Source organism: Brachyistius frenatus, unplaced genomic scaffold (genome assembly GCF_029030835.1).
Source record: "Brachyistius frenatus isolate BFR_SWC_R1_liver_20210118 unplaced genomic scaffold, ASM2903083v1 Contig_23, whole genome shotgun sequence".
Taxonomy (NCBI): Eukaryota; Metazoa; Chordata; class Actinopteri; family Embiotocidae; genus Brachyistius; species Brachyistius frenatus.
In genome coordinates, this window is record NW_027210622.1 from 1,883,951 (window position 1) to 2,144,359 (window position 260,409).

Consider the following 260,409-nt stretch of genomic DNA (forward strand, 5'->3'; position numbering starts at 1 on the left):
GAGGTTTTTCAATCTTAGCTAGCACCATACTTGTTATTTTAGTCTTGTGACTATGAAAGTCCAAGATATAGTTTAGGCCAGAGACTGAATATAAATAGACTACTACTTACACTGTTGTATCGTCTTGAACGTGGCTACCTGTTAAGTGACTCATTGTAGTTGCAAAGTTGAACAAAGTGCTAGTTTGGCTTTTTTCTTGCAATTATGTCACGTCAGTTACAATATTATCTAACCGGCAGATTGACCCAAGAGGAGTTTGAAGTTGTGTCAATTCAAATGATGACAACTTTGAAAAATTCTGTATTATTTCAATACTGCATATTACAGTGCCTCTCCTTGTATATGTACTTCACCTGTCAGCCAGTAAAGCATTTTTTTAAAATTATGAACTGTTACGAATAGTTAAAAGTTGCCCACATCTGCATGAACTTCCATGTGTGTCTGTAGTTGTGTGATAATATTGTTTAATAATGTCAAGTTCAATATTTGCAGGTTTAGCTTTTGCCGACATAATCTCCTTACTGCACTCTATCTCTACACCAAGCATATCCATTTCACACAAACAAAACCATTCTTGTAGACGCAAGCTTTACAATGACCTTTGACCCGACAGATGATTGACAGTCGGCTGTCGGCTCAGAGGAGGCCAATGAGGAACCTTCCTGCAGACACCAGAGACCTGCAGAAAACCAGCACCTACATCGTGCCCTGCTTCCTCTTAGTGGAGGTGAGTGTGACTCTTAAGACACTGTGGTCCCTTGATGAGCTCATCAGACTTAACTCATCATCAACATCAGAACACTGAAGCCTGATATGACCTGCATACTGAAAGTCAATGTAAAATGGATTTGTGCTTTGCTTTGGTGGTAATGAAAAATACTGCCTTCATTTCAAACTAAATCAAGACTCTAAAGATCGAAGCTGTCATTTGTTATGTACAGTGGTACAAAATAATGTGCTGTGTGACCAGACATGCAGAAATGAAGAGTTGTCCGTGTACGTCTTATTTTTGAAGCCTCTGGGGTAGTTGGAGTCACACAGACCAAGTGGATGACACATGAAAGCACATTTTACAGTCCTATGCCTGTGAATGTTCTTTTCCATTTCTCCTGCATCTCTTTCTTCCATCATTTCATGTGTTTCTCATGACAGATTAACAGCAATGAGTGTCAGTGGGGAAATTGCACGAATTGGCGGCCTCTGTTTTCAATTCACTGACTCCCAAAAGAAGCGATTGACTTGATTAAGTAGTCACAAATGCGTAATTACCCTCCGTCCATGTATGACTTAGTGATAACATTCATCTGTTGGGTGAAGGGATCTATCACAAAGACTCTCTCCAGTGACCTTTTTGCTTCGCTTCTCACGACTTCTACTTCTCTCCCTGTAATCCCAAAATGACCTGATGGAGCTCTCATGGCTTCAGCTGCGTCTCCTAATTAATTGACCTAATTAAGAACGGAAACCCAATTAGCCTGTGCCACTGCTAACACGCTCCACGCCTGCAGGTCCTCCGAGCTACAGCAGTATTTGCGGAATGAGCTGATTTAGCACGTTTTTGGCATTAACGTAGTCTTTATGTTTGAATTCAGTCTAAAGATATGATGTCGCACTCTTATACAAGAATATCAATATTCTAATATTTAAATATTAAAGTGTAAGGTTGGTGAAAATTGTTGGGTCAAATGGCGCCATAGGAAGTTGACTAGAAACATCAGAAATGTTGGTTTTGCAATAGAAGATAGAGCCCACAGGCAAACCACAGAGCTGAGGATAGATATGGATATTCTTCTTACCCACTGTTTGAGAAAAACTAAAGTAAACACGGATCTTGTGAAACGTTGGTCCCATTTCAGGGTTCACATTTATTAAAAAATATTCTAGTACAAACTGCATCTTTCATATTGGACCTGCAGTAGCACCCAACCTCTTCAACTCAGTCTCCAGAAGTATCGTCTTCAGCTCTGCTTGTCTTCTATTTCTTTATGCTAATTCCCAACATCCTCATGAGATCATACTACAGCTTTTTCATCGAGTCTTTGTGCCTCAGCTGACACATGAATCCTACACGCTTTCCACATAACAATACTCTTCAACACACCTCTGTTACCTCTGCATCTCTTTATAGCCCAGATATCCCACATTCCCTGCAGGTTTACACATGGCCTTAAGCTTACTTTAATTTTCTTTCTTTGTGCTTTGGTATTGGCTCATTCTCAGCATCCCCTTGAGGATTTGCTATAATGATTTTCCAGCTTTCTAATTTTTTCATGGTGCGTCTATAATATCTCTAGGCTCATATCTGTCAGAGTATTCTCTTTGACGGTCTCTTGACTACTGCCCAGTCACTCTTTTCAGACGAGCACTCTGCATCCCTCCTCTTCAGCATTCATCCCCTTGAGTAATAACATCGTTTGCAACGTAGATCTCTCCGTTATTCCCCTTTTTACTTATGGAGCTCCAACTCCTCCTCCCACTCAAAATCCTCTCTGCTATCACTGCAAGTCACAGTTTTACTTAGTTTTCCTCAACACTTCTGACCAGCTCCATCTCTGTTCATCCCTTCCTCCATTTTCCTCTTCCTCAGCATAGATTTTGTCGTCAGCAGACCTTGTCCTCTCGCTCGCCTCATATCGCAGCCTGGATGGTTGACATGAACCCGAGCTGGGTATTTTTTCCCATTTAGGTCCTTCATTACCCATCTCCGAGGGTGGGCGTGTTTTCATTAGCTCAAACACAGCCAGAGGTGGGATGATGTGAATTGGGTTTGACTTTAATCACTGTACCTGCACCCGAATGGATCTACGTGCATTGCAGTAGTTTAATAAAGGGCATTTTAAAATTAAATTCGCCCCTCTGCTGTGTTCATACTAAAGCAGCTTGCTGTAGCATAGCTCCCCCCGGAGGGCACTCTCTCCTTTGTTGTTACATTAGCATCTCATTACCCATTTCGTTTCAATTCAGACGCCCAGTCTTATTCCCCCTCCTCTCTTGTGATCTTGTTGCTGATTCCCTCTCTCATTCTAGCTCTCTCCTTGCAATCTTAGTGAGTCTATCCATGTCTGCTGTACCTGCTGTTTCCTACTTCCTTATCATTTTATCTGCTTGACGATGGCCTTTTTCCTTTTTCTCAGTCAGTCTCTCTGTCTGTTCATCACTCCTTTTATCTGAACGCTTGTCTACCATATCTAACTGTGATTACTGTATCTCTTTCCCTATGTTCACACTTGCCATGTTTCCTCCCTCTGCTTTCCTCCCGCTGTCTCTTAGTCATTGTTTCACTCCTCCACTAGATTAAAATGTGGGAACTGCCTTTATCAGTTTACTTTACAAACGAGGACAATTTGACACAATTTTACTTTTTAGTTGCATGGGATAAAAACAACATAATGGAAAGCAGATAAGTCGTCCTCCCTCGCCTCTCGCTCTGTTGTCTTGTGCTCTCTCTTGTTTTCGTTCCACGCTGGTGCTGTTGCTGCCGTCGTGCTGTGAAGACACACAAGCGACCGGTCTGGTGCCGAACAGAGGCACTGCTTCAAAGGATCCTCCTTGAAAAGTCATTTTGATACGATTGGGTCCTGACTTGGTTTAGACGTTGGTGGGTGGAGAGAGGGTTGAGACCCGGTGGGATCAAAGGCAGTCGGGCCTACTGTGAAAGTCTGTATTAAAGTAGAGCTACACAGAATACAAGAGACTACAAGTGTACTGTTTGAGTGGATCTCACTGAGCTTACAGTTTGCACCGAGTGAGTAGTAGTGTGGTATCAGCTGTAACAATACTAAGATGTGATCATCTTCACTGTTGACTGTTATTGGATGTAGCTACAAGTTGGTGGCACCCAGCCTGTTCAGCGTGTATCCAGGCTTTCCAGCTTTGCTGTTATGCCACAACTGCCAGCTCAGACTAGCTGAGCTCCATCCTCATGCCTCGTTGGCTGCATCCTCCTGTGGCACTGCAAGTTCTGTAAAATATCACATTGCTGAGCATTAGACCACGTGCTATATCAGTACCACAGCTTATGTTGTCTCGGATGATAATCAAAGGTGTTAGTTCATGTCTGCTTACCTCCCTTCTTAGCTTCCCTGTAGATGCCCTAATTTGTGTCTGCTCAGTATTTTCTTCATAGTCAGTCATATTTCTCTCTCAAGTTTAAAAATTTGAAGCAAATATTCCAGATTCTCAATTGTTATTCTGCTAATAAGCATGAATTTAAATCTGTCCCGACTAAGTTTTCTTTCTACATACTGAGGAGACATTGGTAAATGTAACGTCTGGCAAGAATACAAGCATAAACTTTTTTATGGTTGTGTTTAGTCTTTTGGTTGGTTAAACACCCCACTGTTTTTACACATCAGAGTTTGTTTACAGGCATTGGGGAGTATTCTTGCATATGTAAATAAATTGTGTAAACCCTTTTGTTTCTTAGAGGGAGCTGCATGAAATGTGATAAATTGTCTGAGGTAATGTCTCTGAGCCAGCTTTGGTTGGGTCTGACAAGACTGAGAAAAGAAATTCTCTGCTTCTGTCGCATCGATTTTGATCCTTTTTCCATATGCGACAGTGTCGGTGTACAATATTAAATCAGTTGAGTGCTTGACTAGACTAAAGAGAACCTGTTAAAAGCCAACTCTTTATAATCTGTGACATTTTCTGAACATATTCCAAAAAGGCAACTACATTTCCTACTTAACGTGTTTAAGTATGTACAATAACAGAAATATAAGCATAAAATCTAGGCTTGCTCCTAATGGTTACAGACTAAACCTCTGTTTTGTTTCACCTGTCTTGTTGATGATCATTGGGATCATCAATGTGCTGGATTTTGCATCCAAGTGCATTAACCTGAGGAGAGGGTGACTTCACAGAAACACACTATCACACATTAATTTGACATTTTGGTGATATTCTGTAAAAGAAATGCATTCCATTTTTCATTAAAAAATGTTTTAGTGTTGCCCTTTTATTTTGGGGTTTTCTAAATATACATCTGTAATAACCTGCCAACTAGTTTCACTGTAGAATCATTCCTTTTGCTGGTGTGGTACACAAAAATCTCAAAGACGGCATTGTTTGAGGGGAAAGCGTGTTATACATTACCACAGGATGACCTGGGAGGATTGGGGGGGGGGGTAGCCTGGCTCTGCCTGCCTGATACTCACAGCTTCAGTAGTCCTTGTTGTGGTTATAGTCTGGAAACCCTGTTTGCATTAACGTTTGCTGAGCCACTCTGAAGGGCGGAGCAATGAGCGACCAATGTAAATACGTTGAAGCCCAGTAGGTTTAAATGTTTTTGTTGCCGTGGTTGAGTTTTAGTCTATTAGGGTCAATGCAGGTTGGTTAAAGGCTGCTCAAATAGTTTCAAAATGAACCTGAGGTCTATGCCCAGTGGGATGCAGCCACTGGAAACAATACCTTGTGGCACGTGGCCACACCCATATATTCATGCAGTGAATTTGGGTCTGGGAACACCAGGACAGGGAAGCGGTGTGTTGTAAATGAAGATGTTTATTTCCAATATTACTGCATGGGGGGCGGTTCCAGCAGTATGATGTATTGTGCTTACGTTTACCGAGCCACACGTTGCTGGATATGCTTAAAAAAAACGCACCCTCAAATGATGTCACATTTTTATAATTTTTTGTTACCTTTGAGAACGGATAAGTCTATTTGCCTTGTTCTTGGAATATTAATGACTCACACGAACCAGTGAAGAGGAAGACGGTTCCCACTTATCTTCCAAAAGAAAAGAGTCAGATATTTTCTTTCCACAAGAAACTCATTCATGTGCAATAGAACATGAGAAGCTGGGCATGTTTTGGTGGGGTCAGATATTTTTGGGCTCCTACAAATGTAGTTCAAGTGGGATATACATTCCAGGGAACACAAAATGCCTTTTCTACTTGAAAAGACAGAGAGTGACCTCGGAGGATGCTTCGTAATAGTCAAAGGCAGAATGTTCTTGAGGATGATCAATCCAGTGAATATCTACTCTCCCAACCATGACAACTTAAAAACAATTTTCTTTGAAGCAAAGCGGTGTAGATGGCGAAGTTGTCATGGAAGATTTTAAATTGATACTGGACCAAAGTACAAATCACTTCTAATAAAAAGGATCTGAAAACTAAGTCAGCAAAGGCAATCAACATATTTATGAGTGATTATAGCTTGTGCAAGATTTGGAGGTTTGCACACCCTAAGGACACGGAAAACAATTTTTTTCTCCCCAGTACACAACTCTTGTACCAGAATAGACTACTTAATTATTTCAAAATCTCTCATATACAGGGACATCAGTTGCAATTACTTACCCCGAGTCATATATATGAATCCCGTATCTCATTAGCAATTAATCTGAAAGAACATGTATTCGGGTTTTATAAATGGAGAGTGAGCCCCTATCTTTTTCATTATCCTAAATTAAAAGAATTTCTATTTTTACAGATCCACTTCTTTCTATAAATTAACAACCAACTTTTTCCTCTCCCTCTCTTCTTCAGAATCCTTAAAAGCATATCTGAGAGGGCAGATTATTTCACGTACATTTCCTCCAGGGAAAACAAAAGTCACGTGAACGGTGGGAATCAAATATCAAATAACTAGTAAAGGAACACTTTAGTACAACACCAGCAGGCTTAAATAAGGTTTCTCACGAGGTAAAAAAAAAAAAAAAAAAAAAAAAAGTACAACATTTCTTACCCTTTTAAAGCAGCCATGTTAATATGTGAGTTAATAATCACAAACTTTTGGCTTCGTAACTGAAGAAACCAAATTCTACTCTGGCATCGAACCTGCAAGAGACCAAACAGTGACTGCTTCAAAAACGTCTATGAGCACTTGCATACATCAAAAAATGATTCTTGAAATCATTGAAACTGCCGAAGCTATCGAAGTAAGGAATATTTTAGACCAACCAATAACCAGAGAAGAAATACTGAATGCTTCATATGTCTTCAGTCCAGAAAATCCCTAAGGCTGGATGGTTACACGGTTAAAAAAATGTTTTATCAAAAAAAAATCAGCAACCCTTGATTGACCCAAAAACACATCTATATATCATTGACCAGGCTGTGTTGTCTCCAACCCTGCAGGAGGCTCTGATCTTCCTGATGTGCAAGCCATAGAAGGACCTCACCCTGCCTAGTTTGTATCATACAAATCTACCTATCCTTTTCCTATTGGGTGATGCAGGAGACAGGGCTTCCCCCTGAGACTCTGTTCAGTTTGCTTTGATGTTTGAACTCCTTGCTCAGAAGATAAGAGAGGATCCTTGCATTGCAGGGCTTTTAATGGGAAACACAGACCACAAGATTTTCATGTACACTGATGATATTTTTGTACATGTCAAAATCCACTTTCTCATTGAAGGCTGTGTTGAATGTGATAGATCTCTTCAGCCAGTTTTCTGGCTCATGAATTGGTCAAAGAGTAAGGTCTTTACAATACCTAACTTAAACCCCACTAACTCTCGATCATACCCACTGCTTACATTCAAATCAATTGTTACTAATGGGGAACTGGGCAATCTTGTATAAGTGAATTATACACCACAGATGAAGAAAATGTGATAAATATTGTACCTGGGCTCATGTACCCGTTTCAGTCCATACAACTTGGATTCCCAAAATAATTTTTTCAGAAAATATAACTCCTCGGTTAGTAAATTTCTCTTGCATAATATGGTCCTGGGAATATAGAGGAGTATCTTGATGTTCCATTTTGAAAGGGGTCAGCCAGACCTACAACATGTCGCTCTATAGTCTACACTGCACAGATAAAACCCTGTGTTACAGGTCTAATAAAGAACAAAGTCCCAATGGGACCCACGTTGAAGGGCATAATTCTTAAGATAGAACATCCTGCATCCTTTCCTGTTTTATGCCAAAAATGTGTTCTTTTTAAGAAAATAGCCTGTAATGAGTGCTAGCCCATGGCTGTTCAATAAGACTTGGGCCCCATGGATAACTTACAAGGATTCTTCTAATTACCATTATATGTGGGAGAGAAGTAGGAGGACCCATGTGGGAGGGACATTTGGTGTGTATGTATATGTTAAATGTAAGAAGTAATATTTCTTATTATGGCACTGATTTCTGTTGTGTTTTGTTACATTGAATATATAAACACATTACTTTTTTGTTTTGTTTTTAAAGCAGCATCTTCCTCTCTGCATGTGCTTATTTCATCCATATTCCCTGCTGGGTTTGACACCACTTCAGTACATCTTCTATCTCCAGGCAACGTATTTGTTGTATTTGTTTACTCTTTTCTAAATACTGTAGTTTTTGTTGCAAACAGCTTTACTTGTGCCGAGACCGAGACCCGTTGACTTAACCTGTAATTTCTTTGAATTGAAGCACCAAATATGTCTACTTAACTACTGCATTAGTGTTTTTCTTTTTTTCTTTCTGCAACTCAAGATGTATTTACGTTAAATTGCTCAGGTAGACTAAATCTTGATGAAGAGTAGCGTAAGAACCCACTTCTCAAATAGCTCTTTAAACCATTTCACAATATACAACTAATGATTCTCTTTACCCCTCTAACCTATGATCAGTTTATGCACCAACATTTCCTGTTACCACACAAGAAAGATAGCATAGCTGTGTGGGAAGATAATTTTGTTTTCATCACATCCCTGAACACGTTATCTAATACTAGAATATCATATAGATAAATTGTCTGATGTTTTCATGCTCGTTTTATAAAAAAAAAATGCTCTGAGGTTCTTTTTATGCGCCCGCTCTTCACACACGCATACCTCCACAAATACACAGTAGCAGTTCATTCCCACATTATTCTCCCCCTTTATTATCTCTCAGACCCCATGAATAGCACCAGCCCGCCTCTCTGCTGCGCTGGGATTTTTTTCAGTATTCTGGGTGGATGTTTGAACACTTGTTAGCTGTGCTGCTTCCCACCTGTTATCACTTTGAGGAGGGACGGAGGAAAGGAGGGAGGGATGGAAGACTTTACTCTGTATATCATACTGAAGGTTTGTATCATTTGTGAGTATTGACTAGAATGGCAGCCCATCTGGGCAGCAGCATCAAGGCCAAATTATTTAATCAAAAATTGAAATATCAGATCCCTGCAGGAGTAAGTCTGTAAAATAAATTTGCTTCACAAAGATGTAACCTCCTCTCGCTCCCGCTTCTTTCTGAGCTACACACAATTATAGGAGGATTCAGAAATGCAGGCTTATTCTCAGTGCTGGATGTTCCTCTGAATAAGGTCTAAATGCCTAAATTGTAGCAAAAAAAGTACAATACCAAAATCAAGAAATTAATAGTTTATAAATTGGATGGAAGAAAGATTCATTAAACTTGTGCTTCTGCAAAAGGGTATCATTTACAAAGTTGCAAAGCTTTCAAAAAGCAGGAATGCTTATCAAACAACAGTTTCTTAAATGTAATACATGTTAATGCATGTTTATACTTATAAGTAGGGGGCTTTGGAATAAAAACCTTTAATTGCACTGTAGGGTTTTATTCTGGGAACGTGCTCATGTGTGTGAGCCTGCATCTGCTTTTATTCCTCCCTGTTTGTGAGATGCGGGGGACTGTTTGCTTGAGGACTGGGGATTTTCTAGAATTATGTGATTGTTCTTTGGTGTGGAGCAGCGAACATTTAAACGTGCTATTCATGGATATGTAGTCCACTGGCACAAGGAAGCTCTGCAGGCATCCGTTTGGTATAAAGCGAGGGAGAGGTGAAAGGGAGTCGGGGAGTGAAGCAGATACTGTAGCTACAGAGGCAAAATGTGTATGAGTGAGAGAATGTGTGTGAGAGAGACGCAGAGCAGATATAGAGACTTTTGGCAGCAACGATGATTCGGAGACATGGTGGGAAATGCTGCGAGAAGGGGAGACACGGAGAGCGTGGGCTTTAAAATGATTGAGGAAAGATGTTTTTGACAGATAACAGAAGTGGTGGGGGGGAGTGCGGGTGGAGGGGGGGGGAGAGATGGATGAATTAAAGATAAACAAGGCATGCTGATAAAATACACCCAGTAATCAGACACACAAAAGAGCTGGGAGAAGAGCAAGAGAGAGGGAGAAGGGGGAGGGCATGTGGCTGCCAAAGAAATGAATGCCTGCTTTGATCCTCTTCCTTTCCCTTGTTCCCGTTTTTACCTTACTCTCCACTTCACCCTCATTCAGCCTCTCATATATCCTCATTTATTCTCTTGCACCTCCTCTCCCCTATGGTTTTCCCTCCTCTCAGCTTCCAGTCTGAGTTTTATTTCCCAGTGGCGCACTTGGTTTTGGCCTGCCATATTCTGCGATATACTAATGTCTTCATTAACTATTTTATCCACCTGTTTATCTTCTTCCACTTTCCTTCTGCTGCTTCTCCCAGTCCTCTCTTTAAGGCTCTGCCCCCTGGCTTGTCCACCAGTTTCTATCTCATCTATCTTACACTTGCCTTTCTCAGTGTGTTGTAATACAATCCAGTGACACCAGGCGGCAGTCAAGCCCATTCATTTGCTTTTTATCCATGTTGATTCTCTGATATGCTTCAGTGATTTTTTTGTTTTGTTTTGGGCTTTTGTCTGTTCCAGCAGTTTCATGGCATATTTGGATGAATATGTGAGTGAGGAAAGCGGCGTGTTTTGATTTTGGTGCTCTACGTAAAACAAGCTGTGTCATTTTGACTGAATGTGTGTTTGTGGTATGAAAATCAGACCATCTGCTAAAATTCTGAAAGATAAACACTTTGCTGCCGTGACATATTCGGGGGCTTTAATTACGTGAGCGAGTAATTATGTTAGCTCATCAAGAAACCAAATCACACTAAGGAGAGGAGAGGTGTTGTAGCTTCATCTTATGCTAATTTATGAGAGATTTCTGTGCTGAACACTGTGAAGAAAGTAACTGAAACCAACTTGACACTCATATCAAAAGTGCCTGTGGATGTTGCCAGTCTTTTGGTTAGAGGTATTAGTTCATGAGGATATGTTTTTTTTAAAGTTATTTCATTTATGGCTGATTAATGCAGACACATTAAAAGCAGATGTGTGATTTAGTCACATATGCAGGGGAGAATGTTATACTCTCAGTGAACACTTTATTAGAGACACCTCTCCAGTCTATTGAGGCCCAAAATAACACCCTTGTCAGATACTTTTACAGAGCACATGATGTGCAATCAAATGTTTATTTTTATGATGAGTTAAAGGTGGTTTTGTTCTGGAATTCTCTCTTCTTTTTTTTTTTTTTTTATCCTTCCTGTTCACACTCATTAGAGTTGCTGACTAAAAGAAACCTTTCTGATTATATTGCAGTGCTAAAACATGTCATCTTATTAACACATACATGAAAGTGTCAACAAAAACAGGGTGCACTTTATAGCAGACCATGCTCATTGGGATTTGCTAGGATTTTAACGGTTTACCTAATATTCATGACACAGAAATAGAAACTATTCCAGTGTTTCAAAAAGGAACACATACTTTCTAAAAACGTCCATGTGTAGACTCACTCAGCATCCTGCATGCGTCTTATGTCTCATTTATACTGTAGTTTATACTCCATTCAAAAACATATCAGACACACTGAGAGCAAAATGAAGCATCATGTCCCCAGTTCCTCCTGCAACACTGTGACAGCAGCATGCTGTCATCTCAACACCAGCCTCCGTCCACACATTCTCACCCTCCATAAACATGTTTGACTTTATCAGTTGACTTTCCTGCCATCTGGCTGCTTCACACAGGCCAAGGGTAGACATGCACCACTTATGTGCAAGCTCACAGTTTCTGCCCCAAGAGACATTAGTGATGCCCACTCTATTTTCACCTCCCTTTCTCTACCAATAGTACACTATTGTCACATTTTATTTTCCCCATTTCTGGTTAAAGGGTTTTTAAGGGTTGGAGATTTTCCTCAGTTTCTCTCACATGAGTCCTGTATTAGTCTCTTTGATTTCTTGCTTCCACTCCCTTTGAAGTGAAGCAGTATGAGCATTAAGCCTTAATTACACGGTCTGATAAGTCTTTTTAGTTTACTGGGTCAGCTAAAAAGGGGTCATCTTTTAAATCTGCCTCATTTTATAAATTTTGGCTTAATCTTGTGGCTAAATTTGTGCTGACAGATTTTAGTAGCTAAATTGGGTTTCATTGCATAACATTGTAATCCCTCATTCCTGCTGGTGAAATCACTCAGATACCGAAGCAGCGAGCTGGCCTAACCTGTGTGATTCATAAAAACATCCTTTCCTATCTATGCTGTTATCTGTTGTTGTGTTTTGTTGAAACTTCAAAGATTTCACAGATTGTGTATATTTGATTGTTACAGTGTTTGACCCACCTTTGTTCTTTCAACTAAAGAAAAATATTTTTCATACATCCTAATGGTTATAATGCTGTATCGGTGAGTTTGGGAGCCACGAGCCTTTAAAGCTTCAAAAATACTCAAAACCTTAATTTTCAGATTTTGTGAAAACTATGATTCTGAATATGAAATCACCAAAAAAAAAGATGTGAACAGAAGCCAAATTAATTTATATTGTATAGTTTAACTGACATTTGATTTGTTAAAAGAAAAAAAAAAGGAGACAGACAAGAGTCATCTCTGTAATAACTGTAATAACATGACGTCAATTTCTGCCAATTCTCTTGGCTTGAAACAGAGAGAGATGACTGAGAGGCAAAACCCTCTGTAATAAAAAAAAAAAAAACAATATGGTCTTATATGGTATATGGTCTTTTTTTGTTATTTCACAAGAACTACTGATCTAAATATATTCCTCACACCACTGAACTATTCCATTTGATAATTTTCCATTTAACGGCAGAAGTTAAAAACACCACAGTCCTCTCCGCTTCAGTTGCAAAAACACCTCAATCATGTCATATTTACTTCTTCTTTTTAAGAGTTTACCGGCACACGTTGTGTTTCATAAAAGTTTGTCTCGCTCCGTAGCGACTCGTCGGTGTTTCTCCTACCACTGTCTGGGGAGGGCAGCCCTGCCAACAGGACCTCCTGCCGCGTCAGAACCAAACAAGATATTATGTTGTGTACCGAGTCCCTGTGCTCCTGCTTCATTTCAGCTCGGTCTGACACTCGCTCATGCATTTTTCTGTCACTGAAAATCACGCTAATATCTGTGCTGTTGGCAGTGCTGTGTATTATGAAGGGCGGTGTGTCGCTCACACAGACACGCAGTGCAGCAGTACAGAAGAGGAGACACAGGTGAACGTTACTGGAGTTGATAAAAACTACATTCGTTACGTGACTGTAAAAAAAAGCGCAATAAAAGCCCAAAGTTAAGCTATCAATGAACAAACCCAAAGCACAATTTAAAATCATGTATCAAATGCTTCCATAAAGGATTTCTTTGTTTTTACAATAAATAACCCACATTGCAGTATACCTTCATAATAAGATTACAGTGGCAGCATTTATTTAAAGTCATTTGACTTTAAGTTTTGTGTTAGAATTTTGTCATTTCAAATCTTGACACAAAGATTAAAATTTTTACTGCAAATGTATAACGGTTCCAAATTCCGGTTTATCGGTCTCCTTGATTACCAATAATCGGTATCGGCCCTAAAAAAGCCATACCAGTATAGTTTTTATTATAAACACAATTGTCCCTAACCTTAACCCAATGATAAAGCAGCAGAGTGTAGGATTCAGTGGCATCTAGTGGTGAGGTTGCAGATTACAGCCAGTGTTTGGTTTGTCCCTTCTGGGCTACTGTAGAAACATGGTATTGCAACATGGTGTGCTCCGTGTGGGGGATCCTCACTTTCAAGTAACTGAAATACAACAGCTATTCAGGTGATAATACCCAAATGAAAATATAATTATGAATATTATATTCCATTTCTGCCACCAGAGCCCTCTAAATCCTCACACCGAACTCTTAAGTAATGTAACCATGACAGCAAATATCCCTTCATCTTAACTAAGTACTTTTGAACCCAAAACATGGTAATTCTATGAACCTAATTAAGTTGTTTTTGTGCCGACATAACCAAATCGTAGCCACTGTTGTCATATTATAAAAAATATTTATATTTTTTATGTTTGTCATGGTTTTGGGATTTGCACAAATAAATCGGACATTCACAATGATATATGTTGTCAATAAATAATGGCTTTTTTTGTGGATTGCATGAATACCACAATGAGGCTGTTTTATGGATTAGAAATTAGATGTGGGGATTTGTTACATAGGTGCTTCATTTTAAACCCTGTTTATAGACCAGATTTCCCAAACGGTCACTTAAGACTTGCAACTCTGAGATTATCAGAGGAAATCTGGAACTATACTATACGACACGTTTAATTTGATTAAATCTTTGACATTAGCACAGGAACATACTGCTCTTACAGTTTTATTCCACGTGTACATAAAATTTTTTTTTTTAAAAAGCTCTTAAAACATTTATTTTGTTTGAGATATTGTAAAATATATGGCAGTCGAATGAGGTCAGAAATCTGAATACCAGTGAGGACCGAGATTGAAAGGGTCAGGCAGAGACTGCCTGCCGAGCAGTCAGTTAAGTGACGGCAGCAGGTGACTGAGGCATATCTGACAACAATGTGGAAATCCAGTTTCATATCATCACCTGAAACTCAGCAGTGACTGGACTCAGAAGGTGCAAGAGAAGGGGCTTTTGGTGACAATAAAGCAGAAATGAATTTTTTACCGGCAATGAGAAAAGGTCTCTGTGTGAAATTCATAAAGACAGTACTTTCTCTGTCTTCTGCCATAGCCTTCACCTCAAGGAAGGTGCCATGTGACGACCCCCCAGTTAAAGGTGTGTGGAGGTGACTTGATGAATGATGTGCCCTGTTTTAACCCTCTTGCAACTTAAATGCTTCAGAAATGATTTGCAAATTAATATTCCAAAGTGATTTGTGCAGGATGTGCCTCGGTACTAAATAGGAACCATCAACGTGAGGTTGCCCTGACCTTTACGGATATTCAGATAAATTGGCTCTTGCAGTGTGTACAGTGAGCTTGTTATTTAAATCTGTGGGATGGAAGGTAGATGAAATGTCATATAGGATCTCTAAGCCTGTAATCAATAGCTACAAGAAATCTGTCATATATTTCCTGTTTGTATGAATGGTAAGGTAAATAAATATTGTATTTTAGTCATGCTGAAAAATGTGATGTGACAATCTGTTACCAGAATTAACATACTGTGTTTTAACTGTAATTTGTCTTATGTATTATTATGCACACATGGTTGTTGGATTGCTCTGACTGACAATCAATAACAGCTCATTGTAATACTTATAGAGCCAGAATGACATGCAGAATCTGCCAGGAAGGTATTTTGCAGTTGGCTTCAAATGTTTATTTAAACTTTGATGGATGCTCGTAGACCTCCCTCGCTCTCTTCCTCCCACTTTTCTACACCTCCCTCCCTCAAGCCTTCTGTAGCTCGACGAGAGGAGAGGGAGAGAGAATGGATGATAGAAAGAGATGTTCAACACAGCGTGCTCATGTCAGAGTTCCTCCTCAGACGTGGAAATGCACCCACATACCCAAAGACGCACTCTGGACACGGATACACTCCCGCGCACTGAAACACAAAAACACACACAAAGCTCTTGTGGATGGAAACTAACATGACAAAACTGAAAAATTAGCTGCTTGATATTTTTAGCCTATATATACATGTAAAAACTCCAGGCTGCATAGTTTGCTAGCATCTGTAGATATGTGTGTGTGTGCGTGCATGTGGGTATTCCTGTGTTCCTCAAGATTTACCTCTTAAGGGCCTGAGGGCATGTGGGCTGTCACAGACAACATCCCTTTATTGTGATGTTCTCCTCATTAGGGCCCCTCAGTGAAAAGACTATAAACAGATTCAAGTCCATTAATTGTGCACATCGCCACTGGGAACAGATGATTTGATTAAATTGTATTATTTGATGTCGCAGTTCATACAGGGGATCATTTACACAATTTCAACAACTGTAACAAAAACAAGGAAAGGAAACATGCAGAGTAACAGATCAGAGAGCAGAGCTGAGCGTGTAATGAAAGGAGTTTAAAATAGGTCACCCTCTTTCTCCCATGTTCATTGTCCCTGTTCACTACATAACAGAGCTAAAAACGTGTTACGTGTAACAGGTCTCCCCTTCTCTTTCCTGTAGCATTGCTTCATGTGACTGCATCACTTTGCTGAAGAGGATGAACATGTTGGAAGATGTTTTCTCAAGGGTTTGACACTTTTTCAGCCATCTGCCATTAAAACCTTCCCTGTTTAGTGCTGTTAAGCATGAAGAGGCTTCTCCATCACATCCCTGAAAATCTATGAAAATCAAAGATAATGATCAACTATTAACTCAACACTGCATTACTCTGAATTACTATTTACCACTACTACTTTTCAGAGGGAATTTTCTTCTTTTTTCCCCCCCAGAATATTGTTTTAGAGTATGATAACATGCTATATACAAATACTATACAAATGTTTTTGAGGAAAGTTCTTAAAATGTTTTCGTTTTGTTTTTTTTTTTTTTTTTTTGAGAATGTTACATTTAAGAAAAACCTTCTGGGAACAACAGCAAACATTTCTAGAACGTTTATGATTAAAAGAAACATTGACCTACAGTTTGGGAAAAGTAAAGTTTTGCTGACCTCGTCATCCACCCCAACCTCCTCCCCTTATGTCTGTGTATGATACAATCTCACTTCCTCCTTTGCGTCTGTCATAATTACTACAGCCAGTCGAGGGCACTGTCACAGTGGAACATTAATATGGGCTGTAAAAACTGCTTGCACAAACAAACAAACAAACAAACAATTATCTACTCATCTTCCAAAATGTCAGACTATTCCTTTAAAGCTTCTCTCAGAATAGATATTACTTGCTGTGAAATGAGAACTGGACCCCTGGTCAACCTCCCAAGCACACCTTCTACCTTTCAACACTATTCTCACTGCCGTTGTTGTGTAACAGTGTCCCCAGACCTCTTCCTTATCAAACTCCATTATTTGTTAGCGATGAAATTGAGTTTGTAAACATCTCTTTGTGGAAACGGTGATGCAACAGGAAAACGAGTAAAGACATGTTCAATTTGATTTAAAAAACTAATGAATAAAAGAATACCAATAAGTGCAGTTAGTCACGTTTTGTACTTTGCCCAGACTTCCAGAGAAAAAGACACAAGACTGCTTCATTTAACCAAAAGTAAATGCTGCTATGTTTTGTATTTGATTTATGTTGCTTGCTGATGATAATCACCTCTTTATCTTCTCTTGTATTTTACATGCTGTTTTGCTTCCTGACTATATTTTGCTGATCTGAATCTTCAGGGCTGTGCTACTGTGAGAGCCCTTGTGTTTCTTTATCTTTCCCAGATGAATCTGATTCGCAGATCTTTTTCACAGCCGATGTTTTGAGCTGAAGCAAGGTGAAACTAATAACAAAAAGGAGGCCTACTTTCCAGCAATTATTGCAATGCAGTGCACCAATTAATATTGTAATTTGTTACACATATGTTAGACAAGTCTAAATGTCCACGGTAAGAAAGCTCTATTTAGCTGTAACTTTTAGTTTTTTCAGACTAACTCCTTGCTCAAGGTCTAGATTTGACATACTAGTTAGCAACCTATCCTTTTGTGTTTGAGAAACAAGTATTTTACCACCTCTTTTATTTGTTTATGTAATAGTAACTATTATTATGGTCATTTCCATTTGTAACAGTGTATCAACCTACAATTCTTCATATACTGTAACCACTTGGACATAAAATAAGGAATTGTTAGCGACAGCCGCCAAACTGCCATTTGCTCCCTCCAGCTCTTTCCCAGCCAGAAGAGGCTCCTCATGTTTTGCTGCTGATAAAATTGTCCTTCACATACAATGGAAGTTCATCTCGGAAACATTTAGGCTGCGGATTGTTATGAAATCAGCAGCTCCCTATATTTAAATTTAAATTTTTGATTTGCAGTTTTAGTTTTAGGCTGTTCTCAGGGGGCAAACTAATATTGCATAAACCTTAAGTTTTCAGTTGCAGATTTAGAAAAGCCTACATTACAATTGTAAATCTATTTCCCCCTGTGGAAGGCAGCAGTGTGCTGTTTACTAGAGTATAAATGAATAATTAGTACTTCTGCATCTGTCTCATCCGTGCAGCCTAACATGCTCTTTTTTTATGTTCATCATCTCCCCTTTTTCTCTGTTCTCTCTCACACATACACTGTTATGAATTGCTAATATACATTTTTCTTAATTATTTTTTTAACAGTTATGAAGGTCATATTTTATGCTTCATGGCGTGTGATGTACAAACAACCAAAACTATGTCAGAATAGTGATAACTTAAGTTATGCAGAGATACACACACATGATCTTTCTTCTCTTACCCTTTGCTCTTCTCAGGGTTGCTTTTTTTTCTTGCCCTCTTTCCTTCTCCACCGTTCTGCTCTTTTTCACCCATCTGTTCTCCCCCCACATCCTTCTTCAGCCCTTCTTCTGCTCCTTCGTACAGCATTATTTTCTTTGATCAGTCTCCATTAGTTTCTTTACCCTCCCACTCTGCATACTCACACTGCTGAAGGGATCTCTCTCTCTCTCTCTCTCTCTCTCTCTCTCTCTCTCTCTCTCTCTCTCTCTCTCTCTCTCTCTCTCTCTCTCTCTCTCTCTCTCTCTCTCTCTCTCTCTCTCTCTCTCTCTCTCTCTCCCCCTCCCTGTATCTGTCATTGCTCTCTTTCCTCCTCTCTCTGTCTGTCTTTTCCTTATTTGTCTCCCTCCGTCTCTATCTTTACCTCCCTCCTTCCCTCCCTCCCTACCTCTTTCCCTCCCTCTCCCGCTTATCCTCTTCCCTCACTATCTCTCCACGCACACTTGATTCATTTTACACATTACGGAAGCATCCATCATTTTGCTCTGAGAAGGGAAAAACTCTCTTTCTCTCTCTCTTTTTTTTTTTTTTTTTAACCGTGACAGTATTCTCCACTTCTCTTTTTGTGGCTGTCTTTCCCCCCCCCCAACTCCTACTCTCTCCTGTGGATCCAATCCTAAATCTGGAACCAATATGTTTTATTTCCAGCTGGTCATCATGGCAGGGACCGTTCTGTTGGCATACTACTTTGAGTACACGGACACGTTCCCCGTGCACATCCAGGGCTTCTTCTGTTTCGACAAATCCTACTCCAAGCCGTACCCAGGACCAGAGGACAACAGCAAGGCGCCGCCTGTCCTCGTCTACTCCCTCGTCACTGCCATCCCCACTGTGACGGTGAGTCAGTGTTAAACTTGTAAAAAAAAAAAATTACTTCCACAGGTGCCCATCACACACACACACACACACACACACACTCACACGTAACATGAACAGACATGACAATCACCTACATTATTGCGGACACAATTAACACAAGATGTGACACACACACATGGATGGTTCCTCCTAATCTACACGTGGCATTTTTGGATTCAAAGAAAGGAGAGAATTGTGTAGGTGTGCATCCTCGTGGTTTCACTGCTCTGTTTGTCTGGATGCGTTCTCTGTCATAACCATGGCAACGGGCACTATATTTGTCCTCCATAGAGCAGTCAGAGATAGCTACAGTGTACAGAAAGTCTGTCCTTATTTCAAGACTGCGTGCTACTAAAGCAGAATAGATATCAGCTTTGAATGGTTTCCTTCATTTGTGCACAAGAGGCACAGTTTCATTTCTTTCACCTCATGCAAGATTTAAGGATACATACGGAAGCATCGTTAATAATTCAACATCAATACAGAATTGCAATTTGTAGGTCACAAATTTTTGGCAGGGTGCACATTGATGCAACATTGATATCCATCTACTTCATTTGAACAGTCCTCTATGGTAAACTGTATTTTGACGAGCGCTAAATTAGTTTACAACGACAGTGATCGTTCTTATTAGCCTGAAATATGTAGAATTCCATCACAGCAGCCATACCTTCTTATCAGTACAGTGAGATAATATTAATAATGAAACATTGCTTCACATCTTCATCAAAGCTCTATCTCCATGACTTCTGTCTTGTCCCCCAGGGCATGTCTCTTTGATGTCCTACAATTAAGTGGCACTACGACATGTCTGCATCTGAGCCACGTATTTAGGCAACACACATGTAATCACGAGTACATGGGTGTAATCACACGTAGGTGCAGGCTGCCCTGGGTCATCTGCTGCTGTGCTTTTAATTCACATTTACTGTAAAAAAATGCTGGTTTTACTTATCTTTTGACAACGATTTTAACGATTAACAGTATTAATGTGTGTGTAAGATTGTTTAGGGTATTATTTTGAGACTTTCCTGTCAATTTGGAAGTGATTTGTTTACGTTTTGGAAAACAGATTAGTGCATTACATAAGCACAGGTGTATATGTCTATTTGCCTGTGTGTTTGCTTGTTTTGCAGCGAGCATGCACACCAATAGTTGGAGACTGCGAGCATTAGGGTATACGGGCTGTGCAGAGTGGGAGCGGAGTGGTGTGATTTTTGCCTGGAGAGTGAGGCGGCTTTTTTGAAAGTGAGAGCATCTGTGTTCTCTCTCGCTCCAAGATACCGCTCCATCCCACGAGTCTCTGTTTAGGTATAATAAAAAGGCTGGATTCGTCTCACCTTTCTCTCAGATTTGACTCAGACTTTTAGCCACGAACACAAAATGGATTATTTCTTCAGCTGACAGTACAGACGTTTGCTGTAACAAAATATACAGATTTTGTGTGTGGGGGTTGTGTCTGTGACAGCTCAAGATGGGTTTCAAACTTACTAGAAAGTTTTTCTTTTTCCTTCAGAGTCTCTCTCTGTGCTGCTGTCTCTTTGTATAATGATGGGGAGGCATAAAAGTATAAAACCATAACGTCTGTTTCCTGCTCAAGTTAAAATATTTAAAACGGTACTCTAGAGATAGTACTTTCATATAATAGTAGACAGGTCCTCAAAACAATGGTTAGAATTGTAACAGCAGAGGCTGAGATATTCTGACTTTGTCCCTAGTGTGGCTCAAACTTCAACAATTCTGAACACTAGACTGGTAACACACTGGTAAAAGATGTGTGCATAAGACTGACATGTTATTAACACTAATGAATCCATTTGAATGTTTCTTACTGTTTCATTAAGGGTCATTTGGTCCATTGTGTCATTTGTAATGCTATGACAAATTTATATTAACCAAAACAACATCGTAAACATGGAACCCTGACTTTTACCACTGTAACTGAAAAAAAAAAGGAAATTAGTAATGACACTGTTAGGAATAATTTGGGTTATGGGTTAGTTTAAGTTATTATAACAAAGACATCACACACAATGTCAGCTTTGCCTAAGAGTGACTTATTTGTCTAAATGACCCATTTAATGACAAAAGTCATAAACATCCATGAAGACTCCTTCATGAACATGACAGGTGTCATGGTTATGACAGTGTCATGTCAGTGTAATAATGTGCACCTCGTCAAGTAAAGTGTTGCACCTGCACTTATCATGATGCAACACAAAATCTTCTTTCATTCGACTCTATTTTCTCATCATAAATACCGATGTCTATTCCCACTCTTTAGTGCAGGTTTTTTACTTCAAAGCTATAGTTTTGATCCAGATGAAACCACCAGGGTTCATTTCTCAGACTTAATAAATCTCTCCCCAGAGCTGAGTGTGAAAAGAGAGTGAAAAGTTTTCAAAAGATGAACCACATGCCCTGTGATGAGTATAATAGCTGGAGTGCCCTAGAAACATCCTTGCTTCATTTTGCGCCACCCTTAAGTAGGGGTGGAGGATATATATAATATACTCTATGTATTGCGTCTTATTCTACGTGGGATGTATTAAATGACTAAGCCGCCGCTGGCATGAGATACGCTTTGACTTTACGTGTCTCTCGCTTCATCCGGCTATGTGCCTCTGTCCCTCTCAGACACATCAGTGTTTCCCATACATATACTTTACTTCGGCGGCCCACCCGGGTAAATAAATAGCAGCCCAGGTATATTTGGCGACCCATTTTAGCAATTTTTGACCTACTCTTTTAATCTGTCCGAGAGGACGGCGCGAGATCTGTGTCGGAACCTCTGAGCAGGCGGGACGGGGACAGCTGTCGGTCCGTAGCTGCAGCACCGTGCAGCAGACACTTACAGACCCGCCTGCTCTGATGGCGGCGGACAGAATACACATACAAAAGTGCGGTTACTCTCCACAAGAGTAGATGTTGATAATCGTTCGCATGTAAGGACTGAAACACGACCTGTTTGTCGAGACATCAAGAAAGTCCATCACATACAGGCGGAAAGATGACAGTAACCGACAAGCTTGAAGTCCATGTGTCAGTGCTTCAGTATGGAAGCAGCCTGCAGACATACGCAGTCAACTAAATAGGAAGATGGGATAACAATTAAAAGTAACCATTAACCAGCTAATAGTTATGGGTGGGTTCGTGAATTTGGTCTGAAATGGTTAGAGCGTCATCTGAGCCGGCATTCAGACACAGTTTTGGTTTCATTTCACTCAGAGCAGGGGTGGATCAATCATTCAGTGATGACGGGGCTGCAGGGGAACTACCACACAGTAAAAGTACTGTCAATGAAAAAGTCTTGTTTAAAATAATGCTGCTGCAGTTTGCTACTCAAGAAAGTTAATTTAGATACAGTACATATTGTGGTGTTTTTTTCTCTTAAAAAAAACCCCCCAAAAGAACCAATTGGATTGTAATTGAATAACTTTTATAATGTTAAACTTACCTTGGTTGTGATTTCCCCCTTTTTACATGCAAGTTTAAAATTATTCCAATAGAAACCACCAATGGATGTAAACAAAAATTAAGTATTTCTGGAGTGCTTTAGAGAATAATTCATAATATCACGATGTATATTGTGTATCGCGACATAGCCCAAAAATACAAATAAAAATAATTTTTAGGCCATATCGCCCAGCCCTACCCTCAAGTGAACCTGATAAATCCTGAGCATGGTTTTACTTTCGTCCACTCTGAGATTAGGCAGGTGCTGTCCTACTACTCAAGGTTGTTGATTACACTGCTGTCACGGTTTACAGGTTCATCCCATAAACAGGAGAACGAATATTTACGCTGCAGAGGTAGAAGTTTGATTCTTATCCATTCAAGTCTGCTTACGTGACAACTATCACCGTCCAAAGGGACATAAAAGTTGTAAATTACATTCACAATTTCTCCATCATCCACTGTTACTACAGAGTGAATTTATCACCTCTGCAATTGATCTAGCTAGGTTGCTATTCATAAGTAAAGTGAAGTGCGGCAGTGTCCCAGGCATGACTCAGAAAATAACCTCAACATGCTAAACGCTATGGAAATTACCTTAAAAGGTACTCTGAGATGCGCATGCCCGCTAATGGTTTAACACTTTTCCACTGATACGGGAGGCTGTAATGTACCAAGATATCAGGATTTGTGCCAGCATGGGGAGTGATGAAAGACTGTTAGCTGGAACACGCAGACGTAAACCTTGCAGGGTTTATATAATGCTGCAGCTTTGCAAATGTTTTATGAGTAAGACAAAGTAACACATTTGTTGGACCTTAACGATACACTCTGTCTTTAAGTGACTCATGATAAATGTAATAGTTCTGTTTGTTTGCAAGTATTCCACTGACCATTTTTAAGAATAATTTCTGATATATTCCAATGTAATTTATTTCTTAATTATATTAATTATATTAGGGTTATATGACCACCTCTTAATACATGATGAAATCTGATTCATTCTCTAAAAAAGCCAGTGGGATGCAGTCAAAAGCTCTGTGATTAGCAAATTAATTTTATTCTGAATAATTACCAGTCAGTTCATGTTTTTACCAGTTGTGGACGAATTATTCAGATGATCTACTGAATATAAAAAATTGTTTTAATATATTCCATTAGAAGTAAAAGTCCCACATGAAAAAAATCCTACTTAAGTAAAAGTATATTAGTATTAGCAGCGACATGTAGATGAAGTATAAGATTAAAAGTACTGATTTGATCCCCGCATGCTACTTTTGTAGCTGCTGCAAATAGAGCTAGTTTGAAATACTTGTATCCAGTTTTATATCCAGGGACAACAGATAAACCTGAGGAGTCGTCAGATGATTCCCGGTAGAGGGAAGAAGAAAGCACAAAGCTTTCATCCATCCGTTTTTTTACTTCCTGTTCTTGTTTAATTTTAGATTATTTTTTTTTGTGAAAAATTGGATCATTAACAATGTGTTTAAGTCTTCATCTTAAAAGTAACTAAAGCTATCAAATAAATGTCGTGAAGCAGAAAGTAGTAGTGGAGCAAAGAGTATGTTTCCCTCTGATAATACTCAAGTAAAGTACAAGTACTTCAGAATTGTAATTATGCACAAGTACTTGAATAAATGTCCGTAGTGACTTTGCACCACTGGTTTTTACACATCATGTTCTCCGTACATTTTGGGTGGGCCAACTGTAAAGTCACTATCAGAAGTGCTGATGATATAAAAATGCATTAAAAAGAGAAGCAGAGTCTCTCAGAAGTTTCCGCAGACAGTTTATGGCCCTCATAGACTAATGGTGAAAGTTTGGGTTGGACTGTAATTAGGTTTTGGCTCATTAAAAGCTGCAGTGCGAGTTAAAACAGAATCCAACACATTTCTTTGGCCTGATCAAAAGTTTATCCTGAAACTGACAATGTTGGAACGCAGCAGCGATGTCTTTCATGTCAAACTTAACCTCTACGATTTAAACGACACACATCAGTGTGTGTTTGTGTGTGTGTGTGTGTGTGTGTGTGTGTGTGTGTGTGTGTGTGTGTGTGTGTGTGTGTGTGTGTGTGTGTGTGTGTGTGTGTGTGTGTGTGTGTGTGTGTGTGTGTGTTACTTCCTAATACTGAATACTACAGAATACTGAAGAGACAAAGGAGACAGGAAGTGAGAGGCTGAGTGAACCAGGGGCACTTGTGTGGTACTTGGCAAAAATGCTGTAGGTTTCAGTGCATCAGTGAAGGTAAGTGTGTGGGTGGATGACGGCGCACATCTTCTCCTCCATTGCTACTGAAAACCGTTTCTGTGTGTGTAGACGGGAGCTGGTGTGCGTGTGCGGTAGTGCAGGGATCTGAGCACTAGTCAGAGTAGCTCTAGGCAATCTGTATGACTCTCCTCAACTGAAGCTAATTCTATTCCCACACACACACACACACACACACACACACACACACACACACACACACACACACACACACACACACACACACACACACACACACACACACACACACACACACACAGTATACAGTTTATAGCCTATTGCAGTCTATGTACAATACATGCACCTGCACTGCAGGTGACATTTCAGCACGTATTCCAATTATGCCATGGCAGCTAAGAGAGCAGGGTAAAGTGGTATTTGAACCATTTCTTATTATTTGCGCCCATCTATCTAAGAGCATGTATTGTATAATGGAGACCTTATGCACTTGCTGAGGGCACAGCACTACCCACCCATCGGTCGATACAGTTCAGCTGTGACCAATCAGAGGATCAAATGCTAATTGTAGGCTTAAGATGTTCGTGGCACAGTGTGAGCTTTCACAGCACGTGGAGATTCACACTGTGCCAGACAAACGCACACACTTGTAAGTACATATAATAGGATATGATGCAGCGAATGAATGGAGTTTTGAATGTGGATGTTTATTTTTCCAGGTTTTTTTTTATTTTATATGTGGATCGGAAGCATAATGCTAAATAGTTTTGCCCCTGAGAGCTCCCTTCTAAAGCAGCTAAATATAAGCCTCTAAAAGAGGTAGAGAAGGCAAAGCCAGGGAGCTCTTTGAGAGGAGAGACAGCAAGAGTTCAAAATGCAGCAAACACAAAAGCATGAGACACTGAAAACAGAGCTAGAAAACACAAGAAAACCAAAAAGAAGACTTTGAGCAGCTGTTGGATGAGGAAAGTGGGAAAGTGAAGGACAGGAAAGAGAAAACAAGAGGCTCTGTTCAGTGTCATTCAATGGCTGCTTGCTGTTCCAAGTCTGTTTGCTGCTGTCTATTAAAGCTTGGGAAGAGCCTTCATGCATAATGCAGCTCCATGTGACAGAAAGATGGGGATTGGGGCAAACCATGAAGGCAGACCATATTATCCAGTCATGCTGGAGTTTATCAAGGGAGAGCTCTTGATGCATAAAAATCTGCATTAAGCTGTTGCCGTCATTTCTTCAAAATCAGTGTGAAGACATGATGGGGGACACAAGTCAGTTGAAGAGGTCAAGTGGCGAAATTAAGCAGATACAGATGAAAATAAACATAGGATGCAGAGAAAGGTGATGGCTCTGCCTTTTAGAGCTCAGACGTCTGAAGAAATTCAAACCAGCATGCTGAATGTGTCAGGACAGGATGTAATGCTCTATTTTTTGATTTGTTGATTATTTTAGTTTGTTAGTTTTTGTAAGGACAACTTATTGACCAAAGAAAGACGACTTTGAGCCTTTTTGAGATATTCCACTGCTGCAATGCAGTTTGGCAGCAGAAAATAAACATAAACATTACATGTCGGGTTTTTAGTGAGAAGGTCTCTCAGTCACCGCTGCTTTTTCTTTTTGTCTTCACATTTTAATACAACTCATTCTGTGTGTTCCTGAAAGACAAAAGAAATGTGGTTCCACCTAAAAGATGAATTCTTTCATATAATAGCACAGAATACAAAAAAAAACACACACTTTTCCACATACAGTTGTAGTCTAAATGGCAGGACACATCAGATTTGATCATTTCTAGCAGACATTGCTGGAAGCTTGGTAACTTGAGCCTCTTTTCCACTGCTGGTACCAGCTCGACGCGACTTCACTTGACTCTACTCTTCTTTCCTTTGGTACCAGGTAGTTTTCTGGATTTCATTTTGTTTCCACTGCAGATGGATTCCCCTTAAAGCGTTGCCGTTACTATAGCAATGCCATGTGACAGCATCTTCAACACAACACACACAATCACTGAATCAGAGGAAAGTTTGCTCCTCCTGGATGGACCATTGACCAATCAGTAGTCTGCAGTGTTTTCGTGTTAGCATCTGCTCAGCCTGCTTGGAACCTCAACAAAGGTGATACTAAAAACAGTGCCTGGTGCTATCCACAACTTTTGCTGAATTTAAAACTAAAAAGCGAGTAGAGTTGTGTTGAGCCAGTACCAGCAGTGGAAAAGGGGCTATAGTGACCACTGGTTTGTTTTATTTATGCCAAAGTGGAAAGTATTGTTTGTCATTCAACAGAGTAGGGTTACATAATATTGAAACATAAATCTTTCTTCATTGCAGACTCTCCAGTTGTCGCTTCAGTTCATCTCTGTTGGTTTGGATCAAAGGTGTTGGTCACCAAAATTCATCTCTGGATTTACTCTCCAAAGGTCACCATATACAGTGCATCTGGAAAGTATTCACAGCGCTTCACTTTTTCCACATTTTATGTTACAGCCTTATTCCAAAATGGATTAAATTAATTTCCCCCCTCAAAATTCTACACACAATACCCCATAATGACAACGTGAAATACATTTTTTAGAAATTTTTGCAAATCTATTCAAAATTTAAAAAGCAAAAAAATTACATGCAGTGAACCCTCGCTATAACGCGGTTCACCTTTCACGGTCTCGCTGCTTCACGGATTTGCATCGTGCATTGTGTTCTGCATTCTGATTGGCTAAACAGTCTCTCCGCTTCTTCTCTACCTGTTTGTCAATAACGTTGCGGTTTAATATGTACACGTACGTAAAACAGCTTGCCAAATTAAAAATAATCGATGGTGGCATGTCGGTTTATAAGAATCTTTTTGCCCAGAAGAAAAAAGAGCGACAACAACTACCGATAACTATGTTCTTCTCTCGAAAACCACACCTGCACCGCCGGCTTTAGAAGAAAGAACCGCTGCAGAGCGGAGTCAGGATGCAGCAGCTCAGTCAGAAGAGCAGTGAAATACACGAGTCACTATTTGTCCTACTGTACTTTGTATTTGTTTTCATAATCATTTTTCATTTCCTCCCGTTCTAATCCAATGACTCGGGTCGCAGTGGGGCGGTGCCGATCTCAGCAATTTGAAGCCTTCAGTTCGTATTGATGATTAAAATTATTATTTTACAGTACAGTAGTTATTTGTAAAAAAAAACATTTATACAGTACTTTTATTTGTTAAACAAATGCTTGGGCCTGTAAAAAGGTTTTGTTCTTTGGTTTCAATGTATTATGGAGTATTTCATTGTATAATAATTGTAAAAAAAAATAAAGGTTGCTACTTCACGGATTTCACCTATCACGGTTTCTATTTGGAACGTAACCCCCGCGAAAAACGAGGGTTCACTGTACATAAGTATTCACAGACTTTGCCATGACACTCAAAATTGAGCTCAGGTGCATCCTGTTTCCACTGATCATCCTTGAGATGTTTCTACAACTTGATTGGAGTCCAACTGTGGTAAATTCAGTTGACTGGACACGATTTGGAAAGGCACACATCATCTATATAAGGTCCAACAGTTGACGGTGCATGTCAGAGCACAAACCAAGCCATGAAGTTCAAGTAATTGTCTGGAGACCTCTGAGACAGGATTGTATCGAGGCACAGATCTGGGGAAGGGTACAGAAAAAAATTCTGCAGCATTGAAGGTCCCAATGAGCACAGTGGCCTCCATCATCCGTAAATGGAAGAAGTTTGGAACCAACAGGACTCTTCCCAGAGTTGGCCGCCCGGCCAAACTGAGCGATCCGGGGAAGAAGGGCCTTAGTCAGGGAGGTGACCAAGAACCCGATGGTCACTCTGACAGAGCTCCAGTGTTGCTCTGTGAAGAGAGGAGAACCTTCCAGAAGGACAACCATCTCTGCAGCACTCCACCAAGCAGGCCTGTATGGTAGAGTAGCCAGACGGAAGACACTCCTCAGTAAAAGTCTCATGACAGCCCGCCTGGAGTTTACCAAAAGGCACCTGAAGGACTGTCAGACCATGAGAAACAAAATTCTTTGGTCTGATGAAACAAAGACTGAACTCTTTGGCCTGAATGCCAAGCGTCATGTTTGGAGGAAACCAGGCACCGCTCATCACCTGGCCAATACCATCTCTACGGTGAAGCATGGTGGTGGCAGCATCATGCTTTTATTTTGAATAGATTTGCAAAAATTTCTCCAAAAAAAATGTATTTCACATTGTCATTATGGGGTATTGTGTGTAGAATTTTGAGGGGGAAAATGAATTTAATCCATTTTGGAATAAGGCTGTAATATAACAAAATGTGGAATAAGTCAAGCGCTGTGAATACTTTCCGGATGCACTGTATGCTGTCACCAAGCCCGCAAGTGACCAGATTTTGCTTTAAAAACATCTCCATAACAACAAAGCCACCTGCCTGCTGTGGTATCAAGCAGCAATATTAAAAGATTAGTTTTCCACTTTACTCTCATCTCAGGTGTAGAGACAGATTCAAATGGTGGAAGGCTTTAGGTGAGCCCTGCAGCAGCAGAGTTCTCATAAATTAAAATGTCTCCCATCATGCTCCTTGACTGTGCCATTGTTATGCTAATGTTCAGCAAATTATGTTGTTCAGAAAATCCAGATTTTCCCTCTCCTCACTAAACATATCTTCTCTATTCTATATTTACCAAGTATTGTTATTGTAATCATAGTTGTCATCTTTGACAAGCAGTGCAAAAGAAAAATCTGCTCACACACACACACACACACACACACACACACACACACACACACACACACACACACACACACACACACACACACACACACACACACACCAATGCACAGAACTGTACAATCACACACTGACACATAGGCCTACAAACTGTCAAGTAAGGTTGAAGTGTCTTCATGTATAGTGACAGCGTGGAACGCCATCAGTTCATGCACGCAATCATGCTTCTGACATTTCAAGTTGATTGCAATTATGTGTACTTTATCACATACTGGGGAAGTGGGCACACATAAGCACATATACTCTTACACATCCATCAAAAAATACCCCAGAAGTTTGCACAGTGTTAAGCCTTGGAACAATCTTTCATGAATAATAGAGTCACATATGACAGACAGAAGAGGATTGAGAAGAGCCATCGAGCGAGAGAAAGGATTTAGGTGTCACGCTAAGACTCTTCCATTGCTTTCTTTCCCGAACAATGGATTGTGATGAGATCAAATCGCTTCATGATTTTCTCTTCAGGACAGAAGAAGGAGCCACAAATTAGTCAAAAGGGATTTTGATCCTTGCTGTATCTGTTGACGTGGTTTGGTAAAGTGCAAATGTGATAAAATGCTTTTTCACCAATTGCAATTTATGGAGAATATTATGGCAAAGGCACAAAAGGTGTTCTCAGTCCCTCTGAAGGGCGGACCGGTCAGCCACTGGTGGGGATGGCTAAGTTCTAAATGTAGTTCTAACAATGGCGGCGGTGGTAAAGCTCGTAACGCCAGCAAAAATCAAGGAATTGAAGCAAAAGTCTGCAAAGTCTAAAATGGTCATTTACCAACATGGTTTTGCACTCATCCAACTGCACCCAATGCTCACATTGGGGAAAGGTCTCCGTTGTTTACAGCTTGGTGAGTAACTATGCACAACTTATGTCAATGGTGGGCAATGCTGATTGGTTAAAGACAATTCCAATAGTTTCAAAATGAACCCTAGGTTAGCACCCATTAGGATTATTGTTGTCATGTTATTTTTTATTTTTTTTTACATTTTGGTAGTCAGTACCAATACCAACTAAAATCCAAGATTCTCAATAAAGGTGATGATAGCACAGCAAATACATTAACTAGTGAATTGAGTGTAGGTGTGAAGCTGCATCAGCAGGAAAGTCACTGGCGCTTTAGCCAGGATGACCTTCATGTTTAGCAGCAGAGCTTCTCATTGCTTCCTCGCCACAGTTGGCAGATTCAGATATTTTGGCCTGGGTCGATGCTTGTCCATTAATACATTTTGTTTGTTTTTGTTGCACTTTTATTTCACATACAGGAAAGTAACAACTCATTGTTGAGTCGCCCACTCCACCTGTCTGTCCTTTGCACCATGTGTGTGCAGCAAAGGCTGAACCCTGCAGAGATAACAAGACCGAGCTGAAATTAAATGAGTGCACAGAAATTCGGTAAATAACTCATCTTTTCCCTTTTTTTTTTTTTTTCTTCGGCTTGTTTCCTTCCATTCTGTCTGTACCTTCAGTGCCACAGGAAAAGAGTACCGTTGTATAATTTTGGTACTGACTTAATACCAAAGTATCGGTTTTCGTGACATCCCTAGTCAGGATGCAACAACTGGAAACACCTTGCCAGACAAATCGATGCATGCATTGAAGTTGGGTCTGGCAAGGCTAGAACAGAGGGACAGTGGCTTGGATAACTTTTTCTGCATTCAAATGGGGTCCTTTTTTTACCGTGAATACGAGAAGAGTCCATATAAACGGCCCTCTCGTGGTATTTACGATGTCGGGAATCTAAATTTTCTGTAAGCCTCATGTTCACGAGTTGTGATGTGTTTGCTGACGTTTATGGAAATGGCAGAGGCCATGGAAGTTCAGCTTGTATTGTATTGTGATATTAGTCATGTAGAGTTTGTCTTCATAACTAGGATAATAGCCTTCGTCTGATAAACATCTAGATCTTCCCAACGGCCACATCTTTTCCCTCTGTGCGCTTGCATTTCCCGCATTACGTTACATTGTTCCTGTTAGCTTGCTAAATTGTTCACCTCTGTGGCTTGTTGACGGCGTCCATGTTGCCATTGCTTCGTAACGGTATTCTTACGACTTAACCACTTCAACGGCAAGCATACGGTGCACACAACTTCCCATGTTGTAATCACAAGCTCACAAATTCCTTTTGAATGCAGCATTTGAGAGCTGATTGCAGGAACGAGAGGCAGATGTGTACTGTTCTCGGGTGATTAGAGATGGCGGGAGGAGTTCAGAACAACTGCTGGAGGGTTGGGAAATCGCGGCGTCTGGAACTGCAGGAGGGACAGTAAAAAAATGTATGAAGCAAATTTTTATTTTCTCCTGCTCTTATCCTCAAGCGGGTTGCACTCCTAAAAAAGTTTAGAGCCACCGGTCTAATCGCTTTAGCCAATGGCTGTCACATCATCGCTTGTCTGTCATGTTTGTCCTTCCATGTCTCTGTGTCTTCTTTCTGTGAGTTTGTATGTCAAAAAGAGAGACAGAGAGACAGACAGATCAGTGTGTCAGCAAAAATGCTTATGAGACGGAGCATTGTAAAAAGGGCAGGGATAATAAGGGATAATCACAGCTTTATCCTGCCACTGCCAATCACACTGGGTAGAGAATTGAGAGATGAAGACAGCAGGCCTTGTAGTCCCATGTTGATACGCCTGACCAGCTATCTGCTCCCACTGTGATAGCCTGTAAAACATGCTCTATCCCACAAATGAGAATTCTAATCCTGCAATAGTCACACTCGCGTCGATTAGCTGTAAGGTCTCTTCCCACACTGATCCAAAGTCCCTGTGTTTCTTCTCATGAGGAAGCACATGGAAAGAAACAAAACTTCTGAGGAGAAGAGAATATGAGTGGAAATGGAGACAAAAAGGGTCAAAGCAGGATAAGGGCAGAGAAGGGGAGACTTGAGGAGAGCAAGGAAAATGTAAAGAGACAAGAAAAGAAATGGGGAAAGAAGAATATCAAGGTCATACCTCAAACTTTGGCTATACTCAGTTTAACAGGATTTGAACTGTGAGAAAAGGATTCAAGATGGCTAGAAAGGAGGCAAGAATGGACAATTTATATTGATGTCACAGAAGAAAAACAGAAAATAATGGCAATGTTTCCAGTAGCCTAGTTTCTCCTCCACAAAGACCTGTGAAAGCTGTCCTACAAAACACAGAATAAAAGCAGGGTGAGACAGAGGGAAGGAGATGGATGGAGAGAGTGTGGGTGATGATGAAGCTGAAGCAGCTAAATTGTCATGGTTACCATCGCTAGTGTATGAAAAGGCTGCCTGTGTGTGTGTGTGTGTGTGTGTGTGTGTGTGTGTGTGTGTGTGTGTGTGTGTGTGTGTGTGTGTGTGTGTGTGTGTGTGTGTGTGTGTGTGTGTGTGTTTGATGTAGAGCAGTGGGCCTGCAATGTCAACAGATGTCATGTGATATTTGCAGGAGCTTTATGTAGACTCGGTGTAATCCTCATGAAGGATTTTTTTTTGTTTCTTTCCACAATAATTACGGAGGAGCTGCTTCCAGCAATACATCATTTTTCGGAAGATAAGTGTGAAGGACTTCCAGCCAATAAACACATTACAGATACAGACCATAAATGCATAGATTAGGAAATTAACACCACACCAAATAAAGAATCACTCTATGTACATTTCATGGTGTAAATGCATAGCTAAATTTACTGTTTTTTTTCACGATATCCTCGAGGTGTTGACGATTCTTTACACATCTGGGAAAAAACGAACAGACACACGGACGTACATTTCCACACTCCCCCTTACGCTTAGATTGCTTTATTTATGTTGGGACGTCAAACCGTCATTTTACATTGTATCACTTATTCCTAGTCGTCAATATTGCTCATAGAGCATGGTGCGTATAATATGCTGTTGTAAGACCGAGGAAAACAGTGGATCTCTGTTTTATATGAAGGCCTGTTTTCCACATAGACATCTCTGTATTTGAGATTATGTGTTTTCTTTTCTGAAACTACTTGTGTATGTGTTGGGTTTTTTTTGGAGGCACTGCAAATTGGAAGTGACAGATGACTGAACATCCAGGATGATCTGTTGTTGAAAAAAATCCACAGTTCCTCTGTGCAGTCAGAGCTCATCATTTGGTGCCTGTTGACTTTTAAAAATGACTTTTTTTTAGCTGTCTGTTTTTCTTTGACGTGCTGTAAGCGTAGATCGCCTTTTCTTCCATTTGTGTTTTTACATTTTTCTCTCATATTTCTTTATTCTTGGATTTTGTAAAGCAAAGATGCGCACCGCCTCATAAACACACAGTGTTCGAAGTCAGGCTCACAAAGGCAAATGCACATCCTACAAAAACTGTCACTGTGTCACAATAGGTAGACATGTAAAAAAAAAAAAGCCAATTAGAACCAACTCAAGCTCTGGAGTTTCCCATCACTCCTCCACAAACACATTTCATGAGTTGAGAGGTGGCATTTAAAAGATTTCAGAGCTGATCCAAGACTGACAAAAAGCCATACAAGCAGATTCTACAGTGCACACACACATACACACACGTTCTGCTAAAAAACAAGCATCTACATGTCATGTGATCTCTGCTCCCTGTTGCAGGAGAGGATAGTTTGTGCCAGTCAGTCTTCATCGAGCTTGTTCTTATACTCTTTTTGCTCATTTTCTTACTCTCTTTTCACTGTTTTCTGTTCTCCATTATTGCTCTGTCTTCTCAAATCCTGGCACTTTTGCTTTCGGTCCTTTCGGCATTTACATACAAATGTCTGATTATGTCTTAATCACGCCGTCTCCTCTCACAACCTAAGATCTCACTTTATCCCTCCAAAAATCCGAGGACAAAATAAATGTGACCTAACAAGCGCCAGCAACTGCCTCCAGAAAACAGTCAACATCTGCTCCAAACTAATTGGCTGCCAAGTCATATTTTTACGTTGTTCCAGTGGAGCATTACATTTTACCTTCCACTAAGAGTCTGTACAGCACCTTTTCTGGCATATTTTCACTCTCTTATCAAATCTTTAATGCAACAGATTGTTTATGGAATTAGTCTCAGTGCGAGTCATGTGTCCTTAAGTAAACCAGCATTTGTCAACATTGTTTTTCAAATGTTTTCGTTCCCAGTCTGGTGACTCATGTTTTATGTTTTTATCAGGAAATACCAACAGCCCTGCGGTCCTGACCCAAGTTCTGGTTTGGAATGAGAGACATTATCTGTCACAGTAGTTTAAAATTAAAAGATTAATTATATAATTTTCCAGAAATATAACTAAATAAATATTCCATTCAAACGAGGTTAGATTAGGGAAGGGAAACAACCTTCCTGCTGTGGCAGCACTTGAGAATGGTCTGGCTTCACCCATACAGTATATCATTATGTTTGTATTTACTTGAAGCAGGCACAATTGTCTGGAGCAGCACTGAGCCCAGTTTTTGTGGAACACTTGAATTTAGTTAGGCAAGCCTTGGCATTAGAAAAGCTGAATCCCAGCAAAAGACCAAAAAGAACCAAGCACGCCTGCCTTATTGCATGATCCAAATATTTGACAAAACTTGACATTTTCAGTGTGTAGTTGCTCTGAGGTTGTTATTGTTGTTTACCGTTGCAGCGAGGAATTTGAAAACTGTAACACGCAGATAGCAGAACAAGAGGGGAATGTTGACTGAAAAAGTGGGCCAATGGCAAGTTATATCGACATTCTCCATCTCGTAAGTGAGACTACAACGGAGGGACAAAAATGCATCTCCCGTACTGCTAGACATTCTGTTTATGACTTTGAGCTAATAGCAAAAAATATATATATACTGTCTGGTATACAACTTGTTTACCAGAACAAATTGTTTACTCAATAACAGTTTTCTTACCAAAGAGGTTACAACCAAAGTTGAACCATGCGCTGTTTCTAGAGTCATATTCTGAGCTCAAAACCCATGAATTTAAATGTGGCTAGTGTGGCTCAAAAATGCCCTTTTAGATCAACACCTCTGAGGGGAAACAGCTCTGAATGATCACGTGTAATGACTTACAGAGGAATGGCAGCAGAGAGCTGTATGCTTTGTTTAAACTCAACCCAACCAAACTCCAACGTTAACCACGTGTTTATTATTATTATTATTATTATTATTATTATTATTATTATTATTATTATTATTACCATGACAATGACGGTCTGCTAGACCTGTTGCTGGTCCTTTCCTACGGTCATATGAAGGTATGTTGTTTTTAACCATTATATTGTTTACGTGTCAGCATTAGTTTGTCATGTGGATGATGCTGAAAATGCTCGTACCCGCATGTAGAATTTTGGGAATGATTTTAATTTTTTGGTGGTTTCGGCATGAGGACGTGTCGCCATCAGAGGCCGACTGTTACTTTGGAAACAGTTGAAATCAGTTGCTTTGTGGTTCTGAATGCTGTTCCAGCTCATCCTCTTCTCTTCACTTCTCAGCTCATACAAAACGCTTATCTCTTTTTGGCTGCGTTCATTTCTAGTGGAATTGCTGATCTTCTGTTTGTCAAGCAGGTTTTTCTTTGCTTTATGTGTTTCTCCACCAAGTGACATATTGTTTTGGGGTTATGAATTTGGGTAATTTATCTTCCTTTTGTTTGCCTGCTTGTCTGTATGTGTGTTCTTTGCATGTTAAAGAAAAATGACGTATTCTAAATGTCATATGGCATCTGCTGTTGCAGCTTTGACATGTTGCTGCAGTCTGACAGAAAGTCTGCTGATGGGAAAATTGTGGTCTGAATGAGAGAAAGCAGAGGGACACAATGCTTACGGATGTCATGTTTGATTTTAAACTCTTCACAACGATAACTCAGTGACAAAATGTCATTCATGGTCATAAATTATATTAAACTGTGTGTTTCAGTATATTTACAGTACATTAGCTCTGTCAGGCATATCTTTGCGTGATCGGCATTTTGTTATAATTTAGAATAATAATGCAGCGATGTGGATATAAACTCAATTCACATTACAAAAGTCAAAAGAGATATCGCAGAACAATACACTAAAGGAAACAGACCAATTTGTCGTCCTACCCTGGGCTAGTAAAGAAAGACAAAAAGAGATAAGTATAAATAAACAAACTACTAGCCACATTAAAAACCCTCCCTGACCCTGCTGAACCCCCACAGTGCCTCTGACACCTTTCCTCTTCCATTCTTGCATCTACCCACCAGCCCCCCCACAAACCCAACCCTACCCTTGGGAACCCATAAAGGAGCAGAATAAGTTTTTAACAAATTTATAGTACATGTCTCCCTGTAAAAGGTCACAAAAGTCCTCAACCTTCATTCAAACCTGCACTGATATTGGTAGTTACCTCGGGGCAGCACGACAAGCAGTAAACACAGTCCTGGTACATTATCACCTAAGCTGTTTCGGAAAACATGTTAACAAACAGTTTTCACATCTAATAGATACTAGGTAAAAAGCCACATAAGCATTTGTTTGATGTAATCACTGGCAAAAGTATATCTAATACTTGCTGTCTTTTTGGCTGAGTTGTAGTCTCCATCAACTCCCGAGGGAAATATTTGGCTCTGTAGCAGTTCAATGCTCCACTATGTTCACCTACTAGTTGCTCACTGTGTGTCTGTTGTGTAGTGCTGAGCAGGAAGCATACAGTGAATTTAGTAGAGGCTTTTTTTTTTTTGCTGAGAACAGCTACAAACAACAGAGTAATGAGACTGAAACAAAACAGTAAAGTTTAAGGCCATAAAACAAAAGCAATGAGCTGAAAGAGGCTGAAAAGGGCATTGGCAGCAAGGTCACAGCAAGAAGGTCCTGGGTTTGCACGAGACCTGCCATCCCAGATCCTTTCTTTGCATGTTCTCCCCGTGTTCCAGTGGGTTTCTGCTGCGTGCTCCGGTTTCCTTTTACCATCAAAGACATCTATGTTAGGGTCAATACACCTGTCAGCACCCATGACCAAGGCACTGCAATTTGGAGCCCACTGTTCTTAGTGTGTGTGTGTGTGTGTGTGTGTGTGTGTGTGTGTGTGTGTGTGTGTGTGTGTGTGTGTGTGTGTGTGTGTGTGTGTGTGTGTGTGTGTGTGTGTGTGTGTGTGTGTGTTCACAGGATGAGTCAAAATGTGATATATTTCTGTGAGTTCTTGTGTGTTTAAATCGTAAACAATTCTTTTGTCCATTGTTATTGGGGAAATATGTATCAGTGCAGCTTTAAATGCACCTTGTGATAAACGTTCAGGTATGTTGTTATCATGCTTCAAATCTATGTCTGTATCTGACTGCATTAAGCAGCTTCCTAGTCAGGAGAAACTATACAAAACCAAGTGCACTTTCCAGTGATACATCAGTGATACTTCTATTTGAAAGTGGAAGAATAGGAAGCATATCGCATGGAATGTTACTTGGTGTTTCTTAAATTGTATTAAAGTGGCACATACATGTAGGTTTGTGCATTAACTTCATGAAATCAGGCTATTAGTTTTGTAGAAGTTATCAGTAGTCTGACTTTTTTTTTTTTATCATATTTCGGACGACATATAGAATGACTTTTTTTTCATATTTTGGACTGAGAGAACATGGCTGAGAGAAAATAACTAGACCTTTCTGTGTCTGATGTTGTTATCTGTAGCTTTATATCATACAACGCACCTTCCAAATCAATGAACGGCACTGCTACAGCACCAGAAATGAACAATTCATTGAAATGTAAACCCGAAAATACACGTTTCAACAAGTCTTCAGCATCATTATTATTAACACGTGCAGACCTGCAAAACACAAATGTCTCTCCCTCTCTCTTCTGACATGCCCTTCAGTCTGTCTGAATTGTATTCCTTTGGTTTGATTTTCCCTCCAAGGAATCATCAAGAACTCGGGCTCCATGCTGTTGAATTGTAATACGATGTGAGAAGCGTGAAACTTGTCTGTTTCCTGAAAGATTTGGTCACTGTGCAATCTGACAGACATGTCAAAATTTATCAAAAGCAAAGTATAGAGGTGGAGCAATGTATTCAACAGACCTGAACTGACTTTTCTAAAGAGTTAATGCTGTGAAGACCTTGTCAGTACGCATTGAGTAATAGTGTTTCTATCCTTGTTAGTTGCCTGCAGAAGTTGTGCAGACTTTTTGGTAAATTTGAATATTTATATAAATATATATATATATATCACATGATAACTTAACCTTAAATTTAAAGCTTATTTAACATTTAACAATTTGTATCTTATTTGTTGCGGAAAATAGAAATAAACAAGGTGTCACCAGTTTAGAGGAAGTTTTAAAGTCGTCCTCTCTGGGTTCTTCAGTCCCATAAAAGACGAGTTGATTTCACGTCGCAGTATTTTGGCCTTTTTCTACGTATGAGAGTACGCTGCAGCTACTGAATGCATGTTGATAAGGTCTGTGGCTGCAGGTTAAACATCCTGTTGCCCTTCAGAGGCCTCTTCCTTTTTCAGGTTATGCTAGCAGCAGCATTAAAACTCTTGCATTGTATGTATCTTTCTTTTTCTAAAGCACTCAAGTGGCACACAACCTCCTCGAGTTGCTGGAAATAAAATTAAAAAAAAAAAAAAACATTTTAGTTTTTGTCGACACTGCACCGACAGCTGCTGAAACCAATTTGGCAAGTTAAAAATGAGCCTTTGATGATTTTAATTATGTTGTGATAGACCTCTCTTCTTTAATCTGAAATCTCATTTTTACAATGATTAATTGCCAACAACACCATTTACAAGTCGGTAGGCCTCCTGCGTTTTTTGCTGCTGGTTGCTGTATCTATCATCAGTGGCTGCTGTCTCTTCCACTCATCTTCTCCTCATTCTCTCCGCACTCACTTCAGACACTTCCCGGGAATACATTAAAACTCTTCTAACACATGCCAGGACGAGAGCGCACATCAACCTTACGTTACATAACTTTCAGTTGTCGAAACACTGCTTTCTTGTGATAGTACTACACTTGTTCCTGCCACAACCCTTAGATGTTCTGAATCCGTTTTATGCCACACCCTAAACACAGTTCAAAGAATCAAAGGAGGACTGCTGTCGTTTCCTGCTGCCCGAAGCTCTGCAATGGCCTCTGCTGTGGATTTTTAAGCCAAGCTCAAGAAAGACCCTCCTTTGTAATGGCGCTTTCTCAATGGAGCTCATTGAGACCCGAGCTCTTTGAGCGCAAACTGAGTCTCGGAAGGGCTTTTTAAGTTGGAGCAGCACGCTGAAATTGACGTGTGCTTGCACTGCCATTTATACCCATTTGCACAGAAGACCTGTCTATATCAAGGCGGCATGTCTCTGTAGAATGACAGGGAGCTTGCACTATGAGACTGAGAGGTGTCACCTCACCCTTTGTAAGAGACATTGCAGGACAGGATGAATGAAACACGAGTGTCTCACTGACACCAACACGGCAGGATGAAATCTGCCATGTTTACGCTTTCATGTTGGAACATCTCAAGTCAATAGCTTGAGAGAAAAGGTGGATAATGCAAAATATGATCTCTCTTTCTAATTCCCATTAGTACTACGCATTTGAAATCAACTGGATGTTTTTTTAGAGAATTATTAAGAATCCGAAATTATAATATTCCAACCTAGGAGTCATGCAATGACAGCTCCAGCTGTATGGTTAAACCTTTATTTTAGTTTGAAAGGGGTCCATTAAATGTGCCACTCATTTTAGCATCAGTAGCGTCGTACAGTTGCAGATTAAACAATCAAACATTAACATACATTCAAATCTGATACTCAGTCATTAAGTTATTTTTAAGGTTTTCGGTTGTACCTTTGGTGGGAATACGTAGTTGTTCTTATCATAGGCATTGGGGAATGAAATTCTGAAGCAGTTTAGGGGTAAAAATGTGCTACATAATCCAGCTGTCTCATCTTGTGCGCCCACCAGCTCAGCCAAAGTGCCTGCAGCAAAGTACTAAATCTCTACCAGCTTCAAAGATAATGATTTATGGTTGACCCTCCACACAAACCTCCCTGCAGAAACAAATAAGGCGTAGTCAGAATTGTGGGAGGATAATATTGAAGTAGGTCCAAGAGAAGCAGAGCTTTGTTTTATCTTATGAGACATTTTCTTCAGAATTGATTAAATTTTTCCTCATCCTTTATCTCATTTTCTTTGGAAGGTAGGCTGAGCTTTGGCAGCGTTAACCTGTTCAATTTGATTTTGTCACACACACTTTTTCATCTGAAAGCTGTCCAGTCATAATAGGAAACATGCTGAAGGACATCTTGCCAGTTGTTTAGATGGGTTAAAAGGTTACTCAGCTTTCCTTCTTTACCTACGAAGCCCACGAGCAGTCTGGCCTGGTTTTTGCTACAGAAAAGACTTGACTTCCTTCTGTGTAATTTGTGCTGTCTGACTTGTTGAAAGCTTTGCACAGCTTTGTTCACTGACAAAAAACCTGCTATCCCCTTATAATTTCAATCAGTGTTGTGTGATTAGTGCCTTCTTTCATGCTTTGTCTTGGAAGGCAGTGTCTCTACTATGTCTCCTGCTACTTTCAGCTCTTCTGTTTGGAATGGATGTCAAGTATACACGTATACTTTGACAGCCTAGTTTACAGTATACTATCAAATTATGGCTGCCGTCAATAGCTCAGCAGGTGAGATTCAAAACATCAGGACTGCTCTGAAAGTGAATGAAAATGAAAATCAGAGACAATGACGTTTCCACTATGAATATATACAAAAGAAAGAAAAGGTGTTGGACTATTAATGATTTGCCAGGGAAAATGTATTTACATTTTTTTGGACATTTTCCTTGATGCCGGTCTGAGGGTTGAAATATTGTGAATGAAAAGAGCACAAAAGAAGAGTAAGGGCAAGCATTTAAAGGATTTTTGTGTGTGGTAAAGCTCAAACTGTAAGTGCATGTTGAGTGTCCAAATCCCCTTTTTTTACTTTTAACGGTGGATAATCTGATGATAAAGTAGGTACATGGTTCACAGAGGATGTACTTAGTCTCTTAATTAATCACGGCGGTGCTTTGGGCATAACATGAAATAAAACAATCAGATTGTCATCTCAAATTCCTTTTAAAAGCTTGTGCTGCTTATGCTCAGATTTGGAAGACTGATGTGGACAATAATTATCTTTTTACGCTGACATTTTTTTTTTCATCTTTTCCACATTTGTTTGCTGCTGCATGTCCATATGTGTCTAACAAGCAGCGTGTTGGTGACCCGCTTATAAAGGTTGCATATTACTATAATAACAATGTGCCCTTAGCAATAAGAGTGAAATACTGCACCATCAGCTTAAGACCAGGTTTTTGTAGGTCACAGATGCAATTACTTTCAGCTGCCTCAAGTTAGCACTCCAGCAACGAAGCACCTGACCTCACTTCATTTTAAGATCAACATGCCCATGTGCTCTTAGATGAGCGCCAGTACATACTTAAACAACCAGGGCGCCGGACAGGAAGAGGACATCTGCATTGGTCTGAAACTACTAACAAAGACACTTAAGTTGTGCCTGGGGCCACGTTGCAGGGTAAGATAGAGCGCTAACACGTTCCACAATTCATGAACTCTGTAGGATTTACTTATTCTGAACACATGCATACATTTAAATGCGAGCGGAAGGCTGTTAAAACAACATCATATCTGGCGACAACATATAACAACGGATCCTAAACCTCTTTACCAAACACACATGACGTGCATGTTGCCCAGCTTTGCAGCTCTCAGGTCATGTCATACTCCGAAGACGTGATTTACGGTGACACACATGTCCCGCAACTCTCACTGAACCTTCGCCTGGCGGTTCTCTGTCCATGACCTCAGTGCTAGCGTAAACCACAGCCTTCATATGTCACACTGAGTGCACTGAGCTTTGGTACATTAGCATGGTCCCACACTCTTAGCTCTGGCCCATGCATATTGTATGAGCATGTAACCTACATCTATCCATGCTTCTGTCAGCGGAGGTCTCCCAATCAGACAAGTTCAGTATGCACAGTGTGAAGCTGTTCGGGAATGTGTGGTGTGGTGTTTAGTCAATTTATTCCCCCGTCAAAAGAGATCAAGGTCCTGCTGATTTGACTCAGACTTTTTCTCTGATGGCTGCCTGAAGCTTTGAGTGTGTGCTTTTTAAATGGCTCTTCAAAGTCAAAAAGGAAAACAAATACGTATATAATGGTTTCATGGGTTGTGATCAGGCTGAGCTCAAATATTAGCTAACACAATTTCATGACAATATTAAAAGATGTGTTTGATGTTATCTTGCAAACCTAACAGTCATTTTGGAGCTTATTTACTTGCACAGCATTATCAAAGTGTAGTCATTGTTTTATGGCGCTGCAGTAAAAAGGGGAATAGTGAGATAAAAGGTCTGTGAGGCACTGAGGTCAACAAAGTCCCACTGATGACTGTTAATGTTGGGATTTACTGAAACAGCATACAATCACTGAAATGGCGAGGGAGATGTTAATCACCGCACAGCTGAGGGAGGAACACTCATGAATAATTTTGCTGTGCACCATATTTAACTGACAGAATATTCAGTGAAAGCCATTCAATCCTGAACCATGCAGTTTGAGCTCTCTGTTTGACAACCGTGTTTGTTTCTTCTGTCTTTCTTTGTGTGTCCCAGATTCTGATCGGCGAGGTGACCAGTTTCTTTGTGAAGACAGAAGGAGCTCAGGAGAAGACGATCGTGACCGCCGACTGCTGTTATTTCAACCCTCTCCTCCGCAGGATCGTACGTTTTCTGGGTCAGTTGTTGTCCTAAAGATCGGGGGCTTCTTCAGCTCTCACTAATAGAGCCTGTTCTCTCTGGGACCGAGGCTCATTAGGACTTGCACCACTACTCCTCCGCGTCTGTAGACCAGACAAGACAAGATGAGCCTTTGTCCTTGCTGCAGGTCTCCTCTGGACCAATTTCCATCACCCTTCTTCTTGTGTCCTGCTGTGTTGATGCTCTGTGATCTTTTTCAAAATCCCAGTATGGTTATGAGTCATAAAAGCAAAAGATTTGTCTGTCTGGCCTTTGACTCCCATAAAAATAACAGTTGGCGATAATGATTTCAATCCCATTTCACTTCTTGTTTCAGTGTCACTAATTCTATTACTTTCAGTTTCTCTTTCTGTTTTTCTCCCAGGTGTCTACTCCTTTGGCCTCTTCACAACCACCATCTTTGCTAACGCCGGTCAAGTGGTGACAGGAAACCAGACGCCTCATTTTCTGTCTGCCTGCAGGCCAAACTACACAGCTCTTGGCTGCCAGTCTCCACTGCAGTACATAACAGAGCGCCGAGCCTGTACGGGACACCCGTACCTGGTGGCGTCCGCTCGAAAATCTTTCCCCTCCAAAGATGCAGCACTCAGCTTTTATTCAGCCGTCTACACAGTGGTAGGAACCTTTTTTGGGGGGGGCCTGTAGAGTAATGAGGTTTTACATTTGTTACAAAAGCATTTAGTTAGTATTTAAACACCGCTGGGGAAAAAAACTTCCAAAGAGGCAAAGAGGGAATTTAAATTACAGTGCCGTCCTGTTATTATAGTGCTTTCTCTGTTGTTAAACCCCTCAGCTGCTCTAAAATCACTGCAGAGTGCGGCCTCTTGTGGCTCAATCAAGCTGTTCAAACTATTAAACCAGTCTGGCTGCGGCACAGTTTGTATTTTTCAGCTGGACCGATTAATTCAACCCTTGTTTTCACCTCACCCTGAACACATAACATTCCCTTTTTCAATGTTTTTGATTTAGGTCTATTTTTTTTTTTTTTTTTGTCTTCCAGATGTACGTGACCCTGGTGTTCCAGACCAAAGGGACCCGTCTGACGAAGCCCACTTTATGCCTGGTGCTGCTGTCTCTGGCTGTGCTAGTGGGAGTGGTGAGGGTGACTGAACACAGGAACCACTGGAACGACATCGTGGCTGGATTTGTTACAGGAGGAGCCATCGCTGCCTTCTTGGTGAGGAGAGGAGAGGGAGGGAGGCGCTCGGACGGGGAGGGAAAGGAGGGTTCAAGAGGCGATGGAGGAGATTTCATTTAAATCTGCAGCCTCCTCGACTTCCTCCTCTTCCTCCTCGTAGGGTTTATAGTCAGTTTCAGTTCAGGTGTCCAAATGGCGCTTTTCTCTTTGGGTCCACTCAGCACTCAGGCAGCGAACATAGTCACAACAATGACCACGGCATTTATAACCTGGTTGAACAGCAAGGTATTTCCTCAGGAGTTGATAGAAACCAAAATTGACAGTCCACACATCCCAGGGTTTAAGATTCTGTTTTGGAGGGTGTCTTTCTCCATTGTAAATATTAGCATTAAAGTCAATATTATGCATTTACTTACAATGACGCATTCAAATATGAAATTTAGAGGTAGATTAATAATGCCAAATTACATTAATTCACAATAGCCAGAAAACAGTTACTGTTGCTCTGAGTGAGTTACCTGAAGCACTATTTTGTGTTGTTGTTGTTGTGGTGGTGGTGGTGGTCTCCATCATTACTGAAATTAGCTGCTACCTTATTCAATTATGTGGAATAACTTTGTTGCTGGTAATTTTAGATTTTTTTTTTCAATTACAGACAATACCTGGGAAAAAATAAACAAGTAAATGGTCTAATTGTTGCTATCTCAGCAGCTTGCTTTGACTATGTCATGATGCATGATGTCATGTTGACTAGTTTTCTTTTTAATTGCCTGTTCTAGTCCACTTTTCATTTTACATGATGTTTTTGTTGAAGTTGAAATTTCTGAGGTTACAGTGGGTTGCCAATTGGTTGTACAATGATAGGTTGGTGCAATGAACAGGGAAATGAAGGGACAGACTTCATCAGGGAAGAATGAGAAGAGAGAGCAGTGGAAGTATAATGTGGATGCAGGAGGCATGTGATAACAGACATTTCATACCTATGAATGTTTAAGTGTGGACTGAGCTGAATCTTTATTATGGTGTCCACTGGTTTCAGGCCTCTGGCCCAAATCAATTTTCCAGAAAAACTTCTAGGATCAGTGTTAACTTCAAAGATCAAAGCGCTCCCTGTGGTGCATCTCTCCGACTATAGATTTATTTCCATGCCTCCTCCCATAATTCATTCTTTATCCCTTTCTTTTATCCCTGTTTTCCTCTCTCCCTCTTCACTATGTGTTTCCAGGCACACTTGGAGCACACCATTCACTACAAAATCCTCCATCTCTGTAGTGAAACAGAGCAAATCCGTCTCCTTCTTTTTCTTCAACCCCTTTTTGTCTGCTCTCCATCAGGTGTCGTGTGTGATCAACAATTTCCGGCCAACCCAAATAGCAGTTCCGAACCCTCCTCCTCCCCAGCGTGCAGAGCCCACCATCGGGCTGCCTCTCATCAGCCTGCCCCGTGTGGAGAGTCCACTCGAAAAGTTAAGTGGCCTCCAGGTAAGGGTGGGGGATAAAAAAAATTTGACAAATATGAATATTTAAAAGTGTTTGTTGCTGTCTTTTCTGTTCCTCTCTGATAACTTTAGGTGTCTCATTGCATCTTAAGTGACCTTGAGGCTTCTTTCTGTCTTAATATCTCAGTTGTGTGTGCCCTCACTCTTGCCAAGCCAACATCACTCTGCATTCTTGTCTCTTTATGGTCTCTGTCACATCAAGTATTTCTCTCTCTCAGGCTTCAACTCCCCAGATGTTTTTGAAATGTTTTATACTCTTTCTTCCCTCTCTGCTTTCTTTGTTTTCCTCCCGTTAGGCTTCAGGGCTACCGTATTCTGAGATCACATGACCATCAGCCAATCCCGTCCCCCACCCCTCCCGATGTGCTCCTCCCCTCACGGCGTTGCCTCACCAGCGCAGTCTAGACCTGCCCACTGAAGTCCCCCCACCCTGCCCCGCCCACCCTGAAGGACGACAGCCTCTCCGACGAGTCAAATCCACCCAGGTCTGAGGGTCCGCCGGTCCGGGAAGACAAACCAGCAGCACACGCACACGACGAGCTCGGCTGGAACTTGTCATCTGCTGAGGACCAGTAGGAGACAGAGACCTGTCCTGTTTGTCCTTTTGGGTGCAATTGACCCAATCAAAGACTCGCCAAAGCCTGAGCTGTTAAAGCAATACTGTGTCCTGTTTCCTTGTCCTGTTTTCATCAAAGACTCAGCAGTGACTCTGAAGACTGTTGGCTGGTGATGACTTGATATGTTAAATCCAATAACAAAAAAAACTCAGCAGTGCTGAGTGTCAGGGGATCACAGATAATCCCAATCACTAGTGGATTGTCCTCAACACCGTTTTGTAACACTCAGGACAATTAAATGGAAACAAAGGACAAGACTAACAATAAAGACCTTTATGTAATCAGAATGCAGGTAGAGTATTATGGTACAGATTTTTTTTCTGTCCTCAAAACTAACAAGCGACGCTGTCAAAGAGGAAAGCACTTTTGTAAATTATAGCACAGATGAACCAATTTAGTGTTCAGTAAACTGTGTTGTCTATTATTTTGTTTTGTTTTCTATTGCGTGAAGTGATAGAAGATAAATTTATACACGCTACAGCTGTGCTTGTGATAACGCATTCGTTTTGGGCCACCGGTTAATTCATCCCTGAAATTTACTGAAATTGGATTTTCAACAACTTTCCAAACATCTTTGCTACTTACTATTCAGGTGTGTGTTATAAATGTGTGTAGGTTCGGTGTCCATGCTGTGAAATATTCGGGAAGTTTTATGATTTGACTTGCTGCCTATTGACATGTGGAGGTCTTAGTCTGTGTTAGTCATTGTTTTCTGTTTCCCTCGCCTGCCTTTAACACTTTTTTTTTTAACACTTTCATGGATCTTTTTTTTTTCTTTCAAAGTACATTTATCTAAATACAGGACACTAACATGATGTTTGTTGCATTCAGATCACCTGGTGTTTCAAGTATGGATGTGTTACAGGAGCGGTCATAACATCAGTTTGCTGCTGCTTACACGTCTGCCCTGTCCAGTTGTTCCCAGTTTGTCCCTGCACCTGTCAATCATCACTTCCCCACACCGATTCCATAAAAGTAAAGGCACAGACCGTGTGTGTATCCTAGAGTTTTGTATAGTTTTGTACAGTATATAGGTTTCTTTACGCAGTATATACCAACACTGTCATTTACGTTTAAATTGTGTGAATCTACCTGAAGCTGTCTTTGCAGGAAAGTGAGTAGTGGCCTGGTCTAAAGCAGGAATGTAGCGCCGTGGAGAAGCGTGTGAAAGCTAACAGCGTACAGCCGGTGTGTTTGGCTCACGACTTTCTTGGTTCTGCTCAGTTTAAAAGGACACTACAGGCAGGTTATACTAGTGTACGCAGTGGGTTATATAAAAAAAAAAAAAAAAAAAAAAACATTGTTATGGTTTCATTAAGAGTGTGTGTGTGTGTGTGTGTGTGTGTGTGTGTGTGTGTGTGTGTGTGTGTGTGTGTGTGTGTGTGTGTGTGTGTGTGTGTGTGTGTGTGTGTGCGTAGGTGTGCGTGCGTGCGTGTATTGGGATTTGTGTGTATGTTTATAATGAGCACATTGTATGGCAGTATAACTGTTAATTTGAAAATGTGTTTTCTTAAGTTAAACTATCAAAAGTAGCTGCTATAATTACACACTCCTGCGTGTGTAACTGCAGGCCTTCAAAGGACCCCCGCCAAGGCGTCCTAACAATGCCTGTTATAGCAGAAGGTGCTCATTATAGCTCTGAGATTAATAGAAACTTCTCAGTCTGAATTCTTTTGTAAACAACTGAAGAGATAGAGAACACCATAACTGTCCAAATAATGTTATTTTCATGTTGAAACGTCTCTGTTTTGTATTTATTTACCAAAATAAATTGCAATTATCACATGTTGCTGCGTGAATGACATTTTTCACATGATGTTTTTAAGTCCTCGCACCCTTAAATACTGTTATACCAGTTGCATCCCTTTCATCCTCAACATACAGGAGCCATGTGACAGCCTGGTAGGAAATAGCTGTCCATCCACCATTTCAACAGCAGACACAGCAGGGAAAGCACAGGTGTATAAAGGCTGAATCCCACTCAGAGGAGGTCCCACTGTTGCACATGCTGGTTCACTGTCAGTGACTTAGTGGCACACTTAATGTAACCGAGCCACCATTAATACACCTGTACTTGGGATAAGTCCCAATGTGGGCTGATAAGCAGGTCAACTGGTCTTGATTTTAAATCGGACATTTTGACATTAGTTAGGCGTTACCTGTAACTCTGTTCTGCGTCTGTAATCCGTGACAATGAACCAACACCCTGAAACTGAAGCAGCTGAAAATGTCTGTCTGTACATGTACATGCTAAAATATGCAGTATATATTCCATCATAACTCTCACAGCACTCAGTTTTTGCCTTTTGTATATAAGAAAACTTTAATATATTGTTCTCACGGGACTCATCCAACGTCAATCAAACTTCCACCCTGGGATTTCATTGATCAATTAAACTTCACAAAGACCGTTATTGTTTTTGTATTTCTGACTATTAGTTTAAATTCTTGTAGCTGTGAGTACTTCATCAACATCCAGATTGACTAGGCATTCTGACCATTAGAATAACTGTGCAGTGATCACGCGTTGAACATGACCACATTAAGAATGGTGTGTTGTATGGAGGAGGACACACCAATGGGAAAGTACTGCCCCTTAGTGGCCTTTATGCGGCTTCTTTTTTGAGCTAAAGCTGTGTGCGATGTCAGCATGCATACTTCTTCTGATTCTTCTCAGTACATAATCAGTGGATTGTATTTGCAGTAAATTCAGTGAGGAAAAGGTCTGTGCAACTGTACTATTACAACTTCCAATATGACGAAGCATCGTGGATTTAGAGCTTGAGAACCTGCAGGGATGTGGGACCAGCTCAGTTGAACATGTTGTAGTAGGCAGCTGTGGACACCGGGTGGCACTGTTTACCATGCCCAGCAGAAGACAAGGAAAACGCGAGAGAGGGGCTTTCAGGATGCACCGGCTTTAATATTTATTAAATCAAACGGCACATTAGGATTGTAAAAATATGCTAAAGAAGAACATTTTAAAAATGTTTTTCGTTTGAGACCACTGCTGGCCCACAGCAGACATTATAGTCATCGAGCTAATAAATGTAATGTAATAGCACAATTACTTTGAATTATAGACACAGGCGACCTCTCTTTCCCTTTCTCTCCTTTTCTCTCTGAATTGCCCCCAATCTCTTCCCGCCCCCTCTTTGTGTTGCTTTGAGTTTGTGTTTGTCAGTCTTGTTAATGACAAGACACACACACACACACACACACACACACACACACACACACACACACACACACACACACACACACACACACACACACACGAGCACAGACTCTCTGCACTCTCTCGACAACATTATCTTTTCCGGAAATTGCTTCTCAAGCACAGCCAGAGCCCCATTAGAAAAGAAGAGCTCTACGCTGTAACCTTTTTAAAAAGCCATTAGTGATGCACCTGCTTCTCTCTCTCTCTCTCTCTCTCTCTCTCTCTCTCTCTCTCTCTCTCTCTCTCTCTCTCTCTCTTTCTGTTCCTATTTGTCTCTCTTGTTAACACGAACACACACACACACACACACACACACACACACACACACACACACACACACACACACACACACACACACACACACACACACACACACACACACACACACACACAGAGTTTCTTCATCCAGATTGCCAGAATCCCCTCTCCCAATCCTACAAACTGACTACTGAGCATTAAAAAGCACACTTCCAATCCAATTAGAGTATGAATCACTTATATCTTTTAGGTTCTGCCTCAGAGTGCAAAAAACACACAATTTAGTAATTTACGTGTGTTATTCTAATAGCTTGTGACTGTTAAATCAGTGTTTTGGACATGACTAATTCTCTCTAACAGCTACATACTGAGAAAACAAGATATTTCATAGGTCAAGTCACCATGGTGAACAGGCTGCTTTACTCAACGGAGATGAAGGAGGTACTTATTTGGGTGATTGAACTTGTGTTAACGTCAGTCTCTGGAAGTGCTGTCAAACCTAAATCAATGGGAGTGATGTGGCATAATATGCATGGCATAACTACACAGAATATACTTCGATTTTCTGATACATGTAAAGGAGAATATTAAAGGGATATGACACTGATTTTACACGTCAAAGTCTGTTTAAATGTCATGAGGAGGACGACTTAAAAAAGATGTTTGTGGTTTCATAGGGAACTTAGTGAAGTTTGATAAATTGCCTCAAGTCATGTGTCTTGAGTCAGCATCAGTTGGTCGTTTGAACACCACGAGTCTGAAGATTAAACAAATCTGAAGGTGGAGGTAGATGAGACTGTCCTCACCTAAAACAAGCTTGTATGTCGTCTGTGCAAGCAGCGTAATGCGATCCATGTTTGCATTTATTGTTCCCTCGTGTGGCTGTTGTCGTTAGGATGGGAACAAAAGATCGACAAAGTCCTCGTCGGCAGGAGATTGGAGATGGTGGGATGGATCAAACACAGGACTTTCACCCAAGTGACTGCTATTGGAGTGCTATGTGAAAACTAAAGTTAACATTGAGGGTTTTTTTTTAACCTGCATATGTGAGTAAAGTAACACATCTATTCAACTTGCGTTTGTAACATAACTTACGTGCGCTAAACTATTGCCCTTATTTTAACCCCAATCATGAACTTTTACAAAAACCTAAACAAACTGCAACCGTTTCACAGTCCCACCTTTCTTTACTATTGCAACTATGACAGTGAAGGTCACAGCATCACCTGTCGCCGATACTCTCAACCAGCTATGTAGGCAACTGGATGTCGTTGGCAGATGAGCGATGTGAGGAAGCGTTGGTCCAACAGAAAGTGCTAAAAACAGTTACATAATTGTTTTGGGAGTCTTTGGAGATAAGGATATTTAGTTTTTTCAGTATGATAAGTGAGTTTACCGGACCTCTGTAGCACGCTTCTGATCTCTCCTGGAGGACAGCAAGTTGGAGCTACTTTAGCAAACACTGGGATAACACACCTGGAACGTCCGAGGGAGCTGATAGTGGTCAAATAGCATTATGGGTAATGTAGGATGAATGGGTGGAATAAAAAAGATAATATATGAGGATCTACTATGTCAATTTTGATACTTTTTTTTTTTTTAATTGTCCATCGTGAGTGAGAATATAGAAATATATTTTCTGTGATCAAGCACTCTTTCAGGATGGCTAAAAACACCTGTGGTTCGGTTCTCACCCTGAACCAAACTGTTCACACACATTTCATTTATATGTTACAGGGTTAGATGTGAGTGATTGTGTGTGCCTGGGTGTCTACTCGAGTGCATACATGTGTGTATGTGTGTGTACCTGTGATGAGCTGAACTTTGCTCCCTGACTCAGTGTCTGTCTGTTTGGCATAATGCTCCTGACCCCCGGGTCACACACTGTCTCGGGCTGAACCACTTTGTGTGTGTGTGTGTGTGTGTGTGTGTGTGTGTGTGTGTGTGTGTGTGTGTGTGTGTGTGTGTGTGTGTGTGTGTGTGTGTGTGTGTGTGTGTGTGTGTGTGTGTGTGTGTGTGTGTGTGTGTGTGTGTGTGTGTGTGTGAAAGAGAGAGAGTGACAGAGAGAAAGCAGGACAAAAGAAGTGATTGTGAGTGAGGATGTGAAAAGAGGGAGATTAAAAAAAAAAAAAAGTATGTGCATGAGTGTGGTTTATTGCATCCAAATACAAACCAGAGGCCCCTGGGTAATAAAAATGTACTATCTGTCATAGTAAATTATAAATACTGGTCTTTGCATTGCTGCAGTCTCCCGATTATGCTCAGTGGTCTGCCTCTGACAATTATGAAGCCATTAACACTGTGTTTGAGAGTGTGTACATATGTATGTGTGTGCTTCACAAAAAGAAAAAAAAAAAGGGGATGACTGACCGAGAGAGAGACTCTATGGCTGCTGATTTGTGGAAATATGCCATCATTTGTTTTATGGCCCCAAAGGCTCCAGTGCCTAACAGCATCAGCCTTGTGGGCTCTCAAACATCAAATTTACATGTTTGCTGCCTGTCTGCTCTGCTTCTTCTGACACTTCTGACCAAACTAATGATTGCAGACGTTTCGGGTTTTCGAGGAGCAGCTTCTTTACAGACCACTGATTGAGGAGGGAATTATAAAAGGTCTTACCACAATCCCAAGCAAGACCATCTAGTGAATACAGTGGTCCCATTAGGAGTAGAATTAGGAGTAGGAAACGCACACATATGCACACCACAGGGAATATAAAAACCCCTGTTGATACCCTGCAGGAAACACCCATTAAGACACGCAACTGAGTCCCATTTCATTCTATTATGGCTTCAGCACTAATTATCACTGTATTACTGCATCTAATATTATATATATATATATATATATATACGTATGATTTGCCAATATTACATATATTTGCCAATATTACATATATCCCCCAAATCTCTCAATTCCAAGCAATAATGATAATGACAAATCTGTTGATATAACACATTCTATTATATAGAAAAAAGTGCAATACAAAGTGGTTGAGAAAATATGAATTAAAACACTATAGGACAGATTCTTAAAACAGGAAAAGTAAAAAGGATTAAAAAGAAAACAAATCAAATATGTAATGTCAAATTGAATGCGTTGCAGCAGTCCAGCAGTCCAACCATGTGCTTGTTAAGTAACCCCAGCCGAGTGTTTTTGCTAAATGTTTCATTTTCCTGTAAATCGCATGGCTCTTAGCGTGCAGTGTAGGTTTCATTTTCATCCACTACAGGAAAGCGTGTAACTTTCACGCCTGGCCAGCACTGTCACAGTTCGTCCTTGTTGTTTAGTTTGGTCTTATTACTTTCTTCTTGTCCACTTTATTGTGTTCTCGTGGTTCAGTCTTGTCAATGTGTTTTCCTCGTCCTCTGGTCCTTTGTCTCTCTGCCCTTAGTTTTTCATGTTCATTTCCTGTTTTATTTTGATAACTCAACTTGTGCCTTGTTTCTGTTGTCTTAACTTCCTGTTCCCACCTGTTTCTGATTGTCTGCCTCGCCCTGATTGTTTCCACCTGTTCAATTGTCTCTATCTTGTGTATATAACCGGTGTCTTCCCCTCACTTCTTTGCCGGTTTGTTGCCGTTCGCAGCTCTTCGTTCCAGCGGTCTTTTTTTTTTGTCAGTGAGTGTATGACCTCTTGCTGTTTCTGTATGTTTTTTTTTTATTATTATTTTTTTATTCCTCTGTTGTCTCCTGATTTTCTCAGTAAATATCATTTAACTAAACTGCTTGTCTGAGAGTCGTGCGTTTGAGTCCGTACTCTGTACACATTACAAGCGCAAAGTGTGGCTAACTCGCGTTTTGCTGTAGTGGACCATTTCACGCTTTGCCGTGATACTGCTTTGCAAGTAATGCCCAACCAGTGTTGGTGTGTCATTGCATAAACCATAGTGAGTCTATGATAGTATACATAATATTTTCTCCATCTCTCCTCAATGTAATAAAAACACTGTTGCCACCATTTATATTATGGGCCTATCACATTTTTTGTGTTTTTGTGCTTTTACCCAGAAACTTATTTTGTGACCAACAAAGCCAGCAGCACCACAAACTGTGAATCCTATATAAGAGTTAAAGCAGGATCTTATAATATTAAAAAAAAAAAAAAGCCAACAAAAGTAGAAGGCTTAGGTTATTTATTGTATGACTGCTGCACAGGATTGCATTGTATTTTACGAGTCTGTCCACCCCCATTATTACGAATATTATTGTCAGACTGTAGGAGTCACGAAGCACTGTGAAGGTATATTAAATGCTATATAAAATACTGTGACAAAGACCCACACATTATGAGTTAGAGATCATGTTAAACAAATCTTCAAGATTTCATGTGAAGGATCCCCATGTTAAATATTTTTCCAGGAAGCTTTAATACTCCACTGGAAGAAAAAAAAAAAAAAAAAAAAAAAAGGACACCACTTGGCAAATCAGTGAGGCAAATTAATCACCCTCTTCCACTTGTGCATCATTGAGCTAACCCCAAACTCTTTTCACTTTAAGGGGCCCTACCAGTGCTCCATCATGGACTTTAAGGTCCCCGGACCCCAGCTTGGGAAACGCTGCACTAAGGGGCATGCTCCTCAGCGCCAGGGCTGGATGGAGGCATGGACGAGACAGAAAGAGCGAGAGGAGAGGAGAGGAGGGGAGGAGAGGAGAGGAGGAGAGGAGAGGAGAGGTGAGAGGTTGCAGATGAGTTGCATGGCTTGGGATGCTGATGCTGCTGCATCAGGCTCCATCCCTCCCTCGGAGAGAATGGAAAAAACAAGGAGTGGTTATGTGATTCCCCACAAGCAGCAGGAGAAGCGCGCAGTGGAGAAAGGAATAGCAGTGAGGGGAGGGGGGGCGTTTCCCTGCACAGCCTATTCTCACACTTCAGCATGGATACAATGTATGGCATATGGAGCGGCTTCTTCGTGGCATTAAGGTGGACGCGGCGGTAAGTTTAAGGATTTTTTTTTTTTTTTTTTTTTTTTTTCCTTCCTTCCTCGCTGTTATTTACCATGAAAACCGATTTGAGCACAGTTCATAGCGCGGCGCTGCTCCGGGTCCCATCACTTTAGACTCTCCTCATAATTAAAGCTATTTGTTGATAATCCCTGAAGTAAAGAAAACAAGACTTGTAGATTTGAGCTTTGGCAACCGGTTTATAGCACAGCATGGCACGAGATTCACGCCGGATCATTTGTCTCGTTGGCACGCTTTGTGATTTGATAACTAAACAGGTTGGTCCCAGCAGCATCACTCCCAAGTGCCTGTCAAATTACTTGACGAGAATCGCACCCGCAGCGGCGTGTCCAGCGTGTCTTCCCCCTTTGTTGCCTGTTTGATAGAAGAAAAGATGCTTCAAATCTCTTGCACACTCCCTGCAAAGGGTTAAAGATTCAATCCACGCTTGCCACTCTGAACTGGGTTCTCCTTGTCAGTGGAAGCGGATGTATTTACAAACAAAGAAAGCTTAATATCCAAGCCTGTCACGTAGAGGACAGGTGCTGGCTATCTGCAATTTTACAGTGGTGTGGGGTTGTCTGGTTATATAGGCTAGTAGGCCAACTGGAGCCTAGATGCACTAAGGGCCCTGCAAGATTAAGGAAACCAAAGTGTCTGTTAAGTTTGTCACAGAAAGTTTGGCCAAAGGCAGAGAGGGTAGTGTCTTATTCTGCCATCACTGGGTCATTTATTTTTGTTGTCTGTGTAGTGACTATTAGACTCCACGGTGTGGCCAAAATGACTGGAAAGATTTGCTGTTGCAGGCATAAGCATAAACATCCTCATAACAGCGCCTTTAGTTCCAAGCAATTAAGCAGTAATGTGCAAGCAGTAATGTGCAAGCAGCAGCCCAGCATCCGCCTATGTTTCTGCCTCCATCTCATGCCCGTCTTGTATTTGCCCCTTAGCCCAGCCACTTGTGATTCTACATCCAATCTGAAATACCAGGTACATTAAAGGATTGATAAGTCGGTATTGCGTCAGACATAAATATGAAACACAGACCGATTTCCTTTCATTAGGCCCTCCAGCTGGAGCCAGTTCACTTTCAATCAAGTCAATTCAGGAAATGGATTTTCTTATAAATGAAAACCAGATGTCTTTCGCCATGAAATATAGTTCTTACCCAGTCTATGCAGCAGTTATTGAGGGATGGAAGTATAAATATGTGGAAGCAGGATCAGTTCAATCAGTTCAGTAAAATCAAAGCAGGCACACCCATGTGTGAGTGTCTTGCTATCATAGCTTCACCACTCCCCACACACACACACACACACACACACACACACACACACACACACACACACACACACACACACACACACACACACACACACACACACACAGCTCATACAACCCCGAAGCACATCTTCAAATTAGATGAAGACATTCCAGCGACACCGAGCAGACACCGACCGGTCCTGTGTGGAGAAGAGGGCAGCAGCGTGTATTTTTACACTCGATTCCTGACACCTACGTACATCTCTTCACAGCTCTTGCTGAGAACAGGAGACATGTCCACTTGAGTTGTCATCATCATCATCAGCTCCGACATGGACAGTTGGGATGGAGGATGAGGGAGAGATGAGGGAAAAAGACTAGAGGAGTGTAGGTAATGAGGGACACGTCAAGATCTCCTCGACGTGACGGCCCCGGCTAGTTTTGGCACTTGCCTCGCAATTGCAGCAGGTTAGGAAGCAGACTAGCACCGGAGTGAGAGAGGTGAGAGGGTTGTCAGTGGCAAATGGGAACTTTCCAAAAGTGTCAGGTTTCATGTTGTGCAGCTTTGATAGGTGAAGGGATAAAGACAGTGACGTATGGCGCATGTATGTGTCTGAGGGGATCAACAAGAGGATCTGAGAGAGGAGGGAAGGGAGGGATAAATGGATAAATGGGGGGGGGGGGGGGCAAGTGGGATCACAATGATTAGAGAGGAAAGGTTAAGAAGAAAAGTGAGAATGAGAGGAGAAATAAGGAGACAGTCAAGCACTGTTTGTAAACTGAGTTTTCCAGGGTGGGAGCTGCCTGTAGTGCTGTACAAACCTCCTTCCCCCCCCCCCCTCCCTCCCCCACCCCTCCCCACCCTTTTCCCAACAACTCTCCTCTTTCCTCGTTCTCTCCTCCTCGGCTGCTGACTGACAGCTACTGTGTCGCTAATTGGCAAGTGTAGATCAGCAAGAGTCCGGCTTATTCTCCATGGGATAGGCCAAGGAAGAGAGAGAGAGTGTGTGTGTGTGTGTGTGTGTGGGGGGGGCATATCCAGGGAGCCTTCCAACAATAGCAGACAAAGAGAGAAAGGAGGAGATAGATGGTTAGAAAGGAGAGGGAAATGGAATGAGGGAAGACAGTAGGTGAGGAGGAGGGGGTGGAGGTGGGGGCTGAACATCTGTTTGGTAATCACTCTCTCCCCTCAGTGCAGTGTAACACATACTGACACCTATTTGATAATTGGTGAGGCTGCCCTCTCCCTCAGCGCTGGGCTAAATGGTTGCTTGATACCGGGGAGAGTAAAGGGACTAGCTGTTGGCAGTGTAATCTGCGGTGCAGCTCAAGTAAAGATGCAGACTGCCTGTGTGTTTGTGTCTATCTGTGGAAAAAAAAAATATGTGTTTTGCATAAAGCTTACAATCGGGCTATTAGTCTGACAATGTGCTGAGAGATGTGACTCTGCGCGTGAAATGTGTATTATAACCTGAGAGCAACGCAGCTGTATTATCATTCAAGGCTAAATGGGATCTCTTTTTTTTTTCTTTCTCTTTTATCCAAGGTGCTGTCCTTAAAGATCTGCCTCCACACAGAGACTTCGTCCTTCTACGCTGCAATCTCATTCAGTGCAGGAGCTGGAGGGATGCACGCAGAAAAGGAGAGCGAGCTCCACAGCCGAGAGGAGATCGAAAGGAATGGAGGGGAGGAGGTGGGCATCGTTGCTCCGGTCTCGACCACGGGTATTCTTGGGTTGATAATACAGATGTGGATGTTATTGCTTGAGAATACGCGTAGTCGAGGGGAAGCTTTGTCATCGACACTGGACCAAAAGCAGAGCGCTATCCAGTGCAACACAATGGCTGAAACTAGGTAGACACATGTAAATGTATAGCCCAATGGGGGAGGAGGTTTTTAATTAACCACCCAGAGGTGACTCTTTATGGGGAAGGCTTATTTTGCTCAATCAGGGAGGGTTTTAAATAGAATGCAATCAGGTCTAGCCAGGTGCCCAAATCAAATCCAGCCACCGAAAGAGGTTTTATCATCGTAGATTCATCAACCATGTCACTCTTCACACACCTGTGGAGGAAATGAGTTTGTTTCGTCAGCCAGATTCAGCCTCTCCTGCAGAGGCGCTGGTGGGGAAGTCTCGCACCACGCCAGTAAGCTAAACCCCCAGGCATTAGTTCAGGGAGCTTAACACAAAAGTCTTCAGACTTAGACGTTAATTCCAAACCTTGATTGCATGGCCTTGTCATTTAGTCGTGCCCACAAGTGATCCTATAATCCAATCAGTTGATGGGTGTCTTTCACAGCCTGTCAGACTCTGCGCTGAACATTTTCCTCATGCTTAACACAAATCTAAAGTTTGTAAAAAAAAAAAAAAAAAAAAAAAAAAAAAAAAAGAATTGGTGCCAGAGAGGCTTTTTGTGTGTTTTTTGACATAAATGGCTGCAATGCCATGGGATGGCACATTATAACTGTGCATAACCATCGTCCCACTGCACTACCAACTACTCTTACGGTCCTATTTTTGACTCATGCTAAAAATGTGTGAGAGTTTGATGCCTGTAGCAGCAACAGGAGACAGTAACACATGAGGACATGTCAAGGCTTGCACCCGTGGCTGACATTTCAGCATTCGACTCAGCTGACTGGCTGTCATGATGGGGATTCAGACTGCCCCCCTCCTTCCCCCAACACACACACACACACACACACACACACACACACACACACACACACACACACACACACACACACACACTCCGCTGCACGAGATTTCACATAATCTACATGCCAGTAGGGAAACAGGGGATTGATGGATCTTCTGAAAGCAGGCATACAGATAGATCACGTACATATGAGTGCACACACATTGCAGCAAGTAGGTTCACTGGGTCCATGTGCTAGTGGGGAAATAAGCGATTGACTGATTTTATGGGTAACTATTTTTAGTCAGAATGATGGATGTTTATGTCTTTTATTGATCAAGTTGGGGTGTGGGTTTGAAGAATTCTTGGACGTTGGGGCATGCTGATTAATCAGGTAGCAAAGGTGTTGGAATAAAACACCCTGAGTTACATTTTTGGTACATTAGCATTATTGCTAAATATTATAAATTATAAAATTAAACATTTTATTGCGAATTCAGCAACACATCAGCATATGTTTGTGCACATGATAAATTATACTCTTCTTAACAATTTCAGGATTTGTTACTCCTGTGTAAGCAAATCTGATGCAGTATGTAACTGATTTATACAAATTTCACTGGCATTGTATGAACTTGTTGATTGGGCAAAGCCGTTTCTGTGGTTTTGTGTGTATTTGTGTGTGCATGTGTGTGTGCTTCTAAGCAACAAAATGACTATTGTGAGCACAGCTCCAGGTGCCTAGCAACCAAATCGCTCTGTTTCCCTGGCAACAGTTGCCTTGCACTCACTGTGTGGGTGATTGGCAGCCTTGACAACGGAGACGGAGTGACACTTGACCTCGCGTGCTGAATGGGAGAGGAGAAAGAAGGAACGAGAAACAGAAGAGAGGGGGAGGGAGTGGGAGGTGACGTGCAGAGACAGAGGAGAGACTAGGTGATAATCATTCCCCATTGTAATCATCCTCCAGCATGTTTCATAAGGCGTCGTCAATACCTCTCCAGCTGGGGTCCATCATCAAACACAATACACAGTGCAGCGGGCGCATGCACGGACACACTCCTCCTGGGTGGAGAGCCCAGGCAGGCACTCCACATCTCATCTATTATCACTCAGCTCTGCCTGGTGCACAACCTTGCTACACTGTGTCTTCTTTCATTTGTGATCGGCTACATCCTGTGCTCTGTGGGGATGAATGGCTACTAGACGGAAAATGTGTCACGGTCACAGATGCCACAGGACAGTAGATCAGAAGCTGCGCGCAGAGACATTTTAATTTGAAATAGGTGCTGCCAGAGTCTTTGGCCCATTTATAATATAACTGCTGTAATTTTTAAGAAGTGTTTTTTAGTGTTCTCCATCTACCCATTCAGGCTGAGGTGTTCTTTTGTACAGGGTTTTCTTAAAATTAAAAAGCACATTACGATAGCTGATAAATCAAAACTGGAACAGTAAAAACTCAACTAAAAACCCACATTCGGAATCTGTTCCTGTTCATCTCTTTCATCCTTTACCATTAAATTGATAATAGACAGCACGATACAATTTTAAAGTAAGAATTCAAAGGCACTTTAAAGCTTATAATCCTTGTACTTGCACTTTTAAAACTACTTGGAAATATGAATTTCCTACCTCTTCTTTATAAGAATTAAGTCTCAGTTTCTTTGGTCATTTAAATACCAACTGTGATGTATGAACCTCCATTTGTCACCAGCTGGTGGTGCTCCATACTACATGGGATGTTTATGTCATCAATTCATTACCTTTAATTGACCCTCCTATAAAAATAAATTGCAGTATTTTAGTATTAAAGCAAACTAAATAACTGCACAGTCATATATATATATAAAAATTAGCACTATAATAAAGAATGAATCTAAACTCAAGATTTATTTTTTTGTTAAAAAAAACACCCATGAAAAGAAAAATATGAAAGTCTCCTAATGAGTATTTCTTGTGTAACCAAATCCTATCATAGTTTATTCCTTTCTACGACAGACATCCACTGTTTAAGTATTAAAAAATATCACATCAGTAACCAACACTGTTGCACTGGTGAGATGTTCCTTCATTAACGGAACTGATAGAAATTCCACATGCACCACGCTGCTGCTGTAAATACTAATGAGCCCACCGAGTTATTTATGAATCTGTGGCTTAAAATGATCTGAACAAATCCAGTATTTGCCTTTTTTTTTTTTAGAAATATCTACTAAAACTACAATGTCTCCAAAAACACCAGAATATGTTTTGGAATTTACTGAGCCTTTAAAAAAAATAAAAAAATAAACTATTCAATAATGCCATTTAATCTTTACTATGGTATCAAAATCAAAACAAAAAAAACATATAGTTCCAGGTACAATAAACAAAACAAACAAGGCTCACTGACAATGTGAAACTGCTCTTTTATTTCCTTGATCACACTTGAAATAAAAAAAAAAAACAGCTTTACTTTACATTACCTGACAGTGATGGCTGCGTGAGAAAACAATCATTCAACAGTTCAGCAAGATTTCAGGACAACAAAATACAGCAGGCCTTATTTTTTCACTCCTTAACAAAGATGTCACAAAAAAACTAAACCTAAAATACAACATTCAAAACTGGGAAACTGAATGAATCAAGAACAATTGAAAATCTATGAACTTAGCAGGAAGCAAAGCATAAATCGTAGACATTTTGTTCCTCCCAACAGTGGAATGACCTAATACTGTGACACACATGTCTTTAAGACAGTGAGGAGGGATGTTAGTAATTATTACTGATAACCGACACACGTCAAATTAACTTTAACTGAGAGAGATCCATACAGATTGTTTCACACCAACAGAAAAAACTTGAATCAGCATTCACACAAGGTGCAACAAACTAGTTTCTGACTGTGACATCATCCAATATTGCTCTTGGCTTGAACTGCATAAAAATACACTCCTACATCGACTTTGTGAGGTCTGATAGGGCCACGCCCAGAAAATGTTCCCTCTGCGAGATCCTGCTGCTCGTGTCGACAGTGTGATCGAGAAAGTGTGTCAAACCTTTGAAAACACCTACTCACTGTTTTGTTTTCACACTGGTTGTTGCAAGATCCACATATTTATCTGCATGATTCTCATTGTGGTAACCAGGCAGCACTTCACTGATTTCACATTTCACCACAGGTCTCTTGTAGAAACTAACTATTTATAGCAAGTAAAAACAAACCAAATATCCAGAAACATATTTTGAAATCTTCAACACAAAATACTATTTTAAAAGTCTGCACTTAAAGGATATTTGAAAACAGACAGCCCTGCTGAATGTGTGAGGATAACTCAACGCTGCACAGGACGAATTACGCAATAAATCTCGAGTCAGAATTAGAGTTGTGGGCTGAAGCCTTGCACAGAAAGGGGAGAACTCAGACAATGACGGGGACATTTTCACAGCGTGTTTGAGCTGAAGACCTCATGAGCAAAACTGCGGATCACAGAGCAGTAAATCTCAAGTGATCGTAAAAACCTTTTAATAATCAAAGTTTTAAAAATGTCCTCCGAGTGGCTCAGACCCACCAGCCACATGGTCATCCTCGCCGCCTTCCTCGGAGGCATCCAGCTGCACCAGGGCTACTGATTGGCCGCTTCGCAGGCATCTATCCAGTCACTGTAAACGTCGACTGGTTCTGACAGATCTGAACAGCAATGGATTAAGGACAAAAAGGATTGTGTTGCTTAAAAATAGGAGTGTATATTAGTACTGAATACGATATGAACTGTAATACAAAAAGGAAAAGAAAGGTGACAGTGACTTCCCAGAAAAGTTTCCTATTTGTTGAACTGAGGATGAGAAGTAGTCCCCAAAACAAATCACATTCTGAATTTGTTCAGAATCTATAACAAGTAAGATTAAGCTGATCTCTTTTTAAGCAAGCCCGTGTTCCACCAGCCTCCATAAAAAAAAAAAACATATTTGTCATTATTTATTTTGAATCAAACAGTAATCCTCTAATGAGTCTCAGACAATGAAGGGATGTCAAAGTGATGTGAGCTGCTGTTTTTCCAAATAGTTTGATAACGGTAAAGGTTCACTCACTACCTCATATCCTGACATTTCAACCAAGGGGAGTTTTCTCAGTTGTCATCATCAAATTGCCAGTGTGATCTATAGTGAATATGCAACTTTGCTCACATGATAACAGGTGGTCATATATGGAGGAGACATCGTTACACCCGTCTCTGTTGTTGGACGTGATTATGAGTGGCTTCCTCAATCTTTTTCCACTAATGGTCATCAAGGTCAAACCAAACCTTACCTCAGTAATACAACAAGGACCTGGCACAAAAAACAAATTCAACTGCCGACCGACCACCTGTTAACTTTCAATCCAAGGTCACATGGTATTATCTGAGCTGGCGCTACGACAACGGAGCGAACTCAAGGTGCCGAGGAAGAGTGGAAACAAATGTTAAATGAAATTCAGTAAACTGCCAGTTCCTCTTTCGGAGAGAATTTGCTTGGAAAATAAGACTGTGGTATTTCTTGATACCAGAATTTAATTTTAAATATAAAAGACAATTCAGCTCTCAGTGCTGAAGAAACTGTAAATTAAGCAATGCAAATTATTTACATGATTTTTACTCATACAAAAAAACCATCTGTATTTAGGAGCAGAGCATATTGTATTGGCCTGAGGCAAGATGAGAATGATGTATTCTGAATTTTCAGAGCACTGAAGCCAATATAATAGTGGCAACAACAAAAACCTCCCACATTTATTAAAACAGAAATGTATGATTCAAGAAGTGGAACTTATGGAGAAAGTAACTTACATACACACATGCCTGCTGTGTATGAATGTATGAATTTGTGTGTGTGTGTGTGTGTGTGTGTGTGTGTGTGTGTGTGTGTGTGTGTGTGTGTGTGTGTGTGTGTGGATAAACGCATTTATATGTGATGCATTTGTGTATGAATGTGTGCAGTATCCAAACTGTTCATCTAAAATGTTGATTACCAATTTCTGCATCGGGATTTGTTAATTTTGAAGTAGCCAAGCCACAACAAGAAGTTTGGAAAAAATAACGTAGCCTATAAAAGTTGGTGACACTTTGTCTTCAGCATACATCTGCGCATGAATTTAGTTTACGCTTATAAAGCACCGCTTCACCAGTGTCAAGGCACTTTACAATTTGTCACCCATTCAAAAACACAGTCACTGAACAATGGGTGACACAATTGCCATCCAAAGCGCTCGCCTGCCATGAGGAGCAAAGATCAGAATCAGATTCCATGTGATTAGTGCTGTTCACACTGTTCTGAAAAAAATCTGATCCAAGTCACATAAAATAAACAAAACAAAACAAAAGGTGCATTCAAGCTATGTTTGCCTGCAGTGTGAATGTAACCAAAGCTAATAAAATAATTCTTTAAAAGTATGACTTCTACTGTTGTGCCTCATTATTATTTCAATGCTGTGAGAAAGAGAGATGCGTGAATAAGGATACAGGTAATGGGGGTCTGGAACTCCTCCAGGCAGACTGTACATGATATTATACCGGTGTTCCTGCTCCTCTCCCTGTTGAAAAGAATAAAAACACAAGTCAGCAACAAGTGAAGTCCACTAATGTAACCAGCTTTGTTTAGGTGGGTGTTATTTGATGAATTACATTTTGACATCGCAGGACTTCTCGTGGTTGCAGAAAGGACAAGTAAACTGAGAATCCAGATCTCCGGTCATCTTCTTCTTAGGAGGAGGCTTTCTTTTGGACTTGCGGCGACCCATCGCACATCAGCTGGATCAAGTCTGAGAGCAGGAGACAGAGAGCAGACCGGGTTTTTTTTGTTTTTTTTAACAGACTGTTGGGTGAACACCACTTTAGTAAGCGATCAGACAATAACTCCGGTGGGCAGTCGCTGTCCCATTTTGCTGTTGAGTTAGCAGGCTACCGTTAGCATGTTTGTTGTTGATCTTATTGTACAACGTGACTCGCCTCGTGTTTAAAAGACGCATCGATCGGATTTTATGAGAAAACATCTTTGATTATCTCTAGCTGTGCCTATCAAAGCTAAACTTGACTGTTAAACGCTATCGGGTAAAAGTTTAATCTTGTTTACCTTTGCTCGTTGAAAACACACGTTGCAGTAACGAGGAAACGGCTTCCGTGAGATCCGGCACCGGCAACTGTTCGCGTTAACTGATTGGAGATGGGCGTTTTACGTCACGGACAGCCATTGGCTGCCTGGCATGTCAGTCGAGTTGATTGGCAGTGACGACACAAAGTCTGACGACCCATTCCCGCGTGGTGGCGACAGAAGCTAAATCAGGCGTGGTGTTGTTTTCTAGGAATATTCACGTTTCATGTTTTGACACGTTTAAAAATCTGCACGGGAGTTTTTAACATCAATACATCTCGGGCAGGTTAGCTCACTTTGAATGGTCCTTGTGTTGTAGTTACTTTCCTCAATGTTTGGTGTCGAAATTGTATAAATAACGTGGAAATAAAGAAACGCTTTGAAACCACTGTTGCCGTAGAAAGTAGACATTTCAACAATGAGCGTTTAACTAAGATTTCGTTGATTTTAACCGATTAGGTTCTGCTGAGAGCTAAACTAATTCAATTCAAGTGAATACCTAATTTTCAACTCTTGCGTCCTGGAAGTGTCTGAGTGTCTGCAGTCTCAGGTGATGTGAAAAGAAAATGATTGGTGTGTTTTTTAAATAACCAATTTAAAAACCAGTGATTTTGTCGGCAATAATTATAGCAACATTCAGTAAGGTCTTTGAAACGTCTATATTTGATAGTAGAGCTCTGAACAATGATGATTTTCAGCACTGAATGATGTTTTTTGTCTGGTTCCGTCTGCAAAATGTCAGAATATTGCGACAAAGCCCCATTATAATTACCCAAAGTGACATCTTCAACAGAATACAACGTAAAGTTATTCATTTCACCAGGATGTGAATCCTCAAAAATTAGAAAGGCGTTTCAGTACTAGAGACCATGAGATCTGTGTGAAAATGTTGATAATCATGCAAGACGAAACTTAATTTTTTTTTTTTTTTTTTTTTTTTTTTTAAATCGTATGAACATATGTAAAGAAGAAAGAAAGTTTTTGTCATTTTAATTGTTTCTTAAATGTGATGTTGTGCGGTAGATGTCAGTGATGTTGACAGTGAAGATGGTTGGCCTCGGGCTGGTAGCCGTCTCTCTCAGTCTGGAGCTGCTCGGCTGGCTCTTTACTCGCCTCCGGTCTGGAAGAACCCTCAACGAGGTCCTCTTCTTTCCCTCAGAGGTGACCTGTTTGGAGCACATCTTCACTCCCGCTTCATCTAGGTAAGTGAAACATGTGTTTTATATTGAGTAAACGTAAGCTTTGTATGGATTTTGTCTTGTTTCTTTCAAAAGTGTTGTGAAAATGGCTACTGATGCAAAAATTCTCAGCCCCACATGCATTCAGTAAGTAGATCTAGTCAGTCCGTTACTCCATCCCCACTGAAGTACTTTCTTCGCGTGAAAGTAGCCCTATAAAAACAAACTTAATATTTAACTGGGACCATTCGTACAGCTCATTGAAGATACGACACATTTGTTTTCTGTCTTGTTTTCTGTTCATCCAGGCCCTGTTACTGCTCATTGCCTCATGGTGTGGAGACCTCTTTTACCCGTCTTCTCCGCCGCATCCTGTCTACATCCTCCTCTCTGGACTTGTGTGTTTTTGCTTTTTCCAACATGAACCTTTGTAGGGCTGTCTTAATGCTGCACAGCCGGGGCATAATCATCAGAGTCCTCACTGACAGGGACTACACCGTCATCACTGGCTCCCAGATAGGGGTCCTTCGCAAGGCCGGTAAGTTAAACACATTTGTTTGTTTTTAAACCGTTGTGAAGTATATGTCTTCATGCTGTATGTGGCTCATCATAACTAAGCGTCCTTGTGCCAAGAAATTGCATAAATGCAGACCAAGCAGAAATATGTGGTCCTTGTAAAGATATTACAGTTAAAGAAAAGTCACAGCAACCTCCATGAGATCATTATCATAGAAGCATTTCACTTGAGATGCGGGAAGGATGACTCAACAAAAGGTGCTCACTGTGTTCTTGGACTTCAAGTGCCGTTGTCAGTAAGTGTCACAGAGTTCCTTAGTCGTGAATAGAGAGATGACAGCGGGGTGGGGGGTGTGTGAATGGAGGTTGCTACTACAAGCCCTCCAGTGAGTCAGAGTAATCATGCTCTGAAAGATTTTGTGTGACGTGTCTGACTCATGCTGTCTCACTTTCTCTCTCAGCCCTTTCTGCATTTAGTAAATTGCTACCACTGTATATTGTTAAGTAAGTACCAAGTTGGCAACCGAACAGCAAATGTTATTTGGCAAAGTGTGTGTGTGTGTGTGTGTGTGTGTGTGTGTGTGTGTGTGTGTGTGTGTGTGTGTGTGTGTGTGTGTGTGTGTGTGTGTGTGTGTGTGTGTGGGGCAAACCACACAAAACAATCAGCTTCTCTATTCATGCTGTATCTGCTGTGTTATTTTATCTTTTAGAAATATCCATCCTTAAACTGCTGAATGTAAGGTGGTACTAAAGCACAGGGCCTCGGTTTGTAATCACTGGTGGAGGTAGTCCGGAGTGTGATTGTGAAACATTTCCATTTATAGGGGAGACATTCACTGATGTGCACATGCTCTGACAATGATCTTAAAGATAGTATAAGTCAGATTGTGTTGCAGAAAAATCTACTGAGGTAACCAGCCAGCCGCAACCTATCCAGTCTCAGGATACCACCCTCAATAGTTGAGTCACATTAGTGTCCAGTCTGCCCTCACTTCAGCATGAGAGGAGGGAGAAGTAAAGTATTTTAACCTTTTGTTAGAATGATTGAAACTGTAAGCACAACGGTGGCTGAAACCTTTGGCAAAATGGAACCAAAAGAGACATTGACATTGGTGTTACATTTGACAAATGATGACAGAGTAAAGGTCTGAAACTTGATGCTGAACTCAACATTTCTTCTAAACCTGTGAATAAACAGCATTTAATGCTAATCATATATAAAGTTAGCTGTTTCAGACCAGTTATCATAGCTGTCCGTGACTAGTTCAATTAGCTTGTCATCTAACTGTCTATCAAACTGAAGCAACTTTATGTAGCAAACAAACCGCACATTCTGACCTCGGTTGGACGATTCAAAACAGATCTTTGGTGAAGCTAATGATAACACAAACCGTACCAAAAACATTCGAAAAGGGTTTTAATACATGGTTTTGCAGTGCAAGCTGTATCGTAAACTATAGCCTTAATAATGATTTAGTAGTTCAACCACTGGACCCCCTGACTAACCCTAACCCAAGCCCCAACTCCATACAATCTAACTCTAATCTCACCAGACAGGATTTAGATCTTACATGTGCACCTTTTCAAAGGGATATTTGTTCTGACTGTGTTCTGGGGTCAAAATTGAAGAGACATTGATCTTTTATCGCCAGTTGCATTTACTGTCTCCCATAATTTGTGTCTCTTTTTACTCTGCTAAAAAAAAAAAAAAAAAAAAGGCACTTACGAGGAGCAATTAGGTAGGAGTGGGGGGACATGTTCCTCTAAAGAGAAATGCTTAGAAAGCTGACTCTTAAAAACACATTTCTCGTAATTATTTTTCACTTTATTTAAGGGGGCATGCAGTTGCCCTTTCCAAAGAAAATTTACATGTCTAATTTCTCTCTGAGATTAATTTGCATTCCAATCTGAAAATTGCTGGTTTATAGGGTGACACAAACTGAAATCAAATGGTCTTACAAAGTAATGCTTCTTTGTAAGATATTGTCCGGTTGAAGATGTGTGTGAAGCATCCAAGTTTTAGAATTTGTAGCTTCTTTGCAGCAACATCCATATTTGAACCACATCCATGTCTACTGTCAATCAGCCTTAATTTCACATATTATATGAGTCTCAGTCGAGATGCCTGTAAACTTAAATAGCTTTAAGTTCCACAAGTTACCATGGCATTAAACCGTAAGAATCAATGCACCTGTGTTGGATTTTCAAAAGCTGATAGCAATCTCGTTCAAAAAATAATATACTTCGAGTTTGTCATATTATTTTGTTTTATAATCTTAAAGTAAGTAACACTGATTAACATGAGTCCTGAACGTCCTACATGTTTGATGCGATGGTGATGCAGTGAGGTTGAACAGTGTATGTAGTGAAAGTGTGGAGGTTTGAATGTGATTCTTTGAGACAGAGACTTCATTAATCCCACAGTGGGGAAATTTAGTACATACATTTACATACATTACCTTTATAATTTATAACTCCTCTGGGTCATCATTGTCCGCACCGTCCATTTAGAAACTGTTACACACTTTAGTCTGTTAAAAGAGCACCTTGGACTAATGGGCGGGAATAATTATTTATGATTGTTACATACATTTGGACTGTAGCATTATGCTTTTTGTATTCACACAAAGCTCCTTAAATTACCCTCTCAAGAAGCTTGTTGCTCTCCTCAAGTTTTCACAGTAGGCAGTGGAAAAGATCGATACATGCACAGTATCCTGTAAGCCATTGAAAAACCTTCCCTCACTCTCCATCCTCCTCCCGTTCCTCCGTCTGCTCCTCAGGGATCCGTGTGCGCAGCCACATGGACTCTGTGCACATGCATCACAAGTTTGCGGTGTTGGACGGCCGGCTGCTCATCACCGGCTCCCTCAACTGGACGCTGACAGCAGTGCAATGCAACAAGGAGAACATCCTTATCACTGAGGAGCCAGACCTGGTGCGACCCTTCACCCAGGAGTTCCACAGTTTATGGGTGCACAATGATCCAGGCCGAAAACACGGCTCTGGTGACCAGATTGAGTATTGAGTCAACGTCAGTGGAGCTTTTAGGCAGATGGCATTTGTGTAAAACATGATCAGTCAGCTTGGAAACGAACTGCGTCCAGGATTGATCTCTTCTTGATTTTGAGAGCCCGTGTTAACGTTTAGTTTGGAAAGACTTGGTCATGTCAAAGCGACGGTGCTTCCTTTACGAGAGGAACGGTGTTTTAACACCGTTTGTTGTGTTTCTGATAAGTTCTTGTTTTTTACCCGTTTCAGTTTTATTTTTCTTATGTTAAAAAAAGACGCCGTTGAAGTGCAGACTGTTAGATTAGTCTGCAATAGGCGTACTGCATTTCACAGCACGCAGACATAAACATGTTGTTTCAGTCATACAACACAGAGTTGCTCCCCTTCTACAGACAATTCGTCTGTTTCAGGATGTAAAATACTTGATGTTTACATTTTGTTTGGTGTGAACATTTGTTAATGGTTAACTTTCAATGTGTTTTATGTTTTGTCACAGGTTGGCAAAAGTAATTATAGTTAAAAAAAAAAATGGAAAGAACTCCTGTTAGGTGATCAAATTGATATTGATTCTGTGCATAAACGATTATCTGTGACGTGTTCTCTCTCAGAACTACAAGGAATATATATATTATATAGGCGAGTATTGAGTTTAAAGCCCTTATTGAAATCAATCCATAGTTCACTTTGTGAAAAGCTAAACTCGAAGTTCCACTGGCTTTTCAAAATCTAGTATTTTTATTGTGTGCAGCTGCAGTCTCAGTGACTATGTTTTGTTGAGCACCAATAAAAAAGCCTTGTTTCACACTGGAGTTTTCGCAGGTCTGTTGCATCACTGACCTGCAGGTGCAGTTTTTCTCTTGCTCCAACATGATTCACTTTCTTTCAAATTCACAGAGGCCTCAGCAGTACCAGCACTGGAGGTTTCCCAACAAGTGAAGTCGATCTGGTTGGGACATGATTAATGTGTCTGGGTCAATAAAATCAGGTTGATGCTTGTAAATAAAAGCAACTGGTTTCTCTCACTTGCAACAAGACTTTAATATTTCAGAAGTTAACATTTTAAAGTTCAGCGTAGGAAATAGTAACATTAGACTTTGCAAATCAGCTGCTTTTTTTTTTAAATTCACGTTATAAGTGACAAATTCAACTGGGAGGTCTTTTACAATTTTTAACTGAGAGGTTATTAGTTTATGGTACGTCATTTTCCGTAACTCCTGCGCCATTCAAAACTGAAGGGCCGACAGAAGTTTACTATTGACAATGCGTCAATTAACCAATAATACGACAGACAGCCGGATATCTGGTAATGTAACCTTCAAAATAATTGTCAGTGTCTACTTGTTCTGACATTGATTTGGTCAATTGACTGAAAATTCTTCCGTAACCACTTTAAGAATTAATCGTTTAAGTCCTTTATCCAACATAAATGCCAAAATGTGCTCGTTAAAGCTATCAAAAAGTGAAGACGTCCTATTTTCTCTCTTTTATGCCATTGTAAATTGAACATCTTGGTCTGTTGGTCAAAAGAATGAAAAGGATTAACCACCACAGCCACCGTTAAAACCAATTACCAACAAACAAATAACTCCAAATGTCATAACCTATTTTTGCATTTACCTGTCTGCTAATGATCATTTATAGTTTTAAACATATGGTCCTCTTTTTTTTTTTGTGTTGATTTTATTTTGAAAGGTTTTTACCGGAAGTTGTGTTGATAGTCTGCTTAACTCGACAGGCTGCTGGGTGGAGGATGTCCCAGTGACAGACGGGCTCAAGCACAGTCTGGAGATCCGGGAGCGGAGCACCTGAACAGGAGCGCCCGGCAGCAGCACACACACCCATCGGCTCCCAAGTGGAGGTGAAAGTCCGCAACGAAGGACGGAGGAGAAACTCATAAAACTACATCTAAGGTAGAGTAATGAGCATTTAACACAGTTTTTTTTTTAGTCACGGCAGAGGAGTTGTTAGAAGTGTCATCAGGTAGTAGCTGAGTTACCGTATGGTGGACGGTGTTGGCGGATTGTTAGCACGAGAGCTTCCACTACACAATAGGAACTTTATCTTAGTTTTTTTTTTTTTTTTTTTTTTTTAACAATAGGAGACTGATTTGTTGACAGATAAGTGGATTAGGTCTCAACATTTGGAAGTGCTCATGCAAACAGCAGCCAGTCTTGTGCAGAACCATCCCCATTCACTATCTCAAGCCAAATGTCAACATCTGCTCTTAAGTGAAATACTGTTTTATGACGCGTTTGCCTCAGTGAAAGATGCTTTCTTTTACTAAAGTTAATGCATAAACCTCCACACACTAGTTTGAAATACTGATGTGTAGGCGCATGCGTGGATATTAGTGTTTTGCTGAGTGTGTGTCGCAGCACGCCGCCCATGCAGGCCCTCTTTTTTTTTTATGATGTTGGAAGTGGTAATGCTGAGCTGGTCTCCGGAGACATCTGAGCAGCCAGGGAGGAGTAGGAGTCAGCTCAGCTCGGGGCAGGGTGGATGAATGGAGAGTTCGGCCCCCTTATGATGCAGAGGGACGGAGGAAGGAGAGGGGGGTGAGATATGGATGGATGATGAAAGGAGGGATACATGGAGGGGTGAATATGGGAGAGTAAAGGAAGATAAATGGGATTGGGAGTGTGGTTGTGTGTGCGTTTAAGTGGGAGTGTCAGTGAGTGGATGAAGACAGGTGATGGATGAAATATGCAGGGAGGGGAGGAGAGTGTATTGCCCTGAGCCCACCACTCAGTGTCCACTGATCCTATACAGTTTTAACGCAAGTTCATGTGACAAATGGACGGAGAGAGCGGTGGATGACTGATGGTGGGAGAAGCACTGGACGGAGCACGCCCTGGCTGTGATTCATGGCACAGTGATGAGCGCGATGAAAAATGAGGGAGGAAGATGGACCATTTTTAAAATAACACTTTCATTTACCAACATCAACATCTGCTCAGCTATTAGTGTGGATGAATTGCAGACTTCTGAGTGTTAACCTAAATTTTCAAATAGCTCAGATTCCTCAGTCCGACATTTGACTACACATTTTTAGTCATAAAACGTGTGCCTCCACACCCACCCACCCACCCACCTTCCTTAGTAATCAAGTTAGCCAGTATCAGGCCAATATCAGACTGGGAGGCTGGTGGTGGAGCCAAATCACACTCATTACCCACGTCCAAAATTTATTTTCAGTTCTTGGGCTGCATTTTCTCAGTGTAAATGATTTATCAACCGGGCAAATGGCTGACATATTTGTTGCTTTCTGAAAATACTCAAGCTGATATGGTGGTATAGAGGCAATCCTGGATTTTGCAGATGTTTATTTTTCTTAAACTCTTTTGTTGTCACCATTTTTATTCAAATAACCAAAATGTAAAATATCAATTTTACTGTTTATTTCATCTCGTTTTAATGATAAAGGACTGTATTCTGTTCTGCATAACTCTCCCTTTAAACTGTTGGACTCTATTAATTCAGATTTATTGGCAGCTATCAGTACAGTGTGCAAATCTTGTGCTGGACTTCTGCATCCGCTTACCCCAGCATAGTCACATTTTATTGTCTTTGCAAATAAGCTTCATTATACAGTATAATGTCATCTGTGGAAAGGCAGGCCTCTTACCGCTGTGCTTCATTAGTCTTTGCATGCATTATACCTTGTGCAATTTAGCAGAATAGCAGAAACAATAGTCATTCATCTTGCGTGCATTTACTTGTCTGTTTGCCCTGTGCAGCATGAACCTTCAGTTTTGTGCGTGTGCGTTGTTCCTTTAAATACTGTACAACCACACCTACATTCTGCTGCTGTCAGGAGGAAATCTTGAAACATTTTGTTTTTTTTTGTCTGACCAACAGTCTAAAACCAAAAGCGATTCTGTCTGCAGTCTAAAACACAGAGAAGCAGCAGATTCTCTCACTGGAGAAGCAGACGCAAAGAATGTTTGGCATTTTTGCAGACAAATTATTCAATAACTCGAAGGGCACTTGGAGAGCACAGACTCCTCTCCTGTGAAACTACTGTGCCTCTGTGCTCCATAACGACTGCTTACTGTATTAAGTTTGAGAAATGACATGTGTATTACAGAGAGGTAATGGTACCCATGAATGTAAATTATTATGTGGAGTCGCCGTATTTCTAGTATTGCTTGTTTCGCCGCTATTGCAATTTACTGCCATCTACTGGATTTTAAGATGTATGGCATTTAGTAGGCCAAATGCCATATCGCAATGTTAATGAAAGGGAAAAATAATCTTTGGGTCTGCCTTGTGAATCAAATCCCCTCCAACATTTTATGAGTACTTCCTTTGCTTGTGCTACACCGTTTCACAAGGTGCCATGTAAATCAGGCTGGCAGTTTTTCCTGTTGACCAACAAACACAAAAACACAATTTCCTTGTCAAATATAATGAATAGATCGTTTCAGTACCACTGTAGTTTTTGACACAGTCTTTTTCTGGGCACTGGTTTCATTAGAAAACGTCTTAATCATCACTGATACTTTTGTATGAGTGAGTTTCAGGCTGTAAAGACCTCTCCTCTCCTTTCCCCACTGTGGGATTAATAAAGTCAAGTCGAGTCTAATCTTTTGTCACACTTCTTTTGAAAGATGGCATCAGCCAGAGATCCAGCGGCGGTGCAGGAGCAGAGAGATGCTGCAGACCAAAACTTCGACTACATGTTCAAGCTGCTCATCATCGGCAACAGCAGCGTGGGAAAGACCTCCTTCCTGTTCCGCTACGCAGACGACTCATTCACTCCAGCGTTCGTCAGCACGGTGGGAATAGACTTCAAAGTCAAGACCATCTACAGGAACGACAAGAGGGTGAAACTACAGATCTGGGTGAGATGGGAAACTATGCTGAAACATTCATCACAAAAACATGCTGAATCAACTGCAGAAAGAAAGAGGATAGAAGTCTTAATGCAGAAGATTCTGCAGAAACATCATATAATTCTACTTTAACACACACACACACACACACACACACACACACACACACACACACACACACACACACACGTGCATCTTACCACTGCATTCACAGTTAGACTACATGTGACTGACGTGTTGTTTATGTTGATAATTAGCTGTTTGTGTGTTAGATAGAGCTTCCCTCCCTAACACCCTCCTGACAGGAAATGCTAAGAACTGTGTTTTCCATGTAAGGGTTTTGAAGAAAACATCAAATAGAAAACAGCTTCAAACTTTCAAAATATATTTCTTGTCTTTCCTTCCGCTGCATTCATGGTTTCAGTCTTTTCTTGCTTCTTTTTCTGATTTTTGTCCTCTTTGAACGGGGCGAGAGGAGAGATGGTTTTAGTCATTTGGGAGATCAATGGTAGCTTGCACACTGTTGTACATCTGCCTTCAGTCCTCATGATAGAAGTCACAGTTTCTGGCTCTTTGAGTAAAATTTTTGGAATCAGTTGATGTGTATTGTTAGAAACACATTTTGCTTCTTCTTTTTTTTTTTTAAGCAAAAGAAGTCTTATTTTCCTCCTTCTTTCAAACTGTGTTTCATCACGTGCACATAGTCTGGTTTCTTCTCCGCAACTGGAAGAGTGGCCAGAACACCCTGCGGCTTTCGTTGACTCATTGAGATACGTTTGTTCATTGCAGAAACTGTGAACCAAAAGCTAGCAGGCAGTGTTAAAGTTTGACCAGATTTAATTCTAATTAGTCTTGCTTACAAAAAGTTGTACATGCTGAATATAAAACATAATGTCTGTTTTTTGCTTTACCATTCAGACTATGAGATTTTTATGTAGTGGTTTATTTTTAACTGGAAAAATAACCTTGTCAAGCCCTCACTCTCCATGTATTCTTAAGGCTAATTTACATCAGTGCGCTGTTAGCAGTTAGCCTGGGGGTAGCACCATTGGACCAAAGCCATAAGTCTGCAAACAGACATTTTAAAGAGTCTTTTGGGTCTTTGAAAGTAGATAAACACACCAACATATTTACATCAGAGGTGTAGATATTTGCACATTTTTACTGTATAGTTGACTCGGTCCATGTGACATTCACATCACTTAGGCCTGAAAAGCTCCTAATAATTTCTGGTAGAATGCTCAGGAAGCTTTTTCACTCACCAGATTAAAAAAATGTATTGTACCGAGAGAGAGAGAAGAGGTTTGACAGACAATATATCAACAAAATTGAGTATAAAACGCTGCAGTCTCTTTAATGTCAGAGCTGTAATTTGCTTGAGGTAATTAACATCCCTCATATGTGGTTGAGAGCTTTTAAAATACATCTTCAACCGAGAGCAGAGTAAATAGAGCTTTTCAAAGTGTTGTTACACAACATTGACTGTTTATTCTCACCCCATACTCTAGTATGGCGTGTTACATGCTGCTGCCTGTCATGGATGTAAACTAATTTCTCACACTCTGAAGTTAATGACAGTTGATGTTTAACATTGTCCCCAGACGGCAGGGTTCATGAAAGATGCATGGGTTTGAGCTGCCGGAGCTGAATGTGCTTACCATGCAGTCTGACACCCGGGACAGATCTATTACTGAACGTTAGTGAAAGGCGAGGACTCACCCGTAGTACTCCTATTAGATGAAAGTAATACATCTTTTTTAAATTAATGTATTCAGCTCTGCTTCACAATGATACAGCTGCATACTTTTCCACAAAGAAAGCGCCAATTAAAATGATGTAACTCAAGTATAAAAGATACCCACATTAAACTCCTGCAAAATGAGAATAAAATATTATTATAGATCCATTAACAGGTAAGCACCAATGTAATGTCCTTGCTCTTTGACGTGAAGTTAATTTTATATTCACTAGAGACATTCAGTAAAGATGTCGTGTTGCTGTTTCTCGAGCCATTGCATCAACTCGGCATCTGGGTTTTTGGCTACTTAGCAACTTAAATGGTTTTCACGAGACCATTAAAACAAACATAACAAATTTGTTTAAATCACCAAAGTTCAATATGAGACAGTAACATCTCGTACTATCAGTATCACAGTATGGTGCCTTTCCCACATAATGTAAGTCAGTGACAAGCCCTACATTTTCATCTTTAGAGTGCATGACATTAATATTGCACTCTTCAGCTGCTGGCTTTACATTTCAGGGAAGAACTTTAAACCTTTTACATTAACCAGTTAAGCCCAAGTGTCTTATTTCTTGCTGAAGTTTTAAAGTATTCACAACAGCATAACAGAAAAAACTTTTTTTGTCCCTTGGCGTATAGCCAAGAGCAGATCCTGGTGTGTTTATAGGGTGTGGCAATATTAACACTAGGTGGGAGGAACTTCTGTTCCTAGAAAGTTAATGATTCACCTTTCCTTTTCAGCCGAGTTAACCATTTGTTCTCTCTTAGTAAAAGTGTTTAACTTAATTGTTATCTTTGAGCATTATATTGTATGTTATGAAATTACATTTCACTAGCCATTTTTGTTTCTTTGTCACACACGCATCAACTGAGGTGACAAGCATTGAATCTTAAAGATCTCCTCCAGACAAGTTTTAAGATGTATGTATGAAATACTGTACTTTGAATAATAATTTGTCAAATGTGCAATGTTTTTTTTTTCAACAAAAATTTCAATTATCTAGTAAAAGTACTTTACATCTCCTCCGTCTCACTCATTAAAAAAAAAAAATCTAGAATCAGTAGGCAAATATATTTCATTTCAAAGTTAAACTGCTAAACGCATATCCGTCAACTCAAAGAAGAAGAAAAATATTTATTAATGGAGGGGATTTTAATTTGACACTTATTTTGACATTGTTTGGGGTTTAAGAATAAAAAAAAATCATTAAAGTAAAAACCCTGAATTTAATGAATGACCCTTGTGTGTGTTTACAGGACACAGCGGGGCAGGAACGCTACCGGACAATCACCACAGCTTACTACAGAGGAGCCATGGGATTCCTGCTCATGTACGATATTACAAGCCAGGATTCATTCTGCGCTGTTCAGGACTGGTAGGTAGACCTATATATGTAGCATCATACTATCAAACCAGCAGCAGCATGTGTGTGCTTTCAAATAGGTGACGGAATTTGTAAAGTTGAGTTGTCCAAGGAAATTCATTTCTTTTTTTTTTGTTTGTGTCTTTTGCCTGGAAACACCAAAAACTTGTTGGTGTGTTTCACACAAAGGGGAAAATTTAAAGCTGTAAGCAATTTTGTAAAGTAAAATAGAATATTTTTAGTCACAGCAAACAGTTTCTTACTAAAAGAAACTCATCTGACAGTTCCACTCCAGTCACTGTAAAATATTTACTGTAATACAAGTGTAAAAGCTAAAGATAGCCACATTCAAAACATGCCAAATAACAGCAGTAGTGGCATTAGTACTAACTGAAATAAATAGCAGCACATGTACTGCAGTAAAAGAAGCAAAACTGGGTTGTTACAAGTAAGTCTTGCTGTCAAAACTTGTACTTGTGTAAATGTTAGAAAAATATTTTTAAAAGATCAAAATTATAAGAACTTTTCTTTCATGCATCATATTATTGTAATATCTGGGAAGTTTTGGGATAGTTGAGGTATTTTTTAATCAGTAAAGTACAATATAACAAAATTAAAGCAATACAGCTACAACAATAAAAAAAAGACTAGCTTTTCTTAAGTGTCGTGAAGAGACAGAGGGTCTCTCCAGGTTGAAAGGTTGAGTGGTTGTGGAAATGTTGTGTTACTGTTCCCCAGGGCAACCCAAATCAAGACTTATTCATGGGACAACGCTCAGGTAGTGCTAGTAGGCAATAAGCTGGACTTGGAAGAGGACAGACAGGTCCCAACTGCGGATGCCCAAAGAGTGGCCACAGAGCTTGGTCAGTGTACACACACACACACACACACACACACACACACACACACACACACACACACACACACACACACACACACACACACACACACACACACACACACACACACACACACACACACACACACACACACACACACACACACACACACACACACACACACACGTGTTCATCTCTTGTTCAGTAAAAACATACAAACATCACTTACTAATCGCTCATCACCTTTGTCTCTCTCTCTGCTCTCTCCTCAGGCTTCCAGTTCTTCGAGGCAAGTGCCAAAGACAACGTCAACGTGAAGCAGGTCTTTGACAGGCTGGTGGACGTCATCTGTAAGAAGATGACCGAGAGTGTCAACGGTGATGCCAGTCCCTCAGCCAATGAAAAGGTGGATGGCCTGAAGGACACGCCCCACGTCAGTCAGGGTGGCTGCGCGTGCTAATAGCTGTTAGTAGAAAATCATAAAAGGGTTTCAAGGTTAAACACACATGCACACAGGTTTTCTGAATTGCCTAACAATCTATCGTTGTCATGATAGATAATAGTGTCATGGATGCTTGGCTCTCTTTTTTATTTTTATCTATTGGATCTTTTCTCAACTTTTGAGCACTTTCTCATCATTTCAATGAGACTGTTACACTGAGAAGCCAAAGACCTGCAGCTGTGCCTTTTGCATGACACCACTGCTCCATCATGTCCTGTTTAAACAATGTAGAGGGTGAAAAGTACCTGTTGCAGGTGAGGAAGTAAATGAAAGGCTTGTTTAGCAGGGCATGTGTCATGCTACCCCCTTGTGGGTGTTACATGAAAATGCATCACTGTGATTCATCCTCTTGTGTGTATATCCCTGTGAATTTAGGTTAGGTTAAGTTAGATAGTTACTTTATTAATCCCCGAGGGGACATTTTTTTTCCCCATAAAGAAGAAGGCTCGCTAACTGTTCAGTACAAAGTCAAACATACCTGAAAGTTGAAATCACACACACCTGAAGGTGCTGTCATCCCAGGTGTATGTGAATAATCTACTAGTTGTCTCCAAGGGATATTTTCACTTGCTTTTAATTTATTTTTCCTTCTTTTTGTACATAACATGGCCAATGTTAGCTCAACATTTCATTTCACTACAGTTCATTGTGTCCCTGTTAAAGTTGAAATTAAAATATATGAATCTATACATAATGTTTGTCGGACTTCATTTGCATGAAGTCATTTCATGTTATTTTTTTATGCGAAACATTTGTTGATAAGGGGCAAAGTTAATGTTTAAAGTTCCCCAAAAGTTTCCATACCGTGTTGACTTCAGTAATTAATCACTTTAACAATAAATCAGTCAAGTCATAAATTTTATCTGCAGAGTTTTTGCATTTATTGGGAAATAAACAATCATCAGGTTTGTGTTTTATGCTCAACATTAAATTATTTATTACCTTGGACTTGTTCCTCCTTTTAAAATGCTCCTTTGTTTTCAGCTTTGTGTTAAATGTGAGAAATCATTCATGAATATTCTGATCAATATTTTAGTTTGATCTTGAATTGATTGGAAAGTTTTTGATCATAAAAGCTTTTATTTTTGAAGGGACTTTGGTCACAAGGAAATGTTTCTAACAGCAATAGCAAAGTCAGTGACGTGTAGGGCATGAACTCCTGTTTTGCCTATCTCTCTGTGTGTGTGTGTGTGTGTGTGTGTGGGCGTGCGTGCGTGCGCGCGTGTGACGGAGAGATAGGGCGAGAGAGAGAGAAACCTGTGGGAAGATAAAGGGGCATTTGAAAGCCTTGTTGAGCAGATACTCCTGAATCATCAGACCTCAGCGGACACACACATTTTGCAGCACAGGTATGAGCTTCATGCTTTTTCACACTCTTTAATTAAATTATCCCCATATAAAATCAACTAAATATCTTTTAGTATTTATCTAACTCGCCTATAAACAAATACCAAATGCAGTGTAGTTTTGCCAGACAGATCTCTCCATGAATTCTTTATTGAATTACTGTGAAAAGTCCAAAACTTAAAGGATGATTAATAGCTTGTACTTTGATAAATGATGCTCTTATATTTCCCTTGTAATCAAAGGTTTATTCCAAAGTTATAGGTCATTAGTTGTGTTATGTATATTCCTCAGTAATGCCTGAGTATTAGCATTTATATTCAATGTATTTATCTGTGTATTTAGTATTAATTTAGTACTTTCTTTTGACTAAACTGGGTTCACTCATATCAGTTACACTGTTAGAACGACAAACAGACAGTAAGCCAAGTATTTTCCAACTCTCCTCATTAACAGTGTATATAAAAACTACAACTTAGCTCCTTGGGCTGTAATGTTTCTACTAAAAGAACTAATAAAGAAACTGAAAAAGTGTTCTCTTCCCTTCAAGTTTCATTAAGAAATTATTTGTCTTGTTTTGCTGACTTCCACTGAATTGAACATGTGATTTTGCTGGTGTCATAGGATCACCTATGTTACAAGGTAACGGTTACCAAGTAGGTCCCTTTGACTACAATCTTCAAAGGTGCAATCAGGAAGAGAATTGTGTCAGTAATGATAAAAGTGACCTCATTCCTCTGATACCAAGAACAGACAGAAACAAGGTTGTGCAAGGTGGACAAGGGTAAGTGGGTGGCTGTTTTATGGCTCTTCTTTGCTATTTATAGTGTGAAAACCGGTCAGCTGATAAGATACCTCAGCTTTAACATTGATCGCAAACTCATCAAAGAACAAGAGCCAAATTATAAAAAACATGTTTTTAACTTGCATTTGATCAATTTAATAACATACTGCAAATTGTTACGATCGGACCTTAATAGTAGCTAGTATTTTTGTGGTAATATTGATATGAGATTTCTCCTGCACTACTAATAAATCAATTATATCATCAAGAGTACAAAAGTCCAAACTTAATATTTCCCTCCTGCAACAGATGGGGGATTACAAGTAAAGAGGAAACGTATCACATGACTTAAATGCATGTTTGAGGATCCTTTAAATAACCTGCAGGAAAAGCAGTTTAAAAGTGTAGATGAACAAGCAGCTCGTGTGACACTTTAATCGAAACCTTGTATCACGTGAGCAAGAAAAACTCGCCATATTTAAAGAAGATTGAGACCACTTCCCTCGTCCTGCCTGTAACTGTGGTTAATTATTAACCAAAGCAGATACCATTTCACCTATGCTGGTGCCTGCTTTTGTTGTCATTCAGCACCATGCCATTGATTTTTCTGTACGATGTAAATCGCAAAGCGCCCACCTAAAATAAACGATGACTAACAGGAAGCGAAACCAGTTATGTACTTAGTATACCTGTTAGTTTTCAGCTACACTAACAAACTTTTTGTTCTCTTTTCTTCAACAGTGTGAAAAACAATCAGCCAAGATGTGTTGCTCCGGCCTTCTCAAAATGATGATGTTTATCTTCAATGGCGGCATCTTTGTAAGTTGGCAAAACAAAAAAGCACTTATCTGCATCTGCTGTCCAGCCTGTTTATGTAGGGATGTTTCAATTAGCAGACTAGCGAACACACATTACCGACAGTTGTGTATGAAAGAAGGCAAACTATTTTCTGCGGCTATGTAAATTATTCTGCTTTGTAGGTAAACCCCAAAAATCATGGCTGTGTTTGCTATATTTAGTGATAGCTTAAAGAAAGAGTTTTGGGTAATACACTTGTTTTCTTTCTTGCTCTGAGTTAGATGAGAAGAAAAATACCACTCTTATACATGAACTGGAGCTAAAAGACTGGAAAGTGGGGGAATCAGTTATCCTTGCTCTGCCCAAAGATAATAAGCAGCCTGCCAGCACCTGTTTTCCACTGTATGTCTCTACTTGACTAGACTTGATTCGACTCGACTCATCTGTTATGTTTTTCCATTGGACAAAAGTTATAGATACTGTGAAAGCAAGTAGAGGTTTCTGGCACAACTTTACCTACTTCCAAGTTGCACTGCAAAAACAAAAAGAATCTACTGAGTGAACAACTTCAGCGACACTTGCAGCATGTGGACCAACTTTATTGTTAGACCAACGCATTTCGGCTCATGGCCTTCATGGTTGCCATCTTGTTTTTTTGGAGTCAGAAATGACCGCATTTGGACAAGATGGGAAAGAGTGAGGGATTGATCTGATTGACAACCTGAGGACAGGACACCCACCCACCTACATACCTGAAACCCAAATGCACCTCAGGCATTTCAATCAAACCAGGCACACCCAAAAACCTATCTATTTTTGAAGCCCAAAGTCCAAAAAACTTGGACCTATTTTCAGAAGGACCAACAGCACCAAAAATATGTTTTGACTTCATATGTTATGAGAGAAGTTGATCCCTTTTGAGTGGGAGTCTATTGGAGCCGGTTGTGTTTTGGAGCTAGCCCCTGGTTACCCGCAATGGTATTGCACTTTAAGGCCCCTCCGTATTGGCTTCACCTCACAGACCCAGAGACTATGTTCATTTTTATACAGGCTATGGTATCGTGTCTGCAGAGATCACACTGATATTTTCAGCAGCTGCTCTTATTTCCTGTTCTTATAAACTAAATACAATTCATTTTGATAAATGTCCTCAATCTGTGGAGTCTGTTTGTTCAATAATGCCATGTCCTTGCATTATCTCTCTTATTTCTTTCTGTCCTGTCTTGACTCACCCATCATGCAGTTGGCAGGTGCAGCCATTCTGGGTGTGGGAGTGTGGGTTAAGGTGGACAGCAGTTCTCTGCTGGGTTTACTGGGGAACGTGGAAAATAGTCCAAGTGGGTTGTCCCAACTAGTCAATGTCAGCTACCTGCTCATCGCCGTGGGCGCCGTACTTCTGATCATCGGCTTCCTGGGCTGCTGTGGAGCTATGAGGGAGAGCAGGTGTATGCTGCTGACGGTGAGCTACGTTTGGTGGGGTCAAAGTTAGAGAATGACTGAAATGACAGAGTTTAAAGAGACATTTTCATTTTGAGATAAATTGGCCTGATTATAATTGTTATTTTTCATTAACGGGCTATTTTTGAGGTGATTGCATCTGTTTTTAGTAACAAATCTGGTCGTCTGTAGTTTTTTTTGTAGAAGACTAACACTGCCCTTCAGGCAGTATATACATGCAACATCATCACTCGAATCTATAAAAAAAAGAATCAGATTTATAATTTATTAAAGTGTTGTGGTTGTTTGAGACCTATTTAAAGTTTCACAAACCTTCTTCTACTTATAATTTGAGAGAGGAGAGAATTATACTTCTACCAATTTGGTTAGAAACAGTGAATTATTAAAATATTTAGTGGATATTTCACCACTGAAGTCAAGATAAATGTCCTCTCATACAGTCCTGATATGGATCTGCTGGTTTTGAAGTTGCAGCTTTATATTTTAGAAGGAGGCTTTAGGTTTACAGTGTCCCTTTAAACTTCACATCTGGTGAGACTTAATTTTATGGTCAAATTGTGGATAAACTGCTACTAATAAGGTGTTTTACACAGATAGATTTACACTATCCTTTTCTCCCATTTCAGTTCTTCACTATTGTGCTGATTATCTTCCTCGTCGAGGTTGCAGGAGCCATCGTGCTGCTCGTCTTCCAGGGTTTGGTAAGTGGCTCTCAAAAAAAAGGGGGATTTTCTTGGCACCAACTGCCTGTGTTCAGATTAAGAACATTTTAAAAAGCTGAAGGACTTTCTTTAAAAAGTCCAAAGTATGTTGATGGATGTGTTAATTTCTATCTGGCCTTCCAGGCTGATGAGCTTCTCCAGAGTCTGCAGAAGGAAGTCAAGGAAAGCATTAAAAAGGATTATGGAGAAAGTGAAAGTCTAACCTCTCTCTGGAACGCCACCATGGAGGAGGTACTGTATTTTAGTTTTTTTTATTTATATACACAGACATATCGATATGGTCACTAAAAATCATTTGATAATTTTTTTTAAGCCCAAAGTAGGGTCTCTCAGGTTTTATTGTTATGGATCAATAACAATACAATCTCTTTTGCCTTATCATACAGTGGCACTGCTGATAAGAAGATGTGTAATGAACACTTTGTGGCTTTCTTCTAGTTTAAATGCTGCGGATACATGAACTACACTGATTTTGATGACTCCCCTTTTTACAATAACCATGGAAGAGATGTTTATCCATTACCGTGCTGCTTTTCAAACATCACCATGGGTGCATGCAATACAAGCAAAGCACAGTTTTCGGTAGGAGACCAACTTAATTTTGGTTAAACTTCATGCATGCTGGCAACAAAAATATTAATGTGACGTACAGAGTGCAACAGTCAGTCCTGTCCTAAGCTAAAACCCAGTTGTTCCACTTCCAGAGCATTGGTGGCTGCTTTAACAAGCTGCTGCAGCTGATAGAGGAAAACGCTATGATCATCGCAGCTGTGGCTCTGGGAATTGCCGCTCTTGAGGTAAAATGACAAACTGTTTTTGTATGTTTTCTCATGCTCGAGTGTAAAAAGGTTATGTGTACTTCATCCACACAGTATCTGAAATTATATCATATCTTCTTCAAATCTTGGTCACTTTCTTTTGATCATATATATACTACATACACTTATTATTGATACTAGAAGATACCCAAACTATGACTGCATTGATTGTGACAAGTATCTGAAAATATATCATCATCATCACATTACATCATTTGTCATTATTACCTTCAGTCATAGCTTTCATACTTTCTCATGTTTTAAATTATTTCTGACCATTAAAACGCACAATTACATAGAAAGTCTTCAGGTTAAATACAAAAAAAAAAAACACAATTCTACTACTACTACTATTACTACTACTAGTACTATTACTATTACTACTACTGTAGGTCTCTGGTGTGCATGCTAGGCCCAGGTTGCATTCATCCTGACAGTCCGGGAATGTCTCAGTAAACAACAGATTTAAAAAAACAAAAAACAACAACAACAACAACTGTATACTGTGAAATACTGAGAGATTTATCCTGTGGTGATAAGACTCAGTCAGCAATATGTGAACATGTTTGGCAAGGACTAAATGTTATGGACGTACATTTTTATGTAAAAGTCATTCACCGAAGGTTTAAGGCTTGTGTGCTATACATATATATATATATATATATATATATATATATATATTTTATTTTATTTTATTTTTTTTTAACTCAAATGTCTTCTTGTTCAGTCTATAAGCTGTATCTTAGCTCTATTTGCCAGATGAAATGATGATGAATTGTTGTCTTTCCAGATTGCTGCCATGGTGGTTTCGATGGTTCTCTACTGTCAGATTGGCCACAAAGGGTGACGTTCCCCTTATCCCGAGATAACAATGTAGGGTGGAAAAATTTTGCTGTGTAGATTTTTCAAGTATAAGACAGATAAACAAATACTCTTACTTTGAAAACTGTATCTGTACAAATCATACCGTGATTTATTTATATTTGAAAATAGGGTCACCACTGCTCACTTGTGCTGATACATTTCACTTGTAATGTAGAATGATGAAAAGTGAAGAGAAATCTGATTACATTGAGTTTATGTTATTCACATTCACTGCAATAATATGATGAATTTATTTTTGTATGTTTGATCATATTGAAATAATAAATGTCACAATCGTGGCTGGTTCTTTATTGACTGTGGTGTTCTTTGGTTAATGTGTATATGTTTGTATATGTTAGTTTAGTAAACAGGTAATTCTATAAACATAAGTGTTAAAGTATGTCAGATGATAACAGACACCTGGTGGTATTTAATATCGTAGACAACGGGTGGAATAAACCCTGGCAGGATTGAGACGAATGGTGACCTGGTTGGTTTTTGACTTCGCCCACACCTGGATCTGCCATTGAGAAGACCACACCTGACACTCCTGTGAGCTAAGAGCAGGAAACTGAGGCCACATGTGGAAACAGGCTTGCCAAATTTGGACAATGGAGCATTGGAAAAACCTTTTATAGTCTAACAAGTCTCTATTCCTGCAGATATATTCAGATGGCAGGGTCAGAATCTGGTGAAAATAACATAAGCATGAATCCAGCACCAGCTACAGTGGCACTAAGGTGCAAAACACAACAAAAAGAAAACGCAACAAAAACGAGCAGTCCTGAAGTGCAAAACACAAAAACCAAAAGAAAACACAACCACAAAAATGAGAAGCCCTGAAGTGCAAATCACAAATATAAAAAGAAAAAACACAACAACATTAAGGAGCACTCCTGAAGTGCAAATCACAAATACAAGAATGAATTACAATAGGGATTTTGCACCATTCAGTACTCGGGCCCTAAAAACACAATAACAAAAACAACTGAAGTGCAAATCACAAACACAAAAAGAGAAAACACAACAACAAAAACGTACAGTCTCGAAGGGGAACGGGAAAGAAAAACGTATACAAATGATTACAGTTTTGCAGATGTAACCCAGTAGTAAAACTGCGCGGGTTATAAGACGTTTCCTGTTGTTGTCTATTTGCTAAACACAGTGTCAATCATAGCCACTTCGTTCAGACGTAGTTCTCATTGGCTACATCAGGCAACGCAGGTTTCTGATTGGAGGAGGAGGTTAAGTCCCACCCCTCCAGGTAGCAAAGTTTGCGCAGAGAAGTGAAAACCACATGAACGAGCGGCTGGAGATGCGAAATTCTTCAGCTAAACACAGGATGGTAAAAACGGTTTTAACAATAAGTCTACCTTTTGAGAGAGTTTCTGTCACAACGTTAAGATGTTGTTAATTGAGCACCATTCCGCATTGATGAGCCGAAAAGTGTGATTTATAGCTCAATTGTCGCTCTGATGTTAGATGTCAGAACTTGTGTGTTGAAGTTTGTGTTGCACCGCTGGTGCTAATGATAAAATGTAATGCCTGTTTAAGACAACTGAACATGTGCATTTAAACTATGATCTTAAATGAAAGAAGGTGAGCGTGTTATATGCTTTATTTATGTTCAGCAGATGGTTTTAAAAAGTAAACACATTAATTTCATAGTAAATGTTTAAAAAAATATGAGAATTTGGATGTGATTTTCAGTAAGGCCTTAGAGAACAGAATTTTGTGATGCTGTAGAGTAATAAGTCTTTTTTTTTTTTTTTTTTACACAGGTTAGGTGTTTGAGTTACCTGGAAAACCCTGTCGATTTTGGATTTGGATTCTCCTTGACGAAGGAGATGCGAGCCACCTTTAACCCCGAGGAGTTGGACCTGTTGTTCCATGGAGGAGACCGTCCGTTCCTTCATCCCTTCATCCGAGTGCACCAGAGTGGTAGGACTGTTAAAACCCCACATCTCGGACTATTTCTTCTTGAACCAAAGAGCTCTTTTGAACTAATCGGATTTGACTGGACCGATCGGACTGAAAAAACTGTTACGACCTCAACACGGAATCATCTTTAACATTTAGATCCAAAGACCTCTAAACTGTTTGCACTAAAAGAGACAATTTTCTTTCATCACGAGTGATATTGATAACAACTTCATGAGTATTATGTTTTCAAGCTGCTAAGCAGTTATTGTTACTTTGAATGCATTAAATATTGCATATGTTGTAAATAGCTTAATGTTTTTATATTTTTGCTAAAGTTTTTTTTTTTTACAACTACAGTTGAACATATCCCTGCGGCTCCAGTTGTGTATTGTGTCTGTTATCTCCTCACAACCTCTTCCTTATGAATCTAGACACTGGTCCATGTCATATTGAGTATTCTGTTAACTCTTTGTGGGTTACACAGAGAACAACATATGACAAGTCAAGCATGTAACCCATAAAGAAACAGATGAATCCTTTCTTAAAGATTCCATAGACAATATTTTTTAGCTTAACAGATAAGGTTACTACTTCTATGTGAAAGTTGTGGCTGTCAGTGCTGAATAAGCAGATAAGACCTGAGGCCTGTACTGCGAAGCAGGATTTGCGGCTATCGAGATCAATTCAGGCTTAACTCTGGGTTCACTTATGCCGGGATACATCACCATGGCTCAGGAGCAGGTTATGTTTAAGATTTCAAATCAAAACAAAATATACACGTAATTACAGTCAGATCTTCCAGTTTACTTTATGGTAAGGTGATATTAAGTCTTTCAACTTCGGGCTGCACACTCATACAGGCGGCGATTTAGTTATTCAGCAGTTGCAGTTGTTCTGCTTTCACCTGGATTATGTGTTTCACTTCTTCATATTTTTCTAAAATTATGATTGAAATATGTTGCTCTGGTGTTTGCACACTTGTCTATGTTTGTGATTGGTCAGACGCTGAAAACACCTCCTATTCTATGTAAACGCATTCGTGGCTATATTGAGAAACCCTGGGTTGAAACAGCGAGTTGTTATCCAGCTCTGTGTGACCGCTTAGTGGAACCTCGTTTGTCAGGGTTTGTTAAGCAAGATAACGGAAAGATATCCTGGGTAGGTTGAACCTGCTTTGTCGTCGAGGCCTCTGCTGTTCCCCTGGCGAAGTTGTTTCTGCTTTGGGAGGCTGCCAAGCATTTTTACTGTTTTTACAAAGTTGCCAAGGAGGAACTGGTGAAACTAGTGAATAATTTAGCTGCTGAGTACATATTCTTTACAGGAAGTAGTCAGGTCCACAATTGGAGCGATAAGAGAGTGAATTTAGGACCTGTGTTTTTCAAGTGACCAGCGGCATGACTCCAAACGAATGTTACTGCTGTTCCATGTCTGCTGGATATGTAAACAGAAATTTACTGTTGTGTGTACATGATTCATCAGTGATATTTACAATATGTGCTTCCCTCTGGTATCAAAAATTTGTTCATGCAGTTTTTAAGGGTGACGCTGAAGTTTATTTTATGTTTACAGTCCACTCTTTATTGGGTCCACTTCCTGGAAGGGACGGTGGGTCATTTTATGATTTTACAGATACAAATTTACAACATTTGAATGTCTCAGAGTTCAGCAGTGTTTCACATTGACTGTTTCAGTGCTGTTTGCATTTAATCCCTCTGCAGCCTGTGTGCCGGCATTGCTGCTAGTGCGGCAGGTGATTAGTACAGTTAGCAGAGTTTATGAGGTTGGACCTCAATGTTAAATAACATCAATGAACAGCTGTTAAATTGCACAGGGGAGTGAAAGGTATACTTGGTCTGAATGGGCTAACCATATGCTCAGATCTGCTTTAATTTGCTTTATGCTGTGAGCATGTGACAGTGATACATTTCATTTTAAATCAGACAGCCTTGATTACATGTATCAGTGTGTGTGTATGTATGTCTCTTTAGTTTGTGAAGTTTAATGTGTGCTGGCGGCTGACGCAGCAGGTTCGACTATCACATGCTGTGCAGGCGTTACCTGACCTTCTCAGTGGTGTCATAATCTGAAAACGCCGTCTCTCTTAAAACGGCTGGAGCCGCAGTTAAGTGCAACACGTGACTATGTTTCATGTTGTTTTTCTCCAGTTTAGACATTAATGTCGTGACGTTAATGTCTGTTTGTAATGTGAAGTTAAAGCAGAGTACATGAAGTGAAGACGGGAACCATCCTCGATCATTTACCACCCGTGCAGAATGATGTTGCCCCTCTCAGAGTGCATGTCAGAAATATATTTAAAGTAATAAAGTTAATAAGAGACACACGGAGACAGTCGTCCATTCTTTGTTCACCAGTTTGATAACATCAGTCAGTTAGGGAAGTCTGTTCTCTTGCGTGTACGTGATTCTCTTTAACTTATAAATGTGAGAAATACAATATTCTGAAGCTATGTTGTATTTATTAGGTGATCATGATGATATGTCCTGTTGAAGCACAATCTCAACATATACTTCAAGATGTGGTAGTGTCACTAGAAACGGTGCTGATTTACTGCACTCAATGTTTTTCTCTCTTTATCTTATTTATAACCAGAACAGAAGGACAGAAACAACATATTCTGCCGTGGCCTGGCACAGGTTCGGTCTGGACGTCAGGTGCTCCTCAAAGTTACACTTTCATCGGTCGTTTCCAGCCCATGAATCAGCTTAATGCTTCCTTTTGTACTCCTACTTTACACCAACACACCCTTTTACACAGGTTTTATTGACGGTGCTCTCCTTGGCTGCATCAGTGGCAGAAACAATGAATTAAGCAAAACAAAGTCAATAAACTTGATATACTGTTTTACCTTTCACAAAACATGATTGAGAATAGTGCCACACTGATCTGTGGTCAACCCTATTAGTTCATTTACTTGCGTATTTGCAATGCAAAATGATAAAAAAGAAAGGGAGTCAAACTTTTAATGCAGCCTTTTTTTTAAATACCGTAAACCTGTTTCCTTTAATTGTGAGCGAAACAAGGTAGTGTCCTTCAAACAGTTTTTGAAATGCCATCCAGTGTCCATCTCTGCAGGCCATGCTTAAATATTTGGGGAACAGTGGGATGGGGAGATGAGACACTAGTTTGTAAACGGCACCCTCTTGTGGACAAAGCTTAATCTGCAGCCACAGAAGGTGATAAACCCCTGATACTAGCTACATACAGCCTATATTACTCTTACATTTACTCATTAAAGTTGGTCCTACAGATCAGATCAGCGCTGTGTGAATGTGCCACATTAGTGAAGGTGAAAATATATATTTCCCGCTCTATCCATCTAGATCACAATGTTAAGAGCTGGTTCTGGGAAACGGACATGAGGAGGAGAGAAGGGAGGGAAAAGTGGCACCGTAACTCCCGGGTCAGTGTATGAGAAAGTCAAACACGCGTTTTTATCGTAACAGCATCGGCTAGTCCGCCTACACCGGCCGCTCTGTGATCAGGTCACGGGTGACAGAGCACAATGGAGTCTAATGGTGTAATGATGGGCCGTCAGGGGAGATGCTGAGAAGCTGCTTGTGGCAATAAATGGACAGGAGACTGCTTGTTTACACAGGGAGCATAAACTCATTATTACTTTACAGTCAATGATAACAGAAACACCTGCCGAACACAGTCGATGAGTATTTTGAACAGTGTTAGGCAGCAAGTCTGTTTTTTTTTTTAAATAATTCTTTGACGAAAAAGTCATTGATCTGCAGGATAAAGACCGAAGTAAATTATCTTCAGTAATGAATATTTGACTTCTTTTTTTTTTTAAATGAGCTGAAACTCCTAAGATGCAGGATGCAAAAGAAGTTTGCTTGTTCATTTTGCTTGTGATGAAATACAATTGTATAAACTTCAAGGCAGATCACCACCAACCCAGAGTCTGGTTCTGTTGGAGGTTTCTTCCTGTTAAAAGGGAGATTTTCTTTCCTGCTGCCTCTCATTCGAATTGTTGAATCGTCGGGTTTCTTACTATAATGTTGTAGGTCTTGCACAGCCTTCAGATGACTCGTATGAGTAAAACTATATCGAATTCAATAAAATTCTTTGAATACTCTTTTAAATGGACATGACTGTCCTTTGGTTTTTGCAGTCAGCAGATCTCACCCATTTGAACACATCTGGGAGATTGTGGACTGACATTTTAGGCAGCTCAATAACAAATATACCTTTGAAATATCTTTTGTCAAAAAGATGTTTAAACCTCCTCTTTGTAGACGTTTTACCAAAGTGCACTGAAGCTGTTCTGGAGACCCATAGTTATTTTTTCCAATAATAGTTCAAAGGACTATTGACAACCTTTTTATCCATTTCATTAAAAACCTTCAAATAAGTAAAACTCAAAGCTACAACATAACTCGCGTCCATGCAATCAACTCAGATTTCCTTATTTTAAACCTCAGAGGATCAAACTCACCTTTCAGATGTTATGTTTTTATGACTGTGTTTTTAACACTTACCTTGAAACTGAAATCCTGTGTCTTGGCAACCATCCACGACCTGGATTTTTAAGCTTGGTGTGATGTCTGGGCCGGTGTGGGAATTGCGACACCTTCTTTGCGTTAAAACGCAGGTGAGAACTGGCAGCTACCTTCATAAAAAGGTTCCCTCCGCCTCGCTGACCAAGCACTGACAGCAAGGTTGCCATCTGGAACCTTGGACCACAAACCACCAGACGAAGATTTTTTTTTTTAATTGATTAATGTAATTATTTTTTTTTAATTTGCTTAATTTAGATTTTTGCACAAACTCTGAAAATATTTGCATAATTTCAGTCTCTTCAATTTCTGAGAATTATTGACTTTTTCGTCAGTATGGGTTTTCTCTTCAGCTTCATCTTTTTGTCGAGTTGTACGGCTGTAGCTGTTACGCTTCCTTACAATACTTTTATGAATGGCTCGAGAGTTGAATTTGAGTCATCTGGCAGCGGACCAGATAACCCCGTCCACGGAGTAGTCAAGGTTGTGCAGCTGGACCCGCGTGCTCTCGCCCAGTCAGCGTTCTTCAAACGAGGACTGACCCCCAGAAGAGCTCACAGCTCCAGATTGCCCTTCCCTGCCTTCCTGTCTCACGGCCGCTCAGGTCAGGGCCTGTCCTCGAAGACCCCTGTGAGTCCACTTCACAACCTGCGTCCTAAAACCCCCACCGACACGGAACTGAAGAAGAAGCAAGGACTGCACATGTGGCAGAGAGCCCTGGACAAAGGAGGCAAGATGTCCCTGCCTGTCAACCTGAAGGACACTAAACAGACATGCACAGCAGTACCGTTCACTCAGGTAAGAGGCAAAGAGTCTTCTATGTCTTCTGACTGAATATTATTTCCTTTCTTTTCTGTGCACACCGAAACGTTTTTATTCAGATGAGCGATTATCTACAGAGCTTTGGCAAATTCCCCACTGTTAGGAAGTGTTGATATTTCTGTGACAATTAGAGAGATGTCTGTTTACTCATGAAGCTGATTACGGCTCTGGTGCTGCATTAGCTGTGTTTTTTTTTGGGTTTTTTTTTTACCCTGTCAGATGTAAAGCGACATCAATTGCTACTGTGGCTGTGTTTACCCGGAGCTTGACCCTCTCTTGTCATCCTCCCAGCACGTGACAGCTGAAGGATGCGGAACACTGACGGTGCACAACAAGCTGTGTTTCGGCCAGTGCAGCTCCCTCTTCGTCCCGTCTGGGGGGGAGTTTGCCGGGCTTAGTCCTGGATCGGGGGCCTTCCACCGCCGGGCCCCCTGCTCCCGCTGCTCCCCGTTCAAAGCTCACACCATCACTGTGACTCTGCGCTGCAGAGGCCACGTTCGGGAGAAGCGGGTGATGTTGGTGGAGGGCTGCAAGTGTGAGACGGGCCGCGAGGAGAGGAGCGCCGAAGCTGCAGCTTCCACACATGTGTAGCTGTGTTACAGCTGATATAACAAGACTGTGTGACTCTTTATTTCCTGAAAACAGTCGTTTGTGAACGTTTGAAAAAGAAAATGGAGGAGCCGGTAAAAAAATTTTTACATTTGGATTGACACCCTAATTGTAATAATCAAATGACTGCCAAAACATTGTTTGATCATTATTCTGACAATAGTAATTATTATTTGCATAATGTACCTGTATGTTTATGTCTGAGTCTGAATGTGTTATTCGGAGTAAAATACTCTGGTGGCTTATCCCACCATCGATTTTTGACAAATTGACCTGTATTTTGGTCATGCTAATTTTTCTGTTGCGACAGATGAAGCTGTCCACACTGGACTTATGTTGAAAAATTTGTTTAGATTAATCTAAACTGAAATATTGTGATCTGTAATATTGTCATTAAAACGTCCTCTTTGTCCACATTTCTTTTTTTATGGGCATTGCTAATTCAATTTCTACCAACACTGTTAGATTCACAAGTGCAATTTAGTTTGCATGCAGAGCTTAAGTAAAAACATGACAAGCATTTGTTGTTTTTTCCACCCACTCTTGTATTCATGCATTCAAGTGTCAGCTCCTATATTTTATTAAAAAGCTGTGTTCCACAGACTTCCAGCACGTAGCACTTACATCTGAAAAGCACCGAACTAGAGAGCAAACGAGCTATTGAGCACGGGTACTTAGCAGTAAGCAAACATAATTGTTTCAGCATGGACCCTTGAATTATGTATAGGAACCATCTATTCTCATGCCCAATCTCTTTTCAGGGCAGTTGTGGGAATTTGAACATCATTCACCACAGATGCACTTGAGCAAGTGGGCATGTGTGATTGTGTGTATGTGCTTTTTTTTTTTTTTTTTTTTTCAGTTAGGGCCCATAAAACCTATTATTCATTTATGTCCTGGCACCTGGACCTGGTAAAGTGAACTCATCCCACACATCCCTACATACATTCCCAGAGGAGCATAAAGAAGGGGGCTCTTTACGTTGCCTTGGCATGTTGTCAAAATCGCTGCTTAGATGGCCATTTGCATTCACGTGGGCTTTCTGAAAAAGTGAAAGCGTTCATTGCACTACGGGGGTGCATTGAGTCCCTCGGATTCTATTAGCATGTGATTAACATCTTGGGTTGATGGCTATATTTTCCAAGATTGATGGGACAAATATTTGCCCAGGTCTTAACTGCGAAGAATTAGGGGCCACTTTTAATCAGGCACTTGTTTTTTTTCTCGATATGCAGAACGTGGAGAGGGTGAGAGGCTCCTTCTGATCAAATGCAGCTTTTTTAGCTCCTCATAGTGAAGAGGGTTTTTGTAAAATGTCAGAATCTGAGTAACGTATAACCAACCCTGTGCTGTATTTAGTCATCCCTCTCTGGCATTATGTAATGGTGCCCTTGCTAATAATCTACCCACTGCGTTCCTGTATGTGTGATGACATTGGTGACGAGAGAGTCATGATCTCACTATCTTCTCTCTAAAACACTGTACCGCTCTTCTTCCAATCTTTTGTATTTTTTTTGTATTTTTTGGGGGGGGAAAAAGAGCTAAAAAAGAAAGTGGGCATAGTGGAGGGAGGGGAGGGGAGGAGGAGGGTGGTTGTTGATTGAACAAACAAGGTGCACAAGAGAGTGCACCACTTAGCAAGACAGATGTCAGCCCCTTTTGCATTGTGGGATCCGGCAGAGCACTCCTGTGTCATTAAGGATGGCCTGGTTCCCATGGCGAGGGGAAAGGAAGGAGCGAAAGGAGGAGGGCCCGCTGCCAAGTTCAGCGCCTCGGGGATCAGATCAGCGTCACGGGGTGCTAAGTGGCCTAGTTAGCGCTTTAAAACGCACAATGAGCTGCCTGCTCTTTCTCTGTGTGTGTAGGCCTTTTAACTGTCAGACATGCAATCGGTTGGGAGGTATGCATGATGGAGGTGTGTGTGTGGGGGGGGGGACTCGAACAATATCAATTCAATCAAGGTGTATTAAGGGGAAACTTAATTACAGATGGAAAAGTTTTACATCGATTTTTTTTTTTTTCCCGACAGCTATAGGTAGTGATGATATGAGGTGCTTATTGCGGTTCTTATGGTCAGAAAACAAATATTAGAACAGTGAACAATTTGGATTGAGGATCAATTTGATGTCCTCCACGCCACACAACTCTACAGGTGATTTGTTCCTACACTCAAGTGGGGGAGTGTTTCCTGAATTTGCGCTACGTTCAGGCACAAAAAGGACTTGGTTATTGGGAAAGATAATAGTTTGGGCTAAAATGATGACTTAAATTGTGTTGTGCACTAAACTTACTACTTCCTTAAAATTATGCAACCTTTGTTGCTAGGAAACAATAAATGCAATTTAAAAAAAACAAAACTGGGCCCAACTCGTGGTTAGAAACAGGAAGCAAATAGTCTCCTGCACCCAAGTTTGCTGTTATATCAAACTGCCCACCCAATCTATCATCTGAACCACGTCACTTCAAGTTCAAGTTGTGGTTTGTCATTCGGCCATGTACGAGTACACAGCTGAACGAAATATCCTTCATCACAATCCCAAGGTGCTACTACGAGATAAGAATAAAATAGAAGTCAGAAAAATACATTTTAAAAGATGAGAGAAACACATTAAAATTAAAAAAAATGACAGCAGATTGTGTGAACGGCTAAAGGTCGCTTTACTTTGAATTGTAACCATGGGTCAAAATGAGAGGACCATCATTTGATGCTTAAGCCCTCCCTGCTGATTTCCTGTGTGTTTGTCCGTGTTCATAGCTATGGCTAAGTAGTCCAAACAGTGCCAAGATAGTTTACCAGCTGAATAGTGTTGGACAGGGAAGCTCCACCAGACTTTCGTCAGCCACTTGGGGCTCTGCTGGAGCTAAACCATCACGGTAGTTTTGGACCAGACTGGACTGCAGATCAGGCTCCTAGATCTGGCATCAGCAAGTGAGGGTGAACAGGGGCCCATCAGGCACTCCCTGGAAATAAATCTGGATGGCGACGGGGTGCGCCAGGAGGAATATTTGCAACTAAAGTGACGACCTGTTAAGTTATAGGTGAGACGACGTGTTCTCACCTAAGTCCCAGCAGTACAGGTCTACCGCTGTAGGTGTCAGGCTCTAGGTGAGAGGGTGTCTGTTCGGCAGCTAACATCTACCTCCCCTCTGATACGGTGGTACATGCTCACTCTGCGGTGTTAGTCTGGACCAGCTGGTCAGAGTTGGCTCTGCTGGAGATGGTGCCCCGGGCTAAGCCTGACAGCCTACTGCCATTCTGTCTGGCTGCCAGCCCGCCTGCCAGGCTGTCTGTTGGGTGCTGAGGAGGACAAAGATAGGTGCAGCCCTATCCACATCAAAGTTAGTTGCTAGATAAAAATCCTATCAGGTTTTAGTATCTGGTACTACTACCACAGCTGAAAGCACAACAACTGCTTCTAGTATAAAGTTTGTCTACGAGTACCCTTTTTCATGTTTGTGTGGTGTTTGCTGCCCAGACACTGTTATTCAAACCTCAACCAGAACTAAGACAAGGGATGGAAGTGCTGTAGATCAGTATGTGTACAGCAGTCATCCAGAGGAGGCACATCAGGGGAGAAGGATTTATTATTTTGTTGTCATGTGGTTTTACAGGAAGTTGGGGCACAGCTTGATTTAATGGGCAGACGAGAGAAAGAGAGAGAGGAGCACACGAGGTTTGACGAGGCTGGAAAGTTGTGGTGATATCACTTGAATTTACCAATTGCAGTGTTTGTGGTCAGAGATATTTTGCTTTAAAAAAATATTTCGAAACACGTTTTTGCGGGAAAGTAGTTGCTGAATGTAGAATTAGACATTGATGCGGTGTTTGGGCTATTTTTATCATTATTGTTTTGAGTGCTTGAAATATTTTACGGCTGCATGCATGTAAAAATTGTATGTTATTGCTCATGAGGGTCTGAAATGGACTCAAACATGATTTTCAGCCGGGCTACATCATCTGAAAGATGAAGTCTATAATTCTGGAGAAAGATTGTTGGTGAATTACTTTTTACAAATATGACCAAATAGGACAAAACAAATTGCCCACCTATCGAGCAGAAAACAGAATCTGCAACTGCCTTCTTTTTTAAGGTCTTTCCAGCTTTGTAAAGTCTGACTGATGTCAATGTGGCTGTTGGCACTTGCGAATATTGGTTCTCCTGAACATCTCGTCTTTGGCTGTTTTCTAGGCTGTTTTCAATATCTCTACTTTTTGACGAAGTCATTATATGAGGGTGGATCAGAACGTTTAGAGATAGAGTCGGGGCAAACTATAACCTTCGAGAGTAAGTAGTCCAAGCTTCGTTGCTTGATCAACATCAACAGCTGGGTTACACATCTTTCTGTGACCACTTGTACCTTAAACCTGCGCAGAGAACACACATCAAAGTTTGTGTTACATTTTTGGGGAACAGAGAGAAAGTGACAGGGAGTCTAATCCAGTGAGTAGACGGAGCCGGGCAATGATTGTGTTCAAGTCTGTGTGATAGCACAAATCAAAGTGGGTTTCTTTTAAGTAACGGAGGGTGGTTACTTACATTATACAATATATTTCACTTATTTAACTAGCTTACACGATGTAGGTAATGTTGCTCAGGTCATATTTTTACATCATGATGTCTATCTAAACCTAACGATGCAGTGTTTGGTGTCTCAACCTAAGACAACCTTACTTATCTTGACTAGGTGATGCAGATCACGACACTGGCACCGTATCCTCTAGTGGACTAACGGGTGTATTACGTACTTTGGTGTAAAACTGTGTTAAATATTTCTTTATTTTGAATTTTCATACACATATCACCAAATGCGTCCAAAGACACAACCCCTTCAATTTGTAGTTTTTCTCTCTTTTCGCTAAAGTCGGGTAGTTTAGGAAGACCGGTTTTGCACCCATTGACTGCTTTCCGGCAGACACATCGTTGTGTTTGTTTGCGTTGTGCATATGACTGCACTTGTGATTTTAGCCTCGGTGTGGCAACATCAGTGGTTGAGTATCGAGCTGTCAGTAAACCTTCTGCTGGAGTGTGATGATGATAGCAATGTCGCTGTGGCAGGTGCGGTCCTGCATGCCATGCAGGTGATGTCTCTCATGCTCACTTAGCTAATGACTCCAATTAAAGTAATTAAGAGCTGGCATGGTGAAACCTGCTCAGCCTCGCTGCCAACCCATCCTCTTCACCAGCGCACATCGGCGCCCACCTCGTCCCACTACATGCCATTATCCATTGCACTACTTCTGCTCTCCTGCCCTCCATTCATTTTTCCTCTCATGGGCACCTCACCCTCTCCGTTATGCCACAACTGTCCTGTGCCTCTGTTCCTGCGGAGGCCTTTAAAAGAAACATGAAGCCTAAAATCGGCTAAACGCTCCACTCGAGAAGCACTTAAGAGACCCTCAGCTCAACTTATTGTCACACAGACAGCTATGGAAGGAGAAGAGCGGAGGCCGGGTCCGGCAGGAGGAAGAGGGGAGTTAGAGAGGGAGAGGGGATGCAAGCCAGGTCCTAACGAGGGGACAGATAATAGTTTTGTTTTGTTAGGGGCCTTTCTTCAGTGGGGAGGGAGTTGAAATGACACGCCACACATGGTTTTTGGATGAAGTGGGCAGACGGAGGGAGGGGAGGGGAGGGCTGCAGGCTTGATGCAAGAAGGGGGAAACTAGAGGAGGGGGGTTGCAGCACAGAAAAAGCAGTCATATGTAGTACTGAGAAAGGCTCCAAAAAGCCGCAGTCACAAAGCAAACCTGGAGTCTGCTAACTGGTTTGTACGCTGATAAATTCAAAGCTCCCATGAAACTTTGATTATGATCATGCATTCGCTGCCCTCCACTTCCAGGACTTCTATAAAAACTCAATGTCAAAATACACATTAATCACAGAGTCCACAAATTCCAACAGTGGGAAAGACCGCTCCGGGCCAAGTTGGAGACACAACTTTGGCTACTGGGCCTGGTCAGATTTATCAAAATTTATGAAACAGCAAACATACGAATCTCTCGTGTCTTGGTGTTCTTTCAACACTTGGAATCCCAGACTGACAGACGATGTGCCTGGATTTGTAGCTGGCGTGGCCGCACAAGCACTTTTCCAGAATCTCATTACAATTTCTGAGAGAGAAAGACTTTGATGTGAACCCGAGGTTCACCTCCCCCCTGTATTCCTAATGTGTTCACCCACTCCAAGCGCATTTCCCTTTTTTGTCTTGAACATTTTACCAGAAGCTTGTGTGAGAGATGTGATTGAAGCCCTTTATAAAACAACAGATATGTGTAAAAGTAACCATAAAAGCCATCGCTGGGATGAGCTGCAATCATTTTCTGGTCACAGTGAGAAACATCACTGGCGACATCGAAGACAGTCTTTCACGGTGAGCCGGAAGCAGGAGCCTCATGAAAAAAACCACCATCATCAAATTTACAGCTGAGCACACTTTGGTAGTCTGGCTACTAGCAGCATCAAGCAAATTTTCCTGGTGGACTGTCTGTTTGAGCCAGACCGGCGAATCACCTCCAGGAGCCTGTCACCACTTCCATGAAGATAAATGGTATCATTACACATCATGCATTAGCTGATCTGGAATCCACTTTCGGCTCTAAAGTGGAAATGGCTTTGGACTGCTCTGAGCCATCGGATGGCACTAACAGAATGGGTGACAAAACATTGGTAAGTCGTTTCGTTACAGCGCTCATAAGGATACAGCAGCGGACTACTCATCAAAAAACAAGTTTCTTTATTTTGAATTCCATTCATGAAACTCACGTTTCTGTTCTTACTGCTAGGATCAATACCAATAATGATACAATTTATCCAACACATTTTGCCAGTCATACAGTAGATATCTGTCAGCAAACAGTCATCCTCACACTGGGCAGAGGAGGAAGAGTTTCATGCCAGTGTGTGAGAGAGGGGAAAAGAGGAAGAGTGATTGAGAGAGAGAGAGACAGACATACACATAGGAGGTGGGGGTACAAAGGGGGAAGCAGTGAGCCAGTGTTCAAGAGAGATAGGCCAAGAGAGAAAGCGAAGGGGGTGTGTGCATGTTTGAGTTTGTGTGGAGGGGTACAGAGGAGGGGTGCAGGTGGCATGGAGCTGGCGCAGGCCTGGCCCACTGTCCCCTGGCAGTGCCAGGCTCCATCTGTCATCAGCAGGAACATCTGCAGCCCAAGGTGCCCTTGTCACCCAGCGTTAGAGTAACGAGTTTGGCGTTTCCATTAGTCCAGGGCCTTCGCCCGCCCGGCCGGCGCTAGCCAAAACCCTGGCATTTTGGGTGTGAGCTAGTGTGTGTTTGCCTGAGTGAGTGCGCGACTAGATATGAGACGGTGAGAGGGAGAATGAGGGAGCGAGCCGGGGGTAACTGGATTTGTTTGTCGGTGTGTGTGCGTGCGTGCGTGCGTGTGTGTGTGTGTGTGGGGAGCGCCGAGCCAAAACAACATGGCAGTGCAGAGCGTTGACCCAGCTGGGCTGAGCCGGCATGTCGAGTCATGTCCCCTCCTGATGTGTGCGTGCCCAGTGCGCTCACACCGCTGCCAGGCCCAATCTCTGCGCCTCTTTCCTTCTCACTCTCTCTCACTCTTCGTCCCTCTCTCATCTCTCTGTCTTCCATCTGTCCACCTCCCTCTTATGTGCCCTCTCTCCCTTACCTCTCTGTACCCCTTGTAGTTTCCTCCCCCCCCTCTGTATGCAGAGTCCTCTCACACTCGGAGTCTATACTAACACTCTGCCTCTGAGCGCTACTCACATTTTTATCTTCCACGTCCCTAAAAAACAGATGGCTTCTTTGCCGGCTCCCTCTTTTCATCCCTCTCTCTGTGCTCTCCTCCTCCCTCCCTCTTGTCCTGTGTTTCTCTCCATCCAGCTCTCTATCACTGATCCTAACTGGCAGTCCACCTGTTTATTCTGTCTTTTCCCCACTCTCTAATTTAAAAAAAAAAAAAAACTCAAATAATTTTTCTCTCTCTCAAGGGCAATATCGGGATTTTATTATTACTTATTGTAGTTATTACTTTCACATGACATTCTGTTAGGACTAAACATGGTTTACACAGTTCAACAAGATGGCTGCGCTTTGTGTCTGCACCACATGGTGGCTCTAACGAGCAGCGATCTTTCTTAATAGTAATGAGCCAGTTTTGGCTGCAATTGTGTCAATTACCCACAGAATATTAATCAGACAAACATGAGCACATCAGAATAAGATAAGATTGATTATTCTTTTTCATTTTTTTATATTGCATGCAGGCGTGCATCATAACTCATTTTTGATGGTATCTGAGCTTTCAGCCCGAAGGCCTGAGAGAAATTAGACACCACTTAATAAAAGCACCACATTTAGGACTCACAGTCCAAGCTAGTTGGAGTTTCTGAGCATCTCTGATGTGTGAACTTGTGCAAACGTGCACTTAAATACATAAATATTCCTCAGGCAACATTCGCTGCAGCTTTGTTCTTTGACACTTCAAGCCCGACCTAAGTTTTATGTTATAGTAAGATTTCATTTGCCCTATGTTTTTTTAAAATTTATTTTAATGTTTTTTTGCTTGGCCTGTCCTCTAAAGGTTTTTCATCCCCCTATCAACACTTAAAAAGTGTGTGGAGATGGAGTGAGTGAGATAGAAAAAGGAGAGCCACAGCGATATAAAGAAAAGGGAAGCGACAACTGCTAATCAATAAGATTTCTCCAACCTCGTTTTTTTTTTTTTTTTTCTCTCTCTCTCCCCCTGAGGCCCGCGGCATTCAAGACGAGCCAAGACGAGCTTGGCATTGTCGAGCACGCCTTAAAAAGAAACACCTGCGAGGTGGAAGACTTAAAAAACCAGAAGAAAAAAAAAAATCCTGCTTTTCGCAGCTCTTAAAAATGTTGGCAAATGTTCCATGGGTTTTCTGGGAACAAAACAGTAAAAAGAAAGAGCTTCCATGCAAGTGAAGACAAAAGGGGATGGTTTTCCATAGAGATGGAGGTGTCATTACACTTGAGACGGTTGCCAGATTTGGACTTATCTTACCCCCCCTTTCCCCACGCCCACCCCCGTCCTTGTATCTATACCATCTTAGTTTATTATCAGTGCTCGAACAGTGTTCGGGAAACAAATAATGAATAGTAATATTTAGCTGTTGACAAAATATGTTTGTGGCTTTAGTGGGAGATGGGAACGGGGGAATGTGGAGGGAGACAAAGATGGAGAAAGCCAGAGAGAGAGAGAGAGAGAGAGAGAGAGAGAGAGGAAACTGGAAAGGGGGGCAACTAAAACAGATGGCACTCTTGGCATCCACCTCTCTCTTAAATCTGTTTCTGCTGTTTTTCTCATGTGCACGAGGCTTTAACCCTGTGGTAACCTGTGTCCCAGCCTGACCCCGAACCTAACTGCTCTGTGTAACAAGCCTGCGGTGTGTGTTTGTGTGTATCTGTGCATGTTCATCTCTAGTGCGTCTCTGTCTGCACACTCTTTTAATCGGCACCCTATGGAAACGAGTTTCAGTGTTTGTAAGCCTCACTTCCGATTGCACTGCATCGGCCTCGCGGTTTACCTGAGAGCTGCTCGCGTGTTTGCAGGGAGCGTCGCCTCGACTCATCTGACTCTTATTCCAAGGTCATAAATTATCTCTGTTTCACCGCAGGACCTAAAGTTCACTCATATTCCTTAGCTTCCCTATAGACACTTAAAAAAAAACTAAAACTGACTTTTGCCTAACATGCAGAATCAATGATTAGAGCCTGACCGGTGTATTGGCTGACCGATTTTATCTACCAATCATACATATATCAATACTGGTGTAGCCTATATGCTATACAATACAACAACTTTTATTTTACAGACTGTAATTCAGAAAAAGCTGGTTGGTGTAATATATAAATTGCTGTATTGGTGTTTAAAAAAAAAATTATAGTCATTTATACTTTTAGATTTCCAGGTTCAGTGCACTGAGGTCAGTTTAGACAATAAGGTTTATTTTTACAGTATAAATATCCCGCCACCATTCTGCTTTATATCGGCACCAGCAACAAAAATCCTAAATCTGTCCGGCTCTGTTGTTGATCAATCAAAGTGTTGACTGATGGATGTGAATTCATCACTGGTGAAATGTAATAAAGTAAAACAATCAGTACAGCTTCAATATACTTGGACTTCATTTTTCCATTTAAAGCTACTTTATACTTTCAGAGGGATAATCATATTGATTAAGCTCTCTATTTGAAGTATTTAAATTATCACCATCTCAACCAACTACAAACTTGCATATTAATAGATCCATAATAATGTTCCAGTAATATAACAGTAACAGCATGATATGTACTTTTTGTGCAATATGTGGCCACATTTTGTTGTTACAAATACTTTTACTTTAGTCGCACATGGCTTTTACATGGTATTTTCGCTTTGTGGTATTCCAACTTATAGTGGAAGGTCCACCCTTCATACTACTTTGTCTGTCCACCCCTAAAATTGGTAGTACTTTTCATACGGCGCATGTTTTTGACTGCACTTGTTCAATTGGTATGTTCTAAGCACCATATTGTCAGTGCTCTTCCATCAGTCCACGCACTGCCAGATCAGATAAATATCTTTCATTTTCTCAGTAATAAGGCTTAAAGATTTGCCTGAAACCTGAGGAAATATTTTTACTGTTGTTGGGAGAAATTTCCTAAAACATATTTTAGGCAGAATAACTTTTTTGGACATTAAACGCAACAATGAAGAACTGCAGCTCGTAACCGATGGGAGAAAATATTCTCGTACGGTTCAGACACCTGGGACGTCTGCTGTGTATTTAGGCCGCATCCGTCTCCGTGGGAGTAGAAACATCCATGTGGTGACTCCCATACATGCTCCCATAGACAGACTATAGAGTTCACTGAATGCACATCACTTATATGTGGGGTGCCGCAGTGCTGTGAGCTCATTTGCATAATCTCCCATTTAAAGAGGGATGTGCTGGAAGCCGATGGTGTGTGTGTGTGTGTGTGTGTGTGTGTGTGTGTGGGGGGGGGGTTGGTGGTGAGGGCCGGGGTGGGGAGGTGGGAGGGTGTACAAAGTGCCCATTGTGCAGTCCCAGGATAGGGAAAGTGCCCTGTAGGGCCCTGTGTGTGTGTTTGTGTTTATCTATGTGTGTCTGTATGTGGGAGCCACACCTGTCAGGAGAGCCTGAGGGAAGCAATGAGACCACTATAATGAGTGTGTATGGCTCTCTATATATGTGTGTGTGTGTGTGTGTGTGTGTGTGTGTGTGTGTGTGTGTGTGTGTGTGTGTGTGTGTGTGTGTGTGTGTGTGTGTGTGTGTGTGTGTGTGTGTGTGTGTGTGTGTGTGTGTGTGTGTGTGTGTGTGTGTGTGTGTGTGTTTGTTTGAAACAGATATAGTCAAAGGGATTTCATTAAGACAGACAAGAGCATTAAAATCTGTGGGCCATATCAATCTTTTATGTCCTAATTGTTTCCCTTTATTAATTTGGCTGGTTACCATGCCATTTTCTCTTTTCTCTTTTCTCTTTTCTCTTTTCTCTTTTCTCTTTTCTCTTTTCTCTTTTCTCTTTCTCTGTCTCTGTCTCTGTCTCTGTCTCTGTCACACGCACACACACACATCCACACGCACGCACACACACACACACACACACACACACACACACACACACACACACACACATGCACACACACACGCACACACACACAGTCATGCATACTCCCACTCACTTTCTCCCACATTCAGCAGTAACCACACTTAGCAGCAGCAGCAGCATGATTTGATTACTTCTCTTCATAATGCCAAATCATAATCTACCCAAGACGCAGCAGGCCGATCGGATCAGTCTGGAGAAATAATGGTGAAATCAGATTTTTTTTTTTTAGAGAGGGGGGCTTTCGAGGAAAAGAGCCCAGGAGTGCTGAAATGGCTGGTGGCTGTGTCTCTAATGGTAAAATGTAATGCTCAGCAATCTGCTTAATATCCCCACCGCACTCGTTAGATTAGTGAACATTAAGGAGATTGGAAGATTTGCACTCTTTTGTTTTTGTATGGCGACACGGGGGCACTGAGACTATACTGCTAATGACGGGGAACAAGAGGTACGGAGAGGCTTTTAAATGGATGAGGGGGTTACTGAAAGCTGAAGCTGGTGTCATTTCAAGCATGGAGGCTGTGTGACAAACAGGTCGACAGACAGGAATGAAGACACAGATGAAAATCATCTCAAAGGAAGCAGATATGGTTACATCAGATATTCATTTATTGTTCTCAAAAACAGCCACTAATACAGCGAGAATAATGTCTGAACCTCCACAACATCACTGTAAATTACATTCTTTCTTCAGCAGTATGGGAAACAGTAGCGGCCTAAAGTTGTCCCCTATTAATGACTAATTCCTCGGCTGGTTTGGCTCAGGGCGAAGCAGTGTGTGACCACCACCGGTTAAAGCAGGGCCGTGCTGGGATTCAGGAACGTTATCGGAGCTCAAAGTCCTAATTCCACACTGGGAATTCTGCCATCAGTAACATAATAAGTCCACTTTGGATGTGAGGGACAGAGAGAGAAAAAGGTTTCTTTTCTTTTTTTTTCTTTTTTTTACTCTGGAGTCTTGGCTCCTTCGGCGGTAAAGTTCCTCAGGCGAGCGTAAACACATCAACAGAAAAACAGCTATTTGATTTTGCGGGCTCCCAGCAGTTGTACGGGCTAATAACAATAACTATTAAACTCATGTTTCTGGTTCCCAGGGAGGGATTTAAAAAAAAAAAAAAAAAAAAAAAAATTGAGAGCGAGAAGGCAAATTAGATGACCTGAGCTCCATAGGGTGTTTTATACTGTAGGGGTGAACCACAGCTGAACAGAGATTAGTACTGCACATATCCACTGCAATTGCAGACCTTGTCAGAAGCTTATTTTCCAAAGCCATTTAAAAGCCTCTTTTTCTCCTTAATGACCTGCTCTTTGCTCACATCTCACACAGAACACAGACTTTTTCTCATTTTAGGAACAGATTAAACCAACAATTTTTTGGGAATATTTATCGTCCATCAAATCATTTTGTCCAGACTGATTTATGTAAACCCGCGTGGCAAACTTTGGCAAACCCAAAGAGCCGCGCTCCTCGTAGCTTGAAGAGGCCACATGAGACTTCGACAGAGCAGACGACAGGGACTGTAAACTGCTGTACACGAGATGATATAACCCTTTGCTTCAATTTTAATGAGGGTGCATTGTTTTTATTTCCTTAATATTTCAAATAACGAATTGGGAACTTCCCCGGTGGGCTCCCGTTGGTGTTGACAAAGGGCCTGGTTGTTTGAGTAGTAATAGCAACATGTCTCTGATGCCAGTCTTTTGATAACACTGACAGTTTTTTTTTTTTTTTTGGATGGGTGGTGGTTAAAACATTGTTTATTTATTTTTTTAAACATCTAAATGATATTTGGTTATTGCTCATTGTGTGATAATTTTAGTTGCTTCACTTCTAATAATTTCCTCTCGTTTTATTTTTCAAAGCTTGTAATTTTTTTTAGAGAAATAACCTTGTTTTGAGACCAATTTAATTGGTAGAGTTCAGCAGAGGAATAAAAAGTTATTTTTATAATATAAAAAGGACATGTAAGAGGTTATGTTTGGAAGCGACAGCTATTTCATTATTACAGTGGTCTTACTGGTGTGTAGGTCCAACTTCCGATAGAAACCTGTATTTTAATCACACAGTAATAAACTGTTTGGATGGAGAGGATAAATCCTTTGTTGAGTTGAAAGATGGCAAATTCAATCGTGTTAATCTAAATTCAACCCCAATACTAAACAGTTGCTGTGTCCTCTATCCATCCTACATACTGACTTGAGGCAGATTTTTGGTGTGCAGTGTGATCGTAACGACAAAATGACTCAAACCAAACAGAATCCATATTAAATATGAGGGATCTATTCTGCCACGATGCAATACACAAATTAAATGGATGAGCTGCTCACAGCTGAAGAAAATAATAAATTGTGGGTGGTGGTGAAACGGCTCCAAAAGTCTTGCAAAACAAAGAAAAACAAAGTATTAAATAATATTGAAATCATTCTGATTTCTATTTTTGAAGTTTATCCGGCAGTTTGATTCACACATGTATCATTTCCCACTAGTATAAATAAAAATGTACTATGGAACTATGATTTTGTTTATGGTACTGACACAGTGGACTATGATGATTCATAATACTGTGTAACATTCGTCTGTACTATGAGTTTGGGGCACAGCTGTGTGAGGGGTCCAGAGAATTGCTCGATGAAATGATAGTAACATCACATGCAAACCACTAGAGGCCACTAGAGGGATAAGATAACAGGATATTCACTCAACGTGCAATGCAAGAGGGCACACCGAGTCCAATTAGTCTTTATGAGGGTTTTAATTTTCTGAAAAGGTTTACAATAATAATTACTTTTTGATGTAACGATTTGACAGCTGGTTTTAGAATTCACAGGGTTTAATAGAAACAAAGACTAAAGTGACACTTTTTCCAATTCTGCTACCATAAAATGAGAAATTACAGAGATAACTGTTACATATTACACAACCTAAAAGAGGGTTCTATTACATCAGTCTAAATTAGAGACGTGCTGCTTGCTTATGCCTCACATTATTTAAAAATTTTGGGGAGGCCGATCTAGAGCTGAACTGTGCAGTGACTGTTAAAGGAGACACCACAACATTTTTGTTTTACTTTGAGAATATACAACTTTGGGGTCAAGGAATGATCTAACAATCATGAAAAGAACAAAAATTGTCATATATAGTTCACAAAACATCCCATCAGTCAATTATTACAGGCATCAGGCAGTGCAACTCTATCCTTAGCATTCATCTCTATCAGTTGCATCTGTGTGTATACGAGGAATTACAAGTTACTTCTCCACTCGCTGTTAATTAAAATGCACAAAATAAAGGCACACACACATTCAAAGTCGCACACACACAAACATTAGCAGAAACAAAGAAAGATGCCAGTATGAAAACATGAACCATCAGTGGAAAGCCTGAGCCAATTTTAAAGTTAGCACTTGGATTTGAGACTCTCACGGGTAAGTTTAACCAAAACAAACACAGAATGTACTCGCAGAAAATGCATGTATGCTGTTTACTCTCAGCCAGTTCTTTTGTTGTTGCGTTTATTAATAATAATGTCAAAGCCAAACACATGTTCTGTTATGTTTTTATTTTCTGCTCAGCACCGAGACAGTAAGATTAAACGCAAACTTCAGAGGCCAGCGATTTTTAATGAATTGTCCAATATATATATATCACAATCATCCACAGAACAGAAGAGGAGATTATGGTATTTTGGATTGTTTTGCATGTGTATGTATGTTGAGGAATATAGTGATCTGTAAGCAGCAGACAGAAGTTGAACTCTGTCACTGGCATCGCTGCTGGGTTTCCTACCAGCGTCTAAGCATTTAGCCAAGGTTGGCACACGATGTCCATCAAGTGCACACACCCGCATGCACGCTCACACACACACACACACACACACACACACACACACACACACACACACACACACACACACACACACACACACACACACACACACACACACACATACACAATTGTATGCTTTCTAAGGTGCCCACTGATGTCATGGCAACCCCATATCCTCCACAAGAGGGAAGATGCTGTGTGCCAAAAAATGCCATGGTAACTTTTTTTTTTTTTGAAAACCATGTTGCCCAGAAACCTTTGAAGCTTATTAAGTGAAACCAGTGGGGAGACAAACGGACAGGGGGGGAGTGGGGAGGGGAGGGGGAGAGGGGAAGAGGAACTGGGGAAAAAGAGAGAGAGAGGGAGAGGGATGGGAGTGCGTCCTGTTCCAGGGCCAAAGTGGGTCTTTGTTTTAGGGAAGGGAACATTGTGAACCTGCAGCAAGGAGGGGCGGCGTGCTCACTACTAGCGCCTCCAATGACTTTTGCTTCTATTGTTTTGCTGTAGAGACATGAGTCCACCTTAATTTGTTATGAAGGTGAATCCAACTGTGTTTATCAGCAAAGGTTAACATCGTTGTTGAGTTCATAATTTTTCATCTACTTTCGGAGGGTTGCACCAGTCTACCAGCTGGCATTGCATAGTGTTGACAAGATGTGGCTAATGGGCAGTATTTGGTGGTCGTGTGTGTGTGTGTGTGTGTGTGTGTGTGTGTGTGTGTGTGTGTGTGTGTGTGTGTGTGTGTGTGTGTGTGTGTGTGTGTGTGTGTGTGTGTGTGTGTGTGTGTGTGTGTGTGTGTTTGCCGTGTGTGTGTGCTCTCTAACATTTTACTTTGTGTGTGTGTGTGTGTGTGTGTGTGTGTGTGTGTGTGTGTGTGTGTGTGTGTGTGTGTGTGTGTGTGTGTGTGTGTGTGTGTGTGTGTGTGTGTGAGATCGCATTTTTACTCATGATTACGCATTGAAAGTACGTGTGTGCACGCTTCATGTATGTCTTTTTCGCTCTGTGCATGCAAGTGTGTTTATGTGTGCAGGTGTGTTTGTGTATGTGTGCGTGCGTGTGCCCTCACTGTGTAATTAAATCAGTCCATTTCTCCTTGAGTTAGCTTGCGGCGCCAGCGGTGCTGCCCAGTGAGACGGTGTCAGGGTCTGCCAGTTTCATTAGCCCTGATGGATGACCTCATGACAAGCATTACACTCACCTACACTTCAAAGAGAGCACACACCAACTTTGGATGTGTGGAAAAGTGACTGTGTGTGCATGCCAGTGTGTGTGTGTGTGTGTGTGTGTGTGTGTGTGTGTGTGTGTGTGTGTGTGTGTGTGTGTGTGTGTGTGTGTGTGTGTGTGTGTGTGTGTGTGTGTGTGTGTGCGTGCGTGTGCCAACAGGGACAACAGCAGGAGTATTTAATTTCGTGCCTTTGTGGCCTCCTGATACAACTAAATGTGTTTGCACGTGTGTATTTCAGTGGTGAAATCCTGTACACACATCCTGCGGTTACTTTTACATGTTTTAATCATATGTGTAAGTATGTGTGTGTGAGTGCAGTGTGCAATGCATCACCGTGAACTGGGTGTTGTCCTTCTTGCACCGTGTGTGTGTGTGTGTGTGTGTGTGTGTGTGTGTGTGTGTGTGTGTGTGTGTGTGTGTGTGTGTGTGTGTGTGTGTGTGTGTGTGTGTGTGTGTGTGTGTGTGTGTGTGTGTGTGTGTGTGAGTGCATCACTTTGCGCATGTCTGTGTGTCCTGTGTACACTGTGCACCAGAGCAGGGCTCGGCGCTTAGTTAGGATTTTTGGTGGCGATTTCCATATTGCCTGGGGTCATGTGGGCGCGGTGCCAACTCCTGGTGCTGTGGGTGCCCGCTGAGGCGTGGGGAGATTAAAGCGGGCGCACGGTGGCACAAAGGGGCCTGTCTAGTGCTTTTTAATTCCCCTAAATTAGGGCACAGTGCCAAGGCAGCTCCCTGCTATGGCAAACACTCCATAACTGGCACCATAACTACTGCTCAGCAAGACACATAGAGCGAGCGAGTGAGAGGGAGACACCGAACACTGGGAGAAAACATTCTCTCACTCTCTTTTTCACACGTTCAGACACACATGCTTGCATACTTGTAATTAGTAGTTTGTAGTCTTTGGTAGATTGCAGGGGTGGGGGGGTAGGGGGGGGGCTGTCTGAATTCACTATCATTCACATCACTTCAGTCCCATTAACTGCACTCAGCTGCAGTGATGTCAGAATCACTCGTGGAATGTGCATGCTGGTGTGCGTGTGTGCAAATCTGCATACCCTAAGGGCAGTGGCACACCACTAAAGAAACAGTAGGTGGACACTTGGTTGGTATTCGTGTGTGTCTTTGCATATTTGTGTATGTGTGCGAGTGTGCATTCATGCCCTGGGGGTAGTGGCATGCTGCTAAAGGGCTAGTGTCCGGACACTGGGGTGTGTGTGTATGTCAGGTCTCCGAGGTCCTTTTCTGTGTCTGCCTAATCCAAATCCACTCTCTGAGGTGCTGCGTTGGCATCAGTGCATCGTCTCAGAGTACTGCCAGGGTCTGTTGGTTCGCCATAGGATCTCTGATACCTTTGTATCCCGTCTCATACATTTGTATGGGTGTGTGATCCAGCATTTTCCAAGTCTCAGAATTTGTAATTTTGGATTCAGTGCTGCTTTAAAAGTGAATTTGTTTCCATAAATCATAAATTCAGGCCTTTTCTTTGTCTTTTTTAAAAAATATATTTTCCTTTTCTTTGTAAGACACACTCAGGCTTTTTTCGAAACATGTAAGACAAAACATATGACGTATGATGCAATATATGGGCCCGGGGAATATTTTGTGTGCGTCTGTGCGTATGTGGCTGCATACAAACGCCTGTGTTAATCCCAGTCTCTCCCAGCATCTGGAGCCTTGACACAGTTTAAAGGGCTGGCTGTGTCCGCAAAGAGCTGGGCCAGTGCTCACACACACACACACACACACACACACACACACACACACACACACACACACACACACACACACACACACACACACACACACACACACACACACACACACACACACACACCCTGTCACACAGCTATCTAGGGCACCAGAAGGCCCAGGCAACGCCAAGGCAGAGGCTGCCCACTTTGGCACTGCGAGGTGGGGCTGTGCTGGCGCTTTGGGGGAGAGAGAAATGGCAAGGGTGCGTGGTAGGTGCTGGGAGAGGGAAGAGGTGGGGAATGGACGGGGTGAGGTATATGTGTGTGTGTGTGTGTGTGTGTGTGTGTGTGTGTGTGTGTGTGTGTGTGTGTGTGTGTGTGTGTGTGTGTGTGTGTGTGTGTGTGTGTGTGTGTGTGTGTGTGTGTGTGTGTGTATTGTGAAGGGAAGGGTGGGCACCTGGCATGTGATAATAACCCTGGGAAAACGCCCATTCCCTCTGAAGGGGAACGTGCAGAGGGAAGAGGGTGTTGTCTGTGCGTGCTTGCAGCCCATCCTCATGTTCTTATGCTAATGTGGTATCTGTCATTGGAGGACAGGTGCTAGTTTGGGTCCACAGCTTGGTATGGAGGAAGAAGGTAAAAAAAGATGCCTAGTGTCTCCTCACTCTATCTCTTTTTCTCTCTTTTTTTTGTCTCTAAAGTATCTTTCTATCTTTCCCCCAAAGATCCAATAATCCCTGAAACTTTAGGACTCGCTCAAAGACAAGCACATATGCACACAGAGCAGAGATGGGGTATATCTCCGTCTCTTGATGCCGTCTGGCCCCCCCCTCCTACAGACACCCCCTGCACCCCCCTGTACCATCGCCTCTTCTTTACGTAGCACCACAGATGCCCATGTTGCCCTGCAACAGCTGTCTCACCATGTGCCCTACCAAGTGTTGCCACCCAACGGAGGGGAGAGGAAGTGAGGAGGAGGGAGGATACGAGTGGGGCTGATGGGAGGGAAGGAGGGGAGGGAGGGTGCTGAATTTGGATGGGAGGGATGAGGTCATGAATATTAATTTATTTTTCTTTTTTCACCCCAAAAAGGAGCTGCCGTTGTCTACATGGTCACCATGTTTCATGCTTTGTTCCGATTATCAATGTATAATCTTTTTGTTTTATTGCGTCCTGGCTCGGTCAGTGTTTCTGTTTCTGTCTCTGCCTCTTTCTGGCTGTTTCTGTGAATCCCTCTCCTTCTCATTTGGTTCTGGATTCGGTCGAGGTAATGGCCAGTGCCATATTCCCCCCTAACCAACACCCCCACCCAGTCACAGGAAGCCCCTGGAAGCACAGTACAGAAGGAGGGAACGACGGTCACAAGGCTCCTTGCTATTGGTGCAGCAGACTAACGACACTTAGGGTGTCCAGTAACCAGAGGAGGACTGCATGGTAACAGCGGGGCATGGAGAGAGGGTATTTTCAAATGCAAACACTGGTCCAACAAGTCAGGTGCAGGATCCAGACTCAATTCTGTGACAGAACAAAATGGAGGGCCAGGATGGTGTGCCGCCATTTTGGGGCAAAATATTTTGAGTATGCATGCCATGTCTTCTAATTATGTTGAAAAAAGCAGTCCAGACCCTAGTGCAATGCCGTGGCAACAAAATGACCTCGAGTTTAAGTGTTCGCTTGCTAAAAATTCTCTATAGCGCTCGATTAATGAACGAATAATAAACAGTAATTTTTTTTTTTTCCATTATTGGAACACTGTGATTTCAAGGTGCCACAGTCACTACTAAGCCACTGTAAATATTCTGCAAATTACTGAAAATTCATTCAAAGGCAGACATCTGTGCTCACAGAGGAAGCCATACCTGTGACTTTCTTTTTTATTTTGAAATTGGAAAAGTAAAGCGGCGAGGCATTAAAGATGCCAGGACAGATGGATCCGAGTGTAGAGTACCATCCGAGAAACTGATGCCACATACTCTTCCCCTGTGGTCCTCGCTGCATGCTAAATAAATGCAGTTGAGACCTTGAGACGCCCAGTAAAGAAAAACTAATAAAAAAGTATACAAAAAAGTACAAGAAGAGTTGTGAGAGAGTGTGGCACAGCACCCTGCTTGTGTATTTGCTCATTTAATTTGGAAGGGATGAAAGCAGACAGGCATAAAGAGGGGCAGACGTAGAGAGATCACAGCATCGTGTACCGTATTGGTGGGTAGTGTGCCACACAGTCTGCCTCCTAAAGCAATAAATCTGAAACAGCATAATAGATAAACGCAACTCAGAACACAAAATACCCTGTGAGGGAAAACTAATAAAAAACTGAGTGATTAAGTGGAATCAGAGCTCTTAGGCAGTATCTGGAGATAGAGGCTGTCGCCATACAAAGACCAGAGCGGGCCAACACAACAGATGAGAGAGCATAGGGACGGGGGGCCGAGAAAATGAGGGCTAAAAGCAGAGGGAACGAAAGACAGATGACGGGAGCGAGGAAAGGAGAGATGGAGGAGAGAGAGAAAGTGAGGGATGGATGGGGCAGCAGATCAGAGGGAGCCTCTAGTGTGTCTTGCTCTCCCTTTAAAGAAGAGCCAGGAAAACAGATTAGGAGTCCTCTTTTCTCCTGGGGGAGCGCGCTCGCGCGCGCACACACACACACACACACACACACACACACACACACACACACACACACACACACACACACACACACACACACACACACACACACAACCTCCATTCAACCGCCCTCCTCTTCACACAAACATAAAACTAACTAACTTTTACACTGCACCCGCCGCTGACCTGCCCGGCCCAGAACAAATCCACGCGGTGCCGAAACCGTCCTCGCTCGCCGAGTGGGAGGAGACGTGGCGGCACAATGACCGCCTGTGTGCCGCGGGTTTAGGTGACCTCACATCAGGTCACGTTTGCTGACTGTTTATGACACAAAGACGGGTATCTGTCTGCTTCTGAGGGATGTGAACACACACAACACAAACACATTTACACAAATAGAGTGCATCATTGTGTCCTTGAGAGTTGGTAGAGTGATTAATATTGTTTTCCTACTTAATAAGTAATAGGTAATTAATAAGTAATAATTAGAGGCCTGCAACCAAATATTGTTTTCAAATTTGTTCAGACGATTAAATGTGCAAAAATGGATGAGAATTTCAAAGGATCCAAAGAACTTTCTTTAAAATGTTTCATAATAATAACAGTTAAAAAATATGACAAAGAAAAGCAGCAGATCTTCCGACTAACGATGCAAGTTCAACAAGTATGTGATATTTTTTGCTTGAAAAATAACTTTGTCAATTATCTCATCAATTAATTATTTCAGTTTTAAATAAAATTAATAATAATATCACTGTTGTCCAGTGTGTAATTCAAATTTTTTTCTGATAAAAAAAAAACCTGTGCTTGAAAACCGTTTTTAGGAGTTTAACTCTGTGAGTGGTTGTTAAAGCTGAGCCCAGTGTCAGCCATTGATAAACCCCTGCAGTGACTGAAACACAAAGACACTCCTAACACACACACACACACACACACACACACACACACACACACACACACACACACACACACACACACACACACACACACACACACACACACACACACACACACACACTTTACTCCTCAGAAACATTTCTGGAAAGGTGAGATCTCTCTTCAGAAAGTCAAACGGTCGTCACGTCTCTGACGTCACATTCTCCTGATGTTACATGTTTTACTCCACGTCTCTGACCTGTCTCTGACCTGTCTCTTATCTGTCTCTTATCTGTCTCTTATCTGTCTCTTACGTTTCCCTGTCAAATGTGCACTCACACAAATTAGTGAAACCATTTATGACACTACATTATCTCTATAAATAAGTAAAAGGTCATGTAAAGAAAAATATTCTCTATTAAAAAAACATTTTAAATGTCAACTTGTGAAAGTACCAAAGCGTTATTCTTAAATGTTGCATGTGTAATTTTAATATATTATACTATATTATTAAATTCTTATTATTCATTCATCTTATAGAGGTGCATTTACCTTTAACAACTTCATTAAAAAAAAAAAAATGTTGACTTTGTTATCTGTAACAAAGCACCACATGTTCAATGACGACAAATTTGAATCTCCAAAGTCCAGAGTAACTAAATGTGGGTAAAAAGTAAAATATTTCTCCCCAAAATGTAATGAATTATAATGTAAAAGACACCACTCATAGCACAAGTACTTCATAATTGTACTTGAGTAAATATACTTTTAGCAGAGTCAGCTCAAAAAGCAAATACATTTATTCCTGTGAAACTAGATGAATACATTTGAACATTGTCAAACAACCTCAGTCAGACTTGCTCATCCCATCAGAGCACATCCTCATCGAGGCCTCAGGTTATCAGTGATGCCACATGTTTTCTCTGTGGTGACTTCTATTGAGTGCAGGACCGTTTTTTTTTTTGTTGTTGTTTTTTTTTACATTGTCCGTGTGTAAAACAAATGGAAGAAAGTTGAGTTTTATGTCAGACAGTACAACTCGTGCACAGCTGTGACAACAGTGGGTCAGTTTCCCGTATAGATTGACAAATGCACACTTTTTGACATAATGTGTCCTCTCCGGTGATAAATATTGCTGGCCAGCGACGGGTTTCTCGCTGCTATTATCACCAAAGCCCGGCTGATACTGGATTTTTAGGGTCAATACTGATATTGCGGAATAGAAAATTTATGATATCAATATATCAGCGGCTACTCTTTTTTATGTATATAATGTACAAATGCACTTTTTGGGGTTATTTTGCAATGATCCCTCCAATAAAGTTACCAAACACTTTTGGCTCTTATGACAAATATATGTAAAGGAGGCAGGATATTTTACTGCACACTGACATAAGTCCTCTGAAACGGTCATCTCTACAGGGGATTTAATAAATATAAATTTCTATTTGAAAATACGCGCACAATAAGAGCAATATATAATTTACCCTGAGTATCTCTTTCTGCTCTGATGTTGTATGATATGTTCTATAAAAATTTGTATTTCTGCTGCCACATATCGGCCCACATATATGCAAATAGAGATACATTCTGCAGTAGACCAATATTGGTCGATAACAGCTCCTGCCTGATAATGTCAGTCGGGCTCTACTTATCACTTTTTAAATTCTTTTCTTTGATCATATTTTGTATTCTCAGGTTGTTTTTGAATGAATTGTTTGTGTTTGCAAACTAGAGAAAGATAAATGAAATTTGAATAGAATTAAAGTGAGTCTATAATTTCAAGCACAAATTATCAATGTATTTGGGAACACAGGAGGTGGCCTCAACATTTTTATTTTCCTCCATTCAGCATGATTTTCAGTGCAAGTACTGTTAAAAAGAACGGAGTAGATGATACCCCCCACCTTTATTATGGTATTATAAAATACCATTTCTGTGTGATAGTGATAGTGCACTCCCTACTTACGTGTGTGTGTGTGTGTGTGTGTGTGTGTGTGTGTGTGTGTGTGTGTGTGTGTGTGTGTGTGTGTGTGTGTGTGTGTGTGTGTGTGTGTGTGTGTGTGTGTGTGTGTGTGTGTGTGTGTGTGTGTTAGGGGTCACTTTCTCAAGGGAGGATTGTACAGCCTATAATAAAAACATGAATTGAGATGTGTTCCTGTGGTCTACGACACATTCCATAATCACCATGTCCCCAAGTCTAGTCCTACATGGGGACGACCTTTGTGGCACATCAACTTGTGTCTCTCTCTCGCCAACTTTCCTGTTTGTCTTTGCTGAAAAAAAAAGAAAATAATGCCAAAAAAAGAAGAAGAATATATTGGTCAGGTCTTGCTTTTTTTTGCCTCAGCAAATGATTTCAGCATCACTTGAGGTCATGGTAGAGTCCTCATTTTATAAAGTTTAGAGTTACATTATTGTGGGAAAACTCTCTGGAGGGAAACTGCTGCTTGAAAATCTGTAGGTTAAAAAGTCTCCATGACTCTGTAGTGGGAATGTGCTCAGCTGGCAGCAGCAATGTGAACATACTCCACCCTCCATCCCATTCCCCTGTGCCAGGGCCAGGCATTCCTCACCCCTCCAATGGCCGGTTAGTACCCGCTCTTTTTCTCTCTGCGTTGCACACAAGCGCACCCAGACTTATTCTCTTTTTGTCCCTATGCAGCTACTTGAAGCTAACCATTTCCTCCCTTCCTTCCTTACTTTTCACATACATTTCTTCATTTCCTCTGTCTAGCTCACCCCATCCTTCATTCTCCCCTCCGATTTCCCTTCCTTCCATCTTGTCTTTTTTTCTCCATTTCCACCGCTTTTTTTTTTTTTTTTTTTTTTTTTCCCTCAGCTGCTCTCTCATTTGGGTTTATTTGCATGGCAGAGCGTAAAGGATGCAGACAGTGTGAGCAGGGCCAGCAGAGCCCTCCCGTGTCCATCCAGGCCAGGGCTGAGATTTGTAATGCTAGACAACACTCTGCAATGCAGGGATAAAACCTCGGCCGCCGCAGACAAAAAGAGCCTTGTGTTTTTTCCTCTCCTTTCCACCGCTTGTTGCACTTTTCGCATGGAGATGCAGGACTCTCCAGGCCCTTTCTTTTAGCAGGCAGAGAAATGAGGACTGTAGAGAGGGGAAAAAAATAAGAGCTTGATGTATGATCTCAGTACAGAGTATGTTTTGTAAGAGTGTATATTTAATTTTCCCTCAGTTTCACTGCAGCAGAGAGCAGCGAGAGCAGGCTGGGAGGAGATGTCAGTAGTGCAGTCAAGAGTCACATTGAAGTGGTTTTATAGGAAGAGTTGCTGCAGGACTGAGGCCTTTGCTTTTTTCTTTTTCATGTCTGCTGTAGTTTGTAGCTGTGCAGTTTAGTTTTTCTCAATAATTGCTCAAATCTGAAATTGGTCTTCTTGGTCTGATATAATAGTTCTGTCCTCCAGCACATTTATGTTTTGCTTTTTTTTTTTTTTTTTTTCTATTCGATTGTCCCTTTTGTAGCCATTGTGTGCAATTTTGTTTACAGCCACTGTGTGTGGAATGTTAATGTTAACGCGCTCTAGTTTTTGTACATTTCTAAATAGAATAGCCGCTGAAGCTGTTTTTGTTTGCACTGTCGGTTTTCTGTTTGCTCAGGTGAAGGTCTCTTGGTTTGTTTCACCTGGAGACTATAAGCCCTTCTGATGACCTCAATTATTTTGTTCAGGCTTTGGTTCACACAGACAAATTCATTTAATTTATTGTCTCTATCATCTTTTGTAATAACAAATCAACAACATCTTGAGACAAATCAGACTTTTTTTAAGATTTTGTTTTGTGGGCTGAAAAGAGAAACGATGTGTTCCTACCTCACAGATGAGGCTGTAACACACCTGCTGGATTGACCGCTGTTTGCAATAATTTAAGCAATTTCCTCATATTGTTACATCCTTATTATAGACCTCAAAATAGAACAATTTATTTGATAAAAATGTGTACCTGTTGATTGAGGGTTTATAGTGGAAATTCTGATTTGTATTTGGTTCCCATATGAGCCTCTCACCTGACACCACGTCAATCACTAATGAGGGAATATTTACAATATCTCAGAGCCATCAGATCGTCTCCGTGTCTTAATTCATTCCCTGATCATTAATTTCAACCGCTCATTCATGGCTTGCGCTTGTATTCCAGCCTGGGATCTACAATTTGTAATTTGGAGTGAAAATAAATGTCCCCTGATTGGTTTCGGGGTTTACAGACAAGCGTTTTGGACTTAGAAAAAGTCCTTGAGTGTTGTCTGAACGTTGCCTGCCTGATCCCACAATGTGCCCTTCTTTTCTCACAGTGAGGTTTAGGGAACTTATTGCCCACATAATGCTGGGTCTTAAAACAGCGTGCTATCAGAGCCATTGTGGTCTGCAGTAATAACTGGTTTAGGGGGCTGTGGTGAGACTCACCGCTCAGGGCTTTCATTAACCCAAAGCTCAGTCTAATTGACACTCATAAGTTGCCTTGCATGATTAGAGCACGCCAACAAATATCCCACAGTTTGTTTAGTAACTTTTGGAACATTTCAACCCAATATTAAATTCAATTTTGTTTTAGGTTTTCTTCCAAAAAAACATTTGATTTTTTTTTCTTCTGTTGGGTCTCCTTCTATAATTTGTTTTAATAACATAACACGATAATATTGTCTTTATTATTATGTTCCCTGTCTTTTTCTAAATACAGCAGCCGATTGTTCATTTTTTAAATGTTGGAAACAGGTTTGCAGAGATCACGTTAAATTCAGACCAACACTTTTGTCAGCAGGATTTGTGAGAAAAACATGCCAATTGTTAAAACGAGGTCAACTGCCATAAACATATGGTGTATCAGCATCAGGAGGAGGGACTATAAATGATTATTTAAGCCACATTAATATACAAATACATGTAGGTTTCCTATATGTTGCATTAATGATTCTGTGTTCAGAATTTTCATCAGAAAATTTTAAACATTATTTTGTAAGTTATGATTTCTACTTGCTTTAACAAATCTATTAGACTGTATGTCGAGTTTACATCGTATATTAAACTATTTCATTTATATTGGTCAGGATTAATTCTCCTTTATTTATAGGCCTGCTTTTGGAAAATTCCACATCACGAAAATTGATCTTGAATGAATGAGGGGGTTGTGTGAATTTTCAAATTGACTCTGTATTTTTTGAAGATGTTTAGCTTTAGGAAGATTTTCTTGTAGTTTTAAGGTTTAGAGCTCAGATGTTTGTGGAGCATTTCTTTTCCTTTTTTAAAAATTTATTTACATTTAATTTGTGGTCAGATGTTTGTCAAATAAACACCTGGCTGTATGATGACAAGGCTTATAAATATTATATTTGATGCACACTGATGAAGCTTTGAAACATACGCCACTTTTTTTTCGTTTAAAAAACACGTTTTTCATAAAATGTTATAGATTCGTCTTTGTTTTTTAAAATGATTTGTTACTATAAACTTGTAGAAGATAAAATTTGTCCCTGGCCTTCTGCAACTTTCAGGCTACAGTTGATCGTGCTGAGTGCACAGTTTGGCCCAACTGTGCAAATTTCATACTTGTGAATTTAATGTTAAGAATAAAATATAATGTTTCGGGGTTATTCAGGGTTTAGAGGCACATTTTGGTGTTTTTCCAAATTAAAGGTCATTTGCGAAACAGGCCTTCGGGCACGTGTGAGCTCCAGAGTCCTCAGCATCTGCAAAAAGACATGAGAATTATTATTTTAACAATAATGGGGGGAGGGGGGATGAATTATACAGAAACTTACACAGATATGTCCTTCAGTCAATGCATATAATGATTCTTATTATTACAAATGTATTATATGTTAAACCTTTCATCAACTCTGGTAACTGTTACATCATCAATGGAAGTGATTGCTCAACTTGCCTACTTAACTTGTCAATGCAGCTACTTCCAGTTTTTTGTTTTATGTCCCAAAAAATGACCAGAGCACAAATAATAAATAGCTCATAAATTTAAAAAAAATGGCAATAACTAAAACAGTCACAAGAAAACACATTTAACACTGTCATTTGAGAACATGCACAATTATATAGTCATGTTTTTTGTTTTCAAATTAATGACATTGGTCCATATAGAACAAATATTTAATATAATAATAAGATATAAATTTAAAATATATCCATTGAAATACAGGCATTAATAGACAGGGTAAAATGCATAATCCAGTTGACCTGCTGACAAAGTGTTAGATTAGTCTTTATTATTTCTCTTTTTGTTTTAGTCTAATTACCAGAATCAGGTTTTCATTGCGGAGGCTGATGTTGACTTAAACATTAAAACTATAGCTAGTAGAAACAAAAGCGACACATTTTATCTTTGCTGTTGAGTAAATGGACCATAGGGGCCTCTGTTACTAAAATAATAATAGTAACAATAAAATGTTTAAAACGGCACAAAAATTAAAAAAACAAAAAACATGTCATCCCACCACAGACGCATTTTCATATTAAATTGAATATTCCAAATTAGGCTGAAACAAAAACGAAATTCATTTTGATATGATTAATTAATGTGGCCAAATGTGTGGGGAGGTCAACATTTAATAATTAATAAACCGTCATGTTGGAGGAATGTCATTAGACGTCTGACTTAAAAAACAAAAACAAAAAAATAAGAGACGGATAACGACACACGCGCACGACCGAGAAGACGCAGACTTGACATGCAGAAATGAGCTTCGTGCTGATTTATCCACTCAGTAAGGATCAGGTGCTGCATTCATCTGCAGCAGCAACGAAAATATTTCTATTGTTTCATTTATTTGAACCAGACGTTTATAATTGTTTAACAAAGCCTGAAACTTGAAACCAGAAGAAGTGGATTTTTAAATATGATTAGGCTCTGCGCCAAGAGCCTCAGAGGTGGTTTCAACTTGTTTTCTAAAATTGTTGCTGTCGTTTTCCTGAGTTTAAATTTTTTAAAAAAAAAATCACTTTATATCATTTATAGACCATTTTCTTTGTTCCATGCCCTTTTTTTGGAAGGGGCGGGGAGGGGGGAGCAACATGGTGTCCCTGCAAGTCCTTCTGGCCAAATTCATGTATATAAGAAGGTTTAATTCCTCACTCCAGAACATGCGCAGACTCCAATCAACCGACTTTCTTATATTGAAGGTTTTGAACTTCCTTTTGGCCCCTTATCCTTGATAACCAGGGAGCATGTGCACTTGTGTTTTACTCTCTTTAGTGGCAGATCTGTTGTTCTGTGATGGTAGTGCTGCTGGCCTGAAGTCCCTCAAACAATGAGCACTTTCTTTAAAAAAAAAATTTAAAAAAAAAAATTGTAATTTCCCTAAAGTCATTTCTTTTACTGCTGACGTCTGCACTCTGTTACATCTCAGACACATTTAATCCTGTTGCTCCACTGCGTCATTCCGTAACAATACATCTGTGTTAGTGAAGTGTTGAACAGCCTTAAAGGCAAGGTTTGCTAAAAATCCATTAATACTGCCAACAATAAGAATAACAACATTAAAAATTAAAAAAAAGAAAAGAATATATAACCTCCGTGTGTGCATTATAATTCTACCAGTCTCAAACATGATAAATCCTCCTTTAAAAAGAAACCTGTTCCTCCATGTCAGGAGACTCAGTGACTGATAACTGACAAGTTTTTTGTTTTTTGGGGGGAGGGGGGGGGTGTTAAACGTCATCTGCTGCATGAAAACACAGACTTCACTTGCTCTTTGTAGCCATATTTCACCCTGAAAGAACATAGCCTATTTTGTTGCTTGATCTCTGCTCCGGGTTGTAACATTAATAAGCATTCAAATTAGACATCGGAGCAGTTCGGCTCGTGCCCACAGTGCCACTCTGAAACCTTCAGTACATGTAGGCGGTAGGTAGGAGCCAGTGCAGCCCATAATCCCCACAGTCCGTGATTTAGCCGCTGGTCCTCCTAATGCTCCTAAAGCCCCAGCTGCTCCCCTGGCCGCTCCGCTCTCCCCGCGACAGACTGCACACCGCTCGCTTTATTAATAATTCACCTAATAATTCACCCGTTCGACGCCGCCGCCTAAAGCATGGCCCCCACCTTCACTGTAAACAACTGCCCTAATTCCCCGTCTATTATTTTGTGTGTATGTGTGTACACAGGACACATGCTGGTGAGGTGAGCTATTTAGTGGCTGCTATTTTTGGGGAGGGAAGCAATCTATCGCTGCCGGAGCGCGCGCAGACCTTCCATTTTACGCACCGAGGCATCCGGAGCCCCGCTGCAGCCCGGACCGACGACGTGTTGTCGCTGTGCAGGCATTCTGCTGTCGGCGAGGCTGGAGCGATTTGAAGAAGCAAAACGCAAGCTGCTCTTTCATCTCGTCAGCTTTGAGGAGGAGGCGGCGAGGGACCAGGGGTGTCCCCCCGTTTGTGTGTAACTCCTTGTGTGCGCGCGTGTGTGTGTGTTTGTGTGTGTTTGCACCAAGAGAGAGGAGAGAGAGAGAGAGAGAGAGAGAGAGAGAGAGAGAGATACGAGAGTAAAACAGATCGGACGCGCGGCGTAGGAGACAGCTGCTTTTGGACACGTTTTGGACACAGAAGCTGCTCGACTTTAAGGGCTGCACGCGGAAAAATAATATAAACACAACTTACTTTGCATCACCTCTCCCGTCCATCAATTTGATCGTGTTATTCATTTTATTTCGGGGAGTTTTTTAGCGTCTCCCAATCTGCTGGACAAGTTTTGGCGGCTGAAGGACGCTCCTCGGGACTTTGACGCAGACGTCTCCTTGACTTCTGCTGGACATGGGGCGCATCTGACGCCAGACAGCGGTAGACGGAGGGCTCGGAGCTGCCGTCCTCTTTTCCTCCTATCTCTTGCAGAGTGGACCCACTTTTGGAAGAGCGTGTTTTTTTTCTGTCTGGGCCTAAGGCCGACTTGTTTAAAGGTCCTTTTTTTTGCTTCCGGCAACAGCGAAGAGACCAAGTCTTCCTCCCTCAGCGCTCACTCTCTCTCTCACTTTTTTTTGGAAGCTGAACTTTTAAAGGAAAATGGGGCATTGAGAGAGTTGGCAGATCTCCCCACGCTATAATGGTACGTGCTGTGTAACTCAATAGTTCCCTTCTATTGGGTCTATAGGGTAAAGTCTATAGAACTGAAGAGAAACAAACAGCGATTTTGTTTAACTGCGTCCCTGCAGTTATTTTTGGGTCTTGAATTTCTGAATTTCACTGTCCAAGATCAGAACTCTGGTGGCTCTGGAGTGTGAGGCCACAGATGACAATACAACACACCTGTGCGCGTACGGATGTGTGTGTGTGTGTGTGTGTGTGTGTGTGTGTGTGTGTGTGTGTGTGTGTGTGTGTGTGTGTGTGTGTGTGTGTGTGTGTGTGTGTGTGTGTGTGTGTGTGAGAGAGAGAGAGAGAGAGAGAACGAGAACGAGAGAGAGAGAGAGAGAGAGAGAGAGAGAAAGAGAGGGAGATATGTGTGAGAGTAATGTGTAACCATTGTTTGTTCGCCAAATTTGATAATTACACACCATCTCAATTAATACTGGTTGTCCACATTTTGAAAAACATTTAATTGCCTGTGCTGAAAGTCTGATATTTTTGTAGCATTTAATGCGGCTCTATTTTTTTTTAAGATAAATAAGGCTTGCATTTTTTTTTTTTTTTGCAAACACTTACTTATGTCATCCTCGTAATATTTCCTCAAATACGTAACTGTAATAATTATGTCTGTGACATGGTATTGAAAGAATCATTATCCTGATTTAAATCAGTGCATTCCCTCTGATGCGTTAACAACGTGCAGGCTCAAGTGTTTGCAGAGGCTTTTGAGTGGCCCCAACGTGGAGTCTGATCTTCCTGCGTTGCTCAGATCAAACATAGTAAAACACAAATGCGACCACAGACAGCAGATCTGAGAGGCGAGCATGTAAAGATACTACGTGCGCTATATATCTAGTCATCGTTATTATGACGTTCATATTCGGTGAGAATCCTTTTAGTCGGTGTGGCGCATGGCTGCTCCTCCGTACTCCACTTTGCGCCAGGACTGTCTTTTCTCTCGGAATGCGGCTGCTCTTTTTTTTTTTTTTTTTTTTTTTATCAATGGGCACTTCATTTGCGTAGCTGATGACACTTTATAGCGACTACAAGGGGGTGGGGAGGTGAGGTGACAAACACAGACCGTCGTTGTGCCCCCAGAACAAGTGCTAAGAGTGCCTATGGAGAACGTAGAACACCTCCGTAGCATTTATTATTGATCTGGAAATAAATAATGAGCTGATTATCACTTTAAATCCTGCAGCATTTAGAGAGAGAAATATTATATTTTATAGTCATTTTGTTCTTTAAAACTGGTGCATTTTTATTATTGAAAAAGAACAGCTTGTTGTTGTTTTTTCGCAGCTGATTCATCAGCTTTATATCTCTGTTATTGTTTAAATCAAAGCTTTGGCATTAAAATGCTCTAATAAAATTATGACCTGCATAATAATTGATATTTCATCATCAACTCAGGAGATTCAAGTAATAGATGCCATAATATGACTGTATTTCATGTGTTTTGAGAGTTGACGTAGATTTCAGATTGGAGCTGTTAACCTGTTAAATATTTTAGGGTGATGTTGATGCAACACAGAAATATAGTAAGAAAGACTGTGTAGATGATCAGAAAATATTCAATATTTTATTAGTTTACAACAGTCCTATAATATAACCCTTTAACCAGTTTCCTGCAATTTAAAATAGTATGTATATTTATGCTTTTACACAAAACAACTTAACTCAGTACACCTCTGGCAAGTATGAGGTCCATACAAGTTGTTCCCTAGAAATACAATGGGATAGTTTATATAGACTGAAACTCCTTCTGATTATAGTTTTAAAAGGGCAATGTCTTTGCGTCACCAATAAAGGTAAATCTTTAAAAACATAAACATAAAAAAGAGGTACACATGAAATCTCACAAGTCATTTGCAATACAGGAAAATCTGCAACAGTAGTTTATACAACTTTCGTTGTTTGTAATCTCTCGGGATGCAGACACTTCAGCTCTGTTTATTCACTATGTTGATTCATTACAAAAGACCCATTGTGTAATTTATTTGATTGCCAGAGGTGTTTTATCCAGAAGGTTATCTAAAATGATCTAAGTGTAAAGGGGATTTTCAGTGTCATGAACGTGAATAAAGGTTTCCAGTATTGAGTAATACCTATCAGAGCATCAGTTTGCATGTGGCCATTTATCGTCAAGAGCAACCCGGTTTTCTGTCATGAAGGGCACATTGTCCACATTCTGTCACATTAGTAGGATGTGAATTACAATTTTCCTGTGTTTTAAATAACTGTGTTACATAACTTTATGGGGTCACCTGCCAAAAATGTAGTTTGGCCCCAGCTGCTGTGACACCCAGTCATACCTGCACAGCAACACTGACAGGCTTAAAAATTGTAGGCCTGGTGGGTTTGTTCTGATGTCGGCTGTCCAATAATCTGTCTTTAATTCTTCAGGTAAGCGAACCATTAGACAATGGTTCATAATTGGCAGTGATATTGCAATCCTCATTTTGTTTTGATTGTGGGCCTATAATTTCACAGTTGGTTGTGCTGCGGTTATTGTAGAGAAAACCTGCCAACCACAAAACCTGTCAGTCAAATGAAAGTCAAAAAAGTTATTGGTGCCAGGTCGAGAGGTGGGCGTGAACCTTCCCATATTATTAAATAAATGTTCAGAGTCTCATTTCAGTGCAGTTGGAAGTGGGTGAGACATTTGAAATGAGCTCAACGCGCCGCCTTATTGAGTCATGCTGTGTGTGTATGTGTGTGTGTTGTAATGTAACTCTATGCTTCCTGGTCTTTGTGGTAAACTCTGATGTATTAGAACCATAACCACAAGAAAATCTCCCCATGGATCAGTCGCTGTGTGACACAAAGGGCTGATTGTACCAGCCCAAACCTCATTGTTAAATGCACTTAGCCAGTGCAGCTATAGACCTTAACTGAGTGTGGTTTGGCCATTTAAAAAAAAGCTTGAATAAGGATCCGTGTAGGAAAAGGGCTGCCAGTGGCATTGGGTTACCTAATGTACGGTGGAGGCGTACGGTGCGAGCAGTGTGGCAGTGAAATGTTGCAGTGTGTTACAATTGGCATGGTATTATCTTAAGGCCACAGTCCATCCTGTCTAGCGAGATCAGTCGTTGACAGGCAAAGTGCCAGGCCTGGTGAATCTTGGGGTGTGTCACAATGTGCACTCTGTTCAAACTTGTTTCGGTGTAACAGTTTAGGTAAAATGACAGAAGGATAGCTTTTTCTTTTTTCTTTTTATACATGAAGAAGTTGGAGCAGCTATTGTTACGACTGGCGTAGTTTTAAATCGATTACCGAGGCATTCAGAAGTTTCACCTCACCTTTCCATTGATTTGAACCATAGACATGCACACAGTCAAATTTCTGACATACGTCAAATGTTTTTCGCTTAAGTCATCCGGAATCTTTTTTATGCGCCTGCCTCCTGAAGTCAGGCCTCCTTAACAGACTCACTGTTCACACCATGTGCCTCATGCCTCATCCAGAATCCCACCATTTACTATTGTGTAAAACACAACTGCACAATTAAGCCAACTGCAATCTTCAGCTCTGCATCTTGGCTGTTCTTCTGACCCAACCAAACCTTCAGGACCCACAAGTGGAGTGAAATAATTAGCCCCACTCTGCTCAGCCATCCATCTATCTTTTTTTTTTTTTTTTTTTTTTAATGCAGCCCCTCAGTTTCTCATCTTCTTTCTTAGCCTCCCTGTTTTCTCGTCACCCCCCTGAGATGGCTGTGTGAAAAATCGTATTTTTCCAACATTTTTCCCTGAGGTAGCTTTGGCAGGGACTCACACGGCGGCCATTTCTGCCTTTCATACACTCCTCACACACACCGTGGAACAGATCGCCGGTGCGGCCTGGCGTCTTTGAAGTGGTTGCCATCTCACGCAGGTTGGCTGGACCGTCTCTTCTCTTCTCCTCTCCCCACCCCCCATTTTCATCCCGTGCCTTAAAATTGGCAGTGTTATTTTCAGCCACTGAATCGTGATGATAAAAACGTGTTTAAGACACAATGGTGGTGATAATAATTACGTTTTTTAAAGGAAGGACTGACAGTGCTGGGAGCGGTTGCGGTTGATGATTGTGTGGCAGCCAGAATAAATCCTTTCTGGAAACGCGAAGGGGGCTGCACCAGGTGTGTGAGCAGTGTAAGTTTTTGTTAAGCGCTGAATTAGTGTGTAACTTTTGTGTGTTTGTGAGTCATTGCTAATGTGAGATGCAGAGAGACAGAAAGATAGAGAGGAGGATCATTGATATGTTGCCATTCATGTGCTTTAAAATGGAGCCATCTGAGAACAAATTCCACCATCAGTGCCTTTCATACACAAAGCTCTGTGGAGGTGTACATGTGTGAGTGTGTGCGCGCGCGAGTGTGTGAGCAGGTTTCGGAGATCTCACCTCCAAAGAATTTGGCCATATGGTCGTCAACACATAGAGAGAGAAAGAGACAGATAGAGAGCGAGCCAAGGAAACACTGAGTGAGACGGAGAGGGGGAAAGTGAAAGAGAAGTGTCTTCCTTTGTCAGTGGAAGCAGCAGGAAACACAGTTTAAAACAGATCCTATACCCCTACCTTACATCAGATGGTTCAGACAAAAAAACAAAAAACAAAATCCTCCACCGCATCCCCTACTCCGCATATTTGTGGAGTAGGAAAATCTGTCTCAATTAACACATTTGCATTGGGCGATGATGGACTCCAAATAGGTCACTGACTCAATCTCCCGCCTCCGAATCTTCCCTCTAAAATGTTAATTAAGGAGGGCTTTGAGATTTTTTTCGCTCAGGGCTGGCCATATGGGCCGGGCATATGCTCTATATATATAGTACAATATATAATTCATACACTGCTGGAGGAGAGAATGTTTGGGGGCCTGGAGTTTTTTGAGGGGTTTACTACAAAGGGAGTCAGTATGTTCTGGCCTCCCTGGTGGCAGGTACAGAGCTTAGCCCATTCATTAGCTTCATGTTATTCACTGTAGCACAATGGGATTGAGGTTCATCAACACCTGTTTCTTTGGCTGACAACATAAAGCGGGCATTTAAATACCTCTTTGTTGGTTGGTTAATATGAAATGAGAGCAAATGATCTATTGTTGGTGTGCAGTTGCCTTTTTATTTGTGCTTATATTGTTCCTCCTGAAGTGAAGTTAAAGGATGGTAATGACGAGGCTCTGTGTCTATGAAGAGCAACATATGTACAAAGATTTTCTCAAAAAGTCAGTATGTTTCCTCACACACTCCCAGTTGTCCCAGAGCCATCCAGCCAGACACTCATTCACCAGCAGAATGAGGCAGCGGCAGCCAATCAAAGCAGTTCTTTCCCACCCGCAGCTTTTTGGGTTTAGCTCAACCAATCAGGGAAGGCTTGCTGGTGCACCTGACCCTGTTTCTGGCCAGGGACAGCCAATCACACAGGCTCCAGCACACCTGATGCATTGTGGTCTGTTTGCTGGTAGTTGTCAGCTTCGCACTGGTGTGAACCCCCGCACAGGTGCCGTGGATGCAGGCCATTATTCTGACCGCCAGCCAATCAGAAGCATCGTTTCGTTTATCAGACACACGTGGCCTGGCAGACTTCGAGTGCTTGCATTTTGTCTTGTGTGTGCATACATGTGTGTATCAGCATGTATGCGTATGTGTGCATGTGAGGAACTCTACTACCCTTTTCCCATAATGCCTTGCCGCCTTATCAGCAGGCCTCTCTCACTGTTCCTGGCTTCATCATCATCTAGAGACTCAACAATAGGCGCTGTGTTGCCCCCTCAAGGAGTCCAGGGCCTCAATAAAAAGATGCAATAAAAAGAGACTAAACCAAAAAAAAAATAAGCATGTTTATGGACTAATAAAGATGATTAGAAATCGCACAATTGCAGAAAAATGGAAGGTTTGCGAGTGCAGATTATCTGTAATAAAAAGCCGAGGGGAGAGAGGGAGAGAGAGTTAGCTGTACAGACCTCTCATTGCGAAGGATATGAATAGCCTTTGTTTTCACCACAACTCAGGGCTGTGTGGTCTGCCAACGTCTGGCTCTTATTATGGGGTTTGTGTCTGTGTGTCTGCCTAAGTGGCATGCACGTGTGCACTGGTGTGTGCGTGTGCTTGTGTGTGTGTTGCTGCGTGCGAGGCAGAGAGCACATGGGTGTGGAAAAAAATGTATATACATATGGGTTATTGTACTTTGAAGAGACTATATGTGTGTACATTTAAACATTTCCACACAACCAGACGCGCCGTTTTCTCCTTGCTCCCGTTCACGAAATAAATGTGGCATGGGGTCTTGGGCTGGCACAAGTGTGTGTGCATGCTTTTTTATCCGTTAAAGTTGTGAAATGAAATAGGATTTCACAGAACGGCACAGCGGCTGTGGGATTTGGGCTCCCTTTAGCTAAGTAGAGTGGGATAGGTTGATCCAATCAATGGCAGAACTGCAAGGAGAGCCTATTTCACAGCTCCGGGCCCTGCCAGAACCCTGCCTGCCTGCCTGCACGCCTGCCCGCCTGCCTGCTTGACTTAGAATACAAATGAAGCTCCCTGAATGCACACCTACATACACATGCATGCATACGCAGTGGTACTTACAGACAGTCTAACTGGGGATTTATGGTACAATTGCTGTGGAGCTGTATAGAAAGTCTGACATACCACAGGTACATTTCAGGGCTGTTTCAAAAAATTTTGTTGCTCAAAAATGTCCCTCTTGGTTTTAATAAAGTCTCAGGATTTTCTGATCTTGTATTTTTTTTGTTTATTAAACTGCATTATTTATCAGGGCTAGAGTATCTTAACCTTTCTGAAAGAACAACAAATATCAGATATAATATAGTCTTGAAATATTAGAATATATAGCATGAAACCCAAAACCCATTGCAAAATTGATTCTTCTTACTTGGATGTCGTACAAAGAAGCAAACGCGGGAACACCTGGTGCCTTTGTGCCAAAACTATTTAAGATCTGCTTCCATGGAGAGTTTCTTAAAAAACGTGGTAAAATCCCTGTGCAACTAAACTGGTAAAATTATAATGACACACCTCTGTCTCTGTTTTTCAGGCTACTGACACCTACCTGGTCAACGACGATCCTACTAGAGGGCCAGGGATGCCTGAATGTTTCCTCGTGTCCGATACATACAGGGTATATACACGCCTAAACACACACACACACACACACACACACACACACACACACACACACACACACACACACACACACACACACACACACACACACACACACACACACACACACACACACACACACACACACACACACACACACACACACACACACACACACACACACACACACACACACACACACTTCAAGCTCTCTGTATCTGTCGTTGTGGTTGCATTGATGTGCCAAGATTTATTTCCTGGACAAACAAACAAGTCCAGTCCATTAGAAATAATCTCCTTTATTCCTTTGTGAAGATTTTCTGCAGCTGAGAGTGGGAGGGCATTCAGAATACAAAAGACTCATCAGTGCACTTTGCAGAAGCATTTTACAGCGTCCGACTTCGGCAAGGGGACAACTATATATGTAAACCACTATATTATCTTTATTCTTCTGGCTTTAAATTGGAGCCCCCGGGGTTAATGTGTTCAGGAAATACATCCACGTTTTGTGTTGACATTCTGCCGTTAGCTCGCTCATACATCCATTTCCTGTAAAATATCCCACATGTCATCATGGATGTCCTGAATTCATCTGTCGACTGCGCTGACATGTGGCAACAGTGCCCTGCAAAAACACTAGATTTCCTCAGAAAGTCTCAGAGACTTGTATTTTTACATGGTTTTATTTACGCTTGGCAGAAGTTTGGCTTTGTGGCACGCATTCTCTTCACATTGAGGACAAAAGTTAGAAGCCAGTTAAAACACAAAAAAAATACTAAGATTACAGATTTGAGGAATTTTTTTGCAGGACACTTTTTGTGTGTCATCCGTTGCATGTATTTATTTATATATATATATATATTTTTTTTACAGATATATATATATATATCTGTAAAAAAAAAAAAAAAAAAAATTGTGTTTCAGGTTAGGTTTACAAATGACTGCTAGACTGCCTGGAGGACTGCTCCTTTGGCCCATGTGCTGCAGTCTGACATGTTTCATTTTCTGCTTAAATGAAGGAATGGTGACATCAGACTAGCAAAATAAATCTATACATTTCTACATAAAAATGTTGGAAACGCAGTAATCCAAACCCGTCTGAGGGAAACGTATGAGCATCTATTACACAGAGTAAACACATAAAAAGCAGCAGGCGTGACACATTGCTCTGCACACACACTCAGATTGCAAACAGATCCATAGAGTCTCTGGGATCCACGCTGTGTATGACATGCTTGTTAGCCGTAGCGGCCAGTCAGCCATTTCTTTCTGACTGCATATGCCTGTATGCATTTGACTGGCGTGCTCTTTCCCAGAGCACACATGAACAGCTTACTCAAACAATATTTACACTGTACGGCGTAGTAAACGGCACAGTTACACACATTTTCCGCTCACATATTTCCTGCCTTTTGAAAGGCCGCCCCAACCACCTGTCTCACACATTTAGCATGCTAATGGCAGTATCAGTATGCTACATCACTTTCAATATTTAATGGCTTAGCCACAGGCAATGGTAAACACCAAGTATATGGGTAGTGCCGTGTGTCAATGGGAGACCACAACATGCTAACTTTAGACACACCATATGGTTTTCTCATGTGCTTTTTAATGGCAAACATAGTCTCCGAAACCACGAGATCCCTGTGCACTCGAGCGGCTTTCGTAGGTGATGTTTAGACTGTTTGATCATGAGCAGAGAGAGTTTGGAAAGAAAACCTGAGCGTCAGTGTTTTGTAACTCCTGTGGTTGCTATAGCTTGTTTGTTACAGCCAAGCGCCCGTGTTGAATACTGAGATGGACACCTAATGCCAGACTGAAGCCAGAAACAAAGACAAGCAGTAAGTTCAGACGAATGAAAAGGGACAGTGAAGACAGCTGAAAGAGAGAACGAACAGCAACAAAATTATAACACAGAAAAGTAGAAACACGTCACTGAAAAGAACCACCGAGAATAAGAAAAAGGGGTAGACAGAAAGAGAAAGAGGGAAAGCGAGGGAGCACACAAAGGCTTTGGGGTTTGGGTTTGGGCCGGTGCCGTGGCGGGGTGTGGTTTGGAAAGGGGGAGACTTTGGGAAAGGAACACTACACCTCAATACGCTTTACTTTCTTTGACTTTTATTCAGTATTTTCCTCTTTTCTTTTCTTGTCTGTCTAATTCTTTTTCTGGTTGTTGTGCCAGTGTATCTTTGACCACCAGACATTTGTGTCCATGTAATATAAATGTGTGTGGAACCTGTGTCTATGCTGTACATTAGGTGCACGTGTGTCTGTGGTGTGAGTGTCTAAGTATCCTACATAGGCTGAGGTCTCGTAAAGCTGCACAGCCTCATATCCCCCTGAAAAACTTGGCATTCAAGCACCGGGGTGACTTCAACCCCCAAAACCGCACCCTTGCACACACATACACACACACACACACGCACACACACACGCACACGCACACAGACGTGTGAGCACACACATGCTTTTGCACAACCCACACACACATACAGACATATGCACATACAGTATTGTATTCACACATACACACACTTCCACACACTAATGCTCTCACACACATGCACAAGGCAGGGGCTTATGTATAATTGCAGGCACTCTGCCTGCATATATGAGTTTGATTAGGCTGAGGAGCATGGAGCGGGCAAGGATAAAGCCAAGCCTGATTAGAAACAGAGAGTATGGCTTCCATACAATAGGAGTCACAATGAGCCCGGTTTAGACCACTTTGCCCAAGTTCAGGTATCTTTTGTCTCCATATACGGATATAGTACACTGGAATATGACTTGAATTTAGTTATAAAGGAGAGAAATAGGAAACCATGAGGTATCACAGCTGAATAGATTAGAGTCTTAGACAGTCAATTTTACAACCTGCTGTATACTTTAGGACTTGTTTAGTTCCATTCACGGAGGTCTCCAGAAATATTGAGAATATCCAAATGCTCCCGCTATTGTAAATATTTTATAAGTCTGGTTATAAGTTTCGGATGAAGAGCTCTTTGCCAAAAATTAACTGCAAAGAGCATCCGTAGCAAAAGTGGAACTGATAGAGTTGGGCCTCATATCCAGCCGTGACTCCTTTTTAAAATGCAATAACTACAAATAAACGAACCCCATTTTAGCTTTTGTTTTAGCTGGATCAAATGCTGAGCCTACGGCAAACTTTTAATTTACAGTAACAAATAGTCAAGAATACAGGGCCTCTTCATTTAAATTTGTATGTGTGCAAGACGCTTTGTGTTACCGTCCAGAAGACGGGCTCTCAAAAGACCACAGCATAATCTGAGTTGTAAATTTTCAAGTATTTTTGTTTCTATTTTCGGTCACACTTGGGTTTACTTCTGCATTCCTCATAAGAGGAAAGGATATGAAAGTAGAAAAATGATCGTTTTGAGGAAATCTGCACCCTCAATCATTTGTGTTTGCTCTGCGCTCATTGCCAAAGCCTTTTTTAAAGACAGTTTTATCCAACAAAGTCAAAAGTATACTATGTGCCTGCACCAGAAAGATTCTTTAAATAGGACAGGTCTCTTTGGAATATTAAATTAATGCTACTAGAAATTTGAAATTATTAGATAGATAGATAGATAGATAGATAGATAGATAGATAGATAGATAGATAGATAGATAGATAGATAGATAGATAGATAGATAGATAGATAGATAGATAGATAGATAGATAGATAGATAGATAGATAGATAGATAGATAGATAGATAGATAGATAGATAGATAGAACATTTAGGCAGAATAGCTACAGACAGCCGGCAGAAATCAAAGTCATGTAAATTCTATATGAAGATTCCAAATATTCTGCGGAAATTTTGAAAAGACACTGAATACGATGCGTCGACTGAACTCCTCGCTGAGTATCAAGCGCACCATAAACCTCTGCAGCAGGAAAACTCCCAGCGACTGCACTTGAGGAGATTTAGCGACGCGCTGTTTACAAAAGAAATAACGTTTAAAAAAGAGCTCATTTTCAAATATACAGTTCGGTTTGTGTCGATGTAATAGAAAAGCGCGGAGGGAGGGAGAGAGGGAGCGTTAGAGAGAAAGAGGGAGGGAGGGAGGGAGAGAGAGCAGCGAAAACTTTCCTGTAAAGTTAGTGCGGAGCTTTCACTGCGAGTGAGGCGGGGTTACAGCCTGGACTGAGCCACAGCGGCTTTGCAATGCGGCACCGCAGCGAACCTCCATCAAACTTTGTTATCAACTACTCAAAATTTCATCTCTAGACACCACCATGTACTCCCCTTACTGCTTGACACAGGTATGGAAAAAAAAGAAAAGAAAAACCCGCCGTTTTACTGCTCCTCTCCGTTGCTTTTTTTCCGGTGTCCTGTGCCTCCGGTCTGTGTCTACTGTATGTGGTTACAGTGTTGTGTTGTCTGTCGTGCCGCCGCTTGTCATTTGTTGCGTATTAAGGACCTTTTTCCAACTCTGCTCTCCTTCCCCGATAGTGTTTAACCTCCCTCTCCCTCTCTCCCTCGCTCGCGCTCTCTCTCCCCCTTTCTTTTTAATGGCACTTCTCCAACGGGGCTTTCTTGTGCGTCTCATTGCGCATGGTTTGGAGAGAAAATGGCGCTTCTCCCAAATCTATTTTATTTAAAACGGGTTGGAGTAAGGGGAAGAAGGGCTGGGTGTCCTGACAGTTGGCGACTAAATCAGAAACACCCCGAGGCAATAATCGGCCGTATCGACAAATATCAGAAACCACATGTCAAATTTTTATTTCGGCTTCTTGAGTTGTAGGACAGTGGCTTTTTATTGGAGTGGTTTCTGACTTGCAGCTGTTAGGGAGGTCTTCCCGTCCTGAGCCGCGGACGGCGATGGGGGCCTTTTAGGGTCACCGTGAGCGCTTTCATAACTGCCCCTGGTTTTGAGAGGGCTGCTCTTCTTCAGCAACCTCGTTTTAAAACAATACTTTTAAACAACTATCCTTTCTGTAAAAATGCGAATGAAGGGATGGTGGGCGTGTATGTTTGCAGACTTCAAGCTGCGTGGTGGCAGTTTGATTCATGGCAAAATACAGTAATCCTTTAAAGAAGCAATAAAGCTACTGCGCGGTATTTATATAGCCATAGTACGGCCGTTAGATTAAATACAGCACGGGATGGAGCTTTTTAAAGGATTCATCAGGTTAGAAAATGTCGCTTCAACATGTGCGTGTATTTTCAAAGGCCGTTTGGGGTAAAGGTTCAGTTACAAGTTTTACACAGATGCATAATTTTTTTTTTATTTGACTTGTTTTGAGACATTTTAAATTGTGCAAATAATGTATCACGTTTGAATATTCAGCCCACGTGTTTTGTACCTTAATGTAAAATTAACGACTGAGTTTTGACCCTTTGAGCGTCTCTGCCTTTGCGCTCCTCTTCCACAAGAGCTACAATAAAAGTCTGAAATCAATTTTTTTTAATCATCTTAAATACCCTGTAATTTTCTTTAGATATATAATATTTAATATATTTCTGCTAGAATGCCCTCTAGAGAAAATCTGCACGTAAAATGAAAATATTGGGCCAACCGACCTCTAAACTGTTTTGGCACAAGTAAAGCAAATACTCAATATTTCTTCATTCTTTAAATGTTTGTTTTTTTCACCACAGTAAATTTATTTTATTCATGATCTGATCATGTTGGTTTTCAGTGTGTGAGCAATTTTAGCTGTAAATTTAACCTGATCACAGCTCGCAAGATCAAAGGTCAAACTGTAAATTACCTTTTTTTTGTTTTCTATGCAGAGCTGCGCTTTTTGTCCCTGACAATACATATATAAAGTTGTTAAATACATGTATAAAGTTAGTGTGTACTTCACAGGCTCAGATCTTGAGAGCTGCAGTCAGTGCAGAGTTAAACAAATGAGAAGTGCATGCAGGCGCGCCGAGCCTGCAGCTTCAGGCGGCCGCAGGTCCGTTTTTCTGTCTCCCGCTCGGCTTATCACACCAGACCCCGGGATCAACTTCATTAAATATAATTCACTATTTTTCCCTTAAAGCCTTATTTAAAGATCAAATTCAACATGAACATTTTACGTCAATATTTGACAGCATGCAGTGTTTATTAATTTTAGTCTGATCATCAGTTAGTCAGGGGTGTCAGTGCAAGAAATTGCAAGACATGTCAATTCTCAGTCTCATGCAATATGATACAATCTTATATACTTCGAGATAATTTAGGATTATAAAGTCCCAGCTGTTTAGCTTTAGGCCTGTATGTTAAATTTTCAGTTATACACGGAGGTCACAGGCTGCCGTCCTTCGCTCTTTTCAGAAGTAACTCGGTTTTGCATTGCAGTTTTGGTTTTATTATAAAAGGTTGGATCATGGATTAGACTAAATGTGGACGGTAATTTTTGAAACTCCACTGACTATGTAATGTAGCAAAGAGCCATTCCTGTCTTTAAACAGAACAGTCTGGTTTTGCCGAGCTCCGTGGAAAACACGCAGGATTCTTCTCGGTGTTATTTCAGGCCTTATGACCAGACCTCAGCATGTTTCTCTCTGTTTGTCAGAAACATAAAGGAAAAGTCCCTCTCTAAAGCAAAAAATAAAAATAAAAAATTCATATTTCTTCTTATCTGTTTTCATTACTGCAACAAAGTCAGCCACCGAGGCTGCATCAGAATCAATTACATCACTCATCGCGGCTTCTGTCTTTGGAATCGTTCTTTTTTGTTTGCTCTTGACCTTTTCTGGCGTCTGCGAGTTTTCAACAGTGCGGGAGACATTTTCTAATCAATAGTCTATTTGATTTGCGACGTAAAATAAGTCCAACAGCCCTACTGCATATTTAGCACAGATAATTTTCCAAGCCTGGTGGTATGAGGCAGAGGTCCGCATCGAGTTTCCTCTTTCTTTCCATTAATTAAAATTAATTGGCAGCAGATCCCCTCGCACGAGCGCCGCATGGACGCGTGCTGCCCATATGTGCGATACATATTGATCTGCTTATGGCTGCTGTTAGTGCGTCTCCATCATCCACTGATGAATATCAAGCACAGCTGATTTGTTTGCGTTCTCTCATATCTCCTTGAGAGCGTGTGTTTGTATTCAGAGCATATTAAGATAACGCCAGTCAAAAATTAACTTTAGTGCATCCTGCTCGTTTCACACCTATAATTGAAACATTTGCCTTTAATTTGCCGTGATCGTTTAAATGATCTGTGGTTTGACGCCGGGTTATTTGCAGCTCTGTGTCCACATCCATGCACAGGATGGGTGATGGATACTGACGTGCGTAAATCAGGCTACTTTGTAACCATGCTGCTCTTGTCGTCCAATGACTCCATTAAGATTATATTCTTGATCGCAGTCCGGTAAATAATTCACAAATCACAGAAAACATTCAAAACTGCTGTAAACAATCTACAATGTATTATTAATGCTGATAAAAGCTTTGCTGGAATGGCCCGGTAGTTGACGGACCCGAGCAGCCAAAAGTGGCGCACATGCACTTGCCAAACATTACCAGGAGGTTTTTATGGGCCGCGTGGCATTGTTTCACATCCCTGTGACGGAGATGCATTTGCATAAAGTTTTAATGCGTTTTGAAGGTCGAGGAGGCGTCGTTAATTAAAACTTTTATGTGCTGCGTTTTGAAATCAATTATTTCAGACTCCAGTTAAGTCCCGCTTATCCAAATGAGAGGGGCTGCTAATGCAGGCTACAGCGCGTCTCACAAACACTGCCAACTTCTGAAGCTTTGCAGCAAACTCCGAGATGTTTAACAATGTGCGGGAGATTGTTTAACTGTTTCCCGCACAGTCCACACGCAAAAAAAAAAAAAAGAACAAAGTTTTATTTTCTTGCTCATAAGCGATTCATGTCCGATTATATGCACTTGTTGAGGGTTTTAGATTTGGAGATCAAATGAGTCCTTGAAATTCAGTCGGCCGTGCAGATTGGCAAAGCACTTGAAAGTGTGAGGCGAAATCTATACTGTAGCCATGCCATATAGCCATAGCAACAGAAAAAAATGTGGAGATTTTGCAGTCAGTATCTTTGGTGAGTGAGATAAAAGCTTTCATCTCTGCAAAACAGAGCATGTGAATCAGTGCATATGAAGACGCATTCAATATGTGTGGAGCCCGCACAAGCAGTTTGCATGTTATAGCATGGCCCTAAATGTGAATTAAACACTGTTTACTTTAAGCCAAATTTTGTTTTGTTTTCTTATTTTCACCTATAGTCATCACAGTCAGATAATCAAGACGTAGGCCATCATAGCTGTCCATGGGTGAGTGTGTGTGTGTGTGTGTGTGTGTGTGTGTGTGTGTGTGTGTGTGTGTGTGTGTGTGTGTGTGTGTGTGTGTGTGTGTGTGTTTGTGTTTGTGCACAGGATCTGTGTGTGTGTCTTACTCCTGTCCCGTTTTGGGCCGATGACTCTCCTGCGTCAGCCCTCGGTTCTGGTTTCACTGAGACCGGACGGTGAGGGCCGCGGTGCCGGTGTAAGCCGAGGTGGGCCTGCATGATCTGGTAACATACCAAGCCTCATCGGCGTCACTTTGCACCATGCACACACACACACACACACACACACACACACACACACACACACACACACACACACACACACACACACATAGAGCTAGTTAGTAGGCACAGCACAGGCAGCGGAGAAAAGGTTTGCTGTAGTGGACGGTAAGCAGGGTAAAAGTGGCCTGCCAACTGCCGGCCAACGGCAGGCAGGCAGGCGGTGGGTTGCAGGCAGAACCCAGGGGTACACTGTGTTCTTTTTACTTATTCATCCTTTTTGCTGGAGGCAAACCAGGTCCACCTTACACTGCTTGGCCCAAAGTGGGATCTGGTAGGCAGGGACAGAGGAAAGAGCAGGGAAGCGGGAAATGGCACAACATGTCTCTTATCAGTTAAACAGCGTCTTCAATTTTGATTACAAGCTAAGAAAAAAATACTCAACTTGCTTGGTGGATGTGTTGACTCTTAAGTCTTTTAAACACTGAAATCAAGTTAATCTCTGGTTCAAATATTTGACAACACAATTGCACACAGTTAAACGTGTGTGAACACTAAAACTAGTTTTTGTTTGTAGCATAACAAAAAGAAGAGCCCCAAAACAAAACCCTGGTAGCTTGTGGACAGTCGTCCTCTGCCTGTGTGTGTTTGTGAGTCTGTCTTGGAGGTGGGTTAAATCCAACACTGTGGCGCTCTGCTTATCCCTTATCTGTGCAGTCGTCCTGACTGCCCATACAAAATGGATTTATCATGCTTAACCGAGGCGGTTGGCACAACAGGGTAATAGGTGGCTGTCCCCTGGATGGATGGGCATGTTTTTGTGTGGCCGATGCGTGTGTGTTTGTGTGTGTCCTTGTGAATATGTGCTGCTCCCCCCCCCCCACCCCTTGTCCTCTGCCTTCTAGTGTGGATTAGGTTTAGGCTGGTCTGTGGCCAGTGGAGGCAGGCAGCCCCTATAGCGGTCTCATGTTGTCCAGAGATATAGTTTTGTTTATCAAGCCATACGACACACACATGTATATACCCACAGACACACACACACACACACACACACACGTCTGAAATCAGACTGAACACTCACATATGTTAAGGACAGATAGACAGACATGTGGCGGAGGAGCAGCGCAGTCAGAATCAATTCAGTGTGCTGATATTGGGAACATCTCTCAGTTTAGCCTTTGCCAGTTTTTGTCATGACAGTAGAAAGTATCCAAATTCGAATATACGAAATGATCCCCCAGAGCTTTTGTTGTTGCGCGGGTCACTACGCAATATCATTTTATTCTTGGCTGTGGGTAAGAATTAAATGTGATTGTGCAATTGACTGATACTTTTATGTCTTCCATGTGCAAGACCGTTAAAAAATTGTCCTCAGGTTTGAGAATCAGAGGTGCAACAACTAACAGTTTATAGTCATTTATCATTAAAAGACTTTAGTTTGCCAGTAAGGGATGAGACCATCAGACAGTGGAGACGTGAGGAACCAATAAGGAATCAAGGGATGAGAAGATGCAAGAGCCTGTGAATAAACTCTTCTTGCAGCTGCTTGGGACAGACTCCCCTTCACCTTCATCCTGCTTCTCCTCCTCCACCTCCTCAATTAGCTCCCTTTAAAAGAGAAGTAACGGTTAGTGAGAGGTCTGCATTGTTCCAGGATGAGCCTCAGTTGTTGTTATTGTTGTTTGTCTCTCGCTCTCTCTGTGTCTTTCTCCATCCCCCTCATCTGTGACCCGTTGGTGTGTTTTTCGTTCTTTTTGATTTTCTCAGAGGCTTTTTTTTTGTAGGGTAACCCCACTGAATGGTACAATGCAGCCTAGCGTGAAATTAAAGCTCTTAGTTAGTTTGGAGTTGCTCAAAAGAGGATTTTACACATGCATGCATTCATCACCCTCCCATACGCTATAGATATAGCTAATTAGAGGAAGTACACCCTATGTCGAGCATCAAGAGCCCAATTAAAAGAGTAGGGGAAACCTGGGTGTGCGAGATCTAGGCCAAATCAGCTCAGTGAATGCATCTCTGTCGCCTTGTGTGTGAACAGTATGTCTGCCTCCTTAATCCAGGCGGGAAAATATGGACAAGACCGATATGAGAAGGGTCATTAACATATGCGTGTCACGTACTCGGTAAGTAAATCAAGAAAACATTCAGGTTGATCATCCTGACAGGCGAGCATCTGATTCAAAACAGATTGGGCTGTTCTTGCTCACTCGTCCAAGTTTCATTTTGGAGTTAGTCTGCGCTGAAATGTCTGTCACACTGGAGATTTTGTTCATGTCAATGGCATTTGTTTGTGCCTTTTCACAATGAAACATCACAGTCTTCAGACGATTTTGCTTTGTCATATAAGTTTTCTTGCCCCTTAAATCATAAAAAAAAAGTTACATATGGGCCTTTTAGAATAAATGAAGCAGCAACTGACTCGGCATGCAAAGTCTTGACGTGCATCAGTGTGTTTACTGCGCCTTTAAATTTATGGAAATGCATAGAGCACACTATAGTCCTGATACACCACTGTTTTGAATGATGGCCTGAGGTCATTTATTTTTGACTGCATTCTGTGTGTGTGTGTGTGTGTGTGTGTGTGTGTGTGTGTGTGTGTGTGTGTGTGTGTGTGTGTGTGTGTGTGTGTGTGTGTGTGTGTGTGTGTGTGTGTGTGTGTGTGTGTGTGTGTGTGTGTGTGTGTAGCAGAGGCAGAGCAGCAGCAGTCCGCCGCACACACGGCAACGATAGCTGAAAAATCCCCCAGACCTCATGAATATGTTTGATTCTTGACACAAATGCACAAACAAACAATCTTCCAGTCATTATTTTATTACTAGTGTTATCACATCACACACACTACGCATACTCTTTTGTCCAGCTGTATGTCCACAGTGTAACGACTGGTCAGAGGCCTGTGGTCCCATTAGCAGCCAGTGAATCCTGTCAGTGAGTCAGACTTTGTGGAACAAAGTGTGCTGCTCTCTAACGCTCCCTCTTTCTCTTTCTCTCCTGTTGAGAGCGCTGGCAGCTTGCCAGGGGTGGAAAAATCTATAAGCCATTGCGTAATATACCATATCTTTACCTTGGTTGAACCCTGCACAAGATCCACAGCTGTGTGAGCACACAAACAGAGAAATGAGTGTGTTCATGCCTCTGTGTGTGTGTGTGTGTGTGTGTGTGTGTGTGTGTGTGTGTGTGTGTGTGTGTGTGTGTGTGTGTGTGTGTGTGTGTGTGTGTGTGTGTGTGTGTGTGTGTGTGTGTGTGTGAGAGAGAGAGAGAGAGAGAGAGAGAGAGAGAGAGAGAAAGAGGCACACAGACAGAGGGAGAGAGAGACACACTGAGTGGCTTCTTTGTGGTTAGTTTTCAGTGTGTACCCTCATATAAACAGTATCACACCACTTTGATCAAATGTTGCTGACCAAATATTTTTCTAAGTTGACCGAGCATGGCGTTCTGATCCCCCTCTGGAGTGTTATGCCAAGAGAAAAGTAAGCTGAGGCCATATAAAATTTAGCTGTTTTTGAGGCGGGCAATGGCAAAAATGGAAAGCAAATGAAGTTTATGTTTTGCTTTGATGACATATCAACTCCATGGCAACAGCACTGTATTTCCAAAGTCAGAGCCGCATTAGTTAATCACTACACTGGAGTTACTGGTTCTCTTTGCATATATTTAGGGAGGAGATTAGAATTTTGAATAAATTAAAGGCAATCAGGCCTTTCATGTTCGCACTCTTCCTTTTATTCGCAGTCTGACGAGATTCGTTTTCAGTGTTTGGTGTTGTGTTTGAGCAAGTGCAGGCCTCACTTGCAGTGTCCACCTGCACCTGAGGCTTCTTCGGGAGCTCTGAGTGTTCAAACCCCAGAGGAAGGGAGTGTAATGTTTTTATTGGATGCCTTTGAACTAGGCTGTAGTTACTGACTCACACTTTTCTGTGGAGAGCGTCTCGATAGTGTAAGTTCATGGCTGTGTCATCTCTGTTACGACTCTTATCTCACACGGAGATACACCGACACCCATGATGAGCAGCACAGAGAGGCAGATAAAGACAATAAAAAGCTGCTCACTGTGATAATTCAATAAGATGAAATGCCAAAAATGGTTTAATCAGTTCTCATCTTCACTAATATGATCCTCTCAGCCAGTGAAAATGACCATCTGAAAATCACATGCCAGGACTGATTCGTTTTTGATGGTGGTGATTATTATTAAATGGTCTGTAATGACTACTGATAATCCCCATGTGCAGCGAGGCACCCTGCATTCACTTGGGAGGCTGTTGTTTGTTAATGCACCACTGAAACCCAAAACACATACAGATGTTTGTGGGACAAAACCACAAAAAACAATTTAGATCCCTGCCATTGTTTTCAGTGCATGCTCGTGCTCAATTTTTACAGGCTTGCTTATGGAAGTTTTTCAACAGACGTGCAACTTTTCAGTGCAATGCCAGCATATTAAAGTCATTTTCCCTCATCTTCACAGTGTAAAGGGTCAAACTGTGTTAGTGTGGTGATGGCGGTTTGGTTCAGGGGAGTGACAGCTGTATGAGGGTGGTAGCTTCAGTTGGTGGGATAAAGTTGGGTGGAAGGAGGATGCTGCATCATTTTTTACTTCATGTGTTGCATATGTATTTATGTGTGTACTGTATAAACGTTTGTGAGACTGACTGCTGATATGTTTGTGTTTATTGACTCAAAGAGACGGGCCATGGCTGCGTACACAGCGGTGTACGGGTGGCAGGGGTCCAGGCTTGGGGGAAACGTGTGTGTTTAAAGTACACACAGGCCTAATTATGCTGATTTAAGCATTCTTGCGGTCCTCCCTCTGGCTTGTGGTGTGTTAACTGGCACAGGGGTGTCCAGCAGAGAGAGGGAGAGAGAGCGAGGGAAAAGATAAAGAGGGACAGAGATAGAAAGGGGAGGCTTGACAAACAGACTTAGAAAAAGAGAAAGAAAGAGAGGTGGAGAGGTAGAGAAATGGTGGTAGTTGTCTAAACTCCAGTGAGAGTAAATCAGCAGAGAAAAATGTTGTCCCAGACTCCGGTACAACAGAGGAAAAACATACACCACCATCAAACTTCCCGGCAGGTTTTTCCCCTCCTCACTTTGGGGTTAAGAGCGCGCCCGCTCTTCATATTTATTTTTATATTCAGATGTTATGGATTGCTCCGGGAAAAGGCTGTCCCTTTTCCCAGCAGAGGAATTAATACTGTTTGAATGTTCTCTCTGGAGTCTAAATGGAGGATTTTTAGTAATGTAGTTTCGAAGGTTTATAAGTTAAAACCTGACCACTGTTAAATAAACAAACTGATTAAAAACGGACCCTTGTTTGTTGACTCTCAGCTTTCTGGCCTGTGTGTGTGTGTGTGTGTGTGTGTGTGTGTGTGTGTGTGTGTGTGTGTGTGTGTGTGTGTGTGTGTGTGTGTGTGTGTGTGTGTGTGCGTGTGCGTGTGTGTGTGTCTGTTTGGCTTCGGGTGGGTGTGCGTGTGCGCGCGTGCACCTGTCTCATGTCTTGTGGATGCATGTATAATGTAGTTAACAATGTATGCATACAGAAAGGAAAAACATAAAAGAGACATATATTTGAGGCAACTTTTTGGGGATAGTGTTTGTAACTCTAAGCTGTCCTTGTGTGTGCATTTTGTGTGCGTTTGTGTGAGTGGTTTAAAGTATTTTTGCACCTCCACATTATAGTTTAGGTGGCTGAATAATATCCAGACACTAAAATGTACATAAAAGGCCTGCACAGGTTACTCCTTTAACTCAGCAGAGCAGGGATTGATGATGTTGGCCAGTGTGTATTCAAGCCGCCTTTCACACAGGTGATAAAATCCTGCTGCTCGGAGTCTTCGGGTTCATGTGACGGGATCAACCAACACCGAAACCCACATGTGCTCTCATCTGAAAATATGCTCTCACTTTCCGTACACTTCATTTATTTCTTTTTTTTTCTCTCTCTTGTTCTGCCTCTTTCTCAAAATCTCCTTTTTTTCCCCTTTTAGTATGTGTTTGCTTATCTTTGACTCTCCCTACTTTCTCTCTCCCTCTCATTACATCTGTTACCTCAACCGTTTCTTTCTCCGTTTTACCTCATTCTTTCCACCCCCCCCTCCACTACTCCTCTCTTTCGTTCCCTCAGGAGGAGCCACAGTCTTATCTGGGATATGTTGGATTTGGTGAGCTTAAAAGCCACTTTGCTAACTCCCTGTGTCTCTCCTGAGAACAGCACAGGCTATCTAAAACAGTTTCACCATTCACCAAGCTTTGTCCGTTGGAATGCTGATCATCGGGCATCTCTTCTTTTACTCCCTCACCTCTTAACGCTAATCCTTTACCTGGCTCTCCATCTCCTGGACCTCCTCCCCTCCTCCTTTTCGCCCACTGATTCTTTTCTGTTCCTCCTCTGACTAAAATGCTTGATATACACATATTGGGTTTCCTTGGTGATGTGAAGGAATGCTAATGTATCATAACCATATTACAGTGCTTAGAGGAGGCAAACGGTGCCAAGTGCTATCTGGAGAATCAAATCTCTGCACAAGAACCTTCTCTCCACTCCGGATTGAAAAACGGTGTTCGCATTTTGATTTTCCTCTCTGGAAATACATAAAGCTGAAAGCCTCTCTGAAATTTGCTGAAACAATGGTGTTGTTGTATTCAATAATGCAATTTCTCCAGGAATTGGAAAGCTAACCTAAATAAAGATGAGGCCAAATCCTATTTTGCATCTGATCCAGGGGATACTGTGCTGTCTTCTTTGTGCATGTTAATAAATGTTTGCATGCTTTGCATACAGTGCTGTTGGTCACAGTTTTAAAGTAATTTTTTTTTTAAGGATTCAAACACCGGACTGAAATTTGGAAAAAAAAAAAAAAAAAAAAAAAAACGAAACAAAAAACCCCAAAATATTTATTTAAATGATCGAAGAGTGTAACCAAATGATAAGTGCAAATCCAGAAGCAATCCTTACAGGCAGGCCCTCTCTGGTGTGTGGCAGGCAAACTGGAGTGAGGGATTTACTCGTTTTATTATTAGGGCCTGTGTGTGTGTTGATGATGGAGCGGCTCCATCCATGTTGACTCACAGAAAGACAGCGGTGACAGCTACACTGAGCAGGGGTGTCAGGCTTGGCTGATGACTCCGACTCCCCAAACAGCACTGCAAAGGCAAACCCTTCTTTGTGTGTGTATGTCTGTATATATTTGAGTCAGTTTTGTGGGAGTGTGTGTAGGCCATACTGCAGTTGTGTGTGTGTGTGTGTGTGTGTGTGTGTGTGTGTGTGTGTGTGTGTGTGTGTGTGTGTGTGTGTGTGTGTGTGTGTGTGTGTGTGTGTGTGTGTGTGTGTGTGTGTGTGTGTGTCTTTCAGTCCTGACAGCCAAGAAGCCTCAGTGCATCTGACGTGGCAGCTCTTGCTGCTTTCAGTCCAGCTCTTTTCCTTCTGGCTCCCCTTTCTGTGATACTATCTTTTCATACAATCACATGTTTATAAATGGAGACTGACGGGCGTTTCATACCGGCAGTTTCACTGAAGGTTTATCAACTCTCAGCGAAACTGTACTTTTCACTGAAAATAATACGACGGGAATAGAATATTTATTGCAGTTAGGAATGTTTTTGTTGATGTTTTTATTCAATTAGACAACCATAAAGTCAAGCAGGATACTGGAAAAAAAAAAAAAAAAAATCCTCCAAGGTTAAAGGCCAGTAAGTTCACAATTGGTTACTTGTAAACAGTATTTCACTTACATGCAATTCTGTCTCTCAATAGGGGGAATTTTTACCTATACCAGATGCAAGCTATTAAGCATTGTAACATACAATGCATGAAGTGTTCTTTTGTTTGAAATTGTGCTTTTGTTGCACTAAAGAACTGAAAGTGGAGAAAATAGCTTTTTTCCTATATCTGTAAAAATCAAAAACATGTGTAGTTGGTATAAATGCATCTCTAACCTCATTTTAAAGCTTGGATCAGTATGCAGGTCTTTCTTTTGGTTCCCTCCCCCAGGGGAGTTTGTGAGGTGCCTTTTTATCGAGGTGGGTTTCCTCCATTTTATGTCCCCTCTGAGGATATGTACTTATGGCTGTCTGCCTGTGGTGCTGTGGTGCTCCTGAGGTCTGAGCGAGGTGGTAGTTTAGGCTGGGGAAGTCAGCGAGCGTGGTCACAGAGGAGATAACTGCACACACACTCACCCTGAGGCGCCCGTCTGCATCATGTGTCTGTCTGTCTTCTCCTGGCGTTTATTGCAGGATTCCTCTTCTTCTTTTTTTTTTTTTTTTTTTTTTTTAAAAGAAGAAAAGAAACCATTGGTTTGAGTGGATAAAACTTTCAAAATGATTTAGTTGTTGTGTGTGTGCACATGTCTTCGTGTGTGCGTGTGGTTGTGTGGTTGTGAAGGCTCTTTGTTTCTCGCCTTGCATGTGTTTGTGTGTGTCCTCTCTTTCTTCCGGCCTGGCATGGTGCTGGCCCTATAGGGAACGCCACTCAAAATGGGCAGAGCGACCTTTAACCCTCACACTGCCAGCTCAGAGTCAAGCAGAACTCACTACAGCATCAAGAGACTGTCTCCCTTTAACCCAAACTCTGTCGAGCATAGCAGAGATTAAGACCCAGCTCTCGGGAGACCATATGGAACAGCCACCCTTTAACCTCACATGGGATCAGTGTCACATAGGAAACCACTTGGAGCTCTGCACAACCCCTAACAACTCAGCACAGACAAGGCAGAGTGCACAGGCAAAGGCCCAGCTCATATCATGCCACAGGGAGCGGGCACCGTTTAACCCTCACAGTGCCAACCCTGCACCGGCAGAACTCCAGCTCCTATGATAAGCAGAATTAAATCCACAAGCTTCTGCGTTCCTGATAGGAAGCGCACTGATGTGGAAATGTGGATGGTCACATAAGAGGGGTCGGTAATTCTTTTAATAAGCAAGATTGAAATCAGTCAGGTTTCCCCATTTAAAAAAATGACAAATATGAGTTAGTTAAAGCATATAATCATAACCCAACACATGTCGAAATCACTGTCCCTCTTTTGTTTTTGTTTTTTTGTGAAGAGAGGGTGTTAGTGAAGTGCACAAAAACTCAAGGAATAATCAAGGAATCAAAAAATTACGCAAAAAAAGGGAATAAATTCTCATAGCGGCTATTGATAAATGTACCGAACGGCTTCTTTCAAACTATACATTTAACATTAAACGCTGACAAATTATATAATAGTTCTATAAACTATAACAGATGAAGAAAAAACATGATTTATTGTGGAGATACTTTCCCTTTAAGGGATGTAGCAGGGCATGAGTTGCAGCATGAGTGGCTGTGTGCAAGTGAAAGAGAGAGAGAGAGAGAGAGAGAGAGAGAGAGAGAGAGAGAGAGAGAGGGAGAGAGGGTGAAGGGAGTTTCTGCACTTGCCTGTCTGGCACTGGCCGAGGAATGAGTGTACAAGTTTGAGTCTGGGCGAGTCAAGCTGTGTGAGAGCGAGGCAGCGAGAAAAGGAGTTCCACAGTGAAAGGAGCGAGGGGGAGCAGAGTGAGAGGTGCTGGAAGATGGATAGCAATTGAGGTAGAGAGAGCACAGGCAATTGGTAGAAGTGAGAGGGTGAGTGAAGCAGCAAAGAAGCCGAGGGAGGGATGGTTGAAGTGCAACAACAATATGAAGTACAGGAAAAGGGAAACGTGTTGGAGAGAGAAGGAGTGCACAGTAAGAGGTGAAAGAAATAAATGAAGGAATGGAGGAGTAGGTGATGGTGGGGGGCACAGAGTGAGTGTGTGAGTTGGGCTAGTGGTGAATCATTTGCATAAAGGGTGAGGGCACTCTGCCCGGCTTTGGGGAGAGGTTGGCATCTCGCCTTGCCGACTGGCAGAACGAGGACCAGGGAGAAATAAAAGAATGAGGGGGAGTGAAAGAGTGAGAGAGAAAGTCTCTCAATAGTGCATCTCTTGTGCTGGGAGAAGCAGGCCTTGGCTATTGCTGGAGCAGGGCATGGAGGGGAGGGGATATCGGGTTTCATTATCTGCTTGATTCCTGCTGTATTTGCGAACCATGAGGTTCAAAGCCCTCGCTGCAGCTGTAGGCAGGGCACGGTAGCCAGTCTGTGCCGCTGCCATGTGCCGCTGGCATGTGCCGACTGGACCGTAGGTGTGTGCCGCTTGCGCTTCAGCGTGGACAAAGACACAAAGTGCGAGACAGACGTTATGTCCTCCCTGTATAGCTGAAGCAGAAAGCTGCCATCACCCTTCACACACACTCACACACACTCTCCAAGTGTCACAGGGCCTACTCGACCTTATCTGGAATGGCTGCCCTTGTCAAGGGGAAATGCTGTTGTCAGTTTTACTGCTACGTCCTGTCGGAAAATGCCACACCAACAGTACGTGTGTGTGTGTGTGTGTGTGTGTGTGTGTGTGTGTGTGTGTGTGTGTGTGTGTGTGTGTGTGTGTGTGTGTGTGTGTGTGTGTGTGTGTGTGTGTGTGTGTGTGTGTGTGTGTGTGTGTGTGTGTGTGTGTGTGTGTGTGTGTTTGAGTGGGTTTATGCGTCTGTGTGTATTTTGTGACTGGACAGAAACCACTGTAATTTAAACACACATACGGTACACATGCTGCAGTCTATATGTATTCACTTAGCATCTGCCTGCATGTAATCCTATACTGTCCCGTCTAGCTGCAGCTCCATGTTGAAATGGTTTATGAAATCATTGTTTGTAACATGCAGCGCCAGAATCTCTTAATTTAGTTTGAAATCTATAAATTTGCTCATGATAACGTCCTTAAAAGAAACATTTCTCTTAACTGACGACACTCTTATCAACTTTAACATCCAGTTTTGCATCATAAGGAGTGAATGTATAAGGTTTCATGCGGCCTTCTTTACAGTTCCCACAATACATTTTAGTGTATAACTCTGGAAGTCTGTCCACCAAATCCAAGACAAAAAAAAAAATCCCACATTTATCTAACATCAAATCATCACAAAATGTGTTCTTAATATACTAAATTAAATTCAGTTGTCCAAATATTTTGAAAACATCAATTGATAATTTAAGTCACTTGTGAGGATAAAGTTATGTTTACTCTGTGAGGTGAAATTTATGCAAATGGTCCCAAGTCAAAGTAAAACCACATAAACCTCAAAAGAAAATTCTTGTCTGAACAGATTTTGGATGCTTGAAAAGAATCACGAAGAGCTCTTGATCTTATCTTTGGTGTGCTTACATTTGAGGCTGAAACAGTCTGCCCAGACAAACCAATCGCACAAACGAGAAAACATATTTGGGTATAATATTACCCAGGTCTGCAGTCATGTCAGAAGCCCCCGGCTCGCTATCAGTCCTTGTGTCTCTGGAGCTGTTTAAAGCTCGCTCGCTCTGTCTTTCCCTCTCAGCCTCATGCCACAAATGGCTTCCAGACTTTCACACATAGTAATGCTTCAGTGTGTAAACAGGCGTAATTACAAACAATGCGCATGCAGACACACTTTTAACATCAATCTGTGCCGATGGGAGAAAGAGAGCAGAATGAGGGGAAGTTTGCTTCTTCCAGGGATTAGAGTGGATGAAAAGGTTTTGAGCTGGATGGAAATCGGAGGAATCGCAAGGATGTGTCGTTGTGGGGGAAATTTTAAGAGGAAAAGCTGTGGGTCTGTGTGAATACATGTGTGTCGACTGAAATTAATTACTTAATAAAAAGAGAAGAAAAACAGATGCTTCTTTTTTGGTATTTAATCAAAGTTACCAAGGAAAAAGCAGTTTATGTGAACTTGTCCATAATTATTTTACATCTCTGAGGCTGCTGAGGTTTCCAACCCATCACCTCTTAATGGCAGGGTGTTACTTGCCACTGCTCAGGACATGCTCTCTGCGCACCTTACGTTTTCTTTTTTTTCCCGCGCTTCTATAACAGAGGAAACTTGGAAACTTCTCTCACAGAAAGGTTTTTCTCTTCTGTTTCCCTTTTCTCTGAGGTCCCTGTTTTATGTGAAGTTTACTGAGCTCTGAGAAATATGTGATTTATATACAAAGTATAAACAGCTCAGGAAACTTTAACCCACATTATTCCAAACCAACTTGCTTGGTCAGAGTACACACACACACACGCACGCACGCACGCACGCACGCACGCACGCACGCACGCACGCACGCACGCGCACACACACACACACACACACACACACACACACACACACACACTTTTCTTTTCCTTCTCCTCAGTAGTTGTCAATATGCGATTTCATACAGCAGATGTCAAAGTTAAATTCCAGTAGTTACGTGTCCTGACACGCTGAAGCTTTCATTAGCTTTGTGTGTGCGTTATATGTGTATGTGTGTGTGTGTGTGCGCGCGCTTGTTTATAGCCTCATTTTACAGGATCATCTGGATCAGAGTTAATAAAAAAAGACAAATATAATTTTCTACGGATAAATCTGGCTTTCAGTTCCATGCTTCTAAAAAATAAATTTTAATTATAATTTTCACTTCTATTTTTATAATTACATTTTGAAAATAAAAGTGCTCCTGTGTTTTCCATTATCCAGCAAATATATTGTATAATAATAATAATTCCATATATGTATTTATATATATATTTCATATATGTTTAAATTAAATATATTTATAAAAATGTATTTACTTTACAAGAAAACACCAGTCTAAAATGATTGCTGCTATAATTGGTGTACATTTTCAATTGAAACTGCAAAAAGGAAAAAAAGTGATCAAATGGATACATGACCCAAAATCTTATTTAAATGCTTTCATTTTGGATCCATGTGGTTGATTTTCAGGATATAACTGTTCATTAATTTGTAGCAATTGTTATAAGTTTTAAAATACATCCAAATAACAAATGTTAATTTCCATTTTAAACCATTTTGTGACATTTTAAGATTTTTACATTATTTAGGTCATGTTGGTGATCAAAATGTAATACCCTATCATTTTACTTTTATGATCCAGTTGCGTTTATAAAGACATGTTGTGAGGCTGTTTGAGCTTTTTGATGAGGCTGGACTTGTTCATAATCTTTTTTTTTTGTTCCAATTTATTGCTTCTATTCTTTTTGAATTTGCAATTTGTGTTTTCTTGTCTGAATCAAATTCAACGGAGAAAGGAAGAAAAGAAAATAGGTGACCTTCATAATCCCTGAGATCTTTAGTCTGCAGTCAGTGAGGGCAAATTTAATGCCTGTTGACTCGCAACCAAGACATCCTAAGCATGCAGTGTGTGACATCAAAACAGGCCTAAATGTATGACCTGATCTTTCCTCCCACATGCCCTGTGCATATATTTAGCCCTTTGGTATTTATTTGCTCACCATGATGAATACCACAAAGTCATCTCAGGTAATTGATGACGGGCGAGGTTGGTTTAACAAACTGCAAAAAAAAAAAAAAAAAAAAAAAAAAAAAAAGCCTATAGACAGGAACGGTTTAAAAAAAAATAATAATAATTTTCATAAAGATATTGATAGCCTATCTAAAAAAATACCTGTATGCATTAAGTTGGTAAAATATGCAACGATTCAAGGAGGAGAGCGCATTTTGCTGAAATGTGAGGATTTAATTTAGTCTGTTTAAAGTCTGCATTCACCGCTTGCATTCAGTAGCGGGAATAAAACACGGACACCACTTTTCTTTTTTTTTTAACCCATTCGACTTTTTTGTTTGGATTAATTTTGCCCTTCTTTGTTGAACGAAGGCCGCTGCACACAGACGAGCGCGCAGGTCCGCTTACTGACCCCAAGTTTATTTCTTCCTGCGTGGGAAAGAGGAACATTACTTCTTAACACATTGAGCGGTGGAGTGCAAGTCAAGTAGCTTATTTTATTTGAAATAACAACGACAAAAGACGGGTTAATTAACACAGGCCACATACCGACGGAGGCGGAACACCGTCAGAAGAAGAGAATAGACGGAGAAAATCAACTGGCATTAGCGCAGAATAAAACGCTGTCGGCGAGATTACAACCCAAAACGGTGCCAAAGGTAAAAAAAAAAAATTTAAAAAAAAAAAATTCCCCAGGTAAGGATAATCATTATATACCATTTTAGAAATGTAGAAACACAAGGTGCAGGCCGCGCAGAGGAGTTCTGGTGTGTCCCTTCTCCTCCTTTAGCCCTATGATTTGTCGTTGGTTTAAATGGTTGTCAAAAACAGAAACCTACCTAATTGTCAAGAACAGGACGTGTCCTCTTCTCAAAACTCTGATTTGATGCCATTTAAAATCGATGTTAGGCCTCATTTTGCAGCCATGACAGTGTGACGTTAACATTGAGGTTCACACTCAGGCAGCCTCACATGATGAAATCTTGTAATGGGTGAATTTTCACTGTTGTTAGTCTCCTGTTTTGTGGTTTATTACCAATCTTGAATACAGCAATTATCTGTTTTTATATAGGTTTCCTTTGTCTTGTGTTTCTGGCAGTTGCTGCTGCTTAGAGCTTGGCCTTGTTTAAAAAAAAAAAAAAAAAAACCTGAGCAGGTTTTCATTTCTCTCCCCTGCTCAGAGTTGCACCGTGGCAGGCCTGGAGTGGAGGTTGGCTCGCCCAGCCTGGAGAACAAAGGTCGCCGTTTTCTGAAAGACAGAGCATGGCGTTCAGAGATAAGATGGGTTCTCGCTTAAATTATTGCAGATACCTACAGAGTCCAGTAGCAGAGGGCTGAAAAACTGCCACTGCTGTAATGAACTCTGGGCAAACAGGAGAAACCTAATGAGCTGAAGGAAATGTGGGTTTGAAAATGTCAAGAAAAGGACACATCGAATAGCAGGGTGCCACACAGACTCATGTCATAGCCAAAACCATAAAAGATTTACCCTCAACTGCAAATTGTGCACAGACCTCAATGCCTGCGTTGTGCTGTTGTGTATAATTTTGCATTTGCTCCAGTTTATGATCATAAAAGGCCTGGTAGCAGATTTAACTGATTTTAAAGAGGGGGATTTTTTATTTATTTTGGAAGGATTACATGTTTCATACAAATAGTATTTGCTTAATAATATGGATTAACTTGTTGCCTTATAATAGGTTTTTGTCACTTTTTCACCCTCTTTTTGTTATATGAAGATTTGAAGATACGACGATTGTGACAAAATGTCGCAGGGCTGCAACCACAAAAGAGAATGTGTTGCTAGTTTGAATGGACAAAAGGAGAGGTTTGGATTTCCCTGATAATAATCTTGGTTATTATCATTTTGCCTGTCAGTAATGGCATGATGATATTACAGGAAGTGGCAGCAGTACTTGGCACATATCTGTCCTTTTCTTTGTCTGTGGCCCATTCATCAAAAAAGTCTAGATCCCTCCAGTCTTTTCAAATAAGTGGCGAACACACCTCCGTCATTATTCTTCAAAAACAAAAACAAACACACACATCCTTTTTAATTCCATCTCCTCGTGTTCCGTTTTCTGCTTGCCTCCACCATCTTCTCTCATTCCCACATTTTTCACGTTTTCAGTGTGGCTGTGTGTGGCAGGCGTATGTTAGCATGAACAATCGGCGCCCGGCCCGGCTCGGCCTGGTCCAGATGGGGTCCGTACCCCCCCCCCCCCCTTTCCCTCCCCAGCAGTAGCAGTGACGAGTCAGCCAGCCAGGCAACCAACTAGCCAGCTAGCTACCCACCTGGGTAGCCAACCAGTCATTCACCCAGCCAGTCGTGGAGCGTATCAGCCAACCGAACAGCCAACTTGCCAGCCAGTCGGTGGACCAGCCAGTCGTCCAGGCTGCAGCTCCTCTGTCAGAAACTGACAGAGGGAGCAGGCCAGGCTAAATCTGACGGTCTTGGGAGCAAACCAGAGGTCTCTGGGCTTTGTAGGGCGTTCACACAGACAGCATGTCCCGTTGCACAGCAGGGGGCTTGAACCCACGATCAAATGGCCGTGCCCTCAACTTTGCCACATGCATGACAAGTTAGCTTTTTATGGCTGCCCACTGTCGAGATTCCAGTTTCGACAATGTCGCCATGATTCCTGCGAGCTTCGTGCACCGATTCATGTCATTTGGACCTCGTCAATGAGCAAACTTGTTCCTTTTTTTGAAAACTGGGACAATGACATTTAAATGCACTTCTAATGAGTCGAGCGGTCCACACGTATTTCATATCAAACCCTCTCTAAGATGTTATATATCTGACAAAAGCATCCGATTGTATTGAATTGATCCTTGGTGAGAGCCTTTGTGGCAGATATTTCTCCCATGGTGCAGTGGGCACAGCTTGTCCTGCAGAGGTCATGTGGGTCAGCCGATGACAACGAGACATTGTGCTGTCCAGTGCAGCTATACAGGCCTATGTGCTCCCTCACTTTCCGCTGTTGATCAGCCCCAATTAGGTGTCATTGTGCACTTCATAATGCAACACGATTAAAACATGGGCAATTTACTGGCAGCCGTCGGAAACTATTATTCTTTTCACTATTACAAAGAGCAGAATCTGAAAGCATTAGACTAAGCTTTGAGAATTACAGGAAGCGGTATGCTCTGTTTTAATATCAGCTTGCCTTAGTAAACAGCTTAACATGTATAGGCTACTTACACAAAGCTGTCCACAGCAGCTTTTTCGCACATCATCGTCCATCGAATCCCATCTCTCACCCACAAATGGGATTGCTCTCTAATTTGGTAACAGAAACTTTTAATGTGTTTCTGTGTCTGTTCTGGTGGGGCTATTAAAGTGGAGTAACAGAAAAAAAAAAAAAAAAACTGCGAGAGAGGAGGAGAAGGGGCCAGTTTGGATGTAAGAGTGCATTTTGAAACAGGAGAGCATGTTTTTGGATGGTATTTTTTGTTTGGGGGGGGGAGGACTTTTTCTTCCCCCTCCTCCCTTTGTTTGTGTGGTAAATCCAGGAGCAGCTGCTGGTCTCAGGGTCTAGTGGGATTTTGGGTCTGTGTTTTCTCATGCCATCCCATGCCAAGGTGGTGTAACGCGAGCAGAGAGAGGGAGAGAGAGAGAGAGAGGGAGAGAGAGGGGTGTTTCTGGAGGGGGGAGGTGGGGGGGGGCCTTTAGAGAGCAAGCTGGTTTGTTGGGATGGCTGTGACCATGTTGGTGACGAAGGCGGCGAGGGAAAGGGGGGAGGCTTTAGAAGGCGGGTGCTGTCTGGATGCATGTAAAATTAATATCCTCTGGACTTTGCCTTTGCACTAGATTGGAACTTGTCTATTTGGCTAATGACTTGCCTTCTGCCTGCACCGCACACAACCCGCCCCCCTCCCCCTCCCTCACCCCCCCCCCCCTCCCTCCCTCCCTGCCTCCCTCCACCACCAGCCACCAACCATCCACACCCCCACCTCCCTGCTTCTCCCTCTGCCATCTCTCTCTTCCCTCCCTTTCAGCGCTGGGAGCGTGCGTATTGGCTGGGCTGTTTGAGACTCCATGCCAAATAGGTGGGCCCTCTGCGTGTTGGCACACACTCAGTCAATGGTTAGAGAAGGAAAGTGGAGAGGAAGAGAGAAAGAGAGAGACAGAGTTGGAGAGAAAGAGGGGGAAAAAAGAAGCTGCACTCGGGTTTGCCAGCGGTCGTGCACAGTCTTCCAACATTGATTCGGTCCTCTTGTTTTTTTGTTTTTTTTTTCTTCTTCTTCTCCTCCGTCCGCACCCCCCTTGTCCAGCTCTCTCTCTCCCTCTCCGTGAGTCTTATGCAGATCAGAATTGAACCAATAGCACGCGCCGCTTTGCCAACCATTTTTTTCTTGTTTTTTTTTCTTTTTTTTTTTCTCATCAAGATATTTTTTCCTACATACTTTTGCAAACAAACAAAGAGGCTTGTTTTAGTTTGTGACAATTTTGTCCTTTTTTCTGCAATGTCTGTTTTATTTTGTTAGTGCACATCCAGCTGTTTTTTTTTTAAACATTTTTTTTTAATTTTTTTTTTATAAATCCTTTTAGACAGAGAGGTTTCTAAACTTCTCTACACTCTCCTTCTGTTGTGCTCTTGAACAGCACCTCTCCTGCAGCTCCTGCTACAGTACCTCCTGTGTTCCTGTGCTGGTATTACACTGCACCCCCTTGGCCTGTTTCCTCTTTCTCAGCTTTTTTGCCCCCTGCTGCTTTTATTGGACAGTTTCTCAGCTTCTCTTTTTGCTTAATTTTTTTTCCCTCAGTCTTTTGTTTTCTAATATACGCAACATTACTTCAGCGCCTTTTGACTCAACAAACCAGTTTCTGTGCTGGTTCTGCATTTTAAGTTTCTTTGCAATCGACGGGGTGAATTTATGATGAGAGAGCAAAATGGTAACTACCATGTAATTCTTGTTTTATTCATTTTTTTCATTTTACATTAATTTTTTTTGGTAACGACTGTGAAGTCATTTTGAGTGCAGACTCTGCCATATTATTTCTGGACAAATATTTTATGTTGTGACTGCTATTATTTTAATAATTAGAATTCTCTATGTTAGTCCTCTCAGATTATTTCTATTTTATGCATTATATAGTTTATGTAGTAAGTTTGCATTTTATTTTATAAAAGCCTCTTTGCATTTATTTTACTTTGTTATTCAGATTAAATCACGTTTCAGAGAATTCAAACGTTTTTTGTTTTGTTTTGTTACGGGTAGATTTGAGTCTGGCAGTTTTTTAGTCATCACTAACACATGTGTTTGGTTATTTAGGGAGACACACAAGTTTTACACAAACATCACACGTTCTTACTTCATGTTGTGTTATTCAGTGGTTCATTAAGTGTGTCCTTCAGAGTGGTGTGTGTGTGTGTGTGTGTGTGTGTGTGTGTGTGTGTGTGTGTGTGTGTGTGTGTGTGTGTGTGTGTGTGTGTGTGTGTGTGTGTGTGTGTGTGTGTGTGTGTGTGTTAGAGAGTGTAAAGCATCTTTCCCTCTCTCTCTCTCTCTCTCTCTCTCTCTCTCTCTCTCTCTCTCTCTCTCTCTCTCTCGGCGCCTCTCGCTCATTCTCTCCCTCCGCTCACACGGAGCAGGCGCCGCTCCTCCATGCTGCGCGCCGGTGCTAACTGCCTCTCTTCTCTCTTCCCCTCCTCACCCCCGCTCCCTCTGTCCCCATCCTTCTCTCCCCCGTTCTCCCCCTCTCTCTCCACTGCCTCCTCCTGCTTCCCCCCCTCCTCCCTCTCCTCCTCCGCCCTCCCCCCGACCTCCTCCCTCATCCAGGATGAATTCCACCCCTTCATCGAGGCCCTTCTGCCCCATGTCCGCGCCTTCGCCTACACCTGGTTCAACCTGCAGGCCCGCAAGCGCAAATACTTCAAGAAGCACGAGAAGCGCATGTCCAAGGAGGAAGAGCGCGCAGTGAAGGATGAGCTGCTGGGGGAGAAGCCAGAGATCAAGCAGAAGTGGGCCTCGCGCCTGCTGGCCAAGCTCCGCAAGGACATCCGGCCTGAGTTCCGTGAGGACTTTGTGCTCACCATCACGGGGAAAAAGGCCCCTTGCTGCGTGCTGTCCAACCCCGACCAGAAGGGCAAGATCCGTCGCATCGACTGCCTGCGCCAGGCCGACAAGGTGTGGCGGCTGGACCTGGTGATGGTCATCCTGTTCAAGGGCAGCCCCCTGGAGAGCACGGACGGAGAACGACTGGTCAAGTCACCACAGTGCACCAACCCCGGCCTGTGCGTCCAGCCACACCACATCGGAGTGTCCGTCAAAGAGCTGGACCTCTACCTGGCCTACTTCGTCCACACGCCAGGTATGTGACCAACTGGACACTAGACACCAATAGGGAGGGCTGCCGACAACATAAACACTCGTCATACGTACCCATGTTGATGTGCGTTTAGCTGCACAATCACACACATGCACACCTGCATGTGTGACGCATAATTAAAGAGGGAGTGACATAAAATATAAATAAATATTAACCAATGTTCGGAAACACACTGAAGAGGTGTTTCATATTACAGAGAGGAAATTAAGGTGATAATTAAAGCTTTTTTTTTTCTTTTTTTTTTGAAAAGTTGTATTTCACAATATTCTGTTAAATAAATAATTCACCTCTCAGAGAAGCAAAATTAAAATCTTGCTTTTGTTCTCTGAAAAAACTGCAAACAGTTTTTTTTTTTTTTTTCATATTTTCTCTTTCCTTCATCTGTTTCTTGGTTTTTGTTTACATGACAACATAGTATCAACAGTCATAAAGAGAATTTGTGAGTGTGTGTCAAGGGCATTCGTCCAGCGCGCTCTGGCAAGTACGGGTTCATTTTTCTGAGCAAAGCATTTGCGGCTTCATATGAGCATGTATTTTGGGTTTTTTATAGGAAGGAATTTGCATGCCACTGCGTGTGTGTAGGTGTGTGTGTGTGTGTGTGTGTGTGTGTGTGTGTGTGTGTGTGTGTGTGTGTGTGTGTGTGTGTGTGTGTGTGTGTGTGTGTGTGTGTGTGTGTGTGTGTGTGTGTGTGTGTGTGTGCGCGCGCGCATGCATGTGTGTGTGTGTGTGTGTATTTTTTTATGAGATGATCACCACCGTCAAAGTCTATGTTTTTGTGCACTGAATGTTGCACAAAGGGGAGTCACTGTTTATAATATTGAAGTCAGTCTGTCGAAGTGTATGTGCCATGATAAGGCCATTGTAGCCAGGGATCGTCATTTGGCCACAGCCCAGGTTGTGTGCGTGTGCGTGTGCGCGCGTGTGTGTGTGTGTGTGTGTGTGTGTGTGTGTGTGTGTGTGTGTGTGTGTGTGTGTGTGTGTGTGTGTGTGTGTGTGTGTGTGTGTGTGTGTGTGTGTGTGTGTGTGTGTGTGTGTGTGTGTGTGTGTGTGAGAGAGTGTGAGAGAGAGAAGGAGAAAGAGAAAGAGAAGGAGAGAGATCAGAGCCGTGAGTCTCCTGCTCTCAGGCCGCAGGCTGCTGTCGCCTTCACCGTCTGCCTGAACGTGAGCACCACATCGAACCTTTCTGCCAAACACACGCTCTCACACACAACGCCAATGCTCAAAGACAGCCAGTACTATTGCAGCCACCTTCACACCAATACACACACATACAAACACAGCTAAATAAAGATACACACATTAAAAAAAAAAAAAAAAAAAAAAAAAAAGGAAAAACAACTCTGTCATCTTTGTAGCGCACTTTCACACGTTGAGCCAAACACGGTTTTAGTCACGATTGCGTACACACACCCACACAGCGCGCACATTCGGCCAAGGACTATCACAGATACAGTTTGATACAGCCAAACATTGTTGTATCTCAGCCACCATCATGGATACACACTCTCACACCCAGCCAAACATCACTGTAGCCTCCAGTGCGTGTACTCCACACACACGGCCAAAACACTGGCTGGGTTGTAGTTTTTTTCCCCACATTGCAAAAAAACAGTTACAGCAGACACACACACACACACACACACACACACACAATACAATACAATACATTTCACAGCCAAATCCTCCAAATACACACTACTTCACCATTTGCTGGCTACATATACAAACACATGCTCATGACCTAATATTATCTCAGCTGGAATTTTTTGGGGGAAATTTCAAATAGTGACTCAACCGGCACATATATATACAGCATACTGCAGCCACTGCCCACACACACACACACACACACACACACACACACACACACACACACACACACACACACACACACACACGCTCACTCGCTCACTCACTCACTCACTCACTCACTCACTACTCAGGCACAACTCTTATGGTAGACACTGACACGAGTGTAGCCAAATGCTATCACAGCCGGCCCTCAGTGTCTCTCTCGCTCGCTCTCTGACACACTCACACAGAAAATCTCGATCCAGGCCAAACAACTCACGCAGCCCGAGCCAAACCCTGGCAGCAGCTCCTGCTTCACTTTGATGGTCTGTCTGTGGCGGCAATAATCCATAGGTAGTGGGCAGCCTGTCGCACTGTTTGTATGGTAATTTCCTCTGATAAATTGTTTCCCAAATATAGTAAATTTTAGTTTATTCCACTGATTTATTATTGCTTCTTACTTTGACAATGCTGCAAAAAAAGTGTTTTTATAACGATTTAGTGTGAATTCAGGTTCAGTAAATTGTGTTTTGGGATTTAATCATGCTAAACATTTAGAGCCGCTATAAACATATTTCTCCTTGTAAATTATACTCTTAAATTATACAAAATTACAGTATCATGTTTGTTTAATCTTAGCTCAGAATATTTGTTCAGGAAAGAGTTTGTAAATTTAATAATACACCTAATCCAGGAAGACTTTGTAGCTTTGGAAGAGAAGTTATTTTGTAAGCACATGATATTTCAATCTATGTAATTGAAGCAATTTTAAGAAAGTTTCTTCAGACCTACTAAATTGTTAAATCTTACTCAGAAAGCAAATTGTTAATTCTGAATGAAGGAACAAAATGTACTTCAATGAGCAGCAGTAAATATTTTATTTGTGGTATTGTGCTACATTTTGTATAATAGTACTATAAATGCTTGAAGACTTTTTGTTTTTTTTAAAACACAGATAAGTTAATAATTGTAGTTGCAGAGCATTGTGTTTCAAGGAGGACTGCATAGCAACAATGGTGTTTTCCCTTTCTGTATATACTCTGACGCACATATAGTGTAAATGTATCATGACAAATTTCCTGCACCTCCTCTGACGTCGTCAGCTGTCCGGTCTTCGGTTGGTTGCCGTCCACAGCACTTTGGTTTACAGCAGTACAGTAAAACACATGGCTGCTCGGGGGTGGCCGCGCAGTGCGCCGCCCATTCATAATGTCGTCTTACTGTGTGCTTTCTCTTATCTAATCTGGGTAACACGGTGTGCCTCGGCACTTCTATCGTCTTCCAAACAGCCCATGCTCAATTTAAGTCCTGGTTGGCGAGAGACTTTGGGGTCTATTGACAGAGAGAGAGAGAGAGAGAGGGAGGGGTGGGGGGGGGGGCAGCGGGGGAGACGAAGGGAAAACCAGGGTCTGCAAACGTTCCATAAGGCCGCCACTGTTAAGCACACTTGGCTTTCCTTTACTTTTAACTGGAATATTTGTGAATAAACAGGCATGACGGTCTACATTTATCTGTCATCCTTATCTGTCAAAGTGACGTGAGGTTGCGTTTTATTTATTTTTTGCCTCAGTTGTGCAGTGAATGACAAGATGTGCTCATTGTTTATTTTTGTTTGGTTTGTATTTTGTCGGTCTTTAGCATCTCTGTCTTCCTCGCTCCTCTTTGATCCCGTGCACACTTTTGTTTTGTCTCCTTAAACATCGCCCTCATTGTTGCTCTCACAGAGGTAAAGCCTCCGCTGATCTCTTTTGTTTATATTGTAGGAGAGAGAGAGAGAGAGAGCGTTGGAGAGGAGAAGAGGCTACAATAGTGATTGTTCTGTTTGGCAGCACCCGAGCCCCGTTGGTGTGGGAAGAAGAGAAAGACGTCTTGTGTTTTGTTTATGACAGAGTGGCAAAAGCTGCCACGGGGAATCTCTGGGCTTGCCGTCAGGCTTTCTCAGACTGTTCTGCAGCCAGCCAGCCTTTGAGATCCTCTCTGTTACAGAGCATAACACACCGCAGCCGTTACAGAACAAACCACGATGCCACAATACACAACCTTCTCCCCATGTTTTTAGGCACCTCAGATAAATAAAAAATAAAACAGAAGGAGAAACATGTCTTTGAACATTGTAACTGAAATGCTGGCAGAGAATAGAGGAGAGGGGAAGAGTGGTTGCGCTGCAGTACAGCGAGTCGTGTTTTTATAGTGTTTCATTGATAATGAGCGACTCATATATTATAACAGAGATAGTGATCTTTTGGCCTGGAAGTGCAAAGGGTCTGCCAGAGCACCACACACTGGCTGGGTCTCTGATACCCCATGAATGGAGTGTGTTGGACAAGCTCACCTCTCTTTATTATTATAGATATAATTCTCACTTCTGTGAGTCTGACTACTGCATCGGTGGCTCCACTTGTCCTCCATCTGAAGAGATGTTATTTAACTGCTTCCCATGCTGTTCTGTGAACTCTTTGATTGAAAATCTCGGTGCTGCTTTAGATTAAACTCATCACATTTCTGATTTATTCAAGGTTTGAAAAATAGAAGATTAAAGAAAAAACATTTGTCAGGTCCAAAGTTAGCTCAGTGCACTTACTCATAGTTTGGACCTCGTTCTTGCTGCTTTTTTTTTTTTTTTTCCTCTTCTTTCTTTCTTTTGTACGCCTTAAGTGTGATCACGAAAAGATGTTTCAAATGTGTTTCCAATCAAAAGTGCAGTACAGGAAATTTGCAGTCACTCCGAGGGAGGTGTGAAATGTGCTCGCCGTGCCATTTCTGCCATGACCGCTCTACACTCCACGCTCCACAGTGCCAGATCCCGCCTCCCTCTCACTATAGCAGCAGTCATGCCTTGGACAGCGCTGTGAGAAAGCCCAGAGAACCCCCGGTGCATGCGGCTGCCCCCTTCAACCCCCTCTCCAACTCACTGACCACAGCAAAGATTCACAAATAAAACCCCACTTGGGTTCATCACTTTACAAGTGTGGGAGAAAAAGGAGACAAATGTAGGAATAGGAAAGAGAGAGTTAAAGATAAGAATCCTGACAGTCAGGGCTGACATGATGAACAGCTTAGGACATATTAAAAGTTGACGGGATACTCTGATGGATTCCACAGGTTCCCACTTCTCCGTTGCTCAATATTTATTTTTCTTGTGAAAAGAATCTGTTGTCAATTACTTCCTGGATCTCTTCTCAGAATCCCATGACATCACAAGTCCCTGATGCCAGACAGTGGACTGTCCTTGTGCGCAAGTGTTTTTGTTTGTGTGTGTGCGAGCGCAGCTCAGGATGACCCTCAGCAGTGAAGTTTTGATTAAATGAAATCTTGACACTCAGGGAGTCGGTTCAGGTCTGAGCCTTTTGTATTGTGTGTGTGGTGGGAACAGGGCCCATGTCGGCTAAGAAAAGCTCTCCACATGCAGAGCAGCTTTGGCATCAGTGAATGTTTACTGATGGCTCTCGTTTAGCCCGGTCTCATGCGCGTCTCTGTCTTTCTGCCTGGCATCAGGGACACGTAGAGGTGGCTACATATCAAATCTAAAGGGTTAAGATAGAGGGAGAGCCCCGTCACATTAGAGAGACAGAGTGAGAGGGAGTCTTCTCACACTATTCTTGGCTTCAGAAAAAAGTCTGTGTATTTGGATAGCCACTGGTATCGGGCTAGCCAAAGCCCTGTTGTGTGCTCATTGACTCCAGAACGTGCACACACGCATACAGAGACGCGGGGCGAACATTGGGGTGTCACAGACGTACATGGATCGATCCAAAACCGCAGGGTCTGCATTTATCTCATGAGACCACGATGACACAGGCAGGCTCCAGGGAAAATGAACATGAGAAAGGCGGGTCAAAGGCAATGTTGTTATGTTTGGTCTCCCATTAAATTGACCAGTGAAAACTGGCATGCTCATTGATATGGTGCCTTTGTCCTAGAAACAGCTCCCTGCTTTTTTTTTTTTTTTTTTTTTACATAACGATCATAAGCCTCAGTTTCTTTGGCTGTGCCTGACTTGGGAGCGAGTAAAACCCATGAACATTTTCTGGTTTGCCTGCATCTGTTTTCTTTTGTGAAGAGTTTCAGCATGCGGTAAACAGATTATTCCAGTGAAATTGGGGGGCTATCGCTGTGACAGAACAGACAAATAAGGCAGTTATTTGGCTCTTTTACTAGTTTTTCACAGATCTCATTCTTTTTCAATGAACTCAGTTGTCAGATTTTTCTTGTCTCTCCCCCAGAAGAGCTCTGCGTTGTAAAGGCAGTGCAGGTAGAAAAGCAGAAGAACAGGCACATTTTTAGCTTTGTTTTCTGTGTTTTTTCATAATGAAAGACCAATATTATATCAATGGCAAATTAAGTATTGCACATGTTTTCTTCATTGCTAATGGTGCCTAACTTTTTGCCTTTATGGTATTCCACAATAATATATTTTTTTTAATTACAGCTGCCATCGTTTATTTCCACAAAACGAATGTGACTATAATCTGTGTCAAATACCTTTTTTAATTATATTTGAGCCCAGTTATAATAGCAAAAAAAATGTGGCAAAATATGGACACCAGAGTATTTTTTTTTAATATATTGTTATTAAAGAAGTAATAATATAATACATTATAAAAAAAAATAATAATAATTCAGTTTTAATATTTAGCTTTATGGAGCCGTATTTATATACATATGTTGCATTTTTAATTTTTTTGGTCTTAAGTAAAGACGGTTGTTTTCACACGCTGCTGACCCAGTCTAATACTTACTGTTGAGGTTTAATTGCACATTAAAACACATTAACGATTGTCAAATAAAAATGGGTGTAGGCTAAGATACGCCACGCAGTGATAAAAACTGCATTCTGTACTTGAGCTGAGTGGGCTTTTTAACGTTTTTTATTTGGAAAAAAAATAAAAAAAATAAGGAGCGCAAGAGAAGGGGAGAGAAAAGAGAAGAAGAAATGAAAAGAAAGAGGTTATTGAGAAAAGAGAGAGTCAGAAGCAGCAAGGGGGAGGTATTGTCTGTATTAATACTGTGTCTTCCCAGTGCCGGGTCTCTTTTCAGGCTTTTGTAGCGGCGCCAACCATGAAATGTGTCTGTCCCCAAAAACCATATACCCACTCAGGAGGGTTTCCCGACCTCAGAGAGACAGAGAGGAGGAGGAAGAGGAGGAGATGGAGCAGGAGAAAGAGTGCAGCGGCCAATGCTCACTCTCAGGCAGGCCAGCCAGAAAGGAGGGAGAGCCAGAGAACACGGCTTATTCACCGGGCTGCACTCACAGCGAGGCCCTGGCAGAGGCTGCTAAGTGTGGCTAACGGCGCTTTTCAGTACCACACAGCCGTAGTCATGCTAGACTAACCGTCACAACACCGCCTTTTAAATTCAAAGCACTTCTACCTTTGTTTTTGTTGGTTCCATTACAATATTCCGTTGGGATTATTTTCCCTATAGGAAGTGGCTTTACCGAGTTTGTGTTGTTAACTAAGAAGTTGGGTCAGTACTGATTCAGAAAAGAGGAATAAACTCCATTTGATTTTATTTCGCACACGTGGGCTGGAAAATAAGAAAATTATTACGTGGGCGAGTCAAACACAGCAAAGGAGTCTGATGTTGAAAGTGAGAGGAGTTGTGAGGGGAGTTGTGTCGGCGGCCGTTTTTGGCACGATGCTATCTCTCTGTATGGAAGACGCCAAATTTTCATACACAGTCCGTGCCAACCTCCTCCCTCTGATCCTCTCTTTCTTCTCTTTTCTTTCCTTCAGTTGTTCCCCTTTTCTTTTATTCCTCTTTAGGGTTCAAATGAATGCCCTCCCCTAGCCTCATTAGCACCCTGCACTCCTATTTGCAGCGACAGAAAAATGTATAATAACTTGTAAGCACAAACATTTTAGCACTCAATAGGACCATTATCCTTGTTTTTGGAGAAAGTGGGCCATCATGGGGCTGTGAACCTGGATTTTAATGTTTTTTTCTTGTTTTTTTAACCTTGTTGTGTTTTCCCTTAGTGTGCATTGATGTTTTGCTACCAGCCATTTAGTCGATGAATCTTTTCAAAGACAAGTTTTCAAATTTCATAATGATCTCTTCATAGTTCATATTTGATCACTCAGCGTGTTTTCATTTTTGGGAATTAAATATGTTTAGTCGAAGCGCTATTATTTAGACTGAGAGGCTCAATTGCAGCTTACTTTACCTTTTGTTTTTTGTACATTTATTGCCTTTTTTATGACCTTTTAATTTAAACTATAATTTGTTTATTATATATATATATATATATATATATATATATATATATATATACATTGACATTGTCAGACTATGCTTGTCCATTTTTCTCACCGGGCCACTCTTCCTCCTCGAGAGAAAACCTTCGTGAAGGCATCGTCTGGTGTTTGTTACACCGTGAGAAGGAGAGCAGTTCAGAGAAGACAGAAAGTAGGGTGGTGGGGTGGGGATGGTGGGTGAATGAGCGAGCTAGCTGAGAAGCACAACAGAATGCAGAGAATCAAATTTGGCATGCGTCTGTGTAAGCGAGTAAGCTTCAAATCAGTTTGGACACAGATCTAGGACACTAGACGGAGAGAAGAAAGCGGGATGAAACGGGATAGGGAACAACATGGGATTGAGAGCGGGGATAGTGTGTATATTTGTATGTATGTTTAGTGTACGGGGGATGTAGTTAAGTAGAGGATGAGGTGGGAGGGGGGGAGGAAGGGGGTGGGGGGGGGTAGAGTGTCCCTCAATGACGACTTGAAAAACAGGCCGGTAAATAAATGGAGTGGCAGTAAACAAGGCTCGGCGCTTCATCAAAAGAGTCCATTCATCTGTGAACAGGAGAGTCTCTCTTTTCTCTGAGGAGACAGAGAAAGGAGCCCACTGACGCTGACGAGAGGACGGCGCTTGTTTAGATAACAGGATGAGTTTGGAGTGGAATGGCGTTAGTGTGTGTGCTCGTTCACGTCTGCGTGAGCTTGGAGGGGGCGCAGAGCAGGTGGGAGGTGGACACGGTCTCAACGAGTGGAGTAAGGTGGGGGTAAAGATAGTCTGTTTCGTTTGTTCTTTATCACTAGCATGGATTCAGGGAAGGATGGTGGGGTGTTTTTTTTTTCGGGGGGGGGGGGATTGTGGGCTAGGCCGATGACAGTGTGCGCTTGTGTGTCTAGTTCAAAGCGGTGGAGGGTGTGGTGTCCTTTTGGCAAAGCTCGTGCATGTACGCACAGGCATGGATGTGTGAGGGTGCATATGTGCATACGTCTCTGTCTGCTCATTATACATGGTTATTTTTTCCAGACCGAGTGCTGCGCTCTACTTTGCATGATTTACAGCGCTATTTTTGTTTTTTAAGAGTTTGAAAGGAGCAGCGTCCTGGGGTCTCAGGGACACAGCGGTAAACTGGCTATAGCAAAGGTGCTTCATATCACTCGCTCCCTCAGCTGTTTAGGATTCAGCGCATGAGTCTGTCGGCCAAGGGAGCCAGGTGTAAACTGAGTGCTTGAAAGTTCTATGGTGCACTTCCGTCATGAAAACTTTTTTCATTAAGAGGAGATGAATTTATGAATACAGAGATCAGCGTGAAGTCACCTCCAACCACTTAGTGAATTCTGACTGAAAGAGCAGGGCAGAGAAGCCAAGAGAGAGTGGCGTCTTTCGAAAGGTTTTAAAATGTTTAATCGTGCTGCACTTGAGAGTGATTGTTAACAACTCTTCCTCCTTTAACTTGCTCATAATCGTTTAAGAGCAGATCTTACTTATGGCGGGGGCCTTGGGGAGTAAGATATGAGAGATGCAACCGTCACTTTGTAACTCGACTGAACAGACAGTTGAGCTTTATGTTTTTTTAATTACAATTTCAGATTAGCGGAAGACATACAATACACACATCTTGTCATTCATATCCTTCAGAGACTCTTCTAAAAGCCCTTTGTGTGGGAAACAGCAGCATCTACTAAACGTAGTCTCTCAATTTCTCTGATGCTATCTGTCTTTTTAGAGATTATCAATGATTTTATTTCAATGTCCTTCCATTAATGTATCTCCGTCTTTTTAATTTGACTCCTTTAGAACCAGACGATTGATTTTTAGGGTTGCCATAGCACCCTTGAACCCCCCTTTAATTCCCTCTGTCCTCTGTCCTGCCAGCCCAAAGTCCCCCTCCCCAGTCCACCGCCTGTTCCCCTCACGTTTATTGGACCCATATTCGGCTGCCGCCATGGCAACCCAGGCTCCCAGGGAACCTTGCCTGGGTGCAGTCCAAAGTGCCTCCAGGGTGGCACTGGCTGGCGTTGTTTGCGTCAGTGGGCTGTCACCGCAGCAGGTTGCTACGACAAGGCCAGCCTAGTTCTGGCCTGCCACAGTGGGGGTGCTAACTTGCTAACCTTCGTTAACTAACCACTAGCTAACATGACCTGCCGTATCCGGTGACATTAGCCACCGCTTCCACTGCTGCGGGCCTCGGCAACACGGGGAAAGCAGGGGAAGCATTTCACCAGGACGCATATTGATGTGGCATGGCTGGGTGCCCGGTGCTGCCTCCCACATGAAAGATAGCGGGAGAGAGAGAGAGAGAGAGAGAGAGAGAGAGAGAGAGAGAGAGAGAGAGAGAGAGAGAGATGCATTTTCAATTCATAATATATCAACGTATACGTTTTTTTTTTTTAACAATACCTATCTCGCGCGGTGTGTAAATATTCAGCTGCACGTATGCGGCGCTGTGTGTCATGCCAGAACATGTGTCGAAATACCCAAACGCATCGTTATGATGTGCGCACCACACTGTGCATCTGTCGAGGCATTATGGTTCAATGACTGTCGCTGAAAACTGTCAGTGGACCGACAATGTGAACGAGAAATTAAATTAATACGTGACTATTGTGAAGCTGTATTATTTTTTTCCGCAGAATGTTTTTTTTTCTTCTTCTTCTTCTTCTTCTTCTTCCGTGCGAGTGCACGGCTCGGTGTGAAAGTGAATGTATGGTCATCTGCTTCACTCTGTTTAATTGCAAACAAAACAAGCAGGTGACACAGAGACTCTTAATACTTAACGTGATGAGCATGTTAATAAGTGCGATCCAGATTGTTTTCTAAATAGAAAGGACACTTGCGCATGTTGGTATATATTCAAGGTTTTCTCCAGATATCATGGAAATCCTGCAACACTTCGGGCTCGGTATCTCTTTGAATGGATTGGCACTCGGTTCATCCACCCACTGTTTCAGACGCGCACACGCACACGCACGCACACACGCACACGCACACACACACACACACACACACACACACACACACACACACACACACTAAAGCTGAAACCTGGGAAGTCCGTGGGTAGGCTGGTACAGTAGAGATCCATGTGGCGCTCATCCTTACCTCAGCTCTCTCCAGCTGGGACTTCCTGCTGTGGCACAGTAAACAGTGCATTGTTTTGCTGGCTTAGAGCATCTTCACACTACGTCAAGTCTGACTCACCGGATGTAGATTCTCATTAAAAACCTGCTATTGGCCGACTATTTTAGTCGACATTTTCCTCTCCTTCTATCTTCACGTTTTTTAATATCCCCGTTGCAGCGGGAAACCTCCCAGCTAGCAACCTACACGCTGAAAATGGCAAGTTTTGGCGAGGATTTGGATCATGCAATAAGGCAGATCTGCTTGGTTCCATTTTTATGCCAGGGCTCGGTTCCCCAAGAAAATACAAAGAGGGTGTTTTTTATGCCCCTAAACCAGCATGATAAATTGATGAAGCCAGACCAATCTTGATTGCTGGCACAGTGTGGTTGAGGTCTGGTTATACGAGACAATGTCGTAACTCTTTTCCCTGTCATGGCAATTGACAATTTGCAAACAGCATCAGCACCAGAGGAAGGTTTACATAGAGTTTATATAGAGGCAGATCAGAGTGCCTTTGATACTCTCTACTGCACTGTAAGCTTGGGCCAATCTCTTTTTCATGAGACACAATTAGAGAATTGGTATTACATTCATAAGTGTTGTAGGCATCAGATCATTACGAAATGAAAGAAAAGTATGTGACTCACTTCTTTATAATATCACCCAAAAAAAATTGAGTTGAGGCAGCACTGTTTCTCCACTCTGACAGTCTGTAGTCCGACTGAAACTCATACGCTCTCTGCAGCACATTCCAGATCTTAACTGCACAGAGGGTGGGCAGGGCAACACATTGGCCCTGCAGGGAAGGAATGGATATCTCATCACCCTGCTTCCTTAAAGTATGAGTCAGTATCCGTAATTGGTCATGGGCCAATCACTGTAACAGTAGGTCTCCACTTGATGAAAATACCAGGACAAAATTTGCCTGATCTTGGGTTCAAATTAAGAAGTAAGTTTGCTTGAGGGATTTATGCATAGTTTAGTCACTGCTTGCTTCTGCGAGTGTATACCTGATTGTTTGCTCTCCTGCATTTTGAACCCCTCCTTTTTCTTTGTTTTATTTTATCCTCTCTTTGTGAGGACAAAGTCAGTATTTCTTCCTCGCTCCTGAGTGAGCTGAGACTGTGGATTTGTCATGCGAGGTGTGTAAGGAGATATGGTGTGTGATCCATGACGGTGCAGTGTGCACGCTCAGCACTGCCAGCGAGTGTAAAGAGGCCAGAGGTAGAAAGTTAAACAGGAAGAAAAGTTTGAGAGTACATCATTTTGAGCCTATATAAACTGGAGATGGAGTAGTAATAAATTGCTTCTTCCTCATTTGATTCTCTTTTTCTTTTCCTCTGGTCTCTCGCTGTGTTCCCCCTGACCTTAAATTGGGGGGTTAGATTGAGGATAGTGATGGGCTAATGAGCCCCCTTTCCTGCAATTACCCTCCTCTCTCCTATTCTCTCTGTCTCTCCCTGTTTCCATCTCAAATTCTCTGTTTCAGCTTCGCCTGTTCATCTTGTTCCTTTTTCCTTTCAGTCTAATCACTCTTATTCCTTCTGTGTCCTGGTTTTCCTCTATTTTATTTTGTTTTCCTTTTGCTGTCACTTTCTTAGAGAGTGGTGGTAAATCAAGGTGGCACTTCATCTTTTAAAGCACAATGATGGTCAATTAAAGAAATCTGGTCCTAATTTGTAGTAGATTGCTATCTGAGGTTTTGGACGGAAATGCGCTTGCTAATGAAGAAAAACTGCAGAGCTCTGCTCCTTTTTACTTTGTTCCCTCCTTTGTTTTCATCTGATTAGAGTTTTTATTTTGGCTTACTTTTCACGTGGACTTAAAATAGTTATTTTCTTTTTTCTTTCTCGGAATCCACAGTACAATTTTTATTATATCTAATACGGTTTGTATAATGTATTTCCCTTTATATTGTACACGTATGAGTCTTGATTATTGGCATATTGGCAGCAAAATCTGGTATATAGGCTTATTCTTTCTTTCCACTCGCTCACTTTGTGGTCTAAACTGCCTCTTGAACACAGAAGGACTTTTGTGTATTAACATGTTTAAGTGGAGGTGTTCATGAAAAAGAACATGATTTCTTTTCCTTTCTTGGTGTCTGGCTGCCGTTTGTGTTTAGTTTGGTTGCTAGCCGGCTGTGTCCCCCCCCCCCTCCCCCCCTCTCCCCCTCGGCCTCCCCACTATGTGCTCGCCATGAAATGGAGCAGAATTGTCAGGGGTTCAGTTGCCCTCCCTGCTTTTTTTAAAATTTATTTCTTTGTCGCAACATGTCAGTGTAGACTGAATACCCTCGCTCAGAGAGTATAGATGAGTGTAAAGCTTCTTGCACACCACTTTAGTTGAGTGGAATTACTTCCGAAAAAAACTATTTTTCAGTCATATTAGTGAAACTATACACACAAGCGTTTTTGTCTGAATGAATGTGACTGAAAATGAATGTTTTGCTGTTGATTTTTCCATAATATCTTAATGCTTAACTCAGTTTATGTTTGTCAACATGTCACTGTCAAAGCTTTCTCCCTGCTTTCAACTGCATCAGTACTGAGGGTTTGAATAACAGCGGAGGTCAGCAAGCACCTAACCTGTATAAGTGGCCTTGAACAAGACACTGACTCTCCACCAGCTCTAGAGGTGTTACTCTGTAACCAATCCTGATCTTTAACCCCCTGAGGATGGCAGCTAGAGTAAAGACTTTTTACAGGAGATCAATGAGGAATCACATTATTAGTAACTCCAACCATAGTGTCATGCTCTTTGGATGGTAAATACCTTGCACAGGTGATGATGGGAAGCTACCTCCTAGCCTAGCACCAACTGCTTCACATCCTTTCTCCTCGTCTTGTGCCAAGTAAAAGTCACTCTGGATGCTAATTCCTTGCCTAGTGCTCAGTGCTAACAAGTCCCAATCTAGGCTGATCCCCATTAATACAGTGGGTCATGCTCAGCCTTAAAACTAGCATACAGCTGCCCTCCACATGGCCTAGTGTTTTGGTGGAGTCAGCACAATGACAACCTGAGAGAGACCAGCATGGGGACGAAGATACATATGTTGCTGAATTCTGACTGTATGTGACACATATGTGGCTGTTGTTGATTAAAAGTTGTTGTTCTTGTTGTAATTGCAGAGCTTAAAATGCCAGGTGGCGGATGTGTCCCACTAATCCCCTATCTAATTTTGAGGTCCAGGGGTGAAGCTTTTAATCCGAAACACACACATACGCTCGCTCATAGTCCTGCAACTAATGCACATGCACCTGCACACATCTTCCCACAATCACCCTTAGGACACACTTGCAAATACTTTCATGTATTGCGCATACTCTCACACATGAAATGTTTAGTTTTTTTATGAATATGTTCTGGCTTTATAGCCTTTATGAGATAGGAGCGGTAGAGATAGAGACGAAATCATGGAAATAGAACAGGGGGAATTACATGCAGTAAATGTGCAGCCGCCCATGCGGTTTGCACCAAAACTATTCGGCGATCAGATGGCCCTGCACGTAAACATTTCTAACCTCCCAAGTTTGACCTTACCTACCACATGTAGTACCTCTCTCTTGAATCTTGAAGGACTAAATGTCTGTATGGTCATGCCTGTGTTAGATAGCTTTAATTCGCGTTGAAGGCTGTGCTTATCTGTCATGCCTCTACACACAGACACATACATAAATGTATTTATATACGTCAGTAATCCTCTCTGTCGCTTTTGGTTTCTCTCCCTCTCGTGTGTTTATTTTTATGACTTCAGCAGTTTGCAGAACTCATTGCTACACGGCGAGGCCACATAAAGGTACACTTGAGATAGAGGAAAGTGTCAGAGTGACAGGAAGATAAGAGAGTTGACTGGCTGCTCCACCCTTTACCTCAGCTCACCCCTGGTCCTCTCCGCTCGACTGTATGTGGGTCAACCACACAGTGCACACACCGCACGCAGTGGATAGCTGCAGTGTAATATGGGAAAGTCTCACTGTGGAGTGGGAATGGGGTGCTACTGTCTACAATAGTTCTCTTTTTTCTGCTCCTCTTTTATTTTTGCCTTGCTCTGTCTGAAGTTGTTGCTCTTTAACAAAACAATTTCACTGTTTTATTGAGGTTTTTTGTTGTTGTCTTTTTGGCTTTTATGTCAGTTTAACTTTTAATTCAGTGTATCTGCAAGGGCTGGGGCAACAGGCTTTTCTCCTGATTCAATACTGTCACAATACTTAGGTGTAAATTTTTAAGTATGAGATTTGATGTTGCAATTTATTGAAATCTCTGTTTTACTTTTTTTAACCAGACCATGAGAAATTTAATAGAATAATATACATATCAGTCATTGTCTCTGAATTTGATTCGAACAGAATCAAGGTATAAACCCTTCGACTGTGTCTTAAAGCCATGCTAACAAAGATTGGGTCACTAGGAACACCAGAAAAGGCCAATATAGAAGTGTTTTATGTCAGGTAAACAAAGTACTCTTATAATTACATTAAACTACTGCTATAATACATTTAAGCTCTGGCACAATGAAATGAATCACAGCTGAACCCATGGTGCTTTTAATCTGAGGCATCCAGATCATCTTGGGTCAGAAGAGTTGATGTAACAGGTGTGAACTCAAAGCTTCTGGCAAACGAACAGACAAAAACAGTTAGCAGAAAGTGAAACCAGTACTGGCCAGCGGGGCTGTTAAACGTCATGATTTAGTTCCTTTGAGTATAAAACCGGCGACTTTTTGACCCCATTTGAACAAACTAACAGCTTTTCTGTTCATTTGCCAAACTGGCTAACAACTGGGCTGCTAGCTTATATTTCACTAGCAGTGTAAATTGTAAATTTATCATTGATTCAAAAATCAGCATATTGATACAAAAGTCATAAAAAAGAATCCTGAATCGATTTTTTTTTTTTTTTTTTTTACTGTCTGAAGTTATGTAAATCTACATCCTTAAAATGAATTTGGTGGTCATTCCTTCATGCAGTGCACTGTGACTTTGTGCCTCCAAAACCTGTTGATCCTTTTGTACCATTTTAGGTCAGTCAGGTTTCAACATCTCCTCTCCTATGATCTCCTTCTTCCTCTTTCCCTTTCTCTCAGCAGGCTGCTTCTTGGTGGCAGGTGTGATGGCCATGTGTTTTAAGTATGTGTAGTAGTTTAGAGCCCAGAGGGGGAGGAGGGAGGGAGGCCTGCATGGAGGGAGGAGGCACTGCCTTACCCTGAGCATAAGGTCATATCAGGTGAAATGTGTCTCAGGGCATGTGGGCAGGCCTCAGAGAAAAGAGGGAGGAGTCTATTGACACACAACAAGATGGTAAGAAAGTTTGTTACTGGAAGTATAGATCAGGTTAGTAACAACCAGCAATCATACATTCTTAATACAGACTGAGTCTCATCAAATAAAGTACCCATTCGGTTTTTCAACTTGTATGCAGCCATGTTTTTATCTCGTGTATAAAACATTGAAGTAGCAGGAAGTCTTGAGGATAAGAGAAAGACCGAAAGAGGCTGGGATGTGTGGCAATAACTCCCTTCTAGCCTTCTGTAATGTGGTTGCAGAAAGAGTTCCTAATAAAGGAAAAATATGCATCTCAGTAATACACGAGTGACCAGGACAGTGTTGTGAATTCTTCATGACAGCAGCAAGATGTGTGCTCAGACTTGGAGCACTGAGAAAGGTGCCTTGTTGGGGGACTCCTGTCAGAAAAAAAAAAATAGGCAGTGTAGAGGAGAAAGTTTTAGAGAAGGAAGGAGGGAAAATAAACTGAGGGGCTGGAAGAGAGGGGGGGTGGCAGATGACTTCCCAAGTTCAGATATCAAAAGAAGGCGGAGTGAATGATAGAGAGGGAAAGAGGGAAACGGAGAGAAATGGGGAGGTTGCAAAAGAGGTAGAAAGACAGTCTGCAGAGAGAGGAGGAACGTAAGAGTGAGCAGCGTCTATGCAGGGCGGGTTTCCTGAGGTCACAGTACTGATTATCACTGAGGAATGTGGAATGCTGAATCGCTGCCAAGGCAAACACACTGGCCACACTACCACCACCCCCCCAATGGTTGTCCAGGCCCGTTTTATACACACACACACACACACACACACACACACACACACACACACACACACACACACACACACACACACACACACACACACACACACACACACTGCATGTCATATATGTGCATGAGCATACATACATGCACTTTACATTTACTGTCAACATCTGCAGAAGATGTAATTTTTTTTGTAACCGTAGCTACCAGTACAGAAATGTGGTGATTAAAGACAAAGTTTAGGTGTAGTTCAACCAGCCTGCAGAAAGCTGCAGGCTGGGATGTTCATGTTCTTCAAATGAGCGTTGTGCAGAAATGTTTTCATTATGTGTGTCGAAGGAACATTATAATGGACTGTGACAGCATAGCTGAAATGCAGGGAGCTGTAAGTTATTACAGCTGTGACACACACACACACACACACACACACACACACACACACACACACACACACACACACACAGGAAATACACACGTATAGACATGTGCGTCTGCATTCTGCAGAGTGAATGACTCATTTACTGCAGGTTGGACAAACATGTTAAAACACACACTCACACATACACTGATCCAGTGAATCATAGGCTGTGCACACACATGCTAAACCAGCGTTTGATGTTTTTATCAGGGATTTAGGTTATATTGGCCACTGGCTAAAAATAAAATGCAGAAAAGATGTAGATGAACGATCACCTTTGAAGACTTCACAGCAAAAGAAGGAGAGATAAAGTGCTCATCCAAGGGCCAAGAAACTCTTCCCTTTGTCCTCCATGTTCATACCAAAGTCAAATCAGAATCATTCTAAATATTTGTAGTTTTAATAAAGGAAACTGCGATATATACTTTAAGATTCAGCAGGACGGCGGAAGATGAACAGGGAGCAGACAGAGGAGAGGAGACTGTTTGTGTCATCATTTTAGTGTGCGTGCATGTAATGATTTACTCGCCGAGCTCACCGGTCCCTATAAAAGTTAACAAGACAAATTGCTATGTCTCTATCCATGGTTGTTTTTCTAGCTGTTGCAGATTTAGAGGCTGTGTGTGTCCCACCCTTTTCCTTGTGTATGTGCTTATGTGTGTGTGTGTGTGTGTGTGTGTGTGTGTGTGTGTGTGTGTGTGTGTGTGTGTGTGTGTGTGTGTGTGTGTGTGTGTGTGTGTGTGTGTGTGTGTGTGTGTGTGTGTGTGTGTGTGTTGGATGGTGTCTCTTTCTCCTCCTCCGCCACCCTCCCTGCTTCTCGGAGCATGCCAGGGTCAGAGGTCAAAACAACCGAGCCACTCCGCCGTTCTTTGATGTGGTGCACCACACAGACGCGCACACATGCACACACACGTGCGCCTGCGCACACACAACCAAGGTCAAGTCAAGACAAACAGCCCTCACACTTAGGGCCCTGTGCCTCCGTTTGCTCTCTTTAAAGGCGCTGACAGCCAAGAAGGGAAAACAAGGTCGGCATTTTGCTGTGCTGTTCTTGTGCTTTGATGTGCTCTCATGTTTGCCACGTGCACATTAGCAGGTTCTGACAACACCCCCTCAGACCCAGGACTGGGTACATCTGTGTGTTAGGGATGCACAGTGTGTGAGCACGAGGAGCTTGTGTGTTTTGTCTGCACAGAAAGAAAAAAACACTATAGTGACGAGAAATAATCAGTTTTGTGGTGAAAACGCTCTCTTTTTTTTTCTTTCTTTTTTTTTTCTTTTTTTTTTTTACCAGTAAGATCAGGTCATGTAGCTGTAACACTATCTGGATCTTTACTTCACCTTACACCGTACTTCTCCGTAGTCTGCTGGGGGAGCAGCACTGGAGCCGGTGACACCGACAGACTTAACAAACTAGTTAAGAAGGCCGGCTTCATCATTGGATGCAAACTGGACAGTCTGGAAAAGGTGGTGGAGAGGAGGACGGTGAACAAGTTGGATCCATATTGGATAACCCGGACCACCCTCTCCACCACCTGCTGTTGGGACAGCGGAGCACCTTCTCCAAAAGACTCCTGTCACAAGGACCGATACAGGAGATCATTCCTGCCCGCTGCAATAAGACTGTACAATAACTCACCTTTGGCCAAATCTGTCCTTCTCCATTAACACTGTTGCACTGTTGTTTAATTTAATTAAATTTAATTATATTTTATTTGTATATACTGTGCATTTTTACATCCATCCATCTTTAGATCAGCATATTGAACACGGCAAGTACTAAAATCTAAACGTGAATTTGAGAATTTTTAATCCAAACAAAACATTTCTGAACACTAAATCGGTAGAGCAGCCTTATGTGTGCAACCTGGCAGTTCTTTTTTCTGCTAGTACAGGTACTTTTTTTTTTTTGCACAAAATTGGGCATCAGTCACTACTAAAAATCCTATCACATGCTCCTTATTCAAAAGTCTAAAATAGTCGTGATCCAGTTTGTAAATTGGCAACACTCTTCCTTATAGGGGTCCCTTTACAACCACAGTTTGTGTTTTATGTTTAAGGCCGTCAGTCATTTTCTAAAAGTAGGCAGGTTCTGGTGTTTTTTTCACACCACAGGAGTTTAAATGAGCTCATTTAATTTGCACAAGTGTTTGTATGCACACATATGTATTTGTTTATGCGGTTGCTCACACATGTACAGCCAAGCATGCATGTGTGTGTGTGTTTTTCATTCTGTCCACACCCCTGTCATCTCCCTGCATCCCTCTGTTATTTCCCTCCCTCGCTCTTAGCTTTGCTGCTTTGAGAGAGTCAAAAGTGCAAGTGTGCCGCTTGGCTGATGAGTCACAGAGAGGCAGCTTTCCCCTCACTGTTTGTAAATATGTGGTTGCCCTAATTGAACGCAGCTCCAGTTCTCAACAACTTTCATTTCTTTTTTTTTGTGTGTGTGCGTGTGTGTGTGTGTGTGTGTGTGTGTGTGTGTGTGTGTGTGTGTGTGTGTGTGTGTGTGTGTGTGTGTGTGTGTGCGCGCGTGTGTGTGCGTGCGTGTGCGCCAGCTGTTGTGCCGTAGACACATGACAATGACACACTGCTGCACAAAAATCACACATGCACACTATCTAATATCATAGAGGTCCACTGGCACGCACACGCACACGCACAAGCACAAGCACCCAGGAGCCAATGGCAAATGTTCCTGCCTCTAGTTTGTCCTCTTTCTCACACACGTGCACACACAGAGCAACTTTAACATCTCTCCATAATTACAGGCTTTAAGATCCCAGTGTAGAGGCTGTGGTTTGGCTGGCCCTCCTCTCCCTCCATTAAGACACTAAGCAGCGTGTGTCACTCAGCACTTGGACGGCTCCTCCCCAGAGGTGGCAGCAGGGGGCCAATAAATGTGCACACACACACACACACACACACACACACACACACACACACACACACACACATATTATGTCTCTGTCCCACTAACTCACACGTATTAACACACACATAGGAGGTGTTACTGAGAGGCCAGTAAATGTTTTCGCTGAGGGCTCTATCTGGGTGGCACTGTCACTGCTACTGCCAACTACTACAACGCATGTCTGTCCTTTTTATCCCATCTTTGATACATTTACTCATAAATGTCACTTCCATTCGGAAAATGTCAACTTAATTAAGTTAACCTCAAGTATATTTAACTAAACCAGCCTCAGCTTAACTAAACTTAACTGCCAACTGCTGCCAGATTTGGTTCCCATACTACTAAATGTGACTTGTTGTTAAATTTAATTTAGCCCATGAGCAGTATCAAGGCCACTCATGTGTTTTGTTGACCTTTTAAGTTAATGCCTTAACTAATCTGCCTATGTTATTACAGCATACCCAAAAGTACGCCTCGCTAAGTTCCATCTCCCCTAACTTCTATTTTTTTTCTTTCCTTACCATCTCACAGACTTAGTAATTTCACATTTAGGTCCTTAAATAGTTTTAATAGAACTAATAAGATTATGTCCTCCTTCATAAGCCCAGAAGCACCTTGTACAGAATTAGACTTTATTTTAACCTATTTTTGCTTCCTCTACCTGTTTTTTTTTTTCTTTTTTTCCCAGCAGTCCTGCCTTGACTTTAACTTAATGATCCGTGAGCCTTTTAGTAAACAAACATGAGAAGATTTTCCCCAGATTTAAGCTCATTGACGTCATCCCGTGCAAATCTAGAAGGTGGTCTGGCGGCAAATCCTATATAATTTCGTTCGCAGCACCTTGATCTTTAAACTTTGGCCGAGTGCTTATGGAAATATAGTAGCTTTACCTTTCCTGAGTGAACTGTAAAATCATGTTTGTGCTTTCCATGTTATCCGCATTATTAAGGAAAGCTATTATAGATTTAAGGTTAATTTTGTTTAATGTTTCCTCATCTAAACCCAGTTTCTTAGGATGTGAGCATTAGCTCCTTAAGCTTCTATATCTTATTAGAAAATACATTGAGTCCACAGAGGTCCAAAAACAATACAAAGCTATCTCAGAAATGAAATATCTCTGACGATTATGACACGAAGGAAACTCAAAGTATTCACACAAAATGTGTTGAAATGAGGCCTTTTGAATGTAATGATTTGACTTCCTGACCCCATTACTCCAGTAAATTCCCTTCAGGTGCTTAGTCTGTTGCCTGCAGCTCCATCTGCACCCATCATGTCATTCCAATTCTGCTATACCTAATTCTTATTTGATTTGATTTACCTAGGTTGACCCATGCCCCAACCAGCCATTTAGGGTCAGGACACATTCCTCTCTGGCAGTGGTTTGATCTCCCTTTGACCTGACACAGGCTAACCAGTGTGTATGTGGTAGAACCATATTAGCATTAGGCTCTTTGGCTTGGACTGGTGTTGGTAATGACCGAGTAATCGAGTGGTGACAGTATCCCTCAGTCCCAAAGCAGCTTAGCCTCTCCGGGGCACAGCCAGAACACCCTGTAGTTGTATGTGCGTGGCATTTGTTTGGATGTGCTTGTGTAACGCTGCACTGTTAGAGCAGACTTCATCCCAAAGTGCAAGAAACAGTGAATTTGACCTCACTGCTGATTCCACTGCGTTAACGAAGTAAATTGCTGTGCTTAACTCTGCTATAGGATTAGTGGCGTATGATCGTAAAGCAATATGGACAAAAGCGTTAGCGACTGAGGAAACACATGCAGCTGTGCAGACACACTCAAATAAGCACAAACACACGCACATCAGCTGTGACAGTAAGCACAGTTTAAATCCACTCGAGGATTACAAATCCACTTACAGTGGGTCAACTTGACTGTGTCAGCTGCAGATCCCACACTGATCCCACTGCCCTTTCACACTGCTTCATGTTGCATATTTGAAAGAACCAATATGAACATGATGAATTCCCACATGGTTAGTTCCCAAGCCTGTACACACACACTCATATCCACTGCAGTGCATTATGGCCGCCTTGCTTCCTATGCGTGTCACAGATGGTGAGAACTTGCATGTTTCAAATATATTTTCCGAGTGTTAGACTCAACATAAATGGCAGTAAAAGAAGACCAAGTGAGAACTCAGCAGCAAAGAGTGAAGAGCACAGGCTTTGTGTCTGCATGTTTTTGTATTAGCGTAGTCCACTGAAGGAGTACATCGTCTGAATGAGTAATGACACATATGATATTGACTTTAATCACATCTGTTTATGTGATTTCATCTCCCTCCATTCCCACTGGACCTCCCCTAGTTCTTGGAATGGGCTGCAGCCTGGTCTGCCAAAAATAATCGCTTGTTTGCTGCTATTTACTTAAATCTGTCAAAGAGGCACTGTTGGAGCCCATGCTGTTATGATTCCCTCTTTTGCTGCGTGTATATGTATGTGTGTTTGTGTGTTTGTGCGTGCGTGTGTGTGTGTGTGTGTGTGTGTGTGTGTGTGTGTGTGTGTGTGTGTGTGTGTGTGTGTGTGTGTGTGTGTGTGTGTGTGTGTGTGTGTGCGTGTGTGCAAAGTACACAAAGACGTGCCAGTGTGTGTGTAATGTTCTATACTGTTCTCTCAGTTGTGTGTGAGAATCAGATGTATGCAGGCATCCCTAGCCAGTCACACACACACACACACACACACACACACTCTCTCTCTCTCTCTCTCTCTCTCTCTCTCTCTCTCTCTCTCTCTCTCTCTCTCTCTCTCTCTCTCTCTCTTCCACACACACACACACACAACCAGAGCCAGCTAGCTAGAGAGTGTGATACGCCTCAATATCTCTCACTGAGTAGAAACCTGGCAGAGGCACTGGGTTCATCTCAACGTCTCTCAGTGTGAGACCAGAGGCCTGTGAAAAAAAATACACCCTGAGAATATAACACACACACATATACACACACAGCGCCGCAGAGAAGTGAAGAAGTGTCAGACAGTGGTGTTGGGGGGGATTTGTGTGGTTTGGATGTTTGCCTTGGTCAGATGAGCGATGTCATTTTTCCTCCTACTTTATGAAAGACAAGGGAGGGGGCGAGTGAGTGGTCAAAGAGCAAGTAAGGTGAAAGGATGCCAGGCAGATGTCAGCTCACACCTCCCCTCCCTTTTTCTTCATCGTATGTTCTTTCTTCATTCTCTGTGTCTGTCCCTTTTTTTTAATTTTTTGTATGTATCTTTTTTTTATTTTTTATATATAATTTCTCCGAAGGCCCCCCCCCCCCCCGCCCCCCCTCTCATCTTCTCTGTTTCACTTTGGGGTCTGGATGCATCACAGGCCGCTCCCAGCTGGAACTGGGTCTGAAAGCATCCAGGGATATATCAGTTATTATTAAACCTGCTCTCTGGTTGCCAAATACCTCATCACTCATGTGCACACTCGCACACATACACACACCACCTGGCAGAGTGAAGCAATCCGTTTTCTGACAGAAGATAGACATTGAAAAAGAAGAACAAAAAAAATACCGTTCTGATTAGAAGTTTGGGGGTTTGTCATAAATCTTCCCCTGTGTAATGGCAAAATGGTAAACACATGTCAGCGCTGCTTTTTCAGAGTGCAGAACTTACAGAGCGTCTTTCTGGATGTCTTCTTTGTTATAGTGATGATCACACCACACCCAGTGGCCTGCAGTCCTCATCCAAACCAGACATTTACAATCAATCACACACTCGTTAAATGCCAATACTCACTACTCTTTGATGAAGACAATACACAGTAAGTGTAAGTTGACTTACTTTAAAAGATTATAAAAACAGTTGCATTGAAAAAGGTAAGTGATCCTAATGATTAGTTTTAAAGAATGTTTTGTATGTCTTTTTAAGTTTATACAAATTTTGGTTGTATTTACTTAGGTTCTGGAAACCTAATTAAATTAAGTTTTTTTTTTTTTATTTGATCAGTTTTGTTTACTAAGTAAAATGTATGAACCCACGGCCTTAAAAATATATTTAGTAAGCATAACAACCCCCTAAACAAGTCAGACAGCTTCCTTTTTATTTAAACGAAAAGTCATTTATTTCAAGACAAAACAAGAGAGTGTTTGTGGAGACAAACAAAATGACACAATAAATAAAAGCAAACACAGTTTGACATTTATAATAAATCAGTGCAGTAGGATTCAAAGATTCATAACGACTGCTCTCACTCTTGTCCAACACACCTCCGTTTGTGGAGAGTTTTCCTGTGTAGCACTACTGCACATGTCCACTTTATTCAAGTGAAGTTTTACAAGTCTTTCATCAGAAACGACACCATTACTCAAATATTCGAGTGGATAGACGGTGACTTTTTATTCTACAATGTAGTCTTGAATATAAGTTTATGTCAATGCAGAAGGAACAAGTCGTCATTCTGTTTTTATGCTGTTGAGGTTAAATATAACACACCCCAGATCATATATGAAAAAATAACTACAATGCATTGTCTAAAATCATTCCAGATTTGTCTTTGAGTTATAGACTCTTGCTTCCACTTCCTTCTTCCATCCTTCATGGTTGTGTCAGCTGGCACTCACTAAAATTGGAGATAGTGCAGCTTTCTTTCCTCCTCTCAGAAGAGGCCATTTGTTACCATTCTTTCTTTAACAGGATGAAAAACAACTTCCATAGAACAAGATAAAGCACCTATAACAGTGGACATGAAGCCGGAGTGTCTGTTGTACTTTCTAGAGCATTATCAGTCCACCGTTATCTCATGTTGTTCTGCTCCTGTTAATCACTTGACACCCACAGGAAGTAACTGAGCACGCTGTTTCGTCATATCTAATTAATTACATCATCTTTCTTGGTCAGGTTAATAGCTCATTTTAAAGTTATGTCCTACACCACAATGTTTTTGATTTGACCAAGATAGATTTATCTTTCTTTCTTAGTATTTCAAATAAGCTGGTAGGGATAAAATCAAATATCAGAATTTTTAGACCAAATAGCAATAATATTGTGGCGATGTCTTATTGGTGCTTTTAAAAAAAAGTACACTATAAGATTTTTGATAAATAATCATCAGTAAATTTAATATAATGACTAAGTGGGTAAAGTCAGATAATAGATAGAGTCTGTTAAGCCTCAAAAATCACCTTTTAAACCAGTAAAAGACAACACTTGTGATATATCCTGATAATTTGGTATCCAAAATCTAGCCTCACATCACAATGTTGATTATAGTTTTGATATATTACCAGCCTTAAGTTCACATTTTTAAATGTCAGCCGTTTTAAACATATTTGAAAACATACACACAATAATATATCAGAATGATTAATTAGCGCTGGACTAATAATGTCTTCCATGTTAATAATTTCAATTAAACTAAAAAGTTTGAATTCCGACTTTGAACTTGAACTTGGTCCTGAACCAGAGCTCTCATTTTCTCTCTCCTTTCCACCCCCCGCCCCCTCCCCCCTATCCCGGCCCCCCTCCCTCAGTTTTAGGATTAAGGAGCGGCATCAAAGGCCTGTCACCACTAGAGTTAATGGAGCGTCACACGTGTGCATTCACACTCACAGGCATGAGAGACAGCTCCTGCAACTTGAGATGGGGGCATTTGGAGATTTGGGATGGGGGGTATTAGCAGCAGAGAAAAGAAGGAGAGAATGTTACAGAAAGGGTTATAGGGCAGGCTGAGGAAAGCATGTGTGAAAATGAAATGTTACAGTGCAGTTTTTAATAAGTCCCTGTGTGTGAGTGTGCATTTGTGAAAAAAGCTGGAGCAAAGGGAGGTCATGTTTAGAGGTCGAGTCCTTTAAGAGTGCATGAGGGAAGTTTGTAGTCATAAGGAGCAATGAAGAGAGGCACTTGTTCAATGTTCATGCCTGCTTACACTTCAAACAGAAGACCCGCTTACACACTGTAAGAGAAATGTATACTGTTATCAGACGCTGTCACACTCCAGGCAACCATGCATTATGTGCATAACCACACACAATGACATGCACCTTCCTGAAATATACGCACACAAACACAGACATACCAACAGAGCTGGGTTAACAGGGTACAGTTCCTGTTGCCTCCCTGATCAAACAATGGCAGCTCTATTACAGGCCTGACAACCCAGACTGTGCCAAGGGAGAGAGAGAGGGAGATGTGAGAAGAGAGGGAGGAAGAAAGGGAGCAGACACAGCTAGAAGGGGCAGCAGGCTGGAGGAAGCAGTCAACAAAACAGGCTCAGTAGAAAAAGAAAAGAGGCTCAGATGGAGAAAAAGGAGAAGGAGGGAGATCCTGTTACATACAGGACATACTGTAGAGACCTCCTGGGTTTTGTCTTCACAGAAACTGTATTTCATTACCTGAATTAAAATCGCCACCTGCAAGCAAAACTGAAGATGTGCCTGTAATCGCTTGTCTGCATTTGCATGTATGTGTTGTGTGAATGAGTTTGACTACATGTGGGTTCATGTCCACATGTCTGTGACTTTGTGTAGCGTGTGCTCCTCTCCAGGGTGTTGTACATCAGGAAGTGGCCGGCAAGTGTTTTGTCCCCTCTGTTTGACACAAGCATGTACAGAGCCCCTGTAAGGACACAACCTATGCTTGGAACAAGCCACCCCTGTGTTTCCCCTCCTCAGTCTCCTCCTCCTTCTCCTTCTGCATATCCTGCCTGCCCCGTCTCTCCAGGAAACGCTTCTCCTCCCTTCCTTCCTCCCTTCTCACCCCCCCTCTTCACTGCTGTCTGGGCCTTTATCACTCCTCTGCCTCCTTCCTCTTTCTATCTATCTGTTAGGATGAAAGAGTCTGTGAGGGGGTATGTGTGAGGGAGCATTCCCGTGTGCATAAATGTCTGCGTGTCTGTGTGGGTGAGCACTTATGTGTCTTTGTGTATACATGCTTCTTTGTCTGTGCAAGTGTGTCTTTGTATATGTGATTAAAATTCTGTTGACTCTAGCGAGCTAGCTGTGTGAGGGCTTCTATTGAGTCAGAGCAGGTGGGCTCCTGCTACTACAGTCCTGCTAATCACTTCTTCCTCTGGGTGACTGACTGGGTCAGGCAAAGGGCAGCAGACATACAGACAGCCCACTGTTAATGTCAGATAAAGTGAGGAGCAGGCTGTGGATGATGAGACACCTTATGTACTCGATAGGTTATATCCACAGTTCGTGAACTTGGTCAGTGGTCCCATTCGACTGACATTGCAATATAACCTGTTCTTTGAATTTCTTGCTTTTTGACCTTTTTAAAAGAATCAAAGAGGAGTTATTTGATCAATTCAATCTTTTTTCTTCTTTTTTTGTGTGTTTTTGATGCTAAAGCCAATCTAATTGCTTTATGATACCTTTTATATTACAGTAAAAGTTCATTATTATACTTTCAAATATCTCACATTGACCCTCACAAATAGACAGAGTGAAGGATGCAGATATGTCATACACAGCAGGTTAACCAACTGGCAAAGCTTTATCACATAATGGAAGTAAACTCCAGTTTGGGTGATTAGGCATTAACAGTACCAGAAACCAAGACTTCCATGGATGTAAAACTCTTTCTCCACTGGTGGTACCGGCTCAGATCAACTCCTTGTTGTTTCAAATTAGGGAAAAGTCGTAGATAGTACCTGGAACCTGGTACTTTTTTGGGGTATCCACTTCTTTGAGGTTCCAAGCAAGTTGATACTAAAAGGTGACATGAAAAATATGCAGACCATTTACAACCAATCACTGTGTGTGCGACACGGGACGCCCTACACGAGCCTTTTTTAAAAAAAAATATTTTAAATTAACTGGACTATTTGAGTAATAGCAACCCACCAAACCCCCGCTGCGGTCAATTGAATCTTCTGAGACAAAGTGTGTCTCTTTGCTTTGACAAACAGCCACAGAAGCAGCCGAGAAGCAACAGCAGCACCCTGTCCATACGATCTATTGTTCATACGTGTGCAGTATTAATGATGACGTCATAGCTGTTTAGTGGGGCATTGCTATGGTAACACCACTGAGGACTATCTGCTGCAGAAAAGAAAATCCAGAAAAGCACCTGGTAACAAAAACAAGTAGAGTCCAGTAAAGTAGAGTCTGTGCAAAAGGTTCAACAGGCATTGTTGTTGCTGTACCAATAAGTAGAGTTGTCTGTGTTATTTGAAGTAAGAAAAAGGACATCACTGACAATAAAACTGGACCGTTAGCTATTCCAACCATTATGACTGTAGGATATTGCAGTCACTGCTACCAGTGTGTTTTCTGATCACCGCCATAGCTGACAAATTGTCTTTCTATTGTAAATGAGTGGACTAGGTCCGTTAACCCGTGAGTCTGTGTTTTAGTTTTTGGATGCTATCAAAGCTCCAGATGAGCTTTGTGATAGCAGAGGTCTCGATAAAGTTGGAAATTTCCAAGGTGGTAATTCTGGGAACAGGATGACTACTGTCTTGGCCACTGGTCAGATAAGCTTCTGTCGTGTAGTGATAGCCAGACAGTGAGACAGTTCATTAACCCTGCTAGTCGGCAGACTGACTACATCAGATAGTCACTTACTCAGGAGGGGTTTATGGATTCTGTAGATTTCTCGGAGGTATTATTTTAGGCTTCTGTGTTTTGTGGGCACTGTCATTGTAAGGTCGCTATGTCTCCATAGCTACTAACAAAGAGGAGTGATACTCTGCGTGTTTAAATATACTGACCAAATTCTTGATTTCATGGATAAAAAACAAAAAACAAAACAAAAAACTTTTTGCTTACTTTTATCTGGTTAATGATCTAAATTATAAAAAAAAATTTGTGCTGAAGAAACCTGATTTCTTGGACATAATATTTTTCATGTGTTTATCGTGTATGACAATGACTTTAGATTGGGAAAGCTTCACTGTAACAGCAGTGTGAAATGATAGAGGGAACGATAATTACTCCTAATTATGTGTCCTTGTATCCAAATTAATAAATTCAATACAGCTGAAACTGTGATTGAAATTGAGTCTAAATAATTTGGCTCAACTACTAAACAGTAGTCTATTTATATAGCACATCTGCACAATAAACAAAACATGTTTTCTCTCTGACCACGAAGCCTGCTGGCCATAATAAAAATGGCAGTTATTAAGGGAGAAATGGGATTTCTGACCAGCTGCATGTAAATGTGTTGTAAACCCGCAGCAACAACACCACTGCAGTGAATGAAAAACATTTTTCTTGACTCTTGCCTTGACCTGAATTTGCTCAGTAATCTTGAGTGTGTAAATGTAGAGAAAGAGACAGATGCAGAGAGGAGGGAGATGAGTCCACCAGGCCTGGCATCAAGGGCCATCCAACACAGCTGCAGACAGAGAGACAGAGATGCACCAATAGCCAGCAAGCTCTTGATAGAAGAGGGTGAGAATGAGGGAGAAAGAGAGAAACTGCATGAACTACTTCTGTCCTTGATCAGTCAGTGGTCTGAATAAGTGTGTGGGAGCTCTGAACTGAGGCCACGGTATAAAGTGTGTGATTGTTTTTGAGGAAGGGGAGAACACTTACAGCATGAGGTTTTTGCGAGCATGTGTGTCTTAGTGTTTATTCTTCCATCTTTCATCCTTTCATGTTCATGTCCCCTTTTTCTGTGACTGTAGGCAGTGTTAAGGCCTGCTCTGCTGCATTGCAAAGCAGTTCTGTACTAAACTACTGCAAATCACTTTGAATATTTGGAGAACTTTTAAGACTATTCTTGATTTGTCTCATGATGGCTGCTGAAGAGTTTGAGTTTTTGCTTAAAAGTCGAACAATCTTGAAATTACAATATTTGATGTTCAATTCTTTTGCCGTGTAAAAGGCAAAAAAAAACATCTTTTGTGTGACTCATAACATTTTCTTAGATAATGGAATTTAAAAACATTAGTCAAGTGGAGGCTTAAGTCCGATGTATGTGTATCTCTACAGCTATATATTTACGTCCTGGACTGTCGCCAAGTGCTGCTTATGGTTTCTTTCCTGGCTTGTATCCAGTCCAAACTACAGATACACCAATCAGACTGGCTGGAGCATTACCAGTGAAAGAAGATCACCTCTAATCTCTGATTTAAAAAAACGTTACATAAAGTATTGTGAGCTGTGGAGTATTATTTCAGATACCTTGGCTAGCGACCAAGACATTCTTAAATCTGGCAGGGTTGCAGTACTTTTTTTTTTTTTTTCTGTGCGTCCCCCCGGTGTAGAAAGTACAGAGGGTTCATTGTGTCTTTTTCTGTCTGGCTAAAGGGGGGGGTGCATTTGTGTGCACCATCCAGAGAGTGCGTACCTTCCCTGAAAAACCCTGCCTAAGTATGTTGTAAAGCGGAGATGAAAGTCAGTGTGTTAAATAGAAATCCACCTCCTGTTTCTTCCTCCTTCCCCTCCCGCTTTCCTTATTTCCCTCCATCCATCTCCATCTCCTTCTCCTTTTCTCAAGCACTGGTGTTTTTTTTCTCCCTGTCAGGCTTAATGCCTGCTTACAGCTCCATTTAGGCTGCATGCGTGGAAATTGGGTAGGGGATCTTGTGGGTTTTGTGTCCTTGGAGATAACCAATGTGTGGGAGGTGACAAAGGTAGTGTAAGCCTTTAGTGTGTGTGTGTGTGTGTGTGTGTGTGTGTGTGTGTGTGTGTGTGTGTGTGTGTGTGTGTGTGTGTGTGTGTGTGTGTGTGTGTGTGTGTGTGTGTGTGTGTGTGTGTGTGTGTGTGTGTGTGTAAGCAAGCATGTGCATGGGTCTGTGTGAGTGTGAAGGAGAGAGAGAGGGAGAGTTTGCTTTAAGTGCAGGAATAGATCACTGACAAATGGAAGTGCGGAGGGGTATGCATCTGTCAGTGTCGTTTGAACAGCCAAGGGAGAGTTAATCTCAGCGAGTCACTCCACCTTGTGTTTGATCATCTCGGTGTCTCAGCCCGGCCGGCATCCTTCTTCTGCATTCTGCTTCGAGTAATCGGTCCACTCTTCCCCTGAGTGTATGAGCTCTGTGGCTTTCGCTATCGTATACTTATCAAAGTTGCATACAGTAGAAAATAATCCTCCAAATAAAGTGTAATACAGCCTCGCAGTAGCTACATGAGGAGTACACTGTTCTGCAGTCATAATGAGGCAGAAGTGTTTTCTTCTTTAATCAAGACATTTAAAGTTTAAACCGTTCTGCTTTCTGGCAGTTCAGCTTGAAGTGAGTTTATAGCTGTTTCTTGAATGATGTAACATATATTCATGTTGCTCAGGCGCAGATGCTTCTCAACACAGTGAAACCTTTTTTGTTTTGTTTTAAACAATGTATTAGAACTATCATGTATGCAGAACTTACTAAAGTACTAGCACCAATACAGAACTTTATCGAATTTTTTTGATACGTCACACTGATTTTCAAGAGTTTCGTTTTATTTTAATCAAAATAAACATGCAGAACTTTTTCTTAATAAAATATGAGCTAAAATGAGAAAAAAATACATTTCATAATCAGAAAGATTAAAAATCTCATGTTAGATTTTTGATATCCAACCTTAACTATAACATATTGCAGTCTTACAAATGCAATCATTGCAAATATGTTATCATTGTATTAGATTACATTGTGATGCAGCCCTACTAGCACAAAGGCAAAATGCACTATATCAGGTAGATGGGTAGATTTGACTTTATTAATCCCGCAGTGGGGAAATTTACTCATTACACCAGCATAGAGAAAGACAAAACGAGTGCACACAATATGAACAAATTTACAAATACTTATGAGATATAGGAAATAAGATCTAGTGTGTCTGAGGATTCTCCATCATCCAGATCGTGCTATCTGAAGGCAACTGGACTTGCTTGAGTTTCTTGAAGAGAATTAATCTCTTATCCAAACGGCTTCTTCCGTTCTGACTGCCTTACTGACATTACACTTAATGTTTCCCTTCAGCCCATTCTAATTCAGGGTGTCAAATGCTGCCATTTTAACAAAGCCATTGGTGTCATTGAGATACACTCAAGGTACCTTTTGGTGTGGCCACCGGGATCACTTGGGTTGAAGAAGGAGGTCATGTGACAACAGAAAAAGTGACAAAGTCCGCATAGGGAGGAGGTCAGGGATGGTTCGATGGAACAAACACAGGACTTTCACCAATGAGAATGGTGGTGGCACGTATTTCTTTTAAGTAACAAAAGTCAAATAATTCTGTAAAATATCGCACGTAAAATAACCTTTTTAAAATAATGTATTTAAACCTAAACCATGATATTTTCCTAAACCTAACCACATGGTTTTGAGTTTCTAAACCTAAGGTACCTCGGGCTTATCTCTGAAATAAAGTCCTGGGATGAACAGGTTGTTCTTCTTTCTTTTCTGCCTCTTTCGATTACCCCTTTTTCACTCACCTCCCCCTCTGTATTACTTTCCATCCTGAAGTGATTAGCCTGGCCCTGTCATCAGCATCACTGTTGTCATGGTCTCTATATCCCTGCTAGTTCAGTCTATAATCCTCTCTAAACAATCCCTCATAGCCCTGATTCACCATTAGCTTGTCAATAAGCCCAAATAATCACTATCAGCAATGAAGGAGCCAAAGCAGGAGGATCTGCGGCTGTTAGTCCGAACCAAGAGCTAATAATAAGGCCTTACTGGGCCTTATGCCCCAGGCTGAAATTTATGATTTCTGGCTGAGCATTGAGCTAAAACAGTCTGACACGGGCTTATTGATCACGCACATTGATTAGAATGGGAGTGAGTGCTAATACACATGACCCTGATGGCAGAATGAACTTTTAACACAGTATGTTGTTTACTTTTTATTTCACATTAACCGTACCAACGTCCTCCTTCTCCTTCTTACTGTTTTTCTCTCTGCTGTCTCCCAAGAGCGAGTCAATCAGTGAGGGCGTCAGTAGTTTCGCCACAAAGCCCTCCAGTGGATTACATCACTGCCTGTGTTAACGACGCTGTCTGTCACGAGCCATCAGCGTGTTGTTGACTTCATACAGTCGTCTACTCTTAGAATAGATAGATATTAGAACCAGTTGTAACCAGTCACAGGGAGCCACAGGCGTGACCTGTTATATTAAGACCTCCGTCTCATTTAGATATATTTTGTTTTTGATTATTTGCAGCAGTGTTGGAAAATCACCTTTCTTTCTTTCTTTCTTTCTTTCTTTCTTTCTTTCTTTCTTTCTTTCTTTCTTTCTTTCTTTCTTTCTTTCTTTCTTTCTTTCTTTCTTTCTTTCTCTCTCTCTTTATTTTTCTTTCTTTCTCTCTCTCTCTCTTTTTTCTTTTCTTTTATTCTTTTATTATCTCCTTCCGTCTTTAATTTTTTTTTTCTTCTGCCAACTATATACAAAATGAGCTATTTTCCTGTAGGGGAACACATACAGCACACATCTACAGGATTGTGTAACAGGATGTGGAATTTAGTAACCTGTCTATATAAACCATTGGATACACATACTATATTCTCATTTCTTCAGTCTGCCAGGGTTTCCCCTATAGATTGGAGGAGGAAAGGTGAGCAGGTTTCATGTATACAACAAAAAAAAATTGTACAAAGAGGAATGAGCGAGTATCGGTATCACAAATTAGGTGTAATCAAAAATGTTTGCATTAAGTGAAAAGTAGGAGAGGGAAGAGATAAGTCTGCATGTGTTTTAGACAGGGAGAGGTTAAACTGTGAAAGACAAATATACAGAGGAATGGAGTGAAGGGGAAAGAGGAGCGGACAAAGCTGAGCGGTGACTGAGAGGGAAAGAGAAGAATTAAAAGAGAAAAAGAGAATGATGGAGGGGGCAGGAGGATAATTGCAGGAAAGGGGGATTATTAGTTCGTCACTATCCCCAGTCTAGAGGCTCTCAGACCAAGGCCGTGGATAAGTGAAATCATATGGCTGTCTCATCACAGAACAGAGAGCCAGAGTGTTGATGAATGCAGACGGTTTCAATGTAGCAGTAAACATTCATTCAAAAGCATTCATTAAAACAGCCAACTCATTTATACTATGGCCCATATGGCTCTATGAGAATGTGTGTGTGTGTGTGTGTGTGTGTGTGTGTGTGTGTGTGTGTGTGTGTGTGTGTGTGTGTGTGTGTGTGTGTGTGTGTGTGTGTGTGTGTGTGTGTGTGTGTGTGTGTGTGTGTGTGCGCATGCATCTTTACTTCCCTTCAATGCATTTTCTTTATCTGCAGATTTTCCACACTAGTGTGTTTTTGTCTTTTTAAAAAACAAATCAAGTGTAAGTGGTGTGTACGATAGTCCCACCATACGGTAATGTGTCCATGAAATGACTGGTTGAACAATAAAGGGTTGAACAGTGGCACAGAGCCAAAACGAAGGAGATTCAGGTTTTCTCATCTGATAAGGACATTGAACTTAAAAACATCATAAAAAAAGATTCACACTGTTTTAATAAACCTGTCCTTCACACTTCACATTACAGTGCACTTGAAAACTTGCAACAATACAAGCTAGTGAAACTTATACGATTAAAAAGATATTTATTACTTCATTGAAGGGTGTGTTAACTCCAAACATGTCAGTATAATTATGTATATTTTTATACGTCATATTTAATTATATCTCTGTCTTTTGGTTTTTCAGTTCTTGGCAAAGACGGACCAGATTACTGGGTTGTTGTTTTTTGATGTACTGATAATTATTTTTTTTAAAAATACAGTAGGTTGCAAGTGATGACAAGTTGGACATATAGACAGCTGTGAATTTGTGACAAAACTTTCATAAATTAACAGATCGCAAATCATTTTTATATTCTGATATGCACTCTTCAGTTGCTCAAAGTACTATTGAAAAACTTTTAAATATTAGCTGGTTCAAGAACTGTTGAACGGTCTTTATTGAGCCCTTGTTAAAAACTTTTTTTTTTTTTAATAAATTGAGATGAAATAATTCCTTTTGGTTTATGACAAATGTTTTGTTTGAGTTTTGAAGGATATTAGTGAGCCAAGGGACTGTATACACAATTTAAAAAAAAGGTATTAAATCCTTATTTTAGGGGCACAATATTAAATAACAATTCACTGCTGTTAGTAGTGACAATATAAAACGCAACAGCACACAGAAAATTAAATGACACTGTTTTGTGGAAGGATGGATGGGTGAGGTGCACATGATATAAGAATATATATTCTTAATCTGTACCATGTTTTACTCTGGTCTGGTCAGGAACAACTTGCAGTCAAGACTAAATTAAATGATGAAGGGAAAACAGAAAGACTGCAAAAGACGAAATAGATCAGCCCGACTCTTGGAAAGGTTTCATGTTGGTCGTGACAGATGGATGAAAAATATAGAAGTCTCCTCTTTTCTTGCTGTGAAGGTCCTCGGCTATAAATCGCCAGGAGAGCTGCACAACCAAAGATAACACTAATGCACTTGTAAACTCAACCAGTCACTTAGCTCGGATATTTACAGTTTTCTCGAGAAAGCATTGCCTGAGGGAGTCACTTCAAAAACAGAAAGAGCTGAATGGCGAAGAGTAATGATGTGTGTGTTAAGAGATAGCATGAGTAGCCGCAGCCTTTGAGGTGATGCAGAATGCTCTGTCTGTGCTGGTGTGTTGCGTGGTTTTCTTTAACTCTTTTTCAGGCAGGCATGTTGACTGATTATCTGTTTTCATTTGAAGTAACACAGTGGAGGAGTGTGTACAAGTGGAGGGAGCGTTTAACTTACCTGCAAGCTGTCCAGTACAACCACCGTCTTGCACTGTTGATTGATATGTGGAGCCATGTGGATATTGGTTGCCGTGGTTTAAGGATGATGTATTTACATAATCCCATATCACCAACAACGTGTGCATTTAATGTTGAAGGGTGCTTTTATGTCAGGTTTTTCTTAGTTGTACCAAGACAATTATCTGGAAAATGGTATATAACAATACAGTCAAAGTTTGGGTGTGTTTTTTCTATTAATGCTGCATTTGCAAAAGGTCAAAGCAGAGAAATATGCATCCAGTCATCATTTATTTCACCACTGTAACCCTCATTTTAATTGGTGGACAAAGAATGTGATTAAGTATTATTTCCCAAATCAACTGCTGTTAAAAGTTTTATACCAGCCCACCCTGCTAAGTGCAAAACCTCAACACTGCGGCCAGAAAAAAAAACTGCTCGACCTGGCATCCAACTGGTAACTTTTCCACATTAATTGCAGTCTTAAGAATTTCAAGGCCTCTGGTCATCTCACACCTCCCCACAACCATCTCTCTGTTTTTGTCTCTCTGGTCTTTCTGTCTGTCTGTCTTTCGTGTCTGTCGTGTCTGTCCTCAACCAACCCTGAAGAGCTTTATGTGCGGGTTTGTTGGTTTTGGGAGCTGCTTTAGTCAACATCAATCCAGGCTGGACAAGTGAAATGCCTTAAAATGACTGAAATCCCCCAAAGCTGATAGTACAGGCTTACGTGTTCCAGTGGGATCTAGATGGAGTTAGATTGAGAGTGGTAGAGAGAGAGAGAGAGAGAGAGAGAGAGAGGACTGTTTCCACTGTAGAATTCAATGTAAATCAACATACAAGAGTCATATGTTCATGTATAGCATAACATGTGTAACAGAAGCATTAGATAGAGTGGAGTCGTGCCCTTGTGTTTGAAAGCAGAAAAGATAGAAGAAAAATGAAGAGGAAAATGAAAGACAGGGTTAGAGACAAGGTGGCGGTGAGCTATCAAGAAATGAAAACCATATTTTCATTATTTCATTACGTCACACTGACGCGCCATTCTTTCCCTCTCTTGTTCCCTCCATCTATCACCATGCTCCAACTCCACTGTATGTTTATTTTCTTCCCTTCCAACCTCCCTCGCTCGCCCATCCATCCATCCTCTTTCTCCTCTCTCCGTCAATTAGCTCATGTAAACTTTGCTTTCCCTCATTGTTTTTCCAGGGGAAAGTGCCTCTGCTTTTGATTAAGCCCATGGCTCTGCTTTAACTCCCCCGCTTCCCCCAACACATACACATACACACACACACACACACACACACACACACACACACACACACACACACACACACACACACACACACACACACACACACACACACACACACACACAATACCAACATCATACATCATATCTTGCTTTGCTGAGCAGTAGAGTGCTTCAGCTTTTGCATCCAGATACCTACTGACTGTCAACTGTTATTTTCTAAGATGAAGCCACCTTAGATGTGCGTAGATGTTTGATTGTGCCTGCTATATCAACTCTGCGAGATGAAGGAATATCATGTTATCTGTGCAGAAGTATGCATTTACACACAGAGAAACACACAGACACAGGTGTGGTTTGGGAGGTGGATGGCAGTAGCACCTGTCTGCCAGCTGTTTGCTGTCCCTTGGGGAGTTTCAGCCGTCTGACTGACAGGTGAGGAGGCCCGCGGCTGAGAGGCACAACACAGCTGTCCTAGCCCAGATGCTGAGGAGGGACAAAAATCCTGTGTGTGTGTGTGTGTGTGTGTGTGTGTGTGTGTGTGTGTGTGTGTGTGTGTGTGTGTGTGTGTGTGTGTGTGTGTGTGTGTGTGTGTGTGTGTGTGTGTGTGTGTGTGTGTTTTGTGGTTGCCTCATTACTTCCTACCCCCACTTTTTTGAGTTTTGAATAAGTAGGGGTTGCTGTTGGGGTGAGCTTGAATAAGGATTGTGAACAGGTGAAATTGACAAGACAGAAACATGACTCTCATTTCTGCTGTGCTTTGTTTCTGTCCTGTCTTTGTTGTTTTCTAAATTTGTCAAAAGGCACTGAATTCGTCTTTATTCAGACTGTTTATGATTTCATCTCTACCCAGCATGTCACCCCATTCTTCTCCCCGCTTTCTCTCCTCTTCTACTTTTTCCTTTCTTCCCTCCCTCCTTCCTCTCACTCCTGCTCTCCTTCCTTCCCTTGTTGCCTCTCTTTCTCCGGTTCCCTCCATCTCCCCTTTTCCACATAAAGCTGTTTTTCATAGAAGCCCATGCAGCCTGGAATAGCATTCCCCCGGGCGCTGCAGGGTGAAACACTAGACTTTTCTGAGCCCAAGCCAAACAGATGCTGGCTCTTGGAGTCCCACCAGAAACAAGCCTTCATGCTTCTCTCTTTTTCTCTGTTTCCCTCTCTTCCACTCTCTCTCTTTATCTTGTTGCTCCCTTTCTCGCTCACTTTCATGCTTTTTGTCTCTTCTCCTCCTTTTCTGTCCCTTTTCTTTTTTCCTGGGCCCTCTTTCCTCTGACACTTTCTCACACTCGCTTCGCTACTCTCTGTCAAGGGCAACATCTTAGTTTCCTAATCTCTTTGCAGTGTTGTCCAAGCAGCCTGGTGTCTGGGCTCAAAAGTCTGTTCAGTCTCTTCTTCGTCAAACTTCCTCCATTTTTTTGTCAGGTTGTCAGGTGCCTGTCGCTTTGTGGCCCCACTTTTCAGCAGAGATCCTGTTCTTGGGAAAAAAAGGGAAGGAGTGGGAAAAAAAATATTTTCTCTCTGCCTTATTTTTGTTTTTGTCTTCTCCTTTATCCAACAGAAGTCTATACTTGTACATTTTCCTTCTTGTCTTGTTGTCTGTTTCTCAACCCACCTCCTCCCCACTTTTTTTTTTTTTTTTTTTTTTTTTTTGTACTTTCTTTTTGTTTTGGCAGAACATGCTAGCCAGCCCCCCTCTTTCACCCTCCTTGTATAGCTCCTTCCTCTCCTTCCCCCCCCCCCTCGCTGCCTTCCTTGCATGCTCAGTCTTTAAATTTGCTTGAACCCAAGGACCCCAACTGTTACATAAATGGATTAAACACAGACACACGTGCTCACATACTGTAGGTACACACTCATGCCTGCACATACAAACCCTCTTTCCATCACATATGCACACAAGCACAAATGATATAGGGCCAAACTTGGCTTTGCAGCTTTTGGCAAGTGTTCAACTCTCTCCCAGTCGACTCTATCGCTCACAAGCTGATGTGGTGTTTACATGAGCTGCCAGTCACAACCAAATCAAAAGATTTTTCCTCTGAGCTGAAAACAGTTGGGGGCAGAGGAGTTATGCAGTGAGTTGGTATGTTAATACTGATTTGACTATAGCCATTTTGGTGGCTGAGTGTAGCCATTTGTGTGAGTGCTGCTGCTCTGCATCAACTTCAGTGAGGCTGGGTCTTTTTTAATGGGCCCCCTCGGTGAAGTGGAGCTGCTTGATAACTCTTTATACTTTTTGAGAATACTCTTGGCTGATTGCACTTGATTTATACATAATTGAATTATCCCACAGTGCAAAGAGAGAATTCTTTAGTGGTTTCAGTAATGTGAAAATTACTAATGCCTTGTTGATTTGAGTGTCTTAATATTGATTATTGATTTATTTTAAGTCGTCATCATGACAAATCAGGCCTTGACAACACAGCCATTCATACTTAGAATGAACCCTGTGAACCCTAGGGGACATAAGGCTTTTATAAGGTTATGTAACATATTATGGTGGCTGCACCAGGCATTACATCACTGGTTAGATTACAGGGGATCAGGTCTGCTCACACATGACCTCTACCCCAACATAAACACACATTTCTTCCTGTATAGCTCTAAATAATGTAGATGAAAGCTCGTTCTTCTGTTTATGAAATTATATTCATTTGGTGAAGAGAATAGCATTGATTTTTTGTTTGTGTTTAGGTTTTGTGTCTTTTGTCTGAATTAAAAATGAACATAAGGGCTCTCAATAAACTCTGAGTTGACTAATTCTGATAAAGGAATTTCACAGTTTCTTGCCATCAGAGTTAGTTCATAAGCACGTATACTATAAGCATGTGTATGGTGCATGAAAAATGATGGCCATCAATGGATCCACGACTCACCACGGCCACGTGTATATAAAAAGAAGAACCTCTGTGCACGTTTGTCTTTAAAAAACACAACAGCAGCAACAGTGATAGAATTGCTGTTTGACTGTAAAACAAAACAAAACAAAAATGAATAGGTTAGCACTTTTACATTTTATTAGTGTAAAGTGAATTCCACTTAGTTAATCATTTAGCAGACGTCCCTTAATGCCTGATTAGTGATTATACATTATATATTCAAATAGATTTATTTAGATGTGACCTGATAGGGAAAAATCTCAGGCAAAGCAACTGAAGATGAAAATAAGCAGATAAGACAAATGTCATTACAGTGATATACTGTAGTATTATTGTAAGGCAACTCATTCACGGCCTGACGGTGGTCTTATTTTGGGATTTTCTGAGGAAATATAAAGAAAAGAAAACTGTCAGAGTTAAAGTGATCTCATTATCTGCAACTTAAAAACCCAGTTTCCCCCCACATCAGGGTTAAAAAGCTCTTCACTGAACCCACTTTCTGGGGAACACCCCACCCCTGGTGTGTTTGTTGGAGGCTCTACTGTAACTGTATGTTTCTGCATCATTGGCTTTGGATGCGAGGTTACACTGAATTTAATTGATTAGGGTCATAGGTTGAAGCAAAGCACTATTAATATGGATTAACTGTACAGCACAGTCAAATACCATGGTCCAGTTGCCATGTGGCCAATCAGATATTCTGTATGTGTGTGTGTGTGTGTGTGTGTGTGTGTGTGTGTGTGTGTGTGTGTGTGTGTGTGTGTGTGCGCGTGCGCACGTGCGTGCAGCTTAGTCAGAGTACAGGGATGATGTGTGGGGTGATTGTGGTAAGGAAGTGAATTAGATTCAGAATTAGAATTAGTGACGAGACGCTAAGCGGGATGGGCTTACAGACTAAGCGGGAGGTGGTAGGAGGATGTGATCCTTATATAAACACTCATACACATATAGCAAGATCAATCAATATGTCAGGCCATGTGTGGTTTCTGTGTGGAGATTGAGTTGACTTTAGACACAGAGTAAATGCAAGTAGGGGAGAAAGAAATGGCTGAAGAGAGCACACACACAAATGTTATGTCAGTGTGGGGTGTTTTAGTGAGTTGTGCTCTGTGGGTACACACATGCTTTGTCTGTGATCCAAAAAAGACTGGAGGCCTCTGTTGTCTGGCAGAAGCCTTGGAGTTGCCTGCCATCCTGTGCCCAGACTGAGTGCTCTTTTTCTGGGGACAGAGTGTCAAGATGGCAAAAGGTTATGAAGAGAGTATGTGTGTGTACATTGTCCGGGACAAAATCTGTCTTTTGTTCCTGTGTCACTTACCAATCACTCATGCTCTTTCTTTCTTCCTCACACACACACACACACACACACACACACACACACACACACACACACACACACACACACACACACACACACACACACACACACACACACACACACACACACACACACACACACACAGAATGACCCAATGTGGCAGTGATGCAGCTCCCCAGTGAGTGTCTATACTGCCAGACAGATGGTGGCTCACTGTACTGTACATCCACATCCTGATTGGTTTATCTACTTGTCTGTGTTGGTGTCCTCACTTGTTTGTTCGGACTCCAAGCTGTTCAAAACTGTGCTATCAGTGAGGGTTACCACCATTGACATTTGTTGAATTAGTTTGTTGACATTGTTTTGGACATTGTGTTTTAGTCTGTGTCCTTCCTATTGAGCTAGAGTAACCAATCTTCATTTTGTTACTACCGAGAATCAGCATGTTGTCCAGGTATTTATGTGTTTGAACATGTTTCTGTGTGAGTGTTTTACCCACACATCTTGTTGGATGACTTAGTCTTTAAATATTTTATTGTTTTACAATGTTTGAGTGGTATTTTGGGGCTCACCAGTGTTTGGGTGATGCACTGAGGAGGATTTTTTGGTTGAATGTTTTGCTGAGAAGGATCCTCCAACCAGCTGTTCATTCACGAGCCACAGCATGGTATTCATAATGCATAATATGTACCCATTTTTGTGGCTCTCAAGCGCAGGGTCACTCACTGCTGATACTGACCACTGGGTTAACTTAAGGCAGGCCGTCGAGCCTGGCTCCAGCTCCCTCACATGACCTCACCCTTCATCCCTCACCCCTGGCTGCATCTGCTCTGATCAGCACACAATGGACAAAGAGGGCCTCAAGAGTGTGTGTCTGTGTGCTTCTGTGAAAGTGTGTGAACATTACCAAGTGACATGCCGTTTCTATTGGAGCTCTTTTTCTTTGTGTTTTGAAGTGTGTGCACTGAGTTTGATTTTATTAGATGGCAGTTCAGCTCCTGAGACCTGGGCAAGGACACAAGTTCACCCCGCCCCCACCCCCTTCTCCTCCCTTCCCCTCTCCTCTCCTCCCCTCCCCCCCTTACATGGTGTTTAATCCTCAGTCTGCATAGCAACACTCAAACACATCAGCAGACACACCAACACACTGATACAAACAAGCACAAATGTCAACATACATGAATATTGACATGGCACAAAGATGAGTCAACCCTTGTCAGCCTTGTCAAACTTTGCTTTCATTGGCTCACAGATCCTGCCATGGATGTGATTGGCCAGCAGGTGTCCACACCCCTGTGTACACACAAACACACACATAAGCACATTCAAACGCACTGTTTGCTTTACTTGCCCTGCATTGAGCTGTCTGGCTGGCATCATCTCCAGCTGCAGTGCCAAAAGGTCAAAGGTGACCACCACTTGGCAGCACAGGCTCCATGTCCTTCCGCTCCTCTGTGGGTATGTGTGTCTGTGTGTTGTCAACGTGACAGTGTGACCTCTTTGATCAAGTTTGATCTCCTGGAGTTTTCCTTCATGTATATATACAATATCATACAGCCTTTATATGCTGTACTCTTCTCTCTCTCTCCTCCTCCTCCTCCTCCACTGCTTGCCAGCAGCTCCTTTCCTCCTCTCCTGCTAGCATCCCTGCTCCTCCTTTTCTTTTGACTCGCCCCACCTACCTCCCACAGTGCTCTTACTTTCTGCATCTCACCCTCCCTCTGTCCTTTGGCACAGATTGATTGGACTGAGTCTCTTGGATTGTTCATACTTCCCAGTGAGACTCACATTGTGTCAGAGTCCAGCCCACTGAGTGCTGCACTGTATGTGCACAACCAAGCAGGGAACAGTGTCCAATACATACTGCATGTGACGGCCTGTGTTATTGTGAAACTCAATAAACTCAAAAGCCAGAGACTCATAAACATTTATGTTTACACTTTGTTGAAATTACACAATGGTATTTTTTTTTTTAAATATATGACTTAATTCTTGTAATATTGAATTTTTGTTTCCAACAGAAAATTATTTTGTTTATGACTTTTATGCATTCCCAGCAGAACAATCAGAATTTTCAGATGTATTCAAATGGATGGATTCAGTCTTTACTTTCATCATTACATCTCTCAAGAGCAGGGAACTTAAGAGATCCTCTGTAATTGGGTCTCTTGCTTTCCAGAGCAGCTCATTCACCCAACTGACTTATTGACGTATTGTTATGTTCATAAAGTGGCACATTTGCTCTGAATTTCCATTGAAGTGCTTCTCGAGAGAGAAAGACTTGGCTGCAGGAAGAATGTTTGTTATCACTGTTATCTCAGTGGTGCTTTTGGAGGAGTTGGCAACCTTGCTCAATATCACTTTGTGGCTGTGTGTGCATGTGTGTGTGTGTGTGTGTGTGTGTGTGTGTGTGTGTGTGTGTGTGTGTGTGTGTGTGTGTGTGTGTGTGTGTGTGTGTGTGTGTTTGTATTGAGGATGTTTTCTCACTCTTATCGATGTGTCCTTGGCTGTGCCAAGTGCACCAGCCTTCCATCAATTTAATTCACTTTCTTTTAAGTCTTTTAAAGAAATGCAAAGAGTTTAAGAGATAAAGGGAGGAAAAGAGTAACAGTAGAAGAGGCCAGTGAAAAAAACAACAACCAAAAAACACTCAAAACAAATGTGATGGTAAATAGGAAGAGGATGTGGGCAGAAAGCAGGTGGTCTACATTGTTTGGTAATGGATTTGAATGGTGCAGAGGTGAATCCTGGTCAGGTCAGAATAAGGCTTCTAAACGGAAAGAGAGAGAGTAATAAATAAAAAGACAGTTCCAACAGGAGAACATGGGAGAGGCTTACCTTAAAGCACCCCTCTGCTGGCCAGACAGGAAGTGTGTGTAACAGCCTCAGCACAAAGACCCACAGTGTGTATCTAGGCCAGCAGGAAAAGGGACCGGGGGAGGAGAAATCCAAGTCTCAACACAGGCCTTTCCTAGCTCCTCACTTCTATACTCAGCTTAGAGCTGTACTTTTTCTTCAACATTTCCAGCTTTCCTGTTGCAGAGCTGCACTCAGCTGCTTTGCACTGTGCTGGATTACTTTACTCCAATACTTTTTTGTCTTTTATTTTACTGTTTTGTATTCCTTATAAGTTAAAGGAGGATCTGTAATAGATGGCGCTGTACAGTGTCCCACTGTTTTATTCTTATACTCTGTTGTTCATTCTTCCAGACTCCACTGTAATTTATTTTCTCTCTGCTTTCTCTTTCAAAGTTTTGTCATTCCTTTATCATCTGCTGCAAATATGTGTTCTGTCACAGTGCTATGTATTTTTTTTCATTTCCCAGTCGTGCTTTGTTCCCCTGCATTCCCTGGGCTCACATAGCTTGGTGAGTCTCTGCACTTTCTGGTAGGTTCCCCCTCTCTAACTGTCTCTTTGTCAAACAGCTCTCTGCTTCTGATGCTGCAGAGTGTTAAGGCATTTTGATTTGAAACACTTTCTTTGAACAGGGTAGCGTGCACACTATGTAAAGGTCTTGCTATCTAAGGGCAAAATGCAGAAGGGATAAGCTCCTACTCACATCTCAATGATATTCACAGCTCCATATTTCACTTTGATTTTATTCACATCACATCTCTTTCCCTTTTCATCTCTTTGTCTCCCTTTCTCTCCATTCCTGGCCAGCTTCTCTTCCAGTCTAGAGAGTGAAGTCTGAGCTAGCTGAGACGCCTGGCCCAAGGCCTTGTTGCTTTATTTGCATTTCACCATGGTGTATATGTGCCAGGAAAATGCCACCTGGTGGTGATAACCCCCTACTGCAGCCATCCCCTAAGCATATGTGTGTGTGTGTGTGTGTGTGTGTGTGTGTGTGTGTGTGTGTGTGTGTGTGTGTGTGTGTGTGTGTGTGTGTGTGTGTGTGTGTGTGTGTGTGTGTGTGTGTGTGTGTGTGTGTGTGTGTGTGTTCTGATGTTTGGATCTAGTCAAAGCTGTGTAGGTAGCAGTAAGAGTAGAGTAAGTGCACCGCCTTCTTCCTCCATCCTTCTCCCTCCCGGTGTTCCCCTTCTCTCTCCCTTTCCGGCCTTTGTGCAGCTGTATTTATTTGGTCTGGACCAGGGCTTTGCAAAGACACTGGTCCTTAACACCCTTGGGCCCCCGCCCCGGTTGACTCCTTTAAGCTGAGTAGAGATGGAGGTTGACAGGGTAATAATGCTGGTGTCAACACCACTTACACGACAGTTATATCAGTATCAGCTCGGCGGGGGGACGTTCACACTCTGTTAGGCTGGGTCGTGAACCGTGCTGGGGGCCCCCAGCCTCAGCCACACATGCACTCACACACGCAGTACGCTTGAGGCGCTGCTAATGAAGCGGCTTAGACGTACGTGAAATCTAAATTCTCATACTGATATGAAGTTAACACAAATTAATAGGCCCACACGCTGAACACATTAACTCAGCGTAGGTGCTCTTCTTCCAGATTTTTATTTCATACTCACATTCTTGCATGTATGTAAGTGTGACTTTTTAAGCTATGTCTTTGGGTGTTAAAAAGTTTTATAGATTCAAATTCAAATTTAATCAACTAAGTCAGCGACACTTCACATCAGAGCCCTGTGTGCTTTCTGTCATGAGACGTGTCAACGAGAAGAGTGCATTTGTGTAAATGTGTGTGCGTGTGAGGCTCTGAGTGTACTTGTGTAGGATTGTTGCTCCTTGAGTCCTCGTGGTCCTTCAGGACTTTGAGCGTCTGTCCAAAACCAAGTCTTGTCAGCATGACTCCAAAGCACAGAATCCCATTTACACTCAACTATTCATATTAATTATGAATCAGATTACTGTTGGGGGCCTCTGTGACCGCATTGATCACAGTAACCGAATAGGGTACTTAGAGGGTTTTCTGTCTCACAAACTCTACTATTGCCTCTATTACTGATGGAAATTTAAATATGTAGCATATACAGCGTGCTCTTGGTTGTTGTTTTTTTGCTCCTAAGTGAATTCCAGATTTACTTTTATTTGACCTTCTCCTTTGGATACACTCAAATGTGTTAAGTTCATACACCCTTTATTAAGTGCATTTGACTAATATGTCCACAAAACATGGAAAACCCTAATTTTGATTTGCACAAATGTGTATTCTCCACCAACTTTGCTTAAATTCAGACAAGACTATAATAACAACAGAAAAATGCTATTTCTGGTTTATGTATATATTTAAGCTTAAGAACTTGAAGTTAAAATACTTACCTTAACCTAGAGTTGAGATGCAAACCTCTATTTTATAACTTTATTTAGCATCAAGAATGCATTATTCACTCACTATTTCATACTTAGTTCTCCACACAGGCAAACATACAACAGAAATGTTGTTTTATTCTTCACTTTTTCTGCATTTATTGGCACAATTGATAACCTAGAACAGACTGACAAGCTTTCAGTACTGATAAGATTAATGTAATGCATTGATTCACATGCTTTGATTCACCAAAACAAGCCATGGCATGTGTGTATTGAGTGCTGAGTCCATGAGTCACTTTCAGCTCAATACAGTAAAATGGTAGAAGATGGCAATAGACTGACAAATGCTTTAAGCCATGGTAAACTGGGGTTTTGGTGTAGTAATAATAAACTGTAACTTTATTTAATGGTGGGAGCTGAGTATCAAACCTTTACATCAGCTAGTTTGTGGTAGAAGAAGCCAATAAACCCATCAAACACACTGCAGCTCCAATAGCTTTATTCAAATTTGTGGAACCAAACTTGATTTGAGCACACATCTCGCAGTAGAGTACAGAAGTACATACCTCTCCTGAAAAGTCATCTTCAACCTTTTAGAGTAAGCATTTGGCAGACTTTAATGCCACAAGTATGAATGAGTCTAGCCTTCATATACACAGTAAAGCTATTTGCTTTCAACCCTTTCAACAAAGATTTGAATTGCTTTTATTTGCTACTAATGAAGAACTTAAAGTTTGGTGTAATTGGTATACCTTGGGTTTACATGTTCTTACTCTCAAAATTTCCACAAATTGTTTTTTATAGGCCATTAGGAAGGCTAATTTAATATAATCTACACCGTATTGGGGATACTACCTCTGAGCCTGCAGCCTAATAATTAGCCTCATATATTGTAGCAGACTGTGAATACCCTGGTGGCTTTATAAAGCCAACTTCTTCAGAAAAACCATGTCTGAAGTAACATTTAGGGACCCATTTTCCGGAGGCCCACACAACGCATCCGAACCCAGTGACAGAGGAACTGTACAAAACACTGTCTGGTAGGGAACCTCCACCGATGGAGCAAAGACAGTCCTGTGAGGATAAGAGGGTGACAGTAAAGTGGAAAGAAGGACTGGAGAGCATAAATAAGGAGGGGGTATGTTTGGGCATCCAGCCAGCCAGATACCCCCCTCACCAAAAAAAACTCCACTCTTGACTATCACCCACTCCACCCTTTTCCTACTAGTTCATGTATACTGTCTGGACCCCATAACCCGCTCCCTTTCCCTCTTACACTTCCCTTCCCATCCTCCACACTCCCACCCTTGTAATCCCCCTCTCCCTCCTCTCCGCTCCCCCCCCCCGCTGCTCCGCTCTCCTCCTCTTCCTCCTCCCCTCCGTCGCTCCCTGTGTTTTCTTTCCATCCCTCCCCTCGTCTCTCAGCATCTCTCTCTCCTGGGTCTTCTTGCCGTGGCGGTGCTGTTGGCAGAGCGTGGGCGCAGGCGGCACACAGACGGGAGCACAGATGGGCAGCAAGCTGCGCAGGGCGGCCAGGCACACCTGCTCCACACACACACACACACACACACACACACACACACACACACACACACACACACACACACACACACACACACACACACACACACACACACACACATACGTATACACGCACACGCACATTCACACACATATAGAGCCCTACTCTGCCACCTCGCCCCACAGCCTGCCTGCCTGGCACAGCGGCACTGTGACACTGGGACACAAACACAAATACACACATGTATACATACATGGATACATACATTTGTTTGTACATCCATACGTGCATTGCATACATAAACGTTTGTGCATGCACAGATTTGTTCATGCATAATGTATATACCTTACAAAGTGAGCCATCATAATGGCTAATTACAGCGTTTATTTTTTTATTTTCCACTGACATTTTCAGTCTTTTATGACTATTAAAGATTTCAAGTTTGACTTTTTAATAATTTACTTAATAAGTTTTTGCCTCTAACAGAGTAAATATTTGAAAAGGTCACATTCACACTTCTGGTTCACCACATGGGGATCTGTTTAACACTTTTAGGACAAAAGCATTGCTGCACAAACATACACCAAATAGCAGCAGTGATAAAGACTTCTTAACTCTAAAACAGAAATATACCCTCATATGACACAGTCTTAAATAATTAAAAAATAAAACTGTAATACATTTATATATATAAAAATAAAAAGGGAAAAAAAATAAAATAACGTCCAATAAAAGAGCTGAGTGAACATCTGTGTGGGATAGCCAGGGGGATTAGGAGGGTTTGGAACATTTTAAGCGCATTAAGGATTAAAAAAAGGTCAGAATGTTTAGCAACATACCGATAAACCTCTTAAGCGAAACCCAATTGGGAGGCTGTACCGCGTTATCCTGTGTTTTGGGGAGGAGAGGAGAGGAGAGGAGAGGAGAGGAGAGGAGAGGAGAGGAGAGGAGAGGAGAGGAGAGAGAGGAGAGGAGAGGAGAGGAGAGGAGAGAGAGAGAGGAGAGGGGGAGGGGGAGTCGTGGAGTTGACATTTGTTCCAACAAGGAGGGGAATTTCAACACATAGTTGTAGTGCATGCTCGCACATATGGACACACGCTGGTTTGATGTGGCTACATTAGCTCACTTTGGTTGGTTTGTGTGTTGATGCTGTGAGTGTGTGGCTGAACAGCACAGACACACAACTGTTTGCACTGTTTATGAATTTGTCAAACAGTGGTGTGCCACTCAGTAGCCCACTTGTTACTTCTTTGACCTTGACTTTTATTTTGGTTTTATCACGTTTACAATTCCTTCAGGGTGCAGTTCTTTTGAGTGATGAAGTGTTTTTGAATCTAAGCCTTTTTCAGCAGGGCTTTAGTCCCCTGATTTGCTCTGCTGGCCATGAAGAGCAACAGACAAGTAGCTCTTTCTTAGCCCTAACACTTGTCGGTCAGCAGCCCAATCCAACAGGTCACTGAGCTAAAGCCTAATTCTCAACTGATGGATGGGTGGTGGGGTGGTTGATTGCTCAGTGGGATGAGTGCTCTGACAGATCAGTTTGTCTCTTCTGATCTCTGAGATTAAGAGTGGAGCAGGTAGAAATGGTGGGAAATAACCGAGTAGTGAAGAAAATGAATGGAGGAAGATGTGGCAGAGCTTAAGAATTATTAGTTGTTGTCATAGGAGACCAGATGAGTGTGACATATAAAACAAAAACACATGGAATTGATGTGGGAAAAAAAAAGCCACAAGAATAAGTGCTGGATGTTAGAGCGATGGTAAAAGTGAAGCCACATACTGACAACCGCAGTCAGGGGCACAGTACTGTATTTTAAGGGCCATGATGATTGGGGTTATGTTGATTGTGGTGGGGTCGTGAGATTTGCCCTGAAGCCTGTAGAGAAATTCTGCAATCAGCAGCCAGTAGCAGCAGTTGTCATTAAGCTGCAGCCACAAAGAACCAAGTTAGAAAGCAGACAGCCAACAGTGACTCACCGCAAAAAAAACTTGATTTTTCAACTTATCACCTGCTAAAAGACTAATGTGTTATCAAACATTTAGTCATCTTTATTGCCACGTCAAATTATTAGCACAGGGTTTTGTCTGCTAACCCCTACAAAAAGTATCCCAGCTTTTTCATTCTAGTGCAACAAGATCTTAATCATTTCAACAAACTTTCATTTACCTTCACTTTACAGAACAAGAGTTTCTTTCTGACTATTTTTAATTAAAAACATTGTCTCCTAACCATTTAGTTGTAGTTAAAAGGGAAAGTCAGTCTGTTCCTGACTGTGGCACCCGTTTAGCCCAAAGGTCGCATCAAGATTGACACATGCAATGAATCATGTCAAGTCAATCATGTCAATCCAGTGTCAAGTGGGAGTAGGGTTATTAAAATGTGTCAAACCAGTTGAGATAGGTGTAGATGACATGTGCTTCAAATCAGGCCCGAAGTGCAAAAGCTTTTGGAGAGAAAACACTGTATATGTAACGGCTAGAATGGCGATCATCAAACATAGTTGGTTATCACAGGGCTTTCATCTGCTCCTTTTGTACATTAGGTCACACTATGTACTGTACACTCTGTTTTTATCCGTGTATTTTTTTTTTTTGGAGCTGCAGAGTAGGCTGAAAGGTTTGAGGTTAGACATGGGGTTTGCTGGCATTGGAGGCAGAGGGGCATCTGGGGTAAGGTGGGGGCTGCAGGACTATGATTGGGGTTGCGGAAGGGAGGGCTTTAGGGGGCTGCGGTGAGAAGATAAGGGGCTGGATGTGTGGTTAGGGGGGAGGGGGGTGTCTGTTGTAGACTGCAGCTTGCAGCTTGTGATAACCAGCAAACCAGACCTCTGTCTTACCTCCCTGTCACCCTGTCCTCCTCGCTTCTCCATACAGCTATATGATGGCACCTATTTCCAATGAGTATGTAGTGATGTGCTGTAAGCATTGTGTTAGAGGAGCCTCATCTCAGAACACTACAGTCACAAATGTTGGACATTTGCAGTATCTAGCTGGGTTATCTTACTCCAGAGTCCCTAGAATAGCTTTTCAAGAGCAGAATAAACTCTGTAGGCAGGAAAGCACATATAAACGAAACTTCTTCCCCCTGAATAAAAGAGAATTTTGAGAAGAACAATAGGAAGGAGAATAGGAGTCATGTAACCTTCTGTCTCATGTACTCTGAGAGTTGAGGTGGTTGGACCAGTCAGGACCTCAGGGTGATCTTGAGGACAGCTATCAGTTTTCCTGCTGCTTCACATATCTGCCTGACAGTGTCTTATCTACCAGGAGCCTCAGCTTTCACACTTCTGATGCAGCAGAACATGTTGGGGTCATGACAGGCCAACAATAGGCAATTTAAGAAACATCATGGGCAGGGTTTCCAACTGCGGGGTGTTTCCAAAATGTGATATGTCCATATTGAAAAGCAGTTGTTCTACGTTACTCAGTGAGATACGCAGTATATAATTCCAAACCAGGAGATATCATGGTCTTTCCGAGAAGGGTCCCTCAAATCAAGATGTCCAAGAGATAGGAGTGCCATGGTATAAATTCAGTATTTTAAGAACATCTGAATTTGTTGTTTTTTGGTTGTTGTTTTTTAAGAAGAAAATAACATAAGACCCTGATTTAATTTTTGTCTCATATGAAATAGACAAATTAAATCATATTCTGTAACAATTGGCAGGCACCAGGAAGAGACTGGGGGCTGATTAAAGCTTCAATTTGTGACTTTCCTCTGATTTAAAACAAACACAACTGAGCATCAAGTGCCGCACCTGCTAAGCATTTCCCATACATAGGTAAATTTAGACCCACCCACATATAAAATCGCTCTTCATTTTAGGTAATTCATAAAGTCTTTTCAGACCAATTCTTTGCTACATACTTGTCTGTGTTGCAAGGCAGTAATTGAGTGGGGGATGGAGGCTGTTCTGCACACAGCTGGCTACCTGTGGATTGCCTACACCAGAGGCATTTAGAGAACATCAGTAAATTGTAGAATCAACTGATGTCTGCATGTGAGGCATTGACCGGACATCAGTAAATTGTTGCATCTAATCCATAGTCTGCAGATGAGGTGTTCAGGGGAAATCTGTGAATCATACTCACAGAAAATATCCTGGTTTACTACTGTGCCCCTCTAAACTGCATGAGTCTCTGCATGCACATTGGACACACGCTGCACCACCACTCAACCTGTGGGAAACCCTTGTGAAACATAAATATAGGCCACACCAGTAAATGGTTAAACAAAATATGACAAGCGAGGTATGATTATAGAATAATAAAAAACCGAATAGAATTTATCTTAACGCAACAATTTGACCAGACCAACAAAAATGGCAGCGTAGAAAACAGGCTTTACTTTTAAGTTAAAAAAAAAAAAAAACTTGTTATGCGACATTTATGCCTTCACTTCCATCTGTGATGGTAAGTTAACTTGAGGTCTTGTGAAGCTTTATAGCAGCAAATCATACTTTGTAACTCCCACAGTAGACTATGTGATATATCTCGAGCATACTGTACATACAGAAAGGTCGCTGTGTATCTAACCAGTGTATGTATGGTGTGAGAAATAGTGTTTACAATAATGTTGAGCCCTGCCGTGAAATACTACACGACGGTAAAAAATAAATAATAAAAAAAAAAAAGTCCTGTGAAGTCAGGTTGTTTTCTCAACAGCTTTTATTGGCCATCATATATGTTTACTCTTGAGTGTGTACCTCAATGTTTGTCCACGTACGAGTGCGTGTATGTGTGCGTGTATGTGTGTGTGTGTGTGTCTGGGTGCGCGTGCGGCGGGGGCGCAGCCTCGTATGTTCGAGTGAGTGCCGTCAGTTAGCTGGAATGTGGCACTACCGCCAATGCTAAGATGGCTGCCAAGCTCTAAGATGGCTGCCAGGATTACACCCCAGCCAGTGAAACACAGAAGAGCGAGAGATTCTGCATGAGAAGAGAGAAGGGGGGAGAAAAAAAAAAAGAAGCTCTCTTTCATTTCTGGGCTCTTTCTTTCTTTCTTTCTTTCTTTCTTTCATTCTCGCTCTTGTCTGTCTCGCCCCTCTCTCTGTGGATAAGCAGTGCTTCGTAAGGCAGCGAGACAGGTCTGTTATTGTTTCTGCTCAGTAATCTGTGGCTTAGTGTGGCTGCAAGGCAAGTGCTGCTGGCAGGAGTCTGTGTGCTCTGTTATCACCTACAGCCTGCAGATAAACACCTCCTTTAGTTAGCTTGCTAGCTAGCTACACCCGGCTCGGCCTTAATGGACGGCCGACGGCGCCGGTCCCCCCCCCCCTCCCCCACACACACACACACACACACACACACACACACGCCGCTTCGTTCACCAAACTCGTTCTTGCGGTCGCAAAGAGCCAGGAAACACGTGCGAGCTGCCCAGCCCGTGTTTGCATCTCCACGAACATGTATGCGTACACACACACAACATTTATTCTGAAGGCCCGACATTTTTAAGAACTCTGTCACTAAACTTCCAAAAAAAAAAAAAAAAAAATCCTCATTCAGCCTGTTGTTCCTTCAAGTCTAATAGTAGGCTATACCTCTGGGTTACCAAGACTTGTTTGCCATGTTTTTTGTCTTCTCATGTGAGTGAAGCCTCAGTCACTTCATAGAGCAACCATAGCAGTGTGTGTGTGGTTGTGCAAAATGTGTGTGTGTTTTTCTTTGCTGTCCTTGGATCCTAACGGGGAGAACTTTGCTTCAACTTCAACATAACTCTGCCTCAAATCCCTCAGGGCAAACCAGAATCCTATGGTCAGCCTTTTCACTAGGTCTTTGTGTGTGTGAATGTGTGTCCATGCAAGGAATACAACATGTATTAAAGTGTGAAACAGAAATTAGAGAAAGAAACAGATTGAGAGAGAGAGTGGTGCATTGTGTGTGTGTGTGTGTGTGTGTGTGTGTGTGTGTGTGTGTGTGTGTGTGTGTGTGTGTGTGTAAGGTGCTCTGTTTATGCAGACTAAATCCCTACCAGCAAGAAAGTATTAAATAGGATTAGGGTGAGGGATATGATTGCGTGGTTAGATACTAAATGGCATAGCAGCACACTGTAAATTATTGCACCTTAACTCCGGAGGGACAGAGGAAGACGAAAGAGAACATTCTTAGATGTCACACAAAAATGTGTGAATTCACACACACACACACACACACACACACACACACACACACACACACACACACACACACACACACATTCACAAGATGTACACCATACCCCCAGCACATACTGCAAGTCCCTCTTATTCCCTCTCACACTTCGAATATCACAGTTCTGGCAGCATGGATAGAGTTCTGATTCATTGGGACATTGTAAACTTCGCAGTATGTTTTTTATTCTTCAGCATGCAAACCAGATCCTAATCATTTGTCTTTCTCGACTCTCTCCTCCCTGTCTCTGTTTCCAATCAGAATCTGGACAATCAGACAGCTCCAGCCAACAGGGGGACACAGACATCAAACCACCACCCAATGGTAGGTACCCACACTCACAAGCACACACTCACACACACTCACAACATGTCCATGTCCAAACACACTATCAAATCAGCAGACTAGAATTGATTCTATCATGCTTATCAGTCTTAACATATTCCAATTATGGATCCAATTATCAAACACACTCACACAGATGTTGATCCACAAACAGAGTTGCAGATGGTCGCCCTCTCAAAGGCAAGTGATTTTCAGGGTTTCGTTTTTTTTTTTTTTTTTTTTTTGGGGGGGGGGGGGGGAGAGAAGAGGGGGGAGGGTATTGAAATACAGCACCATGAATTTCTGATGTTCTTTTTTTTTTTTTTTATCTCTAAAGCTTTTGTGTGTGATTGTTCTCTGTGCAGGGCACCTGAGTTTCCAGGACTGCTTCGTCACCTCAGGGGTGTGGAATGTGGCGGAGCTGGTCAGAGTGTCTCAGAGTAAGTAGGAAAAAAGACACAACACAGACAAACACAAGGCCTGCACCTAAAAGACAGCCATGCTACAGTTTATACATTATATAGTTAACGCTGCATTTGCATTTCCTGATTACAACTACAAACTACATCAAAACAGTATAGCTTTCTGATGAGGGTTTTATTCTGAAGGAGCCCAGTACTGAACCAGTATATGCTCCCTGAGTGGATGTACTGATGAGACAAAATGTAACTCTGAGAATGATTATTTTTCTCTGTTGAAAAACGGAATATTAATGGAATATAGATATCATGTCATTTCATGTATACATATTTCCCCTGCCTTCCTCACGTTTCTGACCTCACCCTCTTTATTTTATTGTTCTCCCTGTCAGCTCCTGTAGCCACAGCATCAGGTCCTAACTTCTCACTGGCAGACCTGGACAGCAGCCCCAGCTACTACAACATTAACCAGGTGGCTCTGGGGCGGCGCTCCCTCACCTCCCCTCCTTCCACCAGGTAAACACTCCCAGCAATGTTTCCACACACAACAGTACTGTGGGGTGCACAGGAAACATCAATGACATCTATAACATGCACAGCTGTCTACCATGAGTAAAGTATTTAATGGGTGAAACCACTGCATGTCTTTACCAGTTTTCCCTTTGATATTATCTGTGTTGCCAAAACTGGAAGGAAGTGGGCAATCTACACTGTAATGAGAGTGTACTGCTCCTTCCCACAAAGATGACTTTACAGCATTTCATAGTTGGTATTTAGTACAAGTCCAGTCCCATTCTTGGAAGCTCTTTTTTTTGGTTTTATATATATATATATATATGTGTGTGTTTCTCTGTGTTAGCTGCTGTCCTCATTACAAATGTGTGATGGCTCTTTCTGCTTTTTCCTATTCTGTGTCTTTCTTAACTTTCTCTCTTCTTACTTCTGTCATCTGCTGTCACTTTAGGTCTGAGGTGGAGTTGTACGCAAACCTTCCACGGAGGTAGTTATAAACACCCAAAAGATACAAATGAATGAGACACCTGCACACACACACACACACACACACACACACACACACACACACACACACACACACACACACACACACACACACACACACACACACACACACACACACACAGAGAGAGAGAGAGAGAGAGAGTCTTAATGTGTGGCTGTCTTGGCTGTCTATCTTTTCTTTCTGTTTCCTCCTTTTTCATTCATAGTTATGACATTTCTTGTGCTTTGTGTGTTTCTCTCCAAGGCTTTGCAGGAGTAACATTGTTTCCTCTAAGATGCAGAAGTTGCAGCCTGTTTATATGATTGCTTTTTAGTTATTAGTTCTGCTAAGTGTTGTATGCTGGAGTCATAGATTCCCTATTGTGATACTTTTTTTTTCTTCTTTTTTTAAAAAAAAAATTAATGTCTCCTCTCCCCCTGTCTTTACTCCACCCACCAAATATCCTCAGCTCCACCAAGAGGAAGTCCTTAGACGACAGCGAGCTGGAGAGCCCCACAGATGATGTTTTTTACCCTGGACGTTCGCCTGCTGCCAGCTCCTCCCAGTCCAGTGCGTGGCCCAATGACATGGACGCAGGTACCCTCACATCCCACTCCTGCAACCCTCACCCGCTAAGCAAGCATCATGAAACTTTTGCAACATCCCGCCTTACCCCTACCCCACCACCAAAGTCTAAACTGATGTCTCTATCTGATTTTGTCACTTCTTCACACTTCCTACCTCAATCAACTGCCTTCACTCTGGATGTACACACCTCTCAAAAAACTCCCATTCATCTCCCAATCAACCACCTTTCTTCAGGCCCATTTGTCAAGCCAAACATTTCATTTACCGTATATTGAAAGAGATGAGCATGATTGACTACTATGTATTGGTCCAAGTCTCAATCAATATTAAGCTGAAGTATTTAGGTTGTTTAAATGTGTAATACCTGACTGTATACTCAAGCATATAAATATAGTGTGTATAGACTTGAAATAGAAAAATGTTAAAAATCACATAGTTTCCTCAGATTTTTCTCAGTTTATGAAAGCCATACAAAAACCTGCCAAAAAAAAGGAAGTGTAGATAAGTAATGAAAAGCCAGGTCATGACCGTCACCTTGTGACGAGGCTATTTTACACTGATTGGAATTGTCTCTTTCTTTATTGTTCAATAAATGGGTTTAAAAGCATCATCATCTTTTAAATTACAATTTGCGCTATTCTGGGTCAGATTTTCCCTATACTGTAACACCATCATAATAACTCCAGAATGAAACAGCTCCAGACACTGGGAATATAAATGCCAAGATCAAGAAAGAAAGAAAAGTTTACAGCAACCTGTATTAAGGCTTTATGTTAGAGCTTCCTTTGTTTTGGCAGTAACCACTACTTGTGTTATTCAGCTTTGGACATTCCCTTCTTTATTCTCCCTCCTCAGTAATCCTACCTCATCTGTCCTACGACCCAGTAACACCAAGAAAAAGAGACCCTCTCTTGTTCACTTCAAGGGTTCATTATTTTCTCATCCTCACCTGTTGATGATCATGAACACAGTTTCCCTGATGTTGTGTCAGTTATCGGTCTGTCACTTCCATTGTACCTAAATGCTCACTCTTAACTCTCTTCCCTTCCTTTGTATTCTTTCTCTCTCTCTGTGTCTCTCTCACTCTTCCCCTGTCTTATTGTTAACAATACCCTTCTTCACTTTCAGTGCAGCACCATTTGGCGAGTGTGCAGGAGAGGAAGATAAAACATGAAAACGATGGCGTGCAGTTTCCTTACCATGGTTAGAACAACATTGATTACACTCATATATATTTGCTATTTATCAGCCTTTATGTAGCTCAGTCATCCCTGTGTGTGTGTGTGTGTGTGTGTGTGTGTGTGTGTGTGTGTGTGTGTGTGTGTGTGTGTGTGTGTGTGTGTGTGTGTGTGTGTATATATATATATTGTGTGTGTATATATATATATATGAAATATATATTTTGTATATTTCTATGTATTGTGTGTTTATGTGTGTTTGTATGCAAGTTGTACAAATGTGGTGAAGACAAGGATATTGCGCCAAAAATGGCACTTTTTTTGTGTAATAGTTTCAATCATGTTAAGTTGTAAACAAATTGATGTCATTGCTGCTGATCAAAGTTGGATTTATTGACAATACATTTCCTGTGATATACGGTGGCAGGATTGCTAAGGATGATCCAGTTTAAGCTTTATTCTGTGTGAAACATGAGGAGACAAGTAGCTCCCCTCACGTCCCTGGTTTTATCTCTGTGATGTCAGGTCAGTCTTCCCAGCGACACCTCAACTGACTGATGTCACCAGCAGGCATATTCACTTGCTGTACCAATTCAGAGTCCCACACACACGAACACTTGCACAGCGACTTACTCACGTAAACACACACACACACACACACACACACACACACACACACACACACACACACACACACACACACACACACACACACACACACACACACACACACACACACACACACATACACCTATACCCCACACAGTGCCTCACACACTAACACAACCCTCCTGACATGCAGACGTTCACACATGCTTATCATACTCCCTACCCCTGCAGGTGTTCAGGTGCCTGCCTTCTCCTCCATCTTTCTGTCGTGCCATCCCTCCCTTACCTCAAATCCCTCATTAAGACGCTTGTGTGGATCAGAGGTGTAAAACCCTTCCTCCTGCTCCCGAGCCCTCCACTCAGCCCTCCATCCCTGTTTCCCTTCTGTCTAATTGAAAACGTGTACAGCAGGAAAGACCCTGGGGAGGGAGAAACATGTCAGAGGAGAGAAGGTGGAGAGAGAACTACGAAATTAGGCAAGTGGGTGGTGCAAAAACAAAGAAGGGAGAAGAAGACTTTGGTGTACTCAAATGGTGATAGTTAATGAGAGAGAAGGGTTTTCAGGGTGTGAACTAGAGGAGCTAAGAGCCTCGGTTAGGTTTTGCCCCAGTCTACTCTCACTCGAGCCTCAGCGGCTGCTCATCTGCTCCTGCTCCACTTAACTGTAAATGTAATTAAGAGGCTGTTCATCAGAGCCACAACAGAGGCTCCTGCACGCCTTAGCGCACCAGAGCCTCACCTCCCATCTTTCTCTCTCTCTCTCTCACTCACTCTTGCTCTTATTCTCTCTCTTCCTCTTTGTGTAGCCCCCCCACCCCCAAACCCCCCATCCAAAGTGCAGCACACAGCCTCGTACACCTCCTAATGAGTTTGGCAAACGGGTGTAGAGTAGCATGCAAATCTGGACCCTTTACCCAATTAATTTACAAAATCCAAGTGAAAAATTGGACAGCCAAAAGCTTTTGTAATTGTCAGCCTTTTTTTCTAGGGGTTTAGAAATAAATTTAAACCATGGCCAGCACAAAACATTTTTCACAGTCAAGATAAACCAAGGAAAAAATTTGAGATTTATCGGTATGGCAGAGCAAGGAAGCAGGGAGTAGAGACTGTGATTTTGATATGATGTGTATCTGATTTTCAAAGAATCCCACCTGCCACTAGCAAATCTCATCTGGGAATTCCTGTTCAGGTGGGGGGTATAAAAACAAGCGCACACACACACACACACACACACACACACACACACACACACACACACACACACACACACACACACACACACACACACACACACACACACACACACACACACACACACACACACACACAAAGGGACCCCACAGGTGCACTGCACAGTCGGTCCATGGCACAGTCTATTCCTGCTGACTCCCTACATGACTAACAGAGCACACACTTCCAGTGACACACACAAATGTACAAAGATGCATTCATATACACATAAATCACACAGTTACATTCAGATATAGACACACCAGATTTCCGCACTCATATCACACAGTCAGACACACACGCATGCACAGCTGAAGCATGGTCCCAGATGGTGTTTCCGTGTGTATGTAGCCTTGGGATCCATGAGGATGCTGGAGACATCTGCTCCACAGGGGCGCATAGAGGTGGGGGAGGTTAGTGGAGGCAATTGAAACAACCATGATTTCATATTAGTTCCAAATGATTGTGAAATTTTCCTGAGACACCAGAGACTTGTGGTGGTGGTGGGGGCCTTACTTAGTGCTGGGAGTTAAATGTTACAAGCCCTTAGAGGGACATGGCTGGACTTACGGTTCTGGACATATGTGGTTTAAATCACTGGAGAGAGAAGAATTCCCCAACTTTCCTTTACTCATTTAAACCACTATCTCCTGTCTTTTCCAACTCTATGTGAGCGAGTGTGTGTGTGTGTGTGTGTGTGTGTGTGTGTATGTGTCTGTGTCTGTGTGTTCTTTAGAGGCGCATCTGGTGGCAGGCCTGTTAGTGCAAAGAGACAGAAGGGTCATCATGGGAACGCTTGATTGGTTGCCAGTGAAATACTAAGGCTTGCCAGTGCAGTTGTGGCTCTCTCTCTCTCTCACACACACACACACACACACACACACACACACACACACACACACACACACACACACACACACACACACACACACACACACACACACACACACACACACACACACACACACACACACACACACACACACACACACACACACACACATTAGCCAGATCAGACAATTGCACACTCTCAGAAGTACTGAAATATTGTCTTTCCACTCCCTTGCTGATAGTCAAGGTGCTCTAACTTCCTATATGTACAGATGTCAGTCTTCATCTGATCTTCTCTGTGTTTCCTGGCTTTGAATTTTACACGTAAGATTCATTTTATGCTTCCAAAATAAAAGCACATAAGACTGCATCTCTGAAACCAAAATGGTTTAATCTACAAGGTTGTAGTTTTTGCACTTTTCTCCAAATATCCATCTTTCCCAGCTCTCCCCTCCGGTGCCTTCCCATCTTTCAGTCTCTGCAGACGGCTCCTATTTCCACCTTTCTCCCATCAGTGTGACAGTGTCATAGTAATCACTGCTAACTGCTGGTGTCAGAAGTAGGATTGGGGTTGTTTTCATGCTTGGAATCTGTCTGACAGTACAATACGCCCCCAGACTCCCGCTACAGTTGGAGTGAGGAGGGGGGAGATATATGTCTGCTAAAGACATAAATGGTTCACACATATTCACTCCCACCTGCTTGATACTTAACTCTTTCACACAGGGAGGGAAGGTTTTACACGCCCCCACACTCCCATAGACTTTCTCACGTCTCCAGCTGGAGATCTGAGGAGGAATCGTATTTAATGCCTGTTTGATGCGGAGGGGCCACAGAAATAGACTACAAAAAAAACAGTCAAAAAAGTTTAAAAAGAGAAAAGTATCACACCACTCACTGGCGAGGAAGATTTAGAGGAAGAAGTTTGTCTATTATTTCATCAGTTAAATGTGCAGGTCTTTCAAGTGTGTTAAGATGTGTGTGAATGTGTATGTGTGAGAGATAATAACCATATTTAACATCTTATGACATTCCAATTTCATACATGTTGTCAGAGCAATGCAATAAAGAGAAAAGACGCTGCTGCATTTTTCACAGGTTCTGCTTTGCTCTCTTGCTCCTTTGCTCCCTCACATATTTTCATGTCTCCCACGTTCTTCTCGCCTCTCTCTTTCTTTTTCTCTCTCCCTCTGTCTCCCCTCTCTGTCCGTCTGCTTGTCTTTCGCACTCAGCAGCTGCCGTGTCCATACTGTACAGTGTGTGCTATTTCTGAATGAAGCTGTCTTCTCGTGCAGCCAGCCTTGTGAGCTTCACTGAAGCCAGACCACAACTAGCAGACTGTGGCTGTATGGTGGCCATGCTCGTACACAGTGAAACCTTAAAGTTGGCACCTGAAAGAGAGAGAGAAACAGAAAGAGATGAAACAGAAAAACATACTGTGGCACAGTAGAGATTATTAATAGGTACAGATGTTCTTTGGCACCCAAACAAAGACCAGATTCAGTTTGGATTTAGCTTTTTTTCCTCCTTTTTCCTTTGAAGACATGCTCTTAGGTTATAAAGTATTGCTCAGTCTGTATTATATGACCATAAAGCTGGGAGTTGGATTCCTACAGTATATCTCTGAATGAATTATTACAACCTAGCTAATCACAAAACCCCACGATTAGCGGTCAAGATTTCTTGGGTCTTTTGAACATCTTTATGCTTTCTGATTGCATCATTTACAGAGTCCTCTGCCAGACTCATTGAAACTAACAGGACTCAATGGCCAAAAACGGACAAAGAACAATACACTGCCATCAACCAATGAAACAATTACAGCATTATTATTATTACAGCAATGACGCAATTAAAATGAACCAATTAAACAATCTAATCAGAAAATCGTGATTGTTCAAGTCCCCTTCCGTAAAAATCAAATTGATTTTTTTTTTTTTTTTTTTTTTTAGTGTAGCCAATCAAATAAGCAACATTTTGTTGATTAAAACCACCTCTCTCTTTTCCTCCCTCTTACCCCCACTTTTTTTTTGTTCATCCCATTTTTTTTTCGCCAGGACTGTCCTCGCCTGGTTCACTTAAGAAGCCGGGGAAGTTTGATTTCAACGCCCTGACTTCCCAGACGAGGTCCCCCCGCATGGCGTTCACACACCACCCGCTGCCTGTGCTGGCAGGAGTGAGACCAGGTGAGAGCCCTGCCATGAACCCAACAACTCCAACCCCCCCTTTAATAGTCTGAAAAAGAGAGAGAGAAGGAAAGGTAGTGTCAAACTTGATCCTAGATTGCCAAACTCCTCTGGAGACAAAATAAATTCTACAATCGTGTACCTGAAAATGAATATATTAAACGTACTTGCTGAGAAGGCAAAAGAAAAATTTCTAATCCTACAGTTGCAACTGCTGAGAAGCAATATGCCTGCAGAGATTCACCTGTTCAGTGTTACTGCTATCATCATGGCTTGGCATAAATTCCTCTCTCTCTCTTTCAGCCTCTCTCCATCCATCCATTTTTACCACCATCTTTGTGCCTGTGTTTTTAATATTGTCATTGCATGGTACCAAAGCTGCATCCATGCCTTTGTGACTGATTTGCCTCACATCTTACCGCTTCATGCATTTGTTGTGATGTTCTCGGAAGTCAGTTCTTGCATTTCAACTGGCAAAGCTGTTTATTCTGATATGATGACCTTGACTGGGTGTGTAAACTTACCATATGGAGCAATCAGACACACTGTCTGAAGTGAAAATCTGAAAATTCTTTATTATAAAGTAAAGAACAAGACAACAAAGAACCAAACAGAGGGCCTCGCTTTGCCATAGTGCATATTAGAGTCAACCATTACTTCTTTTTGTGTGTTTTTTTTACTTTTTACATTCAGACACACCATCTCAGGTGTATTTTTGTTCTTTGAAAGTGTTTGGTTGTTTATTCTTCATTTAGATTTGCTTGAGAGCAAATACAGATTAGAAAATGAGTACAAAGAACTAGGTATCTGAACAAACACACTTGCACAGATGTACACTGTAGTGAGTAAAATCCTCGAAGTAAACTCCACTGTTTCCAAGGTCTTGTTTCAATAGAGGCACTAAGTGCTCGTTGTCCTCAGAAGAGCTTTTTGGTCCTATAGGATAACCGACATGGTTTCTTCATCTCCAGTCAGAGAATTCCCAAAGTCTCCCGGATCTCCAGTTTGCCAACTAGTCTCTGTAGACAGGTCTCACTTTTCAAAGGAATAAATATGTCCTCCTCTCTCTGTCTCTCCCTCGTATTCCATTTGTCTCTCCAAGGGATGGCTTGGTCCACAGCCAAACCCGACCTGCCATGTAAAGGTCATTTGGACTCAGTGCCCTCAATATTGAAACGTATTGAATTTTACTTGCGGAGCTCCCCACAGTATATTTAGAAAATAGAGTCCTGACTGGATCTCACACCATTACATCATATTGTATATCTGCACAGAGCAGTACTCTCAAGACCCCAAAACACCTGATTAAATTTTGAATTGATTTCTAAAATGTGGTCCTGTGTTGTACGTGAAGTGTGAGGGACTTACTCAGCTTTCTTTGTACCCAAACTAACTTCATACTCTCTTCAAAGTGTGTGTGTGTGTGTGTGTGTGTGTGTGTGTGTGTGTGTGTGTGTGTGTGTGTGTGTGTGTGTGTGTGTGTGTGTGTGTGTGTGTGTGTGTGTGTGTGTGTGTGTGTGTGTGTGTGTGTGTGTGTGTGTGTGTGGACGGTTGGCGAAGAGGTTTCATGTAATAGGGGGGCTATAATGAGACAGTATTCAGAGATTGTGTCTTGGTATATTTGTGCATGTACACAAGGATACACACATGTGTGCATGTGTAAATTTACACTCTTGTGGAGGACTCTCTGTGCTAAAATGGCTGCCATCCAAATGGAATGTCCCTTGGAGGCTTTGGTTCTATAAAGAGACTGGAGGATGATGGGAGGGAGGGAAAGAGAGAGGGATGAAAAGAGAGATGGGGGTAGACAGAGACAGAGGAGAAGCAGTTAGTAACCATGGCTTGCATTGGAGGAGTTGATGCTGTTAGCTCTTGTTCTATAGGTCTACTGAGTGGAGGTTTGGGGTAGGGACAGGATGGTTTACGTCCTGTTTTTGGCTCCATACTGACATGGATAGCTGCCAGATTGACTGTTGCCTGATTATACTAGTCTGGAGAGTCTGCCATTGTTGCAGCGATTACATCCACACACACCAATATCTAGAAAATGAGACATGAAAGCTGCTACATACATAGCAATACATTCATACAGACAGACTGCAAAAATACATTAAGATACTGACACAACCTTACACAGAATTCACGTGCACAAAAGAACACAGACACAGTTACACAAAAAAACAGGAAGTTTGAACAAACACAGACACACACACATTGTGAGTACAGTATACACAAGAGATAGTAGGTGACAGACATAATCACAGATGCTTGTTCGCCAGGCTCCCCTCACCTAGCAGCTTGCCTCTTTAGTTTGGTGTGCCAAATTGCCAAAGCCATAGAATCACAGCAGACAGGACAGACACTGGAGCCTAATGTGTGTGTGTGTGTGTGTGTGTGTGTGTGTGTGTGTGTGTGTGTGTGTGTGTGTGTGTGTGTGTGTGTGTGTGTGTGTGTGTGTGTGTGTGTGTGTGTGTGTGTGTGTGTGTGTGTGTGGGGCTGCCTGGCTGACTGACTAATGTCTCTGGGAGGTGTTTTGTGGTCAGTTGGGAGCAGAGGGGAGATTCTCTCTCTCAAGCTTCAAACTACTGGGCAGAACCGCACAGCAAGGATATGCTGCTGATTGATTACACATCACTGACAAGCAATAAAACGAAAGTGGAAAAACCCAGTGTGTGTGTGTGTGTGGCTCCTTCATACCCTTGTGGTTTGTGTATGTGTGGGTGAGACAGAGAGAAATGAAGAGGGAGCAGAAGGCAGAAAATACTGTACACACATGCGCGTGTATGTGGCTGTGAAAGTGTGTGTGTGTTTAAATGTGTGGTGATGCCAGGCTTACCAGAGGTACAGAAAAATGTAGTAGGCTGATTTATAAAATGAATGGGACCAGATGTTGCCCAATAGCCAGGAATAATACCAGTCATTTGTAAGCAGAAACAGTTTCAGTCAGTCAGCCACAAGAGAATGCCACAGCTATTTTCTGTGTTAGGACAATACTAGGCCTAAACAGCAACCTGGTCTCTGATGCCAGCTGTCTCTGTGCTTAGTTAAAACATATGCATGTCTTAAATATTGTCATAGGTGTGCATGTTAATGTACTGAATATCATAGTGTGTAAAGAGTTATGTATGCTGAGCATCTGTGCTGTGTTTGAGTAGAAATATAATAGAATGACCTGAACCTCATTGTATTTTTTCCACTTTCGGTCTCCCTTCTCCTCATGCTTCTCTTCCTCTTCCCCCTTTCCATTTCTGTTTTCTATGCCCTCTTTTTCTTAGGGAGTCCCCGTGCCTCAGCCTCAGCCCTGCACTTCCCTTCTTCCTCTATCATCCAGCAGTCCAGCCCGTACTTCACCCACCCCACCATACGCTACCATCACCACCAGGACCCGCTTAAGGAGTTCGTGCAGTTTGTGTGCACCGACGGCACAGGGCAGCCCAGTGCACAGGTAAGTGGTCTGTAGGTTCTAGCAAGGAGGCAGAGGTGATTGGAGGATGCTACACAACAGTAGTTTTTAAGGAAAATGGCTAAAACAGAAAATGGACACTGATTTGAAATCAGTTTATTTTTGTGGATAATGGAAGAAAATACGAAAAGAAGAAATTACTGGCTCTATCTTTTTTTTTTTTTTATCTTATTAGTTAGATATAAAGGTGCAACAAGCTCAATTGAGCCAAAACCTGCACATGTAGACATTTTTATGAAGTGAAACAACCTGGGAAAGTTTTAGGGCCAACCCATCAGCCACATGGGCTTTACAGAAGAAAATGATCGAGGAAGGAGCCAAACCCTATTTGACTCATCACAGGTTCAACATGTAATGTAATACCTTCTCCCAAAGACAGATAGTCGGAGATCTTGTCTGTCAGATGGGTACATACGGCGTGTATGGGCGAAACATGCAACTGCCAGTGGATTTACTATAGAGAGGCAAGGCTGCAAACCTGGGGAAGACCGAAAGGGCATTTGTAGACAGATCAAAATTAGAATTGTGTTAGAGTTAGGTATCCATGGAAGAAAGCCAAAGACGATATTTAAGATGACAGCTGCGTTCCAGTGGTCGTTTAAACAATCCCTGATTGACCTGACCATCTTTAGTGCCGTTCCTTTACTCTTAACCAACTATTTGCTTTCAAGATGCTTGTGCGCCTTTGCAGTCTGCTTTGCGATCAGAAATTATTCTCTCTGCACAATGCACGGTGGAAGATTAAGTAATGTATAACTAACCAACCAAAGAATATATTTATACAACATTCAAGTGTATGAGAGGAACATATTGTGACAAACCTCAGAGTGCAGGGGGAATGGAAGAAGAGGTACTGAAACACAGTGGACTTGAGATGTAGCTAGTTGTGAATGAGGAGAAAACTAAATGCAGAAGCTCGTGGGGGCACAGAGTGGCTATTTCTGGGCTTTTTGAGGTGCTGTGGACCTAATTCAGTGAAACATGAGTGAAGGGAGATGCCCCCTTGAGGACCCCAATAACATGCCCACACTCACTTGTGCTGAAAACTACAGTTTCAAATATCAAAACCTAGTATTCAGCTGACTGTCAACTGGCCTGACAGGGATATTTCTGAATTATTCTGACACACATTCACTAAGGTGCAGAGTCGCACTGTAAACCTCTACTGTAAACTCGGCCTTCTGAGCAACTTTGAATCCACTTATCAAGCCCTTTTTCATGTCCTATTATCCTTTGTTCTCATTACTTCACACACCAAAGACACAGTTTCATTTTTAAAACTGCACATCCACTTACACGATGCACAAACACACACAGATATCCTTCTCACACTGCTGATTTTCTTCCTTTTTTTTAAATTCTTACATTGCACTATAACTACTTCCCTTAACAATCCCTCACTGTCCCTCATGGACAGCTACATTTTTCTTTCCCCCTTTTGTGTGACAATGTTCATCACAATTCCACTTCTTATTTACCTCACTACTTTTGGCCAACTGTGATATTTTGTTTGTTTTGTTTTAAAATTGTGTGTCTCCCTTGTCCCTGTGTGCAAGTGTGTATGTTTCGGTTTGTCTAAGTGTACTTTGGTTTAATAGTGTGGATGATGTTTGCATTAGGATAAATGAGTCTATGTTTGTGTGACTTTATGTTGTGTGTGTGTGTGTGTGTGTGTGTGTGTGTGTGTGTGTGTGTGTGTGTGTGTGTGTGTGTGTGTGTGTGTGTGTGTGTGTGTGTGTGTGTGTGTGTGGTTGGGTGTGTGGTTGGTGTGTGTGTGTGTGTGTGTGTGTGTGTGTGTGTGTGTGTGTGTGTGTGTGTGTGTGTGTGTGTGTGTGTGTGTGTGTGGCTCCCTGTGCACTGTATATTTCCGGGGTGTGTCCTGCTCACCCTGTCTGTATGGTCCATCTGCAGCCTAATGGAGGTGGCCAGAGCAAAATGCCGGGCTCCTTCCTGCTGCCCCCGCCACCCCCGGTGGCACGCCCTGTGCCCCTCCCCATGCCCGACTCTAAAACCATCAGCACGCCCACTGACGGGGGACTCAGCTCACCCGCATCTCCGTGTAAGTCACCCCCCCACTCCCCTCCACAAACCCCCATTAATGCCCCAGTCTCCCCACAGACTTTTCACAGAGGCCAGTCCCAACCGATTTTAGGCCCCCCATAGGTTGGTTAGCTCTTAGCTGGCAGCAGATTTATGCTGTTTATATCCCAATACTATGTCACGTTTGGTAGGCTTGAACAAATGTAGCCATCATAGAAGTCCCAGCGTTTTTTGTGCTGTACAGCTACAGTGATACTGAAAAACCACGTCGGGGCTTCTACAATGGCTACTGCTGTAGGATTTTATAGTTTAGTTGGTCGTCTGCTTCCAGTACGGTTGCAAATCTGCTCGGTCAAACACTCAGCAGCCCCAGGAGCTTCACTCCTGTTTCATCCATCACCTTAGTGACTGTACGCCAGGGTACTGTACTGTACTGTAATGTACTCTACTGTACCAGCGAGAAACAATTTTGTCAAGGCAGAAGCCACGCCTTTGCCAAACCAGAGATCCTCTTTCCAGGTCTTCTGTATCTCTTGCTCTGAAGCTCAGTCTCCTTTTCTCTCTTTTCGTCTTTGCAAACAGACTCTTTCTTCCACACTTTTTCTTTCCTCAGAATCTTTTTTTCTCTTTTCTGACTCTGGTGTTGGGTTTCCAGCTAGCACCACAAGAGGCAGTGTAGTTTCTCTCCCTTCTTTTTGATGTGTTTTGTAGTTTGGGGGAGCAGAGCAGAGCAGGGCCCTGTGCAAGTTGCCTCTGTAGCTGCAAAGCCTTTGATCAACACAGACTTTGCATGTCTGTCTGTGACAGCGGCAAATAATTTACCCCCTTTCTCTCATTTCTTTTTTGATTTTTTTTCTTTTATTTATTTGATATATTCTCATATCCTCCTTTCTTTGTTTCTTTTTCCTTCATTTCTCTCTTTTTTTCTTTTTAAGGGAACAAAATTAGGGCAGTTGGCGTGGACTCCAAAAAAACATCATGCCCCACTTTACCCACCCTATCCCCTCGCCACTTTCACACAAATCTCACAACAATTAAAAATTGAGAGCAACAAAAACATGAAAATCACAGTATACAAAGAACCACCCATCTCTCTAAACATGAATGATCAAATCTAATCAAACCTGTCTAATTAGCTCTATACTGGGGGAGCGGGAGAGAGGAGTGTCATCAGAGAGTGGTGAGGCTTTGGTTGGTTCCACTCAGGCAGGTGCAGTGCGAGAGTCGGGCCATGGGAGAGGCACACCGGGAGGGGGCACTGGAAGGAGCAACCGGGGCAACTTCTCCTCCTTTTGTTTTAACTTTTTCTCCTCTTCCTGTCCTATCAACTTTTCCTCCTCCCCCTCCTTCCAACTCTCTCAGATTAACGTGTCACTCTTATTTATTTATATGAACATCTATATAAATAAATATCGTACTTTCCGTCTTCTTTTTTTTTCTCTCATCCCGGTTACTGTTATCAATGTATTTTTTTTCTTCCCCCTCTAATTTTGTCTCTGATTTTCAAGATATCTTAACTACAGTCATGGAACGCACACACACACACACACACACACACACACACACACACACACACACACACACACACACACACACACACACACACACACACACACACACACACACACACATATATGCATATGGTACGCTCTCACCCTCACTCATGCATCAGTTTCCAGCCCTGTCACTGTCACCCCCCCACATCCCCATCCCCTCAACTCACTCAAGTCATGTGCAGCCAAGGTTCTACTCAGCCGTCATGTTGGAGTCCAATGAGCACAACTGCCCTAAATTTGATCCTGTGGCATCATTGAGTGGTGTCACTCTGTAGCCAAGATGCTCCTCTTAACCTATTAAATGCAAATGGAGCCTTGGTTACCATTGGTGATGAATACAGTTCCTCCATAGGTCACCCACTTATTAAATCCACAGTGAATCCTTGGTGGTTTTCTGTGATCACGGTGGCTTATTATCGAGGCCAGGGGCTGCTGAGGAGCGTCTGTGACTAACAGCGCAGCCATATCTGGGGGGGAAAAGCTTCTCTATGTTAGCATTACGTATTACAGACTGCATGCCCCCTGCTTAATCACAGATTTAAGCGATTAGGTAAAAAAAAAAAAAAAAAGACAATAAACCACCCCACAACGTGAACAAATGTGACTAATAGGGAATCAGTATTCCTGACCCTTACTGTTGTTCCCAGTTATTCATTTGACAGTGATAGGTAGCCCTAACAGGTTTATATTATATTAAAATACATAGAAAATGATTAGAGAGCATCAAACTCTACTTTGAGCTGAGTGTGTATGTGTGTGTGTAAAAGCATGTACACACTTGTATCTCTCTGTTTATAGCATACTCCACGCCAGGCTCCACAGCTCCCAACCGGTTTGTCGGCATCGGAACACGGGACAACTTTCTGAATATCCCCCAGCAGACTCAGGTACCCCGCCAACCTCCCTCATTTAATTAACATCCACATATCCACCTCCCTCCTCCTCCTCCTCCTCCTCTGTTTTATGTCTTTTTCTTCCTTGTCCCTCATCACCCACCGCAAGACTAACTCCTGTACGTGGATGCGACTTTCCGAGCGTGCTCGGGCTTAAACGGACAAGCATGTTCAGAGCGAAGGCCGTGATACGGAGGCAATACTCAGACAATGGCTCTGCATTGGCAACATGCTACAATCTGTGATTCAGCCCATTACACCAGTGATGATAGGCAGAATATTTTGTATAGCTATCCACAACTGTTACCTGCATCAGGACTTCAATATTTTTGACCAAACTATGTAAGCTCAGGGTTGACCTGTCAGCTCTTCCCATCGTGTCACTCTTTCCTCATCAGGAGCTGAAGGTTGTTTAGATGAATCTGTTGATATTTATGCTCAGAAACTTTTAGAAACGATTTTATCTCATTCTAAAAGAATAATCTTGAAGATTTTAATTTTGAATAAGTCTCTGTTAAGTCCCTGCCTCCCATTGAGGTAACACAATGGTGACTTAGCCTGTGGCCCACTGATGAAAGCCCTTGCATTAGCATTATCTTACAACTAGCTCGGTGTCAGTGGTGACATTCCTGGGAAAAATCAGCCGCGGGTTTCCATCACCCAGCAGCGGTTGTTCTGCCACAGACGGTAAGCGGAGCTAAAGCAAAAGCTTTGAACTGACTGATGTCGCTCAGGACATATTGTTTGAATCTCTGGGAAGTGAAGTTCAAAAGCACAGCTGCAGTTACTGCATATTGGCAAAGGTGTCGCCAAAGAGAACGAAACGGAGGTCTCCGAGATTGTTACTTTAACACACAAATATCGTCCATACGTTTTTTTTAAATTTACATATTCAGCTCCATTGGAACAAAGTGTTGCCCATCTATCAAGGCCTTTAGTTTCAGTATTGGTTTACAGTGCCTGTACCACAGTAGTTTCCCCACAGTTAATGTAAGCGGTGCCAGTTAGTTTGAGCTCCAGCAGTGTTGATTTATCTCTGCTTGGCCCCACAGTGTGTATTAGTGCAGCGTGTGAGGCCAGTAGTACACTACATTGTGGTTTCAGCTTTGGCTGTGCTCTGCCACTGGGCTGCAGCGTCTTGGGCCTCCTCCATCACCAACACAACTTTTCTCATTAGGGGCTAACCGCACCTGCCTGCAGCCAACTCGGCTCTCCTGTCCTCCCCACACATGGAAACAATCTGCATTCCTCCTCAGCACAGCTCTGCTCAGCTGCCTCGCCTCCTCCGCCACCCCCCCCCTCCCAACCCCAGTGCATTAGCAGCCCACCCTCCCTCTCTCCCTCTCTCCTCCTGCTGCTCCCTTTAGTATTTTCAAGCTCCCCACCTGCACCACTCTCCTACAGATGTAGCTCTGGCACTGAGGGGACATCCAAACACTATCCAAATGTGTGTTAGAGCGCATACACACACACACACACATGCACATACACTTCAACTCTGTGCCAAAACTCTTGCCCCTCATTTTCCCTCCTAAAAAAAACAACAGGGCTTTTACAACAGCTTACATCTGTTCAGACTGCTTATTATCTCGAACTATTGCCTATCAAACATTATTGAAAAATGTCCACATTGAGAATTTCTGCGGGTTTACAGCAAGCACAGGGAGATCTTGGGCATTCATACCAACTGCTCCCAGTTAGCTGAGCCTAGTAGGTCAGAGTGAGTAACGGAGGTCTCTGCCTATCCTGCTGTTGTCTGGCATATGGCGAGGTTCAGACGATGGCCCTGCCAGCCCGCCTGGCTGCCTGCTCGCCAACTAGCCAAGACAGAGGGAGAGAGTCTTCCCACTGCTGTCAGCCCTATAAGCTGAGAAAAGCTGGTCTAAAGAGCTCTCTGGTGGCGGAACCTCGGCTATGCAGGGAAGAGCGAGGGAGATAGTGGAGCATCTACGAAACAAGTAAGAGGCACTGAGAAAAAAAGGAGGGAAAAAAGAGAGGGAGTTAGTTGAAGCTCGCTGCACTCCACAGTCACGTCCCGGCTGTCTGGTTGCTGCGGGCAACCAGACATGATGTCATAGGCAGTTGAACTTGGACTTGAAGGGGGGGCTAGAGAGAGGAGGGGGGTCACTTTCCACTGCCAAGCATTACTTTGGGAGAGCCGGAGTAAGAGAGAGAGGAAAAAAAGAGACTGGTTAGAGGAAGTTGGAGCCAGGAGGAGGAGTTATAAATACTAAAGGAAGGCCTAGGTGGTGGAGGGTAGATGGAGGTTTAGGGGTGGGGGGGGGGGGGACTTTCTCTGGGTTTGCGAATGGGGGACAGCAGAAAGTTTGCTGTTAAAGGTGTGGTGAGTCGCCGCTCGCTCTCCCCGGGGCCGAGGCCTGTGGAATGTCAGAGGCAGCCAGAACAGCTCGGCCTGTGCCAAAGCCTCCACTCTGCCCTCTTATCAAACTCAGAAACTGGATCCCTGGAGTAGCTGCGCTCAGGAGCTTTACAGTGTAGCCTGAGACCACTCTTGCCCACGGAGCAGAGACATATCAGGAGGATCGCCTTACATGTAAACTGGAAGCGCATGACAGAACAGCACATATAGCCCTGTGTTTGCTCATCGGAAAGCCGTTCAGATCAACAAAAAGTGCTGCTTTAATTCTATTTGTAACTTACACGACTGTTTTTGATGAGTAAAAAAGCCTGAGTCAGCCTTCTCAAAAGCAGCAAGTGGGGAAGTTGAGGTTGTAACTTTTTCAACGCTCTATGGGACAGCTGAACTCAGCAAATACTGTAAGCGAGAGGGAACAGGAGGGGTAGGTGGCCCCCTAGTGGAGGAAGTATAATTCACACTTGGGGTTCTCAACCTGTTTGGTCTGATCCATTAAAACAAGTCAGTGTCTTCAAGCATCCTGGCTGTGAACATTTCAACCAAATACAAGTGGGTTTCTTTTTATATGTCTGAAGAGGTGAAATGATCCAGTATTTCTCTAGAAAAAAAAGACAAAGATTAGAGAAATGTCTTTAAAGATAAATATCTTTTTGTGTTACAGAAACATGTTTTGTTCTGTTTCCTGTTTATTACCTTGCTGCCCCTCAGATTTATCTGACAATATCTTGTGGGGGTCTTGACCCCAAGTTTGAAAGCACCTATTCCACTGAATGTTTGTGGATCTGCACATGACTTCTTCAGCTGAAAGCTTTGATCCATACTATGATCAAAAGTTGTGTAAGATGCTGATTTGTGTTCATACCTCCCGTCTCTTTATACTCTGTCATGTCTCAGCACCTCTACCTCCTTTTTTCAAACCCATTTCTTGTGAATGAATGTGTCTGTTGGGAGGTATTTTTCTGTATTCTTCACTGCACCCTGCAACTTAACACCAACATGACTCGAGCCTGAATCGAAATGTAAATTTGGTGATGGGGTTTAAAGACTAAAAAAAGCACATTTCTCTTCTTTTCTCTTCACAGTCCTGGTTCCTCTGACGAGGCCTCTCTGAATCAACAGCTAAAATTGTGTCATGAAAATTGGAAATTTGAAAAACGAACGTCACCACTGATAAAGAACAAACTGCTGACACTAAAGGGTCTTTCTCTCTCGCCAACACTATTTAAAGTACTACTACAGAACCCGAAAACCCCCCCTACACTGCCCCAAGAGGACTCCCAACTCAAGATTTGAACAGGAACATTCGTCCCCGTTTATGCAAGAGGCTTCGATGAGATCGAGTGGACAGACTCAGAATGCAAGGAGGAGGAACTGTCTCACACACACCATGAAATGTCAGAACGTAAACACAATATGGCAACCTGACAAATGACCAATTATACATTTGTTGTTTCTTTTTTTTTTCTTTTTTTTTTCTTATATATTTCTTTTTTTCATTTTGTTGTCTCCACAATGAAACTCCATGCATTGGCTGGGAGATCCAAAAAAAAAAAAAAAACGAACAAGTAGTGGTAAAAGGTGAAGTCGGATGTGCAAGTTGAAAAGATTGCCACCCACATTGCACGCCTCCATATCTGTGTATTTCTCTGCGCACCTCTCCTCCAGGTACACGGCCCCACCCCCACCTGACACCCAGCACCCGACACACCCCACCTCACCCCACCTGGAGCTGAGTGCTGCGTGATCACGGTCAAGACCGTAACCACAGCCGCATACCTGTGTGTCGCCACACTCTGCTGCTCGATTCGCTCAGTCCTGAGCCGCTTACATTTCCGATTGGCCAATCATGGTGACACCATCCAATGGTGTGACATATATGCACTAAGTGGCTGGTCTTTGTTTACCTGTCAAAGTATCAGGGTGTCCTGCTGTGGGAGAAGCGATAGCCATGAGGCGAGCGTGAGAAAGCGAACACACGACAGACAGTCATAACACTAACTCTTCATGTGCTCTTTCGTCCCCTCACCTATGCACTATTATTTTTTAATAAGGGATGAACGTATTGCACATCGATGGTCAGACGAGCGATCAGAGAAGTGAGTCGAGGCTGGCTGCCACTGCAGGCGTGGGGCTGTGCTAACATTGGAGTCGAGGCCCTGAAACATGCAGCACTCATACACACACATGCACACACGCATGCATGCTCGCAAACAGTGCATGCAGACCATCCATCCTCTATGGAACAGTCTGTCACACAACCACTCATATCATCATCATATTATTCATAGACATGGAATTTACAGAAATGTACACACAGCATCAGCTTCATATTATTAGCTTTAATTTTGTTCGTAGGTGTTTTCTGCAATTTCTTTCCAGATTTGGTTTTGGTTTTGTCTCACCTGGATTGTTTTAAGCTTCTTTTGCATGACATAACATTTTCCTTTAGTTTGCAGTAACATATTAAGTATCATGCTTGGATTTCAGTGAAACAGTAACAGCAGTTTCTAAAATCTCTCACATATAGACAGCACAGTAACAACAGCTCATCACATGCATCCCTTGCATTGCTTCACCCTGCATCCCTTAGTCCAGTCACAGAAACACCCAGAGGAGTACAAACACACACACACACACACACACACACACACACACACACACCGAATATATAAAATGTACACAAACATCACCAACAACCTGACATAAAATAATAAAGGGAAGCCTTTATATTTGGTTCTCCAAACTGCCTTTGTTAATGGTTTTTCATTCATTTAAAATATGTCTTTTTAATTTGAGATATTTTTCTATGTAAATGTTCACATTGAAATCACTGTTGGTATTATTTTCATCATGACACAATCCAACAAAAGCCGACCTCACAAAATAACTGGACTGCCTAGCTGTTGGTTCTGTTTTTGCAGGGATAGTAAAGAGAGCTGAGACCCAGTTCTCAGCATCTCTAGTGACATTAGCTCTATGTACTAAAACCATATATCAAGACTATAACAATATATGGAAGTGCCTCTGTATTCCCTTCATGCAATTAGTAATAAACTTGACTTCAGGTTCTCTTCCCACATATAAGCTAAAGCTACAGGGAAAGGTAGCGTTGGTGCATGTGGAAACTATTGGCCTAGTACAGATCTTTATAGAGGACTGCAAACTTTTTTTTTTGTAAAGACAGAGAGAGATCCTATACATATATATTTATGATATATGCTCCTTTTTACTTTTACTACATGGGCTTGTTGGCAGTCTAGTTATTTTCTGACCCCCCCCCCCCAACCCGTTTCAGTAACTTCACCTTACTGTTACCAGTACGAATCAAGCGACACACGCCATCGCCATCTGCAGCGCAGCATTATAATACCTAGATGAACATGTCAAAAATCGACAGTAGGTTTGAAGAAAAAAAAAAAAAAAAGTTTGTTTTTTGATGGAAAGTATTATTATTGAAAAATATGTGTCGATTGAGCCACGTGCAATGCATTGGGTAGATCATTGTGTTTGTCTGTTAGAGATTTTTAAGAAAGCTAAGAGAAAAGAGAAAAAAAATGTATTTGTTTCAAGTCCGTAAGCTCCGGGACTCTAAACTAGAGGGCCATGAAAAATCCTAGTCTTTGTAAGTTGGGGGTATTTGTTTTTATTTCCTTTGTCTCTTTTTTTAATGTTTTATGTGTAATCATTTGTTTATAAAAATGTGGGAGGGCTGAAGGAAAAAAAAAATCTACACAACTTCAGAAAAAGAAATCTATCATCAGATGAGAACTAGTGCTTTAACACTATAAAGTACATTCAGAACTATTATAAATGAATGAACAAAAATAACAGACCATTTAGGAAACAGCATTATTCCTCTCTCTATTTGTATTCTTCTATTTGTATTGAGTAAGGGGAGAGGTTCCTACTCCTTAAGGTTGTGACACAAAAGGCATTTTGGTTCAACCTTTAGAAAAGAGAAAACAAACCTATACTGTCAAGCCCAATAAACTCTGCAGATGACTTACCCGTGCACTGCCTGAAACTCACCAGCAAAAACAAAACAACCCCTCCCAATTTCATTTTTATCACATGCATTGGCATTAACACATGACAAGGTCCTCCCTGTAAAGCGGGACATCCTTCACATCCAGAGATCTTTTTATTCCCATCATCATCTAAATGTGTTTCTGAATCTAGAGCTGGATAGAGCTCAGTAGGTTGTGTTGAGACACCTGAAGTGGAATGATTATCAAGTTAAGGCCCTCTGTACAGATAACAGAAACAACAGAAAAAGGGGGAGAGGGGGGGAAGTAGCTTCTAATCAGGCATTAATATGAGGTCTGAGTCATTTGTGAAACAGGCAGCAAGGTGAGCCTCTCCCCTGTTCCACCCCCTCCTCTGTAAATGACTCTTATAGTGCTTGTGCTGTAGTGTATAGTTTCCCAGCAGTTAAAGGTTGTCCCTTGAAAGTGCCTTTTGTTCACAGACTCCATTTTGTAATCCAGATCGCCCCTTTTTTTTTTTTTTTTTTCTTTCGAAATGGCCTGAGGTAGCAGGTTGCCCCTGAGTGCCACAAGGAGGCAAAAGGTGGTCACCCATTCAGTGCTCAGGGACAACTTTTACCTCCGGCTTCGAAATGAATCCCCTCCATTGTTCCTCCCCTCTATCCTCTCTTCCTTTTCAAAGCTGTATGTGTATATATATATATATATATGTATACAGTATATACTGTATATACATATATAGTACAAAAGGAAACTGGTGTGAATTAGTTCTTTACTTTTTATTGATAAATGACAAAAAAAAAAAAATTGAAAAGGCAAAAAAACTTGTTCTCGTTCAGCTCTTGCTTTTTTCTTCCCCTCTGTCTCCACTGTCTGTTTTCTCTTAGACACTGGAGTAGTCTGTAACTGTGTGTCCGTCACTCTCTCTCTCTCTCTCTCTCTCTCTCTCTCTCTCTCTCTCTCTCTCTCTCTCTCTTTCTCTCCGCTGTTGGGAGGGTGAAAAAAAAAAATATTGCCGAAAAACTTTTGTCTGAGCAGAATGCAGTTAGCTCACATGTTATTCTTGTCTGTATGCTTCACATTGTATTACCATACCCATCTTCTTCAGCTTCTCCATTCAGCAGCTAATGTAAGTGAACAAATTACGCTGACGGGCTTTTGGGGGTGTCCTTGGGTGGGTTAGGAAGGGACGGCAGGGGTTCAGGGGTTTGGGTTGAAGAGGTATACGGAGAAGATGAATGGGGTCTAGAGGGCTGAAAGAACTGCTTTGGGAAGTTGGAAAGGGGCTGCTTGGAATAGGATAAGAGTTTTGCTCTTCTTTTTTTTTTTTTTTAGCTATTTATATTTTGGCTTTGTTTTATTCCCCCTTTTTGTTTCCTTTTAATTTGGATTTCTTTTAGTATTTGCTATCAGGGTATGCTGTCGTTTAGGCTCCCTTTGAGGACGCCTCGGACTGTAAAATGAAAGCTACAAGCACCTTATCACCGGACTTGTCCTGCATGAGGCTGAAAGAGGGGGAGTTGCATTTCCAGGAAAAATCCCACATCCATTCAAACCAATCTTTTAAAGTGAAGTATTTGTTGTTCATGGTGGGTTTCACTCAGTGAAGCCCTCAGCAGTATTAGCCATTTACAACACATCAACCAGATAGATAAAAGGCCAGCATGAACCTGATCGCTCACATTTTTGAGGATTCGGGGAAGTCCCTCCATTTTTCTCCTCTGACCACCTCATGCTGGATCGCTCCGTGTCTTTGTTCTGTTGTTTATTTTGTTCTTTATCTTCTTAAGTGTGTATGGTTATTGGTGATATAGGCAGCACCCTATGCCCCCTGACTCCCATCTCTTTTATGCCTCTGTCTATACCCTCAGTGCAACACCACTTCTTTGTGAGAACACCCCCAGAGCTCTAGGTGAAATGCATGTGTTAATTACAGTTTCTTTTCCATAAGAAGAAAAACACAGTTTGAGAAGAGCAGCACCTGATTGAATAAAAAGGATGTTCTTGACTGTACCGTCTTGGTGTGACATGTCTTTCTTTCCATGGGCTGATGCCGAAACAAAGATTCTGCTCTGGAGCAGCATAATATTGTGCAATAACCAAACGATATAGCAGATATAAGAATCACTAATACCGAATAAGTGAAATCAAAATAAATGTACAAGGGAAATAAAAATGTTAAGACTTCTCCTGTTGTGCCCAAATGGAGTTCTGCATTGTGATGTGCACAGAGCAGGGGAAAGCTAAAACCTTCTTGAATACGTATTCCAAGATATGTTGCTTTATAAACATCATCACCTGAGTTACACACGTGTCTGTGATGCTTGCGAAATCTGCAATTTCACCACTGACATGAGCAAAGAGTGCACTTCAAATTTTGTCTCACACGCAAAAACAGCTAGGCTGGTGTTCCCAGACCTAAATTCCCTGTGTGAATCGATAAGGTCTGGCCCAGCTCCATTTGGAATCGTTTCCAGTCGTTGCATACTACTGGCCATAGACATCCAAGGTTTCAAGACCTTAACGACAGCAGAGACTGAAGCTGTGTAAAAAAAAAAAAAAAAAGCCTGCGGTAGCCAGGCTAGAAATCGGGTCCCTGGAAATGCTTCAGAAAGCCTACGGCAATGAAGCAATGAGCCTGACGATGCGTTTTATGGGTGTTATGGTGTTACGCACTGGAAATTCATCCTCCGGGGTCCAACTGTCAACACCAAGTTCTACCGTGACGTTCTGAGGTGTCTGTGGAAAACATTCGATCCAAATGACCCTGAATTTGGCGCAGTTGCACTTTAGTTCTCCAACATTGGCGAGGCACCCGCTCACAGTGCGTGGAAAACGTGCACGTTTCTGGCCTGCAACAACACAACGGTTGCTCCCCATCATTCCATCCCCCCATCGCACAAACTTTGATGTGCTCAAGTTTCAGGTTCATGGTGAAATGACAAATGCGCACTTATCAGTGGTCACAAAAACACGTGTAACACAGGATATGTGTGTATTATTGATAACATCACTGGAAGGGGGGGAAAAAAAAGTCACTCCAGGGATACAATCTGTCTGTTGGTCCACCATTTTGGTCCTGATTAAAATGAATTTAAGTGAGCATGCTAACATTAGCATTTCGCTCCCCACTGAGCACAGTGCCAAGCTACAGCCTCACAGGGGAGATACGAGTTTCTGTAGACCCTATTTTGCCTCATTAAAAGCATACACACCAAAGTATTGTCACATTTTTTTAATGAATTTATAGACTCATGTTGGTGACACAACCAAAATTTGGTACAAATGTGCATTGAAAAAACAAACAAACAAAAAATCTTTTCTAATCTTAAACCCAAGCAATGCAAGTGTACATTTGATTTAAGTACCCTGAACTTAGAACGCATACTATAAATATAGTGGGACTCCCATGCTTTGTTATTTCATACATTTTCTTAAAATGTATTATGAGAGACAGATTAAAACAGATGGTTAAAACTGAAGCATCAGTGATATTCTGATTCTAGGTCCCTAAAAAGGTCAAAACACACTCGATCCTACGTCTCCGTTCGTTCAGTCAATTACATATTACTGCCCCATTGAAATGTAATCTGACTTTTTTTTGTTTAAAATTGCTGGAAGTAAAATTCAGTAATAAATAGCGGGAAACATATACATTCAAAGTGCTTTTACTCTCCTTGTACTTTTGAATTAGTTAGTTATTTGCTAAATGTTAAACCTCTTTGGCGTGGACATAATGTGATGAGCTTTCTTGATCACACCATGTTAGTGTTTTGGTCAGGTTTAGGAAAGCATTTTCAAGTTCTGGTAAATACATATCTTTGTTTTGAAGTGACTGCAGTGATTCAGGGCAGTCAATCCTCTCCAGCCATGTCCATCTGAGTGATTACATCATCCTCCCCAGGGTCTGCTGTCTGAGAGAGCAGGAAACAGATGTCTTGTTTTTAATGAGTTAGCATTAGCACAGAATTAGCATCCTGGAGTAATTCTCCCATGTGATTCTTGCCATGTGACAAGGAAAGTGAAAAGAATATGTGCTTGAAGAAAATCTACCTGTAAGGGGCTAAATGTCTGTGGAGCAGGGTCAGTTTCCTGCACTGGATGGTATTCTTTTTCACTGTCAGACAGATCATCTTCTTGTCCTTGAGATGGTGGAGACGGGGCTCCATTTTGCTCTGTGGGCAGGTATGAAGCCGGCGCAGCCTGGATGTTGAGAGATTTCATCATGACATCTTTTAAGAGTCTCTTACACCAATAGGACTCGGTCTGAGGAGGAGACACTTACCTGAGAGTCATGTGGAGCCTCCTGTGAACCACTTGTCTCTTGAATGGGAGTGCTTGTGGTGTATGGCATTGCAGCATGTCCAGGCTGCGGTGTAGAGCCGGCTTTATAAGGCGGATTTCCAATGGATGAAGTAGGTGGTGGAGGCGGCGGAGGAGGAATTGTGGCCTAAATGGAAACCAGAGTCTCACCTTGTTACCCAACTAGGTCTGTTCTCCCATCAGCACTGACCTCCAATCAGTATAGATGGCAAATGTAGTCAATTAAATAAATACATCCATCAATACATTCTGTCTCTGGTTAGCAGCTGTAACAGCTGTTGTTCAACCTGGTAGCAGTACCGCCATTTGACGTGTACAGTGACATAGTTGGTGGCCAGAAAAATTACAGACTTTCTTAGCTGTCAGACGGGGGCCCGCTACAAAACAAAAACAAAACCCTGGGCTTGGTTCCAACAGCTAAAATGGCATCCCAAAATATGAGTGCAGAAGATGGACGAGGGTACATTTCACAATGTTCACGCTAACTCGGCCATTCAGCTGTATTTATTATTTATACGGCTGAAGAAATGCAACAGTAAGAGACGGAGCTGCCGCTGTACTATCCGTGCTAGAGGATATGGCTAGTGTGGACCACTTCAAAACTGAACTGCTCAGAGCAAACAGTGACCAGTGGCACCTTTGCTGAAATTGCCTTCTGTGCCAACAGAAACTGAGTCATTCTCACGCAATGAATTTCGACTTTGGCAGTTTTTGGTTGAATGCTGTCGCCAATGCTGACCAACAGAGCTGAGTGTTTGTTACTATGCATTCAAGTTTTATTCCCCCACTTGGACAGAGGTATGCTGGAGACTTTCTTCAGGATAATGACGATAAACTGAAAAACCCCAAACCAGCAGGGCTGAGAGGGCCAAAGACCCTTTGACTATTTCATCACCTCGCAATATGTTTCGAGCAACAAAGTGGGCAACGGTGGTCGTACTTGGCCAAACTGGACAGGCGGTTTTTCTCAGCACGTTGTGTTTGTTTACGACAGCTTCTAACAGTAGAAGATCAGTCCTCGCAGCTTCCAGATGAATAACCACCTTCTTTCCTGTCTGTTGTTTCCCTGCAAACAAAAACCTCTGGCGGCTTCTCATTTGTTTTGTTTGGTGGGTCGAGACGTGGCAAAGGCAACCAAAGGATTTGAGGGTTAGCAGAGCACTGGGGGGATTGTGCGTCAGAAGCAATGCATCCATACATGCAATGCCAGAAAGGCTTATCCAGCAGGAAAAAAAAAAATCATGTAGCCTACCTCAGTCAATACAGCACATACTGACAAATGAATTGTTCCAGTGGACAATATTTACCATCAACACTGAGTGGACAGCCACAAAAAACATTTTTTTATTTACCCTTAAACATGTTTTGGTTCACTTATGTTGTCCACTGGAAGAGTTTGGACATAGTTTTCTACAGCCCGTCACTTTATTAAATAGTCATCTTTGAGCAGCTTGTTATATAATAGGCCCTGAATGTAGGATTTGTACATTCGTACTCGAACTTGCTGCAGGCACCCTTTAACGGACACCGCCCATATGCACCAAGATCAGCGTATGACTGCAGTAGTTTTTTTTTTTAATGTTTACACAAAGTGTGTTTGCTAAAGTGAGATAAGTAAACACTTTCAGTAGCTGTTAGACATGTCATGTGATGCGTCCTGCTCTTACCATTTATCAGTCCCAGTAAAGACCGTTCAGAAAAACAATGGGTAGAAAAAAGATCAGAAACAGCAGCGCTCTCGGTTTTCCCTCCTTCGCCAGGATTAAATCGTTGCGCAGGATGAGCAGCTGGATGTTGTGACATCAAATCCGGCGGTCCTTCAAAATAAAACTGAGCATTGGAAGTGTTGAATTTTATTTTATTTATTCATTTATTTATTTATTTTTTTGGCTTTGACATGTGCATTGGTGGTATAGTGGTGAGAATAGCTGCTTGCCGTGCAGTTGCCTCGGGTTCAACTCCCGGCCAACGCACGAGTTAAGCCAAGTCAATAATTGGCATCCACCTAATGTTTCTTTGTGGGTGGCACAGTGGCGCCAAATCCAGGCCTGGGCCTTTCTGTGCAGAGTTTGCATGTTCTCCCTGTCCCTGCGTGGGTTCTCTCCGGGTACTCGGGCTTCCTCCCACCATCTGAAAACATGTGTCTCAGGTTAATTGGTGGTTCTACAAATTGCCCTTAGGTCTTTGTCAGTGTCCCTGTGATGGACTGGCGATCTGTCCAGGGTGTACCCTGCCTTTGCCCAATGTGAGCTGGAGTAGGCCTGTGCCACTCCTATGTAGGCTACTGATCGCTGGTGGTGTTCACTCCTTTTCCACCGGTAACCAACATACAAGCTGATTGACTTGTGTTCTGTCCAATGACAAACAACATGTGTTTGTGTTATCTGAAATGTTTTGTGTTCTGTGAATTTTTTTCTGAAATGTTTTTTTTGCGTTTTCTGAAATGTTTGTGTGTTCTGTGAAATGTTTTTGCGTAGAGACATAGTTTCACCATAACACACCACAAATATTCATTTTTCAGCCAACCAGGCCAAAGGGGGGGGGGGGGCAATATATACATATACGTTAAAAAAACAAAACAAAAAAAAAACTTTTAACTGTTTACGTTACATAAAATGCACTGCTTTTATTCTGAATGTCTGGGAGCGTGTCACCAAAGCCGGAAGTGTGTGGTTTGACAAACTTCCTGAAAACGTCATTTCCGGCTTGTGTTTCTTGTAAACACTACATACAGCTGGAGCCAGACGCGCAAAAAAAAAAAAAATTAAAATAAATTAAAAAAAAAAAAATCACTTCGCTGATATAGTTTTGTGTCACTAGTTGCTGTACCAGCCGGTGCACAGCTCACCATCGGGCGTTTATTACGTCCAAGTGAGTGACGTCGCTTCTCTGTCGAGGCTCCTCGCGGAATGACAACAAACTTGTCAGCGAACGTCGAGCTAAGCTAACGTGGAGCCAAGTTGTTCACTGTCGCTCACGAGCTTTGCTCCACTTGACGCTTTTTAAAAAAAAAAATAATTTTACGTTGTTGTTTCGCCCTCAGAGAGAAGTGAACTCTCTCATGGTGGTCTCAGTTCAATGGGGAACTGTCTGTTTTCACAAGGTGCGGATGACCTGTCGCTGCTGAACGAGTCCGAGGGGGGCAGCCTGCCCGGAGAGCCCCCGCCGCCCTACCAGGTGAGCGGCCCGGGTCTCAAGTTGAAGACGGTCCGGGGATTCAAGAGCATGTCGCCTCGAGGATTTTAATACGCCATTATCATTAATAATCAGTAATGAGGGTTAATATACCTGTCAGACTGTATCAATAATGAAACTTTTATTGAGAAGATGAGGTCTGGGCAACACAATATTAGTTTCATTTATTCAATTTTAATTTGTTTCTCTTTTATCAAAACCGTAATGTTTGCTTTGGAACATGCAGTATTTAAACCAGGGATGGATGAGGAAAATATCATTGGTAAATAGGTTATAAAGGTTATTCAAGTTATAGTCCATCACTGTTCCACTTTCAGGAAGTTAAGTTAGGTTAGGTTAGGTTAGGTAGTTACTTTATTAATCCCCGAGGAGAAATTTTTTCGCTACAGCAGCATACAGAAGCAATAGATAGTAATAGAACAATAGAAAAGCAATAAAATAGCAGCAAAAACTACAAAATATAAATATAAAATGCACAGTATATACAGTACAGTATATATCTATATATATTATATACAAACAACCAAGAAACACAGTCAACAGTGTTATTGTTATGTGATGGATTTTGCCAGAGGTGAGTTATACCTTACTGTAGTAATATGGAGCATTTAAGACCAGGACAAGACTTTGTATAACATGTAAGCTGTATCTTAAAATATTTTGACAACTAAAATCCTAGACTTAAGCAACTGTGCCTTTTTTTATTTATTTATTTATTTTTTTAAATCATTCATAACTGCTTGTAAGTTTACCATTTTTCGAGTATTAAAAAAAAAAAAAAAAGCACTGCAGCATTGAGCTCATGATCAGTTTAACAAATATCACTTTCAGTATCGGCCTCAGAAATCCAGCATTGGTCAGGAATGCAAAAAGGAACATTCATGTACAGTTGGGTTCAAAAGTCTGAGACCACATTGAAAATCTGTCGTATTTTAATGTAAAACTGGAAATAAATGAAAAGTTTGAGAATTTACAAACACACAAAAATGTGTGCACTATTTCTAGGTCTGCAATCAACTTTGTGAACCTTGACACCTTAACTCTGTTGTACAAATGAGTGACTTCCTTTAGTTCGATCCTCTTCATTGACTAGAGTGGACTGTCGTGGACTTTCCTCCAGTCACCTGACTTCAACCGCACTGAACATTAATGAGACACTATAAAACTAAAGAAAGCCAAACATTCCTGACATGACAAGTAGCTCTTTGGAAAATGTTCAGTTCATGCTGGGATTACATGGGTTATTCGATTTTGCACAAATTTGCAGAGTTCGAGTGAATGCCGCTATAAAAGCAAAAGGAGGGCATACCAAATACTATATTATATTTTTAAATCCTCAAATTGATGTGAGATTCAACTTTTCACTTCGATTGTTGAGGACACAAATGATGTGCTAAATCAGTCATTTTCAGTAGTGGTCTCAGATTTTTGGATTCAGCTGTTTATAATCCCCCTTTCAAGAAGACTCACTTAATCGATGACACAGGCTGACTTCCGTTTTTCTTCTCCAGGTGCGCACGGAGCCAGTGCCGGTGTACCATCCCACCCCAGGTGAGAGTCGTTTGGCCAGCCAGCTGACTGAGGAAGAGCAGATCCGCATCGCCCAGCGCATTGGACTCATCCAGCACCTTCCTAAAGGCGTCTTCGATCCGGGCTCCGACCCCGCTGACAAGAAAGTTAAAGAGTGAGTCTCAAATAACGGCACTCGTAGTACCAGTGGTAAAAATGCGTCCTTTTGAACTTAAATTTTTGAATTCTTCAGTCAATCAGCTGTTGTCGGCACATTTATGGGTACTTTGCAAAAGGGAATTGTTAATACGTAACTGAGCAGAACTTCCAATCAGCCAAAATATGAAAGAATGTAGGTTCAAGTTATAGCCCACTGCACTCTGCACAGCAAAATGTTACTTCTGATTGTTATTATAAAAGTATAGACAGAGCATAATACTGACTTTTGATAAAAAAAAATTAAAAAATCAATCTTGTACATAATGAAGTGTAATCAAAATGGTTCCAAGGCTTTGTGCACACGAATGGAGCACAACACAGTAATGCAGGGGGAAGCAATAACTTTTGTGAGTAAGTATTTCAAGTTATGTTGCTTACTCAACAGCAGCACCTGCTTTACACGCGTTCTTGTGACTTCTGGTACGGCTGCATTTCTGATTTCACCATTGACCTGAAACTTGAGCAGAGAGCTCACATCCAATTTTATATAGAACAAAATCGGCAACAGAGACCCTTAAAATGCAACAGAAAACCAATGGCAATGAAGCGATGAGCGGGTCAGGTGTTTTGAGTGGGAGTGCGTTTCAAGAGGGGCCGAGCGTCACTTTCCAACACAGACGAAGGCAAGAAGAAAGTACGTTTTAAAGCACAACCAAGAGCATGCTGGCACTTTTGGCGCTTACACTAAATGGTATCGCGCCTGCTCACAAAGTTTGACTCCCTGCGACATCTTTCTGTTCCCCAAACTTTAGGATTTGTATGTTATCAACAATGCTTAGGGACGTTTTATTATATATTTTTTTTTAATATGCCGTAGATTGTCTCATAGTCTACATGTGTTTGGAAATCTATTTCTCTCTCCTTTAGGTGTGTGATCTGCATGATGGATTTTGAGTATGGCGATCCCATTCGGTTCTTGCCCTGCCTTCACATCTACCATGTGGATTGCATTGACCCCTGGCTGATGCGCTCCTTCACCTGCCCTTCCTGCATGGAGCCAGTAGATGCAGCCCTGCTGTCCTCTTACGAAACCAACTGAGCAGCCCCTGGTGGCTGCTCCTGCCTAAGCATAACTGCACCTATTTTTTTTTTTTTTTTTTTTTTTTTAGCCCAAACTGTCCTAGCTGTTCAAACAGGTAGCCAAGGTGATACGGCATTATGCAGATACAGTATTTGTAGGCTGTTGGGAGATGCAGACAGATGTTAACAACTGTGCCCTACAGTACATCACTTAGGTCTGATATGCACCTCTGTGGGCTTTCTTAAGTCTTTGCCTTTTGCTGAGGGAAAATGTGCCAAATCAAGCAAGATGAAGAAGCTGTCCAAGTAGCAAAATATTACTGTAAAGTAATTTCTCTTTCGCATGACTGACATGCGCATACACATTTTATGGTTGTCAATGTAATTTGGTTCCCCTTTCAAGACGTAATGTGCAATGTGTCATACAAATGGAGAAAATGCAGGAATCTACTCTCGGTCAAGTGGCATTATTGTTTGTCAAAATTGCCCAAGAACACGTGAAGTGTCTGTGGTCTTTAAATGAATCCATGGCTTTGAATGTCATAGAAACGCAGTCCTCTCTACTGAAACGCAATCGTCAAAATGCAGAAAAATGACATGCACACAGGAATGCTGTGAGGTCTCATGACCTTTTACGTCTGCATAAGATAATATTTGGAACGTATTTTGAAGATTGCTGCTATTCTATTTTACTCAAGTTTGTTGTCTATACTTTCCTTTGAAGCTGCTTTTAAAAATGTGAATCTGTTTTTTGCCTTTCTACAAATGGATCTTCTCTTTTGCTTTGCCTTGAGTTCTGTGTTCTTTGTTCAGTTCTAAAAAATCAGTCCTTTTCATGGTTTACTGTCAGAAACATTTACAAAGACACAATACGCCGTGCAATCCCCCCTAATGCACCTTGGGATAGCCCTCATCTGAAACTCTGTAGCGTGTAGATTTTATAGACGTGTGTGTGTGTGTGTGTGTGTGTGTGTGTGTGTGTGTGTGTGTGTGTGTGTGTGTGTGTGTGTGTGTGTGTGTGTGTGTGTGTGTGTGTGTGTGTGTGAGTTTGAGTTTGAGTTTGAGTTTGATTTAAGGGGAGGATGGGTAGTGACTGATATGTCAAGGTAATATTGTGAATTAATCCTGTTAGTTGTTCACTCTGTTGTTGTTACCTCTCTTTTTTTTGTAGTTTGAACCTGTTGGATTTTGTTTTGTATCGATGGCCTTCTTTCACCAAGTGATGTATTTCCAAAGCTCCTGGTTCTGGTAATACAAAATGCTTTTTTATCTTTTGGTGTTAGACATATGCTTTCTGATACTGACTGTGTAATGTACAGCACAAACACGAGAAACAGAAGCTACAGCAGTAGAAAGGAATGTATCTCGAATGTAAAGTATGATTTCAGCTGTCAAAAATGTGGACAATATAACTGATAATAAGAGGATATTTCTGATTTACTGGGCACTTACTGTGCCTTTTATAGTTGAAGTAAGCCAATTCCTGTGAAGTACAATCATTTTTGACTTTATTTTTTCTTTAGTTGTCCTCTAGGAGGAGACAGATACCAGCACTGTACTGATTTGTGTCACAATGAAACCTGCCTTTGAACTTTGATCTGGCTGCTGTCAACAATCAACAATAATATTGTCTTTTAATTTATAATTTGTGCTACCAGTGCACAGATTTTAGGAATCTCATGAAACCACAATAAAAGTGGATATCAAATCTTAAAAACAAATTTAATGTTTTCTTTATCTACCCCATTTTTCTGTTAGATTTAGATTAGATTATATTTGACTTTATTAATCCCACAGTGGTGAAATTTACTCAAGACAAAGAGGTCACCTTGGTGAAACGTTAAACTGGGAGTTTACAACAACTGGAGCAGCGTTCAGTGACTGCCGGTCGTGAAAAGTTTTGTACTTAATCCTTACTCACATATTCCTGAAAATACGTGAAAAACAGAAAAAGACAGACATGTATTTTTTATATACCATATGACGTGATAAACCGTGACATGGCACAGATTAAAGGGACCAGTGTGTACGATTAGGGGGCTCGATTGTCTGAAATAACATAACTAATATGAATAAAATATTCATAATTAGGTTTTCATTAGTTTCTAATTACCTGAACCTAAGAATCATTTTGTTTATGTTACCTTGGAATGAGTCCGTACATACAAAGGCAGAGCTGGTCCTCTTCCACGGAGGGACGACGCAAACACTGGATCTAGAGAGGGCCTGTCACGTTTCGAGGGACTGAGAGTTTCACAGCCACCGTACATTAATTAAATACTGACATGAAACTAATGAAAAATCAGATTAAAATACAAGCATTTGAAAGAAGTATATTTAAAATATCCTTTTGAGCTGTAAAAAAGTTGTGAGAATTTTTCATCACAAAATGGCTAAATGAACACTAATCTTTGCCATGCAGCCTTTCTTTTAGCAGATGCTGGCCTGAAGAAGTGAAAATGATTATGCATGTTGTAGGTGGTTTACCAGAAAATGTGATCATTAATTGCACAATCGTATGAGCAGGGATACGCTCCCAGCATCCAAACTTTTTAATAACGAAGGGCCAGATGAACAGCAGGCGCATGTCGAGTGCCAGATCAGTGGAAATGTCCGCCAGCTGGACTCTCAACATCATATCCATGTCATATCCATTACCATATAATAGCATCCATGAACATTAAACTGAAGCACAGACAGATACTTTACACAATTACAATAAAGAAAGCATTTTCTTTCCACAAAAGATTTTATTTAAAGTCACATATTTACAGTATTTAAAGCACACTAATTACACATTTTAAAGTGCACTTCATATCAGGGTCACAGAGAAAACTGTAGAATTCAGAAGTCATTACGCTCAATGTACAGACATAAAAAGGTGGTTCTCAGTTAAATTAGACAAATATTACACAGTATTTTGTTATTTATAGACCAGTAAAGTAGTACGGTTATAATCCAGTGAGAGGTTTTAATAGTCTTACCGTACAAAAGGAAAGATCTTAAAACAGTCCATCACATAGTATTTCTGTCGTATCATCTCTATAATGCATAGAGTCCCATACAGACAGTGGCCAGCGCGACAAAGAGTCCCAGGACTATCCTCAGAAGTGGGGAAGTGATGATCATGGTTCCTGGGATCTGCATTGTTTTCACATCTAGCGGTTTGGAGTGTGTTAAATTACTCTGCAGCTGGTTTTCAGTGACACTCAGCATCTTCTGTAAATCATCAAAAACCTGTAAAACAAAGGAAAGGACATCCATCAGTTGATTGATACCAAATAAAACAAAAGAAAGAGCAAAAGTAACCTGGTAAATTCACAGCTGCCTTCAAAGTGACAGTTCTGTTTTCAGGTTTCTCGCTCTGCCTAACCATCCCTCTCTCTTACCTGAATGTTAAATTCGAAGGCCTTGACGGCCTCCTCCAGCATGCCGGTCCTCTCCTCCTCCGTCAGATCCACACTGTTCATTCGGCTGCGATAGAGCTGTTTGAACAGGTTGGGGCTGGAAACACCAGGAAAGGCAAAGAAAGACAGACCCTCGCTGCTTTTCAGGCCCATTGACTTCTGTGCGATTCGACCAAGAACCACCCCTCCAGACAGGTCTCCGAGGTACCGGGTATAAGCATGGGCAACCAGGAATTCAGGGTTTTCTTTACCAATCTAAAGTAAACACAGGGATGAGAAGTGTTAATTCAGTATCTCCTGGGGGAGGAATGACCATACTCATGTGTAGCATTTGTGCCATAAAATAAAACATACCTGTCTGAGTCTGTGGCAGTATCTTCTAGTGGCCGCAGGAACAACAATCTTCTCTCTCCAGTCCCGGCCGTAGAAGTATTCCAGGTCTTTCTCGATGGACGGCAGCCGGGCCAGTTCAGCCGGGAAGTAAATGGGTTCAACACCAGGGTGGTGGGAGTTCCTGTCCATCTCTTCCTCCAAAGTCTGATAGATCTCATATAGCGAACACAGGAGGAGCTGAAGAGGAGGAGAGGTGGTGTCAGACAAAAGCCAGTCGACTCCCCCACCAAGAAGTAAGATTATATTTGTGTGGCACCGTTTCTTACCTTGTATTGTGGTAGAGTGACCTGTCCCTTCTGGAAGCTCAGCATCAGTTGAGTGTTTTCTGCTCTGATGTGATTCTCCTTAGTCACCTTTTTGATTTGTTCGGACAGATCCCTGAGAAAGGAAATAAATCCCAATTAATACAGTAAAGTTAAACTTTTAATCTATTGAAAATAGGTACTTTTGACCACAGTTTAGAGTGAGGTCACGTACTAGTTGGACAGTTAAGACAGAGTTAAGGGAAAGAGCAGCAGCTGTTAAAGACTTGTAGGGAAAGCATAGGCCTCCAAAGTATCATTACTTTATGTGTACAGAGAGACCTGCTGTGCCTATAGATGTTTATCTAATGCAGGCAATGCACTGCTCATAAGCCTCACAAGCACATACAGTTCCTAGAGAAACACAGTACATCTGGATGCTGCAACACTAATGCAAATGTGATAAACTAAATCTGGACAAAGACATTGCAGGAAAAAAAAAATCCATATGCTCATTAAAAGCATTAGTATTCTGGGACTATGCCATATGGGCATTGTCCCCTGGTGAAATGTGAATGAGTGAGAAAAGGGGATTTAGAGATACGAGAATATCACAGCAGCTCAAACTAACCTGTCAGTCTGCTCTGCTGCTGTCTGAGTTTTCTTCTCTGTTTCCATTGTGGCCCTGAAACAAAGTAAAGATGTCAGAAAGGTATGATTGCAGAGTATTAACATCTTCCAGCATAGCCACCAGCATTGTTTAAGGATTTAGGAGGTCTAAAATATCAGCCAGAGGTTTTGAAATGTATTGGAGAAACAGCTATGTAAAAATGTTGTTTTACTCACCAGTTAGGATGAAGTCCTTTAGGTTTGGTAGTTTGGTCTATAGTCCTCACTGTTTGCTCTCTGGATGTCCAGTGCAGTTTGTGCTATGAATGCCAAGTCTTTTTCCTCTTTTATAGTAACCACCTCTGTCTCCTCCCCCTCCAGCCCCGCGCAAACAGGAAAGGCACGGAACCTCAGCTAAACATGATTTGGCAACTTCAGCAAAAGTAGTAGGAGGGACTGAGAGTTAACATGATGCAGCAACTCTGGGAGCAGCTTGGTGAGCGAGTGGAGAGGGAGGGACTACAGGAGTTAGAGTGAGTAAGGAAGTTTTAGTCCTGCCCTGGAAAACCAGGAGGAGGAGTGCTGAGCGCTTAACATGACAGTGCAGCTTTAGATTCCGAAGTTGAGGCAGAGAAGAGGAGGAGCCAGGTCTAAACATGACTGAGTTTTTAAAGCGAGGGAGGAAGTGTTGAAACTATGACTTATGGTGGAGAAAAACAATCACATGATTGCGTAAAGACATCAGCAGTTTTCCCTTCACCAGAAAAAAACATTCAAGTTCAACGACACTGTTAGATTACTGATAACTCTTTCAACATTTACATTCAACAACAAAGTGGACCAGAAATTGATCCTGAGCCTGCTACAGTTGTATTAAAAGTTATCCTGAAACATGCTGCTGTCCATTAATTTTTAAATCTAGTGATGAATATATAAAAAAAAATGTATATCTTTGTAACTCATAAAACTAATCAAGCCAACAACTCAGCTTTTAAAAGGATTTGTTTTTTTTGTTTGAGCATAGATCCACATGGGCGCATTAATAATTTTTCATATGACTCAAGTCATATTGCAATTAAATGCTCATGCTGACATTCATCTGGGGCTGTGACATGCTGCAAAGTTTAGTCAACTAGCTGCAAACCAATAGGGCGAGATGACCACACTCTGTAGGAGCTGGCATGGACACCTGATCATTACACACATATGGGATCATCTCATTCTGAAACAATGGGCATTAACATGCTGCCTCAACAGACTCTACTCTTCTGTGAAGCCTATCCACAAAAATGAGCCATCTCGCTGCACAGCTTTTACTTCATTACACATTGTGAGCAGCAGTGATGTCGGCTGATAATGCCTGACTTGCAGCCAACGTTCCCAAAATTAATCCCAGAGGTGTTGTTGAATTGGGTTAAAGTCAGAGCTCTGTGCAAGCCGGTTAAGTTTAGAGATCCTTTTCTTTTTGGGTTTCCATTTGAGCAAATATTTATGTCAGAAAAGGAAATTCCCCAAATTGCTGGAACAAAATTGGATCCCACCATTGTCTCAAACAGACAATAGTGTTTTTAAGTGCTAAGGTTATTTCATTTCAATTATATTAATAAAGGCAAATCATAACTGTCTTCTCAGGGCACTTTATATAGTAAGGTCAACCTTACAGTATTACAGAGACACATCCATTAATACCCCATTGAGGGAGTATGTAGTGACAGAGGAGAGGAAAAAACTCATTTTAACACAAAGGAACCACTGACAGAACCAGACTCAGGGCCACCAAAACCAGATGGGAACAGGGAAAAGATAGGCATTAAAACAAACTTAGAAGCGTAAATATCCCCCTTTACTAGAAGTATGAAGTTCTGACTCTGTTTGGACAATACAAAGTGGATCTTTTGTGCAGATGATGACAACACATACTGATACAAAAAAAAACAACCAAAAAACAAATGACGTTTATAGCCTATATGGTTTTCCTGGAACTTTTTTACTTGCTACTACAGTCTTGCTAAAAATGGATATGAGCAAGATAGCCTATAATGTAAGAAGTTTATCTGATCATTATTGTTTTAGTCAATCCACTAGCCTCTATGGTGTCCATAGAATCTAACTTTACAATCATTCGTTATAGAAAATTGGCATTGAAATGCAAAAATTGCATATATGTGACAGCAAAAGAGTAAAACTTGTGATCCTTCAGCCAGAATGAAAATCACAAGAAATATAAAAAAAATAATAAAAAAAAAATAAAAAAAAACATTGTGTGAAAAATGTATCACCTTGAACTGCTGAGTGTTGTGTCTGCCTGCGCTCAGTCAGCTGCAGACGACACAATAACCGGTCACCTATTAACTCGCGAGGTTGTCAGTCACTCCACAGAGGGAGGGAATCCTGAGTCAGCAGCTTCAGCTCCACGTGGACGACCGTGACCACCGTCCGAGGCAGTGAGTGTACTCCAGCATATCTGTTAACAACGATGGCCCGGGCTGAGGACGGTTCGTGAAAATGGTCAGCCCGTGTGTTCATCCGAGGGACGGATGTGGTTCTCGCTTTTCTTGAATTCGCGTTTATCTGAACCGGTGCCTCTGGACGGTAACCTTGAAACACGGCGACATGATTCAGTTCGTTCCGAACTCCGTCCTAGATGTTCCGTTTTTAGATACAAGTCGTTGCTAAACCTCACATCGAGCGCACAGTCCCAAGTTTACTCGCTATTTTTAGTAACATTTAAAGTCCAACTCCTGCTCAGCCAAGCGACCCTGCTGCTTTAAAAAAAAAAAATGTATTTGTATTTTTTTTATTCATTAGCTAGCAAGACCCCCTCATATCCACCTCGTCTGTGTTTTGTTTGCAGTGGCGTTATCACATACAGTTCAAGTCACCTGATGGTAAAGGTTCGTCATTGATTCACTTGACCTGCTGAGACTGACATCATTTCAGCGAGGCCCAACAGAGTGGCATTACCGAACCCTTATCTTTGGTTTGACAATGAATCTTTTATAGCATACTCTGCATTTATAATAGGGCTAAATATAGCATCGAAATCATGTACATTTTTTTTTATAATTAAATCAGCTTCCAGCTATTCTTTACCCCGAATAATTTCTTGAGCAAAGCTTTTCCTCTTTGCAATTGCAGTTTTGTCAGTAACTGGTGATTATTTTCATCTTCAGGGAATCTGCAAGATATTTTCTGGAATAATTGATTAGCTCATCATCTGTGAAATGTAAAGATAAATCTATTTTACATTGGGTGAAGTCTTCAAATACTAGTCATGTCACACCAACAGTCCAGATATACAGTTATGCATGACAAAGAAAAGCATTAACTATGGGACTGTTACTAGTAATCATTATCAGATAATCAGTCAATTATTTTTTTCAATTAATTAAGTTGCTGTTTGTTTTAAATTTCAGAGAAATATCAACCAGTGTCTCCCAAAGCCCAATGTGCAACCTAAAATGTCTTGTTTTGTTCAGACAAACAGTTCCAAACCAAAAGATAGTTTATTATCACAGAGAAGTAAAATAACCAGAAAATATTCACATTTAAAAATCTGCAATCAGAGAAATAATTATATAGATTATCAAAATAGTTGGCCATTATCGAGTAATCCGTTGCAGCTCTACTTAAATCCTCACATTCGGAAGGGAGACTTGAACCACCAGGTATAAGCGATGACTGAAGCAATTATTCGTTAGTCATCAGAATGGTTGCTGATCCATTTTGTGTCAATTTACAAAACCATAATCGACTAATTGTTGCAGGTTCACGATTGCAACTATGGCTCATACTATAATGATTCTATGTTCCTACTGTCTGAATTACCGCCCGTCTCATTGCTCGCTGTGTAGATGGATGCTGAAGCAGACGTAGTGAGTGGAAGCAGTCAGAGAGAAAACAAAAGGTCCTACAAAGACTTTCTGATGAACGTGGAGCACTCGGGGGAAACGGGGCCCGATTCTGAGGAACACAGCACCAAGAGCCCTCACAAGGTGGTCGGATGAGAGGTTTTCACATTATCTTTCAATTACAACTGCATGGCGGCAGTGACTGACTTAATTAAGGGTGGCACAAATCCTAATATATCCTGGTACAGTCTCCCAACGCTATCTATTTGATACGCTGTCTGGCATCAATATTGAATTATGTTTTGTGGTCGTGTTTTTTCCCTTTTATCTGCAGACATTTGATTTCTTAATGAAATCATTGCTGTTTTGGTAATCTTTGTTTAAGAATGTTGTAAGCATTTTTTTTTAATTTAGTATGTTGATTGTTGCTCTTTTATAATATTTTTTTTTCTGTATTATGATGCCATTTTTGTTGTGGCTGATATATTGTTTGATATTATTAGTTATGTTATGTCTTATTTAATAATTTTTTGATCACCGTAAATGTGATGGGTTATCTTTGACATTTTCAGGAACCAAATGGCTCCCCGAACAATATGATACAGCATATAGGTAAGTAGTAGGCTTTTAGGAGAAAGGTGTGTGGATCACACTGTAATATTTTGGTTTGTTATGGAACATGTTTAATTTAACCGCAATACCTAATGTGTCCTCACGGTGTCTAAATGTGCAGAAGTGGGATCTCATTTCTGATGACAATTTTCTGTTGTCAGATATGAAAACAAGGCACATTACAAGTAGGTTAGGCAATGCACATACAATTCTCAGTATCCTGGTATATTTCATTTTTACAGTGTTTTACTGAACCAAATAGTAAGTAGTGTAGTGCACTTTCTCAGAGCCAAGTAGTTGTTTTAATAAGTCGTGAAAGTTTGGAAAATACTTAATTTTAACTGTTGTGTTTTCAAGATTAATATATGGTTGAATTTAAATACACTTCTTGAAAGATGTTTAATTTTTAACACTGTCTGGTGGTTCATCTACACAATTACTTATGTAAACCAAAAATATTTAAATATAAATGTTTTTAATCTGTTTAAATTTGAAAGGAAACGATCCAGTTTTCATATTTGTTATTGTATTCTGACATCTCACACGTGACAGAGCAGAGCGAGATCGACTGAAAAAGGGGCATTTTTCCACTGCGCCATGAGGGTGAGCGTCTGCTCATACAATGCGCATGTGACCTTTGACGTTGTACAAGCATGCATATTGATGGTAGCAAGTTAACTACTGTACCTGCTCATCAGCCACTGGAGATCAGGTGGATTTTGTTATCATAGCAACATGCCAAGTAGTCATTTTAATGACAACTGGCTGCCTAACCTCAAATCTGAGTAAAGGCTTTGTAGAGGAGACACCTTTTAAAGGCTTTCTGTTTTTTTGACACCGTTAAACATTCAAGAAAAGTTTTTTGATATTCTCTCAACACAGCTAGATAAGTCTTCTGTTCATCTCTTACTCTGGAAACTAGCAAGCATTAAGTAATCGTGATCAAAACACACAATCAAAGTAAATATAAACAACTGGAAAGATAAACAAAGTCACACATAGATTACTGTGGGTATAAAAGAATTCTGTAAACTTTATTTTTTTTCAATTGCATTTGTGTGACAGTATAAATGTAATGATAAACGCTGCAGGAGTCTGGAAATGATTGGTTTTTGGTACCTTACATCCTTGAATTCTTAACTCTTAAAAACCTTTACAAACTTTCAAATTTAAACAAAATTTGTTGCTAAAACAACAAGGTAGGCAGAACCAGTTAGGCATAACAAAAACGGAAGGTGTCAATTCAGGACCTCATGCCTTATGCTATACTAAACTGTCCAACCCAATTGCAGGTAGTAGTGGAAGTGACCCTGAACTTCATGGAGCAGAGTCATCTGGTTTCCTCCCTACATATCCAGTCTGTGTGTCACAAGACCGGTGGACAATGAGAGGAGAAGAGGAGGTGAGAGAACAGGAAGGATGTAAGAAAATTCCATACCTTTAACTTTGTAAGGTTGAGTTTGCATTTGTTCAGGGTAAAAGATGACCAATAAGTATTTGAGGCCCGACAAACTTGGAGATTGTTGTTCACCAAATGACTGATCAATAGAAACCCTCAGCTATCAACGCTCTTTATTGCTCCAAATCGATCTAAACTTGCAATAATGTAATCTTTTTCCTTCTGACCTCCTGACTCGTGTGTAAAATGTCTTTACCAGAATTTCCGAGACAACTTGTTGCATTCATGTTGCACAGCAGAGGGCAGCATTAGTCAGGTAATTATCTAAAGCTTTTTTCCTATAGCCAAGTATACTGTATTTCAAAATTTCTAGTAGAATCATTACAATGTTAATACCTTTCTGTTTCTCCCAGAGAAGTCCTAGTCACATGTTGGAGCACTGGGTGTATTTGGATAACCAGCATGATATGGCAGACTGTCACGTTAACAGACCAGTCAGTCCCCCTGTCCCTCCAGTAGAAGACAGGCGTCCGTCTGTACCCATCACTAGTTCAGTGACAGCCATAACTACTGCAGTGAGTTCCATGGTTAGTCCCATGGTATCAAGCTTCATGACTGACACCCGTAGTCCCATTGGTTCTATGTGCAGTGCCACCAGTTCAGACTTGGACAGTCCCCAGTCCTCATCCTGGAGTCCCTGCTGCTCTGACCAAGATCCTATCAGTGCTGCGGCTCACCTACACCTCCTGGGAGAATCTTTGTCCCTGATTGGACAACATCTTCAGGAGACCGATGTGAGTACATTCATGTTTTCTTTTTTTTTTTTTAAACCTGCGTGATGATACCTATTTAGAGGATTATTCTGTCTTATTTCGGAGTGGTGTATTGCCTATTAATGTGGCTATTGTGACATCTATAGGTTGTGTAACTTTACATTTTCAACCTTGGTTTTAAATAGTAAGAGAAATTAGAGATTCATAGAGTATATTGAGTAAAGAAATGCAAGCTCTCTGCAGATTTCCAAAAGCTGCATTTTTGTTGAATATGAGTTTGAGCTGAAGTAAACAGAGGAATAAATTTGTGAGCATTTTTAATAGTTAATGAAGTGACTGTCCTTTGTAATTGGATTTCCCCATTTTGAAACTGTCAAGTCCAGATATGACTCTACTATTTCTTGCTTTTTGAACCCATACTTATACATGTTCCTCATCTTGTTCTGCTTCCCTTCAACTTGATTAACAGGCTCTCTGGCCCAGTCACTGAGCAAATGTCTGTGTACTTGTGGAAATAAATTAAACAAATAGAGATTAGTGAACACAGCAGCTCACTTAACCAAGCTAACTCTCCACCAGGAAGAGAAAAATGCAGTAGGAGCAAGATAAGATGGAAATAATACAAGAACTTTATTGTACCAAACTGCACTAAAAGATCAGACTAAATAAGATTGGTAACGACTCCCTGTATGTACCTGTAATAATATGACAACAAACCGACTACTGGATCAGGAGGGGCATGGTTTGTTTCTTGTCTAGAAAATATCCAACATATTTAATGCCTTTGGGGTCATACCAGCATCTTTGTGCTTCTCTGCAGAAAGTGGCGTGTATTTCGAGCAGCCTCTCTCTACTCTTGGACTCTCTGCTGTGTGCCCTGGCTCCACTCATCTGCCTCACCACACAGATACCTGAGCTGAGGAGCTGTACACAGCACACACAGGTAAGTAATGCCATTACACACCACACCACACCACATACCTTACACATTTTTTTTACATGCACATACTCTCACGTAAGGGAAACGATTATACAATAATATGTAAAACATCTGTTTTTAATCATCCTTTTTAAGGCCTCTACTCTGGAAAACATTGCGTATGTGATGCCTGGGCTTTGAGTGAAAACAGAAGACCCCACTGGTTGTACACAGCAATAACATGCTAAAAGACACATTAGGTTAGATTACACTTGGAAATTAAGTATCAAATTTATTTTGTTTTTCAAAGAATATTTGTTTTCACTATACTCTGCATTTTTTTTGTTAATTCCAAATTAATGTTTAATTCAAGTGCCTTGCACTGGTTATTTAATTAAACGCTTTATGTTTGAAGACGCCATTGTGCTATTTTTTTTAATCTAATATTGACAAGACATTTTGTGTCACTGGAAAAGTGGCGGGTTGGTTTACAGTGAAGCTCTGGCATCACATGGTTATGGCGCACCTCTATAACAAAGACATTATATTCATATTTGAATATAATATGAATACAGTTTCCATACAATGTTTACAGATTGATTAAAAAAAAAATATCTGAAAAAAAATACAAATGCACAGCTGATAAATCTTGTATATCTTGGATGGCAATACATGTGACTACACATGAAGACTAGACAGTTGTGGCACAAAGCCACTAATTCCTTCCTCAACTGCTTTAACAATTAATACATTTAACAACTGTCTTTTAAAAAGTTTTTGTAGATAATGCAAAAGTCACAAACTCTGATGGATTGAAGTTTTATGTTTCAAGATTTTCCTACAGTATGTGGAATAAAATTACAAACTGTTTTGTGATTTCCCAAATCGAATCAATTAAACACAAGCAGGGTCAAGTTCCTCTTTGATTTCCTCTCTTTAAACATTGTTATGACTGTTGGGGGACATGTCCTCGGTCC

At 41.6% G+C, this 260,409-nt stretch overlaps 10 protein-coding genes and 1 long non-coding RNA gene across 26 annotated transcripts in view; 7 read left to right on the plus strand and 4 right to left on the minus strand.

The window, feature by feature from the left end:
* The window catches only part of plppr2b (phospholipid phosphatase related 2b), a 53,327-nt gene extending 4,929 nt beyond the window's left edge, over nucleotides 1–48,398 (plus strand). The window contains exons 2-9 of one of the 6 annotated variants that reach the window (XR_011310864.1): nucleotides 614–727; nucleotides 19,026–19,214; nucleotides 43,198–43,318; nucleotides 43,706–43,956; nucleotides 44,342–44,518; nucleotides 45,814–45,944; nucleotides 46,274–47,954; nucleotides 48,013–48,398. Coding sequence is in view for 4 of the 6 variants with exons in the window: in XM_069697320.1 (XP_069553421.1) it covers nucleotides 614–727; nucleotides 19,026–19,214; nucleotides 43,198–43,318; nucleotides 43,706–43,956; nucleotides 44,342–44,518; nucleotides 45,814–45,944; nucleotides 46,274–46,382 (1,092 nt within the window). In the remaining 2 variants the exon portion in view is untranslated. Of the gene's footprint in view, nucleotides 1–613; nucleotides 728–18,708; nucleotides 19,215–43,197; nucleotides 43,319–43,705; nucleotides 43,957–44,341; nucleotides 44,519–45,813; nucleotides 45,961–46,273 lie in introns of those variants that run through there. The other 5 variants (XR_011310865.1, XM_069697321.1, XM_069697320.1 and 2 more) reach the window with 5 other exon arrangements.
* On the minus strand, nucleotides 15,307–18,547 carry LOC138620277 (uncharacterized). The gene is made up of 3 exons (XR_011310869.1): nucleotides 18,340–18,547; nucleotides 15,733–15,820; nucleotides 15,307–15,544 (listed from the first exon to the last, which is right to left on the minus strand). It is a non-coding gene; the product is annotated as an uncharacterized lncRNA (long non-coding RNA).
* A 12,907-nt stretch (nucleotides 48,399–61,305) lies between the features above and the next one.
* Nucleotides 61,306–64,675, minus strand: LOC138620245 (transcription elongation factor 1 homolog). The gene is made up of 3 exons (XM_069697266.1): nucleotides 64,560–64,675; nucleotides 64,398–64,468; nucleotides 61,306–62,587 (listed from the first exon to the last, which is right to left on the minus strand). The coding sequence occupies exons 1-3, from the start codon at nucleotides 64,673–64,675 to the stop codon at nucleotides 62,523–62,525; spliced, it is 252 nt and encodes an 83-aa protein (XP_069553367.1). The 3' UTR covers nucleotides 61,306–62,522.
* A 16-nt stretch (nucleotides 64,676–64,691) lies between these two features.
* pld6 (phospholipase D family, member 6) lies at nucleotides 64,692–70,542 on the plus strand. Of its 2 annotated transcripts, XM_069697263.1 has the most exons (4): nucleotides 64,692–64,771; nucleotides 66,049–66,227; nucleotides 66,512–66,741; nucleotides 69,503–70,542. In XM_069697263.1, the coding sequence occupies exons 2-4, from the start codon at nucleotides 66,049–66,051 to the stop codon at nucleotides 69,745–69,747; spliced, it is 654 nt and encodes a 217-aa protein (XP_069553364.1). In that variant the 5' UTR covers nucleotides 64,692–64,771; the 3' UTR covers nucleotides 69,748–70,542. The 2 variants fall into 2 exon arrangements, with proteins under 2 accessions (XP_069553364.1, XP_069553365.1); XM_069697264.1 differs by lacking the exon at nucleotides 64,692–64,771 and having other exon boundaries at nucleotides 66,031–66,227.
* Nucleotides 70,543–71,502: 960 nt separating this feature from the next.
* On the plus strand, nucleotides 71,503–79,877 carry rab3da (RAB3D, member RAS oncogene family, a). The gene is made up of 5 exons (XM_069697267.1): nucleotides 71,503–71,641; nucleotides 74,342–74,575; nucleotides 77,568–77,686; nucleotides 78,413–78,537; nucleotides 78,786–79,877. The coding sequence occupies exons 2-5, from the start codon at nucleotides 74,342–74,344 to the stop codon at nucleotides 78,971–78,973; spliced, it is 666 nt and encodes a 221-aa protein (XP_069553368.1). The 5' UTR covers nucleotides 71,503–71,641; the 3' UTR covers nucleotides 78,974–79,877.
* Nucleotides 79,878–80,263: 386 nt separating this feature from the next.
* tspan34a (tetraspanin 34a) lies at nucleotides 80,264–86,076 on the plus strand. Its single transcript, XM_069697128.1, has 8 exons — nucleotides 80,264–80,364; nucleotides 81,885–81,962; nucleotides 83,185–83,400; nucleotides 84,026–84,100; nucleotides 84,245–84,352; nucleotides 84,560–84,703; nucleotides 84,826–84,918; nucleotides 85,730–86,076. The coding sequence occupies exons 2-8, from the start codon at nucleotides 81,906–81,908 to the stop codon at nucleotides 85,784–85,786; spliced, it is 750 nt and encodes a 249-aa protein (XP_069553229.1). The 5' UTR covers nucleotides 80,264–80,364; nucleotides 81,885–81,905; the 3' UTR covers nucleotides 85,787–86,076.
* A 6,512-nt stretch (nucleotides 86,077–92,588) lies between these two features.
* dand5 (DAN domain family, member 5) lies at nucleotides 92,589–93,665 on the plus strand. The gene is made up of 2 exons (XM_069697145.1): nucleotides 92,589–93,050; nucleotides 93,366–93,665. Exons 1-2 carry the CDS (start codon nucleotides 92,589–92,591, stop codon nucleotides 93,663–93,665), a joined length of 762 nt encoding a protein of 253 aa, XP_069553246.1.
* A 29,991-nt stretch (nucleotides 93,666–123,656) lies between these two features.
* nfixa (nuclear factor I/Xa) lies at nucleotides 123,657–238,974 on the plus strand. 10 transcript variants are annotated; one of them, XM_069697302.1, is made up of 14 exons: nucleotides 123,658–124,585; nucleotides 131,638–131,721; nucleotides 159,272–159,803; nucleotides 214,543–214,605; nucleotides 214,971–215,045; nucleotides 215,417–215,540; nucleotides 215,989–216,024; nucleotides 216,494–216,621; nucleotides 217,741–217,815; nucleotides 222,518–222,646; nucleotides 225,922–226,091; nucleotides 228,021–228,168; nucleotides 230,504–230,592; nucleotides 234,058–238,974. In XM_069697302.1, exons 1-14 carry the CDS (start codon nucleotides 124,583–124,585, stop codon nucleotides 234,070–234,072), a joined length of 1,671 nt encoding a protein of 556 aa, XP_069553403.1. In that variant the 5' UTR covers nucleotides 123,658–124,582; the 3' UTR covers nucleotides 234,073–238,974. The 10 variants fall into 10 exon arrangements, with proteins under 10 accessions (XP_069553405.1, XP_069553403.1, XP_069553408.1 ...); XM_069697304.1 differs by lacking the exon at nucleotides 215,989–216,024 and having other exon boundaries at nucleotides 123,657–124,585; XM_069697307.1 differs by lacking the exon at nucleotides 222,518–222,646 and having other exon boundaries at nucleotides 123,660–124,585.
* A 1,207-nt stretch (nucleotides 238,975–240,181) lies between these two features.
* On the minus strand, nucleotides 240,182–243,057 carry LOC138620156 (uncharacterized). Its single transcript, XM_069697129.1, has 4 exons — nucleotides 242,952–243,057; nucleotides 241,247–241,411; nucleotides 241,015–241,164; nucleotides 240,182–240,875 (listed from the first exon to the last, which is right to left on the minus strand). The coding sequence occupies exons 1-4, from the start codon at nucleotides 242,952–242,954 to the stop codon at nucleotides 240,816–240,818; spliced, it is 378 nt and encodes a 125-aa protein (XP_069553230.1). The 5' UTR covers nucleotides 242,955–243,057; the 3' UTR covers nucleotides 240,182–240,815.
* A 1,226-nt stretch (nucleotides 243,058–244,283) lies between these two features.
* Nucleotides 244,284–248,948, plus strand: rnf11a (ring finger protein 11a). The gene is made up of 3 exons (XM_069697324.1): nucleotides 244,284–244,461; nucleotides 245,991–246,163; nucleotides 247,075–248,948. Exons 1-3 carry the CDS (start codon nucleotides 244,363–244,365, stop codon nucleotides 247,244–247,246), a joined length of 444 nt encoding a protein of 147 aa, XP_069553425.1. The 5' UTR covers nucleotides 244,284–244,362; the 3' UTR covers nucleotides 247,247–248,948.
* A 1,000-nt stretch (nucleotides 248,949–249,948) lies between these two features.
* Nucleotides 249,949–251,495, minus strand: LOC138620157 (heme oxygenase-like). Its single transcript, XM_069697131.1, has 4 exons — nucleotides 251,294–251,495; nucleotides 250,989–251,204; nucleotides 250,617–250,889; nucleotides 249,949–250,464 (listed from the first exon to the last, which is right to left on the minus strand). The coding sequence occupies exons 1-4, from the start codon at nucleotides 251,336–251,338 to the stop codon at nucleotides 250,270–250,272; spliced, it is 729 nt and encodes a 242-aa protein (XP_069553232.1). The 5' UTR covers nucleotides 251,339–251,495; the 3' UTR covers nucleotides 249,949–250,269.
* Nucleotides 251,496–260,409: the final 8,914 nt, after the last annotated feature.

Bases quoted from the DNA above. Each gene is read 5' to 3' on its own strand.
- tspan34a (XM_069697128.1), top strand. From the start codon at position 81,906: ATGTGTTGCTCCGGCCTTCTCAAAATGATGATGTTTATCTTCAATGGC. The intron at 83,401-84,025 runs GTGAGCTACGTT...CTCCCATTTCAG, and splicing joins GCAGGTGTATGCTGCTGACG to TTCTTCACTATTGTGCTGAT. The intron at 84,101-84,244 runs GTAAGTGGCTCT...CTGGCCTTCCAG, and splicing joins TGCTCGTCTTCCAGGGTTTG to GCTGATGAGCTTCTCCAGAG.
- rab3da (XM_069697267.1), top strand. From the start codon at position 74,342: ATGGCATCAGCCAGAGATCCAGCGGCGGTGCAGGAGCAGAGAGATGCT. The intron at 74,576-77,567 runs GTGAGATGGGAA...GTGTGTTTACAG, and splicing joins GGGTGAAACTACAGATCTGG to GACACAGCGGGGCAGGAACG. The intron at 77,687-78,412 runs GTAGGTAGACCT...ACTGTTCCCCAG, and splicing joins TTCTGCGCTGTTCAGGACTG to GGCAACCCAAATCAAGACTT.
- pld6 (XM_069697263.1), top strand. From the start codon at position 66,049: ATGTCAGTGATGTTGACAGTGAAGATGGTTGGCCTCGGGCTGGTAGCC. The intron at 66,228-66,511 runs GTAAGTGAAACA...CTGTTCATCCAG, and splicing joins TTCACTCCCGCTTCATCTAG to GCCCTGTTACTGCTCATTGC. The intron at 66,742-69,502 runs GTAAGTTAAACA...TCTGCTCCTCAG, and splicing joins AGGGGTCCTTCGCAAGGCCG to GGATCCGTGTGCGCAGCCAC.
- dand5 (XM_069697145.1), top strand. From the start codon at position 92,589: ATGGGTTTTCTCTTCAGCTTCATCTTTTTGTCGAGTTGTACGGCTGTA. The intron at 93,051-93,365 runs GTAAGAGGCAAA...TCATCCTCCCAG, and splicing joins CAGCAGTACCGTTCACTCAG to CACGTGACAGCTGAAGGATG.
- LOC138620156 (XM_069697129.1), bottom strand. The intron at 241,165-241,246 runs GTAAGTGTCTCC...CTCAACATCCAG, and splicing joins AGGCTCCACATGACTCTCAG to GCTGCGCCGGCTTCATACCT. The intron at 240,876-241,014 runs GTAGATTTTCTT...CTGCTCTCTCAG, and splicing joins AGACATTTAGCCCCTTACAG to ACAGCAGACCCTGGGGAGGA.
- LOC138620245 (XM_069697266.1), bottom strand. From the start codon at position 64,675: ATGGGTCGCCGCAAGTCCAAAAGAAAGCCTCCTCCTAAGAAGAAGATG. The intron at 64,469-64,559 runs GTAATTCATCAA...TCTTTTCAACAG, and splicing joins AAGTCCTGCGATGTCAAAAT to GGAGAGGAGCAGGAACACCG. The intron at 62,588-64,397 runs GTATCCTTATTC...ATTGCTGTTCAG, and splicing joins GTTCCAGACCCCCATTACCT to ATCTGTCAGAACCAGTCGAC.
- rnf11a (XM_069697324.1), top strand. From the start codon at position 244,363: ATGGGGAACTGTCTGTTTTCACAAGGTGCGGATGACCTGTCGCTGCTG. The intron at 244,462-245,990 runs GTGAGCGGCCCG...TTTCTTCTCCAG, and splicing joins AGCCCCCGCCGCCCTACCAG to GTGCGCACGGAGCCAGTGCC. The intron at 246,164-247,074 runs GTGAGTCTCAAA...TCTCTCCTTTAG, and splicing joins GCTGACAAGAAAGTTAAAGA to GTGTGTGATCTGCATGATGG.
- LOC138620157 (XM_069697131.1), bottom strand. From the start codon at position 251,338: ATGCTGAGCTTCCAGAAGGGACAGGTCACTCTACCACAATACAAG. The intron at 251,205-251,293 runs GTAAGAAACGGT...CCTCCTCTTCAG, and splicing joins TCACTCTACCACAATACAAG to CTCCTCCTGTGTTCGCTATA. The intron at 250,890-250,988 runs GTATGTTTTATT...TGTTTACTTTAG, and splicing joins ACTGCCACAGACTCAGACAG to ATTGGTAAAGAAAACCCTGA.
- nfixa (XM_069697301.1), top strand. From the start codon at position 159,098: ATGCTGCGCGCCGGTGCTAACTGCCTCTCTTCTCTCTTCCCCTCCTCA. The intron at 215,541-215,988 runs GTAAACACTCCC...CTGTCACTTTAG, and splicing joins ACCTCCCCTCCTTCCACCAG to GTCTGAGGTGGAGTTGTACG. The intron at 216,622-217,740 runs GTACCCTCACAT...CTTCACTTTCAG, and splicing joins GCCCAATGACATGGACGCAG to TGCAGCACCATTTGGCGAGT.